At 40.9% G+C, this 288,358-nt stretch overlaps 8 protein-coding genes across 9 annotated transcripts in view; 2 read left to right on the top strand and 6 right to left on the bottom strand.

The window, feature by feature from the left end:
- Nucleotides 1-154,158: 154,158 nt before the first annotated feature.
- irf2b (interferon regulatory factor 2b) lies at nucleotides 154,159-166,393 on the bottom strand. Its single transcript, XM_083915018.1, has 9 exons — nucleotides 166,256-166,393; nucleotides 163,991-164,083; nucleotides 163,802-163,901; nucleotides 162,863-163,039; nucleotides 162,660-162,706; nucleotides 160,512-160,647; nucleotides 159,147-159,299; nucleotides 158,204-158,241; nucleotides 154,159-157,563 (listed from the first exon to the last, which is right to left on the bottom strand). The coding sequence occupies exons 2-9, from the start codon at nucleotides 164,075-164,077 to the stop codon at nucleotides 157,300-157,302; spliced, it is 1,002 nt and encodes a 333-aa protein (XP_083771144.1). The 5' UTR covers nucleotides 164,078-164,083; nucleotides 166,256-166,393; the 3' UTR covers nucleotides 154,159-157,299.
- Nucleotides 166,394-171,160: 4,767 nt separating this feature from the next.
- On the bottom strand, nucleotides 171,161-182,805 carry LOC310948048 (caspase-3-like). Its single transcript, XM_083915052.1, has 7 exons — nucleotides 182,772-182,805; nucleotides 180,618-180,698; nucleotides 178,997-179,148; nucleotides 176,433-176,561; nucleotides 175,763-175,938; nucleotides 174,582-174,717; nucleotides 171,161-172,122 (listed from the first exon to the last, which is right to left on the bottom strand). Exons 2-7 carry the CDS (start codon nucleotides 180,692-180,694, stop codon nucleotides 171,893-171,895), a joined length of 900 nt encoding a protein of 299 aa, XP_083771178.1. The 5' UTR covers nucleotides 180,695-180,698; nucleotides 182,772-182,805; the 3' UTR covers nucleotides 171,161-171,892.
- Nucleotides 182,806-183,384: 579 nt separating this feature from the next.
- On the bottom strand, nucleotides 183,385-192,509 carry cenpu (centromere protein U; the record flags this gene model as incomplete). The annotated part of the gene is made up of 10 exons (XM_083915455.1): nucleotides 183,385-183,523; nucleotides 183,735-183,891; nucleotides 184,385-184,446; nucleotides 185,783-185,830; nucleotides 186,249-186,327; nucleotides 186,481-186,607; nucleotides 188,725-188,815; nucleotides 188,929-189,015; nucleotides 189,125-189,209; nucleotides 192,283-192,509. 10 exons carry the CDS (start codon nucleotides 192,507-192,509, stop codon nucleotides 183,398-183,400), a joined length of 1,089 nt encoding a protein of 362 aa, XP_083771581.1. The 3' UTR covers nucleotides 183,385-183,397.
- Nucleotides 192,510-197,899: 5,390 nt separating this feature from the next.
- LOC310948440 (long-chain-fatty-acid--CoA ligase 1-like) lies at nucleotides 197,900-208,689 on the bottom strand (the record flags this gene model as incomplete). The annotated part of the gene is made up of 20 exons (XM_083915576.1): nucleotides 197,900-198,040; nucleotides 198,215-198,286; nucleotides 199,692-199,796; nucleotides 200,050-200,193; nucleotides 200,312-200,428; nucleotides 200,530-200,618; nucleotides 200,733-200,805; nucleotides 201,022-201,117; nucleotides 202,104-202,238; nucleotides 202,418-202,552; nucleotides 202,918-202,995; nucleotides 203,546-203,619; nucleotides 203,706-203,757; nucleotides 205,261-205,293; nucleotides 205,713-205,888; nucleotides 205,983-206,082; nucleotides 206,611-206,712; nucleotides 207,511-207,575; nucleotides 207,783-207,897; nucleotides 208,495-208,689. 20 exons carry the CDS (start codon nucleotides 208,687-208,689, stop codon nucleotides 197,900-197,902), a joined length of 2,097 nt encoding a protein of 698 aa, XP_083771702.1.
- Nucleotides 208,690-215,402: 6,713 nt separating this feature from the next.
- st3gal5 (ST3 beta-galactoside alpha-2,3-sialyltransferase 5) lies at nucleotides 215,403-230,114 on the bottom strand. Its single transcript, XM_083915655.1, has 8 exons — nucleotides 230,052-230,114; nucleotides 228,586-228,702; nucleotides 224,974-225,094; nucleotides 223,335-223,544; nucleotides 221,280-221,416; nucleotides 220,112-220,298; nucleotides 218,099-218,257; nucleotides 215,403-217,378 (listed from the first exon to the last, which is right to left on the bottom strand). Exons 2-8 carry the CDS (start codon nucleotides 228,615-228,617, stop codon nucleotides 217,121-217,123), a joined length of 1,104 nt encoding a protein of 367 aa, XP_083771781.1. The 5' UTR covers nucleotides 228,618-228,702; nucleotides 230,052-230,114; the 3' UTR covers nucleotides 215,403-217,120.
- A 383-nt stretch (nucleotides 230,115-230,497) lies between these two features.
- polr1a (RNA polymerase I subunit A) lies at nucleotides 230,498-262,253 on the bottom strand. 2 transcript variants are annotated; one of them, XM_083914689.1, is made up of 37 exons: nucleotides 262,101-262,253; nucleotides 261,268-261,376; nucleotides 261,003-261,098; nucleotides 260,723-260,872; nucleotides 260,150-260,260; nucleotides 259,947-260,032; nucleotides 258,034-258,119; nucleotides 257,756-257,836; nucleotides 257,215-257,332; nucleotides 256,846-256,984; nucleotides 256,114-256,275; nucleotides 255,770-255,892; nucleotides 255,414-255,641; nucleotides 253,602-253,709; nucleotides 253,370-253,516; nucleotides 252,137-252,328; nucleotides 251,872-252,021; nucleotides 251,441-251,624; nucleotides 250,693-250,775; nucleotides 249,710-249,868; nucleotides 247,441-247,539; nucleotides 247,202-247,354; nucleotides 246,928-247,010; nucleotides 245,449-245,614; nucleotides 243,222-243,345; nucleotides 241,722-241,822; nucleotides 241,402-241,601; nucleotides 239,010-239,177; nucleotides 238,592-238,727; nucleotides 237,760-237,914; nucleotides 237,534-237,663; nucleotides 237,314-237,421; nucleotides 235,149-235,412; nucleotides 232,729-232,929; nucleotides 231,833-231,950; nucleotides 231,549-231,713; nucleotides 230,498-230,900 (listed from the first exon to the last, which is right to left on the bottom strand). In XM_083914689.1, exons 1-37 carry the CDS (start codon nucleotides 262,175-262,177, stop codon nucleotides 230,800-230,802), a joined length of 5,061 nt encoding a protein of 1,686 aa, XP_083770815.1. In that variant the 5' UTR covers nucleotides 262,178-262,253; the 3' UTR covers nucleotides 230,498-230,799. The 2 variants fall into 2 exon arrangements, with proteins under 2 accessions (XP_083770815.1, XP_083770816.1); XM_083914690.1 differs by having other exon boundaries at nucleotides 237,760-237,905.
- Nucleotides 262,254-262,480: 227 nt separating this feature from the next.
- Nucleotides 262,481-279,956, top strand: ptcd3 (pentatricopeptide repeat domain 3; the record flags this gene model as incomplete). Its single annotated transcript, XM_083915661.1, has 23 exons — nucleotides 262,481-262,608; nucleotides 263,118-263,170; nucleotides 263,909-263,948; nucleotides 264,491-264,536; nucleotides 264,650-264,718; nucleotides 265,291-265,395; nucleotides 266,230-266,353; nucleotides 266,449-266,570; nucleotides 267,886-268,047; nucleotides 268,202-268,262; nucleotides 269,653-269,735; nucleotides 270,696-270,840; nucleotides 270,936-270,986; nucleotides 271,086-271,175; nucleotides 271,778-271,806; nucleotides 273,629-273,735; nucleotides 273,957-274,035; nucleotides 274,369-274,459; nucleotides 276,199-276,284; nucleotides 276,379-276,524; nucleotides 276,659-276,700; nucleotides 278,483-278,641; nucleotides 279,808-279,956. 23 exons carry the CDS (start codon nucleotides 262,481-262,483, stop codon nucleotides 279,872-279,874), a joined length of 2,085 nt encoding a protein of 694 aa, XP_083771787.1. The 3' UTR covers nucleotides 279,875-279,956.
- Nucleotides 279,957-287,839: 7,883 nt separating this feature from the next.
- LOC310948508 (plastin-3-like) overlaps nucleotides 287,840-288,358 on the top strand; it is a 14,957-nt gene continuing 14,438 nt past the window's right edge. The window contains exon 1 of the mRNA XM_083915662.1: nucleotides 287,840-287,930. The gene's annotated coding sequence lies outside the window, so the exon portion shown is untranslated. The remainder of the gene's footprint in view (nucleotides 287,931-288,358) is intronic.

Genomic DNA, 288,358 nt, shown 5'->3' with positions numbered 1-288,358 from the left:
GTCATGGTTTGGGGGCTGTTTTCTGCAGCAGGAGTTGGGTCTCTTGTACAGCTACATGGCAGGGTGAAAGCATAGGTTTACGTGAGCCTTTTTCGTCAACATTCAATAGCTCCACTGCAATTGTCTCTCAATCAGCCTGCAATTTTCATACAAGACAATGCCCCCTGTCACACTGCAAAACAGGTTACGCAGTTGCTTGAAGCTAAGAATATTGAAATAGCCCGAAGAAAACATTGTTTAAATCATCTCTTCTGACACAATGGTTACTGCTCTCTAATTTTGATCACTGTTTTTTTCCTTGGTGCCTTGGTTTTAAAAAAACCCAAAACATGCTAGGACAGCAGTGGTAGAGCCACAGTGGATATTCTACCAAATTCTTAACTTTGTTTTCTAATTTCGATTTCCAGTGTAAATACCTGGCAAAATACTCAAAACCGCCTCTGTGGTAGGTCCGGCTACATGATGTCTCCAGTAATATGATGCCATGATGACGCACGCACGCACACACACACACATACACACACATGCACACACACACGTACCAGCAGCGCTGTCACAGCTGCTAGGAAATGCACAGGTGTGTGTGGGCGTATTGGTCTAATTTTCTTGTCAGTTAAGTTTCCATATAATCATCTTGTGCAAACATTTAAAATTGTTCAATGAATAAATACTTGTAGAACACTTTTCTTCTGTGTTTTCATAAAGTCAATTGCTTTGTCATCATTATTATTAATATTTCACAGCACAAAACACAAGTTACCATTTCTGTGTATTTGCTTACATGTTGTCCAGGGCACATTTTGACCTAACCTAAAAAGAAGTATTGATGAATGCCACAAAAAGTTCAAATTTGTGCGCACCAGTGTTCCATTCATAAAGCCCGATGAGAACATCCAGTTTTAAAATGGTTCGAATTAAATTCATTTCACATTATATAGTACATCAACTGAATGTACACACTGCTTTGCCTCCCTGTGACTGTACAGAGCCAAATGCAATGTTTAGATAATGAGTTTCAGATCTCATCAGAAAATGTCTGAAGTGTACAGGCAGATAACAGTTGTTGTTTTTTCTTCAGAATGACTATACAAATCACATTCAGATCATATCATATCCCTAGATTACCTCATCTGTTAATCCTTCCCTTTCTACTTTTCTATCCTGCAATCAAGCTGTGGATTTTCACACAGCTCCCGACATCAGCCGATCTCAGAGATAATCATTCTATAAATATAATTCCAATAGTTTCTCAGCTGCTCTCTGTGTATATGTGTTTGTCTGTTGTTTTGTGTCTGGGTTAAAATTCCTCTCCTGTCCATCCCTCAGGCTAACAGCCTGCTCCTTGCTGCCCTTTGGGTTTTTTTTCATGTCTCATTTCCCACCTGCAGTGATCATTTTCACATCCATTCCAGCATGAATTTGGGTTAATTAAAAAAGGGATGCCAGATGGCGCAAGTGACAGAAATCCATTGTTTCTGGTGTTAACAGGTGTGTGTTAATGGTCCCCCGATGAAATCACCTGTTTTGCCATAAATACAAACACAACATTTGTGAGACAAGACAGTTTTAGAAACACTAGTATTAATTTGTTACGAGCTGTGACAGAGAACAAAGAGTGATTTTTCTCACTTTTAAGGAGAGTAATTATTAGTGGGGAGGGAGGGCTTTAAGATTAGGAGCGTTTAAGGACTGCACAAGAGCCTACACACTCTTAAGTATTGAATAAACACTGTGAAGAATTACATATGGATACATTACAAATTATCAAGACAATCAAAAGCTTAGTCAAAGAAAAAGAGCACAGTTCGTAGAATGTAAATAGATGCAATGAACAGACAGAATGATTTAATCAAGTTGAAAGCTCCTATTCATAATTCAACTCGATTCACAGCAGGGAGGTGACATAAAATAGTGGTTAAGAGAGATGTTAATATTCAATAATAGATGATAGGCCAGAAATATGCAAAACTGGGCTTGACATTATTTATTATATATTTGGATTGCAGTTTATTTGGTCCTCGTGTCAAATACTGACCTAAAGCGCCAGATGGTTTGTTACTCAGAACCATGTGAAAAGCTGTCGTTGGAAAGTGTTTGGAAGAGGGCAGAAATTTTAAAATAGCGTTGGCAGGTGATGGATGAACCATCTGAGTATCAAACTTTTGCTGAAGTTAGTTGGGAGAAGAAAGAAAACATCTTATCCATCAAGAAAAGCCTTCAGGGCCGTTCTTTGCTCTTCTGTCGATGAAGAAATACTCTCCAGATCTGCATCTATACTAACCTCTAGCACTCACCTCAGGAACCATCATCATTGTTTTCCAGATATACTGTAAATCCTCTCATCTCACGGTCAGAAAGAAAAAGTGTTATTCCCAAAATGCTCAACCATTCCTTCTTCTCTTCTCTAGTCTTTTGCTTTCCCTTGTATCCTCTCTTCACTATATACTCTGCTCTTATCTATCTTATCTCTCTTATGTCTTCTTTTCTCTTTGCCTGTCTTCTTACAGAGCATCCTGTCCTCCTCATTCCCTCTGATTAGTTCTCTCATGCCTTCTCCCCTCTACTTCTCCTCTTCTCTTGTCTACCCTCTTTACACGTAAGTCTTCTCTTCACCTCTTGTTCGTTACTTTCCTCTCTAGCGTTTCCCACTGTTCAATGGAGCTGTGAATGTTCTATAAAGTCACTGGGTCTTTTGTTACACTCCTCCTAAACCCTGGGAACAGGAGATAAGGAGTTGGAGGAGGTAGAGCCCTCCTCAGGGTCTTTCCTCTCATACTCGTTCAATCTTAAACCCTATGATCTCCCTCTTTACCCAGGTGCTGAGTCTCCTTTTCTACTGATCTCTTCTCTCTTCACCTCATTTTCTCACTCATTTTCCTGCAGTATACAGAATTTCTCTTGCATGTTTTCTACAATTTTTACTTCCTGTCTCTCATATTTGTTTGTAAGCAATGCCCCCCCCCCCCCCCGTCAAACTCTCTCCCTCCCCCTGTCTTGTTCACTTTCTCTTCAACCATCCCCCCCACCCCCAGTGTCTTTCCTCTGATCATTTCTGTGCCCTTGTGCTGTAAGCTGCGTGATGCTTCACAAGAGCAACAGTACTACTTTCCTCCCGATGGCGACATCTTTCTTGCTGGACGCCAAGGTTGTTGCAGTAAAGACTTGGCTAGGGAAGGAAATGAGAGAGAAGAGCAAAGGAGGAAAAATAGATGAAATGACACAGGGACAGATTAAAAAGAAAAGTCTGAGAGACAGAAAGGAGAGAGAAAAGTCAGAATTAGAGCAAAAAGAATCTGAAATTCTCTGTTGTCATGATATGTTTGAGGATCACAGGATATGTGGTGCTCAGCTGTCAGAGAGGTGATTGGACAGAGTGCCTTTGTTGCAGAATTCAACTGAGTTTTAATGGAGTTCAACCTGCAATCACACAACATATTATTTCAGTATTTCAGATCTAACTATTATTGATGGAAAGATCAGAGAATAAACACGGCCACAAAGAACTATCAGTTACCAATACAACACAACATTGACATGTAGAATATGTTTACATGTAACCATCGAAAACATCTGAAAAACAGGACATCAGTACAGGGTGGAACAACATTATGTCACACAGACGTTTCAAGTTCAGACAATGACAATGTAATGTTGACAAAGTCCTGGTACATACACCAAGCATACAGTACTGGTAACACTTGTCAACATATCCAACACATTCTCATATCTAAACGACATAATTGGTCACTTGCCAATAGCTGTTTTTCCATTTAACTGTCAATCGAATTTTAAGCAAACTTTTGAAATGTTGCAAAAGAAGAAATTAGGTGTTTCCATCAACTGGTTGAGAGTAAATAAGGCTACATAGCTATGTCAGAAGTTGGTGCTATAGGCTTCGCATTGATTTGATCCGCCAGAAAACAGAGCAGAAGTAGCAGAGGAAGTCTAGGTTTCTAACCTCAAACAAAAAGAGAGGTCAGAGAGGTCTCCAGATATTTGTTTCAGTTGAGCAAGTTTTAGTTGTTCTTTCATGACAGCTAGTATTGTCCATATTTCATGCTGTTCAGAGACAAAGTCACGGTATGGGAATATCTGAGAAGACGCCAAGAGCGGAGACAGCTGGTTAGACATGTGAGTTAAATGTTTACTTTGAACACGTTTTCATTCAACATTTCAAATGCAAATCCTCAAAATCCGCATTCAAACATGTTTATGGAAACACAGCTAATGACTCTAACAACTTAACTGATCTATTTAAAAATATGAAACTGTCACAGTTTTAAACATATCCTTAACATTTTGAAACAGAACTTCTTGGTTAGGTTAAGGGAAAAATAGTAAGGCAATAGTTTCCACTGTCATAGAACTCACATTTCACTTCAAAAACAATGATGGAAAAACGATAACACCAAACTTGTGGGGTAAGATAGAAGTAGAGAAAATCCATTAAACTTGTAATTGCACTTACGTAACCTCACATGCTCACCTCCTCTGTCCACAAACCCAGGAGTTTAAATTAAGCACAGGAAATTCAAATTAAGTCCACATAATCTCTTGGAGGTTCTATATCTGTACCTGTGCATTTAGAATCGAATATGTCCCCTGCCTCTCTTGGCTTTAAGCAGTTCTCCAAAGTTTGACTTTGGGAGGTTTGCACTTGGCAGAGCCACAATGTTCTTTATTCTTTCCCATAGCTTGTGAGGGGGGTGTCAAAGACAGAATTGTTCATTAGTAAGAGAGTCAGTGGCTACACACGACAAGCTGGATTATGGTGAGAGACTGAAATGGAGACAGGGAGGAGGTATAACCTGGCAGAGGGAGGACAGAGTGAAAGCTAGATGAAACAACTCCACTCCATCACAATGTAAGTGTACAAAAAAGCACTGCATATTTGCTTTGTTCAACAAGAGTATAGAATTTGCTCCCTCTGTAACTGCTGTGTTTAACTCACTTGACAAACATTAAATCCCTTTTTTTCAAAATTCTAAACATGAAGTTACATTTCTCTTGTCTTATTTCAGCAATAAAACAATATTAGCTATTAGCCCACATTTACGAGACACTGAACCAGCCGGAACATGAGTCTGAACATGAGTCGGAACACGGGTCTGAACACCGGTCTGAACGCAGGTCAGAACGCCGGTCCGAACACCGGTCCGAACGCCAGTCCGAACACGAGTGTGAACACGAGTCTGAACCAGAGTCTGGAGCAGCGGACTCTTGTTCATGCAATAGGGGGAACTTAACACAAAGCGTTACCAGGTTATAGTTTCACTTTATTCAGACACTGAAATATTTAATTGTAGGTGTTAATGAAGCATGCCAAAGCACCATTAACTGGCTATAACACTCATACATCATAATCCCTTTATGCATATGGACTGATGCGATACTATTAATTCTTTAAAATAATCTGTTAAACTATAAACTATGGTTAATGTAGTCACACACTTCCGCCATTTGCTGCGACATACAGAAACTCAACTGTTTTTGTGCAGTGATGTGGACATTCTTTTTTTGTTGTTGTTATAGTTTATTATGTTTGAGTGTGCGATTGTTTTTTATTTACTGGCACATTCTCAGCTTAACAGCATCAAATCTTTCCTGTCAACTACAAGGACAAATGCAATGTTTGGACACCAGCTTTGGTCCTGAGAGCATCCAAAATAAAGCTAAAAATGTGTTGACTGAGTGCTGTCCAAACATAAGTACAACTTCGGAAACCCTGATTCTTTCTTTTTACATTATTCTACTGGTGTCTATCTAATTAGATGTTTAGAGGAGGGTTGCAGATCATCATGAAGAATTTTAGTGGGTTTTGATATATTTTTTTAGGCTTTGTATTCCTTTTTCTGAGGATTGTGGTGAAAGTGAACAAAGCATTGAGGCAGAAGCAAAAGTAAAGTCCTTATGAAGAATTATTTCATTTCACTGAGGGTAAATGTATGAGAGTGCATGCTGCTACGTATGTTTGTGCAGTGATACAAATCTTTAAATATCTGATTGAAGGATGCTCCTCTTCATTATTTACTGTCCCACTCACTCTTGCAATCCACGTTTTCGTTCCTCAGCTTTCAGACATACCTTTTTGTGTCTCCAGCCAAACCATACAAAAAGCTGCACATTTGCACCAAGGTTATCACATGAATGAGCTTACAAATGAATGGGAGGTTGGAAGAGAGAAGCGAGAACAGCCACGTACAGTATGATTTTTCTCTGTTGTTTGTTTTGATGATGCATTAGGACAAAATAAAGTGATGGTGTGTAGCCTTGTGTGTAGTGATTATAGCTTGTTCTGCTTAGCCAAGAAGGAAATTGGCAAGAGTGGTCCTTTCTTTTTTCTCCCGAGAATAGGAAACACACCGACAAGAAGACAGTGATTAAAGTCCAGGGAAGGCTGGAGGCATAGTGGTTAGAGCAGTCGTCCAATGTAAAGAGGCTTAAGCTCCTTGAGGCAGCCGCGGCCCTTTGCTGCATGTCTCCCCCTCTGTCACTCACCCCATTTCTTGTCTGGCCTATCTAATAAAAAGCTTGAAAACTGCCAAAAAAAGATTGTCCGAACTTTTCAATAGGAAGCATAACAACATAACTGTTTTGGGGCAGGGCAGATAGGAAAAGGAAGGAAGGAAGGAAGGAAGGATGGAAGGAAGGAAGGAATAAGAAGAAGAGAAGACCTCATGTATCAGGTTTTTCGTCAATGGCATAAAATGACCGAAGGCCCAAATGATAAATATAAGCAAACATTTTGTGCTTTACAGTCTGTGCAACAACTGCTAGCCAAGGGCGACAAAGCATAAGCTAAAAAATACACAAATGGGACACCACATGTCAGAGCTCTGTGAAGCCAGGCCAGAGAGCAAGGCAGATGGACAGCGACAGAGACAGAATGCCAAAAGAATAAGGGAAACCCACAGAGGAAAGAGAAATAGATGAACAGGGAAGTAATAGTAAAAGAGATCAATGCTTTATCAGTGTTCCCAGACTCTAAAATCCTTTTTGGCTCAACATCAAGATAATTGCAGTCCCTGCTGGTTTTTTTTTACCCGAGCACTGTAACAATTGATTTTACAGTTCAATTAATTCATATATTTCCTTGTTGTAATTGCAGACTCATTCCCACACACGCTCTATGGATATCTTCACACAAAGAGCTTTTGCCTTTTTTTTTGTGCAGAGAATATATGGAGAGGAGGGGGAAGATCAAGAGAGAAACTAAGGAGAAGTGTTACTTCACAGAATTGGCTGTGATTAATTCATTATTAATGGCTGCATACCATTTGCGTGTAGCAGTTCCGGGCGGGTATAGTGCACACTGGCTCACTTTAAAAGCTTACTATCACACCGAAATACAACAGACCTTAATGTCATTAGTTACATGTGTTAGAAACTAGTTTGGTCTTGGTTTAAAGCTATGGCTCTGATCACTAGTCCCAACCTGGAGTGAGCTGAAGAGATTGAAATCATGGAAAACACACATTGGAAACCATTCAGAAACCAGAGAGAAGGCTGAGGTAGGTTAGCTACTCGGGCATCCTTTGGTAGTTTAGCCAGTGGCGAGTTCCATCTTGTGCATTTTGAAAATTTGCATAAGAAAAGCTGAATAGAGACAGTAAAATGCAATATCACTTTCTCAAATGCGCATAAAAGTAAAAGGACAGCATGAAACACGGCCAACACTAGCTGATATAAAAGAACTATTACTTGCCCAATTGAAACATGATGACAGAGGCGACTTGTTTGATTTCTGATTAGCAACCTAGACTCCTTCTACCATGTTTACTGGTAGATTACAACCATGCGTAGCCTATAACACCAACTTCTGACCCTACGCTGAAACCTGGGTCTATTCGCTCCAAACCAGTTGATGCAAACACGCCTAATTAAAAATTATCTAAAAATCTATCTAAAAATTTAGATGGATTTTTAGATAAATTATCTAAAAATGTATCTCAAATATTTGCTTAACAGTTGAATGGAACACAACTACTGTTACACATTCCTCCTATATACAGTAGGCCTACCTGATGCACTGGTCTGTGATTTTCCTCTGAGGTTTGCTCTGACCTGGAGTGAAGAAATACCACCACAAAAACCACAAGTCTGTTGTATTTGTTCAGCTGTTCTCTGTCTTTTTAAAAGAGAATCATCTAAAGGGCCCAGTTTAACTATATGGAGATAGAAGTTCTTTAACGTAGCTTGGGGCGACACCATGCAGGGCTTTAAACGTAATCAAAAGAATATTGGAAGGAATATTGGATGGCGCACCAGTGCAAATATGCTCATACAGGTGTAACATTTTTTTTAACATTATGTCTGACCGCATCATTAAGTTATAAGCAGTGTAAAGAGGCCTAGTTGATACCAAAATCCTATGCCTTTGCTGATTTAGGGTTAGGGTTACGGTTAGGGTAAGGGCGCAGGGTTAGGGTCTACAAAGACCTATATGCCATGGAATTCGGCACTGATTATAGAAAAAATAACAGACCAGGGAACAAAGGGCCCTTTTTGGGAAAAGCAGGTTTGACTGTTTCCCTGTCACATACAAAGCGGGGAACATAGGACCTGGGCAACATACAGTAGGTACGCTCCCAGTTTCTCACACTGCTCTGGTTTGATCTTGGTCCATTCTTCTTGCAGTCTCTTCCACAGTTCAGTAACTGTAGTGGGTTTCTTAGACATTACTTTGTTGCCAAGGATTTTCCAGAGAGTCTCTATGGGGTTTAGATCTGGACTCTGGGCTGGCCATTTCATTGTTTCAATATTCTTAGCTTCAATGAACTGCTGAACCTGGGAGACAATTGCAGTGAAGGTATTGCATGTTGCCGAAAGAGGTTCACGTAAACATCAGTCCTGATCTTGGATTTAATGTTAAAATGTTAACCACTGTTAACCTGTCTAACAAATTTCAGAGTACTGTCTAACATTATTCCAAGTTTGCACCATAGGTCTGGTGTAATTGAATAACATTGTGATTTGTAACCTTGAACTAGGCATTTCTTATAGAAAAAGGAAGTATGAAAAATGACATATACATTATGGTGATATAGCAATTCAATTCAATTCAATTCAATTTAACTCAATTCAATTCAATTTTATTTATAGTGCCAAATAATAACAAAAGTTATCGCAGGACACTTTACAGAGTAAAGGGGCGCTGGTCACTGTCAGCGCTGGTCACTGGCATCCCCCTCGATCTAACATCTCTCCATTAATTGCATGTATATGAACCTGTCTGTGCATGTGTGTGTATTTTGTGCCTGTGTGTGTGACATGAATAATAATAATAGAGTGAAAAAATCGAATTTCCCCGTTGCGGGACTAATTAAGGAATTCTTCTTCTTCTTCTTCTATCTATAGTAATGTGAATATGACTCATATGTTATGGCAGTTAATACAGCAGAATAGTAGGAACAAGCACATCTAAGGTGATAGGATATGAAAATGATAATAATTATGGCAAACATGATCAATGATGAGTAGTGGCAATAGCAACTACGATACAGCAAGAAATACCACTGATGGTGTTTTTATGGCTACAAATTTTATAGTTTATTAGACTAGTGATAGTATATATGACTAATAGTTATAGTAGTAGCAGGAAGCGTCATGCAGGACCACGGCAGCACGCACCACCACGATAAGCAGAGACCTGCGAGACAACAAATCACAGACAACTCCGGGGAAGAAGTTGAATTAGTAACATGCATTGATGAGACATGAATGATACAAACAGAGAGGAGAGAAGCTCAGAGTATCTGGAAAAGTATTATCCCCCGGCAGACTAGGCCTATAGCTGCATAATTAAGCAGAACAAAATCAGCTTAAAAATAACAACATTGCTAAGGGCTCGTAAGCCCTAGCTGTAAGATTTATCAAAAAGGAAAGTTTTAAGTTTACTCTTAAATAAGGGGACAGTGTCTGTATTCCGAATAACACTTGGGATTTTGTTCCACAGGAGAGGAGCTTGGTAGCTGAAGGCTCTGCCTCCCATTCTACTTTGAGACTCTAGGAACGACAAGTCGCCCTGCATTCTCAGAGCGCAGCGATCTAGTCGGGTAATACGGTACTATGAGCTCTTTAAGATACGACAGAGCCTGACCAATAAGAGCTTTGTAGGTAAGGAGAAGGATTTTAAATTCTATTCCACATTTTACAGGTAGCCAGTGCAAAGAAGCTAATACAGAAGAAATATGTTCTCTTCAGTTTGTTTTAGTTAGTACACGAGCTGCAGCATTTTGGACCAGCTGGAGACTTTTAACAGACTAATTGGAGCAGCCTGATAATAAGGAGATGCAGTTGTCCAGCCTGGAAGTAACAAATGTAGGGACTAGTTTTACTGCATCTTTCTGAGACACAATGTTCCTTATTTTTGCAATATTACGCAGGTGAAAATATGCATTCCTTGTCGTTAATTTTATGCGAGAATCAAAGGTCATATCCTGATCAAAAATAACACCCAGATTTGTGGTGCTGGAGAAAAATATCACATCCTCCAGAGTTTAATATCAGAAAATTGCAGGTCATCCAGCTTTTTATTTCCTTAATGCATATTTTAAGTTTAGCTAACTGATCGGTTTCTTCTGGTTTGATCGACAAATACAGTTGTGTATCATGAGCATAACAATGGAAATTTATGGAATGCTTCCTTATAATATTTCCTAAGTGAAGCATATATAAGGAGAATAGAATCGGTCCAAGGACAGAACCCTGAGGGACTGACTTTAGTGTGCAAGAAGGATTTGTTGTTAACATGTACAAACTGAGATCTATCTCATAAATATGACTTAAACCAGCTTAATGTGGTTCCTTTAATGCCAATTAGATGCTCCAGTCTCTGTAGCAGGATGCAATGGTGTCGAAGGCTGCACTAAGATCCAGAAAAACAAGTACAGAGACAAGTCCTTTGTCTGAAGCTATTAGAAGGTCGTTAGTAATTTTTACCAGTGCTGTCTCAGTGCTATGATTCGCTCTAAATCCTGACTGGAAGTCCTCAAATAACTCATTATTATGTAAGAAGTCACACAGCTGATTGGCGACTAATTTCTCGAGGATTTTAGAGAGAAAAGGAAAGTAAGATATAGGTCTATAGTTGGCTAGTACCTCAGGATCAAGACTGGGCTTTTTAAGAAGAGGTTTAATTACAGCTATTTTAAAAGACTGTGGTACATAACCTGCTGATAAAGACATATATGTAATCATATCTAATACAGGAGTGCTAATTAAAGGTAACACTTCTTTAAGTAACCTAGTTGGAATAGAGTCTTGGAAACAAGTAGAGGGCTTTGATGCTGAAATAGTAGAGGTTAATTTGTTAAGATCAACTGTAGAAAAGCGGTCCAAGAATATATCAGGTCGTACAGTTGTTTCTAAGGTTCCTGGGTTTGAAGAAAAATTGGTGCCAAGCGAGTTGATTTTGTCTCTAATAGTTATAATTTTGTCATCAAAGAAGGTCATGAAGTTGTTACTACTGAGGGTTATAGGAATACATGGCTCAATAGAGCTGTGGCTCTCAGCCTGGCTACAGTGCTGAAATGAAATCTAGGATTGTTCTTATTCTCCTCTTTTAAAGATGAGTAATATGGTGCTCTGGCATTACGGAGGGCCTTCCTATATATTTTTAGACTTTCATGCCAAACTAAGCGAGATTCCTCCAATTTGGTGGAGCGGCATTTACTTACCAATTTTTGCGATACTTTTTTTAATTCACGGGTTTGTGAGTTATACATGCTTCATTATTTTCTTTTTTAAAGGAGCAACAGAGTCGAGTATTGTTTGTACTGAGCCTGCAACACTGTTAACAAGGTGATCAATTTCAGAGAAACTAACGTTAGTGCAGGAATCTGGAATATTAGGATTAAAGGCATTAAATTAAATGCAGATGGAATCGCTTCCTTAAATTTAATTACAGCACTATCAGAGAAACATCCAGTGTAGAAACTTTTGCCCAGAGGTGAGTAGTCCTCAAAGTTATTAAATAATGGTCTGAATAAATAGGATTCTGTGGAAAGACTATTAAGTAATTGATTTCGACACCATAAGCCAAAACAAGGTCGAGGGTGTGATTAAAACAGTGAGTAGGTTTATGTACACTCTGACTAAAACCAATCTAATCTAATAGAGAGATAAATGCAATACTAAGGCTATTATTATCAATGTCCACATGAATATTAAAATCTCCTAAAATGATTACTTTATCAGATTTAAGGACAAAATTTTACAGAAACTCTGAGAATTCAGACTGAAATTCAGAGTACGGACCAGGAGCACGGTACACTATAACAAGTATAATTGGCTGCACAGTTTTCCAGGTTAAATGTGAAAGACAAAGAACAAGACTTTCAAATTAATTAGAATTTAGTTTAGCTTTAGGGTTTATTAATAGGCCTGGGTCATAAATAGCTGCAACGCCTCCTCCTTGGCCATTGCCTCGAGGAATATGAGTATCAATATGACTGGGAGGAGTGGATTCATTTAGGCTGACATATTCTTCATGACACAGCCAGGTTTCAGTCAGACAGAGTATAGTAATATGGTTATCTGATATCAGATCATTTAATAATACAGCTTTAGATGACAGAGATCTGATGTTTAAAAGTCCACATTTTATTTTATGATTTTGTTGCATTATCGCAGATTTGGTGTTGAATTGTATCAAGTTTTTCTGTGTAGCTCCTCTTCTGTTCATTTTTGATCTGGTTAATTTAAATGATCGTGGGGCACATAGCTAACCATATGCTCTAGTCCACTTTACTCCTTCAGTGACTCGATGTCAGCATCCATACCCTTCTCAAATGAGCTTAAACTCATAATAATATACAATAAAATCTAGCTTTTTCACATAAAACATCTTTAATGTGACCATCCATCATTAGGGGTCTCCGGGATCCACTGAACAACTAGGCATAACTCACAGGAACAACATAATTATAATTTTTTTTTTTTTTTTACAGTGCATTCGAGAGCTTTCATTGCAGCCACAGACCTGTGATGTCTCATGGGGGATGTTACCACCCAGATCTTTGTAATATCTAGTGACCAGGGATGTGTGTTTCTTTATAGACAATAAGCAGAGGGACTCCCATAGCCTTCTTGTGAACCGAGTGCACCCCCACTCTCTTTTCCTCCACGTCTCCCTTGAGTTTATTGCTTCCCCCGCACTCATCTTCCAATCCCTCTGAAGGTCTTTTCCACCCACCCACTCCTCTCTACACACCTCCGCTCTTTCTTTCTTTGTAGCTGCTCATTGGACATTGAAGTAAGATCCTCAGTTAGCGACAGCCCACCTCTTTTACCTCGCACACACAGTCACAGAGCACAACTTCCTTTCAAGTCTTCTTTTATGTCACCAGGGTGCAATCACATTAATACGTATCTCATTATTTAACATTCAAAGTCATCACCCTGCCACTCAAATAGGTACGTGATAAAGTCCTGCTTTACATAAAACAGAAAACTGTAGTATGTAGGCATGACTTGTGGAGCAAAGAAAAAGATGAACAAACCAAATTATGAGCGGAGGAAGGAAGGCAGGAGTCTTTTTTTATTACCCTAAACAAGTGAAATCTGCATTTCACTTTTTCCAGTACTGAATAAGAGATTCAATAGTTTACTAAGGTGGACATTTTTCTTTTGCAGAGTAGGCTACCATTCGCTACCAATGTCAGTCTCACTCTCTTTGGATCTTACTCATCCCTTTCAGCATGTTCACTGTGTACAGCCATTAGGAATTATGGACAGGGGGACATTTTCAAAATTGTGCCACCCACCCTTAGCTCTAGTACCAACATAGGCAATTTCAAAAAAGCTCCATTGGATGACAAGTTGAAATTTGTTTTAATGAAAATAAATATATTTACTATCATTTGAATAGGGTAATCCAGGCTGGGGCTTTTCTGTGTGGAGTTTGCATGTTCTCCTGACTGCCTGGGTTTTCTCCAGGTTCTCCGGCTTTCTCCCAAAGTCCTAAGACATGCAGGTCCAGGTTTATTGATGACTCTAAATTGCCCATAGGTGTGAATGTGAATGGTTGTCTGTCTCTGTCTGTCTCTATGTGCCTTGCAATGGTGGATGGATGGACTTGATCCCATTTAAGGGTTAATCATAGATCTTTGCATAGACCCCACATGGGTCTTGGGCCTGGGTCATCTGTACCCTTTGAATACCCCCCATTGACTAAAGTGACTTGTATCTGAGCAAGCTTTGTCACTAGAGAGGTGTTTTCACAATCCTCCTCCTGAAGGAGGAGATGTCTTTGCACTTCTCTGAAATCTGAGATTGAAAGGTATTCCAGGCATCTTTAGCATCTTTAGTTGGTACGTCACTAATACATAAAGCAATCAATGTCTAATGTGAAACACTTAAAAAGGGGAACATCTACGACACAACACCGACAAAGAAACCTGAAACCTCCAGCTCAGAGCGGACTGTCAGTACAGAGAGAAAACACACTGCCATCATAGATGTCAGCCACTGACAGCTACAAGCTAACAAGCTAACAAGCAACAGAAACTGATGCTAAAAAGATGCTAACTACACTTAGCATTCTGGTCAGTGTCCTGAGATACATTTTGTTATGAATTGGCACTATAAATAAAATTTAATTGAAACTGAATTGGATTGATACGTACGATTTGTCCCCAAACCCCCATTCAGGGTTGGATGGCAGAAGGCATACATTGGAAATGGAAAACTTATTCTGACACAGATCCATTAATAAAGTTTTTCAAGGGATGTGCGTAGCAGGGCAACAGCACAGTGGTTTTGAGAGTGTATAGTCTTTTAACATCCACGCTCGCACACACACACACACACACACACACACACACACACACACACACACACACACAGCCTAAAGAATAAACAGGAGTGAGTTCTATTACTCACAGCTCTTGAGATAATAGCAGTTAGTCCTTCACAACCTCCTTGACTTACTGCTCATTTATCAAAACTCTCCACATTCAAAGGGAATCCCCCAGTTATGACAGTGGATATACTGGATTTGAATATGCTTGCTGTTATCCCAATGTTTTTTACTTCACTACAGAAGAGATTTTATTCAAAACCAGCATTTTACTAAGGCTATTCCTTACATCTATGTAAGAAATAGCCTTACTAAAATCCTATTTGATAACTTATGTGTGGGCGTGGGTACAGCTGTTTTGGGACACTGGGGACCCATCATGAAAGTAGCAGAGAAAGCAAAGTACTACAAGTAAAGAGAAGATAAGTGTGGGGCAGTAGGCAACCTAAAGCGAAAACCTCACTATTAACAACACTTTAGCTCACTTCACTTCCAGATATGTAGTGCGTCGGCACAAGCAGGAGACTGGCTTTGCAGTACTGTTGTAGATACTAAGATAAGATTCTCAAGGTTTTTCCTAAGGTTTCTTCTCATCAAGTTCCCTGGATCACTTATGTTTGCTTATACTTTTACTTAATCAGTTGAACATCGCCACAAAATAACAAGCAGGGCTCTTGCAATGGTTTCCGGTGAGGAACTAGCTAAAATATCATAGGTTACTTCAACATCAAAAACTTGTTGGGTCGTTTAGAATAAGCTTCTATGTTAATATTTTTTCAATTTCCCAAGGATTATTCATACATCATATTTGACACAAGTTTGATAAAAACTGCCAAAGCTGTCCTTGAAATGAAAAACGTTTATAAAAAATCAAGTACGGTAGTCAACATTTCCTATGAATGTGTTTCAGACTTTTTTTTATTTATTTTTTTACATATTATTAAGTGGTGTAAGTTAAGCTGAGCTCCCTGCTGTGCTTCAGTCATGGCCCCCACAATATTCACTCTAATTCAAATTACACCTGGCAGCTGCTCAATACCACCACATTCTGCCACACGCTGTCTTTTGCTCATTTCTCCGCCCGGCCCATATTTTCTCCAGCTGTTGCAAAGATTTCAAAACTGGCAACTTTACGCTCATGTGATCTCATTTCTAACCTTAAGACCACCTGTACAATATGCTTCCTGTTAAATTGTGTGGTAAAGGTGGAACTGTAATGAAAAAGTGCAGGGATAAGCGCCTCGCTTGGAAGCATTCTGCATCATTAATTATAAGTGGAGGAATAATCAGGCCATTGGTTCCAATTTGTCTTCCTGGCTTTGAGATAATGAGCCTCTTTCTTTATGTTGCTCAATTCACTGGACAACACACACATACGCTTAGTCACACACATCCAAACTAGTCATACACACTATAGTATACATGCACACATACTGTGCACATGCTCACCCAAGGCATATATTCACACAAGACATTAACTTAATTAACTAATATATCTTTTCAAAGTCTGGCCATATCTATCACAGTGGATATAAAGTTACCCACAGGAGACATCAGACAAGGGCCTGCAACAACAAAGAGTTTTCAACAAATGCATCTTGTTTCTAAGAGAGAGAGAGAAAATGAGAGAGATAGATTCAGAAGGGACAGAATCCGACACACACACTTACTGCCATATGTCTCTACTGACAGTTGCACAGTGTAGTCCTGTGCTTACATCACCAAGGTTTTATAGTAGTACACGGAGATAGCTCAACACAATGCAGTGGTACAGATGGTACATGTGTGTGTGAATGAGATAAAGAGAAAGAGGCAGTTTGTGTGTGGAGAAGGAAGGTATCCTGGAGGTGTTTTGGATCAATATATGAAGGGAAAGTGAAGAGGACCCAGCAAAAGAAAGAAGGGAGGAAGGGAAAAAAGAGAAGAAAAGGTGTAAAAAACATTCTAGTCTGTATGTTTAGGTCATATCTCCATGACAACACTAAGGAGGTGAGTTTTTTTGTACCAGGCTAGTTTTTATGTTATTGGAGGTTAAAGTTTATGAATAATTAGGGGTGTGGCCTCTTGAGTGACAGTTAGCCACTGGCCCTCACTTCTCCTCCGAGGCTAGTTGTGAGGATTAGCATGCTAACCCTGTCATCTCTACCTGGACTGCGGTCATGCATGTGGTGGTGTTACCATAAGTGAGAGATGGTTAGCTCTTTGATCGATTGTACAAACAGATGGTTTAGGAACACACCGTGTTAGCTCTGTTATGCTAATTAAATAGCTGTAATTGCACAGTGATTTGCAATATAGCCTATTATCTATGGCACATATACTAGATGCTAATCTGGAGCACCGGGATGATTCGGGCCGTCAGGGTTGGTGTTTTACAGTCTATGGGCATGGTACTGTGTTGAATATCAGTTTAAATCATAGATCATAAATGCTGGCTGCCTGCACTTGACTCCTGGAGCTGGTGTGTTTTCCACTAGACTGACACGGGAGAGCCTGTACTTGACTCGCGGAGCCGGTGTAATCTCCGCCAGAGACACGGGATGTTAAAAAAATGACTACCGTTCCCTCCTGGTCCAAGAAAAAAATCTCAACATTGACTCCCGCTCCCGTTAATCTAGTAACATATTCTGTTAGCCTAGCTCCCGGGTGGTGGTGCTAATGTGGCTAATTCAGTATACGTCAGCTAGATGGACGTATCTCCCTCCCCTCAAGCCTCATCAATGCCCTTTTTTTGGTAAGAGGAAATGAGGCGGAGTCAAAGTCTGACAAGATGGCGGCTCCCAGAGGCAAGGACAACTGGATCAAGTTGAGAGAACGGACCTCGACGTAGAGGCTACGTCCATTTATTATACAGTTTATGGGTAGGAGTTGATTAGCCTGGCAGCACAGGACTAATCGCAAATGTGTTTTACTGTGCATTCACACCAAAAGCGATAGAGGCGATTAAATCACCCGAAACACGTGTATCGTGTCACTTGCTCACATTTGTCACATTTTTGATCATCGCTTCCTCGCTTTGAAAGCAGGTAGCAGCCGAGGCGATTAGCTAACTGAAGCCAACCCCCTGGCTCAGCCTACACTGCTGTTGTGCTAAATGGGAAGTTATGCTAGTGCTAACCAGGGATCTGTATGCTTCTAAAAGAATATAAATGAACTCTCAGATGAAGTTTGTAGCTCTTAAAAGAACCGTTGTTGTTGTGTTGTAGTGAGAACAAGCCATGCACTGGGTGCCGCCCAGTCTATGGTAGATCAGACCAGGATATGCTTCATTCTTCACTGACAGCTTTCTTCTTCCTCTTTCGATTTCTGGCAGACTAGATGCCCGAAGGCACGTTGCTGCCATCAACATCAACAGTTCAAAGTTATATCCATTATATTATATCCATAGGAACAGTCTGGTTTCCCCCAAGGACTGCAACAATAGCGGCTTTGGTGAGCCCGGTGAGCCTCTGGATGTTTCATGGAGAACTTCGATGATGCTTACCGCAATCTCAACGCTGATTGGCTGTCGCAGCACAACTTCACGCGATGGTGCTTATCAAGTTAAAAGTGTTCAGCTTCAAGCGACATACACAATAAGGCGATGGATGCTTTATCGCATCGCTCTTATCATTCGGAACGCGCTGCCTGAAGCGACATTGCGTGTCATCGTGTCATTTACATGTTGTTAACGGTGCAGAACAAAAAAGAAAAAAAGTAACTGACAACTAATCAAAGCAATGGAATGGCGTGCTTGCTGAGCAGGAAGCTATGGCGGCCAGTTCACAAAGTTTCTCAAGTTACAGCTAAATCGTACAGAATATTGCACGTGCATTGGTCTCTAGATGATAATTGCTATTCTTTTTAATGGTTTACACTTTTTTTTTCATAGCCTGTTTCGTCAGTCATTTGTGAAGCACTTTGAGCTGCACTATCCTGATTGAAAATGCTTCATAAATAAAGATTGATTGATATTGATACCTCATCTGCACTTGAAAGGTCAAGTCTTGCTGATTCCAGGAGTATGTGTGTTTTGATCAGCTTTGAAGAGAAGGTGTACAGTGTAACAGCCTAATCCGCTAACTTGTTCCCACGCTCTTTTATTGGCAACATGTTCAAGGTTTCAAGACTTCACTGGATGAAGTAAAAGTAAAGTAGCTATTTTGTACAGTGCTTAGCACTGGGAACACACCGTAATGCTTCTGTTGTGACTCATCAATCTAAAATTGACTCCTAATCACCAAGCACACAGGCAGCTCTCTGGCTTTGTGGACCATCCTCGATTTGATCATATTTGAGATAAAGTTTTCATAGAACTTAGAGATGCCTGGTTATACATATTCCTATTTACATGCGAAAGTGTTGGTCTCTTCGACTCCAGCAACTTACTGTTATTTCTAAACCAAATTATTTTGCTCACTGGTTAAAATAAACTCTCCGGCTCCCTGGATCCTACTACATATTCCATTCTGCTGGGTTTGGTTTCTCTATTTACCACCAGGAATGTATAGACTGAAATGACCATTTTATTACTCTTTATTACTTGCACTAACATGTTATCATATTTTTATTGTATTCTTTATCATCATATTTTGTGTTTTACTGTTAGAAACAGTTTAAAATCTTTGGGTAGATGAGAAGATTGATACCACTTTAAATCTGTATTAAAAAAATGTAAAATGACAACTTGTGGTTTTATAGACGGATTATGTGCTGGCCAGTGACCAGGCCTGTTAATTTCCCACAGTCTTGCTGTTGCTGTGAGATTTCCATGCAACCACCGCAGAAGAGTTTACATCTTCTCAAATAACATTTGACAAAAAAAATGAATAAGCATATTTAGAAAACTCTCAACCCATTTCTTTTATATGAAAACGGTGACTCATACAGGTGTGCATATACGCTTTTTCAAAATTGTTGGCAAGGACTCGCATAGAGAGGCGACTGAGGTTAGCATAGGTGCTACAACAGCATCAGTTATATCAGAACTAAATGTAAAGAGGAGCAAAGATGGCACGTTTTCTTACAAATTATTTGGTTTATCTAATCACCTGCCAGATATTTCCTGAAGGGGCCTGCTCTTTTTAAAATCGTTTCCAATGAACCATTCAACTATCAGATAAGCAAGGGTCCAACTCTTTAAGCCTGTGCATTCTATTATAAATGTGCAGAGTCAAAATTATGCAAAAAACAAACAAAATTGCAGCAAAGGCCTGATGACCCCGCCTCTATTTCATACTGCTACTTGGGCTCAGGATTTAAAAGCTGATTTCATGGGGGGAAAGACATTTCACACACACACACACACACACACACACACACACACACACACACACACACACACACACACACACACACACACACACACACACACACACACACACACAAACAAATAATAGTCTTGTAAGGACCTGCGATCCACGATGATACCCATTCAATGCAGGTCAGCATACAGTAGAAATGATGGGATTAGATTCAGTAGCTTATCATGAAAATGTACTTCTTAAGTAAACTCTTAGACATGACACAAGAGCCTTCCATTTATTCCTTGCACACAGAGATACAAAGCAGGGGTGTGCTTTACCGTAGAGAGCGGCAGACGATATCCTTGAAATACAAATTCTATCCCAGAACCCTTCACACAAGCAGGCATTCAATCCAGAGAACTCTAGGATATGGAATTAGGATGTAATATGATTAGGGAAGGATGTAATACAATGTGATTTGATTTGATGGAGTGAGCTCAAGCCAGAGAGAGAAAGAGAGAGAGAGAGGAGGAATAGGAAAGGTCTCTATTCTTTTTGGTGGCATGATGGGATCAGGTTTTTCCATTAACGCTATAGTGATGACAGCTTTACAATGCCATCTGTTGGCGTTCAAACTCAACTGGAGGCAGGAGATAAGAGCTTCAGCCCTACCTCCGTCCGTGCCTGGATCTCTCTCACGCTCTCCCTTTCTATTTGATATGAAAGTGGATTTGTAAGAAAGAGATAAGAAGACAAGCAAGCGCACCCTCTTTTATTTCCTCTCCCTCTCATTCCTGGTGTCTCTCTCAGTGCTTGTCTCCTTTTCCTCATTCTAAGGTTCTTATATTCTTCAATCTTTAACTTTTGCATTCAGTCAGCAACCTGCTGCTCTAAGTCCTTAACTTTGACATTCACTCATCCTGGTTTCTGATCCTTAACTTGACTGGAAGACAGAAGATAAGAGGTCCGGCTTGTTTCCTGCTGCTAGACCTCAGATCATTCTCTTCACTGGATTTGCCTCCCACTTGCTCTCTTATGCTTTTCTATACGAAATTGGCTTAGAAACTAAGGATAAGAATGACAAGGTACCTCTTTAGCCTTGGGATCCCCAGCAAAAACACAGAAAAGCACTTTTAAGAAAAGTTGACAGGTTGGAATGGCTATTTCCTACAAAATATAAATGTGGTATTTTGAAGGACACTTGCAAGCAAATTTGTACATCTGTACTGTGCACATTACTGTACACTTTAGCGATGGCAATTTTGGACTGTCGTCTAGTCTACCACTTTGGGGGTGAATCTACTACAGTATGGGTTTCTATAAAGCTTGGTATGGATATTAATGTTCCACATAAAATAAAGTTACCGATCATCTGACTTTTCATTTAAAGCCATCATCAGGTCAAAATTTCAATCCATCCAACATTTAAGACAAAAACCTGTAAAACTATTGACATTTTAGTAAGACTCAGCTGTATTTTGTGCTTAGCAAGCTAAACTAATATGATGGTGAACTTGTTACACAAACATACAATTTACTGTGACAATGGCAGAGAATGAGGACCTGTTGTGGGAATTTTGGATATTTGTAATTCATAATCATAGTTTTGTCAGGTCAGACGCAGTTCAGTGTCTCCTCTGTCTCACATTCTTAATGGATAATGCAAATAACTAACTCATGATGATATATTGGCACATTTGTGCATCTGTACCCTGTGTTAGAGACCTTGTGATGAGAGAGGTTCAGAATGTTCAGAATTGTAATGTCTAAGGCATGTTTTTGTTTGGTCTAAAGACGTCACCCAACCAAGGCTATTCGCGTCCTGTCCCTCTAACTAAAAGACTGTGCGAGATTTGGCAAATCGTCATTCCCTGCTAGACTCTAACTTGTGAGGATGTGGGGATGAACGTATTTTTGTCTGCAGAAGAAAATGCTTTGGCAAAATAAACCACGGAGAAAAAGCTGATCCTGTTTGTTGATCTTTATTGAAGAATCCATTTCCACAACAATTTGGCGTCCCTGGGTGGGCACCCGGAGTGAGAGGCACAGGCTGGACAGGACTGACGGTGAAACCTGTGCACAGTGGAGTGAAGCTCCTTCCTCAACCTCGCCACAAATTCAGCTGAGAAGTGAGGGCCTAACGTCCAACAGCAGGAGTGTCCTGTCACTGCTGGTGCCTACTGAACTCGGTGGAGGATCTCTTCAATAATCTCCGGTGAGTTTATTTTTGTTGGTGACGTCTAGGACAGGGTAAGAGTCCCTGAGCCGCAAATGGTTCGAGTCCATTTGTTTTTTTTGTTGACGTCTAGAGGACGAGGGTGCCACTCCCTCTTTGCAAATGGTTCGAGTTCATTTGTTTGTTTGTTGACGTCTAGAGGACGTCTGGAGGATGAGTGTGCCGTCCCTCTTCCGCAAATGGTTCGAGTCCATTTGTTTGGTGGTTGACGTCTAGAGGACGTCCGGAGGACGAGGGTGAGAGTCCCTCTTCCGCAAATGGTTCGAGTCCATTTGTTTGTTTGTTGACGTCCAGAGGACGAGGGTTACCAGCCCCTCTTCCGCAAATGGTTCGAGTCCATTTGTTTGTGTGTTGACGTCCACTAGGGCCCTTTCTGTTTTTTGACGTACAGTGTCTGTGCGAGGGCCGGCCAGCAGTCTGATCAGCTGCTCTCTTTTCAGTTTGAGTCTGATTAGTAGTACTGGTTTGTGAAAACGTTGTCTCACAGTTCGAGTCTGTTTGAGGTGAATTACAGCAACGTTTCCGGTTAGCTCATGAGCAAAGTAAGAGGTGATTCCGGACAGTATGGTAGATAGTTTGTTGTAAGTCTATATGTGCGTTGTTCCCATGTGCGTCCCTTTTTTCTCTTTCCCTCTCTACCCCATCTTTGTGTGTGTGCGTTCATGTTCGACAGCTGTGGAAAGAGGAGAGTGTGTAAAGGCTTTGTTTTAGCTCAAGGTCACATCAACAGTACTATCCTCCCTTTCCTTCGCGCTGAGGAAAGAGGGAGCATAAGATAATATAGGGAGCGATTGTTTTTAACAGAAATAAATAACTAGAAACAAAATACAGTAATTCAGTCGGTAGGGTGAAAACTCCGCTTGTGAAAACTCCTACAGGAATATATATATATGTATACTCATATAACCACTGCATGTACGATATGTAAAGCAACAATTAATAAGGTAACGTTACTGTCGAAAATAAATAAATATATAGATCTGTAAAAAAAAATCTGTAACCCATAGATATATATGTAGATCCATAAACTGGATTCTAGAAAATCTTTGAACGGGTTAAAACGGGTAAATCACTGACTGACCCTCTTTTATCAAGGATGTTTGCATTGGAATGAATGTTGCAGGCCTGTGTGTGTGTGTGTGTGTTTGTGTGCGTATGTGTGTGCGTTCGTTTAAGACATGTTTTGACTGACCAGATGATCAATTGAGATAATGTATGTGCCTTGGCAAACTGCTATCAGCATGTTGAGCAGCTGGCTTTCATGGTTCTGAGTAAAAAAAAGGTTAATATGACTCAGCTGTGATCCAAAAGAGAGAATTAGATGAAGAAGAAAGGATACAAAGGCAGGAAGAGGAAAGGATTAGAAAAGAGGAGGATGAGAAGACTCGGATGGAAAAGGAAAAGTGTGAGAGATTGGTGGAGGAAGAAAGGAAAAGGATTGTGGCAGAAGAGAAAATTAGATGAGAGGAAGAGGAAAGGATACGAAGAGGGCTAGAAAGGAAAAGGAAGTGGAAAGGATAAGAAGGGAGGAAGAAGAGAGCTGAGGAAGAGAGAAGAAGACGAGAGGAAGGGGAAATGGTGAGAAGACAAGAAGAGGAGCGTGAGGAAAAGAGCAAGTTTGAGGAGCAAGAAAGGAGGCAAAGGGAGGAAGGTGAAAGGATTAGAATGGAGGAGGAAAGGGCTCAGGAAGAGAGGAGGAGACGGGAAGAAGAGGAGAGAGCAAGGAGACAAGAAGAGGAGCACAAATTAGCATAACTAACATAGCTAATGCTAAGCTAATTAGCGTTGAGCAAAAAACCTAGCATATCCATTTAGACTGTGGGTTTTACCATAGACTAGCTTAGCATAACTAGCATAGCTAATGCTAGGCTAATTAGCATTGAGAAAAATAGCATATCAAAATTAGACTGTGGGTATTGCCAAATTAAGTTAGCATTACCAATATAGCTAAAGCTAAACTGGCTAGCATTAAAGCTAAAGAGATGATGGTTCAATTGATTTCAATATCACTAAAGACGAGCTTAGCATAACCAAGGTAAGCTAGGCCCAAACTAACTACCAGTGAAACATAGAAATAGCATCCTCAGAGAAACAATGAAGCACATAATTGACACGCCAGTGCGACTCTAGACAGACCTAAACTAAGCGAGATGGGGCCAACTCAAAGCAAACGCAACGAAGGCGTAGCCCTAAGCCCAAATCTCCAGTACATGAACAAAACTACGGTGAATCTTCCCCAATACAGGCAGTTTTAGTCTCAGACAATTGGATTCTGAAAAGTAACCTCAGACAGAAGGCAGCAGACAGGCAGGGAAAGGGTAACCTCTCCTCCCCCTCCTTCTTCTCTGTGTCTTAAACTAGATGCGACCCTCGACCTCGACTCGGCTCCTCCGACCAGGCTGGCTCCCCAACCAGCCAACCAGCAGCAGGCTCAGCAGGCTCAGCAGGCTCAGCCCCAGATCCGAGAGGCTGCCCAGCCTGCACCATAACCGCACCAACCACTCTACCCCCTCGACGACCTGGCTGCACTGGGGAGGGGGATAGGTGGCCAGCCGGCCACCACGACAGGCAGATCCAGGGGAAGAGGCAGAGGACTCGGCCCCCGGCGATCGCGATCATCTAGACAACTCCCCCACCTACGTGCACGAGCTGGCTCCCACTACACCAGGAGCAAAAACCTGAACGGCGTGACGAACATGAAAGAGGTTGCCGCCCTGTTCCCCAAGGTCAAGGATGGAGGACAGAAACATGCAGCGGAGCTCCTGACTTTTTGTCAGCATTTCCGACCTACCACGAAGAGACAATCACCACAGAGGTCGTGAAAAAGGCAGAGAGCGTGGCCGAGGGCCAAGGGGGCGAGAAGCTATTTCATCTGCGGAAAGCATGGACACTGGCGAAACCACTGCCCAGAGCATGAACAATGGTAGACCAACCGCCAGGGATTCCGACGGAGGGGCAATTTGACTGGCCGGAGGGCTGGGGAGAGTGAGGGGCGCATCTGGACCGGACACAGGCCATCCGAACGGAACACGTAAATACACCAACACATCCACATTCTCTCCACGACACAGTTAAATTTCCATACTTCAGGCTATTGAATGCTTAGAAAACAAACACACATCACAAAAGTTGCAGGAAATGTATGCTTCACTAAACTTTGCTGCCTATAAGAATCCACCCACAATAACACTCACTGTTGCAGACGTACCCCTCACATCCCTAGTAGATCCTGGAGCGACAGGATCTGTAATACGACACACCGATTTCAAAACAACACCCAAAATGAGCAGGAGTTGTGTTAGAGATCTTATGTGTGTGTTAGGCATAAACATTAAGTCAGGCTCAATGGCCTAACCATAATTAAAAATGATCTATACACTAAAACCTTTCTGACTTCTCCTGATAATGCGGCTACTTACCACTAACTATGGCTCCTCCCCCACTCGAGCCTCACTGCAGCACATTGTGCTGCACACATCTGCTTAAGGAAAGATATTCTATTTGAACAAACATGGTTTAAACAAAGTACTCTGTGGGACACTTTAGAACTGCAATGCCTGTATTGGGATAACACACGCTGTGCAATTTCTGTGTGCCTGCCTAACGTTTCCTTCCAAGTGCCGCAGTTCCCGTATGTTTCCCGGTTCAAAACACAGGAGCCGCAAAATCTGGAACCTTGGTTGACAAAATGCACCAAGTCGACCGGATGGAATCAAACGGCCGACCCCGCAACTGAGCATCATCAGGTTTAAAGGTGCATCGAGTAACAATTCAAAAGGCAGTTGCTGCTCTCGAGAACGGTCGAGATTTAAACTTCAAAACCCAGAGGTATACTCTACATCACACTTCACTGCACCACACGGAAAGATACTGATTAATAATGTCACTGACGTACCAGAACTGAAACGAGTGCCACCGCAAGTGTGGGCACAACACCGGCACAATGTAGGTTTGCTTAAAAAAAAAAAATAATAAAACCTGTTGTAATCTCCCAAAAATCCTTACAGGCCCTGCCAGTGACACTATCCATTACGAAAAGAGGCCGTGGAGGGCATCAAATCGGTGTTTGAGGCCCTTCCCAGGGCAGGCATCATTGTCCCCTGTGAGAACTCACCAGTCCGCACGCCAATATGTCCGGTGAAAAAAAAATAAAAAAAATAAAAAATAAATAAAGAGAGAGATTAGAAAAACGGCCTCCACATACGCCAGACGAGTGAAGGGTTTGTCCAGGACTTGCGCACGGTAAATGCAACAATCCATGCACGTGCCCCTACAGTACCAAATCCTCATACAACTCTTTCACAAGTTCCACCTGAAAGTAAGTGGCTTTCTGTTATAGTTTTGGCTAACGCTTTCGACAGCCAATATTGGTTTGCATTCACATTTTAAGGTAAAGCATCAAGTTTACCCGACTGTGTCAGGGGCTGTCGGAGTCTCCAACCATCCTCAACGCTACTCAGCGTAGGAATTTATAGTCCTTAAGTCTGCCACAAAACAGCACCTTTCTGGCACATGTGGATGATTTAATGATTTGCTCTCCTACACAGGAGGCTTGCGTCGTGGACACGCTAGCCTTGCTTACACACATTATATCGCAAGAGGGGAAAATACTTTCCCAAAAGTGCATCTCTGCCATCCAAGAAATCCCAAAACCAATCACAAAGAAACAGGTTATGAGTTTTCTTGGCGTGACATCATACTGTAGACAGTGGATCCCTGACTATGCAAGCATCAAGGCACCTTTGGCGGCCATTGCTCATGGTCAGGGTCTAGTAGCACGGGACAAAGTCGCTTGGATGCCCGATGCAGAAAAAACATTCCACGATCAAAAGCTAGCTCTACAGACACCACCCACTCTGGGCCTCCCAGATTGCAATCGGCCATTTACACAAACCGTTGATAAAAAGGGACACTACATGACCTCCGTCTTAATGCAGGATTAGGGGGGGCAAAAAAAAAAAACTAACAAAAAAAACGGTTGCATACTCATCCAAACTAGACCCTATGGCAGCCGGTCTCCCAGCCTGCCCTAGAGCTGTGGCAGCTGCGGAGAAGGCAATCATAGCTTCTCGCGACATTGTCGGTTACTCTCCACTAACGTTGTTAGTCCCACATGCAGTCTTAATGATTTTCGTAGAGGAAAAAACCTCAAAAAATATGTCCTCCGCAAGATGGTTAAAATACAACACCATTCTGCTCAAACTGCACAATATCACTGTACCGAGCTGCACTGTACTCAATACTGCCACGTTGCTCCCTACTTCTGAGAAACAGGAGCCCCATGACTGTGTGGCTATTATTAATGAAATCTGTTCCCCCAGACCTGATCTTCGCGAAAAACCACTCACCAACCGCGACATGGAGCTTTTTGTGGGCTGCTCAGCATCAAGGGACCCGGGAAAAGGCCTTAACCAATCAGGTTTTGCAGTCACCACATTACACAAAACACTTTTGGCAGAACTTCTCCCGTCTAAATATTCAGCACAAGCTGCTGAGCTTGTGGCTATGACTGAAGCATGCAAATTGACTAGAGGTAAGACTGTCACTATTTTCACAGATAGCAGATATGCACGGGGGGTTTGCCACTCGTTTGGACAAATTTGGGCAAATCGAGATTTTCTCACTGCATCTGGCAAACCCATCACCCATCACAACTTGGTCGCTTCCCTCCTTGATGCTTTGCTGTTGCCACATCACATCCCCATATGTAATAGAAGAAAATACACATAAAACAGACTATGTCTCACTAGGAAATGCCCGTGCTGATGCTGCAACCAAGGTCGCAGCTAAACAACCGCTGATAACACAACTTGCTATCACTTCCAGCCCGCTGTAACACCATACGCGAACTTACAAGAGCTGCAGAACAGACCCACACCAAAAGAGAAATGGGCGTGGAAGCAAGCTGGCAGTGTGATGACACAAAACGTTTGGTATGGGCCTAATGACAAGCCCTGTTTGCCGGATTTTTTGTTTCACCATTACGCTAAATTGACGCATGGTCGAGACCACGCGTCAAAAGGGGGGATGACATGTGATATCCAAAGACATTGGATGACACGTGATATTTAAAGAAATTGATTCACAAAAGGGTTTCTCACTATACAAAATTATTTGTGATCTCTGCAACAAACAATGCAGGCAGAGGCATTAGGTTCAAACAGAGCGTCCATCCCCCAGCAGCGAGACCTTTTGATCACTTACAAATGGACTTCATAGAACTAACACCAAGTGAAAGAAAGGAATTTTTCTTCGTCATGGTCGACAGGTTCTCAAAGTATGTAGAGGCTTTTCCCACTTCAAAGCAAGATGCGTCAACAGTGGCAAAAGCCTAACTAGCACAGATACTTCCCAGATGGGGAGTCCCCTTACAAATATCAAGCGACAATGGGCCCCCTTTGTAAACGCTGCACTTAAAAACTTCAGTCAGTACCTCGGTTTTGACCTGAGGCGACATTGCAGCTAGAAAATGGGACCCTAAAGAACCAACTAGCTAAAAGCTGTAAGGAAACAAAACTGCCCTGGACAAAGGCCCTCCCCATTGTGTTGATGTACATGAGGGGGAGAATCAGGTCCAGAAATAATCTCAGCCCGTTTGAAATCCTGTTCGGTCGGCCTTTGCGAACTGGGATTGGGTCTGAGCGAAGGCAATTCCCTGAGACAGGGTGTTGTGAAGATGAGATACTGCGATAGTGTATACATCTAACCTCTGTTCTCTCTGATATTCACAAGCATGTGAATAGCTGGATCCAGGTGAATGGGTAGCGGTCCAAGATCTGAGAAGGAAATCTTGGCGATCAAGAAGGTGGAACGGGCCCTTCCAGGTGCTGCGCGTCACAGAAACAGCAGTAAGGGTCACAGAGAGCGCCACCTGGATCCACACCTGCCACTGCAAAAGAGTCACAGAGCCATCAGACGACGCCCTTGTACAGTCAGATCCGAGGGAACCAGATGGCATCGATCTTCCAAGGCCAGCCACTCCAGGGGGGTTGAGACGCCACCTGGACCTGTTGCCGGCTCAACACCTACTACTCCTGCCGCTGAACGAGTCCTACTCCAGCCTCGCAGATCGAAACGAACAGGAACTACACATCGTGTACATCGCGCCCTGGTTGGGGGTTCTGAACATCAGTGCGGTCAACTACGAGGGATCGACAGTCAGATTCAGAAACATCTACAACTACACTGAGTCAGGTGCATCATTCAGTGATGACGACAAACCACACACGGTTTGTGCCGTCACATCACTTGACCAAAATCTAGGCACGTCCTTTTGCAACTAGACAGTGAGCGCATTGAACGCTGCCTACACCAACCCTGAGTGCAAGAACGTGGGCCCTTACCTGGACAGACTGAACCTCACACACACCCACAGCCTTGCCTCTCAAGGGGGTGTGTGCCACATTATTGGGACAAAATGCTGCACCCATGTGCTTGCATTAGGTGACAACTTGACTCATGTTGTCGCCCACTTGAATAAACTGTTGAGAGAAAAGCAAAACTCAGAAGCCCATGACGGCTGGGACCTTGGTCCTGGCTCACGATGGGGGGATGGAAAATCCACCGCTGTCGACTATTACTCCCTGTGTTGATTGTGGTTATTTGTTGCGTGCTGCCTTGCTGCAGAGCTCTCGTGTTTTCTTTAGTGATCTCCGCCACGTGGTAGTACCCATGAATCACCATGACCCCAGATGAAGATCTATGGGTACCATCGTTTTTGGATTCAGATATTGAGTCGAACTGATTTAAACACAGAATGTGATTGTTAGAGTGTGATTACACTATAACCACATTCATGATGACAACAATAAAATTCTCACCCTTTTGTGCAAACATGACATGTAATTGTGTGCAAACTGTCTCACTCAGGTCTGCCTGCTTGCCTGTCCGACCTTAGCTCCTTTACTCTCTACAGCTTGACCAGACCGCTACAAAGGGGGGGGGGGGGATTGTTTAGATATCCCTCGTCTCAACCCGGTGAAGAGTGACAACAGACTTTGTCAAGGGGGCTGTAGAAATTAGAAAGTTGCTGAGCGGTGACGTTGAGTGGGGGCCCTGTGGTTAGAAGTTTGGCCAAATACATGTATGCTGTATCCGCACCTTCTTTTTAATCATATTTTATAATTTTTCCCCTTCAGGGTGAATGTTTCAAACCATCAGGTCAATTTCTGTCCTGTGGTAGTGAAAGAAAGAAAGGGGTTTATCTGTATTATGCTATTCATCGTTTGTTCCTTTTCCCCTCACTCATTTATTACATGATAATTACCTTTGTGACTATTCCAATCACTGTTTTTAACCAAATTACCCTTTTCATCTATAAAATAAAAAGCTTTTTCTCCAGTTTTGATGCATGCTATTTAAAAATTGCTAAAAATTTAAATATAGATAAATTACAAATTTCCTTTTGTAGTGAACATAAAATGTTCAAAGGGGGGACTGAATTTGGGATATTTGTAATTCATAATCATAGTTTTGTCAGGTCAGACGCAGTTCAGTGTCTCCTCTGTCTCACATTCTTAATGGATAATGCAAATAACTAACTCATGATGATATATTGGCACATTTGTGCATCTGTACCCTGTGTTAGAGACCTTGTGATGAGAGAGGTTCAGAATGTTCAGAATTGTAATGTCTAAGGCATGTTTTTGTTTGGTCTAAAGACGTCACCCAACCAAGGCTATTCGCGTCCTGTCCCTCTAACTAAAAGACTGTGCGAGATTTGGCAAATCGTCATTCCCTGCTAGACTCTAACTTGTGAGGATGTGGGGATGATCGTATTTTTGTCTGCAGAAGAAAATGCTTTGGCAAAATAAACCACGGAGAAAAAGCTGATCCTGTTTGTTGATCTTTATTGAAGAATCCATTTCCACAACAGACCAAAGCGCAGTGAGCAGACAGGAGACTGAGGCAGTTTCCTCTCTTCAGGATTATACTGAAGGTTAGGGGCAGGCAGGGGTCAAACTCAAAAACTCTCAACAGGAGGTCTGATGTTGGAAGTCAGTCAAATTTTGGGGTACGGGGGCGGCCGGTCAAACTGATCAACTGCCAAAAAAATAATCTTTAAAAAACAAAATGGGTTTGCTGAGAGAAAGCTATATTAAATGCTGTCCCACCGTTATGGTGTTTGCATTAATTTGAATGACTAATTACCTTTAATAGTTAACAATGTAAGCCTTATTTTATAACATTTCAGATGGCAAACTTGAAAGTCTTAGACTCAAGAACAACTCACTGTCTTACTTACAACAACAACACGCAACTAATGCAAGAGGAGGAGGGAGTGAGACAGTGTTTGGGAGTGGCCAAGAGATGTGACCCTTTAATAGGCATCATTTAATAGCTTATCTGCTATAGCAAAGCAATATGTGAAGCTTTAGCCATCTCTTTCACATAATGAAGCCATTTCCACCTTTGAAACCAACCTGAGTTAAATAATCTTGAAAAGCCTTCAATCTCAAATGCCTGGATGTAAAGTTAAAATCCATTGACTCAAAAGGCTCCATAAGGCTGCATTCACCTGGCCTCCGGCAGCTCCTGCAAATAGCTGCAGGGTTTTCTGGCAGTGGAAGTGTCACTTAAGGCCCCTACACATGATCAGCAGTCAGATTTGCCTCTCTGGTGCTGCGCTCATAGTTGTCACTGTCATAGTTGCCGCTGACCTTTCAAAAGCGCAACCAATGAGAAAGAAGCTTTGAGTGTGACGTTTATGTTTCCTAGGCAACCAGAGAGTGACATCAAGCCGGCTGGAGAGATGAAGGAATAACTTATTGTGTGTCAGAGTTTCCCAAACTATTTAACGTTACATTAAAATTCTACCACAATCTCGGAAGAAAACATAATGCTTGAGGTTTATAATCAGTCACACAAGGTTTGTGAATAGGCAGTTTATGAGCTAACGGTTGGTATAATACTAACGTAGAATTAGCCGTTTACTGGGTGTCTGCGCTTAACCTCGCAGTGAGCCCAGCGCAAAATGCTTATCATGTGAAGGCCCCTTTATGGTGTGTTCGTGTGGCGTCCTGTTGAGTTCTTCAACCCCCTAATGTAGCACAAGGACACTTTCTATTTCACTTGGGCTCCTGATTTCAATCAGGTCGTTGTTATTATCTCGACATTTCAGACCGCACTGGAAGGCAGCTTCATTTCACTGAGAAAGAGAGAAATAAAGAGGTAAACTGCAGGAAACAATCAAGCTCTAAACAGTTTGTCCGTTCGGTCGGTTGGTTTTGCTTCGACTGGGTCGCAAGCTCTCTCATTTTGCAGCTAAACAGTACACGAAAATGTGTTCATGAAAATACTAAGAAGTAAGAAATATGCAATACAACTAGGAGAGAGACTCGATTCATATTTGAAGTTATTAGCTTCACAGTCTGATCAGAGATCATGACCATGAATTTAAAAAATCATAATCACTATTACTAAATCTGTTCGACCATAATTGTATTTTCTATATAGCACGAGATCACAACAGAAGTAATTTAAGGATACCTTGTCCTTTTATTAAACAAACTAAATAGTCTTATGTTATTTATCTTATTTACACGATGGCATGTCCTTTCTGTCTCGTTTATAATTCTCCTTTTGCTCTCTGTAGAACGGCGTTCGGATAACTTACAGCGTTGGGGAATCACTTGTTCAAAGATCATTTGTTAAATTGTTTGGAAACTTATCAGAGATCCTTTATTATTTTGTCTGAGAAGATGATTCTCTCCAACAACAAAAAAACAACTAAAATGATTGGCCGAACAGATTTCCCAGCAGGCCATGCTCTTTTGTAAATGTTGAGAATAAAACAAAATAAATGAAGTAATTTATTACAGCAATTTTGGGGATTTGCCAACTTCTATCGTAAATTTATCTGGAACTACAGCCAGGTGGTGTCCCCGAGGACCAGATTAAAGTCTCCAAATACTGTCTTTGTGTGGTCACCTGCTGCGGAGGAAGCTTTTCAAACTCTTAAGAAGCGCTTCTCTTCTGCCCCTGTGTTGGTCCAGCCCAATCCTTCGTGCCAGTTTATCGTGGAGGTGGACGCTTCGGACCTATAAGTGGGTGCGGTATCGGTCACAGCGAGCTGTGAAAGATAACAAGGTTCACCCCTGTGCTTTCTTCTCCAGGAAGCAGTCCCCGACAGAGAGAAACTAGGACGTTGGGAGCCGCGAGTTACTGGCCGTCAAGTTAGCCTTAGAGGAGTGGAGGCACTGGTTGGAGGGAGCAGAGACTCCGTTTATGGTCTGGACTGACCACAAGATTCTTTCGTATATTCAGACGGCAAAAAGACTGAATTCTCGTCAGGCCCGGTGGGCTTTGTTCTTCGGGCATTTCAACTTCCCCTGACGTATATTCCAGGAAGCAAAAACGTCAAACCAGATGCTCTGTTGCGACAGTTTGGACCAGCCGAAGAGGAGGAGGAGACTGGTTCGGATCACATCTTACCCTCTTCCTGCGTTGTGGCGGCCCTCACTTGGGAGATAGAAACGACGGTGAGAAAAACACAACACTCTGATCCTGACCCCGGTGGTCCACCGGGGCGTCTGTTTGTTCCCGCCAGTGTTCGCTCCCAGGTCCAGTGGGGACATTCCTCTCGTCTTGCCTGTCATCCCGGAGTCACCAGGACCCTCTCTTTCCTTCACCGTCACTTCTGGTGGAAGACCATGACTAAAGATACCCGGGAGTTTGTCCAGGCCTGCACCTTCTGTGCTAGAGGCAAGGCCTCTCATTGTCCTCCGGCAGGCCATCTCCGTCCTTTTCCCGTGCCCGGTCATCCTTGGTCGCATATCGAGTTGGACTTTGTTACCGGTCTGCCAGCCTCCCAGGGTAAAGACACTATTATGACTATCGTTGACTGTTTTTCTAAAATGGTTAATTTTTTTCCCAGGTCTGGAAAGCCTTCTGCCAGGCTTTGGGAGCCAGTGTCAGCTTGTCCTCAGGTCCCTCAGTCAAACAGACAGACAGAGAGGGCCAATCAAGATCGGGAGACTGCTCTTTGTTGTGTCTGTGCCCGCAATCCCTCATCATGGTCGTCTCAACTGTTCTGGGTGGAATACTCCCATAATTCTCTCACCTGCTCCACCACAGGTATGTCACCCTTTGAGGCCTCATTAGGGTACTTACCTCCTCTCTTTCCTGCCCAGGAGGAAAGAGATCGCTGCCCCCTCTGTTCAGATCCGTTGGATCTGGAGAGAGGTCAGAGGGGCACTACTCCGCACAGCAGAGCAGAATCACAGGATGGCAGATTGCTGTTGCATCCCTGCTCCTAAATACTATCAGGATTCCGGTCCTGTCGGTCTCCTCCCTCTTCCTTTTGTGTGAGTTTGTCTCCCTCTGTCTGTTTCTCCCTGCTTGTGTCTTTCCCTTTGTGTTTGTCTGTTGTTGCTGGTATGCGTGGTCCCGCCCAGCTGTGGCTCATCAACTCGTCAGCACTGGAGGCGCCAGACCGTTTTCGCATTTAGGTGGTATTGTGTCTCTCTTGGTTTGCTCCCAATTACCCATGCTCGTTTGCTATGTCCGTGTTGCTCAGTTTTCCATTAACTGTTTCTTTGTTTCTTTCTTTTTTTCTTTTCAGTTTCCCGAGTTCTTGTTTTTCCTCCACCCGTTCATGTTTGTCTCCTGATCTCCACGTTTGTTCTATGTCATCTACACCCGCAAACCGTTCCTTTTTTCCCTGTTCCCTGACCACTGTTTTATTTGTTTTTCTATTAAACGTTCGTTTATTTCATACTCAGTGTCCGTATCTGCATTTGGGTCCCGTTATTCCCCGCACCGTTCATGACATAATTGTGATTATGACTTTTTTTTATTCACGGCCAAAGTATCATTACTGAAACCAAATAAACATACATTAAGTAAAAGGGGGAAAAAATATATGAGTTGGGTGGGATTATATAAAACCATGACTGTGATGTATAAGAAAGTGGATAAATACCAGTAAGCTCCACATTGTTTCTCGACAAATTGTTCTCTGGCTAAGTTTTGAATGTTCTCTTTTTTCCAAGTTATTGTTTCCGTCATTAGAGTGACAGTCGTTGGTGGGAAGTTGCTTTTGACTTTGTTAGTGCTCTACTGGGTCATAACGACAGTCGTTGGAGTCACAGGAGCCCATTTGTGAACAGTTGTTCTTTGACGTTAGATTGCTGAATATCCTGGGAAGGGATGAAAGGGCAGCATTGTAAATTGGAGATAAGTGGTGTCTCAGACCTCCTCCTCAGTTTAGCGATGGTTTCTCTACTTTTGCATAGATGGCTTCTTTTACTCTTCTTTCAAACCATCTGTCCTCTCTGTCCAGGATGTGGACATTGTTGTCATCAAAGGAGTGGGCTTTCTCCTTGAGATGTAAGTGGACAGCAGAGTCCAGGCCTGAGGGGTAAGCTATGTGTAGAGATCTTTGCATTCCTCATTGCATTGGACAGCATTAACCAGATTGCTTTTGTGGGTGTGTGGGGTTCTGTCCTTGGGATGTACTAGTCTCTGTCTGAGTGTGTTACTGGGTTTGAAATACACAGGGATGCAGTGTTTGTTGAAGATCCTCCTGAGTTTCCCAGCCACGTATGGGATGAGAGGTGAAATGTCTTCCAAGACAAACAACCAAGTCCAGTAGCTTTTGATTTAAGTCTCTTTGGGGTTCCCGGGCTATCAAATGAAGGTGAACGCGAGCGGGGCACCGTTAAAGGCCCCTGGGGATGTCAAGGGCCCGGTACGATGGCTGTACCGTCCTACTCTTCGCCCCTGACCAGCACCAACCTGGCTGCCGTTAATGCTGTTGTTTTTTATCAAACTGTTCATAGTCTGGTGACGGTGAATGGGGGTGGAACTGAATTAACTTATGCTGTATGTCCGTGTGAGCCCAGTACAAGTCTTGCCCCGGAGCCTAGCACAGCTAAGCTATGCCACTGGTGCTGGTCTCCCCCCTCTCCCCTGCTGTTCTCTCGTAGCAGGGTTTCCCCAACTTCCCCTATTGCATGACTTGAAGAGAAGTTGTCCTGCAGACCCGATTCATCCCAGTTCCAGAGGTTAGAGGGAAGATGTTTCATGCCCAAATCCTCAAACAGTGCCTCGTAGTCTCTGAACTACTTTCTGACATCTTTGAGTTTATCCCAGCAGACATTGCAGTGAAGAGGGTCTCAGGCTTCCTTATACTGAGCTTTTTGTTTGTTTTCATGAAGCCCTGAAACCAACACAGAAATCCCTTGATGTTCTGGCCATTCCAAAGTCGAGGCTTAAATCCAGAGGTGACCGTGCTTTTGCTATCAGGGTCCTCGAGCTTTGGAACGAGCTGCCTGAGGAGATAAAGCTTGCAGGATCAGTGACGTTGTTTAAACCACTTCTTAAACCCCAATTTTATAGCTTATGTTCTTTTATTTGTATGTATTTCTAATTAAATTTGTCTGTTTTGTTTGTTTGTTTGCTTTCTACATTTATATTGCCTTCTGCTTTTGCATTGGTTGTCAAAACATTGTGTTAACTTTTTAAACATAAATATAGCTATTCAAACAAGGTTACTATTATTATTATTATTATTATTATTATTATTGATGAACAGAGCATAGATGTTTCTTTATGTAAGCTATGTATTTGTTGGTGTGTATTAGCATTGGTATGTTGTCCCAAGGCTGGGACACTTGCACAATGTCTTCTCTGTAGCTATATGAGTCACTGGCCACTTGTTTAACAGATGGATGTTTCTAACAAGGTCATGGTGTACCCACACAGTATTCCAATTTTCCATCTTGACACAGTTTATGTAACATGCTGAATTCATTCTCTTCTCTATCAAACAATCACTTCTAATGACCAACATGATTGGTAGCGGCTGAATGGTAGAGAGAGAGAGAGAGAGAGAGAGAGAGAGAGAGAGAGAGAGAGAGAGAGAGAGAGAGAGAGAGAGAGAGAGAAAGAGAGAGAGAAAGAAAGAGAGAGAGAGAGAGAAAGAGAGAGAGGGTGTTCTTCCTCTGGCAACCTTGTGAATAATAACCTGTTTAAAGCCAGCTGTGTTGTTTTTCCTTAGTGCTGAACATGCTTCCAATGGCATCTGTTCAGAGGAGAGTGAGCTGTTTCTGTGAAATTGTTTCCTCTACGACAAGGATTTAATACAACATTTAAAGGATAATTGCTGTTAGTCAGACTTATTTGAAAGGGAAAACAAAGGAAAACAGTAAAAATATTGTCAAACTATGTGATTTAAACATCAAACACAGATTGCAGACCAACTTCCAGATTACTAACACTAATTACACTAATGTTAGTCAGGCAGACAGCTATATAACGTTGCTGGGAAAAGGCCGTTATATGTAAAATATCAAAGAGTTAGGGAATTTTGTCCATACAGTTTACCAGAGGAGAAGGGGGTTAAGGAGCCCACTCAGTGACCAGAGGTGACATACCTACACATTTATGTTCCTAACTCATTGAATTACCAGGTAATGCAGGCCTATGACAAGGATCCTGTAGTTTTAGTAGGCTCTGTGAAACAAAACAGTCAAAGCTTTGTCCACTTATTGTCTTTCTCTGTCTGACTCACACACTCACTGCCATCTTTCTGCCATCCTTCTATCAATAAATATGGAAATATTACTTGTATTTCCTCAAATATAATGAAATCTATTTTTCATGAACTCTTTCCTTTCACATGCATTAGCGCCTATAGAACACTGAGGTCTTCTCCTTTGTTTTCACTGGCCAGGGGGTGCAGCTTTTTATGCAATGTAGGGCTGCAATCTTCTATACCAACATTTTGGCTGAACATGTTTTTGGTTTTAACGAGTAAAGTGGTTTAAAAACACAGCCTGTCATTTATCTGACAGTTTTGTTTCTTGTCCCACACAACTATAATGAAGCAATTTCAATGTGTTTCTGGATCGCTGCAATTACTTTAAGTGACTGTCTTATTAAAAGACCCAAGTTGTGATACATTCTAATTTTCCTTTACCCTTGCATTAACTAATTTTGATAGACTGTTTCTTTTACTAACCACTGAGGGAAGTATCTGGCTCTTTTACCAAAATGCTTCACTATGTTCACAAGCAGGTGTGTCCAGGTGCTAAGGCAAAAATGAAGCAAACACACATCGAAGCAAGAAACATGATCAGAGGGCATGAATTGATAATGGTACACTAAACAATTCCTCATAGATTCTTTTTGAAAATGTAATTTATGTATGTAGGTATATGTCCATGAAAAATAATAATGCAATCTTGTCCCAAAGGTGACTACATTATATTTTAAAGCATCGTCTGTTCATCTGATTCAGTTCTGAACCAGTGCCCATATTTATCCTGATTAACAGTCAAACAAATGGAGTACCTTAAGTGACAGGGGGCTGGGTGGAGAGAGGGCTTTCTGCCAAGGAGGAACACACAGTGACCAGTTGTAGGCTGGTGGGCGGTCTTTGGGCAAGGTAACAAACAGCCACACTCCACTGCTGCAGCGCTGCCAGCAATCACTAATCAGCTTCTGCCCGCATGAACACTGGCTCTCTAGACCAGAGAAGACCACGTCCCCCCGTGGTGTTCTGAATTGCTGCGGTGCTGAAAGCGGCCCAGAGCGCTGTCACTTCAGCTTTGGCCTTTACTGTGAAAATTTGGTTTTGTGTAAGTGGACAAGCCCAGAGGAGTGACCGATGAGTGTGAGCAGGATAAGAGATGGGGGTGAACAGACTCCACTGCCTTACCTGAACTTTGTCAGGCTGCCTTTGTGTTTCTGTTTCTACATCTGCGAGAATCCGTAAAAGTTAATCCCCTTTCAAACATGCAGTCTTTTCCTGAAATGAGCAGGGATATTTCCCGCATTAGGTCACGTGTGAATGAGAGCAGGGATCGATATTCAGGGGAAGCTGCACCAACAATTTCCCACCTCAAGACCTGGTAACCGCCCAGGGAAAATGCTGTTTATGGATGTGTTGTGAATGCAAGCAGGAACATTGCATGGACAAACTCAGTTGGACAGTTCCTTCCTCCATATGTCCTGACACTGCCATGACAAGCACGAAAAGGCGCAAGGCAGACATGTTCCTCAATGAAGCTGCTTGTGAGAATATGGAAAATAATCATTAGCGGTGCCTTAAAAGTTATCCTAGTAATTTTTTTTTAAATTTGGGAAATGTGTGAAAGAGGCTTTACAAATCTCCCATCTGTTGATTAAATGCACATTTGTTTTGGTCCAGCTAGGAGCTGGTCTTAATATATGACTATGTAACTTCTGAACAAAACACTCCTTTTACAAAATAAATTTATAAGCACTCATTTCAGTACGCTTGAACTTTTTTGCCTGAATGCACCACGGAGCTAAATGAGGATCCACCTCGAATGCTGCGTCCAGTTCTCTTTTTAAACCAATGGATGCAACAAGTTTACCTTGCATGGTAGTTGAATTCTTGCAATAATGCAGATTTGCGATCACATGAAACACAAAAATCCATCTTACCAGGCTCAAAATAATGTGTTTGTATTCTAAACAAAACTGAGCCGGCCAATCTATGTCCTGTGAGGAGCTACTTGAGGGAGGGTGGAGCAGGGGGGGTGACGGCGACACAGAGAGACAACAATGGCAGTTCCTCAGAGGGTAACTTAGATGCTATAGTAGTCAGATTTATCAAAACTGAAGGGTTTTTCTTAAAAACCATTCATCTCAAATGGTTCTGTTGTTAGCACCAAGTATCTCTGGAATAAGTGTATTAAATCCAGGTGCTGATAGGCCGTCAGGAAGGTTACAGTTTTCCCAACATAACACAGCTTACAGAATATGTAGATATTTAATAGGTAATTTTAGCTGCAGCAAAATCGCTGGTGCAAGCCGTAATAGCAGGTTGACTTTAACCATTTGAGGTCGGAGGTCAATAACCTCAACCAAATGGACGTCTACACAGGGCGGGTCTTGGCGAGAAAGCAATTTCATAATAATGCAGCAGTACTTGATACCAAAACATGTCAGGGATCAAAAGAGAAAAGCTTCAGTTGGTGGTGAAGAGAAGCTGTGTCAAAAAAAGGAAAGGGCTCTGCTGGTTGATATCAACAGCAAAAATAACAGACTGAAGCAGCAGCCTGTAGCAGTTGATGAGGAGGTCAGTGGCGAAGAAGAGAAACATCAAGGAGTGAGCAGGGAGCAGGTGCGCTGTCATGCTTAGCCCACATGCTCTGTGCTGTGAACTAGCTGAATGAAACGAAAGAACAAAAATCTTTTTGTAAAAACTTGGGGGTTGTAATGCTGGAGTCCCACTAATCAACGTTAATCAACAGTGTGTATTTGAGATCAGTCACCATGAGTGACACTATACTGCCTGTGCATTGTCTGATTTATTTGCATATTTGAATCAACATTAGCTTTTCAGATTCAGCAGAAACGCTCCCTCACTTGGGGGAGAGAGGCAGAGTTGAGACAGGAGAGTGGAGTAATGCACCGCAACTTCTATGAAAAAATACATAAAGGCTGCTTTGCCTGGCCATAGGCACACTGCATATTAATTTAGAAGTGCTAATCTCGGAAAGTTTGGCAATTTTTAAGGTGGGGTAGTACTCATCCATAGTCAGTGTAGTGTTGCACGGTAAACTGATACTAGAAAGGTACCATGGTACCCTTCTGTAACAATACTATTCCACGTTTTATTAGTATCAATACTTTCGGTTCTCTCTGCTTCATCAATGCCTGCAGCCAGAGTGGGCGTGATTTCATAGTGACAGACAGTCACAGAGAGCATGAGTGCTCCTGCTGACCGTCCTGGACTTCTTTATAAGGAGATGCATAGCGAAAACGTAGTTGACAGTGTCAAGCCCACGGACAACACAAATCCCGTCTGTAAACTATGCTTTAAATCGATACAGACCATGGGAGCCAACACGACCAACTTGGTGACATATTGAGCTGACATACATGCAGACTTGTTCAAAGAGTTCAGAGAGCTGCAGGTTAGACGATAACATAAATACCCCCCAGATGTATCGTTAAGTCAAGGGAGTGTTTATTTTGAGACAAGCAAAAATGTTTCACCATCAGTGTTGCACGAGGCAGTTAGAGGTAAAGCGAACTGTTTAAATGTCTGATGTGGTTCACAATAGGGATGTCCAAATGAAGCTTCATGAACCATTTTCATATATTTGTCCACTAGATGGAGCTCTCTGTTCAACAAAAGGTTGAAAACACACTGAATCACCATTCATTGAGCCCTTTTCTTTAAACCAAGAGCTCCATCTAGTGGGCTCAACAAATACAACTAATGCTTCGCGAGGCTTCATTTGGACATCACTAGTTCACACATCTCTGTATGCCAACAGTTTACACTGGAGACATTAACTTTACCATAACATTTAAGTCGGTACTGGTAATATAATCATAGCATATACATTTTTGTCAATGATTTATCATTTATAGTAGCACAGACCAGACTGTACACTTGCAGGATTTGAACTTTACAAACATTAAATGTAAATTGGATTATCTTATTTAAGGAACTGAACATGTTAAGTAGCTATAAAAGCTCAGCAACTTTGACCAAAAAAATGTTTTATTTTGACTTTTTAAATTTAAGTGTTTTAATTAATATAAAGATATAAATCATTTAAAAAGTTCCACGTTCTGTCATCTAATATTTTATTCCATTACTTTGATGATGTTTTATTTTTCTGCCGTGGTATCGTTTCAGTGTCGGTATTGTACAGTGGTCCTGAGGGGCAAATCACTACAGCAAATAGAAAAACACAACGACAAATGCAAAACCACAACGACAAATCCCAAACCACAACAACAAATCCCAAACCACAACAACAAATCCCAAACCACAATGACAAATCCCAAACCACAATGACAAATCCAAAACCACAACGACAAATCCTAAACCACAACGACAAATCCCAAACCACAACGACAAATCCCAAACCACAACGACAAATCCTAAACCACAGCGACAAATCCCAAACCACTACGACAAATCCCAAAACACAACGACAAATCCTAAACCACAACGACAAATCCCAAACCACGACGACAAATCCCAAACCACAACGACAAATCGGAAAACACAACAACATTAACTTCTACCGGAAAGGGTAGGTCTCTCTGATCAGAGGATGGACCCTCCTGACTGGACAGACGGACTGTCTGAAAACCCGGAAAAGAGCCTATTTTCAAAGCATGAGTATTTCCGAAGATACTTTCGCTATTATTAAGGATTATTTTTGATGCAGGGCATCCGTACGGCGTGACAGATGATATGTTGTCAACCAACCTAAACATCAGGATGAGTATATCGGACTATGTGGGAAGTACTTCAGCAAAAACACTAGCTGCGTGTTTAACGCAACCTTTGCGAACAGCAGATAGCCGAGTAGCTGCCCTGGTCCACGCAGCTCCGTGAGAACGGCCCGTCTCACCTCATCTGGATGTGAACAGTTTTCTTCTGTACAACCCTGCTTCTCTCAGACGTGACTTTCATTATGTATCGCTACACTACGTGTATGGGGCTGTAACGAACAGCAGGAGAGCGAGGACAGGGAGAGAACTCATTTATTATTTTTACTTTATCACATTTTCTAGACCAAGTGAATCTAACAAACACTGATGCTGAGTGTCCAGCAGCTTTTAAACCGAGGTTTTGTAACAAACCTCATGTTTTATATGAAATGTTGACTTATCTCTGAACTTGCAAATACAACTAAATAGATGAATAGTAACATTAAAAAAGGGTATCCTATAAATAAAACAGTAAATTTAAGACCATTTCAAAACTGAATCTGGGTTATTGTCTGTATATTTTTTTAAGTATGAGATCATCATTACCTATATCCACCTTTGAAATGTTTCTCTCATTAACTGTAGATATTGTGTCCATATAACCAGGCAGTATTATAACACAGCCAAGATGCAGGTCGTCTGCTCGGCCTGTGGCCGGCACAGAAAGCTCTTACCTTCACTAGGTCCATCATCAGGAGACAGTTTCCAGAAGGAGAAGGGCTTTAGATTAGGAAATGTCCCTTTAAGGTGACAGTCTACAAAAATACTCACATACTGTATAAAAACATTTTATGCAGTCAAGATCAGTTACTGCATTAATGTTAGGTCTGCATACAGAAGTGAAACTATTAACCAACATCCCAAAATATACAAACTATTAATGTATTTTGTATTCAGGAACTACAGTTAAAACAAAAACAAACATTCTGCAATACAAATGTAAAATAAGTATAACTGCACCAGCAAAACTTAAAACACAAGACTGGATCTTTTTGAAATATGAATGTGGATGTGCCAAATGGTCAAAAGTAAAAAAAAAAAAAGGTGTATCCATTTAAAACTAGAAAGCACTCATTAGATTTGTACGATCCTAAATTAACTATTTTATTATTAGAAAAATGTTTTAATTGATCAAAATACATAGACAATCATGAGATGTATGGAACATTTTTTTCTCAACATAGTAAAATATGCAAACATGAATAGTGACAAAGGTAAAAACAAACATCTTGCAATGTTTAGAAAACATTTTTATTATTCATATGAATTTTAGACTTTGGTCTGACTTTTTCTTGACGAATAATAATCTTAAGCTTAAAACGTTCACACTGATGTCCTGTGTTAAACTGCAAATGTTGTGTGAGAGACAGGCTGTCCCCGGTGACGTTTTGGCAGGATGTGGAAAGGGCAGGCAGCACGGCTCACTGGTACAGCGGTCTTCGATGAGGGGATGATGTGATGTAGACCTCTCTGTGACTCTGTTAGGCCGACGTGAAGGCTGAGGAAGCAAACACATGCTTTTAGATCACATTCAGTGATTCAGCATCTCCTTGATAGGGCGATCAGACGTGACCATCACTGGTCCATCAACCTCTCAGCTGCCATCATGGTTTAAAAGCAGAACTGCCAAGAGAAGCCTGGAGAAAAAGCACATAATGCAGTTCACAATGTGATCATTTGTGAAGAAACACAGAAGTAAAGAAAATCTAGTATGTAGAACAAAACACATTTTTTTAAGGTCACTTCTGTTTTTGCACTATTTGGTCATATTTACTCATATTTGTTTATTCAATACTATATTATTACAAAACAAACAAAACAAGAACAACTGCACTATATCATGTGAATATGTATATTTGTCTATTTCTTCCCTTTTTAAATTTAACTGTATTGCTTATTTTTGCTGTTTTTTATCTTTTATCTTATTTTGTATTATGTTTCTGCTTGTAGTATTCTGTTGCTGCTGTGACAAACGAATTTCCCCGTCTGCGGGACATTAAAGGTTTTCTGATTCTGATTAGGGGATCACTACCACTCAGATAAAACTGTTGTAATAAACACTGACAATAAATAAATAATGAAGTCAAACACAAGGGCCCTGCAATGAATTCAATATGCATGACATTTATAATGTGTTTGTTCATACTGTTATAGAGATGATTTAACTTTATTGTTTTTTATGAGTCTGCAGCTGAATCGTATTTGAGGTGTTTATAAGTCCAGCTTTACTGAGATGAGTTCATCACATTATGTCATTAAGATTATCATACAATATTATCATTGAGGTCAGAGGGACTAGTTAGAGTTGTGTCTGACTGCATTATACTCAGTTGTGTTATTTTACACAGCATCATGTCAGTGGAGTGGATCTGTTTAATATAGAACATGTACAGTCAACAGTTCATGCTAGATAGAGTAAATGCACATGTTTTGTTCTGACTCTACAACACTAACATCTGTCCCTACATTAACGTTGCCAACAGTCTCTCCATTAAACTTAGAAACTGACGCTAACACACCAACATCGCTGTTAACGTTACGTGCCTGATAGCACTGTTTAACTGTCTGTGGGCTGTCTGGGCCCAGGCAATAACAGTCCTTACAACCGTAAATTATAAATACATTAGCTGTGCAAACATAATCTCAAACTAACGCTCTGTAACTACACTTCAGGGTTTTAACATTAGCGAACTGATGTTACAGATTTCGCCGGGTTAACCTGTAACGTTAGGTTTAATAAAATCCGATGCAAACCGCTAATGCGGGCTAACAATAGCGTTAGCTTGTTAGCTGGTGTGTTTTGGCTGCTTTACAGCAAGAGTACTAACCACACTTCGGTTCTTATGACTGAAACATTTATGCTGGTTTATGTGGACGCTGACAAACATAAAGAAATTAAGCTTACGATGCACAGTTCATGTTTTCGTCCAGCAGAATCTTCACGGCCATTGCCATCCCTCCCACCGAGGCGTCGAAAGCATCGGAGGCTGACGAAGCTGCTGCACTGAAGGAGGTGCAGCATGTGTGTCGGTGTCGGCTTCAATATCTCACTCTGAAACCCATCATATCACCGGGAAAATCAGAGCGCCCTAACGTTACACGGCCATGTAGAGCTGCAGTGGGTTCCCATCGCTCCTTCCTGTTAAAAGACAGACAGTCCGTCTGTCCAATCAGGAGGGTCCATCCTCTGATCAGAGAGACCTACCCTTTCCGGTAGAAGTTAATGTTGTTATGTTTTCCGATTTGTCGTTGTGGTTTGGGATTTGTCGTTGTGGTTTTGGGATTTGTCGTTGTGGTTTGGGATTTGTCGTTGTGGTTTGGGATTTGTCGTTGTGGTTTGGGATTTGTCGTTGTGGTTCTGGGATTTGTCGTTGTGGTTTGGGATTTGTCGTTGTGGTTTGGGATTTGTCATTGTGGTTTGGGATTTGTCGTTTTGGTTTGGGATTTGTCGTTGTGGTTTCAGATTTGTCGTTGTGGTTTTGGATTTGTCGTTGTGGTTTGGGATTTGTTGTTGTGGTTTCAGATTTGTCGTTGTGGTTTGGGATTTGTCGTTGTGGTTTGGGATTTGGCGTTGTGTTTTCTATTTGCTGTAGTGATTTGCCCCTCAGGGCCACTGTAGTATTGAGATGTTTTAGACAGGTATCGTACCTAAGTCATAATTTTGGTATTGTGACAACACTAAGTCAGTGTATTACCAACAGTAGGTGAATAAATGAACTGTATTGCCATTTTCACTGTACAAGGTAGTACAGATAATTTGGAGTTACAGTGATGATGCAGCCAGTTTGGAGAAGCAGACAACTCTATCCTCAGTAATGTGTAGATTGTAAGCAAAGATCTGAAGATGACATTGTACTTTTATTTATTCATTTTAATTTAGAAATATTCAATAACTTTGCCAGAGATGGCTTTGTTTACTTAACAATAGGTAGCTCACATGGAATCCTCATGAGTGCAGATAGAGAGAGATAGAAGAAACAGCAGCAGCAGCATATTCCTGGAAGAATGAATAACTTTCAGAGCATGAAAAATTGGCAATATAACATCTTACGTCAATGTAGGTGAGCACCCATCAATTTTGTTACTCAAAGAAAACACAATGCATGGTGGACATATAGACAGGTATCCAAGGAGACAGTAAATAAATATCCTATGTGCGTCAGAAGAGCGTGGTGTGTGTTAAGTACACCGACCTGGTCCTCCTCCTGCGTGTGTTTCCACAAACAAGGAGCTAGAGAAGTAAAAGGAGAGAGGATGTCTTATCAAACACACAAAGCTCTTGCAGGATAGGTGTTTTGTTAAACTGGCCAATTAAGCGCTGACACTGTGCATGTACTGTGAAGTAACTATGGCTACACCCTAACACTTAACAGCACACAGCAAGGTTCAGTTATGTGGTGTTTAAATCACAGAAAAATGTTCCCTCCAGGGTACAGATGATACAAGACACGGACAACAATGATTTGCACCAGTTCTTGTCAATTTGTTTTGTAGATGAAAACAAATTATGTGAAAATAAAATTAATACATCAACTGGGTAATTTTCATAGTGATATCTATAAGCTAAACATCTTACTCTGTGGTGGTATACTTTACGGGCGTGTCTTTATCCATGATGTTCAAATACCGTTGCTTGCCACTACGATTCATTTTCTCCCTTCTGACTCTCATCCCTTCTCCGTCAGATGTGACCAATTTATTCAACTTTATAGTCAAACAAAACAAAAGGTACCAACTGAAGCAGGCACAGTGCATTCCTCACAAGATGGTGCCCCAGTCCCAACATGCAACACAGCGTGGAACTCCTTCGCATTCCCTATTAGCGTTGGCACTCAGCGAGGAGAAAGGTGGAGACAGTGCTGCGAGCCAGAGAGAGCATAACAAAGACAGAACAAAAGAAAGAGCAGAGACACAAAATGGCAATGAGGCAAAGAAAATCCTTGCAGGAAGCTGCTCCTCAACCCAGGCTTCTCCTGTATGAGTCAGGCTGCGTCTGCCCACCGCAGATGGAAAATCCTGTTTGATGAAGCGCCAACGCCTCACTAATCCAAGCCCTTTGGCACCGGAGGTCAGCGGAATCACACTGATATGAAAAGAGAAACAAAGGCAGCTTTTCTTCGGCTCAGGTCAACCCCATTTGACCCCCTAGTTAGCCGATATCCTGGAAAGAAAGCCATTCATTATTTTTTAGAATATTACTCATTTAAAGCTGAGTATAAACTTTTGTTCTGGCGGTTTTAACAGTGAAAGGAGCGCGGCCGCAGATACAGTCTAACAGCAGACTAAAAAAAAAAGGAAAGTTTTTGTTTTTGACACAAGGTGGTTACTTACCAGCAGTATTTATTTAGTCAAGCATTGGAGCAGTGGTACCTTTCTATTGCTTTGGCCATGTAGTTTAGAACATTAGGTTGGGAATGTGAGGTCAATGAGCTGACTCTTAGCTTTAAAGGGGTCTGAGGGTTTTACAGGGATAACGGCCCTTTTTTTATAGGAGCATATATGTTGCCAGGGGCCTATGTTCCCCGCTTTGTCTGTGACCGGGAAAAGATGTTCCCCACTTGTCACAAAAAGGGTCCTATGTTCCCCAGTCTGTTATTTTTTCAGCAATCAGTGCCTATGTAGACCCAAACACTATCTCCTAACCCTGACCCTCAACCTAACTGTAACCTCTAACCGTAACAAAATGCTGAATCAGCGAAGGCAGAGGCTTATGCGACCATTGGAACATGGGACCCTTTTTCCCCAAAAAGGTTCCGATGTTCCCGAGCGGGGAAATAGGACCCAGGGAACATAGGGGCGAAGTATAATTTGTAAATGTACTGTTCTTTATTACTAATTATATTGTTTTACTTCAGCCCTCTCACCATAGTTCATCATCATATTCTGACTTATTGTTTGTAGAGAATTTTCTCAACCCAATCAAATGATGTTTTAAAGAAAAGCTTCATCATTCAGACGCATTCCTGGAGATGAAGTGACGTTGGTTTGCATTTTGAGAGAGTGAAATGATCTCACCGGGAGACCGACCACACAGAATGGGAATAATTTTCATCAACTGGACACGCGAGGATGAATCACAGCAGAGAGCACAGCTGTATGAAAAATACAATGCACTGTAATTACTTAAATTACTCTAAATAAATCAGCAGATGCTTGTTTATTCCGTTTTAAAAGGGGAATGTGGCAATACATTATTGTTTTGCCTAATAATTATAACAAGTTAGTTTGGAATTTGTGGAGCTCATGTTTCATCTGCTTGGCACCCCTCACATTCAGATTAAGATCTGACGGGCCAATTACAAATGTTTATCTCATGTTGGGTGAGTTTAAGCCAATGACTTAATGAGGAGTGTCATACAGTGCGTTTACATGCAGTTTAAAAAACAGATTATATTTGGGTTAAGGGCATACTCCGGTTTCTTAAACACCATGTAAAATCTGAGTTTTCATACCCCAGTCACCTAGATAACTCCTCCAAATTGCATTCTCAACTACGCTTCGAGGGAAACATTTCTTTCACTTGGAAAAACACACTAGTTTTTTCAACCAGGAGACATATGGTAACGTTAGCTAGCTTGTTGTGCTAACCTCAGCACATGTTGCTTAGGGCTAGAAGTGGAGAGAGTCATTACTAAAATTTAGCTTAAAATAAAACAATAAATTGAGTTACCCAGCTGTACAAGAACACTGCTGTTCCTGTTCTTGCGGTACCTGATGCTTGCACTTAGCAAAGGGTCAATTTCATCGACACCATTTGGAAATGAAGAATTAACTAAGAGGCTACCGATTTATTTGCTGCGATGCCAGGCTTATAACAAATATTATTAATTGATATTTTTGAGAGAAGAGCTTTAACTCTTGCTGTGCAAGGATCTCTTCAAGGGAAGTGTCTCATCCTTCAGATCAATAGTAATTTGTCTGAGCTGATGTCCCCACAGATAAGTCAACATAATGTCCTGTTTGCTCCATGAAACACCCACCACACGTGCGTGCGTGCGTGCGTGCATGCATGCGTGCATCCGTGTGTGTGTGTGTGTGTAAGACAGAGAATGAGTGAGTGATAAAATTGGTGTGTTTGTCCTCTGTGGGGTCATGAAGTTAACAGCCATAACCAACATCATAAAGACTGATCACAAGAAGTCTGACTTCCCTGAGGCGCACACGCCCTCACACACACACACACACACACACACAGACACGCTAACATAAAAACACACATATCTGTCTCACACACTGCAGATCAATCCATCACAGTAGTGTCACATAGTACTGCATTGACTGCATGCTGCAGGTAACAACTGCCAGTAATATTCTGTTCCTCTGGAAGAAGAAGAGAACTGTGCAGTATATTGGAGGAGCCTGTTTAAAATAGGTAGATGGCTTAATTAACTTCCCTCTGTGAGTAAAACAATCCCCCCTGTAAAAATCTGCATCAACAATACAGAAGCATTTATGATTGCCACTAAACAAACAGTTGCATAATTTAGTCTTTTTCAGCTCTCATGGCATGAAGGGCTGATCTGGTATGATGTTCAATTACAGAAGTGACTTTGGAGTCATTACTGTAGGTACTGAAGGTTGCATTTCATACTTGAAAATGTGGAATCTGATCCAAGTGGTGGATGAGACCATTCATTCCATTCTCTATTTTCAAAAATACTGTAAATGTTTCGTTCTCTGAGTCACAGACAGTCTCGTTTTCCCAATCCTCCCTCACTTTTCAGTTTTCAGAAAACTTTCTGACATTAAATAAACAATGGTCCACCTGTCTGCATTCCTGTTCAAAATATTCAAAACAGTGCTGCAAAATATGGACACCATGCAGGCACCAAACTGAAAAATAACACTTCAAGACAGTTTTACTTACATCATGTTTACACAAACAAACAAACAAACAAAACCTAATAATCCTTCTGTTCAGTTAAAGGTGCTTTTGAACGATCAGAGTCTGGGCCAGAATTGTCTGGGTGGAACGTCTGGCTCCTCTCCCATTCAGACAGATTTTTTTTTATGTGGGGTGGGTTCAAGACAATGACTGACAGAAGGAGCATCGTTCTTGAAAGCTGTTACAGAACGTAATTGGTGCTCTTTGTCCAGCGGAAACAGGCTCATGGAACTCAGATTAAAATGTCAAACTATAGGCTGAAAACCAGACAAATCTGCAAAACTCATATTTCATTTGTTCTTGCAGATAGGTCTGGCCCCTCTCCAGTACGGAGAAATCTCTAACCAACCTGGCCCTGTGCAGACCATCACAACCAGTTATCTCATGTGGGATGCTGATTAAATATGACTTAACATTCTGTTACTGGATTTCCTATCTCGCATTTTAGTGTACTGTTTAGTTTTAATTTTAGAAAGTTTGTTCTTTGCTGTGACTTTAGGTCATGTTTCATGGCTTCATTGGTTGTAGGTCTATCCAATTTTGTGAAGCAAGAAGCATTTTCTTGTACACTGTTGAGAATAACCATTTGAAATCGAAAATTAACTGTGAGGGTCCAGACTAATATCCATTTGCACTTAGTCTGGTGACGCCAGTCTAGTCAAACTAGGCATCGCTGATCAAATATGAATTAAGATTCTGTTACTGTATTGCCAAAAATGTTTTCAGGAACACATTTTAGTGTACTTTTTAGCTGTAATTTGAGAACATTTGACCAGGCCGACATTTTTTTCCTGCTTCAAAATGGATCTAGCTCAGCAATATATCCATGATAAGCGAGCTAGTGGGACATGAACACAAAGGGGGTTTGGGGCAACAGTTTCAAAGGTATGCACTAACTAGCAGAGAAGCTCAGATTACAACACACACAGGGAGAGTGACTTCATTCTCTGCTCAGGACGCCATTACTCCACCAACTTTACATAGCAATATTTGTTTGCTGCTATATTTATGTTCTGGATGATGTATATAGCACCTTTAAATATGCGTATGATTAAGTCTGAAATTTTATCTAGCTATAAAATCATGAAAATGTGCTCACTTTGGTTGCACATCACTATTATATGTATACATTTTTTAGAAATCTATAATGGTGGTGGGAATCTCGACTGGCTGTAGTACTTTTGATAGGATCACAGGAGGAAGTCAGGTGGTGTAGTATACAGAGAGAGGCAGTCGATGTAAGGTAGATGGATGGGAACAGGGCTTTCACCTAGGAGACCCTTGTTCTTGTCTTGTGGAAAAGCAAAGGTTAATGTTGACTTAATTAAAGTTAGTTATATAAGTAAAGTTCAAAGTTATGTTACAAACTTAATACTTATTTTTACCCATGATTTTTTTCCTAAACCTAACCAAGTAATAAAGTAGGTTATTTGAAAGACATGGGTATTACCAAGCAGGCAAAATTGCATCATGGGAAATGCAGGATCCAGTATCTTTTGAGCTTGTCCCATACTAGGGACTAAAGGTTAGGATAACTTAATTATACCTATAATAGTTCATCTCTGAATTTAAACTACATGTTAAAAACACAATTAGAAGAACCATCCATCCATCAATTTCAACCGCTTGTCCCTAACAGAGTTGCAGCTGACATTGGGCGTGAGGCAGGGTACACCCTGGACAGAAGGCTGTGTAAGGTGCTCTGGATAGAGTGGCCACAAAATGGCAAATGTGTAGGTGGTGACCTGTCTCGTCTCTGTCTTGCAGAAACAATTTTGTCCGAGCCAGAGACTGTGGTAGGGAAGTGTGTTTTTGTTTGTTTTTGGCCACCTTCACCTGAGAGTTTAACTTTGGAGTTTGCTCAGCAAGCTCAAGAGCAAATCAGCGATGCTCATGTAAAGAAAAAGTTATTCTCCATGACTCTGCAGATCTGTGTTTTCCGGGGGCTGAAGAGAATGGCGGGGAGAGATTGACACAGAAGCTCAGACAGAGAGGGAGTGATTGGCATGAAAGCCTCTTAAAGGATTCTGAAAGAATGAGATGCACACGACAGAGAGATGGGAACTTTGCAGGATGACAACAATACACAAATACACACACATAAATCTCATCCCTCTCACCTTCACGCTAACTTAAACTTCAGCTGCTAATGAAGATGGAAGCTGCTTCTTCAGCTTTACTGATCAATATGAAGACAGTGTGTGTGTATAACTGTGTTCATCTGTGTGTGCATGAGTGTGTGTTCTTAAGCTGAATAGATCTATGAGAAAATGTGTTTTCCACCTTGCAGCTTCTCTGCTATGGTAGGTGCAGCAGCAAGTCATTCTCCACACAGAGAAGACAGATTTGCAGTATGACAGACACACACTTAGGTTATTTGTGTGTGAAGAATCTTTTTTTTCCTGAACCCAATCTCTTATGTTTATTTCCTCTTCCTCTCCCTGAGAATGGGATAAACCGTATATCCGTCCTTATAGTTCCCCAAAGCCTCCTTCACTTTCGGCCTGACTGTTCCGTATTTGCTTGTTGAGTTCATCTCACATGGAGTCTGCCTCCTGTGTCTGTGTTTCTTCACTCTCACTCAGACATCCAGTAGATCATGACAGTGGTATTATTGCTTTTGTCTCCTGTGCAGACAGCTCTCACTGTAACTGTTCTGGGAGGCCTTCAGCCCGTGGTGCAGCTCTGCTCTCATAAGGATGATTCTAATCATCCCCTTATTCTCACACTTAACATGATCTTTTCTCATGTGAGTTGGTGCTGTAGATCATTATTTTATTATTAATAAAGTATCTACTGTCTACATTTGACTAACTTACTTACTAGCTTATTGATGCACTTTTTTATCTGCAACTAAACTCCATTTCTGTGTGTTATTGCTTATAATTGCACCTTTTGAGCTACAGCCCCTTGTTTGTAACTGGACTGACAGATACTGTACTTGACCCTCTTGCAGGGGACAGGGGATGATTAGGTGGGTCAAAGTATATGTCACATAGAAGTGGTATACATCTGGGTTGGAAACCTGAAGATATTTGAGATGCAGCTCTGTATCTGTTATCTGAAATGAACAGTCCTGTTAGTGGTAAGAACCAACACACTGTCGCTATCGTTTGATCCATACTCACCTTGTTTTTTCCCCAGATGACTATGCATCAATTGCTACAATGTGAAACGTATTCTGTCTTCCTTTTCAAAGTGAAAATTATGTATTCAACCCCAGAAGTTGATGCCACAATGTCACCTCATTTGTGACACGGTACACACCAAACGTTAAAAGCCCAAAACGTTGTAAACAAAGTTGTAATATGTTGCAATATGGATTTTGAAATGCCTCTCAAAACAAATATTTATATATGCAATTACATACATGAATAAATCATAAAGCATGAAATTATTTAGATAATTGTTTTTTTAAATCATTTGACAGCACTTGTTACAATAAATGCGGGTCGCCATTGCACAGTACGGTTTCTCTATTTGCATTATGCAAAACTGAATCATTTCCACAGTGAACATGCTCAATTAAACTGATAGGTCTAATTTAAATTGCTGACTGTCCACATTGTCATTAACCTAGAGGAGCCCCATTTCCTTATCAGGACACATACCACAGATGTGACACCCCTCTCTTTCTCAGAAGACTCTCAGTTCTACCATCACTTCCTATCTCCCCCTATCTACATATCCATCCACTCATAAACCTTACGAGAGCCTTACCTCTGTCCCCTTTCGACCTGGTTCCACTCATCCCTGGGGTTTTGAAAAGTCTTCTGAAGCATACTGTGAAGGTGTGAAACTTAAAACAAGGGTTTAAATTTCTAGGTGCCTTTTCAATTTCACAAGTTTTCTGCTGTCCCAGAGGAGCACATCGCCTCACGCAAGGGGTCATTTTAGTGTTGGAATAGAGATACTTAGCCATTTAAAAGTGAGGAAATAAGTAAAGTATGACCAATGGACCATTCATCATACTGAGGTGCTATGTTGTATTGACTGAAAAGTCAATAAGGAACTCACAAAGATTGATAAAGCACAGAGTAAATGTGATAAAACACTTGTTCCTCTTGACATTTTTACTACCAAAGCAGTTTTTGCTGCTGGATGCTGTACAATAGTGATTTGGCTGTTCCCTAAATGTACAAAATACACTGATGCTGACACTAAGTGGTTGTTCTTCATCTACATCATACATTTAACAAGAGCAATCATAATTAAATTCTGCCTTTTACCTTGATCAATCATCAGTATGTCATGAAAAGAGGAAGAGAATAGCGGTGTTAACAAAAACCTACCATCTGTATCTGTTTTGGAATTTAAACTGAAAGTCGGTATAAGCATAAGCTCATTAGCATTCGCATTAGAGTCCGTCCCTTATTTCAGCTCCTTTCCTGTCTTCTTTCAAGTCACACCAATCGCCATATCAGGTACTTAGGTAAAAATAACACATGTGGAACATCAGTCAGTCAAGCTTTATCCTGCACTGCCCAACAACTGATGAAAAAAGTTAGAGATATTCAAAACTGCTGAACCATTTCCAGTAAATGAGAATACGCCTTAGTTGCGTTCTGATTCTCTAGACATTGTCCCAGATCCATATGTAAAAACAGCTATATACTGCAATACAGTACATACCTAATTTCCTTCTTTGCTCAACATGTAATTACTACAGTAATAAATATGTGGATTACATACGAATTACAGTAAGTGTCTACGTACCAAATGTTGTTCTTTGTGCATCACCACTTAAAGTGATATTCTGGTGTAGGCAAATTCGGTCATCAAATAAGCCATGGAGACCATTTTTTGAGTGTATGAACTATTAACGTTGATTTTCCGGAAAGTCGCTAACAGCCTGCCTCGGCTAACATGGATAAGCACGGGGCGGCGAGTTGGACGCATTAAAACGCCTTTTTTAGCCACAATCACAATAATACCAAACCTCTGCAGTAGCATGATAAGAGTCTCTACACACAAAATGAGGCCCCAACAACGTACCCGGAGTTTATTAAAAGAGTTTTTTGAAAGACTTACCAACTGGCCCTGGTACCAGCTCCTCTCGTAGTCGATTCATTCAAGTCGATTACCAAATGCAATCCATTAGGAAGGAGCCCATTGGTGCTTTGGTTTATGTGTAGGGAAACTTATCATGTTACTGCAGAGGTTTGGTGTTATCTGCTATCTGTAAATTCCCTTGAATATGAAGATGTCTCTGGCCCCTGCCTGCTAAGGTGGTGTGGTTGAGTGGTGCTGGATTTATGCTCCAGTCTCAGTAGAGTTGTGGGTTCAAATCCTACCATCCTTTGTTGTCTTGCCTTCAAGATTATTGAAATATACAGTAGGCATACATTTCATAGTTATATTTAGGAACAGTGAATGAGGACAGGCTGATAAATTACATACTTCATTAATTCATGCATTAAACCATGAGTCATGTGTTACTTATCTATTACTTGATGATATGATTTTCGACTTTATTGTAAAGTGTTAACCATATTTGTATATACTTTTTTTTATATTCTTAGTGTATGTACGCTGAAGTTTCGGTTCAGTTTCAACAAGGGTGATTGTAGCAGAGTGTGTATTATGTCTGTGTTCCGATTTCCCTGAGTTATAACTCTGAGAAGATGTGGTGGGACATGGGTCTGGTAATATCCAAATTTCATATATTTTTTCATTGACGTCTTTTGAAGAGTCTTCAATATTTCAGTGTATTTACAGCAGAGGCTCATGGGAGTGAAACGAATAGCTTGACACCTGTTTAAACCATCTTGGTGTATGCATTTCATTTGCAGCTGTAGCTATATAATAAGATTATGATGCCGAATTGGACTGATTCAGTGGATTATATGACTGATTCCAATAACAGTAATAAAACAAGCTGGACCTACATTTTTGCAATAATGAAAGCTTAGAAAGAAATGAGTGCCAGATGCAGGGGGGATAAAAGTGAGGGGAGTAGGGGCCAGATTTTTGCTATCAGCCTACAGCTAAAAAGTATTATCCGTCTCTCTTAATGAGGGCTATTTTTTCCTTGCCCCTTAATCCCTCGCTCTTTGATGATGGGGATTTTTTTCCCCGTTTCTTTTTTATTTAGAGGTGACAGACGAAGGAAGACCACTTGTTAGGAAAGTCCAACCTCATTACCACAGAACTTAGTCATATGCAGAGACACACATGGAATCCCCCAAGTGCATATGCACAAACACAAAGAAACAGCATTAATGCAAATGCATACTCTTATGTTGTCAGTCAATTTTGGGTCCAAGCGTGTGAACACACGCATATCATTGTATTAATGCGCGGATATGTGTCCCTGTATTAGTATCGTGATTTTCGATTTATGCATGCACGTGTACTTTTATGTGTGTGTGTGTGTGTGTGTGTGTGTGTGTGTGTGTGTGCGTTTGTGTGTGTGTGTGTGTGTGTGTGTGTGTGTGTGTGTGTGTGTCTTGAATGACTTTGATCATTCCAAGCATAGTTAACACTAAGGTTGCTCCTGTCTGTCACAGAGGCTAATCATGTGCTTAATAGAGCAAGTGTGGATATGTTTTACTTTATATATAGAAACACACACACACACACACACACACACACACACACACACACACACACACACACACACACACACACACACACACACACACACACACATTTGCACACATCTACACACAACCCCACACAGCCACATATTACATTATGGATTACAAGTTCTCTTGCTTTAGATAGAGTGTGGCCCAGGGCACATAATAGGCTCACTTCTTTAATCTGTATAGTGCATATCAGTAATCTGTAGTCTCCTGGGTGCTTAGAGATGTAATTGGCCAGCAATGACAGCAGAGAGATTACTGCTTTACTTTATGTGAAATGTAGAAAACTTGCAGAATATACATTTGCAGAGCTTGATGTCGTAGGCTTAGTCAAAGGGTTAAAAACTGAATGTGGGAAAGGCAGCAGCAGAGTAGGAGTGCAATCTAACGAACTTAGAGAACTAAAAGCAATAACATAAAAGGATTTCTGCATGCTTAGATCTATGCCAGCTACACTTTGATTAGAGTCAACTGAGTTGAGCAGATGAAACTCTGTTGGAGCTCTGCATGCAGAGCTCCCTGCCTGTTATTTGAACTAGCCTACTGTTAGTCAATGTGCCTGCTGGAATTTTTCCATTGTACTCCTTAAAAGACTTGCGAGGCCAATGAAAATATTAATCAAGAGCTCAAATTTTCCACTTTTCCAACACTTACGATCCTCATAGGATACTCCAGAAAGGGTTTATTTGAACCCAAACCGCTATCTTTTTAAAACAAATGTATAAATTAGATTTCAATGGTCAACTAAAAGCTTTTTTTTTTTTTTGCCCCTAACATTCTCAGATTCTTATCATAAGTTTCTGACTACATTATAGAAAGATGGAGAAGTTGTCGTTATTCTGCAATGCTTTTCTGTGTAGCTACTGATCCAGGTCAAAATAGAATTAGCCTCTTGCCGCTCTAAATATCCCGTCTGACGCTCTCCACTCTAGAAAAGCATTTTTCAATGGTCTGCAAGGAGCAGTGTATCAGTAAAGTAAGGGTCCATTTGTAGCACAAATAGCCACGACTTCAGCCTGTGCGTATCCAAAGGTATCTGTGCCCTCTTTACAGTTTGCAGCTGCCAGGCTGCAGCACTTTTGCTGAATAGCCTACTGGACACATTTCAAAAAAGTTTTTCTCAGTCACTAAGCCACAAATACATGGGAAAATAGTTTGAAAAGGTTGAAAAATACTGAAATTCCCCTTCAACTAAACTGATTTATTATTGTGTTCAACCAGTGATTGGCAGCACTTGCCATGCATTTACATGAACAATTCACAGATTATCACTTCAATATTAGCTTATTTCCTATCTTTATGCAAAGCAAATGAACGTGAAATTTAGACATGCAGTGAAGGAGGCAGCGACGGAGATAAAAAGACATCTGGTAAATGAATGTGTGCAGGACCGAGACATTATATGGGAGACATACTGAGAGTAAGATAAAAACAAAAGACATCAGAACAGAGGAAAGGGAGAAGTAGTGCGGATGATTTTCAGGCTCATAATAAAATGTGTGGGTTGAGGATTAGAGAGTAATTTTAGGGACACAGTGTCCTCGGAATTGTCAGCTACCTTGGCCTTTTCTGTGTGTGTGGGTGGTGGGGTTCATTAGAATTCAAATGGAAAACAAAATAACTATCTCCCTCTTAATATTTTATGCTGCCTGTGTCTTTTTTCCCTACATTGCTCTCTTTCTATACTTTACTTATAATGTAAAACCTTTTTCCAAAACTCAGAGCAACTATGATGCTCATTTAACTCCAAAAAGTGCAACTCACTGTCACAAAATGACCAGATCACTGATCAAGTTCAGTTGCCTTAAATTAACAGAAGTCAACTGTTTTATATGTTTCAAAGCAGAGAGATAACTGAATTGCTATATTTTTCTCTGTGATGTTCAGCTGTAAGGAACTGACAAATAGTGTCACACCGGAGAGATGCGTGAGCAGCCACACTCCACCAATGACATGAAGCACATCACCTGCTGCTGCTGACCTGGGCGAAGTTAGTTCTAAATAGCATAGTAAACGGACCCACCCAATCCCAGCCTATCCGAATATCCAACTTAAAACTAACTTCACCCTGGTCTGCTGCTGCAGTTTGCTGCAGTCATATTGATTGGCTTTAATAACTTCACTCAAAGACGAAACAAATAATCGCTAAATGAAACGTCTGTGTTAAGCTCAGCTGCATAAACTCAACGTAAGCTGGCAAGGTTAACTTTTAGATTGGTATTCGTTGAATGACATATTTTTTAAAATTGTTTTCTTGCTGGTGCTGCCACCATCTGCCTGCTAACGTCGTTAAACCAGGAGAAATATACATTCATTATTAATGTCTGCTAAAGGCAAGTTTACGTTACAGGTTTATTGTTGACCACGTAACATTAATGGTAATGTTACAGCGGTATTAGCTTACTATTACACTGCATTTGAGAGGCTATAGAGGGAAGAGCTCGTTGACATTAGTGTCCTGAGACAGACAGCAGCACAACTAACAACGTTTCTGACAAACAAAATGAGCAGCCAATACAAAATACATGATTTTAATACAAAAATATATATCAAATAACAAGTGAAAACAGCAAATATATATCAAAATCCACCATAATCATGAATATGTCGTGCAGAATATCTACAACCGGATGTGTCTGCTTCCAAGTTATTTAAAACTTCTTTAAAGGCATCAAATGAGAGCAGGACCTGAAGTTTCATGTGTGTCTATAATTAGTTCCAGATAAATGAAGCAGCAAACTTTGTTTATCGGCAGTAGATTATAAGCTGCCATTAGTTGGGACCTTATGTAATTATACAATACAGTTGCAATCTAACTCTATATAATTATTTGTTAAAACCATAAGAGACTTGATTAGGACTTGCTGATGTCCCTCAAAGACTTGAGATTTGACTTGGTCTTGCAAAAAGTGACCTATGACCACCTCTGCAGTGCGCTAAAGTTGAGACAATATGGCAGTATATCCATTACATTTGGGTTTAATTAAGGATGTTGACTGTTTCATTTTCAGTCATAATTCAGAATCTAATTACATTAACTGTGAAATAACATAAACACAGCATTAGAAGTAATATTTCAACATGCTGATACGCTTTCTTGCTGGGAGTTAAATGAGATAAATATTTAAGTTTGTAATGTAAATGTAAAGCTACAACCAGCAGCTGGTGAGATTAGCTTAGCATAAAGACTGGAAACAAGGGGAAAAGTTACCCTGTCCATGTGCAAAACTAAACCTGTTATATTTCATTTTATTAAACTCTGAACCTAGCCCTTTTCATATAACTTTATCTCATAAATTGTCTCAAACAGCCAGTGTCCAATCCTACTTTAGCCACCATAACTTGGCACTGGAGGCCTGAGAAGCTTTCAGAGCGAGGGAACAGTGTGCATATGGAACCTGCAAGTCCAACAGCATGTTAAAGGCTACCTGAAAGCAACAGGGATAAGGGGTTAGGCTCTGTGTTTCCATTGTCCCTGTGATAAAGCCAATGAAAACAATGACCTCACTTATAGATCATTATCAGTTCCTCTGGGGAAAGTGGTTAAATAATAATGTCTCTTCCACATCATTAAATCTGTCACATTCCCATACAAACATACAGTACATTTCCAGTTTAAAATATTGTCTCTAGAAAATTGCAAGCGAGTCTTCCAGCTCCACCATTTAATTTGCATTCGCCAAAGTGTGACTGACTTACATACTAGGTCGCTAGCTTGTTTTGCTTATCTCAGCATGTGTTGCAAATGGCATACATCTAGAAGTTTCTGATGGAGCCATAACTAAAAGTTAGCTTAAAAGAAAACAATGTATTGACTTCTACAATAACATTGTTTTTCCGGTGCTTCACGTAAATTGTGCCTGCCCCGATGTGGGGTGACTGACACTTGACTGGGATTATAATGTCCTTTTTACTTACAGAAAGGCACTCTATGCATGCACCACTTTCAACATAGAAAATGGTAATAGACAGGTATAAGAGAGTGTGATCAAATTTAGTGGCAAACAGAAGATTACCATCAAAGAGGGAATTTGAAACTCAATACTTCAGTACATCATGACTATTAGGTATCAACCAGTGAAGAGTATTGGGTAATGTAACGCATTAGTTTTGCAATTCAAATAATCAGTTATTTAGTTACATTTTTAAATAATGAAGGAGTAGGCACATCCTCTGGACAACATAACCAACAGGTGCGTGCTTTCAAAAAGGGGGTTTCATTTTTGGTAATGCAAAAGTACTCTAATGAGTTACTTTTCACACCAGGTTCTGCTGTAACATAACAAGCTACTTTTTAATGTCAGTCATCTTATAATGTAAATCTATATGTTTCATATGGTAAAATACATAGGTTTGTTAATAACATCCTTTTTTCCAAAAGCATTATTTACATTCTTCATGATCACATTTTTATATTATACTGTTAAATAAATTCCGCCTGTACATTTGTTGGTTGAATTGAAATGAAGGAGAAAAACATGTTTTTTTGTGTGATAATTTGAGGTGTTTTCACCCAGACCAGTTTAAAACTGTGGCCATTATGCCTGTGTACACATCATGCTTGTGTACACAACATACACAACAACAAGTGAGGTGTGGAGTCGCCTGTGTTCACAGAGTTTTATAGAGCTAATGAAAAGATCTAATCCTTCCATGTCTTTTAGTCTGTAATCCACCCAGAGTTTTATACACCTGGCTCCAGGCCCTTAAGTATAGAATTGAGGGATATGAGGAAAGTTGGCAGGCCACTCAGCTGTAGTATTTTTTATTTATTCAGACAAGGAGGATGAGAGACAGAACAACAGATGTAAGAAAGTCTGCTGGGAGTTGATCCTTGGCCACCAGGGGTACAAGAGGCTCAGAAGGAGGGAATTTACACACACTTTTGACGATATTCACTGTAGCTCAGACTATCCCAATTTAGAATTTTTTCCAGCCACAGTCTGTGACTCAATACAGATCTGAACCAGACCAAAATGATTGGGGGTCCTGTCATACTTAAGCTCTACATCTATTTTACAGGAACAACGTGGATTAAATAAATTAGGCAGCTGATGGAGAAGTCATTACTGTAAGTGTTTGTTTGAAAACCACTGCAGTACCATGAACGGTGTCATGCTCTGCCACAACACGGAATTTGCAATACCATCATTACTTGTATTTATGTAGCGCCTTTCTAGTCTTTTGACTACTCAAAGTAATTTCCACTTTGCCACTTTAACCCACTCACACAGAGGCTGCCATGTAAGGTGCCACCTGCTAATCAGGAGCAAACCATTCTGATGCACATTCACACAATGAATGGACCAAGGACACTCCTGAGCCACAGCTGCCTCAGTGTACAGTGTGCAGTGGTGGAAAAGATGGGTCTGTTGTCTGTTTGTGAGAGAGAAGCTGAGAGCGGAGCAAAGAGGGCGTAAATGTGCCGTGTGCAGCTGAACAGGTACAGGAGGGGCAAGGGGAGATTATCCACTAGTTAATCAATCAGGGATGGCTAAGTTCTCTCAGATAAAAACATGAAAACATACCTGATCAGCCCACCAAAGTAAAGCCTTTTTTTCAACATAATGTTTAATGTTTTGAGTGTAATATCCCTTTAAATTGTAATACTGTGATATAATACCCAACATTAATCAATGTTCGGTGTGATAGAAGTGAGACACTGAAAACTAGTGGTGGTGACTTACAGTACATGAGGATCCTGCCAACAGAAGATAATGAGGATGGAAGCATTTCCCCTCAAACATGACTGCTTTTCTGGAGAGGCAATTTGGGATCTAAGAGCTTTGGCCCTATTTACAATTCATTTCAAGTGTCTTCTATATTTATCTATCCTATATATGGATCAAATCGAGATGCAAATGCATACAAACAAATCAGGGTTGGGCCACCTCCAGCTGGTAACTGACTAAATGCCAGAAGAAGAATTTTTGCACTTTAATTTCCTCTATTTAATTTAAACAAGAAAAAATGGCTTTAAAGTTTGTCCCAACAAATTAATAACTGGCACATGAAAGATTATGGTTTACTGGTTTGCCATGGTATGGTTTTCATCCAAATGAATCCCAACTTCCATATTCACAGCCCCAAAACTGTGCAGAACTCATGCTCATTGCTTTTGTAGTTACTGCACTTTAGCTTTGTAGGGCAGTATTGTGTCTTGCATTGCTAGACCTATCTCCATAGCAGATTTTCCAATAAGCTAAAAAAAAAAAAATCAAAGAATCATCATCATCGATGATATCATCAAGTCCCCACCACAGCGACTTCTTGGTTGATCCAATTAGGAAGGGCCAAAAACTGCAGTTCTCAGAGTAGCCAGTAGGAGCAGTTTGCACAATAGAGCAGCTTCTCATTGACCCCCATGTTAAACAGGCCGTTTTCACAGCATATTATAATTCAACCTAGTTTAGGCCTGTTCTAGTAAAAAAAATTCTAGTCTGTATGTTTAGGTCATATCTCCATGACAACACTTAGGAGTGTGATTTTTTTTGTAACAGGCTACTTTTTATTTTATTGGAGGTGAAAGTTTATGAATAATTAGGGGTGCGGCCTCTTGAGTGACAGCTAGCCTCTGGCCGTCACTTTCCCCCGGAAGCTATTTGTCATCCGTCATCTCGACCTCGACTGCGGTCATTCCTGTGGTGGTGTTACCATAAGTGACAAGATGGTTTGATCTTCGATCAACTTTACAAACGGATGATTTAGGAACACACCGTGTTATCGTTAGCTCTGTTATGCTAATTAAATAGCAGCACTTGCACCATGACTTGCAATACAGCCTGCTATCGATGGCACATACACTAGGGTTGGTGCTGTGTTGAATATCAGTTAAAAATCATAGATCATAAATGCTGGCTGCCTGCACTCACCCCAACAAGCCGATGCTTTTTTTTTTTTTTCAAAACTTTATTTCATATCATAGCCCACTCCCGTTTATCCAGTAACATGTTCTGTTAGCTTAGCTCCCGAGCTAATGTGGCTAATTTTGTAAATGTCACCCAGACGGACATGTCTCTCTCCCCCCAATGTCACATCTATGGCCTTTTTTAGTAAGAGGAAATGAGGAGGAGTCAAAGTCCAACAAGATGGCAGCTCCCAGATGCGAGCATGATTGGATCAAGTTGAGATAACTGGCCCAGGCGGAGAGGCTACGTCCATTTTTTGTACAAGCTATGGTATATGCATGGACAGTCATTATGTCTGTATTCGTTTCACACACAGCAGTGTGCTGGAAAAATTTAGTCACAGCTCAATCACAACTAAAAATCAGAAGAAAGGCGTTATTATAATGCGTATTGAAACAGACTGATGTCTGAAACCACATTTATATGCACCATCTAACCATTGTAAATCAGAGGACAGAAAGAAGACAGAGGAGCATCCCACTAATTGAGGTGTCATGGATTTTCCCTGCTTGTCTTATTAAATTCCAGTGTCAGTCACTAGTGATAACACAGCACAGAAGGCAGAAGGTGATCAATCAAAACACGAGAGTAAAAAAGTGTTAACGAGTTCTCCATCCACAAAGGGGGGAGTGTAGATTTTGAGTAGTAGTCGTCTGAGTACACAAGTCACATTAATGAAGCTTTGGAAAATGATCTTTTGTTGCTACTTTGAGTAACCACCAATCAAGGTGTGCACGTGTGATTAGTGTTTGGTTAAATCCCACTGCAGTGACCATTCTCTCCAGAGGCCAATTATGCATGATTATTGCACAATTAGCTTGTTCCAAAATTGACTGGAGCTTGACAAGAGAGAACAAGATTATCAACTGTTCTTCCTTCTGAAATCTATTGGGGATCAATGTTCTAAAGTGGCTTATTATTTCCCTGGCAGCTTACTTTGCTAAAAGGCTTGAACAGCCTTAGTTAAGAGAACATGTAAACGGTGGCATTATAAAAGAACATGCTATGGCTCTTCATAGTCCTGCAAGTTTCAACAGTGAAGGTCAGGAAGATGTACTGTAGATACCAATCACAATTTCAGAATAAGCTGTTGCTATGAGTCACTTACACAGAAATACATGGAGATAAAGCATACCGGGTGAAAAATACTTGAATTCCCCTTTAGCTGAAAGAGTTTTGTTGAAGGAAAGTCGAAGGTTACTACAACACAATGAATGCAGATCACACGCTAAGATCTAGTCCACACATGCCAAATGAAATTATAATCAATATTTCAGAATAATGCAAACTCAGATATCCCACTGATAGAATACACATTGGTATATACAATAACCCTAATAAGCACAGGACACGGATAATCCGGGCCTAGTGTGAGTGCGCCCTAAGATTAAATTATTCTGATCCTGATCTTACCCTATCATTCCTATCAGTGATTATTTCCCAGATAAAATTAGTAGAGGTTGGATTCTTAATAATAAATAAAAATGAGCCAGTTTTGAACGGCTCTTTAAAAAGAACGGATTCACAAGATCTGGTTCCGTTCAGAGCCATAAATCCCATCTCTGTTGATTGCAACAGTCGTATATGCAAGGGAAAACACACAGAGCAACCAGATCCTTAACAGCCATTGTCCATAATGGTATCAAAAAGGAACAGGGCTACCATCCAGTAATATGGAGCATGAATCAACACTAGCAACAGTTTCAGAATTGTCTCTGTCTTGGAGAGAGCTCTCTCTAGGTAAAATGTAAAAAGAAACATTTACCATTGGCCACCACTGATATCCACTTTATGATCAACAAAACATGTTAATGTTTTCCATTTCCGTTTAAAAATGAAAGCCAAAAAACAGCACCTAATTCAACTAAAAGCACCAGGAAACAGTGCAATGAGCTTTGCATTTTGCCCTTGTCATGGTATGGCAACGTTTCATGAACAATTCAATTTAATTCAGAATCATGGGGAAAGCTCTGATAGGTAGGGGTGGGACTTTGACCCTCACCTCCTGAGAGACTGGAGCCCTAATCCAGCCCCCTAGACCACTAAGCCTCATTACCAGAAAGAGGTCAGCCTTTAACTGCTGGGGTCACAGTGCTTTCAACCAGCCATAATGAAGACAGACTCTAAAGAGTAGAGTGCATGTAAGGAAGGGGAATAGTGTAGTCAAAGGCTGCTTGATACATTACTACAGCAGCAACACGAGAAGACATCTTCGTTAAGACACTCGTGGCAGTGGGTGCCTAATTGTGTTAGACGTTGGCAATGTGAATTTGGATGGATAAGATGCTGGTTAACAACATGTTCCATTAGCAGAGGATGTTTCCATCCATCAACCTCTGGGTTATGGGCCCAGCATGCTCCTGCTGCATCATCTACTCTCAGTTTCCACTAGCGTGTGGATCTGCCGTGATGATTTCACACTGATTTCTTATCTGTCAGTGCTTGGGGAGCATACCCTTTAATAATACCCTGAAAGCTTACCTTGTGTGCTTTCATTATGAAACTGATGGAAAAGCACAGTGGAAGTCAGAAACGCTTTACCTTTAGATTCAGCCAGCCCATGAGACATTTTCTTGAATGAACTTTGTTAGGATAAGTTTTCATAGTTTTCTAGATTTGCCTTTTCCATAGAGACTGGAGCCTAAATCCTGTGCCACACAGCCACACTACTTCAGCTGGCAAGTCATTTGCTTGGATCAGAATGATCATATTCTAAACAGTTAGTGTTCTATTAGCAGTCTATTATCAGAGGATGGTTTTGATCCATGGACCCAGCACACTTCTGCTAAACCACTCTACACTACAAGCCCCACTACCTAAAGCCATGATGTGCCTCATATAGTGCCTGACTAAGTTTACAGGGAACTGGTGTTTTACAAGTGAGGACCAGCACGTAAATGGTGTTGCATTTCAATTAAATCTGACATAAGACTGTCTGTTTGACTGTCTCTATCTTTAAACTGATTTCTTTACAGTGTTGACCATGATGCATAACCTGAATAGAGCTGCCATCCTGTGAAATGGTATATTGGCCAGCAGGTTCAATAAATGCTCTTGTTATTTTGTTGATTCTTGTATTCAACTAAAACACAGAGAGGTCCAGTCCAAAATGTATTCAAGTAAAGGTCCGAAACATCATGTCCAATTTACATTAGTGTGTTATATGTTGAAGAAGTCGTATCAGCGTCTGCTTGTAAATAAATAAACAAATTATAAAACATTAACATTTTGACAATATTTGTCACTTAGTATTGAAGTGCACAGATACACAATCCCTCTCAAGAAGTGCTGCATTTTTTTAAAAAGAGAAAATAAATACAATAGCTCTGGAAAAATTTAGCATCTTCAAACAAAATTCTTAACTTGAGAGAAATCTAATTTTTCTTTAACTGTCTCACATTTTGACTGAACAATCTTAAACACTTTTACAATAACAATCTTTACAAATCCTAACAATTGAACACTTTCCCCATATATTATTATATTCCACTTCACTTCTTTCTGTTGCTCAGTGAGAGAATTGAGCTGTAGCTTTTCCTGCAAGGGTTTTAATTCTGGGCCTAAATGGTGTCAGGGCCATTCTCATGCACATGTGGAGGTGCTCATTGGTAAGCCTAGACCGATATTTTGTCTTAATTATGTTCATTGTGGAAAAAGCTGCTTCGCAACTGTACGTGGAGCCAAACATGGTCATGATGTACAGGGCTACTTTCCTCAGACCTGAAAAAGCTGACTCAGAAACCATTTGGAACCAGAAAGTGGCAGGGTCAACTCCTCTGAACTGCTCTTTCAGGGCAACATCTGCCTGGAGATCAACCAGTTCCATTTGAACAGGTGCAGCATTTGCCCACTTGAATAGCTGTGTGACTTCCTTTGAGAACCCCCTGACATCTGTGATGAGAAATGGGTTCTGAATGAAGATGTTGAGCTGCTGTCCAAAGCAGAAGCTGTCAAAATGTTTGCTAAAGTTAACAATCAGCTTATTAACAAAGTCAACAAAGGCAGACACATCTCTCTTTCCCTGAACCTGGTCCTGCATGTCTTCGCTGAACAGCTCTAGTTTCCTCTGAAAGAAGCGCACAGCTGTTATCAGTTCACAAACAGAATTGTTCTTGCCCTGTAGCTTCATATTCAGTGTATTCAGATGTGAAGTGATATCCACCAAAAATGCCACATTATTCATTTTTTTCTCATCTTTTAAAAAGAGAGAAAACTGTGTTGCCCTCTGACTCTTCAGCGCTACAAAGAAATCTGCTACCTCCCTTCTGATGGACCAAAAGCGCTCCAGAACTCTGCCTTTGCTGAGCCATCTCACATTGTTGTCCAGCAAAAGATCATCAGCGTTTGCTTCAACATCTCTGAGGAATTCTCTGAGCATACGATGCTGATAGGAGGAGGATGCCCTGAGAAAATTGACCATTTTCATTATTGTGTTCATCACCTCAGCATGCTCATCTGACAGGGTGGAACAGAGGACAGACAGGTGGATTATGCAGTGGTATGCAATGAGCTCAGGATTGTCTTCTCTCAGTCTTGCTACAGCTCCTCTCTCTCTCCCTGCCATGGCAGGGGCTCCATCTGTGGTTATGGAAACCACTTGTTTTGGCTCTATTCCTCGCTCTCTTAACATCTCCTTAATGGCCTGGTAGATGTCCTCTCCTCGTGTACTGGTCTGAAGGGAAGTAACACCTAACAGGTCCTCACAGAATGTTTTCTGGTCTTTGTTGAAGAACCTGACATGAACTAACAACTGAGCATTGTCAGAGACATCAGTGGACTCATCTACAGCCAAGCCTACACATGGTGCCTCATGGATGGCTTCATTCAGCTGGGCTAGTACATCCTGTGTTAAAACCTCACTTTTCTTTGTGGCTGATGATGCTGACATAGGTATTTGCGTTATTTTGTTATACAACTATTCTTTTTGTTTTCCTTCATATAAGGTTTCAGCTACTGCACTCATGCACTCCTTGATAACCCCCCCATCAGTAAATGGTTTTTAGTGTTGACCTAAAATCCAAGCAACTCTGAGGGAACATTCATGTGCATGTTGTTGGGCAGTGAATGAGTGGGTCAAGATCCTGGTGGACTGGTCATAATGTGCTCTGAGACTGCTTATTTTCTGCGACCTCGGCTCAGACTTAAGCGGGTATGCTCGGTCGAAATCGTTGTGCTTTGTGTCATAGTGGCGCTTCACATTGCCACTTTTAATGAGAGCTACAGTCTTGGAGCATATCAGACACAGTGGTTTTGTACTGCCTGAGGGAAGAATGAACAGAAATGAGTCTGTCCATTCTGGATTGAAAGCTCTATTTTCGCTATCAACTTTTCTTTTCTTAGATAGTGCCATCTGTTTCTCTCTGCTCCAGACTCACTTCCTGACCGTCTGTTTCTCTCTGCTCCCGACTCACTTTCTGTTCTCTCTGATACCGACTCACTTCCTGACCGTCTGTTTCTCTCTGATCCAGACTCACTTTCTGTTTCTCTCTGCTCCCGACTCACTTCCTGACCGTCTGTTTCTCTCTGCTCTCGACTCATTTTCTGTTCCCTCTGATACCGACTCACTTCCTGACCGTCTGTTTCTCTCTGATCCAGACTCACTTTCTGACCGTCTGTTTCTCTCTGCTCCCGACTCACTTTCTGTTCTCTCTGATCCAGACTCACTTCCTGACCGTCTGTTTCTCTCTGATCCCGACTCACTTCCTGACCGTCTGTTTCTCTCTGATCCCGACTCACTTTCTGACCGTCTGTTTCTCTCTGATCCCGCCTCACTTTCTGTTCTCTCTGATACCGACTCACTTTCTGACTGTCTGTTTCTCTCTGATCCAGACTCACTTTCGGACTGTCTGTTTTTCTCTGATCCAGACTCACTTTCTGACCGTCTGTTTCTCTCTGATCCAGACTCACTTTCTGTTCTCTCTGATACCGACTCACTTCCTGACCGTCTGTTTCTCTCTGATACCGACTCACTTCCTGACCGTCTGTTTCTCTCTGATCCCGACTCACTTCCTGACCGTCTGTTTCTCTCGGATCCCGACTCACTTTGTGACCGTCAGTTTCTCTCTGATCCAGATTCACTTCCTGACCGTCTGTTTCTCTCTGATCCAGACTCACTTCCTGACCGTCTGTTTCTCTCTGATCCAGACTCACTTGCTGTTCTCTCTGATCCCGACTCACTTCCTGACCGTCTGTTTCTCTCTGATCCCGACTCACTTTGTGACCGTTTGTTTCTCTGTGATCCCGACTCACTTTCTGTTCTCTCTGATCCAGACTCACTTCCTGACCGTCTGTTTCTCTCTGATCCAGACTCACTTCCTGACCGTTTGTTTCTCTCTGATCCCGACTCATTTCCTGACCGTCTGTTTCTCTCTGATCCAGACTCACTTCCTGACCGTCTGTTTCTCTCTGATCCAGACTCACTTTCTGTTCTCTCTGATCCCGACTCACTTCCTGACTGTCTGTTTCTCTCTGATCCCGACTCACTTTGTGACCGTCAGTTTCTCTCTGATCCCGACTCAATTCCTGACCGTCTGTTTCTCTCTGCTCCAGACTCACTTTCTGTTTCTCTCTGCTCCCGACTCACTTCCTGACCGTCTGTTTCTCTCTGCTCTCGACTCACTTTCTGTTCTCTCTGATACCGACTCACTTCCTGACCGTTTGTTTCTCTCTGATCCAGACTCACTTCCTGACCGTTTGTTTCTCTCTGATCCCGACTCACTTCCTGACCGTCTGTTTCTCTCTGATCCCGACTCACTTCCTGACCGTCTGTTTCTCTCTGATCCCGACTCACTTTCGGACTGTCTGTTTCTCTCTGATCCAGACTCACTTTCTGTTCTCTCTGATCCAGACTCACTTCCTGACCGTCTGTTTCTCTCTGATCCAGACTCACTTCCTGACCGTCTGTTTCTCTCTGATACAGACTCACTTCCTGACCGTCTGTTTCTCTCTGATCCAGACTCACTTCCTGACCGTCTGTTTCTCTCTGATCCAGACTCACTTTCGGACTGTCTGTTTCTCTCTGATCCAGACTCACTGTCTGTTCTCTCTGATACCGACTCACTTCCTGACCGTCTGTTTCTCTCTGATCCAGATTCACTTTCTGACCGTCTGTTTCTCTCCCTACTCCCGCCTCACTCTTCCGATCGTGTGTTGATGTCTTTGTCTTTGATTCTCTCCCTGTCTTCAAATCACTGCTCTGATCGTCTCCTCTCTCTGTACTGCTTTCTTTAATTTTCTTTATCGTCCTTTCTGTCTCTCTGTTGTCCTGTCATCCGTCATTCGCCTCTTAATTTTTTGACTGTGCCGCTGTTTGCTGCCTGGAATGCAGAAACTTGATTGGCTGAGTAGCATCACGTGGGATGACTTAGCTCGTACATGCCGTAAACACTAGAAAAGCTGCGCCGAAAAGTGTCCGGACTCGGAACGCGGTTCGCCAGTTAGTGAACTATGTTGTAAAGCAACAGCAAAGTCAGAGTGCTCAACCACAACTGCATTGATGTTAGTCATGTGATGTTATGTACAGTGCTGGGATAAAGCCTGACATCCGGCAAGTTGCTAACATGCTAGGCATCAGGCTCCTTCCGCTATCTTCATAATCTATTTAACAAGTGCATGGTTGCTGCAACCTTATTCACCCAAGCAGATTGTGATTGGTATAAAGACCAAGCAAGACAAGCAAGTCGGAGTATTTTTCTTTTCTATCTCAGAATTTTTAACTCTGAACTGCAGCTAGACCATACTCCAACGCTGACACAGCATTGTGGAAATAGATCTGGCAATACAAGCATAGATTGATGCCAATTTTTGGTTAATTCCAGGATTTTCCAGATATCCAATGTCTCTAGTAGAAATAAAAATGTAATCAGAATTCCCCTGCTGGCCAATGATAATTTACACCCTCTCTTTATCATCTAATGAAATGGGATGACCTGCAAATATTCTCACAACAATATTATTCAGTATCCCAAAATTGCCAGTCTCAGTGTTTGAATTTGCCATCAGGGTCTGAAGTACGCAATCTTAGAAACACACTTTGAAGTCTATAAAATGTGAGTAACAAAATTCCTCTTTCATAAGTCAGGACATGTTTTGCTGTCACATCTAGAGAGGATGAGTTTACAGTAGGCCCTATGTATGAATTTTGGCTGAATTAGGGCTCCTGCAGGACATTCACCAGTAAAATTCTCCTAAATCTATCCTCCCTGGTTGAAACAGTTACCTTTTTTGAGGATTTCCCAGGGTATATTCCTGTGAGATGGTACATCCTTTTTTGAATATGTACCATCTCACAGGAATATACACTGGAGATGAGAATTAGAGAACAAAGTATTAATACTTTCATGACCAAAAGAACGAGGTTGTGAGTACAAGGAGGAATCCATGAGTAGAGCTGCTGCTCCTTTGCATTGAAAGGAGCCAGTTGAGGTGGTTCGGGCATCTAGTAAGGATGCTCTGTGGGCGCATCCCTAGGGAGGAGTTCCAGGCACCAGCTGGGAGGAGGCCTCGGGGAAGACCAACGACTAGGTGGAGAGTATTAATACTTGATTTATTCTGAAATATTATTTTTTATTGATCAGAATTTGAAAAAAATATCCACTGTGGCCATACCACTGCTGTGCTAGCATGGTTTTTTTTAAAATAACCAAGGCACTTCAACAAAAACCTTTATATTGTGGAAAAAAACAGTGAGCAAAATTAGAGTACAGTAAGCACTGTGTCAGAAGAGAAGATTTAAATAATGTTTTCTTAGGGCTATAGGATTCAAAATGAATAGGAAGTGTAGAGGCCACAGCTTTGAATGACTTCAGCACATCTGCGCCCACAGGACATCACTAGTTTCTCACACTGCTCTGGTTTGATCTTGGTCCATTCTTCTTACAGTCTCTTCCACAGTTCACTAACTGTAGTGGGTTTCTAAGACATTACTTTGTTACCAAGGATTTTCCAGAGATTCTCTATGGGATTTATATCTGGGCTCTATTCTGGCCATTTCATTGTTTCAAAATTCTTAGCTTCAAGGAACTGGTTAACCTGTTTTGCAGTGTGACAGGGGGCATTGTCTTGGTTGAAAATTGCAGCTGATTGGGAGACTATTGCAGTGAAGGTACGACATGTTACGGAAAAAGGTTCACATAAACATTTGCATTCACCCTGCCATGTAGCTGTACAAGACAGCCACCATGACACTTCCTCATCCAAGTTTAACTGACTTCTTTACACACTTTGGATTCATTCTTTCCCCAGTTCTACGCCAAATATAATGTTTCCCATCAGAACCAAATAAATTGAGCATACTCTCCTCACTGAAGTGCACTGGCGACCAGTTCTCCTCCGTCCACACAACATGCTCCTCAGCAGGAATGTGATCCAAAATTGGGGAGAAATTATGTAACATCTGCAACCAAGATTACAGCTTCTCCTGACGTTAGCATGTAGCAGTGTACGTAATGTAAACACTGCAGTAGTGTGCCTGGAGTAGAGATGATCATATAAAGAAATCTGGCACAGGTTCATGTCACTTGAGTGAGCCCAGAGTAGAAAAAAATGTTGGATAAGGACAAGTATAACAAGTGCCATCCAAACAAACACAACATGCAAAGAGTTCTATCTAAACCTATCTAAATACAAAATTTCCTTTAATTCCTTTGTGTGTCTAAATAAAATAAATGAACAACCTGCAATCCAAGGACAGATTTTTCTGCTTGCTCGACTCTCATTCAGTTTGTGTAAACTTGTTTCTTTGATCAATTGCACAACTATATGTGCCCTTGAGTATGAAATGCTCCAAAAACAAGTTGAAAAGGATGGTACGATAAACAAAAACAAAAAAAGGTCATTATTCTTTCTGACTGACTCTGGTTCTAACTCAGCCCATGTCTGATGTACAAATACAAAGAAGAGTTAAAGAAGATGCAAAGAATAAAAGATTAATGTCAACACAGGGACACTTTTCTTACACTTGTATGAGCATGGTGACCAACATAAGACATGTCTGGGAAAAAAAGGGGGACGGGAGGACATTCTCTCTCTTTCTTTGTGCTCATTCCTTTACTCTTTCTGTCAGTCCCTAAGTACATAAGCAATTAATTCTCCCTCTGCCTCCCTCTGTTCATTCCCTGATTAAACACATTATTAATTAGACAGAGCCCCAGGTAGTGACGGAGGAGACAGTGCAGGGCCCCAGCATGCAGCTCGCTCCCTATGCTCGCTCCTCACTGCGCGGCTCACTTCGGGGACCACCGCAAAGACCCGGGGCATATGAAATCTCTTCAGATTCTTTTATTGTACTTGTTCTTAATTGAATTGAACTACATGTCTTGGAGCCCCAGTATGTCTGTGCAGCGGGGATGGGTGACTGGGTGGGTGTTTGCAATGAGGATTTTTAAAGACAGACGGAGAGGATTGAACCAGAATGAAACCTTTTCTGCATCAAATCACTTTCTGTTTGATTTTGATAGAAACTTTCTTGTGTCTTTGAGTGAAGTTGGAGAAATGAGATTTAAGCACATACTGTGCCATCTAACAGTATCATCTACTCACTGAGTCTGGGGCTTCTTAAACATTTCACCACCTACATCTCAGGTGGGGATGGAAAATAAGCTTTTCCATTGCTAAAGCCCATCACGACTCAAAATACAGACACACTGTTTGCCCAGATTACAGAAGTAAACAAGCCTTCCACACCCTCAAAACACATGTAACATTTATATTAAAGTGTCACTGTCAGTCCCTGTATTAAAAACTGTGTGGGTGAGTTTTCAGGCAGAGCAAAGTCTCATCTGCTCTCACCAAAGAATCTGGAGATTTAAAAACCAAGGACGCACGCGCGCACACACACACACACACACACACACACACACACACACACACACACACACACACACACACACACACACACACACACACACACACACACACACACACACACACACACACACACACACACCTGTCAAAACCCTCTGTGCCTCATCAATATCTCTTTAGTTGGTTGAAAGATTTTGAGAGAAACTGTAACACTGATTGAAGACACACGCATGTTAAAACACACGGCCAAGACTTCCTTTTCTGAGCAACGGTCATTGTTTACAGTGATTAGTAACTTAAAACTTGAGAATGGAGTTGGAGTTAAGAGACAACATCTCTATAAATTCATAAAATGAAAAACTAAATCGTCATCAATCAATAGCCCATAGGTTCAGTGATTACATTACAGTTGATACGTTCCTCCTCTTTGGCTCTCCACATGGATGCAAACAAAAGTATTCTCAAATGTGATGGTCAATACTACAGTAACTACGGATGGTAGGCAGACCAATTCTGCTACCCAAATCTTGATCTGTTGCTTTAGATTATACATTCCTATGCTGATCTGTTTATAGAGATTAGCTGGGGGCAACCTAACATGACTAACAAGTAAGTGATGTTAGCTAGCTAGAGTTAGAAACTGTGTTATTCACTAAATAACAATAACTTTAGCTAAGGACCAACCTGGAGTTTTGTGAACTGTCACTGAATCAGACGCATTGACCCAAAAATAAATTTTGAGCATAGTTAAGCTGCAAACAGGAGCTAGCTGAGAGACCATGAGTGTGATTACTGACAGTGGCTGTGTGCGTTACCCGTAGCGCAGCTTCCGAATTGACAGCAAGCTGAGGGAGGTTTCTTGTCTCTCACATAAAAGAGTAACACTCGGTTTGGCAGCTACATGGTGTGTGCTCACCTGTCACAGGCTGCCATCAAGTGAGCTGTATGCAAAAACCTGTTCAAGCCAGCCTCCCCTTGGATTTGGATGTGTGTCTATTTAGGGATGCTCGATATTGGCTTTTCTGCCGATATCCGATATCCGATATTGTCAAACCCTTAATATCACCCGATACCGATATCACCCGATACCGATATCACCTGATACCGATATATGCAGCCTTTTTACACCAAAATTCATCACATATCACCTATTATGGAATTAACACATTATGCCTAATTTTATTGTGATGCCCCACTGGATGCATACATAAATGCAACACGGCTTTTCAAATGTAAACACAGTCTGTACAAAATAAGTTATTGAAAAAAGTGCCATTCATTTAATTGTTTGTGTTTTTAGAGAGAATATTTTGCCTCAAACAACACTACAGACAACATCACAACAAGGAAGATGCATATCTTCAGTCCAGAGTAGTAAACAAACATAGTCCTCTTTTTCCAGTAAGTAACCGGCCGTAACTTGACAAATAATACAATCAATAAATCAGCAGTCAAGCTCAACATGCTAACCTGTATTGGATCTAATGGATACAGCACCAGAAATTAGCTTCTCGACGTGACGGTAAACAACGCTGTACAGTTCGGGTAAGCACTGGTCTGAGAAATACTTGCGACTGGGCGTTAAACAGACATAACGGGGCTCGAGGAACTCCACACGTTTGGTGAATCCGGCATCCTGAACGATAGAAAAAGTCTGTTTCTCGGTGTCGGCTGTTGCTTCTTTTCATCACTTTGCTGCACAGATGTAGCGTTTAACTCTGCATGAATCTTCTTGAGGTGGGTGATCAAATTTGATGTATTAAAGGAAGACGCCTTGTTTCCTCCTCTCATAACCAAAACGCCTTGCAGTCATTGCAAAGCGCACATTTACTGTTAGTAGGTGACACTTGGAAATACTTCCAAACCACGGACATCTCATGCACCGGGAGAGCTGAAGCTTGTTAGCCACGGTTAGCAACCTACGAGTGAAGCGTGTTGTTGTTATACGTCATCAAGCACGCGCCTGTAAACGGCCCGTGTTGCATTCAGGTACACTCGGAAATGCTGAAGCCTACGGCCCGTGTTGCATTCAGGTACACTCGGAAATGCTGAAGCCTACAGAACTAACATCGGTTGTAAAAACCCGATACCGATAATTCCCGATATTACATTTTTAACTCAATATCGGCCGATAATATCGGTGGGCCGATATTATCGGACATCCCTATGTCTATTCATTGTGCTACGGTACAGGTGCTTTTACCGGCCAGAAAAGGGCAAAGAAAGAACCAAATTTCCGCATTAATTTTCCATATTTGAAGGATTTGTTGAAGTTATTCTACTGTGGTGTTTAAAAGGGAGCGCCAAAGTTAGGTTAGCTCAGTTTGTTTTTTGTTTGTTTTTAACAGTCAGGTCAAAGGACATGACATATTTCAACTGTTATTGTGTTTTGTGGCAGTAAATGAAATTGTTATTTAAGGTTTTAAGTACTCTACTACTACTAGGTAGAATTGAGATTAAGATTAGTGTAGCAAACCAATTTTCTTTTCTTTTGTACGTGCTGTTTCTTGTTTTTTACACCACACGGCAGCTTGCATTGTCCATCCATCCAATCATCGATCCATCCATCCGTCTTCAACCGCTTGTCCCTATTGTCGGGGGGGGGGGGGGGGGGGGGGGCTGGAGCCGATCCCTGATGACATCGGGCGTTAGGCGGGGTACACCCTGGACAGGACGCCAGTCTATCTCAGGGCACATAGAGACAGACAGAGACAGACAACCATTCACACCCACACCTACAGACTATTTAGAGTAATTGATGAACCCCTGCATGTCTTTGGACTGTGGGAGGACGCCGGAAAACCCGGAGAAAACCCACATGCAAACTTTATACAGGGCTCCACCCGGGATTCGAACCAGGAAGCACAAGGTTTGTGTGTGTTTTATTTGTAGCGATTGTTTGATTATTTGATGATGATTTGTGTCGGTAAAATATGTTAACTCTTTTTCCCGTGCTGGGGGAATCAGCAGTTTATTGCTTAGTATAATACTGAGGTGTCTGAATAAATACTATGATCATTAATCATCTATTATAGATAGAAGTGGGAACAGATATGCGATTGTTTTGTTTTCTTTGTTTTTTGTCAGTTCTCACGTTGGTTTATATCGAGCTGGAAAAGCAATAAATGTTAAAACCATCAGTCGAGTCTCAGCATCTTTCGTAGGGTATGCTACAATTAGGTTTAAGTTGATACTGAAGGATAACTACTGTAATGTTTACTTATTTCTGCCCACTCATAGCCTGGCTATTGCAAGAGCAAGTTCAATCTACGATTGCACGTTGGTCTGAGAAGGCTGCTGTCAATTTCTTCTGTGGTACTTCAAATGGCTGCACGCAATTTAACAGTCTTTCAACCAACCAGACCAACGATCTGGATGATGTACTCCCTTTGTTTGTTGTTTGTTTGAATTGCTCCAGGGAAAGTTTCTGCTCAGTTTTCAAAGAAAACCTGCAATTGAAATCATTTAAAACTGCAGCAACAGCTGCATCACCAGGTAGTGGTTGCTGCGCTTCGGTGGCCGCCATGTTGAATGTAAATTGTAAAGACAAAAATGCTTGCAACGCTTCTCTATCATCATCGGGTTTAACCAGCCAATAGTGCGGCAGGTGGAAAAAGCCAGTTTGGTGATTGGTTTCAGAAAAAAGGGATAGTAATCAGGAGGAAAAGACCTGCTCTTTTCCAGGCCCCTTTGTAGAGCAAATTCAAATCGCCGGAAGAAGGGGGTGGAGATACCCAGTCTAGCCTACTCATTCCCATGATCCCATAAATTAACAGGCATTTTCCACCAAGCTTCAATCTGTTTTTCATCTACAGATGTGATTTGTCGTCTGCTGGAAGCCTTGGTCTTTCATGGTTCTCAAAACCAATTAAAAAGCAGCACGCAGAGACTCTGCTGCCTTGACCGATATAATCCATCATAGTGTAGAGCACCTGTATTTTATTTTCTACTAACTTCACTTTATAATACCTCAATGAAACCAAAATGGTTCCACTATACAGGAGTTGGAAACAGATCACTGTGTCCAGCAGACATAACCCCCCACTCTGAGTTTACCTTCTCTGCCTCCACTAACAGTCTGCATCATGGGAAATGTGACAAATAATGTACGTAATTAGCTGCGATAGGACTGTTTGATGATGTTTCGATAATGAAAATGATGGATTATAGTCATTAGTGCAGCAGTTTATCACTATAAGAAGGTTTTAATGGATTTTTAAAAACAATGGGAGCCAGTTACTTCAAACCTGCAGTAGAACACGTACGGTTATGAAGTTGTTGTTGATTTTTTTTGTTGTTGTTAAAAGATTAGTATTATGATTCTTACTAAAATGGGTAAAATGGGTTAAAGTTGCTACATTGTTACATTGTTATTGTGAAAATATTGATCATAGCCTTTAAAAAACTTTAAAATTTTCATGAAACTCATCATTTTGATAAAAAATGTTTGCAATGTGTTTGCATTTAGTAATGTATACACTCTATATATCTCTATATATTAGTATTATATTGGTAGTGACGTAGTCTGCCATCCCAGGGCTCAATTTGAATTGGCTACAGAAAATGATGCATGCGTGTAATCCAGCTAAATTTTATTTAATTGATAACAGCATCACTGTTTACTGTTCACCATCTTTATAGCAGGATGGCTTTTTTGTGAAGAACCCTCAGGAAAAGCAATGTCTTCGTTGCCACGGTAACACGTCATCAAAAATGCATCTTCAAAACAAGACAATAATCATTTGCCATCAGCGGACCAGTTTTAATTTTTGAAATGGAGTAATAAATAGCCAGGAGCAGCCACTATGAGCTGTTAGATAAAGAGCTGCAGGTGACGGAATGCACACTTTCAACAAGTTAATCTTCTTTACTGTATCCTGCACTGTGTGCAACAATTATTTTCAACTCTTTTATTAAATGTGTCTTTGCCTGCACTGTGAGCAGAAAGAGCAGCTGCTCTTCTGTTATATTTCAGACAAAGTAGCTTCTCAACCAGAGGGAAAGTGAAAATCATCAAATAATCCAGAACTTAAATCTTCAAGATTACAACTTTAAGTGTGCAGACATATTGTACAGTATCCCATACTATGCACCTTAGTTGTGTCTCCTAATTGTCACTGCTGAGTCACATTAGCATTCATGGAGAAATTACACTACCTTACTAAGCAAGTGGCAGTGTCTGGTGTGTGTGTGTGTGTGTGTGTGTGTGTGTGTGTGTGTGTGTGTGTGTGTGTGTGTGTGTGTGTGTGTGTGTGTGTGTGTGTGTGTGTGTGTGTGTGTGTGTGTGTGTGTGTGTGTGTGTGCGTGCGCGTGTGTACGTGTGTGTGTGCATGTGCGTGTGCGTGTGCTTGTGCGTGTGTGTGTGTGTGTGTGGTGGGACTCACAGTTACCACATGGAGGAATGGTTCAGTTTGCCACCTGACTCTTTTGAGGCATGCCATCTGGTACCATAGTACAGAAATGTGTGTGTTTCACAAAGACATGAGAATGAATGTGCTGTTTACCCCCATACGCATACTAGATAGAAGCAGAGTGATGTGAGATATCCACTGACCTTGTAGAGTGGCACCAGGAGGCGAAGCAACATTGGTATTTAGGCACTCAACAGTGCCACAGGGACAGTCATTTATTGTGTATGTGTATGTGTCTGTGTGTCTGTTCACCCATCTGTTGTGTCCACCCCAGGGAAAACAGCAGCTGATTCTGACAAACACAAACATGCACAAACAAACACACACACATGGAGATGGAGAAGGTGAGATGATACTGTAGGTACGTGGAAATAAATTCACAAATTGTGGTGATAATTAAACATCCTTGAAGGAACTCCAGTGTGAGAGCAGTAAGTAAAAAATGCAGCAGCCCTGGAGCTAGTACAGAGTGTTTTGCTCCAGAACATTTCTGCAGGGCAGGTATAATAATGTTTCATCTTAACTATATCAGTTTATTCATTAGATCAATTAACGCAACACTGTCTAAGCAGACGGGCTGTGCATTGTATTTTACATTGTCTGCCATCTTTTGCGCCAGATTTTAAGGAACAAGAACAGATAGCTTCACAACACGACAAGCACATTATTTGTGATAAGCTGCAAAGGGCTCAGTGGGGACCAGGTCAGGCAGGGAGCCTGCAGGGGAAGATCTGTGTCAGCTGGACGGCAGACATCTCCGTTTCAGTCGTTCCACTACAGAATAATATCTGCAGGCAGCATGTTACATTTCTCCATACACAAACATATGGGCCCTATACAGTGCCAACCAGCATGCTCATTTTGCATGATATCATTAGGATGAGAAGGAGGTTTTATTGGGCGCCACAGGGGAAAAGTTCAGACTTTAAGAGAAACCCACAGAGACCAACAGAGAGTAGAAATCCTCAAACACAGACAGAGTTTTCAGTCCAGGCTGTGTGTATTACTACAAAACTACTCAAAAGGACTACAAAGCTGAACTGAAGTGTGGCCTGTTGGGAGATGAGGAGGATGAGGAATGCCTGCTGCCCTCAGACGTCCGCCATCTTGGCTCTTTATAAACCAGGTAGTTTTCAGCATGCAGCCAATCAGGAGCCAGGGCCTGGAACCACTCCACCATTCATGGCACGGCTATGGCACACACCTATTTGCATAAATGATTGGAAGCAGAAAAAAAACACAGGGCACACACACAGCATATTGGCTAAAAAATGACTGCAGTCATAACACCATAATAAAAGATCTAGACTCAGTGCTGGTCAACACTCTCCCCTCTGCTTCGTCTACAACATTTCTTATTAATGTTTCTACTTATTATCGCCTTTCCCATGTTCTCTCCTCATATCATGTTTTTATTTCATTCTGATTAGCACATGATGTGTTCATGAGTCTATTTATGCATCAATTGTGAGTTATGCATTGTCTAATCATTTAATTTCTTTGATGTGACAGCATTTTTTTGATTTGTTAAAAAGATAAAATTCTAGTAAAATTTTATCCCATCAGCTCCTTTATTTTGATGCATGATGCATCATGAAGCAGAATGTTGTCGCCAGATAAGCACAAAGGTTGAATGGCACCGTCGGACACTCCGGGATCCAGCCAACTCTCTGCGAAAGGACGACATCGCGCTTGAAAGCGACGCTGGCATGGAGGCCGTCCAGCATGGATGCTGGCAGATAAGATCCATGGATCACAGCCGGTATTAAATTCCTCCACTCTTGCCTCGGTGCCCCCTCTGATTTAGAGATTTAGATGGATGCAGAGATGGTCTTGCTTGTTCATATAGTCAGGATCATACCGGCTATGATCCCAACTATATGGACCAGCAAGACCATCTCTCAGCTCATCTTCTCCACCTTTTCCTAGGAATTTATGCTCTGTTTGGATAAGATGGTGGATGGTGAAAAGATGGCAGCTGACCCTTTACTGTAAGTTTCTAACTTGAAAGAAGATACGATGTACTCAAAGCCCCAAAACTCGTACAGTGTCTGGTGTCAGCAGCCTTTAATACACTAAACTAACTTTAAAAGCTGAGGGAACTCATACGTCAACTGTGATAAAGACTTAAAATACTGCAGGTGAAGCACTATGAATTCATAAGAAACACACACATGCACACAGGAATAAACAAGGCAACGCATGTTTAATTCATAGCTTAAACTGAGTGGGACTTGTCTGTCTTTGTGGGGGTGGTGAAGATAAAACACACACACACACACATAAAACAGCCATACACAGACAAAAAGCACAAAGAGATGCTCAAATGATAAGTTAACACATATGCACACACACACACACACACACACACACACACACACACACACAAACACAAAGAAATCTGAGTGCCAAACAGAACAGAGACGAGGTCTTTCCATCCTCAGAGAGCAGGGATAAGACAGCTTAGAGACAAAGGGAAATGTAAGATAATGATTTAACTGGCTTTCCTGGAGGGGGAAAAGATTTGATTCACACTATCAAAATGCCACGTTTCCAATATGACATAGATAAAGATATGAGCCGCCATCCGGCTTGCTCTATTTTTGGCCATCAGGGACGTACTCACATAGCGGCCAAAGTGGCTGCCCAGTAACCCTCTTTGGACAAAACTGATATTTATACATCAATATTAATTATTTGGATCATAACAGCATTATTATTGTTGTTGTTGCCACTGATGCTACTGTTTTCAGTGACTGAGCCTTTTCCCCCTCTATGATTTAATTTCTGTCATTGGGTGAAATAATAAAATGTAGCCGTTTTAGCATAATGTGGGACATTTACTCACCAATAACAGCTGCTTTGTTTTCAAACTAAGACTTTATGACTGTGTTGTTCTTAATTAGTTCATTAGCACAGAGTGCACAACACTTTGTTTTGTTGTCAGTGTGTTGGGCCCGTTAGCTTGAACTCTTTTAATGTGTAGAACGATTTGGAAGCATTTGCAGTGCTTGTATCTTTTCTTTTTTTTTTTACAAAGTATTGTTGGACATACTATGGAAAGTGTTTGTTATTGATTGCATCAAATTGCATTAGAGATCTAGGACTGAATTCAAAACTGTCTACTGTACCAGAAGTACTGATTTGGCCAAAATGTATTGTGAAGTATATGCAAACTAAAACATTGACATTTTCTCCACCCAATGTTACATGTCTTTGGATTTCGGGTACAATTTCTGAACCTAAAAATTAGGTTATTGTCTACCAACACCACTGATTATAGCACATGGATTATTGATTATAGGACACCCTAATTAACCCAAGTTAGAAATACTTGCCTATACTGGAGCTTAATTTTTATAGCAAATCAAACTGAGCTGAGAAAACTCAAATCTGCTAATGAGGACTGTGGTATCTGGTCAAGATCTCCACAACAGGCAAGTACAGTAAGTGGACATTGAGTTAACTACAGTAGCCTACTTGTGGTCTATACATATTGTACAGTAGAGAAGTGCAGTATTTACTTCTCATAGGTATATCGTGCAAGATTTTTGCTAATATTAATTTGCTTCTTAATTTTTGTATTCAAGCTCTGCACAAAGGAATTTTTTTAAATGCTCAGAGGTGAAAAATATAAGAGTAAGGCAAACAGCATTAAAAGGAGGTCAAAAACAGTAAGAGATCTTTGCCTGAGAACAAGGCTATATACATGAGTTCTTTAATTACTATTTCGGGGCATTGTCCTTGTTCGTTATTTACACAGTGAAGAGATCCCAACTGGGGCCCTCCAACATGAGTTTTAAGAAAAGGACATCTCATGCTGAGAGGTCCAGTCTACCTAGCTAGAAGGTATGCATGTGAGTAGAAAGAATGCCATGGCATTAAAACCACATGCATTTTACCCATTAATACCCTGTTTTTTTCAGTTAAAATGTCATTTGCTGATTGAATGGGTGTTATCAGTTGTTATTAACTACCATAGATATGAGGTGTTATAGCCCTACTCTATCTCCTAGTTGGCTCAGTAGGCCGTTATCATGTATTTACACATACATTCACGTCACTCTCAACTGCTCGACCCTGGCAATGATAGGGAGTAGTATGAAAAGACCGATACCTCTATCTGAGGAGGAAGGTTTAGGTGTTGAATGGGTCAAACAAACACAGGACTTTCACCGAGGAGAGCAGATTGCACATCCCATGTGAACCTGAGAGTCAACAGTGATTTTTTTTTAAAAATGACATAGGCTACATAAGTCTTTATTACGGAACACTCCTATTACACCCATTCAATGGAGTGATAACATTCAAAACAGGTGCCTAGTTTCAGGGTTGTGTGCTAGTGGCAGAGAGTTTTTATTTTCTCCCTTTCCTTAACTAAATAATGGCCATAGTGTCTTTGAGCAGGTCACTCCTCCTACTCTTTCTTAAGAGTGTGGATAGGAAGATCAGCTAAATGCCAAACTACCTGAGAAAAGACCAAATGCATTTGGTACACAAAAAAGCCCCGCTTTCCAAAATATCCCACCAAATAACCTCATCAGTCATCTGAAAAATTTCCTTCAGCTCCTTAAAGAAAATCATTGGCTTAGTGGGCAAAAGTCCTAGCTAATTTCACAATCCCCATGCTAGGGAGGTGACCATTATTGGAATTATTCCCAGTGGAGTTGCTCATGAATCCCTGCTTTCCAACAAGTGGCCTTACAGAAAAGCTGCGTGATTTGGGGAGGCAAGCTTTCACTGGTAAAAAAACTGCAGTCTGTGAATGCGTCTGACTGTCTGAACACTTTATTTGTTGACTGTATATTAATACACAGTTGAGTGTGTGTGTGTGTATGTGTGTGTGTGTGTGTGTGTGTGTGTGTGTGTGTGTGTGTGTGTGTGTGTGTGTGTGTGTGTGTGTGTGTGTGTGTGTGTGTGTGTGTGTTTGTGTGTGAGAGAGAGTGTGTGTGTGTGTTTGTGTGTGTGTGTGTGTGTGTGTGTGTGTGTGTGTGTGTGTGTGTGTGTGTGTGTGTGTGTGTGTGTGTGTGTGTGTGTGTGTGTGTGTGTGTGTGTGCGTGTGTGTATGCGTGTGTGTGTGTGACAGTATTCCTTCACCTTCATCACCTCAAACAGCAGTGGAAATGGAACCTGCCTGCCTGGGTTTCCTCATTGATTTACAATTTGGACCCAGTGCCAAAGATAGAGACTGTAGGGCAGACAGGAAAAAATACACCCATCAGCAATTTCACTGCCAGGAGATATAAATGAGAAATAAGCCATTGCCCTGCGTTGGCACTGTTAGAGTGCAAAAACACTTAAAACAATGCAGAATCATTGAGGTTAATTAGAATATAATAGATACAGAATATGCAAGAAAACAGCAGATTTAATGTCTAATTAAACTGTCCACTTGAAGAAATTTGCTTCCTTCACTTAATCAATGCTACATATTCATTTCTTTTTGCACAAGAATAGGCCCACTAACACAAGTTTGAATATTGAATATGAATTTCTGAAATTTATTTTGAAGACACACTGAGCACCAACTGGAATTCTAACGTGGATTTCTTATTGAAAACCGGGTGATATCTGGTCTGAACATAAAAGACCTCTTATCCCTCACTTTTCAACTGGTTAAAATACATCATGTCACAAAACAGGATTTTTTAAACCATTTTGCTAATTTGTTCATCTGTAGGTTGGGATAGAGATGAATCGTTATTACCTGAAGGTTTTTCTCCAGTCATATTGCATTGGTAGGTGTAATGTGGTTTACATGAAGGCATAATTACAACGCATTTACTTTAGTTTCATATAAAATGTCATAAATATGGAACTAACAGACGTGTGCTGTCAACAAGAAGCTCCCAGTAAATCATAATGGAAGCAGTCGAGAGAGGTGAACGAGCTGACCAAATAAATGTGAAGCTTAACACTAATGACATACTTGTAAGTATTTGTATTACTATATAACAATAAGGCAAGCCCAAAATTAGCAACATTAGCTTTGTTTTATGCTGCTCACAATGCGCACTAGCTGGTATGCCAACTTGTAGCATCAGCTTGCTAGCTAGTGGCCTGCTGCAGTGAGAAGCAGTAAATGCCGAACATGTTGCCAAACTATTTTCACCCACAGGTTGTATAGTTTTCATTTCACAAGTGATCAAACCCAGCACTTCTGGAACATCTGTGATGGTAGCGCAGGTTGCCAGATACAGCCAGTGAGTAGACTTTAGTAGATGTCTCTGTACAAGCAAAATAGCACCAAACCTGGATATGAATTTGTTAAAAAGATAAAATTCTAGTAAAATGTAATCCCATCAGCTCCTTTATCTTGATGCATGATGCTTCATGAAGCAGAATGTTGCCGCCAGATAAGCACAAAGAAAAAAAATCATTTGGTTGAATGGCACCGTCGGACACTCCGGGATCCAGCCAACTCTCTGCGAAAAGACGACATCGCGCTTGAAAGCGCAAAGGAATTGTTTTCTCAAATGCAAATTTACATTTTCTGTTTGTGTTATTGGTGAGCTTTAGCTTTTTTAACCAGGCTAGTTGTTCCTCCCTAATAGCCATTGTATGGAAGCTACAGTAATTTTGTTATAATGACTATCATACAGTTTGTCAAGTAGTAATAGTGTTTCTACATCTTGACACGTCATAGAAGAAAGAGCACAATTTTAATCAGAGCTGCATTACACTCAGGTATAGCTGCAGGGTCCTTATATCACTCATGCTGGCTCACAAGTTGACAGAGTGTTTTACACATTTTTCTCACTTGCTTTGTTATGATGCAGGGGTTTAATTATACAATGATTGCATTTGCATTGTTTGCACATATCAGCTGCAGAAATAGTTTGTCCTGGGTAATATACAATACACCTATCATCAACATACAGGGTAAAATATTAAACTCAGTATGAGTTCCATTTACATTCACAGCCGGACCAGTGTGTACTGTGTTTTGCTTGAGGGCACCCAGGCAGTAGTTGAAGGATCAGGGTGCATGTGCTGACTTTCCTGTCTGGCATTTGAGTCTAATTACTTTTCAAAAAACTAATTAGTAGCCATCCGCTGAATGAGTGTACATGCTCTATATTTAGATTTGCTTTGTCTCTCATTTACTCTTTTTTAACTTGCAGTGACTTAAGCACACTGCAGGCTCTCTGCTCATGGACTTGACACTATTGCACTCCTGTGGTGGCTGTGTGTAACTGCGGCCGGTGAAGCGACAGGTATTGGCATGCCTGTGAGCTTGTATACAATTGCACAGAACAAAGCCTATGGATCATCCCCATTTCAGTGGGCTCAGCAACTCGGCGATGCAGCCAATCGCACACTGCTTTCTTTGTTAATTCAAATGGAAGATTTGACACTTTTCCCCTCAATTTGGTTCAATGTCTACTCTATCTTTTTGCAATTCTGTCATCCGACCTCACTCACACAGTCTTCCCCTGTTTTTTTCCTTCACTTTTAGAATGTCTGGCTGCACACAGGCCACAGGAATCCCTGCGGATGCCAATACTGCTCATCACACACACATACACACAGTTGGCTCAGGACAGCATTTTATTGGGTTCGACGGGTATTGTATGATCAAAGCCTCCGAAGGGGGGTAAGGGGTGGAGGGCAAACGTAGGAAATCATTGTGACATTGTGGGGGGCCTATAGATTGGAAATCCAGACACACCGCCAGCAAATTTCAAGTTGTTCTGCAGCTACCTCACCATTTAAGCCTATTAACTATGTCAGAAAGTCCCAACTCCCCAATCAAATCATACTCTGTTATGGGCCAGGGTACCCGATGACGACAGTGATGCAGCGTCGAAGTGGGCTAGATACGTCATCTTGTTCATTGCTCTGATTGGTTGTAGTCGGTTGTAGTGCTATCCAATTGCGTGAAGTGGTATTTTGAAATGCCAGCGTTAGTGCCGCCCCTTGAGTTGGGAAGGTCTATTGCTCATTGACAGACCCTATGTCTGGATAGATGTGGGTCTGGATTTCCTATAGGGTATAGTGTATTGGAAAATCATTATTTAAATCACTTTGATTAAGCCAAACAAGTGTATGATTGTATGAAAGAATCCTTGACGCAAAGAAACATAAAATGTTCAATTCAGATAGAGATGAAACAGAGATAAAACCTGTAGAGTTTTGATTTTAACCTTTGTTCAGTTTTTTACTAAATATTGATCTATGTAAGGTCGCCTGCACTTGTTATCACAGAATAGATTTACACTTTAAATTTATGTTGAGTGCCCTTTACATGAACTTCTAAAGTTCTTTCCTCTCTATTTTCCAGAATATACTCTGTGAAAAGCCCAAAGCGTCATCTATACTGCTCTTCACCTTAAATATAAAATGTTCTTCCACCTTCACCAAAATCACTTTTTGATTGCCATCTCTCTTCTCCAGCCTTTTCTTATTGCCAAGTAACAGTGCACAAAGTAGGCAATCCTGTCAAAGATACTGTAGTGTCTTTCTCAGGTGTTGCTCTCAATTTTTTCCTGCAAGTTATTTGTTAAATTGGGACGACTAGATGGAAACAAACCGCAAAACGTTTTCCTCACATATAAATGAAAAGCAATGCACTGTAATGTGTGTCTATATATTTCTTTCGTATTATTCCACATATTGAAAGCAGGAGACTTAGTATAAGACAACAAATCTCGGCTAAAGGAGGTAGGTTGGGGTGGACTCTGATGCACAAATCGCTATGCAGTTAGTGTCCACAACGAGCAGCAGGCGCTGTTGTGAGCCCCTTCCCCGTCCCAAAGCACTCACAGACGGGCACTGTCTCTCTACTTTTTGTGACCTTTTTGGCAACTTTATCTATAAAATGCTATTAGCGACCAATTTAGCGACTTATTCAGACCATCAAGGAAAAGGGAAAAATATATGGTCGGCCTAATTCATTCACATGCAGCCTCTCAGAGTCCAGTTCAGTAAACAGTCTACAGTCTATGGGTCCGTGTCTCTCTCCAAGCAGCAGCACTGTTGTTGTTATGTGACGCCAAGGGGGTTAGAGGTCAGAGGTTGTTTTTTTTTTCATTAACCTTTATTTATACAGGTAAAATCTCATTTGCAAGAGAGACCTGTTCAGGTAGGCAGCAGCAAAACACAAAGTTACAGACTAACTGAACATACAGGAGACACAACACAGAACACAAACAGTAAAACAGTAAAATAATACAGTACAAATTGCAAAGGGCAAAGAACAAGTTAAGTACAAGTCAAGTTATGTACAAGTGCAGACCCCCACAGACTGTCTCAACAGCCTTCCTACAAGCAGTTTGAAGTCCCCTAAAGAAATAAAGCTAGACAGCTTCAGCCTCTGCTGTAGCTTGTTCCAGGTTGCAGGCGCAGCGTAGGAAAATGCCTTCTTGCCAATTTCAGTACGGATTGACGGGATGGTAAACGAGATGGAGTCCAGGGACCGGAGGCTGCGATTGGATTCCGTACCAGATACTTTGACAAATAAGAGGGGAGCAGTCAGATAATGGATTTATAGATAAATAAATACCAGTGAGTGGTTATGCGAATGGAAAGTGAAGACCAGTTTGTGAGAGAGTACAATGTACAGTGATGTGTGAGGGGTTTACTGCAAGTTACTGCAATGATTATTTGTAAGTGGCCACAGACTCAATGGGGATACCCTGAGCAGACATAATACTGGGTAGAACAGCAGGTACCTTCCTTTTATTAGAAAAGAACATAATCTTGGTTTTACCTGCATTTAGAACTAGCCTTAGTTGGAATAATTGCGCCTGAATGATGTCAAAAGCAGACTGCAAGTCAGTGAACACCTCGTCAACAGAAGATGCACAACAATAGACAACGGTGTTGTCAGCATAAAGATGTACGGATGCATTAATATTTTGGCCCACCTCATTTATATAGATGGTAAAGAGAGTTGGTCCTAAGACAGAACCTTGCGGCACACCGTTTACAGTGTTTAGGAACTCGGAGAAAAGGCCATCGGACTGCACACACTGTTTACGGTTGGAAAGGTAGTTAGAAAACCAGCCAACTGCATGGTCTGACAATCCAATGGTGGTCAGTCGCTGACTCAAAATCCTGTGATTGACTGTATCAAATGCCTTTGAAAGATCGATAAACAGAGCCGCACAATATTTCCTGGCATCCATGGCTACCAACATATCATTTATCACCTTAATGGCAGCATTTGCAGTACTATGCTGTTTCCTAAAGCCGGATTGAAAAGGTGATAAAGGTGAATATTGTTCAGGCTCAGGTAATCCTTGACCTGGTCATTCACCAGCCTTTCAAGCACTTTTGCTAAGGTAGAGAGCTTAGAGATGGGTCTGTAACTATCCAATAAAGTGTGATCTCCCCCTTTCAGGAGAGGGAGCACATAGGAGGTTTTCCACACTTCAGGAATAATGTTACTCTGGATAGAAAGATTAAAAATGTGAGATACCGGTTGAGCTATAATGTGCGCAGACAAACGTAAGAAGTAAGGGGGGAGGTTATCTGGACCTGCTGATTTTTGAGGGTCTAGGTCTTTTAAGGCCATAAGAACCTCTTTAACAGAAAAGGGGGAGAAAGAGAAATCCTGGCTACCTGTGGCAGGGCTGACGAGGGACTGAGTAGGTGGGTTAACATCACAAGAGGAATCAAACAAGGAGCTGGAGGCTATGAAATGTTTGTTAAAACAGTTTAGCATCTCAGATTTGTCAGATATAGGGATGGATTCAATAACAATAGTGGGAGGCAGCTCTGAAGAGCAGGTATTGGCTGAAAGAGATTTTATGGTATGCCAAAATTTCCTGGCGTTGTTTAAGTTGTCTGTGGTCTGTGATAAATAGTACTCTCATTTAGCTACCCTAATAGCGCTGGTGCAGCTGTTACGTGCTTGCCGAGAAAGTAGGCAGTCCGCCTCAAGCCCCGACTTCCTTGCATTGGCCCAAAGCTGATTTCTCTTGTATAACAGACCCGTAAGGTCAGCAGTGAACCAGGGGCTCTCTCGTCCCTTCACCCTGAACCGACGAAGAGAAGCATGTTAGTCTATAACTAAAACTGCCATAAAAATATTCCCAAGCAAGATTTAAATCATCAATTAGTAAAATACGATCCCAGTTAAAATGATAAAGATCATGAAGAAAAGCTTGTTCAACAAAGTTCTTCAGACTTCTTTTAAGAACAATACGAGGCTTAGTGCGAGGGATTTTAATGTCCCTAAGTCGGCGGTGGCGGTGGCGGTGGCGGTGGCGGTGGCGGTGGCGGTGGCGGTGGCGGCGGTGGCGGCGGCAACGGTGGCACCAGCTCCCAGCGTTCGGGAGTCGGCGGGAGTGGCTCACAGCGTTCGGCCCCTCAGGTCCCAGTGTCAGCTCACGGCGTTCGGGTCTTCGGGGCTCAGTGTCAGCGGCGGCGGCTCACTTACTGCCAAGCTAACTGTCAGGCTGAATGACTGAATGAATTAACAAAGTATGCGGTTTCGCCGTCCAGACGACAACACCGCAGGGGGCGTTCTCAAATATTCCCACTTTGGTAGCTGGTTACAAAAAATACAGTTTTCAGGCTCCTATAACGCCGGCTGCATGTGGATGGTCAGCCAAAACGATACTAAAGTTGCACGGTTACAGGAAAATGTGTCTTTGTGTGGACGGGCCCTCAGACTTCCTCCTCTGTTTGGCGATGATTTCTCTACTTTTGCATACATGGCTTCCTTTACTTCTCTTTCAAACCATCAAACCACCCTGTCCAGGATTTGGACATTGTTGTCATCAAAGGAGTGGGCTTTCTCCTTGAAATGTAAGTGGACAGCGGAGTCCAGGCCTGAGGAGTTAGCTCTCCTGTGTTGGGCCATGCGTTTATGCAGTGGTTGTTTTGTTTCTCCAATGTAGAGGTCTTTGCATTCCTCGTTGCATTGGGCAGCATAAATCAGATTGCTTTTGTGGGTGTGTGGTGTTCTGTCCTTGGGATGTACTGGTCTCTGTCTGAGTGTGTTACTGGGTTTGAAATACACAGGGATGCAGTGTTTGTTGAAAATCCTCCTGAGTTTTTTTGATACCCCAGCCACATATGGAATGACTATATTGTTTCTCTTGTTTTGTTTTTCTTTCTCAACCACTTCGGTTTTCTTTCTGGAAGCAGCTGCCATTTTCACAAAGGTCCAGCAGGAGTAGCCACAAGTTGTGAGGGTGCCTCTCAGGTGCTTGCGTTCTTCCCCTTGGGCCTGTGAGCTGGTGGGTACATTATCAGCTCTGTGCTGCAGTGTTCTGATAACTCCAAGATTGTGTTCCAGGGGGTGGTAAGAGGCAAACAGTAGATATTGGTCTTTGTTAGTGGGTTTTCTGTATAGCCCAATGTGGAGGCTCCTGTCAATCTCCATATGGACGTCACAGTCTGACTTCTTCTCTGGTGAACTTGATGTTTCTGTCCACAGAATTTATATGTATACGTATGAACCCATGGCACAACCGACATGCTGCGAGTCTCCTAAAGAGACAGGGCCTTGGAGAAAGACATGTCACAGAGACAGGAAATTATTATGAGTTTTACCGCCTTGCTTCTAAAACGCCTGTGGTCCTAAAAAGACACAAAGGCAATGATGGAAAAGACGTATAGTGCATGTTACCTTGGTTTGAGAAATATCTTTTTGTCTCATAGTATGGATTGCAAAATCATTTTACAATCACAGGGTGAACACCTCTGTACTGTTGGGTAATATGATGAGATGAGAAACACCAGCCTTTAATTCAGAAAAAAATGTGTTTTCTGTCTTCCCCCATCTGTGCTCCGGCTCACAGAAATTCCCCAGATTCACAATGACATTTTAAAAAACTTTTTTCTTTCTGTCTCCACTTCACGCCCATCTTGCGATGACCATTGCAAGCACACACACACAACTCTAAACCACCGTAGTTCTTAACAGTGGGGGAGATCTGACTCAGACAGAGAGGCTCCTTGTATTTATCCGTATAATTACCACTGTCTCTTCCTGCCTGTCACCCTCTGTGTCTCATTTGTTTCATCACTGTCTATCCTGCAACATCTTCCCTTTCTTAAGGAAATCTACAGTAACCTTAAAATTCCCCACCATATGAATACTGCCCTGATCACATTGATCCCTAAAAATAAATAAAGACCCTACACACTGCTCCAAACACCGACCGATATCATTAATAAACACAGACGTCAAAATATTTAGCAAAGCTCTGGCATCAGATTGGAATCTGTAATCGCATCACTTGTACACCCGGATCATACTGTCTTCATCAAAGGGAGACAATCCTCTGAAAACATGCAAAGATTATTTAACATAATTTATCTATACAAAGCCTTGGATACAGAAACAAAATACCACCCAGCCATAATTGCAACTCTAAATGCAGATGAGGGGTTTGACAGGGCGGGGGTGGTCCTTTCTCTTCACATCCTTAAACCACTTTGGTTTACTACTTTACAAACTGGATTAAGACACTATATAACACACCATCAGCATCAGTAATCATCAACAGAATAATATCCCAATCATTCCACTTAAACAGAGGCGCTAGGCAAGGATGCCCATTATCACCATTACTCTTTGCACTTTTCATTGAACCACTCGCTACAGCCATAAGACAGAATGACAGGATTAAAAAAAAACAATTCACACCAACACAAAATTAGTCTTTACGCCGATGACACCTTACTCTATCTAACCAATCCATCAACATCCCGTCCGTCAGTCCACAATCTGATCAACAGCTACAGCAAGGTTTCTGGCTACTCCATCAATTGGTCTAAGTCCGAGACTCTGCCTCCTAACCACTTTGACTGGGATGCTGAAATTTGGGTCCTACCCTTCAACCTACAACTCCAACCATTAAATACCTTGGAATCCATATTTCAACTAATCAAATTGATATATTACTAATGCTACTACAAAGCATTAAAGAAGACTTGAACAGATGGATAAACTCCCACTGTCCTTAATCGGCTGCATTTCTACTGTCAAAATGAAAATTCTTCCAAAAATCAACTACCTATTTGCCATGACCCCTGTTAACTCGTCCCTTGGCTGGTTTTCCTCTCTGAATGCAATTGTCAATACATTTTATTGGAAAGAAAAGAAACCAAGATTTGAATTAACCACTCTTTAAAAATCCAAACAGTATGGCGGACTGGATGCACCAAATATGGACTTTGAACATCTTGTCACTATGAACGTGACAAGATGGAGGGCTCTGAAAGAACAGGCTCATCTGCAGTTACATTGAGCATTGAGTTATGAAGGATGTTTCTAAGAATTATGGAAACTTGTTCAACCGGGGCAATACAAATACATGACACAGTCAAAAATACCTGATTATATTAAGTGTTTGCAGCCTGCACATTATCATGAATAGAAATGTACAGACACATGCAGTACATACAACAGATAAATAGTTTCCACTGGGCAGTGAACCATTACAGCTTTATGATCACTTCAGTTTTCTGTACAAATTCCACTGAAATGTTGTTGTTTTGAAAACACAACTGGTGCCATGGGTAATGGTTATGTCAAAGGTCATGAGCCATTCCCAGTACAAGAAATGCCATGTACAAACAGTACAGTGGCTGCAGTTATTAGATTATGATTTCCACTTAAGTAGCCATCAGTTACATGTGCATTCAGAGCGCATCAATATTTGACACTGAATGCTCCTAACTCTATATGTTGAATATATTACATCCTTCAGCACCAGCAGATATATTTTGACAGGATTACCTTACATGCAAAAGCTTTGTACACTGACCCATAATGCACTTTCAGACAAGAAAAAGGGAGGATTTACTAAGAAGCCCTCAGCAGTGGATGAACATCTTTGTTGCCTCTGTCGAGTCTACTCTCTATGTATGCGCTAAGCTGGAGGAATTTTCCAGCTGATATGAACTCTGCCAGAGTGCTTTGCATCCATCATGTTTATAAACTTGTGAAAGAGAAAACTCTGAAATTGGCTCATCTTCGCCTGTGGGAAATACAGAGTTTGCCAGATAGCTGGTTATCAGCTACTTAGCATATTAGCTGGCTGGCTGTGTTCAACCCTGATCAGGGTGTGAGAAGTCTGTTCAGTGCTGATTAAGAATAATTGTGTTAATCTTTCATTGCTGCACAGCTAATAGTTTGCCCCCAATATGACAGGTCGGAAAGAGAAGAACGCTGAATCTCACCTGCTTTGTCACAGAGTGAAAACCCTTCAAAAATGACTCCACATCTTCGAACATGCTCTGTTCTGTCTCAATGTCCGAAAGATGTGAGGCCTAATGATATAACAGCGCAAATACGGCCATAGATTTTTGCAGCTGAGTGTTTCTTCTCTGTGCCAAAAACACAGTAGACACAGAGATAAAAAGAAAAATGACGTTTTCAGACAAGGAGCTATTGTTGCCTCCAACGAGATGCATAGGCTTCCCTCAAAACGTAAAGAAATTTAAACGTGACAGAGAGAAACCATAATTGTGATTTTTATATCCAATTCTTTAAGAGCTGTTAGTGTGCTTCAGTTACCACCAACTCTCAGGAGACACTAATAATTTAACTGAAACTGCATGGGGTAATTAGTGATGATCTTTGTGAATTGGTCTGTTTTTGCAATGATGATCATCTACATAGACAAATTTATACATACTACCAAATTTAAATGTATAAACAATAGCACAGGAGCACCAAAACACTGTTTACTTGGCCTGCTTTGAGTGGTTTCTTTTTGTCTTGTTTGTGCAGGATTACAAACCGTGGAAGCCAAGCAATCCTTTTGTCAATTTGCCTGTGAATGTGTGAGGTACTAAATGACTTGTACGATGTAAGATGATCAGATTAGATTACACTGATGTAGCAGCAGTAAATAAACAACAAGGCAAATGGGAAATTTCAAATTTAATACACATGACAAACAAAACCAGAGACCATCTTGTGATGGTATCACATCAGCCTGTGGGTTTAACAATGGCTCCGACCTTCATTTTGATCTCAACTACACACCTGTAATGTTTCGTGACTACATCTTGCACGATTGTGACCCGATCGCAGTGGCAAAAATAAGAAAGACATGTACAGTATACACACACACACACACACTCAGAGTCAAATCAATCTACACATGATGATGAGGATGATGATGATGATGATGATGATGATGATGATGATGATGACGCTGACGATGATGATGATGACGGTGATGATGATGATGATGGCGCTGACGGTGGTGATGATGATGATGATGACACTGGCGATGATGATGATGATGATGGTGACACTGATGATGATGATGATAACACTGACAATAATGATGATGATGATGACACTGGCGATGATGATGATGATGATGATGATGATAACACGGATGATGATGATGATGATGATGATGATGACACTGACGGTGATGATGACACTGGCGATGATGATGATGATGATGATGATGATGATGATGATGATGAGGATAATGATGATGATGATGATAACACTGGCGGTGATGACGATGATGATGATGATGATGATGATGATGATGATGATGATGATGATGATGATCATAACACTGGCGGTGATGATGATGATGATGATGATGATGATGATGATGATGATGATGATGATGATGATGATGAAGGTGTGCTGGTGAATCAAGGTCCCAGCACTTACCTGATGCTCCTGAGCAAACACAGCTTGTGTAAGGGTCTGCCGGGCAGGAGTGAAGTTCTGAAATATTTGAGCTTCAGCGGTTCGATATCTCTGCTGGTGAAACATAATCAAAGATCATGAATATTTAGTGAAAGTATGCTTTGACTGACAAGTAATCCCAGGGAAGTGCGGTGCAGAAACACAGCAGTAAGGCCTGCTTTGCACTGACGATGGAAACAAATGAGAAGGTCTTTAGATTTACAACCACCTATAAAGGGTTATTCCGGCGTATTTGCATTCCATGGTCTCTCTCGGCATGAATATACATCCTCATATAAATCGATAAACATATGCACTGGAGTTCACTTCAAGGAGGAAAGTATTGAGCTGAACTTCAGTGCATTCGGTAAGTGACTTGTATGGACTGCCTCTCAATATGGCTGCCAAGGCTTGTAGCATTGTAAAACAGTTGTTTTTAATAAACTCTGAGTTCTCTAACTACGTTGTTGGTGCTTCATTTTATGTGTAGCGGCTCTTCTCATGCTACTGCAGAGGTTTGGTGTTACTTTGAGCAGTATTAGTGGTTAAAAAAACATTTTTGAGAGTTCAGCGCTCCGCCCCAAGCTACTCAGTGTTAGCCATGTCTAGCTGTTAGTGACTGTCTGGGATTTCTCCGTAAAGAGGTGATCAATGAAAAAAACTGTCTCGATGGCTTAATTTATGTATATTCATGCCGAAAAAGACCAGAATGCAAATACGCCGGAATTACACTTTAAATGAGGAGATTCCTCTCATATCAGGCCATTATCTTCTGGTGTTTAGTTGATTTATTTTGTACTAACACCTCACAAAGGCAGGTTGAAATGTAATTTACTAGGCATCAACTAATTAATCTTATAAAATGATAATGTGTTTATTGTATTTTTGTTTCACATGCAATTTTCCCCAGACCTAAAACAAAATATAAGAAAACATGTAGCAATACATACAGTACATGTTTCTTTTTAGAAAATTGTCACTAGCTAAAGAAAGTCTTATACAGAAGTGCTTAACAAACACTGCTTACCACCGAGGGAATGATAGTTTGCAGTTTCTGGTTTCTAGTAGGTGCGGTATAAATGCATAGGTGCTATAATAGTGTCTGCGGGTGTCAGCACCAATAACTCCATGACTACTCCTACTACACAACTAACAACAACAACAACAACAGAGGCCATTACTTAATAATATCATCGCCATAATCTCGAATGTCCAAATCCTCAAATTTTATACTGTAAAAAAAAAAAGCAGGCCCCATCCCTAGTGTCAGACCTCCAGAATATCAGAAAGCAGAACATGTGTAGGCAGGGGATTTCTGCTGACGGATTCTGCCAGTAACCTCTCTTCCTTTCTTCCATTTTTTTCACCTCCGTGTTTCCCTTCCTCGGTTCTCCGTGGTCAAACCACATGGGACAAGCTAAGGTTTGAGGAAATTCTGGTTGAGGATTTCTGCTGGCAGTGTTTCCCATCCCTCTCTCCCTCTCTTCAGAAGTCCTGTAGAGGAAGGAGTCAGCTCTGACTAATTGGATTTTGGGAGAAAGCAAAGATAGGCACAGAAAGGGGTGAAGGAGAGGCAGATAGACAGAGAGAGAAGGAAACAAAGTTTATGTAGAGGAGGGATGAAAGAGATGGTGGGGGTAGCATGAATGAATGGATGGAAGGATGACTCATGGGTCCCTGCTTTTCCTTTCTCAGGCGGAATAAGAAGAGAGAAAAAGAAGAGAGGGTACAGAGAAGTTACCTCAGGAGCAAAATCTCCTCTTTCTTTCTTCATCTCTCACCACATTGTCAGTCAACATTTAGGGAATTTTACTCTCATATCACTATAAATCCTCATCAGCAAGTATAGTGAAATGTTTCCCAGAATGCCTGTTGACTGCCAAGTGAAAAGCCTTTCAGCTAGAGAGACTTTCGATTGACCGCTATGACCTGCAAGGCCTGCAAGTGCAAAGACAGTCAGTAGGCTAGTTTTGAGTAGCTGCTTGAATTCTTGAACACAGCAATGGAAAAAGATATATTATTTTTTATTATTATTTATGTATTCTGTTACCTGTTTGGGCGCTTGTGTTATTATCTGTTGTTAACATTATGTAACTTTTCCTTAACCTTTTTTTGTTACAGGGACAATGGTTCCCTCTGTCATTCCCATTCTGTGCCCCTAATCTCTATAAATCTGTTGGCACTAGGCCAAGATTTGGATAACAGGAGCGGTCTGGTTTCCATTCCATACTGGTTTTGAGTGGTATTTACCAATTACAGTCAATGTGGAGAACAAAAGAAGCCGAACGCATCAGCTATCATGCAATCAAGAGACAATTGGCTATTGTGTGACAACTATTACGTTTGCATTACCTTTTTGTTATTATCTATCTGTATTCATATGCAGATATGTGTTTATTGAGACGTTGTCTCTAAACTCCAACTCCATTCCTGCGTCTCAAGTTACTAATCAAACTCTAAACCTTAATCTCAGAAGAGGAGCATCGACCCTGCGGCATCACCCCGATGTCGCTGCTTCCTGCCAGCAGTGTCATGCCAGAACCGGAGACGGTCCAGCAGGCAAAGGAACTGGGTTCAGCAGCCTATACGGTCATCATGGCAGAGGTGAAGAGGCTGAAGAGAACGTTTCCAGAGGAAGCTGTGAAGAGAAAGAGACAGAGTGACGTAGCAAGACCGCTGGACTTGCGTTGAGGCATAGACTTACCTACTTCTGCTGCTTTACAGCGGCATGGTTTTCTGACAGTGGAACCGTTTTAATATTTGCAAGGGAGTAAAGGAACAGTCAGGAGCAGCCACTGTGAGCTGTTAGATAAATAGCTTCAGGCGCACCTCCAACTCCTCAGCAAGGTAATCAACTTTACCGTGTCCTGCTGTTTTGTGGGAAACTGCTCGCACCTTGTGCAGCATGAAATCAGATTGTGATTGCTGCTGTTTTTGACTGACTTCTTTATTAACACAACACAACTTGTCATGGTAGCATTGCAAAGAAATATACAAATGAATTATATGTTGTTTTTCTCATAGTCTGGTTCAGCGGATATACAGTGCCAGGACAAAGCCTGACATCACTCCTTTAGCTCCCCTTCTGCTATCTGTGTATTACCAGTCTCAAAACCCCTTCACTACGGGAAACAACAACAGCAACAACCTCCGAGCTATCAACCTACATTTAGCCAGACTCACGGGACCCTCACATCCGATGCTGATGTGTTTACTGACACACGATCAGTTTATTAAATTTCTGCAATAGAGACATCAAATAGCAAATCATTGGTGGTTTTACCGAGTCCGGTAAGCTCCTCCAGAGCTGAAGTATAGGCAGGCTCCATCACAACTGATCACATTATATTCGTCTTTTTAAGTAAGCCTCTCCACACAGTCAACATATGATTTTTTTAATATTTTTTTGGCATTTTGTAGGGCATAAGCCATTTTTATGCCAGAGCTCGCCTATATGCAAATGTTCCACCGAAACAAGTACCCTCTGGAGACTGTTTTGTAGAGGCATCGTCGCTGCACCCGGAGCTTAACGCCACCAAGACGATTGTCATTGGTTAAAAGAAACACCAACGTTCGTTTTTCCAGTATCCCAGAATGTATGTATGGGGTAGAAGTGAGACATATAGATATTTCTGACATACCAAACTCGATGTTACCACGGTAACCATGTGTTGCCAAATCAACCACTACTTGAATCTTCAGGAATACAACTTCCAGCATTTGAACAAACAAATACTGGTTTGCATCATTTGCCATAGTTACACAAAGTCACAAAAAGTGCACTGCCATTCCCTCTGTGAATTGTTGTGTTCTTTTCTCAGGGAAAACCAGACTACTTCTTAAGGTTTAAAAAGTTTGTTATAGAAACAGCAAAGAATATTCCTCTTGGGCCAAGGGATCTCTCTGGGATCAGAAATCGCAGCCATCCTGGCTTTGAGCCAAGCTGTTGGTGCAACCAATGAGCCAGAAAGAGAGCAAAGCCCCTCCCTTCAGAATGAATTTATAGAGCAATAAAGTTCATTGGGTTGTGGGTTGCCAGACAAGCTCTCATTCATTCATGAGTTGAATCCTCTACCCCCTGGTCACACGGTTCCGCCACTGAACCGCCAGCTCCCGTAGAAAAAACACTCCCTACTCTGTAACTTCACTTCCACTTGCACCTAGTTTTAACCTGGAGCTTATCTGCAAAATCCTTTAATTAGGCCATCTGTGTTAAGCTGATAATGATATGAAATTATGCTAAAAAAAAATGTTTTAACTTCTATACTTACACAGTAAGTGATAACTAAACTTCAGTTATATTATGACAAAAATAAACCCATCATTTTTTTAAATTCCCACAGAATGTTGCACTTGACTGCGATTTGTGTCCTACACCTTGGCTCATAAAATCAGTGCCCTCTGTTCCGAGAAAGTGCAGGTGCTGCAGACGATAAAAAGTAGCAGGAGTGATAAGTCAGATAACTGGGGCATTAGCGAGTTATCGAGTGGACACAATTGATTTCAGCGCATTGTGTGTCCTCCATTAAAGGTCTTTTAAATCGTCACAGCGATGTATTTAGAGACTGATTTGGCCGAGGAAAATGAATGGGACGTGCCAAGACCACATTAAGAATTTCCTCCATAGCTGCCATCTCTCAGTAACTTTAATTAGAGCTGCAACTAATGTGCATTCTGTTGTATAAGTGTGTGTATGTGCATGTGTCTGTGTGTGTCTGCAGTGATTATTATAATTGGACATTAGGTAAAAAATATAAATAAAAGAGCGCAGCAACGCAGATGTTTTTCACAGTGTAATGACCCCCCTGCTACCCATTTACAACAATCACAGGAGGATTCATGCACACACACAACCAAACACTCAGTCACATAATTTTGTAAATTAAATGTCCCCATTATCTGTCTCCTTGTGTTAAATTCTGCCTGATTGCAGCATGTCAAATGAGCAAACACACACATATAGTAACACATCCGTATGCCAACAAAAACGGATGCTCAGACACTCACATGTTCGCTCACAAGTCTGCGTACTTGCTTGCGAGTTCACAACAATGTTTGCTTGAGTGCTTGGTGTAATGAACTCATTGCATTAAGTGTGTGATGATGTAATGGAAATCAGCTGAGACTGTCCCTGTTGTGCAACAGAGAAATGACACCTTATATGATTGGTCACACGCAGCTGTTCTCATATGCATCTGTTATTTTTGTTTGTCCTCTAAAACTTTGAATACATACAGTTTTAAGACAGATGAAGCACTTTTTCAAACTTATGTGAGTCGAGACAATGTTGTAGTTGCATTTAATTTATGGTTTGGTTAAGTGTCAAAGGGTCAAACAGCGCAGTGAGCAGCTGATTCTAATTATTTCTGTGTGTTGCTATCCCGACAAAAGGACAAGCTGTGTGTTTTAACTTCCATAGTTCTGTCTCTTCAGCTGTTAACGCTGCTGTCTGGCAGACACAAATTAGGAAGCCTTAAGTAAAAATAAACAGAAAGACAAAGCTGATGCCAGAGCTTATTCAAGAAGTATAATGAGTATGTTTGTTTGTTTGTTTGATTGTTTGTCTTTCTTTTTGCACTTTGCAGCAGGAAAAATAAAACAATGAGACAATATCATGCTGGTAATTTAACAGGGGAGCTCAGAAATCAGCTGTTCATCAGCATTTGGAAACAACATTTTCACGTTGCAAGGTTTTAACATCCTTACTGTGCTCAGAACAGTTAAGAATACCCCAGATCTGCATACCAGTCCTTTACACAGTTGCACTTTAGAGAAATCCGTAAATCATTTCAGCATTACTCGGCTTAGCGATTACATGTAACTTGTGGATAGGTGAGGAAATGTTTTTCTTATGAATGCCATTTGTGCCCGCATACATTCAACTTGTAGAAATGGGGTTCTGCTCGGGCTGTTTTGCCAAGTGCTCATCTCTCCTGAGTGAAAATAATATTCATGCAGAATCTTAAGATAGGATAGATTTGTTTTTTTGTCAGTGCGGAGCTGTGTAAAGACAGCTCTGGTCACAGGAGATGAAAGGACTTGCTGGTTGTGTTGCTCGCAGTTTGAACAGTGTTACTGGGCTTTTTAGGAAGATTGTTTTGCTGTAGTTATTCAAGCAAAAATTCAATGATCACTGGATATAATCTGAGAATTACACCAGGTATGTCTCTAGACATAGTCAAGTACAGGCTAATGTCTATAAACAGATATCTGCATATGAAGAGGTCTGATTTTTGTCTATCCTTTGATGACAATTTAGCTTTTTACCATTTATTTATATGCTTTCATATGCAAATGTATGTTTAGGGAGATTAGTCGAAATATCGTCTGGACATAAATCACCTACTGTACAGAAGGTACCATTGTAAATGTTTGACTCGTATAATAAAAGACAAATTGTTTTAGAAAGTCGGTTTACGTGACTTGCTTTTTTAAAGGCATGTAAACAAAAAAGCTGTTGTAGTCGTCTCTCAACTCCAAATTCCTTCTCACATCTCGCGACTGGTGCATGGAAGAGGAATTCATGGATATCCATTATCCAGATAGCTGCTGGCAACACCGAATCCCCCAAAATATTTTTCATTGCTCTTAGGGTCAAAGTCATCGACAGACCGATAGGTTCCAAATTTAGTACATGCATAACTCTTAAGTCTGTAGGATTCATCCTCTGGAGACCATCTGGGAATGTCTGTGCAAAAATTCATGAAGATCAGTGATTCCCTTTTGAATAATCCTCACTCTTACATACAAAACCATCATTTTCATGAACCAACTAAGCATTTTTCTCCTACAGCAGAAACCTCCGCAATAACCTTGCTCTCATCCACTTGGCACAAGTGGGGACTGAATGGTTTAATAAGCATGAAAACAACGAGGAATCATGACCATCTCTTAGTCACCCATTTGTGAAGTCGGGCAATTCGAAGAAGTGTTTTCCACCATTATCATCAAAACAAATGGTGACATTCCCGAGCTTTAAATAAATTTAAAAATTGATGTCAAAGTGTATTAAAAGCTGTTTTTGTTGGTTTTGGGTATTTTTTCAAATACATCATTATAAAGCTAGTATATCCTGTTTCCTTTCATTTGGATCTATTATGCCACACGCACACAAACACACACACACACACTGTCCTTTTAGCCTTACTCCACTCATTCCCTGGTTTGTTCCTGTCGCTCTCTCCACTCCACTGTAGATTTTTTCTGCTGTAACCTTTGCCAATTCTTTATAATGAGGATAGTTTCCATGGCAACCAGTGGCCCCAGGTATGATTGATCATCAAGGGTCTGCAGACATCAGCTCCACTGTTTATTTGCACAGCCGTCTCTCAAGTCAAGACAAGTGTATTCATAGAGTACCTTTAACAAAAAGGTGTGCAGCAATCTGCTCACCTGACAGAAAAAGACACACAGCAAATCAAAGGAAGGCTAATTCTAGAAGATATCAAACAAATACAAGGGAGCTGGGTCCAGTGCACTTTCTCCCTGCTGACATGCCCTTGAGCCAAACGCTGAATCCATGAAAACAAGCACACAGTTCTGTAGCTGAACTCTGACCAACATCTGAAGAGAGATCAGTGGAGAATTGTATCTCTATCATCTGGTGAGCAAAGAGGAGAGGCATGTGGGAAGAAAGAAAGTCAGTGATGTACCAAAACACAAAGTTGCTCTTTATAGTTCATGTGTTTATATGGAGCTCATGACAGGAGAATAGGGCGATGCTTTGCCTCAGTGATGGAAATAACAAAGAGGCAAAGAAGAGAGGATGCTCATTAGAACAGAGCCATTGAAGGGTCAGTGGGATTTTTTTTACTTCCCCCGCAATAACTTTTGCTTTCTCCCTGATCCCTAGGAGCAGTGAGTGTCTTGGCCAGTCCAGCTATGATCGGGCCAAAAATCAGTCCCAACTCAACATGAATCCAAATGGCTGAGTTTGCAGTTCTTTCAGCAAGAGCCCGACTAAAAACCTGAATTTTCACTGCTTTTTTACCCATGTGTGTAAGTTGAATAGATGTCCTGGGAATTTGCACAAACCTGACTCGATTCAAGCCCCAAGATTTTTGAGAAATTACAGCCTGACCAGTACCCAGCTTGTCAGGCCAAATCAGGTTTCGGGGAGAGAATCAAAGCAATAGTTGTAATACACAAACAGTTTTAAAAAAGCTCTGCAGATTCTTTAGAAAGTAGAGATAATGTGACATTTAACATTATGTATTTATTTCTCATGACACCTTTCAGAAGGCCGAGCTCCAACAGTATACAGCCACGCGCTGGTTGACCCATACTGGGAACTAAAAGTTGAGATATTCATACGGACTATAATATCTCAACAACTTTTAGAAAGCTTGCCATAAAATTACAGACAGCCTTGATTTATCCTGTGAAAAATCTCCTCTACTGTAGTGACACATTTTGTTCAGACATTCATGGTTTTGAGATGATGTATCCCAATGACGTTTCCTTTCCTTTGAATAGTGCCACCAGCCGGTTGATATTTATGATGATGTGTCTCGACAACAGTTGGATGGATTACCATGTAATGTGTGTTCCCCACAGGCTGACTTTGGTTATCCCATGACTTTTCCTCAGGTCATATCTTAAAAATAATACATTACCATCAGCCTCAGTTTTACTCTGTATTGAGTGTTTATTAGGAAATGTTAGCATGCTTATTCTGCTGAACGTCCACGTGTTGTCATTGCGAGCATATTAGCATGCTGACATTAGCATTTAGCTCAAAGCACCGCTGTGCGTAAGAACAGTCTCACAGAGCCGCTATTCAAAACCACCTACTCCATACTACTGACGGACCAAGTAGGATACTGTTACATTTATTTATTTTGCAGTATGCAAGGCCAGGCTTAGCTGGTTTTCCGTTTTGGAAAGTGGAAGTGACCGTTGTTGTGACTGTTCCAATCGCTTTGTATTATAGGACACAGTAGGTGTGGTAGACAGGTCCAATGCATATTTATTCCAAATCAGTACAACATTCAGGTTTGGCATACTTAAGATTATGCTTTTTTTTTCATACTGCATACTACATGATTTCAATCAAATCAGCCTTATTGTTTGTTTTATTTGAAGGATGAGAACTGACGGGACCTTTGGCCAATGTCTAAATTAAAGTCATTGATTTTTTTTTTCAACTTTCTTTGATGAGGGCTGTAAGGCTGCTGCTGGGAAATACTTAAAACACGTGTGATGAAATCTTCTCCCAGATATTGAAAGATCTGTCATTAGACCTCTGCTCAAGTTGGTTGAGTGGATCTAAGAAGGGTATTATGAGATATCACCAAACATGTTAGGTTGTTTTGTCCTAACAGGTGCAACAGAACTAACAGTAGAGTCGGGAGTTTGTACATGCTTACACACGCTCACACAGTCCTAAGAAGAGATCTAGGGAACAAAAGAAAAAAGAAAACACAGTGTCTATGTACGCTGGGTGTAAAGGGGCCTTAAGTGAGTATTTTTGCAGATTTAATTTATAGCTTTGCCCTGAATACATGAGTTATTTGTGGATTATTTTACTTTCCTCACAAAGGAGTCTCTTGCTTTAACCAGGGAATGCCTGCCTCTATATTATCTTTATGTATGCTGTAGGTATGCCAGCAGCTGCTATAGGTCTGGATGTTTTTCTACTTCAACAGTTTCACCTCATCCATTGTGACAGATACAAGCCCACAGAAGAAGACATGCTATCACTTGACCAGAACAGAAGCAAGGTACAGTAGCTGGGATGTGCCGATGCAGGGAACTCTGGGAAAAAAACGCTGCTTTCCTGGAGTGTTGACCGCCATCAAAGCTGAAAAATAGGACAACTGCGCCTCTTCGCCATTATGTGGGTTTACATTGAAAATAATAGAGGAGGCTGTTTTGACATGCATCAAATAACAAATACAGAACCACACAAAACTAAGATTCAAGAATGTGATTTGTTGAGCTTGAAGCTTAGTTTTGTTCGCTGGAAACAAGTTATAAGATTTCCTTGCCAGTTGCCAGTTTGTTTCTCGGTGAAGAAAGCTGTCCTCCCTGGCTGGTTGATGGACTCGTAGCTCTGTTCCACACCATCTGTGCACCAATTATCAAATAGCTTGCTTAAGCATCCATGTGGAGTCTTGACACCCCTGAGCCAAGGTTTTTTTTTTTTGCCTTTTGCTTTGCTAATTGATATGTCACTTGGTTTGGCTCCATCTCTGAGGTGGTCATGGATTTTTCCTAATTCCACACTTTATGAAAGGAACAATTATTTGTTTTAGGAACAGTAGAATTGAAAAGAGTGATGGTAAAAGTAATATTACTGTGGTGTTTTTGGATAACTGATGAGGGATTAGGAATGGATTCCATGGCTCTAAACTGAATCGATGATAATGAACATATCATTTTATTGTAATGTTTGGGGTGGCAGTAGCTCATTCCAGGTTTGGCAATGCCCGTTTATTTCCTGGGAACTGCTGAGGTGCCCATGAGCAAGGCACTAAACACCTAACTGCTTAGGGAGTGCATGACCAACTTTCTCCAATGGCTCCTGTGTGTGTGTGTGTGTGTGTGTGTGTGTGTGTGTGTGTGTGTGTGTGTGTGTGTGTGTGTGTGTGTGTGTGTGTGTGTGTGTGTGTGTGTGTGTGTGTGAAATAAAAAAAAATGTAATTTCCCCGTGGTGATTATTAAAGTTCTCCCTCTTCTTTAAACAGCTTGACAATTGTCTCAATATCTCTCTAATACTTTCTCTAAACATCTGTTTCATAATTTATTTCCCCTCCTTGCCCTCATCCTGCTCTCTGTCATCTTTCTTCTTGCTCTTTCTGTATCCCTTTTGTTCTTACTCGCTGAGCTTGAAAGTGTTTGTTTTTTTGTCTTTGCAGTGAGGAGAAAAAAAGCCAGTATGAGTGGTGTTTTCCGTCTGGGGGCATCTTACTGGAAATTACAGTTATTATTAGGATGCAGATGATGGCTTCAAATGCTTTGTATGAGAATCCCATAAAAAAAAGTAAAAAAAGTATAACTATAGCATGTCTGCATAGAATAAGTTATAATTACTGACAAATACTGTGCATTTATTACTTATATTTGCTCCAAAATGAATTATAGAGTTATAAATCATTTATTTAATATTTCTATAGTGCTTATAAATGCTTAATTGGCTGTAACTTAAACTAAAGTGTTAACCATTGTCAATGTGGTGTTTTTTTGCACAGTGATTACTGTATATATTTCCCATATAGAGCTCTTAGACGGTGCATCTGCTGTCCTTCATATTTTCAGGCAAAGTAAATATTAAGATGTCTTATGTAACTCTTGGCTGAGTTTTTCATGTATTTGTATCGTCCATAACTGAGGCTACATCCACACTACAACCACGCGTCCAAGCCCATAACACAGAGGCGCTGTTGTGCCTGTTTTAGTCTGGAAACACCAGACAAAAGTTTGGAAACACCCACTTCAGTCAGTCATATAAGTTATGGAGTCTGATGTAACTTTTGCGATTTCATCCTTTCTGTGTCGGTACTCCTTCCCATTTGTCATGACTTCCTCCAACGATGGATGATGCTCCCGGTACTGTCACGTCTCCCCAGCTAAGGGCCCGTCCTCACCAATACGCGTTTTCCTGTAACTGCACTACTTTAATATCGTTTTGGCCAAACATCAGCACGAAGCCGGCGTTATCGGAGCCTGAAAACGGTCTTTTCTGTAACCAGGTCCCAGAGTGGGAAGATTTGAGAACGCCCCCCATGGCGTTGTCGTCTGGATGGCGAAACTGAATACTTTGTTAACAATGCAGTCATCGCCCCACCTCTGACCTCTAACCCTGCGGTGTCACATAACAACAACAACAGTGCTGCTGTGTGGAGGAAGACACAGACCCACAGACTGTTTACTGAACTGGACTCTGAGCCACATGCATGGGAATGAATTAGGCCAACCATATGTTTCTCCCTTTTCCCTGATGGTCTGAATAAGTCGCTAAATTGGTAGCTAGTAGCTTTATAAATAAAGTTGCCAAGAAGGTCGCAAAAGTAGTGAGACAGTGCCCGCCTGTGAGTGCTTTGGGACGGGGAAGGGGCTCCCAGCAGTACCCTCTGCTCGTTGAGATCAGTTACTGCAGAATGATTTGTGCATTAGAGTCCAAAACAGCACAAAAGTCTCAATAACACCAGAAACAGTCGATAGATTTCTCTCTAGGATGGAGGAGGATTTGGCAAGTCTTCAGATTTGACAAGAAAGTCTCCGGTGTGTGTATTATGATTCTACACAGCAGCATCTCTCCCCTTCTTCTTCTTCTTTGTTGTTGATGTTTTTCTGTGGCAGTTACAGCACCACATCCAGGCCTGGCATGTGTATTACAGCGTTTTTGGCCGGTTTCCCTGGTTTCGCTTGGACGCAGATGTTTCTTGAGCCGAGTCCATGTAGACGGAAAACTTTTAAAGAACGACGAGAAAAAAAAAGGTCGTTTTCGATCTTGTGGATGTACCCTAAGTATTACCCTCTTATTTTGTCAGTTTCTGTCCTGTGCTCTTTTTGTATTTTATTTTCTTAATCACCTTGTTGTCACTGTTCTAGGTCCGTCACCTCCTCTTCCTGTGTCCTTCCCTCCTTTGTGATTACCTGCCAGGTCCTGATAGTAGTCTGTTTGTCTAGCATTCCAAGTATGGCTTTAATATGTCACTGTGTTTATTTTGCAACAACTCCCAATCTGTGTTTTCCCCCTCCATTACCGCCTTATACTCGTGTGTTCGTTCGTAGCTGTCCAGGTCTAGAAAAATGTATTGTAGAAAAAGGTCAGCACACGTAGGAACAAGTTGCCATTTCATAAAAAGTGTTTCAAAAGGGTTTGTAGCGGTGTAACTGTGTAAAATTGCTCATTTGAGGCTTTTTCTTTAGTGCCTGCTACAGATGAAACACATTTTCCATGTAATGTGAAGGTAAGAGCAATTTGCTCTTAACATTTTGATCCACCCACTTGTGAAACCTTTTCTGCGGAGAATGAATCGACCAGATATGTATCTGTATCCCCTCTGTGAGAATTGCCTTTGGTTCTCCAAAGATCCGTAGAGAGTCTATTAAACAGATTTGTCTTCAATTGCTGCTTCTGGCGATGACGTCAGAGTTCGAGGGAGCTGTGCGCCCATCCACTCCAGCTGGTTGTGGTAAAAATGGGATTTGGGCGCCACTACACTAAGACAATCCAATCATTTACTCCTGTGAACAACAATGCTTCTTTTAGGTCCAGGATGATTCAGCTGGATGCATCCAAAGACTCCGGGCAGTGAGGAGACATTGCATGGTCAGTGCCCGTTGTGTGTGTGTGTTGGCATGCTCTACTGAGCAAACAGCATACACAGCAGTTTGTTTGTGTGCCATGGGGTGAAACCAAATCAAAAACAGAGGCTCAGTCCCTGTTTAGTAATGGTATTTCACAAGTGTATATGTCAGGCAGAGACACCTCCACTGGCCACACAGGCTTACTCTAATGTATGTTGAGGGTATTAGCATCAGCATCCTCGATCAGTTGTATGAGAAATGAAAGAAATTAGTGCAACAGTGCAATGTCATGCCCAGTCATCATTTTATCATATTACCGTGTCCTGGTTTGTGCTTCCTGCTGGGACACACAAGCGTCTTACTTTGCTGTGACACTAGTGAGACCAATCATGGGTTAGTCGTGCTTGGAGCTCCCCTCTGATGTTGTGTTAGAGCCTCTCTACACTGTTCAGCCCATACCGTTATGCTTGTGTCAGCCCGGTGTCCCTACAGTAGCAATTGCTTTTATATTGGATGACTCTTCACTGCATGATTAATGCCCAAGTGCCAGTGCAGAAAGCATTCGCATTACAGTAGTGTAGTGAGGCAGAAAGTAAGGGTGTGGAAATCAAGATGGTGAATGGTAACCCATCTAACTTTAATAATATTCTACGTGTATACAAATGTGATGAGCTCATCAATTATTATTATTTTCTCTGAATATAGTGGGTAGTAGACATAAAAGTGTTTTCAAAGGTTGGAAAGCATTTTTCATCCTGAGTAAAAGTGTACTTAAGAGTGCCTGTTTAAAAAAGCTGGAATTGAATGGAACAGAAAGGTCCACCACCAATGTTCTCACTGGCGATAGGCTTGAATATTGTTGTCAGGCCTGTGTGGCATGTGACATCGCAGCATGCAGAGGATACCTTAAAACACAAGGTCAAGACCAGGGCCCTATTTCAGAAGGCAGCATAAGTGAAAACTTGCTTGCAAACTTGAGTATGTTCCCAGTTATCGTAGTAACAGTTACTGTGGTAACTGAACTAGAGTCTGTGAACCTAACCGGCTTGCTGGCAGGTTTTCTTCAACAAAACTCTGAGTGTCACTGAGTCTCGTCCCTCTGACAGAGACAGACACGGAGTTTCATTTTCTCATTCATTCAGTCCGGATCACAGCTAAGAACTTAAATAGTGGAGATTAGCCTACTATATCAATTTATTACTCAGGCCTATCTAAAGTCATTGTTTTTATGCACTGTCAGTCATTTCTTTGAACAGCGTTCTTTGCCCTCATATTCAAATATACAATACAGCTCTGAATAAAACACTGTGACTCTGTGCAGGCGTCCGTCAGTTTGTTCAAGCACTTCCACTTAAATGTTTATGGCACATGTGTATGTGTAATAATCTCAGTTTAAATAGTAAAAATCAGTACAATTATGGAACTGAATAATTGTCCGTATCACTCGTGATGTGGTCGGTTGCAACGATGAAACTAAATTCCTATAATATAAGAGAGCAGGCTACATGTTAATATTTGTGAGTGAGAAAAATCATGGTGCAGCTGCAGAATGTAGTTTGAAAGAGAGTTTTTTAACAGCATTTCAATGACTGTAAAGTTGCTACAATTGTTGTAATAAATTAATAACTAGTTGGAATTTAACGGAACAGAAAGGTCCACTACCGATGTCCTCGCTGGCTGGAACATTGTTGTCAGGTCTTGTGTGGCACCATGCCTTATGCGCCACTGAGCAGCTTTCACAGGAATGAAGGGGGCTCCGCCTCGAAAGCTGTAGACAGTTCTCTTAATACATTCATTATCAAGACCCGTGTGAAACAGAGCAACGGAAGAATTAACTACACATCTGACCTTCAAACATGTTTTTTTCCATCTTAGTGTCAATGCCTGTTAAGGCGTAAATCCGGTGTAAAATCATCCCAGAGTCTTTTTCGGCCAATTTGGTCATCAAATAATGCCATCGAGACAATTTTTTTCATGTATAAACGATTAACAGAGAAATCCCGGAGAGGCGCGACAACACTGGCAGTGGTCTGCTGTTAGCTAACACTAACTAGCTCGGGGCAGCACGGTGAAGGTATTAAAACGGCTTTTTTAACCACTGATATTGCTCTAAATATAACACCAAACCTCTGCAGTAGCATGAGAAGAGTCCGTACTCGTTAACCGAAGCACCAACAAGTGTGAGTGAGAGTGTTTAAAGACTTAGATGCTGGCCCCGGTACTAGCTCATCTTGTAGCTGAGTCCATTCAAGTCAATTACCAAATGCAATCAAAAAGGAAGGAAAAAGGAAAAATTGTCTTGTTGGCTTATTTGATGACCGAATTTGGCAAAAAAAACCCTGGGATGATTTTACGCCGTAATTACGCCCTCAAGGGGCTGCTGTGGCTCAGGAGGGAGAGCAATTCATTGCAGTCCACATGTTGAAGGGTTCTTGGGCAAGATACTGAACCCTAAATTGCTCCCTTATGGTTAGACGATCTCTTGAATAGCAGGATGGCAGCATCTGCCATCATTGTATGAATGTGTGTGTGAATGGATCAACTACATGGTATGTAGTGTAAAGCACTTTGAGCGGTCAGAAGACTAGAAAGATGATGAATGAAAGTCAATTTAATATTTACCATTTAGAAAATATAGCTCTCTGCTCTGAATTTTATGGGGGCAAAATAGTCCCGTGCTACTCCACTAACTGCTGAGAGGCAAACTTTGTTACACCACATTACATTATTAAGAAAGAGGTTATTAGACTCATAGGATTTAACATTTACCTTAATGGGAAATGCGTTATGCTAACAGGATTATTACACTTAGCTGAGTTTTGTTATACGAGAAGCTGTAACACAAACTCTCTCCACTTCCCTCCTGCTAAAGCAGCAAAAAATTAATTTACAGAAGAGTGTGCACACAAACAGTCCTCCACACACAAACACATGTAGGATATGCTCAATAATGAATGGGGTTTGATATTGTCGCAGAGGTACAAAGGACATTTCCTCTGACCTGAGTCTCTGCTGTATCAGCACAGTGTGTGTATGCATGCACGGTAACTGACTTTAAAATAAGGTCTTAGTAGAGAGGTATTCCACAACATATGGAACTCAGTAGTGAGGTTCTCGATAATCAGCATTGTGTGAACTCGTTTGGCAAGTGCTTGAATGTAACAGATGTTCATTTATAAGTAAAAGTTCCATACTCTAGCTTTAAGTTCAATTGAAATTAAATGACTTTTGAATGTTTGTCTGCTACAGCATAAATTTCTGCTCTGTACATCACCTACCCTGTGTTCTCATTTGTGGAAAATGTCTGAAAACTAAAGGGAGAAATTTGTGTTTTATATTTTTTTGTTTCATTATGGTGGTTTCATTATGGTGCCCCATGTATTTGCTAAATTTAATCGGACTACTGTTAGTTTTCCGTCTACATAGAGTCTTTGCACAAAGCACAAGAGCCACAGACTCAACAACCTACATTTGCTTTACTGCTAAAGTCTCCACCTTATTTAGTCTTGCATCGCCAGACCATACTCTAGTGCTGAAGTATGCAAGTTCATTTCTGGTATAAGGTCAGGTGTTATACCCACTCAGCGCATCCTGTAAAAAGATTTGTCTTATCTAACTCACAATGAACACACATCTTCTTCTGCACCTTAGCTTTTTTGAACAAGCCACCAAACAAACATTCACCAGGGTAAAGCGCACCGCTTACATCAGTTTGCAAGTGAGCTAGTTGTTCATCTGCAACAATAAACAGCATTTAAATGTTTGGAGCTGGTGTGGTTCTTCTTACTCCTCAATACCTCATCTCCCATCTAAGTGTATTTCCAAAAATGTTCAACTATTTGTGTTTGCTTTACAAAAATATGAATTATTACAGGAATAAAGCATTAGATTGCACAAGTGGTATCGTAGTTAACAGTTTACTTAGTGTCAAAGTTCCAAGTTCAATTCAATTAAATTTTATTTACAGTGCCAAATCATATCTGAGATCATCGTTATCTCAGGACACTTTACAGAGGAGGTAAAGACCACACTCTATGACTTATTTAGGATTTACATAGACCCAACAATTCCCCCGTAGAGTGCGGTGGCAAAGAAAACCTTCCCTATAACAGACAGGAAAGCCGGACAGACCCAGCTCTATGGAGGACGGACATCTGTCTTGATCGGTTGGGGAGGAAGAAAAGGAGAGAGAAAGAGAGAAAAGACGGACGGATGGACAGAGAGAGACAAAGATAGACAGACAGACACAAAGATAGACAGACGGACACACTTCCAGAGATGGAGACAACCACAAAAGTAATAGTAACTATAATAATAGTTAAAGTAATGTAAATATGACTTACATGTTATGGCAGTTAATACAGCAGAACAGCAAGAAACAGGCACAGCCAGGGCGACAGAATATGACAATGACAATAACAATTATGGTGGAAATATGAAGTTGAATTAGTAACATGAATTGATGAGACATGAATGATACAGACAGGATAAAAAGAGTATCAGGAACAGTATTATCCCCCGGCAGACTAGGCCTATAGCAGCATCATTAGGCATAACAAAATTGTTGTGTTGTAAAAAAAAATTACCAAAAATTTGAAGGAAGCTTTTCCAAGGCCTTCGGTGGACAGCAGGGCAGTAAGTGGGCTATGGTCTGGAAACTTGAAAGTTTTGGCCTATCTTCACAGCGCAGTGTAAGCTGCTAAGCCCCAAATGGTGCCCTTGCAAAATATAGAGCAGAACTGGTCTTGTGTTTAAAAATTATGTAACACATTATGATTGGCGGCATATCAGAAATACATCAGTTTAGGTGGTTAGTTATTAGTTTAGTTAGCCAGCTAGCTAGGCCGCAAACAGCTAAACAAGTAAAATTTAAGTTAAGGGATATTTTGTTGATTTTAAACCAGCTCTGTGGCATGGCAGTGTGTGCCAAGGAATGGTGTGCACTGTGTCTGTTGCCGCAGGAGGGAATGTGGGAATGTGGGAATGGGAAAATGGGAACCTCCTGTGCTCTGTGGATCTCTGTGAACTCTGTGAAGATCTATGTGCCGTGAGGCCAAGGAGGGAAGCCACACACCATTTATAGGCACACATTGCCATGCCACAGAGTTGGATTTAAATCAGCAAAATATCTGTTTAATTGCTCATACACACACAGCATTGTCACAGCATAGAAAAGCACAGGTAAGCTCAGGAGTCGGACCCCGAGCCAATCTGACAGGCCGAGCACATCTGATGCCTACACCAGTAAGTCAGACGGCACATCTAACCAGAAGGATGAGCCTGCTGTCCCACCCTGATAAATAATCCCTAGACAGCACTGCTTGGGAGATGGTATAGTTGGATTTATTTGTCCATAGACTTTGAGAGGAATGTGTTTACAGAAGTACAGAAAGAAAAAACAAAGATTTGAAAATTGCCCTGGCTCGATAATCCATCACAGAGATGGATTTTGCATGCATTTTGTTTTATCAGCATTTCTGTGTTGTCATTATCTGACTCTGTGAGAGTTGTTTTCATATCATTGCTGCATCACATTTGAGTCTGCTGTCAATCACCTGACACCCACAGGATTAAATATGCTATTTCTTCGTGTGTGTGATTATCCTGCAGCATTCATCAGATCAACACTTTAATTGTTTAAAGCAATGAAAAAATAGTGGATGACATTCTCTTTTCTTTTTTTATAACATTTTACCATGCCTGTAGTAACTTGGACTTTCTTTCTGCAGTACTCAGTACTGTGAGAATGGTATTTGGTGCTAGTTATTGACAAACTGCACCAATTTATTGCGCTTAAAACGGAGGGAAGGGTTGAGAGGAATAGAAAATGTCAAGATTGGTGCAAGGGGCAACAGATGAAAAGACGATGCTTTTAAAGTGAGAAGAGAAGTCGAAGGGACAGATTAAAAAGAATGAGAGGGAAGCTCACACGTTTCCTGCTGAGAGCTTAGAGGGAGAAAAGAATAATGTAGTCACTTGGACATTTCACAGAAGTGAAAAGAGGATTCTCATTTTCTGAGAGCGAAATAGAGGAAGGTCAGGAGCAAGTGCTTACTCGCAGCTTTGTCTGAGCTGAATTTGTGTTGGATTTTCTGTCTTAGTTTTGGAGAGTCAGAAGGATCCAACATGTACAGGCTGCTTTTAAAATCGTAATTTCTCACTGAATTTCCAACGGATTTTCACACTGGTTTGGTTTGTTACAAATGCCAGACCATAAACTTATAAAAGATGGACGGCACTACGCTGATGTCCTCCTGTCTGGCTTGCTGGGTGTCGTCATCTTGAAGTTTTGCAACCAGGGAAAGGAAAGGGAGGAGCTTGAGGGGAACGGGCAGCTCTGAGGAGGACCCCACGAGGGGTCTATAGGGCTGGAAAATCCGGCCCTTGTATTATGGCTTCCAGTAGACCCAGTGGGATTATTTTCTGGTCCCAGTCATTATCTGTCCTTGTTTACACATATGATGTTTGCGGAATTAAATGATCATTTTTCATGTTAAAATTGACAGTTTAATGTAAAATTGTTAGGTGAAAGCTCTGGAAAACTGAGAATGACTACATTTCATGTCCCCAATGTGACATCACGTCATCACGCTTTCCCTCAACTTCTCAACTCTGAGTGCTGTGGAACATTCCTAGTCTTACAGTCAGACAGGGATCAAAAAATTGAACACCGTATGTGTAATCCAAGACAGATAATAAATGGGACCAGAAAACAATTGTTCCATTTCAATAGACATTAATGTAAATTTCGGGAGCTGAGGTACCGTTGGGTCTACTGGAAGCCGTATTAGAGGGGCCTTACCAGCCATATGTGCACGCCGACTTCTACTGGCAACATGACTGCATGTGGTACGCTGCCAAAGTCTCTACTGCTAACAAAGATAGCTTGGATAATTTGAGGTAAGCTGAACAGCTAACTCAAGCTAAGTGTTACATCACTGTGCTAGTACTACGTTTGGTTAACATGAAGAATTACCATTAACTTTGTATTGTTATTGTAGCTGAATATATACTGTGTAAGCTGTCACTGTCGTAACTTGAGTGTAGATCAGTGGTTCCAAACCTTTTTCTTAAGGGACCCATATTTTTACCATTGTAAACTTTGGTGACACCCCCCCCCCCTCCCCCATGAAAATCAAAATAAAATAAGGAACATCATAACTTCTTTTACATGAAATACTTTATATTTCAGTTATTTAATAACAGCATGGGACAATGAGGAGAACCTGTGTATGATTACAACATATTTCTTCAGAACGTTTTCTTTAACATATTTCAGTATGTTACCTGCTGAAATGAATTTAAAAAAACAGCTTTTTTTTCAATTTCATTTAAGCAGGTAACATATTGAAATATAATAAAGTAAATTAATTATTATAAAATTAAAAATATACATTCTGCTCTAATTTTATCCATTGCTTCTATGAAGCCAAACTCAATATAACTTTCTTGGTAGCCCCTCGTTTTCTTTTTGACATTTTCCGCAGTCTCCTCTACCTGACGCTTCGCCATTTCTCCCTTAGCTCCGCCTAGCAACGACTGCTGCACGTGAGGCGTTCAAGTCACACACGCTCTGTTCCTCGTGATATAGGCCTATAACTTGTTAATTTATCTAAAATTTGAAATATCCAAATAAAGGTTTAATGTGGCCCTTGGATTTAGTTGATTTTGTTACATATATGAATTAAATGCTTAGCCTACTCATTTATTAACATTTTAATTACATTAAAATTATTAAACCCCTTAAAATCAAGAGGGCTTCGCGACCCCCCCTGGATCTTTGACGACCCCCTTGGGGGGTCGGGACCCCCAGGTTGGGAACCACAGGTGTAGATAACGTGAATAATGGAACGATAAAGGCATTATATTATATTATTATACTATTACCTACGGTTTGATAATGACGTGCTGTTTGTTCATGGAAATTAGCTAATTTAACTAGTTAACACCACAGAATACTGATGAATGACTGAATTGACTGAATTACAGTTTAGCGTTATGCCAGTGTGTTAAGAATTAACGTTCTTTGGTTTGTAGACAGTTTTACAACTGTATTGTTAATAACAGACATCAACAGCAGACTCCTTGGAGTGTCTTTTACCATGAGAAAATTATGCCTGGCCTAGCGTAGTTATGCTACGGACAATATTTGGGAGAGAGTCGATTCAGAAACAGTTGAAACAATCTGCTGTCTGAAACTTTCGAAAATTATTTGAAAAAACATTTGAAAGATGTTGCATAATGTCTGAAGGAAAAATGCCATGTATCAATCATGGTTTAGACCAGATAAGCCTGTAAGACAAGACTCAGAATAGTATGATTACATAATCTAGGGGCTATTAGAATATCATATTGTTTTAGTGCTTATCTTGATTTTGATGGTCATACCAGAAGGAAAAACAGTGAATAACGAATGAAAGCATAGAGCTGGATGCTGCAAATCTGAGTGATAAATTGGGTGCTGCAGTGCTCCAGGTTTTGGTTTGTCTCCTACATATTGTTCAGTGGTTTTCTTGTGCCTGTATTGTAGTAGTGAGCCACAGAGGAAATGAGACTCTGATTGTTCTGTGGTTTTAATCCCCCAAAGTTATGTAGCCTACCACAGTTCTGCGCTGTGCTTCAGTGCTTTCCTACACATGAATAAACCGCTGATTGTACTTTAACTTTCAGATGGATTAAACCTAATCTCAGCACAGATGCGATGAAGGGGAAATAGCAAAAGGGAAAGTTTTTTACATCGATCAGGAAAGATGAGATTCTACCGATAACTTGTTTGTTCCTCACAGAAACGCTGCTGCTTGCTAAATATTCTGCTTTACTATTACAGCTGGTACTGTGGGTGCCGAACATGATGTGTGGTCTAATTAGCTTCTACTGTGAGACAACACTTACTGCTATGAACTACTTTGCACCTTGTAAAGCAGGGAGTATCACATTTTCTCCCATGTTGTAGAATAACTTAATACTGTGTATCAAAATATCATTAGGCAGCCCAGTATGCCTGTGAATTATGGCTGACTCCAGCTGCCGACCACCACAAAGAAACAGGATACACATTTTTCTGAACCGTCATTCAAAGCAACAGGGGGATTCAATACTTAACGTTTGTGTGCTGTTTTCATAATGAAGCCAGTGCCTGTGACAGGTGAATACTTTGGCTTACAACGCCTCTAACCACAAATCTCAAGAGCAAAGCTTTAGCTCTGCCCTATCAACGCTAAGTGCCATATCACACACCAGTAGGCCCTCCCTCAGCCAGCTTCCTCTTCTTATTGCTCAACACTGAACTCAACCTTGGCTAGTTAGTAGACTACTGGAGTTTTCCCCAGACAGCCTTATTCTCACAGTGAGCCCCCTACACACACACACACACACACACACACACACACACACACACACACACAAACACACAGTCAACATTGGAGAACCTGTTTCTAATGAAGTGTGTTTCCTGTGGTGAGAGCAGAGGGAGACAGTAATTACCTGGAGCTCTTCAAACATTGCTGTTTGGAACACAAAAGACACACACACTCATGCACATGTACACAATGAGATACACAAACAGGAAAGCAGAAACTTTACTCGTCGGCTGGGTGCTTCATCTAGTGGAAGACTGCTGGGAAGTTCATCGAGCTGATTTAGCCTAGCTAGTATCTAGTAGCTACTGATTGGGTCGGGAATCATCATGCCTGCTACTCATCAAACCTGAACAGAATAGTTCTTTTGGAGAAGTCTACTTGAATACACGTTCATACATCGAATATACGTAGTCATTAATGAAACATTAATTTTCCGGGTTCTCAGGCTTCCTCCCGCAGTCCAAAGACAGGTTTATAGATGACTCTGAATTGCCCGTAGATGTGAGTGTGAATGGTTGTCTGTCTCTGTTTGTCTCTTTGTGCCCTGTGTACCCCACCTCAAGCCCGAGGCTTGGATCGGCTCCAGCACCCACCCCCAACCCCACCCACCACGCGATGGATGGATGGATGGGAAAAGATCTGTCGTCACTCCCATAGACTGTATAGAAAAATGGACGAAGTACCTCCACTTCCACCAACTGTAAAGTATAGCCAAAAGCATCAGATAATTAAACGTGCAGTCGGCAACATTTGTTTGATCATATTCACTGAGGCCAACACTATGCTGCGATAGAAAAACATAAATCATCCCCTCATAGGAAAAAAAAAACGCACCTAGAGCCTGTTGTTTGTTTTGCAAAAAGTCACAGTTCGTGCACACGCCATAGATCCCCCCTCTCCGCTCGCGCATGTTACAATATCACAGGCACAAGCCTTTAGAAATGTTTAATTCCAACTCATACTGTACAAGTAAATTGTCTGTGATGTAATGCCAAAGCTCACAGTTCATGTGCTTGAACACTGTGCGTTTAAAATAGAAAATAAAACTGTAATATTATACCAGTGATTTGCAGTAATCATCACCCATGACACCATGTAACATGATACATCACTATACTGTGAAGATCTAACAGACAGTGAGCATCTGTGTCGGCTTTTAGCAACTTTAGGTCCTGTCCCTCTGTATGCTGTATGTGACCATGCCACTGACCATGTGGGGAATTGATTTGTAGCTCTGCTAACTGTGCAAGAGCCTGATGACAGCCGACCCACATTTCTGCCAGAAATTCATCCGAACGTCGGACAGCTGGACGGGAGCAGTTGGTCAGGCCATGATGTTTGCACGGCAAACAATGCCTGGCAAAGCTAAAATTCGGTCTGACTCCAAAATGAGTCGTGTGGCTAACCTTTTTTCAACCTGACCTTTCCCTAAGAACCAACAAAGTACGTATCTTGAAACCATTCCTGGGCTCCATTGTCACCAGTTAGATTTCTTCTAAGCACTATACGCAGCGCAGTACTAAAAGAGGTCTATGACAATGGATTTACCCAGATGTTCCCAGTATCAAAACAGCAGAACCATTGGATATGAATAAAGTGTGTGTGTGTGTGTGTGTGTGTGTGTGTGTGTGTGTGTGTGTGTGTGTGTGTGTGTGTGTGTGTGTGTGTGTGTGTGTGTGTGTGTGTGTGTGTGTGTGTGTGTGTGTGTTATTGAGTGCTGTACCTGTGTGAGTAGCTTTTTCCTTCTAAATCTACATCCCCTAGATGAAATTATAATTAGAATCAATTATTCTAGTCGAAAGTCTTCAATGACTCTACTGGGACAGGTGCTTTGGCCAATTTTCATTCTCCTCTCTCCACACACACACACACACAAACACACACACACACACACACACACACACACACATACACACAGCAACTGTGGCTTTGGGACAGAAGACTCAGGATTCATGACGCTCCACTCAGTTGATTTGCAATAGCAATAGGAGCCGAGTGTCCCACTGCCAATAAATCAGTCCTTTAAATCTAATAGAGATATTATTGCCTCCAGCACAAACTGTATTTTCAATTTCACCTTGTTTTGCACTGAGAAAAACAGGCCTTTAGTTTGGTTTATGTTGGTGTTATATGGGTATCATTAATTTCCCTGTAGTGGAGTGTCTTGTGGGACTTCATTCTGCTTAAAATACTATGTTGCCTTAGAATGTAAATGTTTCCCATTCTGAGGCATAGAGACAATATCTTACAGTACTGCCACTGAATAAATCCACTAATATACCATTAGACTTAAGTGATGAACACTTTAAGGGGTGGGGTGGTGGTGGTGGTGGGGGGGCAGTAAAAACTGGTGCAGTCATTTGGTCTCTATCAGCCCATTTGTCCTTAGTTGAGCTCCTGTGTGTAGGATTAAAGGCCTTTACACACCGGTGACGTGACAAACAAAAAACACGAAACTGCAAAATGCTCGCCAGCAAGGTTCACACCGGTGATGTGCTCAGCCTGCCTGATCAGCTCAGAAGTGACGCAGTCTAGGGCTTTTATTGTGACAGGTGCAAATGGAGTGGATCTGGTATGTGCTGTCTTCGTCAAGTTCAAAGGAGAAAAGTTTGCCATCTAGAGACCACGGAGCTTCCGTGTTGTTTTAATCCTCATGCCTGTATTTTGTGGCACTCAGAAAATCCACCTAATTTCGACAAAGAAAAAGTTACTTTATCGCTGTAAAATATAGGCATTCTGTGTGAAAGTACTCATGACAAAAACAACAGTTAGGAAAAATATATTGACGTATTGCATTGTTGCGTTTCTGGAATGTGTCACCTGCCAACATCCAACATTCAATGTCATAAGATAAGTCGCAAATATGCTATTATAGCTTGTATGTGCTTACATGCAGGCCACAGACTCTAAGGCGTAGGCTACTGTTCATGCAGGGGATGCCTGTGGAAAATATTATTTGTCAAAAAGGAGAAAAGTGGACACAGAGTGTCATGTTTTCCAAGAATAAGAGACCAGTTCCTTTTTCCTCACATATGTGGTGTTGGTGTTAGTGTGAGCTCTAGGTCCTGCAGCCACAGATTGACCAAGCTACCCCTAGACTGGTGTATCGAAGTGTGTTCCCCCATCTAATAGTGTTTCCCTTTTGAAATGATAGGTAATCTCCTCTGTGGTTAAGGTAAGGGAGGGCATAATATTTGGTCCAGGTTAAGGAAGGGGGAACACATCTCGACAGTCTTCGACACAACACTACTCCTGACCGGAGTAGTGAAATGCTGCTGTTGGGTGCAGAGCTCTCCTGCTGGAGTTCCGACTGCAGTTCACAGTAGGCAATATGTTTTTTCCTACGCTGTGGCAGCAGTTGAAGCTCCTTCGAGATATGTTCTGCACCTGACAGTGGCAGCTGGCTCAACTTCTCTTGTACAAAACTGCTAAACAACTCTGAAAGGGTCAACTGCGTCATTCCAATTACTAACCATCAGCAGTAGAGCTGCTGCAAGCTGTTTCACTTGTGAGCTTATTTATTATTCTGTATACTTGAGTTTCTTTAAAGAGACATATCTCCAATCAGAAGAACAAAAGGGAAAGAGTTTCCGACACAGACAAATGCACAGATGGCCTTCCTCTGTAATCCTGTGCCTTGTGTCCGATGAATAATTCTCTCCTTCTCTGCTTTCACTGTCTTTGTTGTTATTTGACACGCTTCAAATCTCTGTTTGGTGATTCAACAAAAGACATTATTCTGTGAACAATGAGAAAAGAATGAGATGGTTTAGAAATGTAGAGCCAGAATGTTTTTTGGAGCAGCAGTGACTTGTATCACTGAGTGAGCAGCAGGTGGCACAGGAATGTGCCAAGTGGACTTTAAAATGTCATAGTCAGGGATGTAAAAGTAGGCAAAGTAGCGACAAGATGTTGACAAAAAAGATTTGTGCAAATATATAATTTCCATTTCCACTTAATTTTTGGACTTGTATATGATTAAGATTTGCCTCTCATTCACCCATTCATATCAATGGCTCCCTTGGCCATGCCACTGGGCACCTGGCACTGGACACACCTGCAACGAATCAGTTGATGAGGGGAAGAAATCTAAGCCCTGGGCTCACACTCCCTTTCTCTTTTGAGCAGGAGGAACCTCAGGCAACGAAGGTCATGTGACAGCACAGAGCCAGTGACTTGGACTGGACGAGGAGCCCTGGGATGACGTGGCATGTTCTGATTCAAGCCTCATCTCTCTCTCTCACTCACTCACTCACTCACTCTCTCTCTCGAATGGGTGTAACGTTTGTTGAGTGCGTGTGCGGACATTTGTCCGGCTGAGGGTTACTTTTCTCTTTCTTTTTACTTTATAATTTATGTTTAGTTAGATAAGTGTTGTCTTTAAAGTTTTTAGTCCGCAACCAGCGATTTGATCGCTGGTTAGCATGGCAAACATGGAGAGAATGGCGTTTGATAAATTGAGTCGGCGTCATGGCATTAAAATCCCCGTAAATTCAGTTATTTCTGTTGAGGAATGTGGTCTAGCTGTTGGCTCTATTGTGGGACATGATAGCATTGTTTCAGCTTCTAGAATGAATGGCTCTGTGGTTATTTTTCTTGATAAGTTTACTAAAGTCATTGAAATTATCAGCACAGGTATAAATATAGATGGAAATCTGGTCAATGTTCTACCACTCGTTGCTCCTTCTAGACGTGTAATTTTGTCCAATGTACCGCCGTTCATTAGCGATGAGATGATTTGCCGTGAATTGGCAAGATATGGGCAAATAGTATCTTCAGTAAAAGTGCAATTCCCCATTATTGAAACATGTTGTGTCTTTCAGGAGACACGTGTATATGAACCTTAAAGATTATACAAGTGATCTCAATGTCGCTTTTGAATTTAAAATTGAGCAGTTTGATTATACCATCTGGGAATCTGCTAAAAGAGCCTGCTGAGCTTCGGAGATGTGCAGTCAGCTTTTACGCTGACTTGTTTTTCTCTGAATATAGTGAGCAGCCAGAGATTGAAAAAGTATTCTTTGATGGGCTACCTAAAATTTCCGAAAAAAGTGCAAAAGAATTAGAGCGACCACTGTCTTTGGAGGAGCTTAGTGCTTCTCTAAAGACCATGGCGAGTGGTAGATCACCTGGCTTCCAATATATTTTTTTAAGACTTTCTGGGCAGTGATTGGAGTTGATCTGCTGGATGTCTTGAATGGTGTTACAGAGAAGTTTTATGCTCTGTTAGGAGTGATTAACTGGTTTATGGAGATCATGTGGCTTAATTAAGTCCTTATTTATTCAGATTATTTATTTTTTGTTTATTTTTGTATGTTTTCATTTATTTGTTGTTGTCTTTCATGAATTCATAAAGAGACTAATGGTCTCTCTCTCTCTCTCTCTCTCTCTCTCTCTCTCTCTCTCTCTCTCTCTCTCTCTCTCTCTCTCTCTCTCTCTCTCTCTCTCTCTCTCTCTCTCTCTCTCTCTCTCTCTCTCTCTCTCTCTCTCTCTCTCTCTCTCTCTCTCTCTCTCTCTAAGACCCAGGACTGAGACCTGGTGCCACCTGCCCCACCCAGAAAAAAACTTTAGTTACCCTTCTACCCATTGACCTTTTCCCTCCCCTGCTTCTTTGCGCATTAAATACTCTTTGAATTGTCTGGTAGCCTTTTTTATGGAAATCTAGTTGCTCTCCCTCCCCTGGGTTGCCACAGCATACATTTTAATAATGGTCAGATCTTGAAGTGCTCATAAAACTGTCTAAATGTCAACTAGATTATCAAGATTGCAACTATTCTGTATTTCTCACTTGAAGAAAGAAGCGCCAGAGCGCTGTTCTGGTGTATCAACGATTAAGCGGCGGAGTCTGGTATATCCCTCTGCTGTATTTTTTTGTAATAGAGACACGCCGAGTGAGAGGACATTTGAGAGGGCATGCCCTGAAACTTTCTCAGCGGCCACATTTTACCTAAATAGAAACAGTCCCGGCAGGTTTCTTTTTTTATTCATTCAGCGGCATGCCTCTGTATCAGGACGGGGTCAGACCTTCATTCATATTTCCATAAAAATCTTCAGCTGTTTGATGTTCTGTTAACCCAAGCTGTTTGAGCCTCCCTCTTTGGCTCTTTATTGTAATGACTCGCAGCAGTGAAGGAGCAGAAAGGAGGCAGTGAACACAGCCTTTCCTTTATTTAGACCAGGTGCAGGATAATAGAAGGAATAGTGACACTATCCTTTGTTGCAGCCCCATTTCATGAATGACATTAGAGTAAGATAAAAAATTATTGAAGGAATTCTATCACTTTTAAATTTGCAAGCAGCATAAGGTGACGCTGCAGAATCCTGAATGAGATCGAAGAAGTAGATGGATTTTCTCCTTGCTGTGATTTTCACCTGAATGAGTTCTGTGAAGCAAATCTGCCAAGTATCTTGGCTAAGTAGCTCAAATAATGTGTTATCCATATACGTGATAAGAGATTAGTGTGAGGGCACACAGGGCAAAGCATGCTGAGGAGACGGTGTGTTTCTGAAGGCCTGTGTATCGTGTGTTGTGGAGCGCTCATGTTGCCAGGGTGATAACGTCAGCGATCACTTCCATTACTCACAGATTTGGGTAGGAACACACATGACTCAATGAGCTGTTCACCCACCAATCCGACTTGACAGAGGACGCCTAATCAGTATCTGCTGGGAAGTGGACTTTTGGGGACTTCCTGTCTGAATCTCTTCCTGAAACAGTGTCAAGAGAATAAACTCAGCAGGATCATTAATAAGTGAGTGAGTCAACGACTCTCCTGTGAGATGCTATGACTCACATCTCCGTGGGCTTCCAAACCTGGTAATAAGATTTCAGTTTCTTTTCTATTTCCCACAACAGCTGAGGCCTGTCTTACAAAACACAAACAATTGTGATGGCTAATGAATCATAATGAATAAACATGAGCGATAGAGGAACATTAGGGCGGTGAAAACAAAAACTGTTGCTGCTCTGAAAGTGGGAGAGGAGTGCTGGAGGTAAAAAGCAGATAGTGTGAATGGTTATGCAAATTATGTTATGACTGGCTTGATGCTACGGCACATTCAACGCACTTTTCATTCACACTGATAACAGTAGTCGGCTAATGGAATCAACCTGCTTATTTGTTGTGATGGCTTTTAACAGTATAAAGAGACATTAAAAACATGGAAAACAGCTGCTAGTCAAATTATTTTTTATTTTAGAATATATATCAGGTAGAGAAAAAGATTCTTCCTTTATGTGTGAATGATAATGCCAATCTGGTGTTTCCCTTTCACACCTGCAGCACACAGCTGGAGACTGCCAGGACATTGATTACACCATGGTACACTCTGAGACCAGTATTCCATCTCTTTTAGCCCAGTTTTTGGTCTCAACCAAGTAGGCCGTAAGGTGAACAACAAAAAGTCTTTTAGAAAGGGATTTCTGCTCCGCAGTCTAGCATCTACATAATATTTAGTTCATAAAAAGAGTCACGCTTAACTACCAAAAAACAGTTTGTCGCTAAAATTCCAGTCCATTATCTATGCGTATGTATATGTTTTATTCAGCACTAGTTTTTCTCAGAGCGTAATGAGATTTTGGTCGTGGGTGGTGGCACGGTTCAATATGTGATTGCGCTACACCAATAAGGTAGCTGCTTTTTGTCAACAGAATGGAAAGATGAAGGCCCCTGTGACTTCATCGAGCAGTACCCATGCACCTGGAGCATTGAGAAGAAGTAATGTAAAAATGACAGAGGGAACGGACATTACAGCTTTATATCCGTCAAAAAAATGTCTGACATCAGCAGTGTGGGAGAATATTGGATAAATAAAAAAAGGATCAGGGACCAGGGATCTTCGTAGAAGATCAACGTATTCTCATGAACTGGTTTGCACAATAATTTGTACGATATTTAATGCTGAACGTAAGTCAACCGAGAGACTGTAACGGGTTTGGTTGGGACCCAATAGCAGCACAAATACAGGCAGGTATTGTTGGTAACAAACTTTATTGGTTTGATGCAGGGAATAATCAGTCACACCGCTGCAGGTAGCCACAGAGGAGACTTGAGTTACACTCACTCTGAAGAGCTGAACCAGGTAACCGCCAGTTAGCCACAGGAGCCGACAGGCAGACTCCAGAAGGGGACAGGCGAGGATCGTGGTCAGGGACCGAAGGCTGAGGTGGTTTCCAGATCGGTCAGGCAGGATAGTCAGAGGCAGGCTGGGTCGAAACCGGGAGATCAGGCAGAGTAACGCTGGAGAGTCTGGTGCAAGCATTGAGAACAATCTGGCAATGAGTGAGTGTGGAGTTGGGGCTTAAATGCAGCCAGAGCAGAGAGCACAGGTGAGTGGAGTTTGCTTGATGAGGGGGGTGTGTCTGATTGACAGATTGAAGCAGGTGCAGAGTGTGAGGCAGAGATGAGCTGTGACAGAGACGTGATGGACCAGAAGTGGACTGCAACAGGTATTTCTATAGATAGTATTATAGTTACTGGAAGTGTGTCTGTCTTTGTCTCTCTCTGTCCATCTGTCTGTCTTTTCTCTCTTTCTCTCTTTCTCTCTCCTTTTCTTCCTCCCCAACCGGTGCAGACAGACAGACCCAGCTCTACGGAGGACAGCCGTCTGACGTTCCTGCCTGTTATAGGAAAGGTTTTCGTTGATGCTTAAGTCAAGGTAAGAAATATAACTTGCTAATGTAACGTTTCTAAACTGGAACAAAACATTTTCACTTTACAACATGTTACTCTTATAAGGTATGTAGTAGTTACCTGGATGTAACACCAGTTCTATGAGTATGTGCCGAACCCGCTGTCTTCAATGTAAGGTAGGCTGACAGGTTTTATTTGCTGAACAGGACCAAAAAAAACTTGTTTTCTGTTTCCTTTCATAGTGACAAATAATAAATTACCTAAACATCGTGACAACTGTGATATTACCTCTACCCATTACCTATATCCCTACTCCTGAGGGAAATATCTGCCTCTTTAGCTGCTAAATGCTCCACTATGATCACCAGCTTGTCTCTAATTGTGTCTGTCTGCTGCTTAGTAGCAGGTTATATAAATTATGTTTTATAGCAGTTTTGCTGAAAACAATGCTACCACAGTAAATATAGTAGAGGAAATAGGGAGCAATTTTAGACACAGCCGAGGTTATTCATCTTGGTCCACCCGCTGGTGTTTTCACTGGTTTTGCCTTGTTAGACACCCTGTGTGTGTCTAAACTGAGTCTTATTGACTTATCTATCGCTATCCTCCCATTTTAACGATATTAAACCTTTATGAGCTTGATTACGTTGCTTGAGAGGTGTATTATGTCAGAAAATTGTTTTGGAAATTGGTTATTTGTAGCATTTCAAATGACTTTCAATGATGTGGTAACAGAAAGTGTCCCCTGCAGAGGTCCATCAGCCATATTTGTGAAAAGGTGTATGAATAAGTATGTACTATTTATAACAAAAAAAAGTGGTTCTCCAGTTCTACATATCTAAGTTTTTCACTGAAAAAAATGACTAACAGATCCAGGATTCCACCATTGTAAGTATTTAGTGGAGCTGAATGGAGACCAGTGTCGTGGACGCGTGAAAATACCCTTCTGGTGTTATGAAGCTGGTTTATGTTGCAGGACAGGGCAATGAAATAAAATTCATTTGAGTGTAAAAGTCATAACAAACATTTTATGACCCAACAAAAGCAGTCATATGTATTCACAGCCACACACACCTGAGTCATTACCTCCTGTGCCAATAAGACAGTATGTGAGTTAATGAGGCAACTAGGTTTACTGCCTTAGCATACATCTGAACACAAACACACACACGCACACGCACACGCACACACACACACAGCTGACACACAGCTGGGTGTGTAATGTACCAGATGCCATTGGCTGAACACACAGTGGACTGAATAGGAATGGTACCAACTTTAGCTCAGTGGCATTAGTGTAATTGATGAAACCCTCCCTGTCCAAAACTATTTTTGAACGCAGGTTTTTCTGATGGCCCAGCAGGCCTGGGTACACTGCAGTCTCTGAAAATTCACTCTGCACAAATCAATACTAAAGAGTGAACTCACCGAGAGATTGAATGATGAAGGGCCTGTGTGCCTTTTATTGAACGGATTCTACTGGATACGTGGATATGGAAGTCAATCTGAAACACTCATCACATCTGAGTTAAAGTGAAAGAAATGGGATCTACAGTGTTAAACTTGATTAGCTGAACATAAAAAATGAAAACAGCCTAGTTTCAGACCTCTAATTCGTTTCCCAGTAGAGGTGGTCACTACAAACAAATCTTCAAACTCAACTGAGGGGTCATCCATACGAACGCAGATATTTTTGAAACCGTGTGTTTCTCTGCACGGTTCGGCCTTTCATCCACACTTAACCGCAGTTGTGGGCTTCTGAAACCAGAGTTTTTTGTAACCAGAGTCCAGGGTGAACCTTTTCGAAATGTCAGGTTTCAGCAGTCATGTGTGGACAGGAAAACCGAGGAAAACCGCAATTACTTGTCGACATTGTTTGACGTCACACTGTGGGACCGTAAACAGTAAGTTGTATCCATGGAGACTTGTGGAGCACTCTAGACGTGACCAGCTCAGCCCAGCAGCGGATTTTGCTGTTTCATGTTGACGGATATATTTTTTATCACACAGGGGGTATGGATGGTAATTTTTGGTTTCAAAAATACTTGTGTACTTGTGGACAAAGCCTGAATCACACTTGTCACTGACCTAATCAGTTGATTTGAACAGTGGAGCTTCCCTCACTGATGACTGACAGCGCCATAGAGTGCTGCAGGGATGACGTATTTTAGTAGGCTGAGCTGGAAGTGAGCAACGCCCTGGTTCCCTCGACAAAAAAACAGTGGGATTTTTTCCAATGGATAATTGCAGAAAATATGTTTATACTTGTGTTTTGTTCAGCAAGGTAAATCTTAACAAATGAACACCACTTTCATGATTTTTGAAGCGTAAATGAACCAAAGGTAGAAAGCTAACGTTAGGCTATTAACAAACTACACCACAGCGGCAGAACAGCTGAATTTGCAAATTTGGAATGATGCCGTTTCGTGTCCTAGATGTCCTAACCTCTGTAGTTGAAAAGATCCATACAAGCTTCAACATTCAACATAAGTGCGGTACTTACTGACGTATTTTATGTTGTGTAACAAAGCGTGATACTCTCTTAACACTGTGTTATCCACAGACTTTATTATCATCTGACCAAAAATAAATTATTTTGATTGAAATGAAATGCTAACCCATTTCTGGGTTTTAGGATTCATTCCTGCAGCGCTCTGTTGTCAGACGTGATAAACAGTTTTTTATCGCTTGGTTTAAAACTTGCCGAAACTGTCACAGCTACAGAACCAGTCAATTTAAATCAGCTAAACGATTTGTAATTTTCAGTGATTCGAATGGGTCCGGTCTTGCGTTACTTCAAGAAAAAACATCCAAGCCAATCAGTTTCATCAGCTGGATTAACAATGGGGACAAAGTCTTCCTGTGCCAGAGGCAGAAAATTGGCAATTTACAGGTAATTTCCTGTTGTTATGGTTTATTAATCTGAAATGCATCTCTAAAATCAGTTGATTAAAAAAGGGAGCTTTGCTTTTCTGTTTTCTCCAACAGTTTTGATTGATTTTACATTAAGCCCTACATACGTATGTGCAGCAGCATATATTTGAAATTAGAGTGTGTACAATCATAGGACAGCTGCATTTTTCAAGTGATAACGTTTATGAAAAGTACTCAACCAACCAATCCCTCCCACCCGAACCCTTCATACGTGATTACAGACAGAGTAAATGCTATATGGCACAATGTACAAGGATAAATCCAGTATTATCAGTACAAAAAAAGACTAATGAATAAAATAATAACAGTAACAATAAAAGAGGATAAATAAAAGGAGGTATCCTTTGCTTCACTCTGGCACTATTATCTTATTCATCTGTATTTAATGTTTTTTGCAAAGAAGAGGGGTTCCTGAAGTTTCACAAAGACGCTTTCAGAGAATGTTTGATTTTGCAAGGTAGGAGGAGAGTGTTCTTTCCAGGAGAGAAGAATGAGACGTCTGGCAATCAAGGGGGTAACTGCTATGACTGCGTGAGCTTCAGGGGTAAATCTAAATAGGGCATACAGTATATGGGAGTGATGTGGGGTTCTTTTAACATAAAAAAGGCTCTACTTCCTCCCACAGTAGTGAGCAGAGTCACGTCATCCAAGTGACGTCCGTACACCAATAATAATTCATTAAAACCAAACTCCTCTGAAAAATGAACACTTGAACAAACATCAGAAAGATAAAAACTGCCTACTTCAACAGAAATAATCTTTGGGAAAATAAATATTTGAGCTGTACTTTAAATTTTTAGTTTGGTCCATGTCCCCCTTGCTAACATGGAGGAGAAGGTCTTATTCTTATCACTAGTTAGACTAAACATTTTGTTTAATGGTGGCATCAGGAAATTCCTTGGAACACTGGTCTTGTCAGACATCTCAGATGCAGGCGAGGCTACATTTCATCAGTCTTCTGCTGGCCACACACTTCACAAGAAGCAAGCGGATTGTTGGCCTAATTCCCCCCTCCAGACACTCGTCAGCAAAGCCCCAATTTTGTAATTGTTTTAAAGATTGTCTTGCCAGATTTTCCTGAGGTTTGCAAGTGTTTTTTACATCCCTCTATTTGGAGGTCCATCCTGGCTGCAATGATTTAAAATCGCAGATATAAACATGTTCAATATTTATCATCTTATATCCTGTTGTGAGTGGTGAACGCCAAGAATTTTGTCATTTTTCTATCAAAGTTTCTCTACAAATAGTGCAAAAACTTTGCCTGATATTAGACAGAACTTGTAAATAGTTTCACTCCCTTAACATCTTCAAGTCAACTCTTTGGAGAGGGTGAAAGAGAGAGAGTTGAAAATCTTTAGCATGGGTCAGGCATTAGTTATACTTTGTCAGTTTCATGTGTATAAGCTCAGCTGTACTTAAAGAATAGCATGTCTGCTAATGATCAGCATCGAGCATTTAAATGGTTGCATGGTAGAGTTGTACAGTACAGGGATATTGAGGTTTTTCCAGGTATTTTATCATAAACTGAAGTGGCGGATAATGGAAATGAGGAGCTATTGCTGCACCAGATCAAAAGTCATCACGCCACATCATCTGGGGCTCTTATGTTTACCAAATTTCACAGCAACCCATGCGTATTTGTCAAGACGTTTCAGTTTGATAGTTAGTAATTATTGAGCGTACCTAACTGGGCCCTTAATATGAGATTAGTCAGATGATTTAATGAGCCATAAACTTTAATTAAAAGTCTATATTATGATTATTAGCTTCCAAAAAAAGGCACACACTTTGAAACCAAAAGTGATTCAAATATCAGGGTCCTTGGTTTGATGTGAATGGAAGTCTGGGAAGGTAGTTCTTACATTTTCACCCTTACTCTGATTACTGTTAAACTCATGTTAATAAGGCGATTAAACCTAATTGGATGTTTTAGGTTTAATAGTGTTTTAACATGCAAGATAAAAAGCAACAGCATTTGAAATGTCAGTGTAAAGTGGAGGCGCACAAAGATGGGATCAAAATGGAGGAGAAAAGAAAGCTGGAGACTTTAAGACAAGGCAGCAGAGGGCGCAAGGAAATAAAAGTGGGAATTTGACAATGACGAGCAGGAAGAGTTTGAGTGATTTTGACGGAGAAGAGGAAAATGTGGAGTGATGAAATCAGGAGGGGGATGGAGTGGGAAGAGGGGAGAAAGGAAGGAATAGAAAAGGAAAAAGGAGAGAGGAGGAGGAAGGGAGCGGACTGAAATATCATATTAGAAAAATAGAAACGGGTGAATAGAACTGATGTATAAAGGGGAAAAGATAGTTATTAGGTAGATAGATGTATTTGTAATATCAGTGGTATTATGATTTGGAAAAAACGGAAGCGTTGGATACATGTGATTTGATTTCTTCTACTTGTTCTTCTGTGATACAAATGTACTGCACTGTAACAGAGGGAAAATAAAAATGTAGTTATTTTCAATCCATGTAAAAATGTTGACTTGAATTGAAAATATGAAAACGCCAAGACGAGAGGAGCAACGAAAGCTTGAGATGCCTTTGAAGTGCACCTGATTAAATAATCCTGTCATTATTGTCAGTGTGCAGCGGGGACGAACATTAGCGGAGGAAACACATGACAACATCAAGAGAGCAAACACCGAGGTGTTGACAAGTTCCTGTGTTCCTGTGTTATACACAAATACTGCCACTCACACGGCTTTAGAGACTTTTTAATCTTGAATTCTATGCGTATACATTGACTTTTATGTTTCTGGTTTCTTTGAAATAAAGGTAAAAAAGGTGGTTGGTACCATCATGGTTGAACAGAAGAAGATAGTGTTCACACTGAGCTCAGTGTTTCCAGATCATTTCTAAATGTTCTCAGTCTACGCTGAAACTCCAAAAAGGGCTGTACCAGAGAGGGTCACAAGTCACTTTTTGCAAGTCTAATGTCTCTGAGGGAAGCAGCAAGTCCTAATCAAGTCTCTTATGGTTTTAATAAATACTAATATAGAGTTAAAGTGCAACCGTATTGTATAATTACACAAGGTCCCAACTAATGACAGTTTATAATCTAGTGTAAATAAAGAAAGTTTAACTAATTACGGACACAACTGAAACTCCAGGTCCTGCTCTCATTGGAGGACTTTAAGACTTTTGATAATAACTTGGAGGAAGACGCATCTGGCTTTCACTTGTTATTGGATATAATTGTATAATTATTATATGATTTTTTTTTTGTATTATAGTCATGTATTTTGTATTGGCTGCTCATTATGTTTGTCAGAAACGCTGTCTGTCTCAGGACACTCTGAAAAAAAAGATGTCGAATGTCAGTGAGCTCTTCCTGTTAAATAATTAGAAAATGCTCCAGCCTCTCAAACGCAGTAACATTACGTGGTCAAAAATGAATCTGTTACATAAACTTGACTTTAGCTGACATTAATAATTAACGTGTTTTTCTCCCGGTTTAACAGCGTTAGCAGGGAGATGGTGGCAGCACCAGCAAGAAAACACAAAATATGTAATTTAATGAGCGCCAATCTAAAAATTAACCTCTCACAAAGCAACATTAGTAGCAAACTAATAGTTGATAGTGTTGATATGCAGCTGAGGTTAACACAGACGTTGCATTCGGTGATTATTTTGTTTAAACATTAAATGTGCAGTAGGCTACAAATATCAATTAAAAAATGTTTTCATTAGGAATAGAAACACAAAATACAGAAGTATAAAATTACATGTTTTTCCATGTTTCTTATGAAATGAATATCTTAAGGGACCCCACCTTGTGTATATATGTAAATGCAATGGGACTAGTAATTGTACTTCATATGATATTTAAAAATATATAGAAAGAAAAAGTTACAGAAGTTGGTATTAGTCAGGTGGCAAAGTTTGTAAAAAGTTAATCTAACAAAATATAGCAGCGCTGCCTTTCTATCTTAAGAGGAGACATAACATCTCTGAGCCACAGGGTAATAGATGGAGCTTTAGGGGATTTACATAGAAAATAAGATTCAATTTATTGATCCCACAACAGGCAAGTTCACATGTTAAGTCAGCTCAAGTTTAGAGAAAGCAAAGAGGGAAAAAAAGTGTTGAAAAGTAAGCAAGATAAAAAGACAAATAAGATGAATTAAAGTGAAAAGAAAACAGACTAAAATGATATACATTAAAATAGGATAAAGCCATATACTTCTACACTTTCACCTATATGGACATGCCTTATGAATTACACATGAAAAGAAAATGATTGTTGTACCTCAAAAGAGAGGTAAAGGCTAATATGTCTGACTGTGAAGAGTTCAATAGGAAAGAATCCACACAGACTCGCATATTGAATAAAGGGGCAAATCTTAATTAATATCATAAAGTAATCACTCCAGAATTTCAAAAAGAAAAGATATGGCTGAGGTTACAAGTGTAAGCTTGACATCTGTCCCATTAGTCTATAACACTTGGACAGATTTCAAATAGTTGAGATTTTGTAAAATTAACCCTGTACCACCTTGAATTGTGTACGTTTCGTCGACACAATGTGCTTCATCATATTCTCTACACAGCTTTATCCCATCACTGATCAAATCTAACCCCAGTTCCTGCTCACAAGCAATTCTATTTTGTTAATAGAATGACGTCAAAGGCCGTGTGTGTGTGTGTGTGTGTGTGTGTGTGTGTGTGTGTGTGTGTGTGTGTGTGTGTGTGTGTGTGTGTGTGTGTGTGTGTGTGTGTGTGTGTGTGTGTGTGTGTGTGTGTGTGTGTGTGTGTGTGTGTGTGTGTGTGTGTGTGTGTGTGTGTGTGTGTGTGTGTGTGTGTGTGTGTGTGTGTGTGTGTGTGTGTGTGTGATCATAGCAACATGGCTAGGAATGAATTCCTGCGCTGATACGGATCATGTCTTCAGCAGTGGAGACACGGTGGTGTCTGCGGGTGGTGTTCTTGATACGATTCTGTGCCGACGATCCCCTCTCACACTGAGCCGAGGAGATCGGCAGAACAAGCAGTATGTCAGCCAAGAGGGTGCAGGAAGCTCTGGAGAAATTATATCTGCCAGTAGAACTAAATTTATTCAATCAGGAGAGTACACGCAACTTTGTAGATTCTGAGGAAAGTTACATTTTGTAGCTCAAAGTCTGAGCAATGTAGATCCTTGGTGACTAGGTGGTCCTGATGAGGGTCTTCAGCTGCTGCCATTCCTGAAGGAGCTGGTCAGACTGGCATCTTGGGGAAGCAAATCCTGGTTTCACAATGATAAGAATTATAGAAGGTACAATATCTATGGTGTCCTGATTCCTGCAGTAATGTCACATGTGTTTTTTTGTGTGTGAGAGTCATGCCCCTCGTTTGAAGAGCTGTAAAATTGTCAGAGGAAACTGATATATCAGCCTTATATCTACCGAAATAAAAATAAAACTGCATCATGGGAGCATTTGGGATATCTACAAATGACCAGGGAGGTGTTGTAGAAGATTGATGTCAAATTTACGAAGGGTGCCGTCTAAAAGTGATTGCAAAGAGTCCAGTTTTATGTGTTCTAACATCTTCAAGATAATCATCCACCCCTTACTGGTTACTTTGGGCATCTTTCAGGGATATTTAGTAGTGACCTGGGTGTAACTCCAGTTCTATGAATACATGATGAACCCTCTATTTTCAATATAAACGACTCTCATATGTTCTATGTGCAGGATCAAAAGATTGCTTGTGTGTCTTTTTCCTCCCATAGAGTCAAAATATAAATACTCTGATTAATAATAGTGAAAACAATGAGACATTGATATTTACTCTGACAATAATCATAACATCCCTAATAACATCTAATCTTACACTTAAATCCATAAGACATATTCCAAGCACCGACTTTACGGATCTAAAATGAGAATTTTAAATACTGCAGTTTGTCTGCTGACTTTGAGAGAGGGCCACTCAAATGTTGGAGAAGAGACTGAACCTCTGCCCTGCCAGAGTCCGGCAGTACCCCCTGACTGTCTGGGCCTGTCTGGTAGAATATAATGAAGCAGTCGACTGCACTACAATTAGAAATCTTAGAAAATATAAGGATATATACAGTATGTTATATGTGATATGGGCTTCCCTTGACTGATTGAGCAAACAGCTGTGTGATCTCATCTCGTCTTCTGTCAACAGCTGCTGCCACATGCACATGATGGAAAACAGCATCAGTCAGGGCAACTCTCAGCTCCATGCCCTGAAAAGCTAGCTTTGTGACACCGTCCTGTTCTCGCCAGATCCATTGTATTTTACTCGGAGATCAGTCTGGTAACGTGCGGCAGAGAAACTTTTGCCAAGCGGCCGACCAAATCCGCGTTGGTTTCGAGGCGGGTTTAAGTGTGGCGAAACGAGAAGCGACTGTTCAGTGTAAACAACATGGCGGCTTCCATGGATGAGATGAGAGCATCTATGGAGCAAGATGCTCGCTAATGGCTTTTCTCTTGGATCCTTCTGTTGGATAACGGCAAACATCCTTTACCGACAAACTTTCTGAGCTTTGCCTCAACGCTCTTGGCACGTCATAGACAGATGGCTTATCCAATCAGCAGCCAGTATTTTTGCCCCCTTCCTAAAGATTTCCAAATGAGCGTTCCCAGGTGGATATGCTGAGCAATGAGAATCATGCCAATCAGTCCATCTGGTAGAGACAGGTTACTGAAAAGAATCTGAAATACCAATAACTGAAAACAATGTACATATATTCACCTTTTTTTGCTATTGTTTCACACCTGAAATGTAACACTATCTCTCTTCTTGCTCAGAAACACCTCTAACATCCCTCCTAGTTTAGGCCTCAGCGTCCTCCCTTCCAGTTCAGACACTGTTCTCTGCAGCTCAGCAGAAGCCTTGGGTATTCATTTTCCTGCAGGATCGAACTAGGGCTTCCTAATTCTGTAAAAAAAAGAAACGTTTCTTAAAACAGTGTGGTGTAGAAACATCAACAAACCTTTTGTCAGGATTCCTGTCCTGTCTGGTGTTGGTCTGTCTCCCTCTGTCTGTTTTTAGGTGTGGTTCCGCCCAGCTGTGGCTCATTCCCTCATCAACGCCAGACCGTTTTTTGCATTTACGTGGTACCGTGTCTTACTTGGTTGGCTCCCATTTAACTTATGCTAGTTTCCTCAATCCGTGTTTATTTGTTCATTGTTAATTGTTTCTTTGTTCCTTTTGTTTTAGTTTCCCGAGATCCTGCTTCCCAGTCTGAACCCTCGCCTGCTTGTCTACCACCCGTTTGTGTTGTTCCCCTGATCACCTCGTGGTTATTTCTTCACCTGCACCTGGACCTCATTCCTTTTTTCCCTGCTCCCTGGACACTGTTTGTTTATTGTCTTTCGATTAAACACTTGTTTACATCTCACTCTGTGTCCGTGTCTCCATTTGGGTCCCGTTCCTGAGTTATTCCCTGTTACGTTCATGACACCTTTCTTTTGAAATGTACTTTCTTAACCTTTCCTGAATGCAGACAGGTGGCTCATGTGCTGCTGTCCTGTCCATCCTGTCCAGCTGCTCAACATGAGAAATCCAGCGTGTGCCTTAAACACTGGACGAGTTACTGATCTCACTGCAGCTCCCTCTGAGATCCTGGGCTACAGTGATGTTTTTCCACAGCAGGTAGGTGTGATTTAAGGACCTCTGCATTCTTCATTTGCCAATCTAACAATGTAGTTCATGTTTTTCTCATAATAACAATCTCATAATCATTCTGCAGCTCATGGTCTTCACTTGAATATTTCCTGTTTCTGAAAGATATGAAGTAGTGATTTGATTGCGTCTCAAAATCTGTAGCAAAGGCAAACAGTATTCAATACATGGATTGAATGCATTTATATTACATGTTTAGCCAAAGTGCTGTGTAATTTGCCTGTCATACACCCACACACACTCACAAACTGATGGCTTTAAGCTACCGTGCAAGGCACTCGCCTAACCATCGGGAGCAACAGGGCTCAGTGTCTGGGTTTGAAACTGCTGCCTGGAGAGCAATAGACAAACTGCTCCACCTGCTGAACCGCAGCCGCCCCACCGCTGCTGCTGCTGCTGCTGCACACACACACACATCGATCAAGTCCATATTTTATCATCACAAAGCATTTACTTCACCGCTACACAGCACCATCCAAGTTTGAGCGGGCATACAGGCCGCTTTGTTTCCATGACCTTTCTTTTTTTTTTAACTCTTTTGGTTGTGAAAAGATCCTGCAGACATAATGTTTGATTGAGAGGCGATTTCAGGGAAGCAAAAAAAAACAACAAATACAGCAACCAGCGCTAAGCACCTAATATGAAGAAAAGCTCTACCGCTGTTGCACTGATCTGTTCATTGCCTTTCCTGAAGTGACCAAACTCACACACACACACACACACACACACACACACACACACACACACACACACACACACACCTGATGGGTCATGCTGCAGCAGAGAGACGGTCTATTCATCTTTATTCTGACGGTGTCAATTACGTGTGTTTTCCTCTGTCTGTCGTTTCTTCTCCACCTCTCCCTCTCGGTCTCTCTTTTCACTCAGCCTTGGTTTTCTTTGTGTCTTATTTCACAGGCTGCAGTTGCCAAGGTAACTGACATGAATTCACACGGACATTAATTCAGTGCTCGACTTATTACAGTACTATTTACCTCTGAAAATGCGTGTGTGGCTTAATATTTATATCTGGGGGTGGGATTTTCCATGTAGTTCTTCTACAGCCTTTCCAAGCCACAGTAGATATTTAAACGGTTCATTGGCTGTAGGGATGTTGTTTGGTCTTGCACTTGTCTTATCAGGATCTCACCTAAATACTCTGCATTGATTAGTCCGATGTTAGAGGATAGATCAGTCTTGTTTATAGACCCATCCTAACTCCTTAATGACAATAACAGCATTGAAAAGACACTATTGCTTATTATGGGACTCCATTTGCTCTGGCCTTGACTTGAACTCCATTCAGTTGGTATTGACCAGAGGCGACCACAGCAGCAGATAAAGGACTTATCTGTATTGGTTTATGTGTTTTCCGATATGAAAATCTTTTTTACAGAACATATAATGCAGAAAACAATACTTTTGATGATTTTAAAATGGTTTCATATAGTTATTTATTATGTTTTATTAATTTAAATGATAAGCAATAGACTGATATTATTCATTCATTTACTTTATTTTTGTTCATTTCTAGAGTTGGTTGACAATGTAATACATTGTTTGTGCAATATATAATACTGTAAAATGATGTCACATCAGTGCACAATCCACATAGAAAAAATCGTCCGCCGCATCGCTAATCTATGAATTTTTTAACTCTACATTCGCTATCAGCCTAAAAAAAAAATCATGTTTCAGTTAGGCTATAGTCACAAACACACATACACACAAACAAAAACACACTATACACTTAGAGACACACCACTGCCATAGACTGTAGGACCACTGCACATGTAGAGTGATATGATGCAGCACACACACATAGATGTAGAGTGAAGTCTCCTCCTCTGCTCTAACTCCTCTCTGCCACACACACACACACACACACACACACACACACACACACACACACACACATACAAACACACACACACACACACACACACCTGACTTCATTATCTGTGCTCTGCGATCGGGATGTCAGCAGCAGCAACCATGGTAACAAGTAGAAAGAGGGAGAGTGTTGAGATTCACAGCCACTTCACACCAATGCATCATTAATGTCATTTAACTCGCCCCTCTGTGACACTTTCTTTCTCTCCGTCTGTTTTCTCCTTTCGCTCCCGGTCTCCCCTGTTTTCTTCTCACCCCTCCTCCCGCTCTTTCTTACCCTCCTCCTCCTCTGGTGCTGGGCTTTTCTCTCAACCTTCTCTCTCTCTCTCTCTCCCTCTCTCTTTCTCTCTCAGTCAGGTTTTTATCGCAGCTTTGCTGATGACTCACAATACCTGGTTACTTCCCAAGTTGTGTGTGTGTGTGTGTGTGTGTGTGTGTGTGTGTGTGTGTGTGTGTGTGTGTGTGTGTGTGTGTGTGTGTGTGTGTGTGTGTGTGTGTGTGTGTGTGTGTGTGTGTGTGTGTGTGTGTGTGTGTGTGTGTGTGTGTGTGTGTGTGTGTGTGTGTGTGTGTGCATGCCAAGCCATATCTTGCTGCCCCATTGCAGGTGCAGTGGAGTCACTGCGAGGGCTAATCACTGACATCTATACATTTATTTCACATGGTGCATGAATAACCCAGTGCAACACCTTCACTGTAGCCAACCGGGCAGCTACCTGCTGGAAATATGCAGGAGAGGGTCCGCTCATTAGACATGAATGAGCCTCCATTCAGCACAGTGCGTGGAATCCCTGATTCACATATGTTATGCACTCGGCTGCATTCCTGCTTGGATTTTTTTTTTTTACTTCTTCAGACATTGTTTTATATTTCATTAATGGGCGAGGGAAGGCCAGAAAAGCACTGTAAAGTAAAGTTTGAAAGTCTAATTAATATTTTGTATTATCAATGATGACCCTTGCAGTAATTCCTTAATGAATCATTAATAAAATTGGCTGAAATCATGGTAAAAAAAAAAAAACAGCAGCTATGTGATGATTATATCTGTTGTTTCATATCAAAACATCCATTTTTAAACTAGCAGACGCTTGAGAGTTACTGTATTCAATTTAAGTCTTCGTAAACTGCATCAGTTTGAGCTTCTGCCAGGACCATAAATCCAGTAGAGGCATATTTCTATAGAATGCTACGAGAAGAGGAGGAGAGAGGAGCCGAGGGACGGGGTCATAAATGGTGTTGCAGTGTCATCTGCTGGTCACAGTCAGTATGGTAGGTGGCACTTTCTGTAGGAGTGGTTCAGTTTCATGGATAATATCACTAATGTCATTTGTGCAAACTATTTGAAGAGAGGTGGGCAGTGAAGCAAGTAGGTTTCATACATGAGAAAGGAATTTCATGCTGTACAACTTTGTATACACCAGCCTAAATACCAGAAATGGATTTGAACGAGCCAACATATCATACTAAAACACTCCCAGGCCCTTTAACCACGGTGGCAAAGATGATGATATTGTCACATACTGTAGTGTGCCTCTATACCTGCCTGTTCCTGTCTTTGTTTCATCTATTCATTTCATTTACTTCATAAAGTGTAACTTTGTCTCCTACTTTATGTTGCTTCCCTTTAAGCTGTGGCTGTTATACGTATACTGCCATTTTATCTTATCATCTTTGATTCACTTCCTTGCATTGGTTTGACTCTTTGTTTTTAAATCCTCTACCATCCTTCTCTGTCATTCCTGTTGAGTCTCACAGGAACTTAACTCATTTGATAAGTAAAATACAAATGGATCCCGGTTGGTTTCTCGTAAAGGCTCTCTTTAATAAGTGTCTGGCTTTTAAATAAGCTTCTCTTAGCAAGAAAATACATTATTTCAATGGATTATGCCCAGACGTCCTGCTGTTACCACTGGCAAGAAGAAATCTTTCAAGTTTTGCTGATGGAGTGTCTTGAAGGGGAATGAAAGGGTTTTTGGATCAGCTGTGGACACCTTTTCCAAACTACCTCCAAAATTGCACAGCAGACCTACACAGGGGGTCGCTGCACTGTGGCCTGGCATCCTTCACAGACAGAACTACGTCAGATGTCGATGTTGAATTTTGGAGCACAGGTCTCCCGGGTGAAAGTCCAAAGGTGTGTTTGTTTCACCTTTTCCTCCATAAGATAAAACCAAGAAGTCCTCCTATCTTCATCAGCACTCAGATACTTTTGAACAGTACTATGCCTGTTGCTATGCGCCTGGAAAGGAAGCACACAGTACGTGGCGCTTAGGTCGAAATGTTTTCAACTTTCAGCAGTCAGCGCACGTAATGCCCCAAAGAGGTACGCACGACAGTCTAAAGCCAACAAGATCCATGTTGGACCTAATTCTGAAAGGTTTTGCACCACTTACTTATAAAATCTCAACAAAACCATTTTTTTCTGCTAGAATTCCAAACTGAGAGAGGTTTTCTCCATTAAACAGCCTCATAGAGCGGCACTGAACACACTGCACCTGTAATTCCGAGAGGAACATGTCGTTACTTGTTACCTGCTGGGGAGTCATGCAGCCTTTTAAGGCCCTTATGAAACACAATTAAAGGCATTACTGGACTCTCAAAAGCATAACACAGCTCCCTCTGGCTTACCTTTATATTTACCACATCTAGAACAAAAAAGGAAATCCCACTGTTCTCCTGGAAATGCTTTGATAAAATGCATGGTGAAATATGTAACTGAAGCATATATTTCAGATATAGTGCTGCGCCCCCATCTGCGGCCGAGCCATAACACATCTCAGAGTTTGTAGTAGGCTGAAGAAATGATTACACTTCTGCTCTCAACTTTAATCATCTGGGCTATCACCCCCCCTCGACCTCAAGTCATTTCTAATACTGTATCCCCTCCTCAACTCTTTTCCCTCCTTCCCCTCTTTCCTCACCTCCTCTGCTGCTCGCTCAGAAGTCAGAAGAGTTAGAGGACGGGGAGGACACTGACACTTTGAAACACACACACATTTAGCCAAGCATCAAAGTACAATCGGACAGGAAGTCCAAAAGCAAAGTGAAAACATGACGTATGTACGTTGGACATACGCAGGCAAAGTAACGCGCAGTCATTCATGCATTTTCCACATATTTATTTTGTGTGTATTCCATGTATTAAGAGCAGGAGACGTAGAATAAGACAGTGAATCGTGGTTGATGGGTCCCAAAACACAGGACTTGTTTCTCGTTGCCAATCATGTGACGTAGGTATTAGACCAAAGCATCATCTTTTTTTCTAATCCTAACCAAGTGGTTGTCACGCCCAACCCTAACCGTAACCTTTTGTAGGCTAAAACCGGTCACATAACAGTAGTTTTGGTAACTTGTTATGATTAACAAACTAAACAATGGTGGATTCAATGTTTTAGATTTTCATACTCTTCATTCAACTTTTAGAGTGGTTAAAAAGATATTTAACTAATCTATCCTCATTATGGCATTTTATTTCATTGTTTTTATTAAGATGTAATAATAAGATAGAAAAGCTTCCCATAAAAGTTTCTGATTCCCATAAAGTTATTTTTAAGATGGTCCCTGGTGTATAAACATAATTTTTCCCCTCACAAATGTTACATTTGGAATAACCAATATATATGTTTTAAATGCAAGTCAAGAATTGGGTTGATAATGGAATAATTCTTGTCCGTCACTTGTTTAACAAGGAGGGTCATTTGTTTACATATAATGAATTTTTATCAGAAATTAACATTCCTGTACTTCCTTCCTTGTCTTTGGTGCAGTTCCTTCAGGTATTAAAACTAAGTAGTATAAAACTAGAGTATAAGTATAAAACTAAAACGTAGATGTATAAGGCAATTAATACAAAGATGCTCAATTAGTAAACACGCTTCTTTATTTTTTTTGAGTAATTGGTATTTTGATATAGAATGGGAAAAAAAACCTGGTTATTACCCAGGAAGTTTTTTCTCAAATATGGTGTGAGAGGTGTCTCTGAAATGATTGCACAGATGTTGTCCTGTTAATTCTGTTATTGTAAGATGTAAATGTTGATCCTCTCTGCTCCTTTTGTCACATCACAGATGAAACACAACATCTTTTTTGTGAATGCTCTTTTAGTCAAACACTGTTTCTTATTTTTTTTGGTGTTTTTGAAAATATATTTCCCATTAAAAGTTTTTAATATTTTCTTATTATTGGCTTAATTCTATATACACAACACCAAATTTGCAAACCAGAAACCAAATTTTATTGTTTTCAGTTCTTACTTTAACTCCTACCTGGACTCACTAAGTATTGCACCAACAGCAGAGCTATGAAAATTAAAGCCATTTGTAATTAATTTGATCTGAAATGATTTATCTACTTAAATGTTTTCTTTTATTTATGATATATGCACAACCTCGAGCGATATTGTTATTGTTATACTGTTATACTGTTTGAAGATTGAACATCAATCACTGTTGTAAGTCTAATTGTGTGAATAAAGTTACGAAACGTAACAAAAAAAAGTATCACGTGAATAAAACTATTTAATTGATTGGTGCGTTAAATCTTACCCAGATACAATAGTTCTATTTTCTGATTGGCCATTGTGTAGCCTCTGTCTTTTTTTTAATATGCTGGTAAGTGGCTGGTAAGTGGCAGTGAAGTAGCCGATTCTATAGTGAGCTGCAGCTTATTATAAAATGTTTTTCTGCGTGAGAAATACAATGTGTGGCGGGAGTGCGTGAGAAAAGACCCAAATGCGTGACTGTCAAGCTCAATGTGTGACACAAAGCCCTGCATTTCATTACATTCAATACATTCTGACAATACAGTGTGTGAGAATGAGTTTTTCAAATCAAATAGCACAAATTACAAACATGGAGTAAGTTCTATTAATTATTTATTGAATATGGAGTTGGTATTGGTAGGTAGGCCTATTTCCTTGAAGCTGTTATAAACCATATTTTAAAATCAATACTACTGGTTTAAAATGGGTAAAGTCAGGTATCCCTTCAACTTACTGCAGGTTGTGTTACAACCTTCCCCAGTAGTCGGGCAGGTTGTAACAAATGTTAATCATATTTGAAATCAGTTCATGAATTTGTAAACGTTGGTATTTGTTATAGACAAATAAGGGTACTACGTTTCAAAAGCTTGTTACGTTGTAGGTGCCGGAACCAAACCAAACCACCATGTGCGTCTGAAGGCACCATCCATGAATGATTACGCATTCATCAATCGCAAAAACTACCACTCGATAAATGTACAGGTGATTTGTGATGCCAAGCTATGGCCTTTAAACGTGGCGGCCAGGGGGGGGGGGGGGGGGGGCACACGATTCTTTTATATTTCGAAACAGCTCGGCTCCAGCCCCCCGCGACCCCGACAGGGACAAGCGGTTAAAGATCAATGAATTAATGTGTTGGCGCGCGGCTGCAGCAAGGCGCACTGCAGAGCCAAAGTCATCTCCTCGGTAAGTGGCTACCCTCGATAAATTGCATTAAATCAAACAAGGTATCAGATGGTGACAAAGGTTATCCTCTAACGGAATACCTCATAACCCCGCTGGCAAACCCCGCTACAGAGCAGGAGCGCAGGTTCAACAGTGGCAAACACGCACTCGGGTCACAGTGGAGCGCTGCATTGGGTGCCTCCGTTATTCTTTTCCATACAGCGTTTTTATGGGCCCCTTTTATTCCACTCTTAAGACTGACAAAAATCACGTCTTTATTTTGCTCCATCTCGGATGTCAGGATGCCGATCTGTGTGTCGGAAAAGTTTCTTTTCTTACCAGTGTTTCGTCTTTCGGTGTTTGACCTCAGTGGGCGAGGCCTCCGAACCAGGAATATTCAAGAGCGTGACATGTTAATGATCAGGGATGAGATTGATCAGATACGAATGTTTCATAAATCACACGTGTCCTGTCGTACGACCAATTCTGCGCTCAGATCTGCGCCCGTTTTCACGCAATATTGATAAATGAGGGCCAATGTGTCCAAATGTCTTTTTTCCTTTCTTTTTTTTTACTCATGATGATATTCTGGAGTATTTTAATGTGGAGGCAGGAAACTGAAATGCATGAATGTCACATTCAGAATAGGAAAACATTTAGTTTTCCAGTATTAACTGATTTACTAGTAACAGGATAACTTTTCATACATTAACTACCCATCTAATCAAGCTAACACGATGCTAGCTTACTATTTTCTGGGTTGTGAAACAACAGTACAGTTTATATAAACTGTTGTACACATTAAACATCAAATGGAGATGTTTTCCAAAATACCGTATGTAATATATAGACAGAAAATGATTTTCAATGTGAAACAGCTTCGAGTGTGTATGCTACATGTAGCTACTTAGCTAACTGTACATGTAGCTACATTCCAACCCCATTGTAAAGAGAATTGAACCACTTTGTGATGTCGTAGTTCTGTTTAGAACCCAGCAGGCATTCAGTTAGTACTTCACCCACTGTGAATCAGATTGTATCACATCTATGGTATGAGACGTGCTCTTTCTACAAACTGCATAGCTATTATTATCAGTTAGTAGTCAGTGACCGAATGAAAGGATGGTAAGAGCTTCACACCTACAACATTTCTGCCTTTTAGATTTATAAATCCAGAATTTACGCTTAAATGTCATATCTAGGACGGCAGGAAATGTCATTATCATATATGCACTCAGTTTTGTGATTAATTTAGCCTGGCTTTGCACAACACAGAATATAATGAAATATGTACGGAATCAATCATCTTGACTTATGTGTACCGTCTTCATGTTCACAGGATGTTAAAAAACAGAAAAAACAGAGGAAAAAAGCTGACAAGGTAAGAACTACGGAAGTCTTAAAGGGTCATACATAGGCTACATACATTTTATTACTTCCATTTTCCCAAAACAACACGATAATTTTGCTCCGTTTTCTGGTGAGAATGAGAAAATTAATTTGAGATCTTGAGAAAACTAAACGACAGTGTAGACTATAAAATCATTGCAGGAAACATCATTCAGTGGAGCAATGTCAGGAGAATAGGAGCAGGAGAATATGGATCACCTTCACTTATCTCTTCATTTAAGGCCGGACACAGGCTGAAATCTCTTTATGCCTTTTTATTACAGATAATGTTCACATTAGTGTGCGTCATCTAAGAAAGTTAGCAGGTTAGCAAGGGTTCAGCTTTATCGGAGGCTCAATCCAAGTCAGCCTGATGCCCTCATTAACTACATAGTTTGGGGTTTGTTTTTTGTTTCTTTAACAAACCTTATTAAATACCAGTACAGGGAGGAGTATTACAATTTGCACAGAAATATACAGATTACAGTTTAATTTCATAACAGTAAATTACCAACCGAAATCATCTGTCGCTGTTCATAGTTTTTTTCAAGATATGAGAAGTGTTTTCGAGGCATGACATGTCAGTTGCGATGGAAATCTCAGGCCCATCACATTTTAGGAAAATTTTCTTGTAATCATGAAAATATGGAGGAAAACTATCTTGTTATCACGGGAAAACAGAGGAAATAAAATGTATGTATGTATGACCCTTTAGGGTTTCCGTATATAACTGATACCAAGGTTACCACAAAACCACGGTAGCCGAAAGCAACAGAAGTCCAACATTGTGTTGTTGTTATCTAACAGGTGGAACCCTTGGACAAGCCCGCACCAGTTGAAGCCATCCAAAAAAAGAGGGATTGTGTGTACTTTCCCATTGATGAGGAGGTGGGTTATATATATATATATATATATATATATATATATATATAAAAATACACGATACACTTCCTTCCTCACAAGAAAAAACACTTTATACTTTAAACACATTTGAAAGCCATATGTTTTAGGGATTTGTCGCCTTTATTTTCACAGGACAACGTGGAAAAGAAATGTTACCTGAAGAAAAAGTCAAAAAACAATTTTGACAAGGTAAGAGCCTATATTTTACTATCTTTTTATGACTTCATCATCCAGCATTGAAAACAAAGCATCTAAAGATCACACCCTGACGTGCTTTGAGCCACCTCTCTATGAGCCTCTCCTCAATCTGCAGGATCCCTGCTACACATATACCCCAGAGCTATTCAGGTGAAGCAAAAAAGTGGTGCATCATACAACTAGACAAATTGTGTTGCAGTCAAAAATATTACAGTAGCATTTTAGTAGCATTCACTATCAAAACAGGTATTTTTCAAACCAAATCAAATTGCATCGGGGCAACAAGCAATCAGCTGCATGTAGCAGCCATTCACTTTCATTGCCAAAGACTCTGGGCATGTGCGTATTGTTTTCCCACACTCGGGGCACTTGTCATTGGGAGCGAGGATATATCCCAACATAGCAGCTTCTCAATCCAAGCACAATTAAAATATAATTTTAAAACTATGACATCCCCTGACCTAAAATGATACAACAATGGTAAATAACGTAAACAGTATTTCCTGCTGCTGGCTGTTTCATCATTGCATTGCACTGATTCATGATATTGTGTCGAGCTTCCAAACTTTATTGTGGTGGTTTCATATTTGCCTGACTTGTCTTCTCTTTGCAACAGGAGTGTGTGAAAAATGCTCCCATCCCCGTTTCTGCGAGTCATGTCCTCAATGAAGACACAGGTCGACCGTCAGATGTAGTGATGAACCTTTACTCCTCCCTTTCCCTCGAAAATGCAGACACACTCTGCGAAAATATCGACGAGGGGTCCATTGGAGGCTTTTCATATGACGACTATGAAAACCCAGAGGATTATAATTCTCTGTGCTCCAACGCCTCCGATATGATGGTGGGAGATGTGGAACAAGACGTGTGTCAGTCCAACTTTTTCGAGATGATTGATTATCAAGAAATGGCTGATCTGAAAAAGAAACTGAAGAAGATGGAAGAAGAGTATGATGCCCTGGAGGCAATGTTGGTGAAAGAAACGGATGGTAAGACTCTTCTCCAGGATGCATTAGAGAAGGAGAAGTCTTTCAAAACCAAACTGAAAATGGCCTTGAAAAGCGAAAAACTGGCCAAGCAGGCTGTTGAGGAAGACTTTTATCGTGAGAAATTATTAACTGCTGCTCTTGAAAAAGCTCTGGATCAGGAAAAATCAGCTAATGCGTCTCTTGAAAAAGCTCTGTCTGAGGAAAAATCTGCAAATGCTTCTCTTGAAAAAGCTCTGTCTGAGGAAAAATCAGCAACTGCTACTCACGAAAAAGCTCTGTCTGAGGAAAAATCAGCAACTGCTGCTCTTGAGAAAACCTTGCATAAGAAAAGAACGGACAACGCATCTCTCCAGAAGTCACTACAAAAGAGGAAGGTGGCCATTTCTGATCTTCAGGCCACCTTTGCTCGAGAGCAGTCCAACTCTGCACAGGTTCAACTGCAGGTAGAGAAGATGGCATCTGCGCTCAAAAGCTGTGAGAAAGTTAAGAGGCAGCTCAGGAAGGATTTAGAACACTCTGAACACAAGCTGGGAGAACAAGTAGAAGCAAATGATGAGCTGGCTCAGGAAAAAAATAAGGAAATCCAGAAGCTTCAGAACCACATCATCGAGCTTCAAAACAGACACTTAAGCAGAAATGCTTCCCAGAACCAGGTGCAGAAACTTCAACAGGAGGTCCGAGCTAAAGACCACAAAGTGCTGGCGCTGATGAAGAAGGCAGAGCAGATGTCTGCGAACCTCATGGAAGAAAAAAACAAACGCTTATACCTGGAGATTGATGTTGCAGCAGCTCAGTCTCAACAAAAGAAAGCTGAAGAGGGAAGGATTCTTCTAACTTATGAAGGCAAAGAAAACAAAGCCTCGTTGGCGGCACAAAAAGCCATCGTGGCCCAGCTGCAACAGAGACTCGACAATGACACTAAGCATTCGTCTGCTTTGATGACACAGGTGTGGACGCTGGGAGAGGCCATTAGAGCTAAAGACGAGCTTCTGGCTTTGAAAGACCAAAGAATCAATCAACTGAGGTCGGAGCTCTTTACAGGAGAGAGCCACATCTATTAAGCCCCGAAATCAGAGACCATCAGCTGTGACGGCAGATTGGGTGTCCTTCCACGATTGGTCACGCCCCTATCACGTGACCATTTTCTGAAAAACAAAACAAAACAGATAGGGAAACACAGATAAGAAATTACAGTTATAACGCTACGACTGCCTAAAAGCACCGCAGGCAATTTATTTTATTGAATATTCCTACTTTGTAGACACCGACATGCCCAGTGTACATAAACGTCATGTGATATGCGTTTCCAGGCGTGTTGGTATGTGCTAACAGAGACCTGGGTGACTGGGTGGTCCAAGTGGGGCCCTGACTTATGGTGTCAGGGCCTCATCTAGTCTAGTCATCTGGCATCTAGTATGTGAGTGTGCACATACACGTCAGAATAACATTACCCTCTTTACGTTCCGCGGCACATCCCATCATCCGGTCGAGGCAGATGGCCGCCCATCCAGAGCCAGGTTCTGTCCGAGGTTTCTGCATGTTAGAAGGCAGTTTTTCCTCGCCGCCGTCGCACTGATGTGCTTGCTCATGGGGGGATGTGTCGGGATCCCTGGGGTCTAAATTGTGATAAATTAACATTTCAGCCAATTCTCCTCACAACACCCACCCCCAGTGTCTAGACTCACCAAAGTAATAAAAGTAATTGTTCACATGAAATGAATCTCCTGATTGAAATGCTGATCAGATCATGTCAAATAAAAGTTTATAGTTACTTAGTCTTGTCAAAATGTAGTTTTAATTGTGCACTTTTACGTTGCTTCATATTTAACACAACAATATGCAGGTTGTATCTTCTTATCTCCTCACAAGAGAGCAAATACGTACACGTTTCCCATAAAACGTTGAACTATACCTTTAACCCTCCTGTTATCCTTGGGGTGTTTAACATCTCTAAATCTAAAAACATGTTTGACATTTGTTTTTGCTTCATATTTAAGGACTTTTCCTAATTTTTTTTAGGACAACTGTGAAAAACCTAAAATTCTAATATTGATTATATTTTTTCATTGTCCTGTACACATACAGGATCATCAGTGATCTTTTGGGTCAGTGTGATCATTTGGAGGATTTAACCATTATTATTTATTTATTTTACAATTCAAATATTTAGAAATGTTTGAAAGTGTCTGATTTTCCTGTCATAGGCATGCTATTGTCATGAAGGCTGGAAAATGGTTTCATTATTTTTCAAATATTATTAATAACACACAATAGTACTTATAAATAATATACTTACTTTACATACAACATACAAACAAATATCCCTCGATCCAATTTTAGATAAATCTGTAAGATTTTTAAACAAAAATAAATACACATAGAGTACCTGACCTAAAAACTTGGGTAACAACTTTGATTATGATCATTTTCTGGATATTTAAATTGCTAGGGTCAAATTGAGGTTAGTAAAATTTGGGGGTAACAGGAGGGTTAAGCCATTCATTATTTCAGTTGTGTGCTTGTATGTTGCGTATTTACACGTTCAGATTTATTTTGCATGGTGTGGAGTACAAACTAAAGAACAATACCAACAGAACAGAACAGAACAACGGCACGCGGCAGCAATTAAGCACAAGATAAATGACTTCAACAGAGGTAGAACGTTCTTCAAGAAGGCCCCTAATTTACAAAAAGGGCAACTTTTGGGCCATGTCACTGTAAAAAAAACGGAATTCATTTAAACGTGGATGGGCGTTTAAAACACTTTGGAGAGTATTTCCCCTATGACTAACTAATTAACTTATGCTGTTGTTAAAACATGATACTTGTCTTCCAGACGGTTTTCATTACAGAGGCTGCAAATCCTCTCATTCCTGATTTACTTTAATTCAATTTGAAGATCACATGCTGACATGCTTTTAAACGCTTCTCAGGTAGCATTTAAAGGGATTGAAAGAAAAGAAAGAAGAGACAAAGACAACAGAAGGAACAATTACAACTGTAGAGTGAACGAGCCAACCTGCAGGACCCATGGTGCCACATGGTACATGCTACACGGGTTAGGAAATAGTTGTGCATTATGTGACGGAGATCTGGCTTTTGAAGACCAAAGAATCGATCTGCTGAGCTCTTTTGAAGGGAAGAACCACATCTATTAAGCTCCAAGACACACCAGAGATAATGTTGGGACACATGTATCTATTTACTTTGTCAGACTTGACTATGGCAGCAAGGAGAGGGACCGTACTGGAACTACCCCTGCACAAATGTAGCCTTTGTAATTCAGGGCCGTAAGTAAATCCATGCCGTATTGCTGTAATGCCGTTCAAAAGGACTGTTTTGTTTGTGAACGTCACATCACTGTAGTGGAAAACAGGCTGACCAAGCACAGAGCCTGAACATGTAGCATCTTAAGCAGAAGTGGAAGAATTGAAATGCCTTAAACTTCCCTTCAGCCAGCTGATCTTGGATGAGTGTTGGAACATCTCATTGTCATTTTGTATACTTATTGTGCGTTATTTATATTTAAAAGGCGCTGTTCCTCTTCTGGAGTTACTATCATATTATAGGAAGCACTTTCAATGTAATGATTATGTATAACATTAATGTTAAAGGTGCTTTGGGATTGGGATTGCCTCCACTACACACACAGAGGGGGATTGACTTCTTTCTCTGCTCAGGACGCCATTACTCCACTATATCTTACATAGAGAACAGTTGTCGGCCGCTATATAAATGCTCTGAATATTGAGTACAGTGACATTAAGTGTAGCTTTTCTGTCCCATGTTTGTCAGAGAAATAAAGATGCAGTTTTCCTTTGGAACTCTAGATGGCAGGAGTGTGCCATCACTACAGAACTGACTGCTCTGTTTGCAAATTTACCTTCTTTTCTTTGGCTCAGTATAAACCTTCACATCTAATATGAAAGTTTGCTTTTTTTCAAAAATAAGTCACGCTTTAAACTATGATTATGACTTAATTATATCAATGGCTAAGTTTGCCCTGTAATTGTTTTGGTGAATATGGTTTAGTTGTGTTATATTCCTGAAATGACAGCCGAGGACCATCGAGATAAATGAATCCAGAGAGGATTCACTTCAACAATAAAAAATATCTGAGGATGTTTTTAAAGTAGTTCTTTTGTTTCCTCCAACATTTGAAGAACTCGTGTTGGAGGGAATAGAAAGTAGAGAAAGTACTTTTTGAGATGACTAAGATTAAAGAAAAGGGGATACACGTGGATAGAAAAGGAGCCTGTAAAGAGCAAACTATAGTGGATTTAGACAGACTGTTTACTATGACTAATGGAATGAGGTTAGCAGTTGTCAAGACAACTGGCTGGCCATCCACGAGGCCTCAGAGACAAACAGGAAGTGGAGAACTGAGAACAGCAACTGAAACTGAAACAGCAGTTGGCGCTCTGGTTAAAGCGAGTATAAACATGTGAAACAAGGAGACATCTGCTCTGACACAAAGCTGAACCACTCACACCAGAAAAGTATTTTCCACTCAGCAAACAAACACCCTTAATATTCCAGTGCACTCATTACATGTGCCAGCTTGTATAGCTCAGCAGCAAGCCTGTATTCCTTATCTCAAACCCCACTTTTTTTATCCCAGCAAGAAAGGAGAGGCACCATTTTTACTGGACATTAACAGAAACAGATAAAAGAGCTCTCAGAGTATCTCAGGAGCCATAAAACTGGACTCAGATCTTTACAGGTGCCCAAGATAAAGTGTCAGCAATCCTTCAAAAGCACGCTAATGAACACGTCAGAATAAATACAAAAACAGTCTTTATTCAGATTTACATTTTGATTCACATGTAGTTCATAATGTAAGGGGATAAACAGTGGAGACGTATTGCGCTGCGTTACAAGTAGCTGAGCAATTACCTTTATTTCTTCTTTACACTCAATTGTAATTGTCTTAATGGTTTGTGCTGAGCTGAGACACACCTCGCTTTTAACTGAACAGTTATTCAGTGGCACTGAAACTACATGAAAGATCACTTTGACAACATTATTATATCTCATCAACATCCACTTTCACTGCGGCTTGTAGCTGCAATGACATCCCTTTTACACACAGAGCAGAAGTGGTCTCTCTTATAAGTGCACTTGAGTTATTCCTTTGCAGACCTCTTTCTATTAACACGCTCAGGAGGCGTCTGACTATCTGATTGTTCAAGTAGAAGTCTTGATCATTAAGAGCTTGCTGATTTTAGGTCAACAATTATATTTCATTAAATACATTTGCTCTGGTGAAGGCCTAATCTAAAGGGATCATGCTGTTTATATGCCAAGCAACACTTGCTGTAAAGTCATTAGGCACATTTAAGTCTCACAAACCATTAACAGCATCTGATTTGGTCATTAAAAATACAGGGTTGTGCAAATCCCAGCTGTTATTTTTTTCAATATCGCGTTCAGAGGGGATGTGGCCACTTTGAAAACATTGCTGGAGATAAAAAGGTTCACAGAGACAAATGCGTGGTTAAAAAAAGGCGGGAGTTTCTAAAGGCTGTTTACACAGTGATTTCATGGTTTCTATGTTGCAGCCTTACCATGGAAAACTGTTGGGAAGTGGAGCCACACAGAAACGGCAGCAACCTTTCACTACAAGAGGCGAGTTTCTAACAAAAAAAAGGCACATGGGACAAACATTTGGTAAAGCAATGCCTGTTTACATACCTGCTACCGAGTAAAGACCAAACCCCTTTGATTCAATGAGATTCTTAAATTCATTCACCATGATAGTAATGTGCATCCAGTGTAAGTCTCTCTAGTGGTCCTTTTCCAAATCCTGGCAGATTCTTATTTGTCCTATTGTTTTTTTCGAGCGGTTCCCACTGGAGCCCTGCTTCACGCAGGCCGAGACTGAGACCTGTGCTTTAGCCTGCTAGCTGTTAACACCGGGAGCTTTCTGATCCACTCATCAGAATTCATAACGGAGGACTCCTAACAACGGAGGGGACCTAACGTGAACATTTCATAATTCATCATTTTAAGGTAAATATATTTTTTCTAAATATATTAATTATTTACAATGATGCCTTGAGGAACAGACAACAGTCTTCCACTCGCAACCATAGTCCATCATTCTGTGGGTACATTTGCATTTAAGGTGTCAAAAGACTAATTTGATCAGGGTGAAGGCAAGTGGCTGAGGCATCTGTGCACTAAAAGTAAACTGGGAAAGCCTTTGAGCTAGACTGTAAAAACAACAGGGCTCTGCTGATGACTGTCCTCTGGGATGTATCTCAAGCCCAGGCTCCCATATTCCTTGTTATCGTAGCAATGCATTCGCTGTTAACCGTACAGAAATAATTGAACTCACTCTGCTTACGCTCATAGAATGGACCTCTGAAACCCTGAGATTCACACCCTCCGTCTCTGTCCTCTAACACGATGAGCTCAAATAGAAAAAGTTCAACGTAAGAGGACGTTTGTTACATTGTTACTCAATTAACTGGGTCAAGACTCAAGTGTACACAAAGATAGTGTGTCAACCACTTCTTCATTCCTCTGTGCTTCACGCTGCCTGCCGCCTCAATCAACACTGGCCTGAATACAATTCCTGAACATTACCTGCATGTGCCACTAGCAGACTAAAGCACAGATAATTTGAATCCAGCCACTCTATCAAAGGCACATCTTCAATAAGGCTTTCTCTCAAACACATATATAGTATACACACACACTCACACACACACACACCCACACACTAGTGCTATCCATAAGGTGCTGAAGCTGCTTGCAGGCAGGCATACATACATACATATGAGCTATGTACATTATTAACACCAGTAGGCAGAAGAGAGGAGAAGACATGAATACATTGTTCACAGTCAGTGAGTCTGTCTGTCAGTGAGTCTGTCATTCTTTCTGTCTGCTCATCTGTCTGTGTGTTGGCGGGGTACATTGTCCTGAGGTCTCCAGACAGACAGACAGAGGCAGATAATTGTGCGCCTGCTTTCCTCTGCAGGGTCAATTAGGGCTTCATAATGATCTTAATCTAGAAAACAACATGCCTTTGATTCTTTTTGCAACTTCCTGCTGGTAAAACTGGTTTGCCAACAGAGGCGTAATTTCCCGTTAAGTGTTCACTGCTTTGTTACGAACACAACCGCGTTCCATCCATGTGTGCCACTAAAGCATTTAGTGCGACGTTTCATGCTTACACTTGAGCTTACGCTAGTTAAAGTGAGCAGCTATCAGATCTATAACTTAATGGTGAGTAATATTTTAAAATGTGAGGCTGAATCTGGCAGTTGAGATGTAAATTAGAAACAAGAGCAACTGCATGTGATCAACTAAAAGTTTGATTGGAGAATGTATACGGCTAAAAAACACAACAAAGTGGATGAATATGAGGATGTAGTTTCAAACCTACAGTAAGGCAATACAGATAATTCAATAAAAAGTGTATTCATCTACATGTTATACAATAAAAACCTTAGGAATTGTTGACAAAAGTGGTGAATTTCTACCATAACGTATGCTAAAGTGTTAGCACAAAGCAGCAGAGATCACAATAATCCAGTGGCGTGTGGATGATTATGGTGTCTAAAAGGCCAGACATGGTCCCAAACGGACGTGAAGATGGACACAGTTCTATTTAGCCTGCATACATGGTCCACATGGCCATAAATTCTAAGCTGCACACGGTTGGTCCGAGAACCTTCACAGACACGGGAAGATGATGACATTGACGTCACGCAGACTCTTGCATCCATGCATGATAAATTCTGCGTATATGCCCACCAATAAGTGTGCACATCAAGCCGCGATGAATTAAGTTTATTCAGCGCTTTCTCCAATTAAGAGGAAAGCTGAGAATTTATCGGCCAGACAGAAGCTACAAAAAAAAATTAAAATCAAAGGTTTTGAAGCTCAGTGTAGCCCTGATGAAGAAAACAAACCGCCTCTGTAATTCCTATGCCTTGGTAGCAGTGATGATTGACTCCCTCATCTGGGGGTCAGAGGTCAGGAGGTAGTCACATCGGAGGTTTTCATAATGACACTTGCGCGCATCTCGTGGCTGGTTGGTGCAGACACAAGAGAGTTCTGGCTGTAGACTGGCGTCCAGCCGTCGGTGTGGTAGCTGATGAGGGGGACTGGGTCTCGCGTGCTCGTGACTCTGAAGTTGGGCTTGTTCTGTGTGACGAAGGTGGCCATTCCCGGAAGAGAACATGTCGGAATCCTGAGAACTGATGTGTTGTAGTTCCGCCTCCAGACTGCACCAACACCCTGTGCGTTAAAACAATTAAAAAGGAGAAGCATGAGCAAAAACACAGTCAGAGCCACAAAGGATGTGGTTCATTTCTGACAATTGTTATGGTGAAACAACAAAAACACCACCGCAAAAATAATTGTAGCGCTGAAGCAACACCTCTGTGATCCAGTCAAAATATTTGTCTGTTGCTTTGAAATGCATTACATGTAAAAAGCGTCAATGTTACTGGATCCAAATGCCAAGAACTGCATTTCTAATTGACTATTGTTAAATAAACCAGGATTTGAAAGGAAAGTTTCTACCCTACGACATAGTTAAGAACACTGTACTCTTATCACAGATAAGAGGTAGAGTGAGTGAGTGTGTGTGTGAGCGTGTGTGTGTGTGTGTGTGTGTGTGTGTGTGTGTGTGTGTGCGTGCACAAGCGTGTGTTCACTGTGGGTACAATGTACCACAAAGCAACCTCAGATCAAAAACTGTTAATGTTTGACAGCCACAGTTCCTGACAAGGCCCGCCCTTTTCTCAGTCTCTTGCAACACTGCGCGCGCACGTATGGTTGAAACAGGTAAAAACCTGTTTATCTGAAGATCAGAGCAGTTAATAATTCATTCATCGCTCTCCTCTGTGTATAAGAGTTTATAATTGAGAATCACCTCTTTGGTGTCTTCTGTGTCACTGTCTGTGTCGCTGCCTGTAGAATTAAAGAAAAGGCACAGTTAACAATTAAGAAATTAGTATTCACTTCAATTTTGCAAGAAGTCATCCTTTGATCACATACATCAGAGAAAAAGAAAAACAGAGAAGGACATGGAGAAAACATTGACTCACATCCAACATTTCCTACTATTGAAACAGTTTAAAACACCTTCAAACCTGCGCAACAACAACGCAATTCAATGCACACAAATGTTAAAAGTAAGCTCAGTAATACATGAAAAGTAAGAAAGAAAAGATATAGGAACTATTTTAATTTGAACCCTTACTCTTCGAGTCATGGTAGCATTTAAAGGTATGGAAAGAAAAGAAAGAAGAGACAAAGACAATAGATTACAACTGAAATGTGAAAGAGCCAACTCTGCCTGAATGACTGGTTAGGGCATCCAAAACATGGATACACACACAAAGATGGGAGGTAAACAGATCTCAGGGCGGAAATGAAACAAAGGTTCCAGTACTGATTATGTAATGACCGCTGAGCATCACTAAGTATGGAAATCATTTCATATTATACAAGACTTGCTGAAATTGAATTTGAACAAAATGTATGTGATCAATTACATTCATGATCATCTTTTCTGTTTCACACATATCGCTGGTTATTTCAGCATCTGACTGTAGTTTGGGCATCATGCTTTTTTTTGCTGGCTATTAAAACTGAGCACCAAGTCAAAAACAAAAACAAGAAGGGATTTGGTTTTGACAGCCAGAGGAAGCCGTGTGTACCATTTTAACCATAGCCTAGAAAGCTAATCCTTTGTATGTTTTCTAACCACTGTGGTCAGAAAACATACAAAGGAAAAGCCGCTGCTCCTACAAACTGGGTCCCAAATAACTAACATGTGGTAAAGCGTGATGTGTGATCGCGTGTGCCCTCACCGCAGCACGAGGACACGGGAGAGATTTGGAGTGGGTACGAGTGGGAGGAGCTGACGGTCTGCTCTTCGTTCTCAGTGGTCACTTCGATGGTCTGACAGACGAATGGCAGCTGCTCGCTGGTGATCACGTGGTCATCTGCTGAGCTGTGAATGGCTGTGAATGGACACGCCAAATATGTTAGGACTATACATGATGAATACATTAATTCACTCTAGCGCTGTATATAAATGATTGATTAAAATATCTTATGTGTGTGGAAAGATCTCGTTAAACATCTACGCACTGATGAGAGATAAAGAGTCCATCAGCAATCTGTACCTCAAAAATCCTCAAAGTGTAGTTTCAAGATTCAATATTCAGAAAGTCAAAAGACGGCTTTGACTGTGACATTAGAGGACAACTTGAAAATGCATGTGTGTATATATAGAAACATGTCTGCGCTTTAATTTAACTCTTTCACAATGACAACACCTCCAAGTGGAAATATTTTCTCAACTCATGTTAAGACCAACATTTCGAGTTATTCTGATGCCAGTATTGGAAATTCCTCTAGTACTGCCTAAAATACTGGTATCAGTGAGTATTCAAGTATATGCACTGATACCACTTCATTTAGCGCCCCGCAAAAAATCTATTTTAAAATAGTTCATGATTTTTTTCCGTTACGACAAGTTCATGTATCGGAATAGGTAAGGAAAAAAATGGTAATGGAACATCTCTACTCAAAATACTCACAAATATCAGTGTTTCCCCTAGATTTACAGCGCTTGGGGGGTGGGCAATAATCAGAGCCACAATGCAAACTCAAATCAAATCAGTATATTGCACAATGAGCTACACTCGGCATCAGAAAATGGCATTTAAATAATTGTCCAAAAGGTCCAAATAATGTCCTCCGACAGGAACAGTCCAAAGTTAAATCACAAATCTTTTCGATTTAAAGTTCAACAAAATAAAAAAAGAATTTCAGTTCTTTTTAATACGTTTTAGTTGGTTTTTTTTTGTAGGAGTGAAACATCTTCTCAAACAAAATAATAAAGGATCTCTGTTAAGTTTCAGTTTTCATTTTTCCTGTTAGGAGTGGAGCCTCTTCCCAAACAATTAAACAAACAATCTTTAAACAAGTGAATCTCCAGCTGTCAGAGTTTTCTGAGAATTGTAAACATGTAGAGACAGAATTTACATGCCGTCATGCAAATAAGACATACAGGCTGTTTTAGTTTGATTACTAAAAGGACATGGTATAGAGCTTTTCATATCATCATAAAATGACTCCTGTTGTGATCTGATGCTATTCAGAAAATACAATTCAATAAAATTAACTGGACTTTCAAGGGGGGAATAAAGAAGACAGTGGTGTGGTACCTGAGGCACTGTCCGTCACTGTAAAATCCACTGCTTCCTCCTTGATCCCTTGCAATTTGATCGTTTCCTGTTTGGTATAGTCGACAGGTCCAATGTGAGCATCGAGAAGATTCCTGTCTGGAGACTGAGCAGCTACCTGATGGTGAGGAGGAAGAGGGCAGGGAGCAAAACGACAGACAGCAAACGATCAATCTAAAAACAAATCTCTTTATATGAATTGAGAATCTGTGGCATCGGGACAAGATTTGAGTAGCGGGAGACGTCCGGTTAGTCTGAGTAGTATTGAACAATCATGTTTGAGCATGCTTTGGTTGCACGCAGGAAAACAGTCTGTGTTTTTTTATCTGCAGTCGGAATATACAGATGTCTTTTTACAGAGTTGTCGTCTCTCATCTCTGACTCGAGACCTACAGAGGCTAAATGGCTGTCTGTCCGATAGCCAGTCGGTTCTGCGATTAGAAAAAGATTGATAATTATGGAAGATCAATTTTCAAAATATTCTCAAAGGACAATAACTTGAATTCTATATGAGGAGATGTTGACCCGTTTTGAATCGCACTGTGACAAACGCCTGGTTCAGCAGTACAAAACACTTCACTCAACCTTCAGAAACACATTGGCTATCAAAATGCACTTGTAAGTGAGATTACTAAACAGCTAAGACCATAACATGTTGAAACCTGATATCTAGAGCGTTTCAGGCCTGTAAAACATAAATTACAATAACCAAAATGTGCTAAACTAACCAGAACAATATTATTTAGGTAAAATGTGGCCGCTGGGGAAAGTTTCAGGTCACGCCCTCTCAAATGTCCTCTCACGCGGCGTGTCTCCATTACAAAAAATACTTCAGAGGCGACTTATCACTCTGAATGGGTTTCAGTTGTCGTGTAAACAGTACGGACTGGAAAGCAGTCTGGCACTTCTTTCTCCAAGTGAGAAAAACAGAATAGTTGCAGTTTGAATAATCTAGTTGACATTCAGACAGTTTTAATGAGCACTTCAAGATCTGAGCATTATTTAAATGTATGTTGTTCAAGAAAGATGCTAAAAACAAAGAGTTTGTTGTCATTTTGACATTTAAGGGGGCTCATTTGATTCACAACGTCAACTCATGTACAAGTAACATGAAAGAAAACACTCCACCTTAAAATTTCTGGTAGTTGTCCACGTGTGTGCTAGTGACAGACTGGCACCGATGCAGAGGACGTAATATAGCGTATCTCCATTCAGGAATAGCTCAGTAAGAGGTGTGTGCATGTGCGTGCGTGAAAATGGTAGAGAGAGAAAGAGGGGGAGGCGATATGCAGCAAAGGGCGGCAGGTCGGAATCCAACCCGGCCCGCTGCGGCACTCATTTTAAAAAGCCTGTGCATGGATGTGCGTGCAGATCATTTTCTGGGCTCCACTACACCAGTGGATCAAAGTATCTACTCTCTACGTACATGTGTTGTTGTGGCGTTGAGAACTACCTACGTTACATCCCTCTTAGAGTTAAAGCCAATCAGAAACCAGGCTTTTTTCAGGTGAGAAAAAAAAGGTCCTGAACACAAAAGGGCCAACAAAAGCCCAGTCAAACAGCCTTTAGGGGTGGCTCACATTCCAATTAGGGACATTTCAGTGAGGGAGACCCGCCTTATCCTGGGTATTCCACTGTAATGGAAATGCCGCTAAGCACTCCTGTGCACTTCTAAAAACATTAAGAAAACATATTGGATAGAGTGTAGTTATTTAAGTACACTTTAGATTATATTTACAATCAGACCGTTCTTAAGAGTAATTTTTACTGTTATCATTTTATTTACAACTAGAGGTGGCAGCTACTGGTCTGACTTGTGCAAAGCTTGGATATACAGAGCCACGTGGGGGAGGAAAAGAATGTCAACGTCAGAAAGAAAGCGACATTTCTTGGTAAAGTAAAACACTTCCTTCTGTGACCAAATTCTCCAGAAGGACTATTTGTTCCGATTTCCGATTTGTGATGTTATTATTTCCATTGTGCTGCTGTTCTTCAGCAGTGCTGTGACGGTGATCAGAAATAAAGTGACCTCCACAAGAAATTTTGGAGTTATGTGCCCACAAAAAATCCAATCTATCCTGCACATGTTGTGGGATTTGTGTGTAAAAGGATTCGGACATGTTTATCTACCTGTTTATTTCCCCTGGGCCTCCCCTCCTTGTCGGTCTTCTTCTTTCCTAAATGGATAGACAGAAAAACCTTTTGAAAATGGATTTTAAAGCCACAATTTATTTTGCCATGTGTCCTGATACGGTAAATGAGGAATGGTAATGAAGTCCTTTTTAGAGGAAAGGGATAGCACTGTTAACCACAGCATCAGCCGCATGACTCACCTTTCTTCATGTTTCTCTCTGTAGAGGACAGCATCTTATAGACTCTGAAGGCATTAGTTCCCTTTTTGTTGCTTTTATCCTTCACCTCCTCGATGTCTGGCAGGCTGTTCATGGCACAGCGGAAATTAGCCTTCCACGTCTTTGGATCTGGACGGTCTATGCCGTGCTGGTATTTACCTACACATACACACAAACAGACCGAGTGATTATTTATTAGGCAATGGCTGTTACACCCAGGTACAAATATCAATGTACGCTATTTGTACCTGTGTGTCAGTAGCAAAGAATGCTATTTTCACAACAAAGAAAAAAATTCCTAACCCTAACCAAGTTGTTTTGTTGCCTAAACCTAGTTTGGATGTCTAAACCTAATCAAACTGATAAAATAACGAGTCATAATTTAATTTTGAATTATGTCCTAGGCTGGATTCAAACCCCGAGCTCCTGGGTGAAAGTCTGATGTTTAACGCTACTTACAGCCCCCCCCCTTAATACTGCATTGTCAGCTAAAAAGTTGCTGAAAAACTAGGTTGATTTTAGCTGCTTTCCCTAAAGTAGAGCTCAAAGTAAATATATATTTCCCACTGACGGTTTCTGCATTTCTGACCATTTCACTTTTGGACTCTTTTCCTGGACCTAGGGATGTCCTCCTGGCAAGAATCTAGCTGATATTTAATACGTTTTCATCTAAACTGATGCAGCAAGAAGTTGTGGGACTTTCTCCTCTTGCAGAACCACTGCATGCTTCCTTACAAATGGGACCTTTAGAGAAACTTTGGAGCCTGACTGAATGGGACACAACTCTTCCTAAAAAAACATATTACACAAACTGAAAGTTTCTCTGGTTTTACACAGAACTGGTGTGGTGGCTGGTCAGCATGAAAATGAAAAGCAACTGAAAGGAGAAGCACTGAGTGTACAATTAGATGTGTGTATTACCGGTGTGTATGGCCCATCTCATGAAGAGCGGAGCATCTTTCTCCAGGTCCCAGCCGTGACGCGCAGCATGCATCCACGGGATCTGGAAGATTCTCTTTTCCTGGAGACATGTACATGTTGTCAGCTCTTGAGCTGTAGCATCAGTGTGTGTGTGTGTGTGTGTCTGTTTGTTCATCCGTGCAAACTTACTTCGTTAACCCACTTGAGTCCTGGGATCTGACAGGAGTTGATCTGCTCCTCCAGCCACGGCCGCATTCTCATTCTCTCTACTGGCATTGTGTCCTGTGAGCACGCACAGATTCAGACACTAACACGTGAGCAGTTTTTATTTGAAATCAAATTATTTTCAGTCTTATGACAATTTCATTTGCAAAGAGAGAAAAAAGGTTTAAATTAATACGACAAAATAAACTTATCAAAACAGAATGGCGGTGTGGCAGTGTGCCAACCAATGGGAGAGGAATTGTGTGTGGCTGGAAAGATAAAACTCCTGCCAAGTTCATGACTGTGCACTATCATGACTAACTTCAGCCGTGTAGTCCACAACCTCATACTCATCTTTGTCTTCTTAAACTAAGTTTTGCATAAAATATTGTAGAACACAACTGATATAACTAAAATACCCCCAAAATGCAGACGTTACAGATGTCTGTACGCCAGCAAATCCAGACACAAAAACAGCGTCTTTCCCACTGCTATCACTCTACTGAAGTTTGCGGATCTCCTGCATATATCATGTTCATATTGTACATTTGTTTTGTATACTGTATGTAAGACCCTACTGCATATTACATACTTATTTTGCATATATGACCATAACTGCCTGTCTATTTTTGCCGCCTGGATTGTTAATTGTATATTTGTCCGAATTTATTTATGATACGCAGCCTTATGTCTGTGTATTTATCTACTATACTGTATATGTCTACCTGTCAGAGAGTGAACACCTACCTAAGTCAAATTCCATGTATGTGTCATACTTGGCCATTAGAGCTTATTCTGCTGTTTATCTAAAAAGAGTGAGAGCAGACTTCACCCTACCCCAGCGCATTTAATGTCAGAGCAGGGTTATGATCCCTGCAGTGTGATGTGATCAAAGTCCGGCGGGCCTGATCAGCCAGTGACACTCCCGGAGAATGGTACAGTGAGCCAACAGGTCAAACAGGGTGACACGGCACGCCATCAAATACTAAATATTATCCTGAAACTTCCAGCTGCAGCCAGCTTACAGTACATACAGGTTGACTGCGGTTCAAGTGCTATTATGGTTTGAAAAGCTGGTCATATGAACAGTGTACGGTATAGTAGCTTTACGCTGAATCTGACGTTTGGACAGCTATATAAGGGAAAACATTAACGATGAATTTTACAGTTGAAATACAAAAAAGTTAAAAACATGCTATGTTATTTACTCTTCTAAAATAGTGTCAGATCAACTCTACGGAATGTGGTAGATTTTTTTTCCTCTGCTCGCACAATGAGTCACATTTACTTGCTCTGTTTTGTTTTGTTTCAACAAGAGAAAAAACAGCTATGTGAGATATGTAGCCCTGGCTGTGTGAAAAAGATCTACAATGTCTGCATCACTGGCTGACCCTACAATAACAAAGCCTAAAAGGTACATTTGTTTGTAACAAATTATATTATATATTGCATATTTAATATATATTCATATATTTATTTATTTATGTATTCTCACATTTCTTTAACGTCTACAAGACATACGCCTCAGTTGCAGGACGGTATGCGTTACCTGTAGTGCGGCTCAAATAACAAATCTTACAGTACTCTGATTTACCAACACATGCACGAACACCTGAATACAACACGAGTATTCTTGACACAAGCCAGTCCGTTTTTACTCACGTAACAAAATGCAGAAAAGTTTAATTGATTTGCCTGCTTCAAACGTATGCCTTGATTTTAGCCTGCCCATTTGACACCTGAAAACTAGCCTCCTGGCAAATATTGGTATAATTACAGTAATACGTATTAATGCGCACGACCCTTTGTAAATAAACTGAAACCTGAAGCAACATGAATATTGTCCACAAGTCTGTTCCTCCCAAAACACAATAAATTTAAATGTAGTGTTTTTAAAATGTCAAAGTACCAAAAACATTCCCTCTGACACTGCAGGCTACCAACAGAGAGCAAGCTCGAGCCGCGTAAGTTTAGTTTACGGGTTTGTTTGGGGTTAGTTTGATTTAGCAACGGGGGTCAAGTGAAGAGTTAACCGCGTCTGCGTGTCTACAGTCTGGCCCCAAAACAACCGAACCCAAAAGTGAAAATAAATACCGTAGCTAGTCAACAAACGCAGAGAACAACCTCGGTCCTACTTTCACTTACACAGCAGGCTGGTGACCGTCATGTCGCCCTGTGGGACGTGTGTGTGTATGTGTGTGTGTGTGTGCTGCAAGTCAACAGCGTTAATATGCGGAAATCAAACGTTACCTGCTCGTGCGGACGGCCTGCAGCCTCACAGTCCCGCTGTCAGAAGAGCACGCGAGGCTCGAATTGGTCAACTTCACTTATTTCAGTTCAAGTAGAAAAGGGAAAGAGTGGCGGACGTTTATTTCTGTTTCAGTGTCCAGACCGAAAGCAAAACAACGGCTGCTCTTCGGGAAGTGGGGGCTCGAGCTGGAAATCCCCCTACTGCTCTCGCGCTTTGAGTAGTAGCGACTCGCGAGCGGCGTCGCGGAAGTCTCTTGGCAAGCGTGCGCGCTCCCCGGGAAAACCCCAACGAAGAGGGCTCACTCTGTTCCTTTTTCTCGATACCACGAAAGTCGACACGAGTGTATTTTCTAGGTTTTTGCCCATTATTTTGATGTGGTTCTGATATATTTTGAATGTAAACGGCTACTTACCGTAAAATATCCTTGAAATACCCTTCACGTGAACAGATAAATATGTGAGCACTTGAATGGTCAGTTCTCACATTTGATACACTTGATTGTTGAGTGTTGTACAACTAAACGCACAGGTGTCAAACTGATCCAACTGCAGCAGGTCCTCTTCACCATGTCTACATGTCTAAATGCATGGAGTTGCTGCCATGTGATTGGTTAGAAATGTGCGTTAACGAGCAGTTGGACAGGTGCACCTAATAAAGTGGCCGGTGGGCCGGAGGGTATTGCATCAAATCTCACTTGTAAAATCTTCAATCTTATCAGATCTCAAAGCTTCAGTGCAGGTTTTCATTCTAACCAAGCAAGAACACACCTGACTGGGCTTACTCAGTCACCTGAACTGCCTTCACACAGTTGATTTGTTGGATCAGGTGTGTTTTTGCTTGGTTGACTGAAAACCTACTGGATAAGTTTGACACCCCTGATGTAAAGCTAAAAACCGAAGCTTTGAGATCTGATAAGATTGCAGATTTACATATGAGGTTTGGTGCAATAAACTGATTTTTGACATTTAAATCTTGAATGATGCATCTGAGAATAGAATATGACTTATATGAGGTTTTTGAGAAGACGGAGAAAATCCCAGGACCAGGACGAGATTGCGGTCGTGACAGATGGTGGGCCAACAACTTTGAGGAAGAATCACCATAAAGGAGACACACACGTACACGCTCGCAAACACACATTAACATTACACTCCATGGAGCTTTAAAATCAGGTGCACCTGCAACAAATCTCATTTCATAAGGGCCCCAACGGACACTTTTGTTTTATTGAAATGTGCACACTATTCTGTTATTTTTTTTTTTTTTTCAAATTGAACATTTCTTTCCCCACAGTCACTCCAGTGCCTGCCTCATTGTTGCTGCTCAACACTTACGAATTTGTCGTCTTCTGAGTCTGGCCAGGGTCTAGTTATTAGTCCAATATGAATGCACCAGTAGCAAGAAGGCTGGCTTTCATCAGTAGGCCATGGAAAGATACAGTTTTACCCCCAAAAGTAGATAAAATGACTATAGATTTAATATTAAATTAGGCTACCCCATGGACCTGTGTTTGTTTTGTGTTATGTCATTTCTTATATGTCTCATTGAGTGTCCTAAATGTGACGTGGCTGTTGCAAAAACACAATTTAAAGGTTGAAAATGGAGAATGAGCAGAACAAAAAATAACTCCAGCACTCAGGTTGCCATGTTGGTCAGACCGGGCCCAGTAGCCTACAGGAGACCAGAGTCAGTTAGAGTCTGTTTGAACCCACCCCCTCCAGCAAATCACACCATAAAAACAAGAATTAGAGGATTTTGACTGACAGTTAGCGTTAGCTGTTACCGTTGAAAGGGATGTTAGCGATCAAGGAGAAACATAACCATTTGGGCTTGTGTTTTAATGCTTTTTAATACTAATGTTTTGAACTGACGAATAAGCAGCTGCAGGATTGGCAAACTCCATTTCACCCGGTGCCAGCCTACAGTAGCTGCACCCAACAACAGACAACCCTGGCAACCAGCAACGCCCAACACTATTGGCTGCTACAATGGAAACAGAACGGGACAGAAAGTCATTGTCAAACCTCTCAAAATGTTTTAAAATATTAATTCAGACTAAATATATATTTTAGGGAAAAGCAATACTTTATTTGGACACCCCTTTAAACTATATTGCTGTGTTATTTTTTGAATAAAATCCATAGATTTTGACTGATGCTTTGGGGATAACGGTGACCCGGACAAATGAGAACATTCACAGGCTTCACCTTTAATAAAGATTCTACAGATTCAACCTTTACTGCATTTTCACTTTTATTATTCTTCCCCATGCACCTTGAAGCTTGTCTACGCCACCGGTAATGCAAACATAATTGATATTATATTTGGTCAAATATAATAAAGGCCTTCCATTCAAAATATGTAGTCAAAGTTGAACTGCAGGGAAGCACATGGGGAAAACTACCGCCCACTGTTGAATCGTGTTGTTCGCAGACATAGACGATCTTTGAGCTGGATTTCATTTTCACTTCCTCTATCTCCTCTAACCATACCCCCCCTTCCTGCACGGCTGATGGTGGAAACGAAACAAGAAACTTTAAGCAAGTGTGTGTGTGTGTGTGTGTATGTGTGTGTGTGTGTGTGTGTGTGTGTGTGTGTGTGTGTGTGTGTGTGTGTGCAGCTGCAGTTATTTGGAAAGTGCAGATTATATTTGCCTGCGCTGAACTCATGTCCAAAAGGCTTCATTCAAAATGTGTGTTCAGAAAAAGGTCCAACGTGCATTTTACATGAAATGCAACATTTTTTCTTTCTTTTCTTTTTTATAAAGTTTCAGTTTCTGATGAAAATGTTTGCATAAAAGATCTATTGTATCTTTAGATATTGATATTGGCAATATAATACAATGGAATGAATGTATTCATTTAAAGTATTCTCCTTAAAAATAAAGTATCATTATATTGATTTATTTCAGCTTTTGAATTTATATCCTGACTAATATTATGAAGGGCTTTATTTGTTTTACTGTGTGCACTTTACTATAAACACACATAATGTATGAATAGCTATTCAAACATGCAGGCGTACATTTTCAGATGAAGTTATGACCATGGAATTTTTTTCCGTACACGGCACTTTCTGTTTACACCAAAGAGAAGCTGTTTTTTTTTAAAATACAGAAACAGAAAATATGATGTTTGAAAAGCACGATTATGTATATATCTATATATAACATAGGTCAGGAGGAGGCAGTTAGAACAGCCATACTGTCAGGTCACAGTCCCCTGGAGGGTTATAATCTCTCTCTCACACACACACACACACACACACACACACACACACACACACACACACACACACACACACACACACACACACACACACACACACACACACACACACACACACACACACACACACACACACACACACACACACACACACTTTCAGTTCCTGGAATAGGGTGCCAAAGGACTGCTGATTCATTAAAGGCCCTCAGAACTACATTAACTGTTTGTCGAGCTTCCTCTAGTGGTTGCATGTTTCACTAACTTCTAAAATAATCCTCACAAGCCATGGATCATTCATATAAACTGTTGTTTTTTTTAACAATATCCCAAAACAAAGCACACAGCAGGCTCGATAACAGTCATGCTGCCTTTATCCATTTCGATTGAGACAGGAAACTCTAGTGTGTTGATATTTAAGAACATGGTACACAAAAATGATGAGAAAATACAAGAGGCTGTGTCGAACTGTTGTATTTTTCACGTGCAGTGTCTTTGAATAGTAACCCACTAGATATGCTCATTTGTCAATAGAGTAAATACTTGGCAAGGAAAGTAGCCATGCAAGATAGTGTTAATTCCTTCCCTTAATGCCACTTTGAATATGCTGCCATCTTCTGGTACAAATCACTACAAATAAGCTTCAGATGGGTCAAATTAAGCTCATGACGGTTGTATCTGAACTCTCTCTGTACACATTTACAGGTTTAGATGTTAAACTTTTAGATTCAGGAGTTCCACGGACAAAAAGACACTTTTTCTCACTGCTTCCAGGATGTGAAGCTACAGCAGACCGACAGGGGTTTTAACGCATTTGGTAAAGAACCGGTTGTCAAGTAGTAAATTATAAGTTTAGTTTGTTTGTTGTGAATGTTTTTTTTTTTTTTAATACTAGCTCGTATGGAGTTATATGTGTGTCAAAAGTCCAGAGTTTGCAATAGGACATTCCAGATGCGGAAAAATACTTTTTGCAAACTTAAAAAAATGTTTTGTTATGCAAATAATTCTCTCGTTTGATTAAACCGTATTTGCTCTTATCCACATACTGTATGTGCACAATAATAACCTCCATAAAACCTTGATCCAGCAGCTACTTTTCCCCCAGTGCTTCCCGATTTCCCTAGTGACTCATAATCCTATAGAGCGATGGGATTGGAGCCAAAAGAGCCTATCAGAGAGTGAATCAGAGCAAACTAACACTGACAGGTTGAGTGAGGTGTGCAGGCAAACAGGCAAGGTATGAAGTTACATTCATTTATACATTAAGTGATAATGATTCCCCTACAAAATATCATTTAAGTGCCTGCAAAACATGTTTTCTGCTCTGAAAATGTCCCATTGCATACTCAGCATTTAGTCCTGAAGATTCGATATCTTACCATTGTAACGAAGACCACAATGGAAATAAACTTTTAGTTTTGTGTTTGAACAATGTAACAGCATGTCACTACTGGGTGACTACAGTATTGTATTTGCCTTTATATATATAAAAATACGTACATATATATTATCACTCCCAGTTAAAGGTATAAAAACATCCCCAGATGTAATGTAGTTACACAAAAACACCTGCAGTAAATCCACGAGCAGCAGAAAAATGAAAGAATCATTCTAGATATTCTACAGTATGCCCATTTAGAGTATTTATTATTCACATTATTATTGTGTTTAGGTGGATTAACAAACATCACAGCTACATCTACATTAAAGGTTGAATATGGAGAGTGAGGAGAACACCGCCATCTAGTGTCTGAAGATCATAGTTGCAACAACAAAGCGTAATTCCAGCAGCTGGGTTGCCAGGTTGGTCAGATCTGGCCCAGTAGCCTTACCATTACAGCGTTACAGCTAAGTAAAGATGAAAGTGATCTTACCGATCAAGGAGAACCGTAGCCATTTGGGCTTGCGTTTTAATTTTATGGTTTGTGCTTGTGAATTTATTGCATTCAAAAACTGATAAAAGCAGACACACTGTAAGTGGTAAACTCCTTGTTTATCCTTTAAACATACAGTATTATGTTTATGTAGTCATAAACATAATCATAAGTCCACATTCCCACACTTCTGCTAATGTTTGTGTCTTTTTGAAAATGGTCCCAACACCTTTTATTATATTCTCTGCAACACATGATGATCATGCAACATGCAATTAAAACTGCTTTATGTAAAAGACCAAACAATAAAAACACATCATAAAATATAGTTCAGGCTCAACATAAGCCTCACTGATGGTGACAAATGGTGCACTAAAACTGATATTAACTGGCTTTACACGAACTACACAATGCACTGCAAGAAATCACATTTGAAGGTAAAAATAGATTTAGGGAATACCAGCAGAGTCCCCCTTTGACTCCATTTCCCACAGGTAAGTGGCGTTTATAGGTTTAAAAAAAAAGAGTGAATCTTAATCTAATGAGGAAAGAAGCAGTCTTTGGTCAGCATTGAGACGATGCAGGGGATCTGCTTCTTGCGACTAAATCCAGGTAGATTGGAGGCAGACTCAAAGTGCAGCGCCACCTTACGGTTGACTCGAGTCATGATCTGCATCAGCTCAAGCTCTCCACCGAAACGCTTCAGCATCTCACACAACGCCTGCATGAACCAGGAACCGTTGGCTGTGTTTCTCCACGAGTAGTAGCCTACGGGACAATTTATAACAAAGTGCACACAGTGTGTTACCATTTTATGGAAGCCCATTTCCACCAGTAATAGAAAAAAGATAGTAGGTCATTATAATGGGAAAGTTTCTCTAAATAATGACATATTATAAAAAATAAGTTGCTATTTCGAGAAAGTTTCTCATCATCGTGATAGTCATCATTTTTTTTGAAATTCAGATTTCAGACATTTGTCCATGTGTCATTTAAATGCATGGTTCGGCTCATTTAAACTCTGCTTCTGCCGGTTTAGAGAAGCAGACGAGAGGAGAGACGCACAATATAAGCAATGTACTGCTGTGGACGGGGGAAGCCTCCCTCCGCCAAAGTTCTTCTTCTGTATCAGGCTCATAAAGGGATCCTACTGTCCCCACAGTGAAGAGCATTTTGTCGAGGCTGTTATATTAAGTCATTTTTATTTTCTTGCATTTGTTTATGCATAAACCGCAGTAATTCTGACTAATACAGCTGGTCTGTGACCGAGTACAGTGCATGGCACAGTTGTGTAGGGATACGCTGAGAAAATGTAGTGCCAAAGGAAAGGTGTAAGGTGGCTAAAGTATGTTTTGCTGCTGCCCCTGTTCACAGCTAGCCTGGCTAAAGTGACCAACTCTCAAGAAGATTTGGTCCGGGAACCACCCATTTATTTTCCTGTATTTGAGGTGTGGTTAACGAATACCCAGAGCCGCTAGGAATGGCTATCAAATGTGTCTGTACGTAGCTTATAGCCAGTCGTATCAATTATACCAGATGACGTATGTTGAGCAGCAGGTTACAATACAAGCTTCGGTGTGTCGCATAGACGTCGTCTTTGCCTTGCCGTCCCTCCCCGTTCTGTGATTGGTTCCCTCGCTGAGGCAAAAATCAGATCCATGGACTCCAGGCTGCCGAGCAGGGCGAAATGACATCGCGCACAAGGCAGCATGAGTATACCCAGGCTAGTTCACAGCAGCTCCTGTGTCAGTACTCCTGTCTGCTTCTCCAAACTGGCGGCGTGCTAACCGTCATCTACTGAAGGTACACACACTAGCTGTGGATACGAAACTCCTACAAAATATTCGAACTATACCTTTGATGAATACAACACCTTTTTTTGAAAGGGCAGAGACATTGGCCCTCATTTATCAAACGAACGTACGGCAGAAAAACGTGTGTACGACCATTTCCTGGCAAACGTCGGCATTTATCAATTTGGATGTGAGCGGGAGCTACGATCAAACACACATGATTCTTTTAAATATCAAAACAGCTCGGCTCCAGCCCCCCGCAACCTCGACATTGAATGAATGAATGGATGTGTTGGTGCGCGGCTGCAGCAAGATGCACTGCAGAGCCAAAGTCATCTCCTCGGTTCGTGGCTACCCTCGATAAATTGCATTAAATCAAACAAGGTATCAGATGATTAACATCTTGGTATGGTTCTTCTAGGTGACAAAGGTATCCTCTAACAGAATACCTAATAACCCCGCTGGCAAACCGCGCTACAGAGCAAGAGTGCCGGTGTTGTGCCGTATTCAGCACCCCTGCCGTGAAATGCACCCCCTCCCATTATAGTCGATATTCTGGATCAGAAGGCTGTTGTTTGACCTGTAGGAGTAGTTTATATACAGCTAACCCACAACGGTCAGAGCATCGGTTCCTTAAAGTCTTTAAACTATTTTAAAGACGTTAAAAACACAAACTTGGATAATTGCGAACACAACACTTTTTGTATGTTCTGTGGAAATATACTGCAGCTATAATTATAAAATGAATGAAATGGATCTTTTGAGCAAGTTGAATGTATTTGATTTAGCGTTTCCTAAATATAATCCCAGCTTTTCTTGCAATTCATAGGTTCAAAAGTGTGTGCTTTTAATGTGGTTAATGTGTATATAAACTACTCCTATAGGTGGAAACAACAGCCTTCTGATCCAGAAGATCACCTATAATGCGAGGGGGTGCATTTCACGGCAGGGGTGCTGAATATGGCACAACACCTGTCCAACAGTGCGCACAGGCGCACTCGGGTCTCAGTGGAGCGCTGCTTCGGGTTGACTGCCTCCGTTATTCTTTTCCATACAGCGTTTTTATGGGTCCCTTTTATTCCACTCTTAAGACTGCCAAATAGCACATCTTTATTTTGCTCCATGTCGGATGTCAGGATGCCGATCTCTGTGTCGGAAAAGTTTCTTTTTTTAACAGTGTTTCTCCTCTCCATGTTTGACCTCAGTGGGCGAGGCCTCCGAACCAGGAATATTTAAGGGCGTAACATGTTAATGACGATCAAACTCAGCCGCCGCATTTATCAAGGCCCGCTCATTCATACGCTGAGATTGGTCAGATACGAATGTTTCATAAATCACACGTGGGTCCTTTCCTACGACCAATTCTGCGCTCAGATCTGCGCCCGTTTTTTAAATGAGGCCCATTAAGAGGACAAAAAGTCTTCAAGAAGTTACCTGGAGCAGTGGAATAAGCATACAGGAAATCTGCCTCCACAGGAATCCTCTCTGACGTTTGTGCGTCGACACTGTCCGTCTCCACACTGTCGGCCTCCACATCGGTTCCATCATCCAGGTCTGACCCACGGCACGCCTACAAACAGAAAAAAGTATGGTGTATGTGTCTTTTCTTCACATTTACTTTACTGAAAATTGTAAATAATTCATGATTTACTTTTCTTAGCATCACTATTACTATCTCTCTTATTTTATTTCTATTTATGTAAATGTATGTCTATTTTTCATCTCTTCTTTTTCTTTGATGAAATTTATTATTATTGTTGTTATTATTCAAAGCTCACCAGCAGATATTATTGTTGAGAGTTCTTTTGCAAACTTAGGGCGCACTCACACTTACCATTCGTACCGTGCCCAAGCACAAATCATGGCTAAAGTCTAGTTTGTGTAACTAGACTTGAAAAGTGTGAGCACAAGTGTGCCGTGCCTAGGCCTACGCCGTGGCCCGGTTGAGAGAGGTGGGCTTTAGTAAAGCACGATTTCACATTTCCGAGCATGAGCATGCACATTGACAGTGGTCCTGAGACTGTTCCCTGTGACGGACATGATGTGGAGGTGGAGTGTTTACTGCACCTTTGGTCAGATGAAAATATTCGAGAACGGTTGGACAACAAAAGGGCGGGCTCACACTTGGCTCAGATGACCCCCCCCTCCCTCTTACCTCGCGGCCCAGGCCCTCACATTAAATGATCCGGGCCGCAGCTTGCTTTTTGCTTATACTTCATCGCCCCTAAAGAGTTTTTTTGTTGTCAAAATGTAGTACGATACGATTTAAATAGAACAGTCGTATATAAATAGTTTCAGGACTGCCATCAATGCTCGTGCTCGTACATGTGCAAATGTGCTTTACTGAAGTCCACCTCTCTCAACCGGGCCTCGGCCTCGGTCTAGGCACGGCACACTTGTACTCACACTGGTCAAACATACTAGACTTTAGCCGTGATTTGTGCTCAGGCACGGTGTGAATGGCAAGTGTGAGTAGGCCCTGATGAGTGCACCCTTAGACAAAGTGTTCCCAACTGTACCCAACTAAACAACACAACGAGCATCAGTGTCCTCGATGGGAGCTAACTGTGGCCCTGTACAGTATGTGTGTTGCAACGTGGGTATATTTAACTGACCTGTATGAAGAAGAGCTTGGGTTTCCCCACCAGACTCCTACAGCGATTGCCTTTAAAGTATTTCGTCAGTTCTTCTAACCTTTCATGGCCATCAGTGCCATATATTATCCCCTCGTCTCCATGACTCAGCAGCACACATGCAAATGATGCACGATCACTGTGGTCCTCCTGGGATGCTACACACACACACACACACACACACACACACACACACACACACACACACACACACACACACACACACACACACACACACACACACACACACACACACACACACACACACACACACACACACACACACACACACACACACACACACACACACACACACACACACACACACACACACACGACAAGTTTTGCATTATCACTCCAGATATACCGTTGTTTTATCAGCCTGCAAGAACATGTGACCAATTAACAGTTCCCATAATCATTTGTAAAGTTAATGAGTGTGTTTGGGAAAGAGTGGCCACACTGAGACGCTGCCATCTAGTGGCTGCTGTATGCTCCGTCACCTGATAACTGAGCACCAACAATGGTCCATTGAATCAACGTCACAGTTGACAAACGGATTCTACGTGACAGGACAGTGTGAGAGGATGGGAAGCATTTCTGCAACAACTTTTGTAACTTTGAATGAACGAATAACTGTAGGTTTTATTACCATTAAACAACAGTTCTTTCATCTGTTCCACGGACCGATCATTGGCCACACGGACCTTGTAACCCAGCTCAGAGAAGGCCTTCATGGCAGCGGCAGCATCTGCATCCGTCCCGTTACGAGAACTCATCCCTGGAGAGACACACAAAAACACAAGAAGAAATGCAGCAGCTACAACGTAAACCAGTGAGTTTTCGCCTGGTTTCAAGATTCTGTCCTGAGGGATCAGATCACAAATGCACAGCTCTCAGCTCCATCTGTTCACACCTGCAGCAGAATGTGTCTCCAATATGTGTCTTCAATGACCACTTGTGATGTCATTTCACTTCCCTGCTCTGTATGTACAATAAATAAGCACGTACATAATTGCCATTTATATATACTGTAGATAGCCTGCATATTTGAATAAACACCTGTGTCTTGTTGCTGTTACACTCACATTATTACAGAAACCTGTCATGATGCTGCCTACAGTTTGTGTACAGATGGTCGTACCTTTTCTCTCTCAAACAGCGGTTTGTATGTAAAACGTTTGGACTTTCAGGTGCATTATATGAACATATTAATAAAGATGTCTAGACTGTGCAGAAGAGCAGAGAGAAATACGTTCTTTCATCTTTATAGGAATCACTTAAGTTTCTGCTGATAAAAAACAAACATTTCCTGATTTCTCTCTTACATAAGAAAAGCTTTTAAATAAGCTAATAACAGAGTGAAGAATTGATTGGAAATTAAATGTGTTTATCTGTTTACAGCCGCTCTAGCTTGTCAATAGCAACGGCAGATGTTACAGAGAAAGAACAGGAATATCTGTAAATTCTACATATTCAAGAATTTGTCATTCATTTTACTAACCTTAACAAATAAGATTACCATCCACCAGTTGTCACTGGAGCTGCCTTTTTGAATGAATGAATTGTCTTTATTGTCATTGTACCAGTACAAGGAAATTTACAGTACAATGCCTTAAAGTGAAGAAATAATTTAACAATAAAAGCATCAAAAAGAATAGGCTGGACATTTAAAAGACACATTTAAAACACACACACACAGACACACACAGACACACACAGACACACACACACACACACACACACACACACACACACACACACACACACACACACACACACACACACACACACAAGCAGCTTAAGGGGACAAAAACAAAAAACAGTAGATTGCAGAGACCCTGAGCATCATGTACCATCATAGGTAAAGGTATTTGCGGTGTTAAGCATTGTTACAACTTTTGGATAAAAACTGTTCTTAAGTCTGTTAGTCCGAGCATTCAGAGACCTGAAAAGCTTGAAAAGCTCCAGAGAGCTGGAGATGTGCAGGGGAACAAGCACAGACACATCGCAGACAGTCTGATAATAACATCCACAACACACGATTCGCTCTCAAATATACAAAATACATAGAGCTGCCTGGGACTCAGATGTGGACAAAGCCGGTGAACGAGAACGTATTTCCTCTCACAGCTGATTTGGCGGCCCTTCAATGTGGCCTGGAGACAAATTGCTTTCACACTGCCAAATGAATGTGCTCAGATTCGTCCCGGACCACCTCTGAATGCTGTCCACGTATGATCTGATCACTCAGGACGGATTTGAGAAACCAGTCTGAACAGCGCCTGGGATTAATACAGCGTAACCTGTTTCTGAAACTTTGGACAGCTAATCTTGTTGTTTTATTCTGTAGACCCAAGAGAACAGAGAGTTTAGAAGCCGGCCTGACTTTTCCGGTACCTCTCTCTCGTCCAATTGTGTGTTTTTATGAAATGGCAAAAGAGCTTCTGGTAAACTTAGTGAAGGAAGGACAGAGGAGGCAGATCTGGCATGACTATGTTAAGTACTGGAACATTTTCTCGTTTGTTACTGTATTATTTTACAGTAACGATGGCTCTGTCATATTAAAGTGTACCACTGAGTCATGACAGTGTGATAGCATGTGCATTAGTGGACCCTAACGCTGAAGCAGCTAAATGAAACTCGGCCATCAACCATTTTATTGATTACACCTTTGCTTTTCCTATTGTGACATACCTAAATGTCTTCTGTGGATAAGCAACTACTTTATCTGACTGTGAACACATCACACTTCCTCCGTGAGTTGTCTGTGTTATTACCTTTACTGAACATTTGTGCAACTAACAATTGTTTCCATTGGCGATTCTTTTTTTTAAAATTATTTTCTTGATTCATCCATTAGTTGTTTGGTCTATAAAACCTCAGAAAATGTGGATCAGTGCTTCACAACGTTCAAGATGAGTTCCTACACTGTCTTGTTTTGTCCACAACTCAAAGATTTTCAGTTTACTGTCATAGAGGAGAAAAGAAACCTGGAAATACTCACATTTAAGATTTTTTAATTTAAGACTTTAAGAAGCTAAAACAAGAGAATTTGTTCTTTTTTTTTTCCTTTAAAAATGACTCAGCTTAATCGACTATCAAAATACTTGTTGATTAATTTAATAGTTGACAACTAATCAATTAATCGTGACTGTGAAATTAAGTGTGTGTGTATCTGTGTGTGTGTGTGTGAGACTTGTTTAGTGCAGTTACCTGTCCTGGGGTGGAAGTTCTTATTGTTGATAATCAGACAGGTCCCGAGGCTGGGATAGTCCATGTTGTAACGGTAAGGGTCAGAGGCTGCTGTTTTCCTGCTACGGCTGCTGGGGACAGAGTGAATGTCCCCCGCGGGCTGTGCATCCTGCCTACACGCACGCACGCACGCACGCACGCACGCACGCACACACGCACACACACACACGCACACACGCACACACACACACACACACACACACACACACACACACACACACACATTGGAGTGATTTGAAACCTGAGGAACTTGTTTATCAACATCACACATGAACACTTTTTCACACGTTCTAACAACAGCTAAACTGCAATCTGTTCTGCCCGACTGCACACCAAATACAGAAAAGTCCAGACTATTTCTGGAATAACTCATTATACAAGGTGATGTATCAAAGCAGTTGTATTTTATAAGTATGTATAAAATACTGTATCAGTGTGGCATATTCTTTTTCTCCATTACACCATTTCACATCTATCACAACTGAGATTCTTCCGTTTTTTCTTAACAAAGGGGTACAAAAAGAACTTTTGCGCCAACTTTATCAGATGTGTTCAAGTAGAAAAAGGTTCTCGTGTTTGGAATGCAGAGTTAGCGGGACGAAGGAAAGTAGGAATTCAGCTCTTTGCCCCCAACACTGGCATTGTTTTCACCTTGTGAGTTTGTTTGTGCGTGTGTGTGTCTCATCATGGCAAAAAGTGAGACACCTACTTGCTGCAATAGCATTATACGTGTGCATAATACAGTCATGAAATTTTACGGCTGTGTAGTGGAGATCAAAACGAAGGTTGAGGTTGAAGATGGGTGTGGTCTGAGCAAGGGTGCTGCAAGAGTTGGGGGGTTGAAAGTAGGGAGGGGGCCTGCCCCACACTCGCCCCACTTTACATCCCTGGCCCGATCTGATGTTGCAGCTGGTGTGATCCCATCCCAAGATGGCCTCTAGTTTCAAAATGAGCTTCTACTTTACTGAAATAATGTATACTGATGGTTTAAAGCCTACACTGTGACAAACTGAATAATAGACAAAAAATAATAATAACAAAAAGAAAAAAAGGCTTAAACTTCTATTTAGGAGTTTATATACAAAAGGTGACTTTAACTACCTTGAGATATTACATAAAAATGCTACACATTTTTTTTGCCACTTTAAAAGACCCATCACACCGTATAGACCGATACACCCACAATCGTTTGTGCTTTGTTGTCTCTTTGTGCTTTGTCGCCTCTCAGGTCTCTGCTGATCGTGGTGGTGCCTGCTGCCGTAGTCCTGCATGACGCTTCCTGCTGCTATTATGGTCTGTCACCTTAGCTGTGCTTGTTTCTACTATTCTGCTGTATTATGTATTATTATGTGTGCAGCCTGTGTACGACTGACATCCTCCTCGCTCTTCCGTTAGCTCTGTAGCACCTGCAAGGGTGGGGACACGGAGTCCTGCGACCTTACGTGATGCCCACCTCCGACCTGAGCAGAGGTCTAATCAGCCAGAGAAGTGAGAGGACCTGTATGAGCGTGCGGGGCTGCAAGAGAGTAATGATCTTGTTTTAACAGACAGAGCCTGCAGGGCATCGGCGTGCAATAATTACCTCTTCACAAACCAACCCAAGGCGTCCATAGTGTCTCCAGCAGTCTGCGCGTCACCGTCGTCCTGGACATCAGCCATGTTCCTTCAGGCATGAATGCTGACTTGTTAAATCAGTTTGGTTTTTACACAATATTCACTTGTATTGTCATGATGCTGAAGGCTGGAATGAGCTGGAATCACAGAATTTGGGCTTCTTTTCTTCAAAAATGACTCAAACCATTCATCTATTATTAAAATAGTTGGCAATTAATTAACAGAGGACAACTCGATTTTATCTTTGCAGCTCTAAATTGTAACTCTTTGTATCTTTCAAACAGGGACTGACCGATATGTGGTTTTAAGACCGATTGTGTGGGAAAACATTTAGAGGTTACCAATATGGCGGCGGATATGGTACAATCTCTGAGCTGGAGTGGAAAATAGAGGTTTTCTATTTGGATTTTGCACTGATATGATTCTGCAAAGGTATTCAGAATGCTGCTTTCCTAAATAAACATCTTTTATTAATAATTATTATACCTCATATATACACTGGAGATCAAAATTAGAGAAACAAGTTATTGTTGATTTATTCTGAAATGTTATTCTTTATTGTTTAGAATTCAACAAAAACCTTGATTTTGTGAAAAAAAAAAGAAAAAAAAAGCAGTGAGCAAAATCGGGAACACTTTCAGATCCCTCCCAGTTATTGATGTTAATCTGCACCTGGTGACTATTTACTTAATTGTTGAACACACCCTATTTATCTGCAGCTCTCCTGGTTACTTTGCAAGATGGCAAACTGTTCTAAGGAGACTGAAACCCTGAGACAGCAGGTTGTCCAGATAAAGGCTAAAGGGATGACCCTCTCAGCCATCAGAGAGAGGTTGGGTGTTCACACTCTTTGATTTCAACAATATTAAAACTTTACCAGGACACAGATTAATTTAAGTCCCTCAAATGAAAAAAAGTGCAAAAGAGGACAGGATTATGAGAAGACTCTCGCTGAACAGGACATAGTGTAATAATTTGTTCTCTGATTTTGATCTCCAGTGTACATTGTCAGCCAAATCTAGAAATGGACACTACGTAAATAAAGAGTAAATCCATATAAAACAGCTTAATAAATATGTTCAGTATAGGCTAATTGCTGACTATCTAGATAATTCAATAAATGAAATAGCTAAATATTACAGTATGTTCAGCATCAGTCATTTCTGACCATTTAAATAAATAAAAATAAAAAGCTACATGACAGCATTTATAAATTGCCCCAAGCATCATTTTCTGCATTATATCTTGTGTACAAAAGGTTTTCATATCAAACAACATACCAATACCAACAGTTATACAGTATATGATGGGCCAATGACTGCTGATAATGGCGGCTGACCCATGTATCACACACACACACACACACACACACGCGGCCCTACTTCCTACAAATGACAACTATAGCTGAATTTTAGAAGATGATAGATTAAAAAATATGTAATTACATAAGTACTGTCTTCATATATAAACCCATCACACTCATAGCATTAAATATGAAATGGCAATCTCGTATCACGTTTAGAGGGTTTTTGTCATCATTTCTGGTTCAGGTATTTTAACACTGTATTAAGATACAACCACTTTTAAAACCAGTAACAGCGAGAGTTGGTTCAGACTGACCCCAGAGCCGCTCTTCCTGGAAGTTGTTCACATTATGGTTAGTCTTTTTTATTGGGTTGTTCGCATCACCGACTCAGTACACATGAAGTCAACGGCACATTCAGTGTGATGCAGCATTTCACGTGTAACGTTCACGCACAAGAGGATTGACGGTTTAGTTTCATGTAACGTTACTACTTTACACAAGGACCTGTCGAAAAAATGACCAACGAATAAGTAAACACCCACGGAACTTTTAGTATGTCATAAAATAGTCTATATTATTGTAAGTTTTAACACCTACGTATACAAAAAGTTTTGAACAATGAATTAATTCACAACCGCCTCCAACTAAAGACTTATCCAACGCTAACAGTACACCTGAAGGCTCATTTGTCTCAGTTTACCTGAAGTTACCAGTAAACTCTTAACGGTTACCGCAGACATGACAGTCGAGCTCCGTCAAACTCATGCGTGAATGATATTTCAATATATATTTATACATTTTATAAAGCGAACGTACCTTTTTTTGTGAGACGGCAATAGAAACTCGTCTGAACAGGTCTTACTTTTACCTCAAGGAAATGTCAAATAGTTGAAAGTTCAACCCTGAGGCTCTTAGCCAATCATCAACGCCGAACCCTGTGTGGGCGGGAGAAGACACAAAACGCCCAGCGCACCTTGACCAAAGGGAGCAATTGATTGGCTTAGAAAACGGTCCAGAAGGGTCACGACCACCCATTGGTGAATCAGTACATGCACAGTACAAAACAACTTAGAAACTGAAAATAGACCTTTTATTTACTTTTTAATATACTAAATATGTATACCACGTAGTGCTTCAGTCAGACAAAATCTTTTTACAGAATACTAGTTTGTCCACAAACACTCAACATTACCCAGAAAGACAACTTCTTTTGCAAAGAAAAACACAGCAATAAAATGCTTATCATTTTTGCATTTATGATACAGTATTTATTTTATTTATTTGATCTAGCAATGACCCAGGATGGGCAGGATTTGGACACACAATGGATTCAAAACCACAACCTATTATCCAAAATGTAAATCTGCTTTCTGTATTAAGACCATAAAAAAAAAACTTTCAGCGGCCTTCGTTGATCTCAAATGTAATCTTTGAGTGCTGTGTTATTTCAGAGTCTCATTCTTCTTCTGTAGTTTATGGGAGATGTTATTGATTCCTCTCAGCTGAGGCTCTGCTGCCTGAATAGCCCTGGTCTTCAACAGCAGAGCGGGCAAACTGGACGCCCCATACTGGATGGAAGGAGACAAGGAAAGAAGAGAGTGTCACTATGAAGGCTTTATTAAAACCCTTGAAGAGCATCACATAGAGATAAAATCAGTTCGCTTAACTTGTACCTATGGCCAAGACAACAAATAATCAGACATCATTCCTGTAAGTTTCTATTATTTCTAAGGACAATATCCCCATTATCTGTGAGTGAGAGTGAAAGTGTGTGTGTACCGTCTCTTTTTCATTGGGGTGTTTGTGTCGGTAGTCCAGGTATTGTCTGCTGAGTTCTCTGATGTCATGCAGGAGTGCTTGGCCCTGTCTCAGATCATCTAACCGGAGGGTAAGTTCAGCCTCCTCCTTTTGCAGCAACCACAGCTGCCTCTCTGCCCTGACCACACACACACACACACACACACACACACACACACACACACACACACACACACACACACACACACACACACACACACACACACACACACACACACACACACACACACACACACACACACACACACACACACACACACACACACACACACACACACACACACACACACACACACACACACACACACACACACACACACACACACACACACACACACACACACACACACACACACACACACACACACACACACACACACACAGCGTTAAGGTCAAGGTGAGTTCTCTACAGGACGTTTGACTTTTTATGGCAGGTAGGGGAGTAATGATAAAAACATGTGTTGATTAGGCATCTAACTGGCAACTTTGTGGATGTTTCAACGACTGGTTATTAAAAAAGGGGGTTTCTTTTGTGTTCATAGACTGTAAAATGTCACAGAAATCTGAGTGTGTAGAAATGAAAATTAGTGTGCATCTGAACGGCCTCTCACCCCATCAGCTCTTGCTTGGCATTCAACAGTCTCTGTCTCTTAGTACGGATCAAAGACCCCACCTGTCACACAGAGACACAAACAGTTTAGTGTACATATATATATTTATATACCTATACAGTATGTCCTATTTCTTCTGATCATCCTTGACATGGTTCTACACCTTTACTGGAGTTCAGCTGTGTTTAATTAAATTGATTGGACCTGATTAGGAAAGGCACATACCTGTCTATATAAGACCTTACAGCTCACAGTGCATGTCAGAGAAAATGCGATTCATGAGGTTGAAGGAACCGCCCAAAGAGCTCAGAAACAGAAGTGTGGCAAGACACAGACCAGGCCGAGGTTACAAAATCATTTCTGCTGCACTTCAGGTTCCTAAGAGCACAGTGGCCTCCATAATCCTTACATGGAAGAAGTTTGGGACGACCAGAACTCTTCCTATAGCTGGCCATCCGGCCAAACTGAGCAATTGTGGAGAAGAGCTTTGGTGAGAGAGGTAAAGAAGAACCCAAAGGGCACTATGGATGAACTCCAGAAACTGAGGGAGATGGGAGAAAGTCCTAGAAAGTCAACCATCACTTCAGCCCTCCACCAATCGGGGCTTTATGACAGTGACCCGACGGAAGCCTCTCCTCAGTGCACGGCACATGAAAGCCCAGAGTTTACAAAACACACATGAAGGACTCCCGGACTATGAAAAATAGGATTCTCTGGTCTGATGAGACCAAGATTGTTTTTTTGGCCTTAATTCAAAGGGGTATGTGTGGAGAAAACTAGGCACCCCTCATCCCCTGCCCAATCCAATCCCAACAGTGAAGCACGGTAAAGGCAGCATCGTGCTGTGGGCTGTTTTTTCAACTGAAGGGACAGGACCACTGGTTGCAACAGAAGGTAAGATGAATGCAGCCAAGTGGAAAATGTCTGTCCATCAATGTTCACCATCCAACCTGACAGACTGGAGAGGATGTGAAGGAGGAATGGCAGAAGATCCCCAAATCCAGGTGTGAAAAACTTGTTACATCATGACAAGAAGACTCATGGCTGTATGAGCTCAAAAGGTGCTTCTACTCAATACTGAGCAAAGGCTCTGAATACTTATGGCTATGTCATATTTCAGTTTTTGGTTTTTAATGCAAACATTTCTACAATTCTCTGTTTTTCTGTCAAAATGGGCTGCTGTGTGTACATTAATGAGGAAAAAAAATTTAGCAAATGGCTGGAAAAATTTGCAAAGTCATCTTTCTGTTTTCTGCTTCGTGATTAGCAGGTACAATAGTTTTCTAGTTGCCTTTAATGTGCATGCACGCAGAACAGATGTGCTCACACTGACCGACCGACATGTCCATCCTCAGAGCCACAAGGCTAGAATGTCTAAAAGATAGTTGCCATAGTTACCTTGGCATTTTGTCTTTTTAAAACCTTGAGTTCCTTGGCAGAAGAGATCTGTAAGAGAAGAAACACCAGAGAATAGAGATGTGTTTGATTTAAATTCAGATACTAATCAGTCCCATTCACCTCTGTTACAGTATCATCACATTTATCGTTGACTTGATCGATAACGGGCTGGTGTTTTATGGGTTTATTTTTAACATGTCTTTTTAATATTTTTGGTATGAAAAGGTGGTTAGAAATGGTCCGTTTGGTTGTAAATCTGCAGTTTAAAAATCCAGTATGTCAAATCCTAAATGGCACTATAGATCAAAAACACAGTGTTCAAAAGGTGTACGGAGATTTGTCTTCTTTTCTGGTGACCAAAAGTAAGTTTAAACCTCAAGAAACATCTGGAAAACAACAAAGTCCATCTGCTCTTTTGCTTCAGCTCCTCAGTAGCACAAATCAAAGTGAATTTGGAAAGTCTGACCTTTTCCAAGAGTTGCTCTTCCACATTGGACGAGAAACAATCAATGGACCGTTTGACTGCTTTAGACTCCCCCGAGTCCCTGAAAAACACACGCACACGCACACAATGATGTAACCATCTCCAACTGCAACATTTGAAAAAATATATATAACAAAATTGTGAATAGATGCAGTTACTATGTGGCGCCGTAGTATGAAGGGTCAGATTACAGGATGCTTGTTTGAGTGTTTACCTGCTCTGGCCACAGAACTCCAGGAAGGCCTCCAGCACCACCTCCGACTCTGTTCCTCCATCACCCCTCGGTGTCTTCCTGCTCCGTTTATCACTACTGGACTTTTCTGCTTCTGCAGATGCTCTACCTTCACAGGGAAGGTTTTGTGGTTGAAGATTCATGAAGAGCAGTTAAAAATTATATTTTTAGACCATGTGAGCATAAGCTCTCAAAAAAACAAAAACAAAAATAAAAACAGACAGATTCATCACCCAGTTGGTACTTATAATTACAGCTGCAATAGTTAGTTTACAAATCAATGAATCAATCGACCGATTAATTGTTAAAGTAAAGGCTGTTTTCAGATTTTCAAATACGCACATTTCCTGCGTGTCTCTTGTTTATCATATTAAACTGAATATATTTGGATTTTAGACAAAACGAGACATTTAAAGACCTCAACTAGGACTGTGAAAAACTGGGACGGACATTTTCAATATTCTGCATTTGGAAGATCAAATGATGAATGGAGAAAATTATCTGCAGAGTAGCTGATAATGACAATCACTAGTTGCAGCCCTACTTACAATAATTAATATAATAATATGAGGCTTTATCCCATGTACAGCATGTTAACATAAGTTATGAAAACACCCACATACAACCAAGGAGTCCGGAGTTACAAACCCTTCAAGGGTGAAGCATGCGACAGAGATGGGGGGTTGGGGGACATATGCTCAACCTAAAATCCCTGCCGTGATTAGAGATCACTGCACTGCATTTTCCTGCACTTGGATGGCAAGCTGTTCAGGAACCCTCTTATTGCGAATATCAGTTGGAGAGCCGTCCAGCCTCTGAATGCCCCAGGTCTCTAGTTAGTAAAGTTTCATTAGGCTGTGATTATCCTAGAGGTCACGACAGCTCATTTTATACAGTTAGATCAAGTTTAACTACAACGAAATGGTTACTATGGGGACGAACATCATCACACATGAAGACAACTGGGCTCATTGAATCCGCAAGAGTCTCATCTTTCCAGTCGGACCGAAACAACTTCCTCTAACTCAATTGTGACAGACATGATACTCATTGGACCCAAATCCCTCGCCAAAAACATTCACAACTTCACTCTCTCTGTCGACGACTCCACTCTGTCCCCATCCCTACACCTGCGCAACCTTGGAGTCATTTTACGACAGCAACCTCACCTTCCAACACCGTGTAAACCACACCACCAGGCCTGCCCTTTTCCCACCTCAAGATCATTGCCCGTCTCCGGCCATCACTCACTTTCTCTGCTGCCGAAACTCGGATTCACGCATTCCTCACATCCAGAATAGACGACTGCAGTAGCATCCTCTTGGGTTAATCTGCCAAAATTCTAAACAAACTTCAACACATCCAAAACTCTGCTGCCCGCCTCCTCACCCACACATCGCCCCTGTTCTACAAAATCTCCACTGGCTCCCTGTTCCCCAACACATCCATTTTAAAGCCCTCCACAACCAGGCCCCTTCCACCCCCCACCCCAGCTATCAGGACCAAGCACCATACCTGGGGCGACAGACCTTTTTCCATTGCTGCCCTGTTCATCTGGAACTCACTACCCACACACACCCGGGACTGCACCGACCAGCACACCTTCAAATCACTCGTCAAAAGCCATCTCTTCAGAATTGCCCTTAACCCCCAATAATCCCACTATTTCATTTCATTCCTATTGTGTCACTTGTTTTTAAATGTGCCTGCTTTTTAGCCGTTTTATCATTCTGCATCCTTTTACTTTAATTTAGTTCTTAAATATACGTAGCCTGCTTGTTTTGACTGCACTCACTTGTAGCCTGCTTGTTGTTATTTGCACTTGTTTTTAATGTATTTATTGTTTTGCTTTAAGTAAAGTGTCTTTGAGTACCTTTGAAAAGTGCTGTACAAATAAAATGTATTATTAAATAATGCTATTAAACACTGTTTGGAGAGCCCAGCATGCAGAAATGTTATCTAAGGAGAGACCATGTTCATTCACATATCTTAAGGTCAGAGGTCAGGTGACCCAGAAAATGGCCATGTCGGTTTCTCCCTCGCCAAAAAGGAACCATCTCCTGCCTCCAGCTTCATATTGAAATATATTGACTGTAAAGACATGAGACTCTCAGCAAGAAAGCCTAATTTCCCAAAATTAACTAACAAGCAAAATCAACAAACAAACGGTTTCTTTAAACAGGGCTGAAACATAACATCTTAGCCTCTTGTGCTATTCTCCCTCACCTGATGAAGCCTTCCTAGAGTCAGACTGCTTAGACGAAGACTTTCTGGTTCTGCTCCCCTGATACACTTGGGCCTTCTTTGGACTTGGGCACTGAGTCAATGACATGAAGAAGAAGATCAATACAAACAAAGCCACAATGTAGAGCAACATTCCTGTGGGTGTTAGGCTCCTGGCTACAACAATCTGAGGAAATGAGTCCATACCCAACTCGTGTCCTCCTCGTCTCCCTCCTCCTCAGACGACAGGACTTTGCGACGTCTCTGCTGGGTGGGGTCAGTGTCCGATTTCTCCTGGAAGAAAAAAACAAACATTGTCTCAGCATATGTACAGTCTCCACTTAACTAATCATACCAGAAGTTGCTTTCCTAATAAAGTTTTGCCTTTTTTTCTAATGCTTACCTGTGTCTCAGGCTCACTGGACACCGCACTTCCTGACTCCCCAATTCTCTTCCTGTCTTTCTCCACCTGCTGACTCTTTACTTGCCTTGTTGGGAAACAGACACATAACTCCTTTGATCGGAATACAGGATAATTCAAATACAACAGAAAAAATGCACAGACACGTCAGCCAAACACTGGACTTGTTTTGGCTCGGTGTCCGTTCATCAGCAGGATTTTCCTGAAACCTGGTGGAAGGATGCAGCGTGGGCCGAGGAAGAACCGCTTTAACTTTGGAGCGGATCCAAATCACAGCGCGGACACACAATGTTTTTTTCACTTTGGTCAACAATGAGAGGCATTTTGTGCTATATTCATGTTTATGTTGTGTCGGAAACATAAACTGTATAAAAAATCGGAACAATCTGTAAAATGTGCTCCCAACTAGGAAGGTTTACACTTAATTAACATTAAGTGACTTTTATCAAATATGTTTTGTGATTTTTTATAAAGATGTTTTGTGATTTTTTATCAAATATGTTTTGTGATTTTTTATAAAGATGTTTTGTGATTTTTATCAAAGATGTTTTGTGGTTGTTATCCACGATGTTTTTTGTTTTTTATCAAAGATGTTTTGTGGTTTTTATCCATGATGTTTTTTGTTTTTTATCAAAGATGTTTTGTGATTTTTATCAAAGATGTTTTGTGGTTTTTATCCACGATGTTTTGTGTTTTTTATCAAAGATGTTTTGTGATTTTTATCAAAGATGTTTTGTGATTTTATCAAAGATGTTTTGTGATTTTATCAAAGATGTTTTGTGTTTTTATCAAAGATGTTTTGTGATTTTATCAAAGATGTTTTGTGATTTTTATCCATGATGTTTTGTGATTTTTATCCATGATGTTTTGTGTTTTTTATCAAAGATGTTTTGTGATTTTAATCAAAGATGTTTTGTAATTTTTATCAAAGATGTTTTGTGATTTTTATCAAAGATGTTTTGTGATTTTTATCCACGATGTTTTGTGTTTTTTATCAAAGATGTTTTGTGATTTTTATCAAAGATGTTTTGTGTTTTTTATCAAAGATGTTTTGTGTTTTTTATCAAAGATGGTTTGTGATTTTTATCAAAGATGTTTTGTGATTTTTATCCATGATGTTTTGTGACTTTTATCCACGATGTTTTGTGTTTTTTTCATCAAAGATGTTTTGTGATTTTTATCCATGATGTTTTGTGATTTTAATCAAAGATGTTTTGTGATTTTTATCAAAGATGTTTTGTAATTTTTAATCAAAGATGTTTTGTGATTTTTATCAAAGATGTTTTGTGATTTTAATCAAAGATGTTTTGTGTTTTTTTTAAAGATGTTTTGTGTTTTTTATCCACGATTTTTTGTGATTTTTATCCACGATGTTTTTTGTTTTTTATCAAAGATGTGTTGTGGTTTTTATCCATGATGTTTTGTGTTTTTTATCAAAGATGTTTTGTGTTTTTTATCAAAGATGTTTTGTGTTTTTTATCAAAGATGTTTTGTGATTTTTATCCATGATGTTTTGTGATTTTAATCAAAGATGTTTTGTGATTTTTATCAAAGATGTTTTGTAATTTTTAATCAAAGATGTTTTGTGATTTTTATCAAAGATGTTTTGTGATTTTAATCAAAGATGTTTTGTGTTTTTTTTAAAGATGTTTTGTGTTTTTTATCCACGATTTTTTGTGATTTTTATCCACGATGTTTTTTGTTTTTTATCAAAGATGTGTTGTGGTTTTTATCCATGATGTTTTGTGTTTTTTATCAAAGATGTTTTGTGTTTTTTATCAAAGATGTTTTGTGTTTTTTATCAAAGATGTTTTGTGATTTTTATCAAAGATGTTTTGTGTTTTTTATCAAAGATGTTTTGTGATTTTAATCAAAGATGTTTTGTGATTTTTATCCATGATGTTTTGTGATTTTTATCCATGATGTTTTGTGTTTTTTTCATCAAAGATGTTTTGTGATTTTTATCAAAGATGTTTTGTGATTTTAATCAAAGATGTTTTGTGATTTTTATCAAAGATGTTTTGTGTTTTTTATCAACGATTTTTTGTGATTTTTATCCACGATGTTTTTTGTTTTTTATCAAAGATGTTTTGTGGTTTTTATCCATGATGTTTTGTGTTTTTTATCAAAGATGTTTTGTGATTTTTATTAAAGATGTTTTGTGTTTTTTATCAAAGATGTTTTGTGTTTTTTATCAAAGATGTTTTGTGATTTTTATCAAAGATGTTTTGTGATTTTTATCCATGATGTTTTGTGACTTTTATCCATGATGTTTTGTGATTTTTATCCATGATGTTTTGTGTTTTTTTCATCAAAGATGTTTTGTGATTTTTATCCATGATGTTTTGTGATTTTAATCAAAGATGTTTTGTGATTTTTATCAAAGATGTTTTGTAATTTTTAATCAAAGATGTTTTGTGATTTTTATCAAAGATGTTTTGTGTTTTTTATCAACGATTTTTTGTGATTTTTATCCACGATGTTTTTTGTTTTTTATCAAAGATTTTTTGTGATTTTTATCCACGATGTTTTTTGTTTTTTATCAAAGATGTTTTGTGGTTTTTATCCATGATGTTTTGTGTTTTTTATCAAAGATGTTTTGTGATTTTTATCAAAGATGTTTTGTGTTTTTTATCAAAGACATTTTGTGTTTTTTATCAAAGATGTTTTGTGTTTTTTATCAAAGACATTTTGTGTTTTTTATCAAAGATGTTTTGTGTTTTTTATCGATGTTGTTTTGTGTTTTTTATCCATGATGTTCTATGTTTTTTATCAAATATGTTTTGGGATTTTTATCAAAGATGTTTTGTCATTTTCCTGAATCTTCTCCAACAAAACACTCATGCATGTAACAACTATGTTTGTCCATCACTTGCATTAGGGGCATTGGTATACATCTATATTCCACAGTTGAAAGAATATGTACTTCTTTTTCAAGTATAAGTATTGACTTATACCGTTGTCTCTAGTCAGGTGTAATTTTCTTCTTTAACCTGTTTTTTCCAAAGAAAAGAGCCATTTACAGAAGCAAAATGTCAAACAATGTGTGAGACGATGTTGACCAAATGGCTTTCGCTTTCAGGTCTTTAAAGACCAAAATCCCTTTAGACTAAGAGAAAGTAAGCTCTCTGTGACCTCACCTCGCTGCAGACGTCCCTCCAGTACTTCTCCTACTCTTCTTCTTCTTCTTCTGTTCTTCCTCCTCATTCTCTCCATCCCTGTCCGTCTCCCTCCTCTTCTTTGCAGCTCCACGCTGTGCGGCAGTCGTCTTCAACGTCTTTGGAATTTCCTTTTTCCCGGCCTTTCCTCTGTTCACCTGTCCCTCCTCTGAAACGTTTAAATCTTCACCCACGGCGGTGCTGTGCATACGGTTACCTAGGCAACACAGGTTCTGGGTCAGAACAAGATTGGTGGTTTGACATTATGCTAGGCTCAGTAAAATGATACTTTGTCAAAACTGTAACACAAGATTAGGAGTAGAAAAACAAATACACAATATATTGATTCAATGAAATATGAGCAATAGCTTTGTGTGGCTTCAACTGGTGAGTTCAAAAATCCATTTCATTATTTTAATTGAATAAGTCACCCTCAAAATGACCAGTTACTCTGAGTGTTGCCTTGAATTCTTAAAGGAAACTGCATGCCTCCACGGTGAAAAGAGGATCAAAAAACAGAGACATGTCACACAACTCAAGCAGTATAACCCAGTAATTATCCAGTCGTATGCTCGGTATTTCCCAAACACACACAACACATTTTCGTTGAAACATTACCGTTTACAACACTTCTGCACAGGCGCACTCCTCAGCCGTGTGAGCCCGAACAAGTAATGTACCTGCCTGTTGAAGTGGAAGTGTTGTAAATGGTAAGGTTTTAGAGCGTGATCACACTATCCTTTTGGCCGCGGCCAAAACCGGTTTTTCAGCTAAAGCCTAGTACCTTTAAGTAGTGTGAGCGCACCCGCTCCGCGCTCAACTGGGGCCAGCTGGGCCGCCACGGCCCGCTTGAAAGAGGTGGGCTTTAGCGGAGCCGTTTGCACATGTACGAGCACGAGCGTGCGCACGTGCACGCAAACGCGCACGAGCCCTACGGCAGTAGCGTTGTGTCCGCCTGTTCGGACATGTAAATAGAAGGACGGACCATGCGCGGACATTTAACAACAACAACAATGGTGGTGAAAGGTTCACGTTGGTGTGGTGCGGAGGTGGAGTGTTTACTGCAGATTTGGTCGGATGAAAATATTCAAAAACAGTCGACAAGACGCACAAAAACTCCGAGGTCTGTGGAAAGATTTGTAAACAAAGCCACACACGCGATCAATGCGTGTGACGTGTTACGGCGTGATGTCGTATGGACAGCAAGAAGTATTGGCCGAGGCCCTGGTAGTGTGAGTACAAACGGGGCTGGGGCGCGGGGGGGAGAGGGAGGGGGGACAAGTACCCTAAAGTCCGGGTCTCGGTCCGGGAGGATAGTGTGAGCGCGCCCTTAGTGACAACACTTGTGTTTGGGAAGCACTGAGCATACAACTGGATAAACACTAAGGGCGCGCTCACACTATCCTCCCGGACCGAGACCCGGACTTTAGGGTACTTGTCCCCCCTCCCTCTCCCCCCCGCGCCCCAGCCCCGTTTGTACTCACACTACCAGGGCCTCGGCCAATACTTCTTGCTGTCCATAGGCCATCACGCCGTAACACGTCACACGCATTGATCGCGTGTGTGGCTTTGTTTACAAATCTTTCCATAGACCTCGGAGTTTTTGTGCGTCTTGTCGACTGTTTTTGAATATTTTCATCCGACCAAATCTGCAGTAAACACTCCACCTCCGCACCACACCAACGTGAACCTTTCACCACCATTGTTGTTGTTGTTAAATGTCCGCGCATGGTCCTTCCTTCTATTTACATGTCCGAACAGGCGGACATAACGCTACTGCCGTAGGGCTCGTGCTCGTGCGCGTACACGTGCGCACGCTCGTGCTCGTACATGTGCAAACGGCTCCGCTAAAGCCCACCTATTTCAAAAGGCCAAAAGCACAGTGTGAGCACGCTGTAAGAGCGTGATCACACTATCCTTTTGGCCGCGGCCAAAACCGGTTTTTCAGCTAAAGTCTAGTACCTTTAAGTAATGTGAGCGCACCCGCTCCGCGCTCAACTGGGGCCAGCTGGGCCGCCACGGCCCGCTTGAAATAGGTGGGCTTTAGCGGAGCCGTTTGCACATGTAGAGCACGAGCGTGCGCACGTGTACGAGCACGAGCACGAGCCCTACGGCAGTAGCGTTATGTCCGCCTGTTCGGACATGTAAATAGAAGGACGGACCATGCGCGGACATTTAACAACAACAATAATGGCGGTGAAAGGTTAACGTTGGTGTGATGCGGAGGTGGAGTGTTTACTGCAGATTTGGTCGGATGAAAATATTTAAAAACAGTCGACAAGACGCACAAAAACTCCGAGGTCTATGGAAAGATTTGTAAACAAAGCCACACACACGCGATCAATGCGTGTGACGTGTTACGGCTTGAAGGCGTATGGACAGCAAGAAGTATTGGCCGAGGCCCAGGTAGTGTGAGTACAAACGGGGCTGGGGCGCGGGGGGGAGAGGGAGGGGGGACAAGTACCCTAAAGTCCGGGTCTCGGTCCGGGAGGATAGTGTGAGCGCGCCCTAAGTGAGTGGTGAATATACAAATGGTCATGTTGAGGGGGGAGTATTCCTCTCAGGTGTTAAAATGGTTTACTCATGGAGACTTACCATAATTGTGCTGCAGTCCCTCCATAAAGCTACCTCTCTCTATAGCAGACAGGTCGAGAGAATCCATCTGATCATTAGAAGAGCCTTTCTGGATTGGAAGAGAACAGAGATCCTCCTCTATAATTTAAAGACAATCAAGCTAGCTTTACAGCAAGGTTTAATGACACAACAGAAGTCATCGTCAATATTCCCTCCTTTTTTTTAATGAGAGAAGAAAAATACAGCTGAGAAGTGAATGACCCATTTCCACCCCTTTCATATATATGGTGTTAATAGAAATATTCATCAAATGGGTGCTTCAATTTTAATCAAATCAGTTGTACAAATGTCACAGTAGCCACATTCAAACTCACTTGACTCTCATGTTGTGGCACTGGGAGCATTTTGGCCCCTCTGCCCTTTTTGGAACTGTTGAGACAAAGAAGAGAGGGACACATCATCATCCTCATTATTCTCAATACGTGTGCCCAACCAAATGACTTAGGTTCAGGACTTTAAGCATCCTTCCTGCTGCAGGGACAGCCCTATCGACAGGCCGGTGTTTGATGCTGTTTCACTGGGTTATATGGATGATATCCTAACAGCAGGCCCATTCAGCGCACCATCAGGTCAACTGAGAAAATCATTGGTCTTCCCCCGCCCTCCCTCCAGGACTTGTATCTTGCAAGAACCAAAAAGCGGGCTGTGAAAATGACTGAAGACCCCATTCACCCTGGTCACAACCTCCCTGAACCCCCCCTTTGGCAGACGTTACAGATCTCTGTACACCAGCAAAACCAGACACAAAAACAGCTCATTTCCCTCTGCTATCACTACTGAACAACTGAGCTGTTGTACCGCCTCTTAATCTACCTCCTGCATTTAGTATATTCATTCTGTACGTTTGTTTTCTATATGTATAATTGTATTTAAGACCCTACTTCATAACACACTTCATTATTTATTTTGGTTTTTACTTGTGTGTACTTCGTGTCTATATTGTATATGTCTACCTGTCTGAGAGAGTGAACACGTACCGAAGTCAAATTCCATGTATGTGTGGATACATGGCAATTGAAGGTGATTCTGATTCATGTATTAGCTGCAAGGATAACTGCAGTACAAATATGACCGAGTGCTTTTTAAACGTTACTCTTATTAACTTATGGTTTATCACCATACAACAACAGTTGGAAAGCCCTTATTTTAATGCTGGTGTGGCCTAATTTCTTACAAACATCTTCAAAGTCACACTAACACACACATAACTGATAATGTAGCGTTAACTTCGCTATCTTAAAGTTACAAAGCACAAGACGTGACCGGTCTGCGTAAGATTTCTATTCATTTGTAATGGTTAACATTCGTCTTTGGATGTTGGCTAGATTATAACTCATAATTGATAATACTCACCTCATTTGAAACAACTGTGAGTTTGTTGAGCAACAAGTTTGTTTTTGTGGGTCGCCTCTTCCCGCAAAAGCTTCAAATCCAGACGGTACCATTCCAGATACACAGGGGTGGAAGATGATACCATTTATTACGACGAAATAGTTGTCTCAAAATGAGAATTTATGTGGATGACATTGACAACGTTTACAGCTTTATTGCACCGCGATACAGAACGGATACAGTTGAATTACAATACATTATTGCACTGAAAATATGTAAAAAGTATACACCCCTGGTAGTTTCGTTGAAATTGTGGTTCTACGGCGAGCGAAGTGGTTCAATATGCGCTTAGCTCAATCTTTTATTTCAAGGGAATAAAGTAGCAACAACCGAGTAAGTCATTAAAGAGCAGTGAAATTATACGTTTAAAAAACAAATACCATGAACAATTCTAGTATCTGCACCTAAGGAAACTGTTTTTAATTTTGCATCTAAATAATAAAATCCTTACTAAATAAAAAACATATCAGGATAAAAAATAGCCTCGCAAGTCAATTTAATACGATTCAATAAAACCGTTTTTTTCCTCCTTTACACACAGCACGGATGAAGGACATGAGACCACACAGCTCTTTTGATGATTTTAATTAAAATCTTTACAAAACAAATCTGAGATGACAGTAAAAACCATTATATCAAGACCATAGTCAAAAACATTTCCATAAAATGTAAACTATAAACATTCAAAAGGTTTTTATTCAGGTTGTAAACAATGTGATTTTGAATTGTATAGTTCACCCTATTCTATAATAATTTAAGAAAACTGATTCCTTCGCCAAGTCTCTTCCCTTCATGTTATCATCATAAATAAATTAAGACACTCTATGTCCTGACTGTTCTTTAGTACCTGAATTCCCCTTTTCCAGCTAGCTTTAGATCATCTTTAATATGGCTCACTCTGCTGCTTCTCAGGGTCCTAACTGGACCCACGTTTATTCATGAAAATATTTGAGGACCCAACTGACACAATCTTATTATCCATTGTGGATTTTAACGTTCTATCAAACAAACTCAAGACACGGTAAAATAAAATCAAAGACATCTGACAACTGAAAAATCTCATCGAAGACCTGAAATGCTGAAGTTGTGGTGTTTTGAGCTTTTTAACCCTGAGTGAACCCGTTTCTGAGTCTTCCTCTGTCCTTGAAGTGAAGAGGCGTGTGCGTTTGTGTAGAGGGTACTGCGTGTGACGTGAGTTGTCTGATGCTACAGAGATGCACTTTGATATTTCCCTTTAAAAAAAACCTACATTGGAGATATAATCACAAAAGAACTGATTAGAATCAACACATTATCACAGAAATTGTACTGTACATAGCATAGGCAAAACTATTTCATCAATCGACCATTTTTTTTGGAAAGCATAAAATCTACTCTGGCCCTTCTTCCGTGCCATAGGTCCTATAGGTCATTGGTTTTGTTGTAAATGCTCTGAATCCAGAATTAAAGCTACTAAACATGTTGAGGGTCTTTTGGTCTGAGAGGATGCTTCCCCATGTGTGCTTTACATTTTTCCTTCATCTAAAAACACCTTTGGTAGCTTGTGTGTGTCTTCTTCCATTTTGCCCTCCTTCTACATTTTGATCCTAGCGTACAGCTCGTCTAGCTGCAGTCTGAAGTACTGTCGCATTTCGTTCCTCTTGGCCTTCAGTGTTGGAGTGAGCAGGCCGTTCTCAATGGAGAACAGCTCTGTGTGGATGCAGATGGACCGCACCTAAAGGACACACACGCACACACACACGCACACACACACGTATGTAGTTAGTATTAAACAGAATAATAATGTTACACTTGGATTACGCAGAAGTTTGTCCACAGAGCTACCTGGTGGTAGACAGGAAAATATATTTCAAATCTTCAAAAAGACACTTAAAAGCAAGTGTTTTACCTGCTCAAAGGACTTGAGGCCTCCTTCCTTGCCCAGTCGCACCATGTCCTCCAAGATGGCTGCCTTGACTTCCTGAACAGACAGAAAAAAAGAGAGGTACCTCAGAATAATGACATCACAAGCTCTTTCAATTAAAACTGCGGTCGGTTTGCTCCGGCCAGGGGGGCGGTGCTTGGTTTATTTTCATCATGGCGGCATTTTTCAGCTGACTAAAATATGTTCTGAAAACATCTGAGGAGAGAAACAGGTAATATAGGAACAGGATCTTGATGAATATTGGATCAGAGCTGCCTAGTCACACAGTTTAGTTCATAAGCAGTCAATGACACTGCGTCAGTGACTCCTCGGCTCTGATTAGTTGTTTTACTTCGGGCCCAGTGGGAATGCCATTAGGAGCACTGGGAGTAGGCCAAAGGACTTGATTTTTTCATTTTAATGTGTGTTTTTTTTTTTAAAGCAAATCTGACAAAAAGACGTATTCATATTGGTAACAATTGGTAACAATGGTATCAACTGAAGCTTTAACATTGGGCTACACTGAGCTAATGTTTGAGTCAATGTTAAATGCGTTCAACTAACAATCATTCAGTCAAGCTGTCAGTTTCTCATTCAAGGCGACTTTTGCAGTCATGTTCTTTTAGTAATAAAAAACTAAAACAAAAGCAATAAAAACAGATGATCTGTGATGTTTTAATATTTACTTTTTGTTCTGTAGATGTTTTAATGTTGGAAAGCCCTTTGCGCTTAAGCTTGAAAGGTGCTATATAAATATTATTATTATGATTATAAAAAACAGGAATACCCAATAGAGTCCAATCCAATACAACACAACCAAGTACCACCTAAAAATGTCCGTAAAGTTGAACTGGTCGTCAGAACCATCTCTGTTTGGATTTGTGTTGTATCATGATGTAATTCACTTGTTTGTTTGTTTGGCAGTCACCCACAATGGGACTGTATTTATACTGTCAGGCTAATGTGGCCAGCTGCGTTGCATGAAAACAGTTTTTTGAGTGTGATCATATGGTCACAGCTGTCAACTGAGTTTGCATGCATTGCAGCACCTATAGTGACCTTTTCATAATTTTTAATTGATAGTTTTAATTTAAAACTTTCAAAGTAGTATTTGTTCCATTTCTGACTCCTCTTCTTGTTTACTAGTCTTTCCACACACTCTCAGTTGCAACAGTTGGTGTTCAGGTATTACAACTGTTTGGTGGAAGGCTAGACTACTGGTGCTTGTAGCTTATTACTTATGTTGACAATAAATATATTAATATCAGCTTCACTTTATAGACCTCTTTGTTTATTTATTTTCCTCTGTTAAACAAACGTGTATTGCCTGTATCCCAGGTTGTGAATCACTGCTTTATATGAAGAGACTGATTGGTTAACTTTATTATCCCAAAGGGAAATGGGAAATGGTGTGTGCTTGTCTGAATCCACTGTACACAGTAATCAAACTGTCAAATATTACCGCTCTGCTGCATAGTTCCTTGTAGCTGCCCCCCAGTCCCACAGTCCTCTTAGTCCAGCTACACAGGAATTCAGGGTCAGGAACCACCACAGCTACCAGACAGGCCTGGAGATGAACACAAGTTTAATACAGCAGGGACTTAGAATGACTGTAGAGTGACCTTAGACTTTTTTTCATTATACACTAATCCCACCGAGACACTGAAGTGTTTTGATGCATTTTGTGTTCAGTTCAATGTTCAGTTTGCCTAATAAAATAATGTTAGATATACTTTATTTGCATTTTATTTAATTCAACACTTTGTTGTACACGTACACGTACACGTACACACACACACACACAGAATGTTCTCACTCACCTGCAGACTGTCTCCATAGACAAAGACCTGTGCCACTGCGTCGCTCCTTATGTACACATTCTCTATCTTCTCAGGAGCAATGTACTCCCCCTGTGCCAGCTTAAAGATGTGTTTCTTCCTGTCCACGATCTTCAGCGTGCCATTCTGTTATAACACACACACACACACACACACACACAATTTACATTCGATGAAATGTCTACGTGCTATCAACTTTGGTAAGAAATCAATATGTTTGAAGTTGAGATGAACTCAAACATACAGGAAGCCATTTCCCAATGTCTCCAGTGTGAAGCCATCCATCTGCATCGATGGCCTCCGCAGTCTTCTCTGGGTCGTTTAGATAGCCCTGGAACACGTTAGGACCCTTCACACACACCTAGGAACACAAACACACACGCACACACTTATATATGACGTACATTATCATGAGATACATAAAAGACAGAGCGATGATGTCTCTTTGTCGTAGTGTTTCACCTCTCCCTCTCCGTTTACAGCAAGGTAGTTCATCTCAGCCACATCCACCAGTTTAAGTGAGTTACAGGGCAGAGGAGCTCCAACGTGACCTGCAGACAGGTCACATGAGGCCAAGTTAACTTCTTGTAAAGCTGATCAATCAGTCACCTTAAGGTCACCCTTGCAAATGATTAATTAGGTAGTACAAGCAGCTTTATTATTACCTGCATTCCATTCCCCGGGCATGGTCATGGTACATCCAGCGGTGCACTCTGTTTGTCCGTACCCTTCATAGAACTGAGACAGAGAAATAACATATCATTATTATTAATATTACTGCTATTACACACACATGGATATGCAATGAAGAACTTTGGACCAGAGAAGGAGCATGGAAGAGGAAAAACCATGATTATTTCTACATATTATATTCTGTAGTGCATTGCCGTTTTCCAGGCCGGGTGAAAGAAAGAGAAAGGATCACACGTGAAAAAAGGGCCCAATGTGTGTTACCTGACAGCCCACTGCAGCTCTGAGGAAGGTGAGGACAGCAGGAGAGATGGGAGCAGCTCCTGTCAGCATGAGACGCACGCGGCCTCCGAGGCTCGCCTGTAGGTGGCAGCACACCACATTCATGGGAAAATCACAAGTTACTTTAATCCTCAAACACCACAGAATGTCTTTAATCTTACTGCTTCGACCTTTCAAATAACTTGTTTGCTGTTTGAGGATGATACCAATGTTCCATACACGTACATATTTTTCCCTTGGGCTCTTAATGCATGCCTTAAAGCGACCCTTACATATGATATGAGCCTGTGTCTGGAAACCTTACATAACGTTACAGTGTTTTGAACCCTACATGTGCCTTCAACCACCAATTAAACCAAGTATCCAAACTTTAGAGTAAAAATTAGTTTTATTAAAGTCACGTTGATTTTTGTTTAAGCATATATATAAGTGGAAATAAGCTTTTGGACTTTCTAGTGTTTTATTCTTTTGAAAAAATTTACAAAGATATAAAACCTCCTGGTGAGGTGGTGCACATATTATTTTAATGTATAAATCATTTTATGTCAAATCTAAAAATGTCTGATGAGAAATCAGAATAGCATGTTGGCTTTAGTATACGGGGGAAGAGTGAAATTTGTCGTGACACCAAAGAGTGGTCAGCGGTAGGTGTGACACGCCCTAGCTAGCTAGTACTCAGAGAACTGAGGTAACTACTACGTATCCCTGCACGGTTCAGAAAGTAAACAGCAGCAGGTTGTGAAATTCTGCGGGCCAGTTTAAACTGTTATGGTCCAGTTTGGTAACATTACATTCGCTTGTTCAGTTTTTATCCTGACTTAAGCATAAAGAGGATGGATGATTATCTCGAAAGGGTTGGAACATAGTCAACTGGGTATCCATCTTTTACAACAACTCAATTGTCATTTTGTAGATATCCAAAGCTATAGAGTTACAGTTATGAAACCACAGTTATGGCAAAACCAGTCCCTATTACCAACCAACCTGAGAGAAAACATTCCTGGATGTAGCACTCAACTATACAGTGACATACTAGCAGTTTTAACTGTGCTGGCTCTCTGTACCTGAACCTTCCGGAAGATGAGTCGGTCCCAGATACTGTCTCTCCTCACGATGCCTTTCCTCATCTCTGCCTCCTTCCTCCTGTAGGCAAATCCCAGCAGCCAGCGCTTCAGCGAGGTGTTGGCTTGCCCAATGATCTACACACACACACACACACACACACACACACAAAGGCTCACCGTCATTATTAGGAACATACTCATCCATCATCATCTTTAATGTCTATGACACAGACATCATGAACATTCACCAGCTCTAAAGTGTGCACTGCCTTGACCCTCCTGTTTATAAGGCTATCACCATCGTGCACACCTACCTTATCATACATTCTGTTTAGGAGTCGGGGTACCACAGGAAACACAGTAGGTTTCAGCGTGTTCAGATCATCTGACAGCAGACGAATATCTCCCTGGAAATAGCCGATCCTGGCTCCCTCGACTATCATCGACGCCTGTCAACAATGTCCAAAAGATCCAGAAGGTAGACGTTAAGAGGCCACCATGTAATAAGAGAGAGGGCTCACGCACAGGGTTTGTAGGAATATTCATCTGTCCTTAACAAAGGGTCACTATGGGAACTAAGGGAACATACAATACCTGTACTACTCTCTCAAACATATGAGCCAAGGGCAGGAAGGAAATATGGACATCACTGGGAGACATTGGACAGGAAACCTAAAACCCCCCCAAACACAAACACAAACACACACACACACACACACACATACCAATCGACATGACCCAGACAAACAGACAGGGAAACGCACAAACACACACACAGACAGGAAGGGGAAGAAGTCAGTGTTAATGTTTGTACCTCCACCACCCTCTCAAACATGTGGGCCAGAGGCAGAAAAGACATCATGACATCATCTGAGGTGGTCTGAGCGTAAGACTGGAGAGAAGAGGAGATAGTTTATCAAAGTCCCTCGCTTTTCAAACTAATACTGACAACGTGTTTATTATTAGTCCTTCCTCTAACAGTACGGTGGCACTGGGTCCTGAATCAGCGGAGAGTTTAAAGTGTCAATAAAATGGGCTGGACACAAGACACTAGACTAATGATAAGACCTCACATGTTATTCCTGTCATTCTCTCTGGTCTATTACACACTACTCTAATTTTTTTCTTTTTAAACCTTCTAATAAATCCTTCTTTTTCTTATTTTCGTCTGCATCCTGTGCTTTCACTGCATCTCACCGTTCCCAGTGGCCACTTGGTCAGAAACTGACCATAATCTCAAATGGTCCTTTTTTCAATTCACATTTTAATTTCTGGTTTCTCCTTTGCTTTAATGCTAAGCAAATCTGCTGTAGTACAGCAGTAAAACAGTCTTGTCAGTTAGCAGGGTCCATATATGTGTATGTATATATCTGTCTGTAACAGGGAGCTAAAGATGTTCCAGCTGTAACGTTAACAGCTCAATTATTACATCAGCACCTCACCTCTGTGATTTTGATGAAGGCTGAGCAGTTGGACACAATATTCCTATGTGTCAACATAGCTCCCTTTGGGTTTCCTGAAAGCACACACACACACACATATTTCAGATACTTATGGAAATTATATTGGGAGCAGTTCACTGTGACTGTGTGTGTGTGTCACCTGTTGTTCCACTGGTGAAGCAGATGAGAGCCATGTCCTCAGGTTGCGGAGGCTGCAGATAGTGGAGTTAACGGTCAAACAGTGCCAACACATAAAAAAAACAGCATAAGTACTGAATGGTGATAGAAGATCTACAACACCAGGTTTTGATAAACAAATATGTTTTATTGCATTTTGATTCTTTTAATCACTATAGGTGCTTTTACACTGGACAGCAAGCCGGCAATCTGCCTATTGCCGGCCTGGTCTACATATTCAGACAGAACGCGCAAATTGCCGGCCCGTTTCAGCCCCTCAATGGAAATAGAGTTTTGCGGCTTGCCGACATTTGGTAGAGGTGTAGATGACGTGAACTGTTGTGCGACCCACAGCTGGGAGTTTTAAAAGCAGGAAACAGCTGATCACAGGAACGAGAGACTGCAAGGCATAACCTGGTCATCACTTCAACCGAATGTCGACCGCAGAGATGAGTGATTGGAAAGCCTGTGTAATCTGTGAGCTGCTGACCATCACAGCAGAGTAAGTCGCACATTTTCAGATCATGGTGACGGTGAAAGATGGGATTCTTTAAGAAAAGACGGCCGAGGAACTTTGCCGACGTGGTTTTGGGAGAAGAAACAAGTGATCAGCAAATTAAAGAGAAGAACTTGAGATTAAATTTAAACGAGGTCAGTTACCTCAATAACAGGAGCGCAACTTTGTGTTTCAGGTCACATGTTTAGGCTGCACCCATCCCAGAAATTTGGCTTTTGGGAAAAGAGTAATATCACAGCTCGGTTTCACATAGACGGGATTTCAAATTGCAACCTTTGCCTGGTCGCCAATGTTACGGCTTTTCTGTATAAAAACACCTACTGGCAGGCAAGATGGGCAGCAGAATGAGCTGGCACTTAAGAGTACAAAAGCATTAGCATCAAAATATATTCTAAGTACCAAAGTATTTGTACTCATTATGCAGAATGGTCCATTTCAGAATGATATATATTATATTAATGTGCTGTGAACGGCCCTTTACTGGCTCAGTCTGTTGTCATGGACAGAAATTATGGGGGCAACATGCAAAACTGCCCCAAGAAACCTCAGAGTGCCCCCAAGATTTTGGAAAAAAAGTTAAACATGTATATGTTAATCCATAGCCATCTTTTTATTTTCATTCAATTAATTTACTTTCCATTCCCCTCTCTAACACACTCTCACACATAATGATAGTATATATGTGATAGTTAATAGTTAGATAGCAGTAGTATGCTTATTTACTCATGTTGGCACATTGTGTGTATCTGGGCTCATATTATATTAAAAACACTTTATGCACTAATTCATAGGAACAATATACTTTTACGCCGATGTTCGCAACGACAATAAAAGCTAGACACATTCACTGTCTTCATGCAGACGTCAAGAAGAGAGTTCCAATTAGCCAACAGAAATGCAATACTACGCGATTGATTGGAGAATCCAACACGATTCACATTATTTTATAGATATTATTATAGATATGTTTTTGCAGTTTGCAGGTATATAATAGGTCGTTTAAAAGCCAGTGTTTACTCACCACTGGTCGGTGATGGTTGGCCTTACCGATAGCCTGCGCAACAAAAGCACATTCATGAAGCCATTATGGATGGAATAAAGTCACAAGGAAAATAAAAAGAATGCAAAAAGAAAATTTTGGAAACTGGAAACTGGAACTGGCACAAAACAAGGTAGGAAAAGAGGAAAGCAAAAAAAGACTAAACAAAAGCAAAATAAAAACAATATAAACATAAAAACAACAATATAGGACAGAAAAGGATCAAGCTAAGCAGAAACAAACAAGCAAACATTTACATAAAAAAAATGGCGGGTAGAGCAAAACAACCAAAGATGGAGGAAGACATCTATAGTTGCTAACAATAAATATTTCCAGATTAATGAATGATTGATTGATGAAAACAAAAGATAACAGAACATACAAAAAAGGCTGAGGAAATAGGTTATAAAAGAAAGACAGAGGGGCCTGCTGACCTCCATCTCCTGCAGGCTGAGGATGTGGACCCCAGCCTGTTGCCCCCTGTCCACCAGGTCGGCACTGGGGGTCTCCATTAGAACGATGGTTTTCACAGAGTGTTCCCTTTCCTTAACACAGTCCAGGACCAGGTTGACCTTATCGACCACGTCACACACTATCGTCGAGATGGAAGCTGCAGAATCGACATGCACACACAAGCGGACAGATCCGGTCACATGCGGTTCTTCGGGCTGATGAAGTGTAATTCCGCTGCTGCTGCGCTTTACCTCTGTCTATGATGTAGCCGATGGCTTCTGTTCCTAGTGTGTCGTACAGAGGCACTGACACCAGAGAATAGGTGTAACACGCCAGCTCACTGATGGTCCACTACACACGCACACACACATGCACGCACGCACACGCACCGCACACACACACACACACACACACACACACACACACACACACACACACACACACACACACACACAGTATAGGGTAATCCATTTACTCAGAAACAATGAGTTTAATATTATATTTTATATTATACTATTATTATGTATACTTTATTACACTTCAGTCAATCTAGCCAAAACCAATGATTTTGCCATTTTAGTCAAACTTATCTGACATAGGATGGTATCTTATCAATATCTGATTAAATACCAAGTAATCAGCCACCAACTTTATGAATTATAGTAACACAATTGTCAGGACTGAGACAGACTGAGCGCTGTGTCGGTGTGTGTGTGTGTGTGTGTGTGTGTTTGAGAGAGACAGAGAAGGGAAGAGAAGGTGGAAAAGCAGGAGTTGGCGAACATATTTCGTCATAGTTTTTCGCTACAATTGTGTTAAGATTTGATCAAGTAATGAGTCAGAGTGTGATTTTGACGTGGAGAGAGTAGGTGTCTGTACCTCAGGTCTGTTCTGAGAGAAGATGCCAATGTGAGGGTCTGCGGTTTTGGAGTGTCCTTTGTGAAGAAATGCTGAACCCAGATTCTCTGTTCGCTCCAATACCTAAAATACACACACACACACACACACACACACACATCTGTTAATGCTGCACCAAAAAACCATAGTGAGGCGAGACGTCAGTGCTTTTACCCCTGCTTATGGCTTAAAATTGCTGGCAGCTTGATTAGAGTTGCGTTAGTAAACTTGTTTTGATTTGGACATATCATTCATTCATTCATTCATCTTCAACCGCTTATCCCGGGGTCGGGGTCGCGGGGGGTGCTGGAGCCGATATTTTATTTAAGAAAGTGAGAAAATATTCTGGAAACAACAATTTGCTGTACTCTTTTTCTTTTTTCCCAGCTTATCCAGACCTGGAAATTACCCAAATGAAATGCCATACTTTTCCATACTCGTAGGAACCCTGTCAGCCGTTCTTTCTCTCTCTCCATGGCTCACCCTGTTTGGTTTGGTTATATTTAGTTAACTATTACACTTATTTCCTAACCTGGCATCAGCACAATAATATTCATTTGCAAATTAGTTTCTCATTAACTCTGAGTTCATTTTCCATCATCAACGGTGCAGACTAAAATGCCTCTGGGCGCAATAAAATAGAACTACAACGAATGACAGCAACAACACAACGTAGTCCTGAGCCATACATGCAAGTTGGGGCAGTGCGTGATCTTGGTGCCCGGGCACAAACTTTCTGATTCTAAACATAAAGCCATCATATTTGCCCAACCTTGCCGCTGGCTTTATCAATACCTGCACTGTGTGTCAACAACTGCTGGTGTTGACTGCAACCTTTAGCTCTCCTGCTGAGGCTATAATGTTTTTCATGGTGACTCTAACCTCTCTGTAGGACATCCATTCATACGGCTGTTTTGGTTTCCTGGCGCCCAGGCAGGGACCATTATCTTGAGGACGAAAGGAGAGCGACAGAGGGGTGAGAGGGGAAGAAAAAGGAGAAATTTAAAAACAAAGCTGTTCTGTATATGAATTCCCCCCTCTTATGACACACACTAACTGTACCTTCCTACCCTGTGTTTTCTGCTGCTGACATAATATAAGACATACAGTATATACATATAGTCAAAATCATATAATATGAATGTGTAACTTACTGGAGACTCGGACCCCTCTGAGGAAGAACTCGTACATTGTTCTGGCATCATCGTAGAAATGTGTAATGTGAGCATCTCCGTTCAGCAGAACTGATCGGCGTGCAAACTCTCCGCCCTGATAAAGGAAACAAATGTGGGTTATGAAACCTACGATGGATCCTGCAGGAAATCAGTTGCAGTTTCTTCTTGCTTGGACATATAATTCTAAGTCTCGTACACTCTCTGTTTTGTTAACTGTGACAGTCTCCGTCACATATCAAGTTAATTTGCCCTACTTGTGAGTAAAATATTGGTTATAATACTTTATATCTTTTGTGATCAGCCAACTGAGCACGTGCTGTGACAAAAATGGAGCATTGTCCTGCTTTTGCACTTGAATTAGGCTTAATAGCTGCCAGTTAAAGTCAAGAGTGGGGTTTACAGTGCAACAAGCTGCCCCACTAAAGGCAGGGACACACCAAGCCGACTTCAAAGAACTAGTGGAGACGTGAGGCAACTGTTCTGTGAATCACCCAAAAAGGGGCACTTGAACATAACGCAAAGACTACAGCTGACAGTTAACTAGCATGTAGTTTTTGCGCTACAAAAGCACAGTTACAGTATCTATAATGAATCATGCCTTGTAGATCTGCACAGTACCTTATAAGTTACTTTGTGTTTGAACCTGCAACCCTTTAGATGCTTGACACTGACACGCAGACCTTAAACTCACCGGAACCTCGACTGACTGCATCTGCAGGTCACAGATTGCTGGGAGGGCCTTGGGTCGTGTTGCCAGGTAGTAGGTTGTTGCGGCAGCCACTGCCCCCATGCTGACCAACATGGGGGTGGAGACACTCCTGATGTACTGGTTGACATCATCCAGATCTGGCAACTTCATCTTCTGCAAGAACTCCCGGCTCAGCATGATGATGATGAGGTAAAAGAGTGTGTGTTTGTGGAAAGTGTACTTGTTTGCGTGTGTGGGTAGAGTGGAGATGTGTATGTGTGTGTGTGTGTGTGTGTGTGTTTGATTTATAACGGGCAGAATGTGTGTTAGAACACTGAGGCGTTTCTGCTGGCCCTGAGGTGAGGTTAAGAGTGTTTTATAGGGAGGAGTGTGTGTGTGTGTGTGTGTGGAGGGCAGCTGGCCAGGATGGGACCTAAGGGGGGAAGAGAAGTAATTCAATCAGCTGTTTACATTGAAAAAGTTATCAAGTTTTTTTTGATCTGTGGTTTTGGAGGTTTGTTATTTTTAACCTACCAGGTAATCACATCCCTCATGTTGTTTGTTTGTACTCTGCTAAATTCAACCTTAACAGAATTCTGATCTCTAAAATAAAGCACAAGTGCAGTTCTTCAGTATTTAGGAATGAGCACGGATGAGTACAGTAACATTTTAAGTTCCTAGTATTTCCAAATGAAAATTTGAAGCAATTAATATTCACCAGATTATGGAAGTTTAGCTTATTGTTAGCTGCATGCTATACTTTGTTAATTAGCAACAAAGAGTACAGCTTATGCTGAAGGGAATGCCATTAGTTTTGCAGGCATTTGGTCATAAACCAAAGAGCTGACATCGGAGGGTGGTGCTAGATGACAAGTCTGATCACCAGTCATAACAATTATCTTTGGAAAATGAATATTTTTAACAAATCTCACAGAAACCATCCAATAGTTATCAAGCTATTCAACTCTGTTTGAACCACACATGTCTGAGAGAACCAGTTTCAAATTATTTTTTTTACAGTCTGTTCATTGAATTTGAATGATTAGAAAAACAATAGTGTTCTAATTACAGATCTAAATTCAGCATACCCCAGAACGGATACCAACCCCGACACCCAGCCCCAGAAGATGGACGTGTATAGTTAAAAGTAAATTAAAGACAAACCAAAAAAAAAAAGAAATGATGATAGAGGAAGAGAAAAATTAAATAAATAAACAGTTTGGAATGCTGGATCATTTAGAATCGTATGCCTCAGGGCTTATCATTTCTTTTCATCGAAGGCTGCACTGCTTTCCAACCGGGCGGCACACCTGTTAAACATAAATAAAAAGCCTATTTCATAATAACATTAGCACCACACAGGATGCACAGATTACTTTTGTCTCATGAAACCTAAAAAAAAAAATACAATGCTGTTCAAATATTGTCTCATTTAATCTTCACTGAGCTCAGACTCAGATGATAAAACAGTTGTGATGATGCTGGAAACATCAAAAAGCTTTTTTGCACGCAGAAAATGAATCAGGAATCGATTAAGACCCGGACCGATGAGCAGAAGCGGTAAAAACTTATCAATTCCCACCCGTAGGCAGGGTGACACAATATATGAGTTTATGTTTTGTTAATAGGATTTTAGTTCACTTGTCAAAACACGGTGCAGCAGAACTCTTCGTATACCAATAACTCACTCACTGTCAACCACCTGCAATAATGTGTTTCTACAGTCTACTCTCAAATACAGACTTCAGGCACCTTGTTCTGCTGCTCCTGCTGTAGAATAATAACAGGGGCTCATATTGCGGTATAATTAGATCATATATCACATATTTAACAGTTTCTCTGAGGACAAGTTTAACAGGTGTCCTTTCCTTGCGGTCGGGCTGGGGAATAAGGCTTTCATTGTTGGGACAAACACACAAACACAGATGAGGTGACAGACCGGAGGAGCTGTTTAAGGATAAACAGATTAGAAACAGAGTCTGAGGTCTTTAGGCAGAACAGGCCCACCCCCACGTGAACCTTGAGGATGAAGGTGACGAGCTTAAGCCCAGATTCCAAGGTAACAATACAAGGAGAGGGACAGTGCTGATCACATCAAGACCACAGCCTTGATTTGACACCAAAGTTTAGAAAAGCAAAGCACTCAGTCATCCATTATCAAACAGATCCTGTCACTGTCTTTCTCTTTATCTCAGTATATCACCTGCTGACGTATGTGAAATCAGGGGTTATGTAATCCAGTTCATGTTAATCACATTGAACTGTGTGTTGAACCAAAACTGCAACTTTCAAAGGCTTTCAATTTACTTTCTAAATGGTTACAAGTAGAAAAACAACAACCATGACATGGAACAATACAACTAACGCAGGCGCTGTGTTTCGCAGCAAAGGGTGTATGTCATTTTTGCGTATCTACTTTTCCACGGTCACTGAGGCTCCTCGAGGGATAACTACGAGTTTACAAAAATATGCTTCAAAGGTTACTGACAAGTAACTGTAACGACCTCTAAAGTGGGAAACCCTGAACAAGACTAGGCCTTGAATCTATAGGTTTCAATAACTGCACAGACAGATGACTAGACAACCTCTGTGTTTCCATCTCCTTTAGCCACAACACAGAGATATTTCTATCTATCCAGATTTCTATAAGCCAGACGGAGTGAGTTTCTTCCACACTCACCTGTAACAGAAATCAGCTGCGTGAGACAGCAGCTTTCCTTTGTCCTTTGTGCTGTTGTTACTGCTGCTACAGCAACAGGCGGGCTTTGCTCCCACGAGGAGGATGCGTAGATATACGACTGGCACACAACACACGCGCAGATTCTGTTACAAGGTGATGTGTAACCTCGGCTAATCTGCCAATCAAAGGTCAGACTGGCTCCAGGTAGGGCTCTGATTGGCTGTTTGTGGTAAGACGGTGGGTCTGATTGACTCAAGGACTTGATGTAAACAATCAATGAACTAAACCCTTGACAACATCAATGAGACAAATGTTGGGGGACTAAATCATTGTTCATTTTGGCTTCTTCTAATTGCAGTTACGAATACAACAAAAATATACGCCATGTTTAATTCCACAGTAGTGTATTATGCACCATCACTCCCTGTTTATCTTACTCGTGTGTATCATCGGTCTTAATGTAGATTCTATTAGACATGAAGAGAAATGAAACGTCCCTAACTAAGAGCCTTGCAAAAGCCAACAGCTTCAAGCATATGCTCGATCTCCTCACCTTTCCCCCAGTGAACTCTGACCCTGGTGTGGGCAGCAGAGATAAATGCTGAGCAAAGGAAAAAAGTACCAGAAAAAAAGAGGAAGTTATCTTGCCAACACATTGAGTTGTGGCATATACTGTTGTTTTTTCCATGTTGGGTCTGTGTCCATTAATTAATGGTTTGATTCATAAAATGTCCCGGAATACTGAAAAATACATATTACAATGTCATAAACATATTCAAATGGATTGTTTAGTCTGACCAACAGTCCAAAACCTAAAGATATTCAGTTAATTGTCAAATAATTAAAAAAAAGAAAAAAGAAAAGGCAAATCCTCACAATTGAGGCGCTGGAACTGTGTGATGTTTAGTATTTTTTGCTGGATAAATTACTTCAACGATAAATCAATTATCGATTAAGATAAATTGGCTGTTAAACTGATGAATCTCTTATTGCACTAATTGTTTTAGCTCTGAATGTGAATATGCTAATTGAGCAGATTTAACCAACCTATTTCCAGCCCTTTTTTCATTGCAAAAATTTATTTTATAAACTATTTGTTCCCTTTAAACCCCAGCCCACATTGTAAGCTAAAATTTTCAAAGGAGCCAACCTTTCCTCATTAATTAACTAACTCACCCCATGGCACAATTATCACTGTGCGTATTTGACAAATGATTGGATTACGTCTGTTTTTGATATGGTAAAAGGTTAGTTTCTATTGCCTATGACACAGTAAACATAACCAGAGCAGATAACCCCCATATTTCCATTTTATGCAAGGCTGTCTTATCAACCAGGCAAAAGGGGAAACTACCCAGAGGCCCCCACACACTCAGGAACACCAAAGTCCCCTGGGGATGACTGTGTCTAAAAGCACAATGCTGCGGGGCTGTGTGTTTAAATCTAGGTTGTATTACTACCAATACCTTTGACGTTTCAGTTGATAGTATGTTATCACAGTAAATATTCTCAAAGAAATGTGTATCATAACTGAATTGAGAAAGGTAGGGGAGTATTCCAGCGTAGGAATATCACTATTTACTGGTTGGTTTCTTGGACTCTGGAGTGTGTGTTATCTTACATCAATCACTTTACCTTTTCCCCCCTATCTTGATTGTTGAGTAATTATATATTTGTATGTATAATTTAAAAAATGTTCTGAATAAACTTTAAGCTTATGTCAACATATATTCGGTGCTGTGGCATTACTTTATCTCAGTATGGAAATGCACACAAAGCGCTGTGAATAACTTTTTTTCAGTCCAACATTTACTCAAGTACCATAATACTTGTGTACCATTTTGAGATACTTATACTTGAGTGTTTCCATTGGATGCTACTTTACACTTCTACTACATTCTTGTTTTTATTTAAAGATAACTTTACACATGTCAACACTTGTGTGGACTCAGCAACTCCACACACACATCCATGTACATTGTACACTACGGTGTGAAGTGGCAGATGCATGATTTTCTGCATGTAAAGCACTTGATCCGCTTTATTCTATTGGCTAGTCCACCTTCGCTTATCCAGCCGTAACGCACCGGCGTGCAGAACAAGAACAAGCGCCACCACATAAACAGCCAGGCAGAGTTACTACTGAGGAGGGGGTCGGGGAGGGGGGGGGGTGCATACTAAGGAACCAATGAAAGTAGGGTGGGTTCATGGATGTCAGCCAATCAGAGACCAGTCACCTTTCACCTCAAAACCTGCAGTGTACCACCAGGTCCCTGTCTTTCACAGTCCACCTGCATAATGTTGGCTATGCATGATACTGTTCCAACAGAATATATATATATATATATACAGTATGTGTGTATGTATTTATGTATATATTTAACTGCATTGTTGCATACTACCGCATACACACGAACACACACAAGTCAGCCACCACAATGCAAGTCAACGCAAAGCCGGTCCTTCGTCTACAGTATGTCCCCGCCGCTGGACTTTCAACTTTCATTTCACTTGAGTGGACATTGAACACTCTTGTAAGCAGACTAGTGAAGCTCTTGGAACAAAAAAAACGGCCACTACTTATTCTCCCGCTCTGCCAACATTTGACAGCAGTGACCCGACGGTTCACCGGGGAACCGTTACAATGACAAACTCCACTCAAGTTTGTGAGAAGGGCAGACTCCTACAAGAAAATCATTTCCCAGTTTATCCGAAGCCATTTTGGCGTGCAGTTACTTATCCCGAAAAACATTTCAGAAAAAGTGTGTTTATGTTTCCTTCATTAACACGATACCGTTAAACTGACAGAACTATGAATGGACTTCGAGCGTTTCAAAACCACTGTATGAATATATTTTTGTTACGCATGTGTTATAACAACTACTAAACAAAATATTATATGGTTCAATATTAATAAACACTATGTAGTTTCTCCGATGGACTCCCCACCTGTTTGCAGCAGATCTCCCCGGCTTCTTGTCCTCCGGACCACGCGCACGCTTGTAGAGTGTTAAAAAAGACAACTTCCGGACACACCTTTCAGAATAAAATCCGTTCTCTTTACACAACTTTCTTATGAGTAAACTATGAAAGAGCTAAATGAGCAAAGACTGTAAGTGCAAGAATATCATTGAGCATACTTTGAAGTATACCGAAATGTAGTCTTCCCAGGTTGTATTTTCATGCTGTAACGATTTTAACACATAATTCTGAAGGCCAAAGTGTCTGATTTCCGGTCATAATAAATCCAGTCCAGCGTAGGGCACAATAGGCGATAGCCCGATAGAGTGGCCTCCCGGGATGTTTCTCTCAAATAATAACAAATAAATCTATAAATAAAATAATATAAATAGGAGATTCTACACCGTGGTGAAAGGTGTAGATCCATCTTCATCCGGTCGAACACTGAAAGACAAAATTATTAGCATCAAAATAAACTTAAGGTAGCAAAAGTCCTCTTTATGCAGCATAGCCCATTTCAGAACAATATAGGCTACAATTACATAATTGGATTATAATGACTGACGCAATAATGTATTCATCACATCTCACAGCTGGTAAATTTGGTAAAATGTATTTGTATATACTATTTTGTATATACACCTTTACACACTGCTGGGTATCTTGTGAACCTCCCCTTGATGACCAAAAGGCTTTATTTTTTATAAATATTATAATTTAGAGAAAGTTCAATCACTCAACCTTGTAGTAAGGGCTACCAGTAGATTAAATAGTAAATTAAAGCGGTCACATACATGTAGTGGCATAAAAAGCACAATATTTCCCTCTGAGAAGTATTGAGGTGGAAGTATCAAGTAGCAGAAAATAGAAATAGTCAAGCACAAGTTCCTCAAATTTGAACTTTAATATAGGACTTGAGTAAATCTACTTATTTTCCACCACTGAAAGTAGTGATATCTATCTAGGAGGGTCCGTGGCCATGTGCACTCTTCTAAAGTGCCTGGATCCCTGGTAGCACATTTCACTTCTGCATGTAATAAAGTAATAATTAGCTTTTTCTAAACTTGTTAAATGTACACTGTGCTTATTCAGTGTAAAGGTTTAGAGCTACATCTGCTGGATGAAAAGTGTCCACATTTGATGTGTCCACATTGGTGGACACATGGGAAGATTTCAATCTTTAGATCTTAATTGTTGACAGTAGAAAAAAAAATGATGTCATAAGAAACACAATGCTGAAGTAGTCAATGAATAATCATTCACATAGAAAAACTGTGTAATAATGTAATCATTTACACCATATGTGCATTTTAATAATAACAAGGTCCAACAACAGTGCAATAAATGAGGACATAAAAACTGAATCCCACTGCAGGTAGGTGCATTCATGTCATGTTGGTCAAATGGTTGTTTTAAAACAAGATTACATGTTTATAAAGTAATCTGTGAAAATCTCATTCAACGTTTGAATAAAAACACAAGCATGAGATATCTCCCTCTACATGAGGTTCACAGGAAAACAATACACTGTAGCAGCCAACAACTTTAGCTCAAAAAATGAGGCAAAAATACATGAAGAACAACAAGTGTGTGTGCAGTGGAAATATCAACGACATGAAGATGATGAATTAAAAATAAGTATAATTATAATAGTAGTAATAATTAATAATAAAAACAAGCACATGATTCATAAATAACACATTTCATTTGACTGCAGAATAAACAAATTTCAGTTGTAAAAGATAAAAATCAGAGCTCTTAACGGAGTAAGTAATGCTACCATAGACACCACAGAGAGAACTGACAAAGTCATTTTAAAGTTATCCAACTTTAAAGCAAGGAATCGGTGTGTATCTGTGCGTTTGATCGGATGAATGGTTCTCAAGAACACTGCATACTGCACTCCCTTGGGTCATACAATCGGTCTACTCATCTGAACAGGCACGTCCCGGGTAAGTGCTCCAGGTGGGCAGCTAATTTACAGATGTATACTCTGATAAATATTATAGCATGTCAGAATATTCTGTAGGTAATAGAACTTCCATCTTTCTTGCTTTTTGTTTTAACACAGTTAAAACATAAAAATGAAACTGAAGAAATACATTTTCATGTGCTTCTGTTAACGCCCTTGAAAACATCTTAGACTGATGCAGATCAATCCACTTTTTAGGCACATTCCTCTGTAACCTGACATACAGATATTGGTTCCGCTGTTCAACATAAATAAAATCATATATTTTACTTGCAAACTTTACAAAATGCATTGTGTCGTTCGGTTTAAAGGTGGACAACATGTCTTTATAACCAGTGGAAGAAGAGGTTTGGTTCAGTTTAGTCTCGTCAGATTACTAACTAAGGATCTTTTGATAGAACCATTTTCATTCAAGCACTCGGAGAACATTACGGAGAACCTTTAGGAAAATATTGTATAAATATCGCTGAAATCGAAGCAGTCCTCATTTCTAAATTGATAATACAATCAACGCAAGCTTCTGTTTGGGGCCAATACTTGTTGGTGTAATACAAGTGTAATACATTGAATGTCCGGAGAAATATATGTCAGAAATGCGGATCATCAAATATTCTAATTCAGTAAAATCGTGCATATTTTCATATTTGTGTGAGTGTATCGGCACATAAGCTGTTCATTGATTAGTTTAAAAGTCAATGGGTTAGGTGAATGAATGGCCATGTCTTCGAACAGAATAACTTATTTACAGTTTATACTTAAAGATGTGTAAAGCCCAGTAGGCACTGATAGTTGTCCCTTGTTCTTCAAGAAGCACTTTGTGACGAGTATAACATGTATTAGACTACATTTATTCTTGTCTTTGTGTTTTCCTCTCACTTGTTTTTTTTCCTTTTTTTCCTCGCTTCCCACACGCGTGTCCTTTGATCTTGACATTGCCTTTCTGTGTTTATGTCCAGAATGTATCGTGCCCTTCACAACAAAAAAGGGGGAAATACTTATAGCGAAAAGTCTGGAGGTCAGCTGGGGCAGAAGGAGCAGTGGATCCCCCCCGTCAGATCAGTGATGGCTCCCTCTTTGACGAGGCTTCTTAGGAGTTCAGTCTCTCTGTCCACATTGTGAGAAGGCTGCTTCAGCATGGCGGTCATGCTCAGGTTGTCATAGTAGTGCAGCGGTGCCCCCTGCTGGGAGAGGTTGTAGCCAAAGCCTGCCAGGCTGACCTCGTCACACAGCAGACTGGCTAAATTCAGTGCAGAGACCCCTATGGTGGGCACATTCTGCAGGAAAAAAAAAGCAAAGACCCCAAACTGTTATTAAGGTGAAAAACATTGTTGTCATCATTTTTTTTCTCACCTTTGCCGACATAAAGCATTTAATATGAATATGGATCCTGTGAAGCAGGGAAGATGCTGTTCCTGATTGGAGATTAAATTACAAACGGGTACGCTGGTTGGACTGCTGACTCATTATTGTAGCATCCAAAACCAACAAACACAGACAGCTGTGGGAACAGCTACATACTGTATGATGGCAAGCTCCTGTTTACCACAGTGGAAGGTAGAGAAGGGTATATGTCTGCTGAGACCATAGACTGTGGCTGAGACACATGAACAAACACAACATCAACTTTCATATGTTTCTATAATAGAAACCTGATACACTGTTAAATGATGATGAGAAGTAAGACTTGATGTCTTTGGTTAATGCAATCTAATATAAATTATTTAAAAATTGAAATAAAAACAATAATAACATATACTAAAGGCAGTCGAAAAGTTTAAACGCATACTTAATAATAAGTAGGTGAGCAACATGAGCAGCAACAGCAGGAGGACAATGGTAATGTAGGACATGACATTTTATTGGTGCCAAATAAGTTTCCTGCATTTAAACAGATGTAAGTGTGAACTATCTACCAGGGCCGCTGTAAAAGTTTAAGCTGGCTATTACAACAGACAGACACAGATATAATCCAGAGTATGGGAAAAGTCTAATACCTGGTCGCTTCCCCACAGGCGTAGTCTGGGTGGAGGGTATTTCAGTAAGTCCATTGCAGTCTCTCTGATGATGTGTGGGTTCAGAAGCCTGAACCTGTGGGGCTTGAGAGGGATTTGATCTGGAACCTTCTGCCAGAAGAAGAACCAGTCCCACAGAGGCTGCAACACAAAGCACAGATGATTCATTGTGTCTCAAGACACATCATCAAGATAAAATACAGTTCCTGTAGCTACTCAGCACGGCGAGCCATTCAGAGAAGAGTAATGTCACCGCTTTTACATATGACGAGTAATCTACATCTACGGCATCTATGACATCTACGATCAGTTTACTTTGCAAAGTTATTGTTTGAGGGGCAGCCAGTGGTACAGTGGTTAGAGCCGTCGCCCCATGTAAAGAGGCTGAAGGTCCTCGCGGCAGCGGCCCCCGGGTTCACCTCTGACCTGTAGCCCTTTGCATGCATCTTTAAAAAAAAGTTATTGTTTGAGCTTTGAGGTTTATGCAGTGGCCAGGAGTATGCCCATATTTTGGCAGTTGTTTGTTTAATATATTACTCTTCGAAACGGTTTATATTTTGAGCTACATGCATATATGTGATTTAACCCTTTAAAACCAAGCACAAGTGGTGGTTGTTTACATGATCCTGTTTAAAATGATCGAAAATAAAAACCATAATATCTCGAGCATTTATTCTTTTTGCAGCAGAAAGCTAAGGTTTCAGCCTTTCGGGTCATCTTGTCGTACGCTTTTGTGTGAGAAGAACGTATGCTCAGACGTAAGGAGTCTTCGTATGCCAGACGAGAAGGTGAACCATCTTCTCCAACAGGGTGTGCTCAGGGTTGTTTTATTGTTCTGGCGCCATGACTGATAACAGGACACTGGTCGTTGAAATGGTTGCTGTATATTATATTAGGTGATGTGTGAGTCTACACTTTAAGCTTGCTGGCGTCTGCGATCATGTACTGACGTGCCGAAGCTTCTCTGATCAGATCTGTTGTTATTAAACTATATATTCAAGTAAGTATTTCTTTATTCATCATCTGGAAGGATCATTGATAGTGCAAGTTTTCTTCATCAAAACACCTTTACACTCTGCTCATAAAAACGATCATATCTTAAAAACTAATAAATGTTTATAGTTCAAATAACTTATGGAGTATTAAGAAGTATTTTCTTTATCTTCGCATTTAAATATCTTTTGGAGCTTTATTTTTGTGTTTATTCAGTCCACTTTGATAAACATGTCACACTTTTGTATTTTCTTTTCATTTCTGGCACAATTTAAATACTTATTAACTACTTATTACTTATTATGGTTGAATTACTTAATTTACCTTTCAGTTTAGGTTGTACAGATTTTAGGGATATGAAGTATTTGAAGATACTTGAAGAAATTACATCACAATATGCAAAAGCAGCAATGTAGGCACTGGTGGACCATTTCTATTGCAGAGTTCAAAGGGTTAATGGTCTTTGTTTTCCACTATGTGCTGAATTTATAGATCTTTCCATGTTTGCTCTTTCCAGTTAATCTTTACATGAATTCAGTAGCTCCTTTAAATTCCATGTATGTGTTATAGGTTTACAAAAACACAGCGATTCTTCAGCAAAGTTTCAGGTGATTATACAATACTAAAAAACATCATTTTGATCCCAAAAATCCTCCACACTGGTGCTTTAGGTTGTAATGTAATCCAATTTACACGTGCTACCGTGTGACGTGAGTTTTGTGGTGTGTTCACAGCGTTTCCACAACATAACAGAGAGCAGCCTGTTCAAAATACTCTACTCTACAAAACCACCATGTGAACTTTAATATGATCCTGAACAATTTAGCCCTTTCAGATGATCATGTTATTCATTTTAGGGAGCTCTGAGCTCTCTCTCATTTGACTTTTGTTTTTTACTTTTTTCCCCATGAGTTGAAAATCGATCAACTTTTTTCCAGGACAAGTGGGAACCCTGAAAGTTTTATTAAATCAGTACAACACACAGACACACACCCAACTCACCACAGAGAGCTTGTTGATCATAGCAGAGATCCAGCTGACGTCTACACCTTTATACACCACAGCTACAAACAGAGTGTGAGGGTCCGTGTCCATCCAGTGGAGTGGCGTGCCCTCTGGGTAACTCATCCTGATGCTGGTTCGATTTCCCACGTCAACACTGAACTCTCCCAGAGGACCGCTGTTTAACCTAAAGGCAGGAGACACACACAGCATTTTTTTATTTTTAATTTGGATGAATTTTAGCTCACTGGCGAATGATCCAAGGGTCCACATTAAAAACATGAGCATACACAAATACATAAACAAATCAACACATAATCAGTGACACACACATACATACAATCTACATACATTGGCACATGTATTACACATATACACACATATTCATCTACATGTGCTCACGGCACCAATATTACCCAACTTACTGACAATGCAATACAATAATGTTAAGATCTAAACTCTTACAATCAACAATCCAACTGCAGTGGTTATTCTTGGTTGAGTTATTGCATTAAATTCCATAATTTAACAGTTCGGAAAATGAAAGTCTTCCCATTTCAGTTTTTATTTTTGGTCGCACATAATGATTTTGTATCTCTTATACTTATGTTAACCTGATGTTTATCTTGTACCAATAACTGCTTGTCTCCTAGGTTTTCTCTCACGCTCTGCTACCGTAGACCAACCCATGACCGTATGCAGTTCACTCACAACTGTAATGAGTCATCTTTGTATTTTAACTCCCAATTATATGACTTCTGTAACCTCTTTAATGAGATCATGCCCCATGTTAAGTCCTATGGCTCCTCTCTCTTGCAGCACATATGATCATATTTGTTATTTCCATTTAATACCAATTTATTGTTTCAAATTCCCATTTGAAATAATTTGATAAATATCCATGTAGCTGTGTTTGTGAATCTGCTACTGCAGTGATGCTTGTTTCATCAGTAAATATATGTGCATATGAACACTAAGGGGAGATCATGTGTTTATATAATAAACAACACTGCTCTGGGGGAAACACAGAGTCCTTGTTTTGAATGTAAATCATGGAGGCTTCTGGCTTTATGAGTGGGAGGCTTCTGTGATGATAATATTTTCCATGTGGCACAAGTCAGACTCAAACTTGGATTAATATAGTCATATCATCTGTTGTGTTTCCAACCTGATGATGGTGTCAAAGCGGTCGATCAGGGGGCCCAGCTCCAGGCCTCTGAGAATGCCTCCATTTCCCATGACCACACAGCGCTGACATTTATCTGATGTGCTTTCAGGCTGAAGCGCAGAGTCAGAGTCAGGCAGCTTTAGAGGAAAATTCACAGATAGAATCATTAGGTTAAACGTCCTGTACTTACAGGTGCATAAAGATATACTATATACACTACAGTATATACTATTGTTTTGTTTTAATTCTCAAAGTAGAAATGAGTTGTGGATTTTATTATTATTTATTAAGTTGTAATCCGAAAGAATTGAGATGTAATTGTTTCTAGCTGATTTGGCGTTAAGATGGAACTGCAGGTGAGCTCATGTCCCAGACACATAAGAGGGGAGTCAGAATTCAGACTTGAGCATTCCCTTTCATTGCACTTTTACTTGTAAGAAGTTGGAAATTCACGATTTCCGAGTACAAGTGAATGCAGCCTTAACCAAAAGTGACAAGCTCCATTTGGGCAGACCGACGGCTGCTTGATGCAGTGCATTTGCATTGAGCAAGGACACATTGCCACAGTCATAAAACATTTTATCACTGACATGGAAAAGCTGTTGTACTGATAAAAACAAAATGTGACAAAGCGCGAGGGAAACAGCAAATAAATAATGATGTGTATCAGAGATGCACAAATTATCAACTTAACAGGGGTATCGACGGACATTCGCCCTGTTGACAACCACCAGCCTATCAGCAAACACAATAACTTTCAGTGATGGCTGTGGCCTACGTTTATCTGCTGTGTTGCATCAGTTATTTGCTGACTAAATAATGAAGGGTGGAAAAAGCTTTTAAAGCAGTTTTTTTTTTTTAATAATCCTTTTCATGTGAAAGAAGGCTGTATTAAGAGGTTGTTGCAGCGTGACAAATCATCTTAATGAAAGACATAACTGAATTCCTAGTTTGAACACTTTGTCTTGGATAACTAATGGCTTTAAATGGATGATTTAATTCCTGATCAATGTCAACCTGTGTTAGTGTGAGTAAGTGAGGCTACCTTGGTTGTTATGTCGGCTTCCTGCTGCAATTTCCCCTTATTGCAGGGGCCAGAAATTCACTTATCAATCTATCAATAGATTTTGTTAACTGAACCCCAAAAGCTGCCACTGGGTCAAAAAGGGTGTTAGAGTGTGCGCCCCATATACTTAGGTTCGGTCCGGCATGGGTTCAAATCCGACCTTTGCTGTGTGTCATCCCCTTTCTCACTACTTGTCTATAGCCCTATTCAGATTAGTTTTACGTGGGGTAAGGCCATTTTTACTAGGGGTTAGAGTCCGGTATGAATGCGGCATGTCAGTCATTATTCCGCAGAATGTCAGTAAAAATGACTGCATTTTTTTCCTTTTCTTAAACAGTCCGGAAAAAAAACCTCAGATAAAACTAATCCTGTCCAAATACTACCCTCTGTAAAACACATGTAGATATTCCGTCATATGTAGTTTACACATTTTTTTGAGCATGATGGCGCTTGAAGAAGCATTCTTATCACCTTTTTAGATAATTGATTCAGTACTTAAGTTTCATGTTTAGTTGGTTTTGTGATATCAGGGGCTACAAAGGGCGCACATGGCGACAGGGAGGTGACGTAGTTTGTGAATCGAGTAACGATCTTTCCCTACTCAGTCAAAGTATTATTAGTTGAGTTTTCACTATAAACAACACCTTCCCTTATTGTTTTTATATATAGTATATTGTGTGGCAAGCCATCAAGGACAGGTGAAGTTACCTGAGTCAGACTCAAAAAAGCTTGATGCTGATATACATACAGTATATCTGATATAACAGTGGAGATCAAAATCAAAGTATAATTTCTTGATTTACTCTGAAATACTGTTTTTTTTTGTTCAGAATTTGATCGAATATCCGCTTTGGCTATTCCCTCTGCTGTACTAGCATGTTTGATTAAATAACGAAGGCACTTCAACAAAAAAAACTTTATAACTGATCAAATGCAGACATGATTAAATAGAAATAATAGAAGGAAAGAGAGACGCAAGATGCATTCACCTGCTTCAGCAGGTCCTCTACTTTGCCCTGAAGACCCCTGAAGCCAAATGGTGGAGGATACAGGAAGAGGCCATCAGGGAACGGCATGTCCTTCCACAGAAACGGCTGGGTCATGTGACTGGAAGCAGGAAGTCGAGCTAACAAGCGAAGCCTGATGTTACCGGGACGACACTCACTCTCCAGAACTCTGTGCACATGCACATGCACCTGCTGCAGGTTAAAGAAATACACTGTTAGCCCCAGGGCAGTACTAACATCTAGACACATTCCTCTCTGCTGTTCTTCGTATCCAACTCTGTGACTGGATTCTAACCTGTACTAACACACTAACATCCTGACACTTATTCTAACCTGTACTAACACACTAACATCCTGACACTTATTCTAACCTGTACTAACACACTAACATCCTGACACTTATTCTAACCTGTACTAACACACTAACATCCTGACACTTATTCTAACCTGTACTAACACACTAACATCCTGACACTTATTCTAACCTGTACTAACACACTAACATCCTGACACTTATTCTAACCTGTACTAACACACTAACATCCTGACACTTATTCTAACCTGTACTAACACACTAACATCCTGACACTTATTCTAACCTGTACTAACACACTAACATCCTGACACTTATTCTTCTTTTACACTTTATTCTTACTGATAGGCTAAAATGTTTTTGAATAGTTGCACTGTCATTATTTGCCGCTCTGTGTGCCCTGAATTGACCACCGGGGACAAATAAAGTTTTTTGAATTGAATATACAACTGCAGTAGCTGTTTTACTGCAGAACTTGTTTCACATGTTTTGGAATGAGTTCTGCCTGTTTGGTGTTTCACCCTTGCTGTAATTGCTTTTTTTCAGTGCTGTGGCCACTATTTCAATAGCCTACTCTGGGACTTGTAATTGGGACTTGGTATGGCACCTGGTTGCTAAATTTTATAGAGGTTGATGCCGAGAACAGAGCAAAAATAAGAACATACGGAGGGCAGAATAATGTTGCAAGAATAATGCTTACAGGCTCACCATCTTTGTTCTGTTAGTATGCTAAAAGTTGCTAATTAGCACAAAACAAATCATACAGCTGAGGGTGGAGGCAATGTCAGAAACAATGACCCCCGTCAGTCCAAAACCTTTTTATTAATTCATGCTAAAACAACGCAGAATATCCAGTCCAGTGTTTTCCCTATAGTCCTCCTGCAGAAGCACACTGCAGCGAGTCCATGAACAAGCCAACTTTCTGTGGTTAGTTCCCTTCTGTAATAGCAGGACAGTGGGCTGTGTCTTTTATCTGAACTGCTAAAACAGGTGAAGTGAAGATAATGTTGTGGGCAGCCTATTGAATACAAAGTGACTCGGTAGTGAACGAAACACTAACATGCTGATGGATTCTGTATTTTTAGCAGAGTTAGACTGGAGAATATTTGTTCAAACAGATCTGCGATTATGCCACCATATGTGGAGTGAGGACTGTCCTAGATTACATTAAAAAATACCCTGATAAGGTTAACACACCAGTCATAAATTAGTCAACACAGCCACAGTCAACTTGACGTTCACTTCTGAATGCTAATAACTTTCAGTAAATGTGGTTACACACTCTGCTCTACCTTGAATTACTCTCACCTTTTTATGTGCATGGTTGACGTGCCAGTCTAGAGGTTTGCTTGTCTCTTTCTCAATCAGTGGTAGAGAGATCATCCCCAAACACAGCAAACCTAAAAGCACCCCAATTACCAACACACGCCTGCACACACACACACACACACACACACACACACACGCACACGCACGCACACGCACGCATGCACACACACACACAGCAAGATGAGGGGAGGGAGGGACAAAGATTGAGAGAATGACTCTGACAAACTGAAGTAAATGATAACATCACCATCCACAGGGGTTCATTAAAGGTAAGGTAGATAGAGCAGACATTGCAACAATGACAAGAGAAAAGAATAACTGAGAATAGAAAGATAAATAAGTGAACATAACAGAATAAAAAACAAAAAAACAAATATGTACATGTTAAGCAAGGTGCAAATGGGCAATTACGTAGAATGATACCAAGTGCAAATGTGGCAAAGTTCACAGCAGAGTCCACGTTATATCTATATGCAAATGTGTGTGTGTGTGTTTGTGTGTGTGTGTGGGGGGGGGGCCTCACTGTGTCGACCAGTCTAACTACATGCCTGGGAGTGGAGAGCATTCTCAGAGCTTAATTCTCAACAGTCGCTGATTGCATTCTGTAGAGACGATGGGCCGAGTGATATCAGTAACTGTTCAAGTCTTGTTCACTGGTTGAACTTTGTATTTGTGACTTCAGCCATTACAGAGGAGCATAAAGTAACATAATCTACACACAAAGTAGTGGAAACTGGGATATTTCACAAATGCAGGAGATGGTAACTTAGCTACATTTTGACCACAATTACGTACCACTGAATGCTGCAAAATAATGTCATTCTTTTTGATTTACAGCAGGTCAGTGACCCTAAATATGCATCAGAACATCTGGAATCAATGCGTGAGACACAGTTTTAACTTGGCAATCTGGGTTGTTGTGGAGGTCCCACAGTAAAAAAAAACAAAAAAAACAAAACAACTACATTTTATAGGGTTCTTCCAGTACTAGTATCAGCGAGGCCTTTGGACCGATCCAATAACAGCGCAATTAAGCCCCCCCAAAAAAAGACTAATTGTTTATGTTCTTCTGTTATGACTGACTGTCAAACTACGTAATGAAAGAAAGTTAAATGACTGTGTGGTTAGGAAGAGACACAAAGACAAGTGCACATGAATAAATAATGTGTATGTGAATAGCGATGGAGACCTAAAGACCAGAAAAAGCAAGTGTGCATTCCACTAAAACAGGGGAGGGTAAAAAAAAAGGAAAAAAAAGTACCCTACGGGAATAAAGGCTTCAGGTTTACTAATGGAGGCAGGACATGGACTTCTTCCTTTGCTTTACAATCAGCTTATTGTACCACACACCAGTCACAATCCTTTCTCATTTCAAAAAGATCCTTCAGCTATTTTGACGTAGGGTTGTATGAGGTACTTATCCACAGTGTATTACCTACAGTCCATCGAGTGTACTCTTTCTTAAAAAGATTTTTACTTTTTACTTTACCTCCCTGTCAGACAGCCCTTTCTGACAGGGAGGTATTTCATGTAACATTTTTATCATAAAGTTGATCTACAGTATAGCTGCCTCGTTACCAACCTGACTACTACTACTTTTAAAATATAGTATTGGTTCAAATATAACATTCTCATGGTCTCTGAGACTGACGTAACAAGGATGTGGAGGACATTCAGTGCACCAGCGTGTGTATTGTTGGCATTATTCTGTCTGAACGTAACTCACTGACGCAGGCATTTCTCCTTTCACATCTTGTTTCACAAAGCTTGTTGCTACACATTTTCATTACTGATCACATGTTTTCATGCAGAGAATAGTTTGCAACAATAATGTTAGTGATATAGGTCTGTGGTTTGTAAGATGCACCTGCTAATGCCGTCAGCATGTTTCCTGGGTAAGCCCGGAGCAGCATAGTGCAGCACAGCCCCACTGTATAAATTATTTAAGGCTGTAGAGTGTTTTGAGGCGAGAGGGTTTTTGACTGAAATGGGCCATCGCATTATTTCCAGCTGTGGCTTGTGCTGGAACTCTACCTATCACCTTGTACACTAATCACAGTCCAATGATACATACAGTGCATCCGGAAAGTATTCAGAGTGCTTCACTTTTTCCACATTTTGTTATGTTACAGCCTTTTTCCAAAATGGATATAATTGATTGTTTTCCTCAAAATTCTACAAACAATATCCCATTATGACAAAGTGAAATGGGTTTGGTTCAAATCTTGAATGCAGCAATGTACAGAGACATCCTTGGTGAATATCTACTCCAATGAGTAGTCCTCGTTTTTGGGTGTGTGCGCAGCATCTCTTGCTTCTGCGCTTGACCCGAGACAAAAACACCTTCGATTTTTGGAACCAGCTCTTCGCCTCACCATCCGAGAGAAGTTGTCTGACCTACATGACAGGGTTACTGTGCATGCCCCAGACGAAATGGAGGGGGAAAACAGTGATGCTCAGGGCCGCAATGTCGCAAGCACAGAGGCACTGGACACCCTCTTTAGGGAGGACTAGTTCAAAAATATGGATGTCAATAAGCTAGAGGCTTGTTGCAGTGAGCCATGCATTCGTCCTCAGAAAAACCCACTGGACTGGTGGAAGTCCAACAGGCACCAAAAAACTGAGCATTCTGGCAAAACAGAACCTCCTGATACCTGCCACCTCTGCGCCAGAGAAACACCTCTGCTCCACAGCAGTACTGATCATTAACAGAATGTGAACGTGAATTTAATGAGGTTTTTGTAAGGAAACAATGTTTTGAAGTTGTGGTTATGAAAAAATAAATCCTTGAAGGGTAACTGTGACTGTTTTAATTGAGAATAAGCATAAGGTGTTGGGTAGGCTGTATTGCAGTGCATTATTCCTGCAGTAAGATGCGTTGCGTTCTAAAAATAGATAAAGAAAAATGAATACTCGATTGGCTTTCTAGGAATTGCTGAGATCCCTCAATCTTGAAATTAACTACTCGTGCCCATCCCTAGCAATTTCATATTCTTTCACACTGCAACATGGCATAGAAAAGAGAAAACAAGTAGGTTATCATAAAAATAAATCAGCACAAAGGTTTAGACTGGAAAGAGACAAGCACTGTTTCACAACACTTCTTTGTACACTCCACCCTGATGAAGAAACGGGTTGCCGGGCGGCTTGTTGGAATAGTGGTTGGAGAAGCCCTCGAGGTCCTCGAGGCAGCCGCCACTAGTTTGAGTCCAACCTGCTGCCCATTGCTGCATGTCTCCCCCTCTCTCTCCCACCCCATTTCCTGTCTGTCCTATCTAATAAAAGCCAAAAAAATTGCCCTAAATAAATCATCTTAAAGAAAGGGGTTGCATTTTGAATACAGATTTTTAGTTTAGAGAAAAATGAAGAGCATTAAAAACGTCAATGCTTTTTAGTTTGTGCTAATGGCTCCTGCCCTCATTCTTCCTGCCTTTCTGTCGGCAGAGCCAGCACGTAAATGTGGAGAGCCACCTGCAGCGATCACAAAGTAAACCGGCTGTGAAGAACAGCGGAGAGTAAGTTGGCCGTATCTATGGAATCCCCACGGTTCACAGGCAACAGTAGGAGTCATTGTGCTGTGTTGAACATCACCTGTGTGCTGCCCAGCGTTTGAGAAGCCTCATGTTGTTCTCGTTCACTGTGGAATCTGGGAACTTCTCTGGTGTCTGCGATGAAGCCTGATGCCCCCGGGCTCTCAGGGATTTGGTCCTGGAAACAAAGGGATAGTCAGATAAAAATCAATTAGATACTTTAGTGAACAATGCATTATGGGATACCTACACCTCTATGAATAAGTTATATTGTTGATACTGTAAAGCTCAGTGATAGCATGCAACCGCTGTTTAAGGTCATATTGGCAGTTTTGAAACAACAGTGCAATTTCTGAAGGTGGACACAAAAACGGGAATTACTGTGGATTGTTCTGTGCTGTAAAATACTTTACTTTAATTGAATGCTGTTTTTTCCTAGCTAATGCCTGCACATCATCATGATGGACAACTGAGAAAAAAGATAATTGAATACATCACTTAAATTATTATTCAAAGACTCTGAGAAAGTTGAGGCTACACAATTAGATAGTTAAATATACTAAAGTATCAAAAGTAAGTACACATTGTGCAGAACGGTTAATTTTAGTGTTGCCTAACAATTTTTTACGTATTTATTTAAAATATTAGTTCCGTTTTTCAGGTGTAGAAGGGAAAAGCTCCTCTTTTTTTGAGGCTGCATGAGTATGGCTATAGAAATAGGCAGAATGAAAAATAAAAAATACCCAAGGACAGTAAAGGTACCTAAGTTAAACAAGGCCGTAAGGAACGTCACAGTAACATTACTTGAGTTAACGTAGGCTATATGTCCCTATTGTCTCATCTCATCTCATCTTCATCCGCTTATCCGGGGTCGGGTCGCTAACGTAACGTAATTAACGTAAATATATAGACAACCTCTCCATCTCTATACGTTCAAAAGTACTAAGCTTGTTACGTAATTATTAAAACATGTCGGCAAGTACGGAATGTGTTACCCGTTAAGCAGCTTGTGCATAAAGGTGGTCCACTGAACTAACTTAAGTTAGCTTAGCTTAAGTTAAAGTTTTATAGGTAAACTAATTAACGTTAAGTAACAAACGTTGACGCTACAGTCGAGCCTCGCGACATGTACACGCTCGCTACCGTCCCTCACAGCGTGGCGTCAACAGAGAATAAAATACCCGTTAACATTACTGCATATCTGCCATGTTTGTACTTTGATGAAGAGACATATTTTTTTAATAACACAGCCTTTGTGAATATGAAAGCACGTCACGCACCAGGGCTGGCTGCACCCAACAGCGTGTCCACGGTAACGTTCGAACAGCCAAAATGCAGCCCACGTCTCTATGGTTACTCGTTTTATTCCTTGGTTGGTCCGTTGCAGTGGCACTTCGAGTACGTTAACCGTTAGACGGTTTTATTGCTATGCGCACCAAACGGTATGCTACGGCAACCGCAACACGCCGCTTTGTAGTCAGTTATATCCTCTAAACTACATTTCTCTGTCTTGGTGTATTTACTCACCCTTGTAAAGACTCCAGTGCTTAGGCATGACGAACCTTTCTGACAGAATGATCAGCTATTTATATTTATCCCGTGGTTGTTCGTCCCAGCGTCAGTCTCCTTTCGGACGGCGAGCCAATCAGCTGCTCGACCACTTTTTGGCACGAGACCGGAACGCCCCCATCATCATTTCCGCTCTTCCGCAATAAAAGCCCCCCGCCATCAACCACCCGTACGTCACTATACCCTGATTATACCAGTGTCCACTGAAAGTCTACATTAAGGGACAATGAAACGCAAAGACGTATATCATTTTGAGAAGAAAACAAAAAAACAAGTCAAACAATGTCATACAAAAAAAGAGAACACATTTATACACATTTTAAAAATTGTATTATAAAATACGAGAGAAAATGGTTGCTTGTAGTATAGTGGCAAAGCAAGACCACTTACCAGATAATCATCCTTTTATAGTTTTATACAGTGACTGCTCAGTGATTTCATTTATTTTTATTTATTTTATATCTCTGAGAGAGAGAGAGAGAGCTTTAGCTGTTTCACAATTGATTGGTACATTAATTTTCAAATTAATTAATTCAGGAACAACTTTATTCAAAAGACAAATATATATATATATATATATATATATATAAAAAAAAACATGTGCAAGAAAATTCATCCACCAAACTGAGTAGGAACTGAGAAAGTGAAGTGAAAGTTAATCCACTCCAGCTCTGCGATCATATCAGTGGATGTGAAGTGTCCTCGGTTACTGCAGAGGTTGCTTGAGTTCAAACAGTCCAGTTCCACCTTTGACTACCTTCCCTACCACCAGACAGGCCGAGGGTGACACCAGCTGATCGCGTGAACCTGAAAAACCGGACAAACAGCCGTGAGCACAAACAAACAAAGATAAGTGAACTTCACTGAAGCACTGTCATCAACCCACTGAATAAATAATGGTTAACAGAAACTACAGCTACTATTGCCTTGAATTATATTTTAACTTGACTTTCCCCCACTGAATCTCAGAGAGTGGAGAGCTCAGTTTCCATTACGAACTCCGTCTCCACCGTAGGAAATTAACGTGTCTCTACATGCACATTACAATCACAATGAACACCTACGACATTCTCCAGAGAGTACGAAGCACACCTGTCATCTCCTGAGCTGTGCCACGTTTTAGCTGAATATAAGACAACGGCTCCCCTATCCAGTTACGAGCCGTTGACTTCCTGCAGGCTCAATTTTGTCCCTTTAAGCATCAAAGGTAAATCATATATTTAAAAAAAATCCTCTGATGCAATAACTGACTGTAGAACACATCTGCTTATACTCCCAAAGCCACTAGCCTTTAACAATAGCTACCTTCTCCAATATTTACACACAGCTGATTTCTTATCTGCTGAATATTATTAGGTCTCCTCAGTCAAGTCACAAAGGAAGAAAAAAAATCAATTTGTGCAGAAAGATTGTTTTTCCTTTGCATTATTATTATTATTATCATCCGATCCTCACCCAGCATGGTAGCCTGTTTGAGGAATTTGTAGCTGGTCTCGAAGGTCATCTGTTGCAGAGGGGAGGAGTTGGAGCGGATGGCGTGGCGGTTTAGTGGCTTATATACACCTTCGAAACACATGTAATCTGCTACCAGTGACAGATGTCTGGGGTCCACCTCGATACCTGCAGACGCACAGAGAAAAACAAACAAACACACACCAAACCTGAGTGACTGACAGCTGTGTGGTGGTTATCTAAGGTTTTCATTTTGTGTGTTTGTGTGACAGAGACTGTGTATGTACCATAGACAGCAAACACATCTTTGATCTCCTTCTCTATAACCTTTAGAGCCACTTCAATCCCATATGTCTTAGCCATGGCATGGACCTCATTGGAATACAGTCTCTTGATGTCCAAGATCTGGAGAAAAAAAATAAAGTGTCAATGTTGGGATCATCACCAAACAACGTGCAATCTCATGTAAGAGAATATTTCTTGATCAATTAAACCAAAGCAAGAGCTCTTTGATTAAACAGTGGTGTAATCCATGACCAACAGTCCCAAGACATTCGACGTTTCTTTCAAACAGTCAGAGCTGAATTGGATATGTCCAACTGCAAACAACAACCCACTTTTATCAAATCAGACTATGTTGATCAGGTTATGTGATGTGTTTCTGTGAAATGTCCTTTACAGGCTAGTTTTAAAGGACAGACATATAAAAGACAAAAAGGACAAAGTCAGGGCGGCTGGTGGCACAGTGGTTGGAGCAGTAGCCCCATGTAAAGAGGCCGAAGGTCCTTGAGGCAGCAGCTGCGGGTTCGACTCCGACCTGTGGCCCTTTGCTGCATGTCTCCCCCTCGCTCTCTCACCCCATTTCCTGTCTGTCCTAAACAATAAAGGCTTGAAAAAATGCCACTGGTCCACTGAAAATTAACCCCCACATCCCATCAATCCATCTGTTGTCCATTAAAGTGCTTCAGAGAAAATGGTGCCAAGTTAAATCAGATGCCAGTGCTGCACAGTGAGAGCCCAAAATGACACTATGACGAGCTTTGTCATGTGTGCGGATTTTGCTGTTGCACCATTTTTTAAATATACATGGTATACTTCTTCTTTATACTGCAGTGGGCCATCTGTCCTTGACCCTTCAGTGTAGTCTAATGTGTAAAGATTACAGTCCAAACTGCCTACGTACATCACTGTACTTGAACAACTCGTGCATGTTGATGCCTTCTGTGTTGAGAACCGTCTCTTTCTCTCCCGTCTTTGTTGTGGTTTCGCTCAGCAGGCAGCGTGTCAAGCCTTTGGTCTCCATGATGACGGCGTTCTGGGCCAGTATTGACAGGACTGAAGTCAGATCAAAGTGCACCTTGCTGACCGGTAGAACCAGGTCAACCTGTGAACAGGGGAAGACAACAAGGTGGATGAATAACAATAACCTCATGAGGAAGTTAGTCATCGCAAACATTTTTTTTTAAAGGACTCTATGTTGCCCCCCCCCCCCTCCCCCATCTCCTCCCATTATTATTATTATTATTATTATTATTATTGACTGTTGGCGTGCTGCCCATAAACTGTACAGTAAAGTGGAAAAAAATTTCCCCTCTGGGACAAAGTCTTAAGTGTAAATACTTTGAAAACACCTGAACCCTTCATAATATCATAAAACAAGTCAAAGGGCAGATGAGTCCTCAGAGTGTATACATTGCAGATAGTTATTTACAAAGGTCACAAGGGCCGTGGGACAAAGCCTTGAGACGTTGATATCTGCCAATGAAAGCATATAAATAATAACACAAAGCTAATGGAAAGCTAAATTGTTGTCAAGACGACAGCTGATGGGTTCCGAGATAGCATTTTGGCCAATGTATTTCAACGCTTTGCTTCCCACATGGACTCAAACGTGATTGGTCAATACTGACTGCTCCTGCTGTCCAAATCTTGTCCTGTCTCCTACAGAGCGTGCATTCATATGCACAATCTGTTTATGGAGACTTTAAAATGTGTCTTTGAAGGCTTGGGCAGCTATGAGCTAATGTGTATGTTTTGAAACCAGCACATTGGCATCTACTATCATAAAGGTGATCCACACTTCAAAGCCACGATTCCATTTGACTTTGATTAAATCCTTTTTTTCCAGTAGTTTGAACAGCCTGTCAGTCAATATACTTAAGTGCTCCTTGTCTTGCCAAAAAATTGTCTCTATGGTTTATTTGATGAGCGTATTTGCCGAAAAAAAGACCCTGGGATGATTTTACGCAGGAATTTCACTTTAAGTTCGATATCATCCTAAACAATAGGATTTCAGACTCAGGAAGTTTCTGTAATGACGGATCCTGGGCTCATATCATAGGAAAGATTATAGGATTGTAATAATGTAACAAGCCACGCTTACATTGGTTACATTACAGTTGTGTCTCGGGACTGTGGAGAGGACAGCCATAGGGGATGGTTATATTGTGCTAGAGCTCAGTGATGGGGCTAAATAAACATGTTTTTGAGCCTTGATGAAATGGCTTTAAAAAAAGCTCTTTTGTAATTAGAAGCACGTTTTTATGCGTTTACATAGTCTTTTAACGATAGGCTATATGAGGAACAGGCTATATAAGGAACAGACTATATGAGGAACAGGCTATATGAGGATTAGGGATGGGAACTGATAAGAAATGTCAAGTCTGCTAATCAATTCCAGATAAATGTGATACGTCCCTGGTGTGCAGGGGAGAGATGGGGGTTAGCTCATGTCTTAAAACATGGCCAAGTCCTGTCCTATCTGTATAGCAGTCTTTTATAAAGTACTTCAAAGCAATACTTGAACTGTACTTATTGTAAAAAGTTTAACTTTTATTTACTGTACTTAAGTAAAAGTAAAAGTACAAAAATCTTCATTGTTTATTGTGGCTTTAACAGGCTTATGATAACTAATGATAATGTGATGCCCAGCAATGTTTGGTAACACTATGTGATGTAATTTTGTGTATGTGGTCTAATTTGAATTTGAAGTATTTCCCTGTAACAATGTTTGGCATATTATCCCGATTTTCGCCACAAGGGGGGGGCTTTGCCTCCGAGTGAGACGGCACGGTGTGACTGCAGCCGGCTCTCGTTGTCTTTAGTGTGGACGAAGCGAGAGAAAGACGTGACGCATCTCATCATTTTTTTGTTTCCACAGAACATTTCTAATCTGGCTACAGGCCCCTGAAGATCAGGCCACTGACAGTATGGTCCACCGCCCTCCAACACTTCAGCCGTGTGCTTAAAATGTCTTCTCTTCGTGCAGCCATGTTCCGCCCCACTCTGCTTCTGATTGGCTAAACAGGTTTGTTAGGTTGAGAGCTAGGGCTGCCATTGGAGGGGTGTCTCTAACAATGAAAACCATAACCCTCACACTATGCAAGACGTGACGCGGGAACGCCGGGAATCCTTAGAGGAATTGGTAACATGTAGACGTGTACAGTTCCGATGGACCAGAACATTTGGAGCCGGTTCCAAATAGGAACAGGTTGTTGATTCCCGGCCCTTATGAGGATGTGGTTACACAAACAAATCTTGGAAGTCCAAGAGAAGTTCCTGAATGTTTTCTGAGTCTGCTTGTGCAACACGAAAGAACCTCACCTCACACCAGAGCTCATGCTGTTCATCGTAGCAGTATCTCTCTATGGCAGAGTTGGACTCCAGAACAGAGTTAACCCTCATCGCTACAGAGCTGTCTCCTGTGTCTCTATTTGGTCGTTTCTTCTTCCTCTCCACGGTCACTCCTGCAGGCTCTGGCTCGGGCTCCTCCAGCGTGTTCTCCTCTACTTCCCCCTCTTCCTCCCCCTGATATTCTTTGTCCTCGACGTCGTCACCTTTGTCCTCGTCCTCACTGTCATAATCCACCTGCAGGGGAAAACAGACGATTGGAACAGAAAATATAATAATATAATGACAGGAACTGCAATGGCACTGGACTGGTCATATAACTTGTTCAAAGCTGTTGAATTTATGAATTTATTATTTTATTGTATGTTATGTCAATTAAATCAACTGGCAATCGGTTATTAACCTTAGGGCGTGATCACACTGTCCTCCCGGACCACGACCCGGGCTTTAGGGTACTTGTCCCCCCTCCCTCTCCCCCGCGCCCCAGCCCCGTTTGTACTCACACTGCCAGGGCCTCGGCCAATGCTTCTTGCTGTCCATACGCCATCACGCCGTAACACGTCACACGCATTGATCGCGTGTGTGTGGCTTTGTTTACAAATCTTTCCACAGACCTCAGAGTTTTTGTGCGTCTTGTCGACTGTTTTTGAATATTTTCATCCGACCAAATCTGCAGTAAACACTCCACCTCCGCACCACACCAACGTGAATCTTTCACCACCATTGTTGTTGTTGTTAAATGTCCGCGCATGGTCCGTCCTTCTATTTACATGTCCGAACAGGCGGACATAACGCTACTGCCGTAGGGCTCGTGCTCGTGCTCGTGCTCGTGCTCGTACACGTGCGCACGCTCGTGCTCGTACATGTGCAAACGGCTCCGCTAAAGCCCACCTCTTTCAAGCGGGCCGTGGACGGTCCGCTGGCTGCAGTTGAGCGCGGAGCGGGTGCACTCACATGGCTTAAAGGTACTAGACTTTAGCTGAAAAACCGGTTTTGGCCGCGGCCAAAAGGACAGTGTGATCACGCCCTTAGTTTAAGGTTACTGGCCCCTCAAATTTTTTGTATGATAGTATGTGTATGATAATCAGTGTGCAATATTTGAAATTACATTTTGTAAAAGAATAAAAAAAGGCATTTGATAAAAGACTTCCTGGTTAGATACACCAGCGTTTCCTCGTTGAAAGAACCATTAATCTGCTAAACAGCAGCATGTTAGCATTTTCTATCTAAGCACGTTAGCACGCAGTTGGCTCAAAGCGCCACTGTGTCTAAAGGCCCCTACACATGATACACGGTAAAAACGTTTTGCGCCGGCCGTTCCATTAATTTCCTACGGAAGGGGCGGCAGCGCCATGGTAGCGGCATGCACCGCTCAGATTTGCCTCTATGTGCAAATCAGTTGAATGTTGACCTAGTGTCCGCTGACCTTTCGAACGCGCAACCAATGAGATAGAAGCTTCGAGTGTGACATTTACGTTTCCTAGGCAACCAGAGAGCAACATCAAGCCTGTAAGAAAGAGGGAGGAAAAACGTATTGTGTTTTCGAGTTTCCCAAACTCGTATCACGATGTTGGAAGAAAATGTAAAGAAGTCTCACCAGGTTTGTGAATAGGCAGATTATGAGCTAACGGTTGTTTTAATGCGAACATCGATTTAGCCGTTAACTGGGTCACTGCCCCCCAACCTCGCGCTGAGCCCAGTGCAGAACGCTTATCATGTGAAGGCCCCTTAAGTATAGCCTCACAGAGCCAGTAGCATGGGCTGTGGACTCTTAGTGTTGTTAAATGGGATACAATGATGGGATCTAAGAGTTATATCAGCAGCTAACTACACCAACATGACTATGACTTTAATCCGGGAGGTAAAAAAATATTTGTAGCTCTCATACTTGCTGCGTAGGTATTCCCCCCAGGATAGACTGCTGCTGTCTGAATTGTTGCTTAAGGAGCGTTTACCTGTTGTACCTGGTCTGTTCTAATGCTTTCACAACTTTCTTTAACGTGGATCAGACCAACGTGTCCAGAGAAGTCTAAAGACATGTTAACTAGCTGAAAGTACAGGAGAGACATTTTGGACTCCACACCACACACTGAAATGATATTAGTATTCAATATCAAGTATTTCATCCATCTTCATACCTCCTCTTCCTGTTTGTCTTTTCGCTTGGCGTCTGAAGCATCAGCGTCTCCTTCATTCCCCTGGTCATCAACAATCTCTCGCTCCTCTTCCCCTTCCACGTCATCTAACTGAAGAATGTCAACATGACAAAAGGCGCTTCCGTTTTATTTTGGCATTCAAGGAAGGGAAGTTGAGATGAACACTCATTTAAAAAAAAAAAAAGCACAATTTCAAACAGACCCCTGCTGTGTCAGCTGCCCCCTCGCCATTATTGTCTTTATCTCTGAGGGTTGCCTTCCTCGTTTCCACGGCAATGGAAGCCAGCTTGGCACTTCGTTTCTTGATGGCTTCGAGGAGGAGACGGAAAAACCTGGGAGGACAAACGAGGTGTAAAACAATAAAAGAGGATTAATATCAGGTAATTACTGACTGGAGAATCCAACAGCCCTCAGGCACACACGCACACCTGGTTTCCATGTAGTGGAGGATCTGTTGAGGTGACAGCAGCTTGTCGTCACAGTAACGGTCATGCGGCAGGAAGTTGAAAGTGACTTTGAATGTCCGCAGCTTTTGGTGATGTTCGGTCCGCAATGTCTCTACCACATCCACCTTCTGCAGCACCTGCGCGCGCACACGCACACACAGTTGTGGTAAGACTTTTGGATTCCACACACTTTCAGCAACAAAGGTAAGGACATCTCCAAACAAAACGGAACATAGCCACACAGATATGCAAACATGAAGCTGTCAAGGTGTTAAACCATGTTCGGGCATACACTTTTTTACACAGATGCCCACCACCCCAGCTGTTGTTTTGCTCCTTTTAATAGAAATAATAATTGTTTTCAATACTTGTCTCGTGATGAGAGTAAGGAGAGTTGAAGGCGGAGGATTTGCTGTCAAAGCAAAAAGTAAACTTGCATATTTGGTGATATTTGAGATTTAAATCCAATGGTAATAACCTTGCGGAGGTTAATGAGGCAATCTGTGAACTTTGACGGTGGCGGCATCTAGAGGTAACATCTGTCTCGCTCGACCAAAGAGGCCAGAGATCAAAGTAAGCGCTCTTTAAATACTGAGCATCATCAACAAACATCTTTTCTTGTAAAATGTCTGGTGTAACACCACCCAAGCTTATCACCCTTTTGGAAAATTTCCTCAGAGAAATTTAAAGAAAAGAAACAGGAAGAACAGTCATAATAAAACTAATCTACACTAAAAGAAAAGGGAAGTCAAGCGAAACAGATAAGAGAAGATGGAAAGTAAAAAGAGAAAAAACGAGAGAAGCCGGTCCTTACCTCAGACAGACAGACTCTGGTGAGTTTCTTACGGAGCATCTTGGCCTTCTTCAAGGCTTTCTTGGTGTTCAGCACTGGAACGCTCATCATGGGAGTTTTAATGTTGGAGCTGGCCACCATCAGGATCTCCCTCAGTCTGTTAGACAGGCGTGTGTGGACAGAGTGAGACAGAGAGGAAAAGTAAGGTGGAGAATTGCATGGGTGAAGTCAGGACAAGTAAGTGGACCAAGCTAAGAAGAAGAGTAGAAAAGACGCTCTTTTTTTCTATTCTCTGGAAGCAAAGACAGACGCAGCAGTCTACAGCTGTTCTGTGTGACTCTCGTGTTTCTGCCTGTTCAAAGAGCTTTGTATGTTCTGGGTAATGTGGCCATATGCACAGAAAAGGTGAAGAATGAGTTAGGCGTAGAGGCCATATTACCGAGGGATTCCCAAAGTGACGTTCATCTCTCCTCTGCCGGCAAAGTGGAAGGTGTTGAGGGTCATCTGGGTGGAGGGCTCGCCTATGGACTGAGCTGCCAGCAGACCCACGGCCTCGCCCGGATCACACAGTGAACGCTGCCACTTATAGTGCAACAGCTGCCGGAGGCTGAACACACACACACACACACACACACACACACACAAGCAGAGACATTGGGCCTCATTTATCAAACGAACGTACAGCAGAAAAACGTGCGCACGACCATTTCCTTGCAAACGTCGGCATTTATCAATTTGGACGTGAGCGGGAGCTACGATCAAATCTCACGTCTGGTCTGAGGTCTTGTACGCACATTTCAGCCTGTGTATTTGCGGTGCAGCACAGCAAAATCTGGCTGAAAATAATTAACAAACCTCAGCTGTCATTAAGCATAAGCAGTCACATATTAAGAACAGATCAAAACGGATTCTTAAAACGAATTGAAAAAATATAAAAATTGTGGTTGGAGCGATTTATTGTACTGATGTGCGTCTGAAGGCACCATCCATGAATGATTCCGCATTCATCAATCACCAAAACTCCCACTCGATAAATGTACAGGTGATGTGTGATGCCAAGCTGTCGCTTTTAAATGTGGTGGTCAGGTGGCCGGGGGGCGCACACAAGCAATTCTTTTAAATATCGAAACAGCTCGGCTCCAGCCCCCCACGACCCCGACATTGAATTAATGAATGAATATGTTGGCGCGCTGCTGCAGCAAGACGCACTGCAGCAAGAAGCACTGCAGAGCCAAAGTCATCTCCCCGGTTCGTGGCTACCCTCGATAAATTGCATTAAATCAAACAAGGTATCAGATGATTAACATCTTGGTATGGTTCTTCTATGACAAAGGTATCCTCTTACGGAATACCTAATGACCCACCGGTAGCGCCGGAGGTGTGCCGTATTCAGCACCCCTGCCGTGAAATGCACCTCTCGCATTATAGGTGATATTCTGGATCAGAAGGCTGTTGTTTCCACCTATAGGAGTAGTTTATATACAGGTATACATACATGGAGGTAACCCACAACGGTCAGAACACTGGTTACTTACAGTCTTTAAACTATTTAAAAGAGTTTAAAATCACAAACTTGGATAATAGCGAACACAAAACAACACCTTTTTGTATGTTCTGTGGAAATAAACAGCAGCCATAATTACAAAATGAATTAAATGGATCTTTTGAATATCACCTATAATGCGAGGGGGTGCATTTCACGGCAGGGTTGCTAAATAGGCACACATGTCCAACAGTGCGCACAGGCGCACTCGGGTCACAGTGGAGCGCTGCTTCAGTTTGACTCCCTCCGTTATTATTTTGCATACAGCGTTTTTATGGGCCCCTTTTATTCCACTCTTAAGACTGACAAAAAAGGACATCTTTATTTTGCTCCATCTCGGATGTCAGGATAACGATCTGTACGTAGGAAAAGTTTCTTTTCTAACCAGCGTCCTTCCTCTCCGTGTTTGACCTCAGTGGGCGAGGCCTCCGAACCAGAAATATTTAAGGGCGTAACATGTTAATGACGATCAAACTCAGCCGCCGCATTTATCAAGGCCCGCTTATTCGTACGCTGAGATTGGTCCGATACGAATGTTTCATAAATCACACGTGGGTCATTTCCTACAACCAATTATGCGCTCAGATCTACACCCGTTTCCACACAAGTTTAATAAATGAGGCCCACTGGGTTTATTATTATAATTGGGTTTATACTGACAAAAAGACAAAACAGGGAGAAGCGGTAAAAGTAATAATGTAGTTTTCGGTTCATTTCATAATCAATGTGTTCAATAATGTGCACCTGCATTGTCCTATATTATGTGTTTATGATGAGAAACCCTTCCTATAACTTAGGGCTGTGTAGTTTAGAGTAGTGTACTCTGCACAGTCAGTTGTTTAAATCACTCAAATATCCACCTTTAAATGTGTTTCAAACCTAATAACTGTAACTACATTGAATGATCAGCTGCCAGTCCGTCTGAGTGTGTGCCTGTGCCACTACGGGCAGGTTTGCCTCACTGACCATGTTATTGTGGTAATGTGATATTTGGCTTGTTAATTCTAGGTGTGCAACGGTACACAAAAATTCAGGTGATACTGTCGTAGATGAATTGTTTGGAAGTGTATCCAAAGATATACCCGACTTCAGTTGAACAATGTTGGCATACAGTTTGATACAAACCGTGGTCAACTGAGCTTGGGCTGTACAGATCGGTTCAGGGCAAATACACATACTGTAACACACTAGCAACAATGTCAGTACTTCAGATTTCTAGGCTTTTCTAAGCTGTATTACCTTTTAAAGCCTTTTTTTTAACTCATTTGAAAACTCTCAAACTCCATACCTGTGGGTGTCCGGGCTCTCTTGACTCCTCCTGCCTTCGTTTTGGAGGTATTTCTCTGTGATGCTGTGGAAGTTTTCAGATACTGATCCAAAGCAGACGTCGGGCCTTAACAAGCCCAGAGAAGGCTCAGGGCAGCGGGAGGACTTCCTGCTGTATTTTGATCTGCTGGATTCATCCAGAGTGACCCACTGCTGTGTGAGCTGTGGAAGGAGCAGAGTTCAAGTGACAGTTGGCTTTTGACGAGGAGCAGTCCACTTTATACTGGGTGTACACTAAAACATAGATCTTTAGTACATTTTCATTTTGTTGTGCATAAATACCTGCCCTACAGCAGCACTCCTGCTGTACAAAGATGCTTCTGTTCCTGCTAGAGTCTGTTTCAGTTTGGCCAACTTCTTTTGAGAAAACAGCAAGAACGCTCCTGATACAGATTAAAACATATATTCCATGACATATATTCACCTAAGCAACATGCAAATACAGCAAACAACAGTTCACTGCCCACTTCCTAGATTCTCCTGATCTAAAGTGGGATTTCAGAGCTATTTGAGTGAATTAGAGTCTTAGAAATTATTTTAAGTATTTAGAAATCCCGAAGAAGATTTTTCAATACCATCAAAAAGTAAAAATGCTCCTCTTATACTAAACTGATACGGCGATGCTGTATTGAGGTATTGTAGTGCAAAGCAGGCGCCACCAAAGGTTGATCACAAGATGGCCACTGCGAGTGCTGGGGATAACTTTACAGGACTAGTAAGACTAGTAAGACTGCTGCAGTTTGAGAGTATTTGGGGCTTTGTCACGATGATAAATGTGAGCGAGCAAACACGGACGAAGCTGTGCATGATTTTATTCACCACAGCTGGTCTGCCACCACCGTAACAAGTGTCACTGGGTCCTCCAGCCAGAATCAATGGAAGAAGGTACTTGTTTCCTATCTATTCACTGTTCTATGCGTCAGCCAGCGAGAATTGTGCAAGTAGATTAATTTTGTAACCCAAAGCAAAGCCACACATGACAGTTTAATTAGGCCTGTCACGACAACACATTTTGCTGGGCAGCTGTGACGTTGTTTTTATACCTCCAAATCTAACGTTTCCTCTAAATTGCTCCCCACAGGGATCTCCTGCTGCACTCTGGGTAATGCCAGGGGTCTGCCCCCACACAGAGTCCACGCGGCTGATAAGTGACTGACACGACATGTGACGAGGGTTAACTCCTCATTACGCTGAGGAAGCGAGAGGGCTCAGTGGGAACAGATGCACCAGGGTGAAAACTCTTGTCATCCAGTCTTTTTGATAAGGAGACACCAGGAAAACGGAAAAATGGAACTTATCGTGGCTGGCAAAGTTATTGAGCTCAATAAAAGTTATCATAAGATTTATTGATTTATTGCTTTTTGCAACAGGCCCAGCTACAATGACTTCTATTAGCAGCAGCTCAGCTCTTCCGGGTTTGTTTTTCAGAAATACCATCATATACCGTATAGCCCAGTGAAATGTCAGAAGGGTATTCATGTATGAAAAAGTCAAAACCACCCAAGCTTAAATTAAATACAGCATCAAACAGAGTAAAACGCACCAGTTGCTCTAACAAGATGATATTTAAGGAGTTATTTGACACTTTGCACTGAGCTGTTCAGAGTATTTACTTATTTTCAACAGCACTTAAAGCAGGAGTCTATAGATACTTTGCTTAAAGGCAAATAATGTGATTGAAAAAAGTCAAACTATTACATGTGGATCTAAGTCAATAAGTAAATATTTGATTACATACATACAAACCTTCCTTTTACTGCCAAACCAAACATTGTTATCTACCTTTCCGTGGGCATGCCGCCCCTCTCTTTGCTCTCCAGCGCTGGATGGATGCAAAGTGCTGACTGGCGGTCTTAGGGTCCAAACGTGCCAAAACCTCGTCCAGGCCCTGGGACCTCTTGATGACCTAAGAGCGATTGGGGACCACACGGCTGACTGTTTTTGACTCTTCGGGTTCATTTTCTACTAAATGTGTGATAATCTATAGTTTATTCAAACACTGCAGACACAAACGGTGTCTAATCTTTAATGAATAAATAGACTTGACTGTATGCCAAGGTGACACACATGCCAACATCAACATCAAAAACAAACGGTGTTGGTCAGGAAGGAAGTTTGCGCGTATAACCCCAGAGAGGTTTTTACAGTTACAAGGAAGACAGTTGGACGGGCTATGGCTAATAAACGGTAAGAACATCTGTTTATCAGTCACAGAAGCTGTGGAGTAATAGTGCTGTTCATTAGTTCAGCTCATGCCACCTTGTGTTTGTGTGTAGTACATATTTATCCCCAGTGGACATGTGTGAGCACCACGGGGCCCATGAACTACACTGTCACTGTGGCAGCCATTTTGGCCAGTGGCATCCACTGAGGAGGAAGCACTGAATTTGACGCGGCTGCTATTTTTCTCTATACTTGTATATTGCAGAAGGTGGACATGAGCTTAGTGTAAGGTTTAATTCAGGTTTAAACATCTGTTTTTGGAACAAAAATCATCTGTCTTACACCCAATTGCTAGATCGTCACAAGTTGTGGTTGAAACTGCGCTTGTGGTTTAGCGTACTGGTTACTAAGTGATCACTGTATCTTAGGTTTAATTTAACCCTGCTACACATCTGATTTAACAGATTAAAAAAAAAACTAATAATAAGCAATGTGTCATCATGTGTGTCAAACCAATGTAATTGTGTTATTATATCAGAGTGTCACATCTTCCCCAGTTACAGGATACACATTATGTGACAAAGGTCCTTGACGTTACTAAAAGGAACTGCTAATAGATAGTTCAGCAGTCTTTTAATTGTGCTAATTTGTCAAAATGTCAACAAATACAGGCAAAAAAGAGTATTCCAAAAGTAATAATGAAAAGCTTGGGTGCAGGTGTTTCAGTGTTGTCTGAGGGGAGCTCCGCAGTGTCAGAGTATGAAAAACCCCTGTTATAAATAATAAGCTATTTCTGAACTTCCTCAAAAGTTATTGATATGATCAGCTAAAGCGTGAAATAAGAAAAACAAATCTCACTACACAAATTTCGGAGCTGTTCGTCTGTTTGTGTCCTTACATATCTTGAATACTGTTCATTTCAACCACTTCACACTCTGTGGGTGTATTGCCGGGATGTGTTGCCGGAGACCCAAGGACATGTGCCGCGTTCAGGTAAAATGTGAGCAGATTTGGAAATGAATACCTCTGCTGTTTTGCTTTGCTTTTGCCACTTTATATGGAAAAGTAAAACTACTGTCATACTGTCGAAAATAATTCATTGACCAGGTTTCGCTTTTTTACTTTAAGTTTTTAAAAAAAACTACATATATATAACTGACAAATAATACATGCCCTTAACATATATACATACAAAATAACGCAATTAATGTTTAACTGTTTATTTTATGCCAAGGATATTATTCTAAATAGTTTTGCAATGTTAGGTTTCCACTTTTCTTGAATATACCGTATTAAGCACTGTTTTATTATTTATAACATATTAAGTCACATATCAAAATCCATTTAAATTGAAAAATGTTGCTACTTGTGTCAAATATTGATTTGCGATTAATTACAAAGCCTCGAATTAATTAGATACATTTTTTGAATCGTGTCCCACCACTCGTCATTTATCATTAATACTGTTTTTTTCTGCATGGCATGGCAGGTGTGTGTGCGTATGTGCGTATCTTATTATGCCATGCAAAGCTACTTTGGTTAATAAAAAATATTTTATTATTACTGCACTGACGCTCGTCTGAACGCGTAAAGTGAGAATGCAACGCCCCTTTTGAGTTTCCTTTCTGGATCATCTTGGTCTAAACAGGGCCTTAAACCTCTGCTCCAGTTCCAGTTTAGCTGAACCTTTTCTAAGCCACAGCTGAGCTATATGTGGTGCACTTATTAAGGTATTCTCAACAAAGCCAGAAAACAGATCCCACCATTAGACATTGAAAAAAAGAATTATTTCAATCATTTTCTTACTAGCCAAAATTTCATCAGCAATGTTTATAACGCGTTTTACCTCGTAGTTGTCCTCTATGAAGGGGAACTGTCTCGGCTGCAGGAACTGGGTCTTGGGGATGTCCAGTCCGTCTTCACCGTACAAGAACTGGACCACAGACCCATCGCTGTCCCTCACTGTCAGATCGTACTGCACTACCAAACCCTCCAGATGCTTTATGACACATCTGCAGAGGCGGGGGTGTGAGGGAGGATGCAAGAGAAGAGGGACAAGATGAGTAGGACAGTTTCTTCGTTCTGGGATGGCTTTGCTTTGGGTCATATAATGGACCTTTGCTCAACTGCTTTAGATAAATGTCACACTACACAGTTTGTTTGTGTGTAGTACATATTTATCCCCAGTGGACATGTGTGAGCACCACGGGGCCCATGAACTACACCGTCACTGTGGCAGCCATTTTGGCCAGTGGCATCCACTGAGGAGGAAGCACTGAATTTGACAAGGCTGCGATTTTTTCTCTATACTTATATATTGCACATTAGTTCTTATATTCAATTTTTCCACAAACATGGAATGTGTTCTGTTGCAGTCCGCACACCTAATTTTCTAACTGTTCAGAACATTTCGACGAAACATGAATGGTCTTGGAACACTAAATTTGGTTCCCAGCTGGATTTTAAAAAAGCTGCTATTCCTTGACCTGGAGTGTGAACTGTGGTTACATCACTGGGCATGCCGTACTGTATTCTACAGGGTGGACAGAGAGGATGGAGGAGGCAACATCGAAGTCAAATGAGAAACCACAGTGGAAAATGGTTGGTCCAAGCTTGTGTTTTTGCTAAAAAAAAAACACAAATATCTGTCTTCAGATAATCAATGCGACGCCATCTGTTGATGACACATACTTGATTATAATGGTCGTGCTCAAAACTGTAAGAAACTCGTGCAGGTTCGCTAGATAGAACCAAGGTTCACAGAATCCTGAACGGAACCGGTTCAAGGACCAGAGCTTATTTGGTGGAAAATATTTCACACTATCAAATTATAAATAAACTATTGTTCATTGGCAAAGCCGTGTGGGAGCAGCATTTCCCTTAGAAAAATGCTCGTAACAATACATCATGCTTAAAACCAGCTGCCTTTTCACAGCGCGTCAATTAAAACGCATGAGATTTGAATATTGTTGTTGTCGTGAGGAGGGAGCTGCTCATGTAACAATGTTTGCTTTATCTGTGACCAAGCTGTGCTGTGTTTTTGTTGCTGCCATCAGAAAAGTCACCAGCACAACATTTTAATTTTCCCTCTCAATTATGCATATACTTTGGGTAACAGACCTGATGGGATGAGATAAATTCAAAATGTTTCAGATGTAAATGACTGCTTTTCTGATTCCAAGATGTAGTTATGTTTCAAAGAGCTTCTGAAAGAGACTGCACAAGAAGAAGGAACAAGAAGAAATTATCTATTATCATCATGTGACCACACTTTGAGGATGACTGATGCCTTTTCTGAACTAATAAACAGTGACGTTTGCGTTACCTCTGCAGGTATCCTGATCTTGAGGTTTTCACAGCTGTGTCAACCAGCCCCTCTCGGCCAGCCATACAGTGGAAGAAAAACTCCTGAACACGAGAGCACACACACAAAAAAAAAAGCAATGTATCAGAAAGTAACAAGATGCATAATAAAAAGGACTTGTAAGAGTTAGAGACTTCTTTCATGTGTGTAATTTAACATCCCAGTCCTCAAAGGGAGCTACAGTATAAAAGCAACACACACACACACACACGCACGCACAGCTGTCCTTGTGTACCTGTGGTTTGATGCCTGTGAGGAACCTTCCTGACACGAAGCCCCCGGCCCCGGGTGCAGGATCATAGGGCTGGAAGCACGGCAATGATTTCCCAGAAGGCATCAGTGGAGGCCTACGGCCCTCCAGCTCGATCTGACCAAGTAGACACGAAATCTGAAACACACACACAAGTTAGGGTATTTGCAGGTAAACAGCAGTAAGGTTTAATTTGAGGTTTTACTGAAGTGTGTGTGGGGTACCTGCATGGTGTTAACAGTTGATCCCTTGGCTCCTGATTGGACCATCAGCTGGAGGTTGTTGTCTGGGAAAGAGGTGTGGAGTCCAACTGGCATGCACACCTGTAACACACAACATCATCATTATGATTATGAACTGAAGACTTGAAACATACACTCCTTTTTTAAGAATGTATATTTGTGGAGAATTAGGTTCATTTAGAGGATAAAGTACAGGAGAAATCTGTATCAGGAGAAAACACTGACATGAAAGAGTGAACGTTTGTATTAAAAAACACACAAAATATATATATAAAAAAAACAAAATGAAATGCCTGTGTTTTATTTTTCAGAGGAACTTTTTCAGTTTCCTTTTTAAATGCCAACATACAGTATATACATAGAAGAACAGCAACCACCCCTATGAAACCAAAGAACTGAAACACACTAAACTAGGAACTAGAAAGTCCCTTTCGCCCTGAACTAAAAAATAATTTTAAACTATTTTAGGAAAACAGGATATTGTTCTTTGGAATTGGGGCTGTTTCTCTTTCAGTGATGGTTCACTGTACTGAATGTCAGCAGCAGTGGTGACAAGTTACCTTACTTGTTTGTGTGTAGTACATATTTATCCCCAGTGAGCACACGGGGCCCATGAACTACACCGTCACTGTGGCAGCCATTTTGGCCAGTGGCATCCACTGAGGAGGAAGCACTGAATTTGACAAGGTTGCGTTTTAGCTAGCAAGAACACAGGTCTATCAAAACATTAGAGGAAAAAGAAGAAGTAGAAAAAGAAGAAGAATTACTTTATTTATCCCGCAACAGGGAAATTGAATTTTTTCACTCTTATTATTAATCATGTTACACACACAGGCCCGAATTACACACATGCACAAACAGGACCTATACATGCAATTAAGGAGAGATGTTAGAGCGAGGGGGCTGCCAGTGACCAGCGCCCCGAGCAGTTGGGGGTTCGTGCCTTGCTCAACAGCACCTCGGCAGTGCCCAGGAGATGAACTGGCACCTCTCCAGCCACCAGTCCACACTCCATACATGGTCCACACAGGGACTTGAACCAGCGACCTTACGGTTCCCAGCCAAGTCACCTATTGTCAGCTACTGCCGCCCATTAGTCTGATCGAATCAGTGATCGACAGTTGCTAGTTACTTGCTGTGCATTGACAGATAGACTGGTTAGCTAATCTAAAATCTAAAGTCTCACTAAGGAATACTATGAGTTTACAGGGAAACAGATAGAAACTGAGGAACTGTTGAGAAACACAATCAGGTGCTATTGTTCCCTATGAGATCAGGCCTGTGGAGAGCTGTGTTATACTCTCAAGACCCTTTCACACATGCAGTGTATCTTGGAAATGTTCATGAACATTTAGTAATAGTCACAGTAGTAAAGTAAATGCAAAGTTATCCCAGTAATTTATTGGGAAGTGAAAAGAGCTTATGAAACTCTTGTCTACAGTCAGTGCATATACTGTACATGCACCAGAGTAACCTGAAAATGGCCTTTCCACATTCAAGGGAATAATCAGATTATTGAAGTTCCCCACATATACATGAGAGGGTCGAATGGGAAAGGACGGGAGTAACCCGACCTCCGGTACAGTAGGTGGCGCTCCGTCGACATACAGCAGGTCGGAATATGGCTTTATTTTACGGTTCACCTTTGTCAAATTCACAAGCGGTCGACTTTTGATCAAAATTACAACAGAAACAGGTCTTTTTGGTAGTGGTGTAACTTGCCATGGTGAAGTCCTCCCTTGGTTTAAAGATAATGCTCTATTGTTGTTGTTTTTTTACGTTGTATTCCACCCCGCTCGTCCCTGGTTTATTCTATTTCAGGTTCAGAAACCGCTGCCGCGGAGTGGGGAGGGGGAATTAGAACACCCGGCGCACGCGTGGAAACCCGATATTACTCCAGGTGAGATGTTTACACGCATGAATTCCCCCGATTACTAAAGGAGTTCTCTAGGTCTGGTAACCGGGGTATGACAACTCTGATTTTCCCAGGGGTACTGTGTTTATATGGTGTTTGAGAAACCGGAGTTACCCTTAATCCAATTATAATCAGGTTTTTAAACTGCATGTAAACACACTGTGTGTATATACCTACCTCAGGGACGAGGTACTGCTGGTACTTTGAGGGAAGTGTGCGTTCATTTCGTCTCCATCAAAGTCAGCATTGAATGTGTCTCTTTCTTTCTCTTTTGCCCTATAGTGTATCAGTGATGGTTGACTGTACTGAATGTCAGCAGCAGTGGTGACGAGTTACCTTGTTAATATCATTGTTCACTTGGTTGGCCACTTCTTTGAACTTGTGGTCGGCTGTGCTGAAGTCTCTCTGGTCTGGGTTGAGGTGAGCGTCCTGCCAGCGGCTCTGGGCCTCAGCTTGATCCACATTTGAGGGCAGGTTGAAAGCAGCCTGGAGGGCCTTAAACACGGAGAGGAAAAAAATATTGTTTTTCTACCAGATAAAAACATGACAGAAACCCCACGGAGAAGCAACACTTTCACTCTCAGAGGATCATGTTTGGCTATTTTCATGTTTTCACTGTACACTACCTGCTCAGCCCTGTCAAGATAGACTGGCACAGTAGAACATTTATTGGGCTTACGATCACCAGATGGCCAGAAACATGACTCCAAATGTGCAATGTTGCTCTATAACTGCTGGATGTGTGAATAAGCAACTGCTTGTGATGATATGTCAATGCAGCGTTAACAGTTTGTTTCTGCTGTGGACAAGTGGACAACTAGATCAGTTATTGCACGTGAGGTAAGGTCACATTACAATATATAGAATTAGAATAAGACAGAATTATGTACACCCAAGAGCGGTACCCCACCCCCTTCTTACAAATCTGACCTGGGAACAGTGAGACCAAGAGCTAAAAGAAGAACTACAAAAGTTTAGACACTCAACATTATGTGTGACAGCAGCAGAGCAGTGGCCCTTTTCACTGCTTCAGTCCACTTCACTTCATGTTTGTGTGTAGTACATATTTATCCCCAGTGGACATGTGTGAGCACCACGGGGCCCATGAACTACACCGTCACTGTGGCAGCCATTTTGGCCAGTGGCATCCACTGAGGAGGAAGCACTGAATTTGACAAGGCTGCTATCCTTCTGAATATATGTTCACTGTGGATATGTTCTCTTTTGTTTACTGGTTGGAAGAACACAACATGTAGTCCATTAATGAAGGTGCTCTACACGTCGTGTGACATCAGAAGAGGCCGGCTGCTTTAACTCACTTTGGTGCCAATCTTCAGTGATTCTTGAATGATTTTTTTCCTGCGCATGTTGGCGCCCGGTTTCACCAGGATGTCTTCTACACCTAGTAACAAACACAAAAAAAGTTTTTTATCCCTTTACAAAAACGGACATCCTGCAGGCGGCCATCGTTTAAATGATTCTGTAAAAAAGGGGGCTATGATAAAAAGAATAGTAATTTAAGCATTCATTCTTTTTGCAGCAGAGAGCTAAGGCTTCTGTCTCTCCTGTCATCATGTTAAGGAATGTCCAGTGCAAAACCGCAGTTTTAATTACGGATTAAACTATCAATTTGCCTTTAAATTCAGAAAAATGAGCATATCAAAACATAAAAACAAAAAAAATATGGAGTGTTAAGAAACATTTTTTCAGGTCTATAATAATAAATATTTTAATCAATGTTTTCTGTGTTTATTTAGTAAAATGTGTTGATATACCATGTCAGATCTATGTATTTTTCTTTCATTTATGACGCAATATCAAAACTTTTTCTTAATTATTATGGTTTAATGACTTACAAAACATTCTAGCTTAGCTTGTTCAGATTGTAGGGATATGAAGCACCAATAAATTACATCACAATAAACAAAACTACCAATGTAGGCCCTGGCGGACTCCTCTTCTAACTGAAAGGCATTAACCAATGATGCTGTCTGTGATATGTCTTGTGTCAGGAGGACAACAAATAGCTTTGCCTGTGCGTTTCATTTACTGTGTCTGTGCTCTCACCCAGAGTAAAGCCCCTGTAGAGCTGAAGGTAGGCCGTGAAGAGTCGAGCCAGACAGCTGAGCAGTTTGCCGCTAGTCTGCCCTCCGTACAGCTCGTAGCAACAGTGGACCAGGCCGTACGCTGAGGAGCCGTAGTGAGCTTTGTCCAGAACCCCCACCAACAGCTCCCCCTGCCGAATTACCACCTGGGTAACAAAGGAAGAGGGGTAACTACATTTAAAAACATTTTATAAAGGTCAAATATTTACTCATTTTGGACTTTGTTCTTCATGTGCATTTGTAACATTGCACGATTAATTTTTAATTTCCTCGGGGGAAGTTCCATTATGCGGTACAAAGGCAAAATAATGAGTTTGTATCAAGCTGTCTCAGCCTTGGCGCTCGTTTATTTTCATTGGAAGAATGAAATCTTTCCACTTTGTGTGCGCGTACCTGTGAGTCACACATGCTTTCAGGTTTGTATCCTGGAGCGGCTCGCGGTGGCACTTGGATCCATGCTTTGGAGGGGATTTTTGATTTGCCAACCAGGTTGAGAGGCACTGCCTTCTGTGGGATCACGTTCAGCAGCAGTGTGGACACCACCTACAACAAACCCCAAATGGATGATAATGTTTGCAGATTAGAGCACGAGATAAAAGCTGAACACAGCAACACTTGGGCTAAACGGACTCATCATTGCTTTTGTTGTTTTAGTTACCTGCTTTCCTGTCCATAGTTGCTGTGGTTTGAGTATGGCCGGCGGCAGCAGAATCACTCTGCCTGGTTTGTCAGTCAGTCCTCTGTACACCAGCTCAGTGTACTGGACTCTGGTGAAGAAACAGCCTCGTATCGTCATCCTCGTACCCGACACCATGTGGTCCTGGATCAGGCCTGCTAAAGGTTTGCCATCCTAAGGAGAGAGAGAAAACTCTAAGGGCTGACCTGTGTGTGTTTATAAGGGTCTACACTTACCATTCGTACAATGCCCAAGCACAGTTCACGGCTAAAGTCTAGTCTAGTTTGTTTGACCAGTGTAAGTGCAAATGTTCCGCCATTAAGCATGACCCACTTCCCGGCAGCATCCCGGTTGAGAGATGTGGGCTTTAGTAAAGAACAATTGTACGAGTATGGGCAAGTGTACGCACAGACACACGAGCATGAGCATTGATGACGGTCCTGAGACTATTGTTATGCGACTGTTCCCCGTGACGGACATTTAAAAAGATGCCGCCCAAGGGTTTGCGGTGGTCTGATGCAGAGTTTGAGTGTTTACTGCAGATTTGGTCAGATGAAAATATTCAAAAGCAGTTGGACAAAACAAAAACTCAGAGGGGTGATGACGTACAAGCAAGAAGAAATCAAGCTGCGTTTTAACATTATTTGTGGAGAGAGAGTGGCCCTCTCACTGCTTCAGTCAATTTCACTTCATGTTTGTGTGTAGTACATATTTATCCCCAGTGGACATGTGTGAGCACCACGGGGCCCATGAACTACACCGTCACTGTGGCAGCCATTTTGGCCAGTGGCATCCACTGAGGAGGAAGCACTGAATTTGACAAGGCTGCGTTTTAGCTAGCACGAACACAGGTCTATTTAAACATTAGTCTAATTGAATCAGTGATCGACAGTTGCTAGTTACTTGCTGTGCATTGACAGATAGACTGGTTAGCTAATCTAAAGTCTAAAGTCTCACTAAGGAATAATGAAACTATGAGTTTACAGCGGAACAGATAGAAACTGAGGAACTGTTTAGAAATACAATCAAGAGTTTGCAGCTATTGTTCCCTATAAGATCAGGGCTGTGGAGAGCTGTGTTATACTCTTATAGCCCCTTTCACACATGCAGTGTATCTTGGAAATGTTCATGAACATTTAAGAAGTATCCCAGTAATTTATTCAGAAGTGAAAGGAGCTTATGAAACCCTTCAGTCTACAGTGTGTAAATACCCACCTTGGGGACGAGGTACTGCTGGTCAGTGCTGACTAACGTGTAGGCCTCTGCTCTGCCCAGCTCATTTTGAGGGAAGTGGGCGTTCATTTCGTCTCCATCAAAGTCAGCATTGTATGCCTTACAGTTGGCGTAGTGGAGCCTCAGTACCTGTAGCATCACATTAAGATCACAGTTTATCCAAAACACACAATAAATCAGAATAAAGAAGGAGCCTGGAGCCAACAGATCGTACCTTCTCTCCTGGTAAGATACGCGCACAGTGGGCTTGTATAGAGGGTCTGTGCAGAGTCGGCTGTCTGTTCAGTAACAAAACATCTCCGTTCTTTATGTGACGATTCACCTGGACAGACAAAAGGAGAAAAGTGAAGCTCTATGCCACTGATAACGACAATGCCATCTGTGTTCTTTTCCAGGGAATTTTCTGCCTTCAGGTCAAATTAATCAATAAGGTTATGAATAAAGTTAATGCTTACACAAGCTAAGGTAAGCAATACTGTGGATCTGTGAGGTAAAACGAGTCTGGTGGGTTTAAAGAGAGTGATATAACTGCAAAATAAAGCAGTGAAAATGTTCTAAATATGGCGTACATTCAAACTAGGGCTGTGACTTCGGCCCAAAAATCCTATTTGAAGTTTGTTTGTTTATTAATATTCAAATATTTACTAATAATATTTTTACCATTAAATATCTTCAGTAAGACCTACAGTATATCGGTATCAAAATCAATGTCAATAGGCGGGCAATGATGTTTTTTATACAGTCTATGAGAAAAACACAGACACAACTGTTATCAATTCAAAGTGCAGGCCTTATTGAGTGTGAGAGTCACTCTTTTTGGTCTTTGGTCACCCACTTCCGTACTCACGTGTTTCTCACGTGGAAAAACAATATATTATATGCTACAGCTCCCAAAAAGTCTCCGCCTCTCACTATGGAACCGGCAGGAATCAAGAGCTGCCACTTACCAGCGGCCAGCCAATCAAAAAAAAGAATGGGGTTACACAACAGCCAATCAAAAATAGCACTATTGTATCTGGGTACGATTTAACGCAACAGCCAATGAAAAAAAGCATAGTTAGTCTGGTTTTGTTCACGTGATCTTGGAGCTCTGAGCATCACTTTGAGCAGAGTAAGTCAACTCCTGTTTATTAATGTGACATAACAACAAATTGACAGCTTGACTGCTGTAAGAGAATGTTGCCCAGATAATTGGCATCAGTTTTTCATGCTGAGTGAAGGAGTGAAACAGCCCCATTCCTGACCGTTCCCGAATGACGCCAACATCACCTACGGGAGCCCAGATGGGCAATAATAGCCTTGATAATGGGCTTGTGATTCACAACTTCACCAGGCGTGAAAAAGCTTCAGAATTGGAATTAAAAATGTTTACAAACAAACACATTTACAGGTTAGAATATTAAGAGCTGCCTAATATTCGTTTTCGAATATCATTATTTTTTTAAAATATTTGAATTATATCCGAATATCGAAGTTCGGAGTCAAAGCCCTAATTCAAACCCATGTTGGTATTTTTTTTAGGTGATTAATACAGTCCACAGCAGTAAATATTGTTCCTTCAAAGCGACAAGATTCCTTTGACAAAAACTGTCATTTTACCTTGCTGGTCTAACTGAATTGGAATGTGTGGATTTGAACACATAAAGAATGCTACGGGAGTGCTACAAAATTATATAAAACTCTAAAATAATAATAAGATCGATAAGAATAATGGGCCTGCCCTTTAGGGAGCAACACTGCAGATGAATAAGGAAACATTCTTAACTAACAAATATCACCTTGAAACTTCCCCTGTTGATTACTACCATTAAGTAAATTATTTTTGTAAAAACAAATGAGGTATTATCTGATCTTATTTTGGTAAATTTAGGAGAAAACTACAGATGCAAAGACACAAAGTGCAGTCAAATAAACTCCTAAATGTGTATTTTGGTTGTTTTCTTTCCACTGGTCTAAAATACACATTATGGAAACAAAATAGCACAAAATCTCAAAATTGACACGTGATTGTGAGTATGTTACTTACTATCTTCATGGGCATCTTATGTGGACCAGAGCAGGGCGTTAGCAGTTGCTTGGCAACAGCCTCTCTCTGTTCAAGGCTGCTCGCTGATAGGATGGTTCTCCTGCCGTCCTCGTTTATCACCATGGAAGCCCCGGGGTGGACGTTGGGCCCGTTGAGAACGGCCTGACGAAGCTCCTTCACGTTCCAGGGGGTGACAGGCTGGGGGTAGGTCAGCTTGGTGGCAAACACCTGTGCAAGTGTGGAAGAGACAGGCAGGTTTGTTTCATTCGGGACCATACTTGGAGCTTGGGTGGATCGATATTGATATTATTTAGATTGGTACTCTCTAAAACCATCACAAACAAGGTTGCATGTACCATAGGTATCCCGATCTCATTGGTTTCTATGTACATGTCGGGACAGATGACCGATCGTGCAGCGTAGTCCACTCGTTTTCCCATCATATGTTTCCGGAACAATCCATCCTTCTTCTCCAAGATCTGGCAGGGGAGAGGAGACAATTAGGCAACTAGAATGTTTTTATCAGCAAACGCTAAATTCTGATCAGCGACTTTGTGCAGTGTAACATATTATTATACCATATTACAGTTTAATGATCACTGCAGTGATATGTTGATGCAACAGGTCAGAACCATAGTAATCTGACATTTACCTGTACAAAAAAGATCATGTTGCACTGCTGTATCTGTGCACATGTTACCTGTCTGATTCCAGGGTATTTCTCTGACATCATTTTGTCCATGTCACTGTCAAAGACGATGTTAATGTGGGTCTGCAGTCGGACCCAGGTGTTGTAGAGTTTATCATTCATTGTAATTCCGGGGATCCCCACCAGAAATGTCTGGTCTGTCTGCTCCTGAGCCTGAGAGGGAGGAGAGAGGACGGGCTGACGTGTTAAGTTCATAATCACCGTTTGGCTCACTGTGCCGAATGTACATGACCATGATTTGAACAAAGGGTTTGGAGGACAACACACACAGAGGGTTTGGAGGACAACACACAGAGAGGGTTTGGAGGACAACACACACAGAGGGTTTGGAGGACAACACACACAGAGGGTTTGGAGGACAACACACGCACGCACACACACACAGAGGGTTTGGAGGACAGCGCACGCACGCACACACACACAGAGGGTTTGGAGGACAACGCACGCACACACACACAGAGGGTTTGGAGGACAACGCACGCACACACACACAGAGGGTTTGGAGGACAACGCACGCACACGCACACGCACACACACACACACACACACACACACACACACACACACACACACACACACACACACACACACACACACACACACACACACACACACACACACACACACACACACACACACACACACACACACACACACACACACACACACACACACACACACACACGCACACACGCACACACGCACACTTTCTCTCTCCCTCACCTCCTCCTGAGCAGTTTTCTCCCCTGCCATGAGAGCCAGAAGTTTCCTAACAACTACACAGTCCTTCATGACAGCCTGCATGTTGACCGTCTGACCGTTGGTAAACATCTGGTCACCCAGTCGATTGATTGGACGATACCTGACAGGGGTGTGATCCATACATCAACACTTTTGATGTTCAGCTTTATTATCACACAAAAGTAAAAATATATTCAGGCTGAGATTGTTTTCTGATTGCTAATACACACTGTGATACCAAATAAGACCTAGTGTTGTAGCGATTGTTAAGGACGCCACTACTCATATTTGTACGATTTGAAACTAGCAGTGGTTGGATGTGCAGTATGAGAGTGTTTGTTCACACTTTACCTGCAAGGTGGGACCACCATCAGCTCCAGGAAGAAGAGGTCGGTATAGAGACCTTTCTCTCCCTCCTCTGACACCGCCCCCTCCTCCAGCCCAGAGAACAGACACTTCAAGAAGAAACCTGCAAGAAACAGAGGACATAAGGATTTGAAAAGGATTCCTTCTAAGAGACTGAAGTAAATGGGTTCCACATTTTTGCTTCTCTGCCTTTCTAAAAAAAACTTTTTTTCATTCCTACTTTCTAGACAAAGATGTGGTGATTAACATCATTTATATGGCACTTCTAATGTTTTAGAACACTTCAGTGGATCAATGAAAACAATGTGATAGTAGTTGCACATCACATATACACTGGTCATAAACCTGGAGAACACTGTGGGTTGCTCTACCTCTACTTTGAAGAACCAGTAAACAAAGCCAGTTTACACCAGGGAAAACTTCTAGTATTTCTTCCTTTTTAAACGTTTAAATATGATGTAATGAGGTCCTTACAGAGTCCGGTTTTGAGCACATATTGGTGGGATGTTGGTTTTTCTGGGCCTACCTTCTTTCTGCCACAGTCTGGCGATGTGTTCTCTAGCAGTACTGGCCGTCAGGTAGACTCTCTTACCAGCCGTCAGATCATCTGCAGGAAGACATCAAAAAAAGATCTATTTACTGTATCCATGTATGTATGCATGTATAGTATAGGTAGGGCCTACACTGGGTGCATGTTAGTGGTGCAGAGTTACAGGTTACACATCAATTCAACAAAAACGTAAATGGGCTCAGAAGTTTCTTTACTTGCATTTAATATTCAAATAACTTCAAAATATTACTCACCAGATGTATTGCCACTGGTCTCTACTCCTGATGGCATTGTGAGGATCAGCTTACTGTTATGTTCACGACGCATCACAAACCTGCCACTACCACACACACACACACACACACACACACACACACACACACACACACACACACACACACACACACACACACACACACACACACACACACACACACACACACACACACACACACACACACACACACACACACACACACACACACACACACACACACACACACACACACTATTAGTAATCAGACGATTATCAACATCTAAGCACAGAGGTACTACATCATTATGTGACCTACATTACTGTACTTTATTGTAACTAACTTACTTCAGTAAGAAATGCTGCTACACTTCACCGCACTTTACTGTAACTTAGTTCTGTCAGAAATGCTGCTACATTTTTAACACTGTTTCAATTATCGCTCCTTATCACTTATTCAGTTTTATACTTATTTTATTTTAATATGCTGCTAAATTGCACAGTGCGTATTGTTGTATATTGTATAAACCTACGCTTAACCACAATGTCTGTTGCACTATGTCACACTTAGTTATTGTTTGATTTTTTTTATGTTAGCTTATTTTTATTTGATTTATGTTAGCTTATTGTAACTCTGATCCTTTTCCATCTTTGTATTGAAACTGTTGCACAACAATTTCCCTCGGGATAAATAAAGCTTCTTGAATCTGAATCTTGAATCATTTATATTCTCTTGGTCGGATTTTCGAGCAATTCATTTTCATCATTAAGAGTCATTTCATCATATAATAATAACACAAATATAGTGCGGACATGTTCTGCTGTGTGCTTAATTGTAGACTGAATATAGAATAAAATAAATAGAATATAAAAATCTGAATAGTTCACTGTGGGCATACAGTATACACTGATATACAGTACTTATGGTGGCCAATAGGAGATCATTCCCTTGTTTGCAGTTTTACTGTACAACTCGTATTTTAACCAAAACCACAACAGCTGGTATACAACACAGTTCCTACCTCTGGAAGTATGGCCGGCTCCAAACGAATAATAATACGGTGGTAGATGGTTAAAGGGTTAGTTTGAAGTAGTTGTGAACTTCACTTTTGAAGTGTGGTTGTATGAGGTACTAATGAATAGTCAGTGTGTTAGCTACAGTAGATAGCGGTCAGCACGCCCCAGTTTGGAGAAGCAATGTACTGCTGTGGACTGGGGCAGCAACTAAACACAGCAGCCACTTAAAGCTTAAGTTTACGCACTATTTAGACTATTTTCACCGCCTTACCTTTTTGTCAGACAGCCATTTCCAACGGGGAACGGAAGCCGTTATTAACACTAACAAACTAACCCAATGAGGCAGCGGTAGACCAGCAACTCATTACCTTTCATTTAGTAAAATGACTTCCTGATGACAAAACTCCTTTATTTCTGTCAAAGGAGTATGGCTTTGAATAGAGCACAGATGGATATAACGGTTTCAGTTCCCCCCAGAAAATGTTGTAAATATGAAGTAAATGTGGCTGAAATTCAGTTGTTTATTGACCCATATTAACACAATGTACAACTAATGAAATTACGACATAACTATAACATTGGAACCATTAACCCTTTTTTTCTCCTTATTGATTTATAACTTGTTGTGAAGTTTGTTGTTGTTCACACTTTGCTCTGCCTGTTGTTGAAATAATGTAGTTTAAAATTATTTAATGAATACACTGCTTAGCTTCTGTGTCTGTACTCCTGTCTGCTGACATCGTCTACTGTAGGTAACACACCGGCTGTGGATGTGAACCTCCTACAACTCCACTTCAAGAAATATCTCAACTGTCCCTTTAAGTTGAGATACAGAAAGCATTGTCATCCAACATTAAATGAGAATTAAATTCATTGCATAGTAACTTATCTATTTACCTGCAGTGAGGGCACTTCCTAGATTTCATGTTGATCTTCCAGAAGTCATTTATCAAACTGCTCTTCTTTTCAACCAGGTGTTTAATCTGAAACACATAAAATAATGCATATCATAATATGGTTTCCATATTTTAAACAGTCCTCAAGTGATTTCAGGTGTGTAAAGATGTGTAATTGAGAGCCATGTGTGAGCGTGTACTCACCGGTTTGGTGTTCTCCGAACTTTCAGTGTTCTCTCCAACTATCGCAGCTGTGAACTGCTTTAGCACCTGCTCGATCTCATCTCCAGTAGCTTTGGGATTCTCCTCCAGGTGCTAACACGACACATACAGTTCGCACAAATGAATAAATAAAGTAGAAACTGAGATCTGTGACAACTACGATGATAACGAGACATGAAGGGGATGTTCGTGAGTAGAGCACTCTAGCATCAGAGGAAAAGACAATTACACATTCATAATTAATAAAAACTTATCCAACAATCACACAAAACCCTAATTAAGCAACATCACATGAGAGGGAGTGCTGTTGTACTGAATATCATCACGACTGTGATTTGATTGGATCACTTTGAAAGCGGAATGATACATTAAGTTAAAAGTCCCACTGATGTTAAATGCCTACCTGTCCAATCAAAGGACTTTATTTGGACTAACTGTTGTATAGATGATAACATCACACCGCTACATCAATGGATAAGCATGGCAGTTATTAAATAAGTGGTTACAATTCTACTATGTATATTTACAATCCTGCCATAATTACTTTAAACCCACCTGGCTGAGAACTTGTTCTATTTGGTAAACTTCCTGCACGGCTCCATAATCCACTAACTTCAGCTGGTTCAGCAGCAGGTGGATGGCAGCCCGGGGACACGTTAACATGTGACATGAGAAACAGGAACCTCGAATCAACAGGTAGAGTTTCTGAAGAGGTAGAGTAGTAGGAGGGGGTGAGAGGTAAGGATACAAAGTATAAGTCAAAATTCATAAAAGCAATTAGATTCGAGCCTTAGAAAGTGATTTAGTTAACACTGAGTTGTCACCATGTGCTTACATCAAAGAACAGTGGGTTGTATACAGGTAGAGGTAGCTCGACATGTCCCATGTGTCCTGGACAGTTGTTGAAGTCCTGACAGCAGGTTGAACACGCCTGGTAAAAAAATAATAATAATAAGATAATAGTATTAAAGAATAATAAACCACAGAGGTACAAATACAAGTCAGGAACAGACAGATTTATTCATTTTACAGATGTCTCGTTACTGTTTTGGGCAACACGCAGAATGTATGTAAGCAATATGATTTCAGTGGAGGTGCACCTCTTTGCTGTCTGCTGGTCCCAGGGCCAGATCGTACAGGCTGTTGGGGGCCACGTTCCCAACAGCATCCATGAACCTGAAGTTAGTGATTGTCTTTACACTCAACTTCCTGGACAGGAGACAAGAAGAATACATTATTATGTTAACTGCTTCCAACTCTGTGTTCATGCTATTCTTTGTTTTTCTTACTTGTATACATGATTTATTTTAGAGTCATATTGGGAGCTACATGAAAATACAATGCCATTGCATATAAGATAAATATATCTTGTTACAATTATGGTAATGATAATAATAATAATAATGATCCATATCTATAAAACACCATCAAAACAAAGAAAACCAGGATAAAAACCAGGTAATTTAAGTAGCATAAAATTGTACTTAAATAGGATCAGATACCCCTTTATAATATTCAGTCTTTGCCGCTTTACGAAGTAAATACAGATGAGTGTATAAGTAACAGTCATAAACAATAACAGCTATATTAGCTAAATCGGAATCAAAAAAAAAAATAATGAACTTTATTTATAAAAACGCCTTTTAAAAGCACAGTTACAGTTGCTTTTATTTCGTTTTTTATTATCAGGGAGGTCATTCAAAGTCCAGGAGTTGTTCATGCTGCTCTTGGCCAGGTATTTGATATCAATGGGACAACCCTGGTTAAATAAAGGCCAAATAAAACGCTGGGAATAACAGAAGGACAGGTTAGGAAAATGAAAATGGGTGTAATTAGTGAGAAGAGTACTGGGATCTAAGGTTACAGCATGCTAACATGGGCATGTTGTTTTGAACTCGTGTTTAGCAAGTCGAAGGCTAACCGTATCTCTCACCTTATCTCTTCGGCGGAGTACATGCCAAACGACATGCCCTCCAGTCGCCGCCATGGCACGTCTTTTCCAAACAACATTTTGGAGAGTGAAGCAAACTTTGAGGTGTTTATTGATATACATTCATGTCGTACAGTTAAAGCACATGCGCCACAAAGTTGCTCCTGGTTCACACGTGGGACCGTCCGACCAAACCTAAGGTTAGGGGGGGACCCAAATACACATATTAGGCTTTTCCACAAACTTGGTGGATATTATTAATTTAAAAAAACTCATTTAGCATTAAAAACGTAGTTTGCTCTGTGTGAAGTGTGGATACAGTGTAGGTTTTCTTAAAAATACAAAGTGTTATTATTATTGCCCCCCCCCCCTTGTGACCCCACATGGTTTCTCCCTCCCAGAAGCCCTCTGTTCATGACAACATGGCGGCGCCCGGTCGTCACGTAGGGCGTTATGTCCAAAGAAACAGCCGGTTTCTGTTGAATAACTTCGAGCAGTTATGGTGTCACAGGTAAGACAGGTGCATTTTGAAGAATATTTTTCAGTCCGTTATTCAGTCAGTTTATTCTCTTGTAATTGTGGCTGCGACATGAGTCCTCGAGCTGCAGGCAGCATCCTCTGACAGGAGGTCACGTCTTCATGAAGCGGACTTACATCACTGCTGCAAATGTTGGATAAATGGACGATGTTTAAGTCTATCGGAGCTAGTGTTCGGCATGTGAACAGTGTTTCACCTCGAATATTTCATACGCTTTATGTCAGCTGAAATGTTTTTTGCACAAGGACAAGTGCCGTCTGTCAGTCACCGTCACCGCACTCATCCTCTCCGGACACTGCTGATATTCAACTGATATTGACCGCTACTTAAACACTGACATTTGCAACTATAGTTTGTCATGCTGTTGTCTTGACTACGTCCTCCTTTAACAGGTTGAATCCACTTAGATAATAGACACCAAGGAGCTAGTCTTTGGCAAAGTGTGCCTTCTTTCAGTTTATCAGTTTTTGTTTTATTTCCAGGGGGTTTGGTTGGACTCCAGTTCTGCGGCAGCAAGCTGCAGAAGCTATTAAAGGTAATATGGAACATGGTTGTTGATCATGAGTACAGTACGAACTGATCAAAATATAAGCTGTGTGTATTCATCCTCAGGGTTAATGCAAGCAATTTTTGTTTATGTGGTAAACAAATCCAAGAATCCACCTGTTGGCTGTGTAATTGAATGGACAAAGGAGGATATAGATTATTTTTCGGTGCAGTTTTGTGCCACTCAGAGTTACATTTCCCCGCTGAGTTCAACATACAGTTGCCACTGTTGTTTATTTTGAGTTGATTCAACATACACCCTCCTACAGCCGTAAATCTGCTCACTATAGAGAAATGCGCATTAATCCACAGGTGAAGGTCAGTCTCCAACAAATGCAATATTTACTCCATGCCACTTCAAAATAGAGTGGCCCACTGTTTTAGGAAACGATTGGCCTTAAAAAAAAAGTGAAAGAAATAAACTATGTGTTCAAGATTTTCATCCTCAGCCGGAACCAAGAACCAAGAACTTGAGGATAAGCCACAGACAGTTGGGACGTTAGAAAGTATAGAGAGATGGACAAACACATTTTCTCATCGGATTTATTGACATTAAAAAAATAACAGACTGATGCTTCAAATCATTGGATTTAGAGGGAAATGTCTAGGAGAAATTCAGCTGCTCCTGTTCCCCCACTAATTACATCAGAAGCGAGGCGTTTTTTAATGATTGACTGTAATATGTCTGTGACAGTAAAATCACACCTTGTTCTCCCTGTGGTTGTAGAATCTACAGATACTATTGTCATCCCCAGGAAGAAAACCTGGTACGTGTCCACATCACTGTTACGTGACGCCTTGAAGTTTTATACATGCAACACTGTACCCGAGCGTAGTCTGAGCTAATTTAAAAAGCGCACATAAAGGGCTGGGTGATAATTGGGTACGATGCTTTATCATCTTTCAATGGAAATCACATATTGAGATATTGTGATACTCATGTTCGTCATCTAAATCGACAATACACAATGCACATATTAAATCAAATTTTCCCGAAAATCTGATTCTAAATATGTTGAGTTAATACTTTTTCACCGAAGTTCTAAAAATGAGGAAATACTCAGTATTCATCATTTGTTACATATTAAATTCACACAGGAGTACCAAAAACAGGCTTTACCATGTGGTTAATTAATAAAGACTATCTATTTAATTATTGAGTGACCAGAAAACAAAGATGAGATTTTGAGAAGTGATTTTGGCCATATCGTCCAGCCCTTTAAGTTTTAAATTAAGTCATTCAATTATTTAAGTTTGCATAAATGTCTTAAAACAAGACTGTGAAGTCATGTTCTTTGTTATTGAACAGGAGCAAGGAGGCAGTGCTGGAGGCTCTGGCTTCGACTGTCGGCAGGGTGAGAGCTCCTTTCGCATCTCTCTGATGATCTTTCAACGTGAATGTTTGCGTATGTTGATGTATGCATATCTGTCTGTTTATGCGTTATCCGTTTTTCTTCCCTCCTTCCAGGATCCTACAGCGTATCCCTACCAGTTCCAGGATGATCCTTACCTCTATCCCAAGACCGCTAAAGAATTTGTACGTAAAAAGCATGCTTAACTTTAAACTGACACAGCGTAACTCTGCTGGCATTATTTTATCGTCTGTGTCTATTTTTTGAAATCAGTTATCCGTCATTTATATTGACATATCTTGGGTTTGTTGTAGCTTAAATCATTATTACTTGTCTGTACAGATTTTGTCTCCTAAAAAGTTTATTTTACTTAAAATAACTTGGGAGTTGTAACCCTGTATACATTTGGTATAAATGATGAAAACTAAAATAAGTCCTTTTCCCGGTGTTTACTTATATTTAGTTTATTTACTTTGACAAGTAGCCCAGTTCATTCAATTTCCTTATATAACATCGTTTTAGCACCCTCTCTGTATTAATGATAATAACCAGAGTAAGATGTATTTAAAACCAACATTACTTACTACAACATGAAGCAGTATGGATACAGACATCACTTCAGATTAGTGTTGGATCCATAATCAAAGTAAAGAGTGCACTCTCAGGTGCAGTTGCTGTGATAAAGGGCTTCAACACTTTCACAGTGATATATTATTTAGTAACTGACTGTGTATCGTGTCCATGTCTCTCCCTGCAGAAGCTGTTCTCTCTCTCTCAGGAGTCCGGCAGATCCGCAGCCAAACACTTTGTCAACACCAATCCAAGCTTCTTCACCAAAGACTTTGCTGTGCCACATATACCAGTAAGAAACACACACACACATGTATATATATATAAATACTGAGGATTTATTGAAACTCCACAATATTCTAGAAGTACGTACAGATTCATAAAAATGCACCGGACCAGTCTACCTCCTCACCGACTGTGTCTCACAATACAAAACACTGGAAATGGTCACATCAATGGTCACTTGAGTCTGACCAGTCAGTTATTGAATTTTACATATTAGAAAAACAATAGTGTTCTAATTACAGATCTAAATTCAGCATACCCCAGAACGGACCCCCACCCCAATAACTCCGGCACCCAGCCCCAGCAGATGGACGTGTATAGTTAAAAGTAAATTAAAGACAAACAAAACAAAAAATTGATGATGGAGGAAGAGAAAAAGTAAATAAATAAACAAGTGGACAAATAAATGTATGAATAGATAAAAATGAATAATATTAATAATAACAGTTGTAATACTCAATAAAACAAATAGACTAATAAGATCAATAAAGAAGCAAACAATGGTCACTTCTGCTTATACAGAAAAACAGTGTAGCCTGGCCTAGCATACTGCAAAGTAAATCAATTTAAGTGTCTCATAGTACAAACTACACACGCACACACGCGCGCGCACACACACACACACACACACACACACACACACACACACACACACACACACACGTATGCATTCTATGTAGTAGGTGTTTTTCTAATACATCCAGGGGGCTGGAGGTGTGTAATGAGGGGGGTTGATACCAACTAGGTGACACAGCAGGCTCTCTTCACTTTAATGTTTAAAACACTGCTGATATAACCCGACAGAGTAAAATATGTTGTGTGTGTTTGTGTGTGTGTGTAGTGTCTGATGCCAGAGACTGTGTCACTGCTTCTTGAGGAGGTGAGTGAGGAGGCCCTGAAGGAACGAATCAACTTGAGGAAAGTTAAATCTGCTGTTGACATGTATGATCAACTACTGCAAGCAGGTGAGGACACACACACACGCACAAACACACACACAGATATATATTTTCTATTTTAGGGATGTTGCAACATAAATTCTTGAATTTACTTCTTCTAGGCACAGCAGTCTCTGTTGAAACAACCCATGGATTATTAGACCTGATCTGTCTGTACTGCGACAGAGACCCTGTCCAGGAGGGAGAACCACAGGTGGAGGGAGAACCACAGGCAGAGGACCTGGTGAGTCACCATGATGAGGGTGATAGTCAGACACAGGACAACAGTTACCACTATTTGGGCTGCAAGCTAACAATTATTTCCTTTATCGATTATCTGCCAATTATTTATCCAAATGGCGAAGAGAGTCCATCAGAGTTCACGATGATGTGTTCAAGTGTCGTGTTTCCAACCAACAGTCCAACAGACACCAGCAAATAATCACGCTGGAGGAGCTGGAACCAGAGAAGTTTGGTTTTCGGGTTTTCCGTCCGTCTGTCTCTCAGTCTGTCCCATTCTTGTGAACACGATCCACTTGGACTCAAGGATGACCTGATTAGATTTTGGCGGTCAAAGGTCACTGTCACTTCACGAAATGCATTTTTTAGCCATATTTCACAAAAATGTCCAACAGGATAAAATAATGAAGTGATGCCATTTTATATCCTAAAGGTTAAAGGTGAAACTTTACTGTGACATCATAATGTTTCATCACTCAGGAACAGAAGGGGAGACATCTGGTCGGATACTGAATTGATCAATCAATCAATCAATCAAATGTATATATATATATATATATATATTGCACATTTAAAAACAACCTTAGTTGCCCATAGTAGGGCAACAACATACATAGAGTCAAGTACTAGCAATATAGATAAAAACAGCATGATTAATCAACATTAACATTAACAATAAGATTGGGCAATAAGATAGAAATAAAAGCTACAATAAAAGATTAAAATAACAGGTCAGGATGTCAGGGTATAAGAACAATTACTAAAATAAGGTAAAACAAATAAAATCTACAATAAAAGATGAAAATACCAGGTCAGGGTGTTGGGGTGAGTTGAAGGCCAATGAGAAGAGGTGGGTCTTTAAAAGTGATTTAAAAGGCTCCAGAGTTTCAGCTGCTCTGATGTGGAGGGGTAAAGCATTCCATAAATTAGGAGCCACAACTGAAAATGCTCTGTCGCCCTTGCTCTTCAGTTTTGATCTGGGGCAAGCCAGATCTAATCTAATCTTAATCTAACACTAATCTTCAAACCGTACTGATTGTAAAGATATGAAGATGTGCGTGAAGCATCCATGTTTCGCCAAAACAAATACACTTACCGCCTTTTTTATTAAATTCCTTCAAAAGTCTTTACTCCATATATCATGTAAGTCTGGACAGTTCGGATGTGAACTGCACCGTGACTGGTTGGTGGAGGCAAACAACTGCAAGGTGAATCGATGAACTCAAAATTGGGTTTTAGCTGCAGCAAGTAAAACAATGCTAATGCAGAGACTTCAGAAATCATATTAAAGCTACAGTATATGTGTCATGTGTTTTCAGGAAGGGTCGGGAGAGGAGGCGAGGAGAAAGAAAGGGAGGTTCCGTTCGTCTTCAGTCCAGAAGCCCACCTGGAGAGAAAACAACAACGCAGAGAGAATCTTTAACCTGCTGCCAGAGAGAGACTCCCGGTGCTACTCTGCACTGATCAGAGGCATGGTGAAGGTGTGGACACACTCATTACTGACGTTTGTTCACGAGGTGCAGTAGAACCACCGGGTGGTTGTTGCATTGTGCAGGACTGTTGTGGAGGTGAACAGGTGATTTTGGTGCATCTTCTGTAAGTGCGTAATCCTAACGTCTGTCTGTCTGTCCTCAGCATGGAGCCAGTGCAGGGGCCTTCAGCAAGTACACAGACCTGCTTAACAACAGACTGAGCGGTGAGTTGCAAATGCATTTATTCATATGTACAGGGTTCTTACGGACGCTGGGCAATCCTTGAAATCACTTGACTTTAATGTGCTTGAAAAGTGCTTGGATTTTGAAAAAGGTAATGAAACTAAAATTTTGATCATATAGAATGTCAAGTCTGCTTAGAAAAACACACAAGACACACAAAACAATGAACATTGAAAAATAAAGAGTTAAATTCAGAGTCAAAACATTCAGATACATAATTTCACTGATAAACATTCAGTGCTAGAAAATTCAATGGCTTTTTAATTTCAAAATCCTATGACACAGATTTTCTTCGATAAAACACCTCTTTAAAGGAGATCTTTGGAGTAGAAGTTGTATGTGTGTTGATGAGTTAACTATAATCTTAGTGATTGTATGATTGCGTGTTGTAATCACGTTTCTTTGAAATTGTATGACAATAGTGATATTTTTGATATATTAATGTAGCGTGGTGTCACCAGTATTCTCATATCAAAATCCGAATCAGAAATACTTGTTCTGTTGTTTTCGTTTCAAACTCCAGCTGCACAAACAACATATTTAACAACAATATTATACAGATAACATATATTTAGAATATGATCTTCAGCCCACAGTTGGACATCACGTACCTTCGCTGTTAGGTTACTGCGTTCTTTTCATCTCGCACAACAAACTCCATTTGTTCAATTGAATAGTCAGTGTGTTGGTTTGATCTTGCGCGCCGGTCAGTTTAAGTTTTATTCTTTTTTTTCCCAAATTTTTTAATTGATTTTTGCAGACCTTAACAGAGAAGAGGGTAAAAACACATGTACAGTACATCTGCTTTGAGGTGAAAAGAAAAGAAAATCACAGACAAAAACAGAAAAACCCCAACATGAATCCCGCTATCCCTCCCAACAACCCACGTCAGAACCGGTCACAATAAAAAAAAAACAAGTAACCGAACATCCAGCATCATCAGGAGCAACAGTGATTCTATTGCTAATAAAAGCAGCAGTGGGTCCCAGGTTTGGTGGAATGCCTCCAAAGATCCCCTCTGTGAAAACCTCGACCCCTCCAACCGTAGACACTGTAAAACTTCACGGATCCAACTGTTATGAGTCGGTGGAGAAACATGTTTCAATTTAAGGAGAACGTTAGGTCTGGCAAGCAGGGTGGTAAAGGCCACGACACGTTGTGTAGTAATGGGCAGATTTTTAGACGGTGGAAGCCCAAAGGGGGGGGGCAGAAAATGTTAAGTGTTATTCTTGATCGTACCAACAGATGGTGCCAAAGAATGACATTTTCAAATCCCAGACACAATGGCTCCCCGAAGGCTGCAGATAATGAGTTGAAGTCCAGTTGTACAGGAAGCAGATGACCGATCATAATCCAATCTTCTGTTTCCAGCTGACGTCCACACCTTCAACGCTCTGATCTCAGCTGCTCCGGATGTCCGAGAGAAATACATGGAGAGATGGGACCTCATCACCGTAAGACCCTTTTCACTCTCTGTGCAGATGATTAGGACACGTCACCAGGTTTCCCTGTTAAAGGCCTCTTACTGCCTCTGTATCTGCTTTACACTATTTATTCCACATATCATATTGTTATAGAAGTTAGTTACAATGTTCTTGTTTTTGAGCACCAAACTGTTCAATACTGGATAAATAAAAAAACATGTGTAATAAATACTATATGACTAAATGTTTACATATATAATACAATATAAAATAGTTTTAAGTGGTAGTTTATATAAGAGAAGAGACAAGTTGTGGGATGAATAGGCTGAATGAATCTATATCTTGTTATAAAGTAAAGATAAGTGTTGATGAATATATAATAAATTATAACTATTATAAATATTATAAATTATTAAGTACAATAGAGGGATTAAGTTATACTACTTCCCACTCCTTTTCAGGTACGTAGTATATTGAATGAATCATGGTTTGTTTGAAATTATTTTTCTGAAATTAGTTTTGTATTAGTTTTTTTTGTCTGTCTGCAACGGTACGATAATTTTGCTTTGTTTTAATTTAAGAAAAAAACATTCCAATCATTCAACAATAAATAGGGTGGGATATATAAATAAACCTCATCAACCAACCTCATTATTTGAAAATTTAACATTCATATTTTATTTTCTATAAAATAAACAGAGACTTTTGAAATCAAACATAAACCAACTAACATAACCATGTCAAAATAACATTTCATAATGAAAGTTGTCATCGGGTATTGTACACAATGTATTCATGTGGCTATTTATTTGATCATTACTTTAATCTTGAACACCGGGGCTCCATATGTGTTGTAGAAAGAAATGGACAGACTGTCCTGTGAAATTTTAATTTGAAATTCTATTAGCCATATGTTGGCTTAAAGGTCACTAGGACAGCCTTTCCCTCGACAGTGAGATCAGGGTTGTGTTTGTCTCTGTGTGTGTGCAGGAGCTGTTGAAGCAGATGAGTGAACAGAAAGTTCAGCCCAACCTGCTCACCTTCAACAGTGTTCTCAAAGCGCTGAGGCGCTGCGGCTCTTTGGGCAGAACTCAGGCTCTCAACACTCTGAATGAGATGAAGGCTGTGGGAATAGGTGACTACAGACACACAAACACACACTAACACACCAGTGTAAAGCAGTACGATGGATGTTGAAAATCAACTGTGTGTGCGTGTGTGTGTGTTCAGAGCCCAGCCTGGCCTCCTTTGACCACATCCTGACAATCTTTTCAAAAACAGGTAAACGGAGCGCGATGTTACTTTACACTGGAACATTTCCGGGACAGTCTTTGGTGTCTTTGTGCTTAGGTGTATTAAGTGGTTTTGTTTCCTCTCAAGCTCCCCCGACCCATGGCAACACGGACATTTTACAGGAAATAATATCAGAGCTGGAGGGGACCAGCTTCACCTGCCAGGACCCCAGTGACGGTACGTTGCTCAGTGCGTCTTAGGAGTGGGAATCTCTACGCAGAGGGCTGCAGTGGGATTTATAAAACGATTATCCATGCATTGATGCACCAACATTATTTTAATTTACAAGGTTTCTTTTTCCCCACTGTGTGACTACTTAGCGTATTTGTAACAGGTATATTTACCTCCTTTATCTTTCATTTATATAGTTGTAACACTTGCCAATGTGTTCCCCAGCATCGCAAAGAAAAAAAAAGGGAACACTTCACCATCCAAGACGAAGTAGAATTGATTTAGAACTTAAATATGATGCTCATGTTTGAGTCCGTTACCTATCATTATCCAGTTGGATCTGCTGTGAGGAACCTAAGAAGCTGTTCAATGATAATTTAGATTTCACATTATTGACTTTTTTTGATACAGAGAGAATCTCAAGAGAGAATCTAAGAATCAATTTTTTTTCTACCAGCCCTAGTATGTGTATAATATTACTCTTATTAATAGCACGGATAATAATAATAATAATAATAATAATATAATCACCATGATAAAGCAGAGGGATTTTACCCATTAGCATGTGGCTTCTAATACTGATTTTATTTTCTCTCTTTTCTCTCCAGCTCTGTTCTTCTTGACAGCAATGAGAATAGTAAGTCTTTTTTTTATAACTTGCTTTGTTAAAATATTTATTAACAGATTTCGGTAAAGTGCAAGTCCCTTTTTTATTTTTATTTTTAGAACTTTGATAGAATCTAAGTTAAGTTTATTTTAGGCCGAGGGTTACTGTTACAATATGAATCACTCCTTCCACCCAACATCCAGTTCAATCAATCCTTCCTCCTTTTTAAAAAATGTTTTTACTGTAATTTTTTCTTTTTAATCAGATGTAGACTGGTTTTGAAAAAAGAGAAATCAGGGAGAGTCACTAACAGCCGAACGTGGCTAACACTGATTAGTTCGGGCAGTACGGTGAAGGCATTAAAACGTCTTTTTTAACCACTAATACTGCTCAAAATAACAGCAAACCTCTGCAGCAGCATGAGAAGAGTCCCTACACAGAAAATGAAGCACCCACAACGTAGTTGGTGAACCCGCAGTTTATTTAGGACGCACTCACACTGTCCATCCGTACCGTGCCCAAGTACGTTTCACGGGTAAAGTCTAGTTCCTACGCTTCCCGTCCACGGCCAGTAAAGCACGTTTGCACATGTACGTGCACAAGCGTGCGCACGTGTATGCGCATGAGGCCTACAGCGGTTCTGACGTCATTTTATGTGCACCTGTTGGGACATAGAAAAAAGATGGAGGGACCATGTGCGGACATTTAAAACAATGGCGGCGAAAGGTTCAGTTTGGTGTGATGCGGAGTTGGAGTGTTTACTGAAGATTTGGTCGATGAAAAGATTCAAAAACAGTCGACAAGACGCACAAAAACTCAGGTCTATGGAAAGATTTGTAAACAAAGTGACGCATCGCGATGACGTCATCAATGTGTGTGACGGGTTACGGCGTGATGATGTATAGGCAGCAGGAAGCATTCGCGCAAGGCCCAGGTAGTGTGAGTACAAACGGGCCTGGGCCACGGGGGGAGAGGGAGGAGGGGACAAGTACCCTAAAGCACGGGACACGGTAAGGATGGACAGTGTGAGTGCGCCCTAAAAGAGTGTTTAGAAAGACTTACCTACTGGCTCCTGTACCAGCTCCTGTCATAGTCCATTCAAGTCGATTAGCAAATGCAATCCAAAAGGAAGGAGCCCATTGGTGTTTCGTTTTGGTTAAAAAAGCTGTTTTAATGCCTTCACCGTACTGCCCCGAGCTAATCAGTGTGAATAGTTTATACACGAAAAAAATTGTCCCGATGGCTTATTTGCTGTATACAAGTGCCGAAAAAGACCATGGGATGATTTTGCGCCAGAATTACACTTTAACATGCTTTTTCTGTTTAAAACATAACTTGTTTCTGATTTAAAACAGACAATTCTGGATGTTTGCATTCGCTAAAATTCAATTTGAGGTACCAGTAGGCTATATCATTTTTTTTAACAAAATTTCGTTGTATATTGTAAAATGTAGGGCTGACAATTCTCTAAATTTTGTGTTACGTGTTTATAATAAATCACATTTCTCAATAGTTTAAGTTAAAAATAAACACTTTCATTTCCTCAAACAACTGAGCACTGTAGTTTTTAATCAACATGTGGTGCTCTAGTGTCAACGCACACACACACACACACACACACACACACACACACACACACACACACACACACACACGCCATAAGACATCCGTCACACATTTGACAGTGTGTGATTTTACGCCGGAATAATACTTTAAAGCCTTACATTTGCATTTAAAGCTTTAAATCGCAGAGATACCCATTCATTGTGAATCTGGAGGTTGGAGGTTAGCTCTGTAAATCTGTTTGTCCACCTCACCTGTTTTTCCTCTCTGCCTGTTTTTGTCCAAACAGTGTCAAGATAATAAAGACTTGGAGCTGGGTTATAAGGTCCAGAGTCTAGTAGAACAGGGGGAGAACTGGAGGCTTCTGGGAGAACCCTACCAACAGACTATTTACTAGTAAGTCAAAACCTACCACCAACCTATAACACATCCCCTGTAGTACCTTTTTATATATATGTGACCCTGAGGTGGCTGGAAACAACAGTGAGATTTTGGTCATGTAAGTTATAGAGCATGGATTCATGATACCTGAAATCTAGTGATTCGATACAGTTACGTAGCGTTAGATGAATTTCCACATTTTTTGTCCTGTGTAACCGGACCTCTCTCCACTGCAGTAGTCGCTTCTTCAACCTGCTGTGTATGATGGAGCACATTGACGTGGTGCTGCAGTGGTACAGACGGCTCATTCCCTCGGTCAGTACAGCTCTGCAACTCTCTCCCTGTTCAGCTGCACTACCCCAGACCATGTACTGTCTCATATTATGAAGAATCAATAACCTTTTAAGACATTAAAGGCTGCAGCTGGTACTGCTGGTCCCCAGCCCCTTATCATCGTAACAGGATAGTAGAGTGTTCTGTGTGCACCACTACACGTCGGCCGTAGTTAAACTTTTGGACTTGGCACAAAGATGATAAGTTTGATGGAACACTTTTCAATTTTCTTCTCAATAACCTCGTCAGGAGAAGGTAAGATGGATATTTAAACGTCCAGCTTAATATTACCCTTGCTTTCTGTTTTGTTTCCAGTTGTACTACCCAAACCCTTACAGCCTGAGGCACCTGCTGCAGGCTCTGGACACAGACAGTCGTCTGGACTTCCTTCCCACTATCTGGAAAGGTGAGTTTGAAGATAATGCTACGGTTACATGACATGTTTTTATTTCAGAAATAAGTCTTGCTTTTCTTTTGATGCAAAAGGGAGACTTGGTGACGATAGTGATGTTTTATATGTGCATGCGTCTTCTCAATGACTTCATTCCTCACTGTACACCATGGAGCACCCAGGATCATTACAAATCTCCTTTGCTGTCTGTATGCTAGGGTTGGTTGGCCCATATTGTCCATTGGTAGACTGAAAGGGACTGTACTCACCATTCAGAGCATTAATATAACAGCAAACAACTGTTTTCTATGTAAGATATAGTGGAGTACTTAGCAGAGAATGAAGTCACGCTCCCTCTGTCTGTCTGTCTGTCTGTCTGTCTGTCTGTCTGTCTGTGTGTGTGTGTGTGTGTGTGTGTGTGTGTGTGTGTGTGTGTGTGTGTGTGTGTGTGTGTGTGTGTGTGTGTGTGTGTGTGTGTGTGTGTGTGTGTGTGTGTGTGTGTGTGTGTGTGTGTGTGTGTGTGTGTGTGTGTGTGTGTGTGTGTGTGTGTGTGTGTGTGTGTGTGTGTGTGTGTGTGTGTGTGTGTGTGTGTGTGTGTGTGTGTGTGTGTGTGTGTGTGTGTGTGTGTGTGTGTGTGTGTGTTGTTTCTTTGTTTCTCTGCTGTTTGTTCAGTATTTCGAGTCAAGCCACTTTATCCATCTGAAAAATTCTGGAAGCTACCGTCTCCGCTCTGTGACATGATAGCAAGAGTTACTCTTGCTATCTGTCCCCTACTTCCATCTTGAAATGGGTAAAAGAGCTTTAAGGCATGCTGCTCCTGCGGCTTAGAATTTGCTGCAGACTGATTTGGTAGAACTGGACGATAAGGCCAAAATCTTCTAATCCCATAAGAGTCATTTCATCTCATATAAACATCTCATGTATATCATGATATTGAGGTTTTCTGGTAACTATATGAAATAATCCCATGGTAAAGCCTATTTGTGTATACTCCTGAAATAATTGAATACGTAACAAATGAAAAATAAAGAGTATTTTCTCTTTTTATGAAGAACTTTAGTTCAAAGTCAGATTCTCCAAAAAATAGAGTTAAAGTTATTGTCAATATAGATGACGTAATTGTGTAGCCCTGATATATGATTTCATCACAATACGATTCATGAATTATGTTGAAATATCACACTGCACGAGGAGCTGGTCTCTTCAAATGTTTTCAGATTACTATTACAATGATTTAAAGGAGCTGGAGGAAGCTGCATCAGGTTATAGTTGCTTTGACTAGGGATGGGACAATAATGGGGTTTATGGCGGGTCATGATAAACATAATAAGTTGATTATGGGGAATTTCCATTATCAGGATAATTCTGAGTGTAATGAATATCCTCACAAATGACTCGACGGATGAAGTGAATGCAGTTAGTCCTCTAACTGTAACATTAATTAGGCCACAGGCCTTAAGTACCAGTTAAAATCAGGTGAAACTTATCTTATTTGACAGAAAATCATCTTCTCATTTGCTGCAATCTATAATCTTCTAACTAACCTCTAGAAAGTGTTTGTTGCACGTACAAATAACACATCACATACATAAATCAACGACGACAATAACAAGTATAAGTTTAATCATTTAATCGGGTTTCCTAACCCTTTACATGCCGTTCCAAAGACAGTTTTAAGCAGAGACACTCATATAAACTGTATGAGCTCTAAAAAATACACAGTATCCAAGTGTGTTTCTCTGTGTGTTTGCCAGATATTCGGTCTCTGGGTCATGATACTGACCCTGGTCTAGTGGAGGAGCTGCTCACCCTGATGGCCAGAGACAGTCACAGTCCTGAGGTCAGTAAGACGTAGACCTGATGAGAGACTGAAGATAGTAAAACAACTGAAGGTAATTGTGTTTATGAATGAATATCTGCATGTGTGTCTGCAGGTCCAGGAGGCTTTTGCAGCGTGTGCTCTGGATGTAAAGAGTGTGTTTGATGGAGACAGAGGGAGGTCCAGTCTGGAGTGGAACACCTCCTGCCTCTCAAACATCACCCGCCTGCTGCTGCGAGCCAACAAGACCCAACAGGCCTGGTGAGAGAGACAGTTGTATATCCATCCGTCAATCGCTCCATTTACAGGAGAGCTTTTTACTGCAGTCTGACTCTGCTAATGTCCACTGTGACCCGAATGATGTGGAAGTTAAATGGATCTATTTTTGTCTGCAGGACGATGCTGCAGCTCTTCAAATCCACCAATCTGGTTCCTGAGTAAGTCTCTGCCCAAACTACAAGCTTCGTTTGACCACAGACCTCTAATTTATGAAATGATTTCACATGTAAACAGAATATATCGCTGGTATTTCACTTTGAAAAACGGCCATCATGAGAAATTTCATAAAGACGTCCTTTTAACTGGTAATTACACGCAGTAAAGTTGGAATTGGTCTGTTGGCTCCAACATCTCAAACTTGTCATGACGCTTCAACACAAACATGTCACAAGTACAAGGTCATAAAAATGTAACTGTATATTCACTTGTGTTATCTGTTGGAACAGTTGAATCCAGAGACACTCACATTAATGAATCCTGCGTTGGTTCAGTCTGGGATCAGACCCCCGGGGCTGGGGTTTGGGCCAGGATCAATATGAGTTGCTACAGCGGCTAATGTTAACTTAAGGTCATCGACCGATCTGCTCTCAAGGAGTACAACAAAACTCTTTCCCACTGGTGCTGAAACACTCCTAGAGGAGACACTGGTATTTGAAATATGTCATGATATTGTGTTTTTAACAGACTGGGGTTAGCTTGCTTGCTAATACAGATGAATTGCTAGCTCACTAATGTAGCAAAATTCTGTCTTCGATACTGCGGATAACGTCAGCTAATCCTTAAAGACACAAGCAAGCTAGCTTGACGTTTATAAATGACGTCATCGGCTAATGTTGCTGAACACCAAACGTCAGATCCATAGAAATAGTTAAAGGTTGAATATGTAGAATCTTCTTAAAAGCTATATTTAAAAGAAAAATTACACCCACGGGGAGTTTCGAGGGGTGCAGAATGAAAGTTTTTCTATTCCATAAAAAAATATATTTAGTCTGAATTAATATTTAAAAAAAAGATTTGACGGGTTTGACAATGACCTTCTGTCACGGTCTGTTTAGCAGACAATAGCGTTGGGCATTGCGGGTTGCCAGCATTGACTGTTGTTGGGTGCAGCTACTGCAGGCTGGCACTGGGTGAAATGGAGTTTGCTGATCCTGCAGCTGCTTATTGGTCCCAGCAGCTGAGTGAGCGGAGACGGGCAAAAACCAGAGTCAATATAGGCCAAACATTCACTCCATGGACTGAGATAAAAGAGTTCAATGGTATTAAAACACACGCCCAAATGGCTACATTTCTCTTTGATCGGTAACATCACTTTCATCTTTACTTAGCTGTAACGGCTTATGGTAATGGCTAACGGTAACTGTCAGTCAAACTCCTCTGCAACACTTGTTTTTATGGTGCGATTTGTTGGAGGGGATGGGTTCAAACGGACTCAAACAGACTCTGGTCTCCTGTAGGCTCTGACAAACCTGGCAGCCTGACTGCTGGAATTATTTTTTGTTGTTGCGACTATGATCTAGAGACACTAGATGCCGGTGTTATGCTCATTCTCCGTATTCAACAAAAAAATCCATCCATAATAATCTTTCATTGTATCGTAAGTTAAGTGATCTGAGAGACTTCTGCACCTCCTCTTGGCTCTGATTCCAGGCTTGAGAAAATCTAGATTTGACAGGAGACTTTGGCCTCAGATCAGTTTAGAGAGAGAAAGCGCTCCTATTGGTTCAGGACAGAGAGGGAGAGTTGCAAGAATAGGTCTCCCTCAAATTGAAATCCGGACTTCTTTTTGCTTTTTAATTCCTGCAGCTGCAAACATCACATGAATTAATGTAAGTGACTGGATGCAACTGTTCCAACATCCCAGTTTAACACTTCTTCTGACATGGCCCCCAATTTGGCGCTCATGTTCATCGTTGCATTCCCTGCTGTTTTCTCTCCAGCGAGAGGCTGTTGGAGGACTTCCTGTCGGTGTGTCACAGCAACGGCTCTCCCCAGAAAGCAGTAGAGCTGGTTCAGCTGTCCGCTACCTTCTGTCTGTCTGCAACACCGACACTGGCAAAACGAACATTGGCTGAGTTTGATCTGACCGAAAAACAAAGGTGAGGAGTTGAAATTTATAGTATGACAGCAGGAAACGTGTTTCCGTCTGGGACAATACATAACAAATACGTCATCTTGTATCAGGAATAACCAAAGACAAACTGTGAGTGAGCATGCTGGAACATTTGTTTTCATTATATCATTAACAGATGGCAGGAAACATAAAGGAAGATAGAGTTCATAAACCATTTTAGCAGTGTTTGGTCAATATCTGTCATTTTACAAACACTAAGAACCTGTTTCACAAAGAAAGATTTTGACAGTGGCTTGGATCTAACTATAAGTCAGACATCAGCGAGACATCTAAAGGTATCTGTTGCATACGGCTGTCTGGTCCTCCTGGTTCTTCTTTTAAGTATATGAGCTATGACTTTCAAACTAAAACTGACAGAGCAACATCACTCTGCTCCGGTCACTCAAGCAGAAAATAAACAATTACAAGGATATTTTGTTGTGAAAATTCATGGAAGACGTGACAATGTGAACAAAAAACGAAAAACTTCTTGTCGTGTGAGATCTCAACGTAGAGCCGAGGCTGTGGCTTCTTGATATGGCAGCACTTCTGATAACCTCAGATGATGACCTCACTGCTCACCCTCTAAGTGTAGCTGGACTGTCAGCTGATCGCCTTTGCAACGGCACATGAAATTGCAGTGAGATCATTTTCAACGCCACACTCATTGAATCCTTTCACCTGCCACGATGAAGAGAAAATATAAGATACGGGCGTCACCTTGTTATATTTTGCTGCACAGTAGAGATCGGGCGGTATCCAAGTCCGGTCCATACACCGACCTGACCAATCCCAAATGGATCACAGCTAACAATCATGATGTTTCCCTTGTTAATAACTGGTTAAGACCAAACTAAGTAGAAAAATAAACAGTTGACGTACGTCAGCATGATAAAAAAAAATATCTAAATCAACAGAAACCATCTTTTGGGAAACATTTTTTGAAGTTTACTTTGACTTTTTATTTTTGCTCATTCCCCATCCACTAACATGGAGTGGGCGAGGATTATGACCTATACTGCAGCCAGCCACCAGGGGGCGATCAACATCGTTGCATCTCCTTTGGGGATCTGTCAGGACTAATATGGTGTTTCATGTGTATTTACTTTTCTGAACGCCTTTTTTTGACTCTTGTTTTTCTGACCCATCCAGAGACGTGTTATCTGAACTGGACAGCACTCTGGCTGAAGGTCTGGCTGAAGGGGACAAGAGTGGGTGAACCACTAAGATGCCCATCCATTGATACAAAAATGGCAATTTTTCTAAAGTGAACTTTTCATTTCATTATCTGAGTAATAAACTAATGTATGTCACATAAATAAAATGTAAACGTGTTGTAATGGGGTTTTTTCTGCCTCAGCTAGAGGCTGCTATTTCTCCTTCAGGGAATTGTCAAGAAGTCACTTTCTCAGGTTCACACTTTCTGTGCAATAGATGATAGAGTCACTACCATGACCACAGATGAGGGATTCGTACTTACTGCACAATCCATGCCCATAAAATATGTGGCCTGGAGGGAAAGACACAGGGGCAAATTTCTCTTGGTGATAACTGACCAACTTCCTCAAATCACTGATAAGCCTCTTCCTCAAAATGCTGCATGTTTGTGTCACATTTAGTGGGTGTGGAATGCTGGTTTGGACATTTCACTGTCTATTTGTATCCATATAGAACTCCAGCAGGTTCATAAGAAATGTAGACGTGTGTGTGTGTGTGTGTGTGTGTGTGTGTGTGTGTGTGTGTGTGTGTGTGTGTGTGTGTGTGTGTGTGTGTGTGTGTGTGTGTGTGTGTGTGTGTGTGTGTGTGTGTGTGTGTGTGTGTGTGTGTGTGTGTGTGTGTGTGTGTGTGTGTGTGTGTGTGTGTGTGTGTGTGTGTGTGTGTGTGTGTGTGTGTGTGTGTGTGTGTGTGTGTGTGTGTGTGTGTGTGTGTGTGTGCGCAATTATTCACGGTGTGTGTTTTGAGACTTTTGGGGATTTTATGGACAGCGTGTCTAGACAAGACAGGTGCCAGAAGTGTAAGATTATGTGTGTGAAACAACTTATTCACCACATCACACCAGCCTTTTAAAGCTGAAGCACAAATAGGAAAAATGATAAATTAAGTACACAAAGAACCATAGTAATTGTGTTTTTTTTTGTGTTAATTTAACGGCATTATTAGCAGCAAACACAATCAGTGTCGTTGCATAAAGAGGAAACACTTGTATTACAGAGGCATGGGTGTGTGTGCAAGCCTGCACAGGTGAGTGCCTCACTCAAAAGTGTTTTTTTCTTTGACCAATCATCAGCCGAGTTGCTGGTATGACCATATAAGGACAAGTGACTGAAATGGCTTTGGGAATAAGAGCAAGTGGGCTTAAGTGAGTGAAGAGGAGGGACGCTTTATGATGGGTGTGGTCTGGGGAATTGTTCTCCAGAGGACCTGAATAAAGCCACACACACACTCTCACAAATACACTCCCTGATACACACTGAAACACACCAGTGTCACCTTTCATACTTAACACACAACCTCACAGTTTTTTCTTTTGACCTGAACTAGATCGTGGGAAAGCACACACACTCACACCTTACCTCGTTCATACATTTTGAGAATTGTAGTAAAGGTAGTTTTTACCTCTCTGTTTAAGAGGAAATATCCTAAAATTGGTTCCACTATTTGGTCCAGACTGGCATGTTTGTCATATACTGTGTGATTTGAGTTATGATAAACAGTTGTTCCTTCTCTGAGACATACTTGTAAATGCCCTGAATGGCCAGCCTGAATAAAGGGAGAAGTGTTAAGTTACCAACAACAATAGGGAGTTTGATCTGCCTGGATGAAAAGCAAACACATCACAAAATAGTTTGTATTCTGCAAGCTTGCAAAAAAAAGAAAACAACTCTGGAAGTGGCCGGTCACATGCATTCCTCTCTCCTACTCCTTTATGCAACATGAAAGTTGTGTGGTGGAGTGAAGGTCAGAAGTCAAACCTGTTCACAAACACAGGATGTGATGAAACATCCTCTTTTGCTTTTAATACCTCTCCCACGTGTTGCTTTGGAACATTTTTTACTTGATGTAAGGTTAAAATAAGCTCCTGGATTGTACAGTAAGAAAGTGGATGTTTTCTTCTCCTAAAAGTCACTTCCACAGTTAAGAGGATGAGAAGGAGGATGAGGGAAAGAAATAAACAAGTGGCAGTGGTGGGACGGAGGTGCAGAAAGAGATGCACATGGATCAAGAGGAAAGGAGCTTAAAAGGTCCCATGTTCTGCTCATTTTCAGACTCATACTTGTATTTTGGGTTTCTACTGGAACCCTTTAACATGCTTTAATGTTCAGAGACACATTCTTTTCTCATACTGCCTGTCTGAATATACCTGTATTCACCCTCTGTCTGAAACACTCCGTTTAAGCTCCTGTCTCTTTCAGAACCCCTCCTGCACCATCATTGTAGCCGAGGAGTGACTGTAACAGCACTGTAGCTGCACTTTCTACCTAGGTTCACTACAGTTGTATAGTTGTGACCTCACAATGTAAGAGTTGTGTGCTTTTCTCTATAGTAGCACAGTCTACCCACAACAAGATATATTGGTGACTGTCATCTATAACTGGGAGCCAACACTGACAGTCCCACAAACAGGAAGGAGCAAAAGATTAATATTTCACTAACCACCCAGCAAGCTTACTGTCCCTTCATAAATTTGGCTGTCAGCCCTGAAATATTCCAGAGAGAAGTGTTCTATTTTTCCAGAACTGAGATGGGTAAAGAAGCTAGAGTCACCACATCTGACAACAACGACACAACAAAGCAACCACACCGTCAAGTGTGTGACTTACCAAAGAGGATCACATGGATACCTTATGGTGTGTGTGTGTGTGTGTGTGTTTGTGTGTGTGTGTGTATGTGTGTGTGTGTCAGCGTGCATGCGTGCGTGCTGACACTAGAGCACCAAATGTCGATTAAAAACTACAGTGCTCAGTTGTTTGAGCAAGATGTGATTTATTATAAACACAACATACGCAAAATTTAGAAAATTGTAAGCCCTAAATTTTGTTACAATATAGAACCAAAATGTAATTATATAATAAAATAATTATATAGCCAAATTGAATTTTACCGTCTGAAGGATGGTCGACCAGTGAATTAAAATTGAATGCAAACATCCGGAAATGACAGAAACAATCAGAAACAAGTTATGTTTTAAACAAAAAAGCCTTTTAAAGTGTCATTCCGGCGCAAAATAATTCCATGGTCTTTTTCTGCACTTATATACAGCAAATAAGCCATGCAGACAGTTTTTTTTCGTGTATGAACTATTAACGAAGAAATCAGGGAGAGTCGCTAACAGCAGGATGTGGCTAACACGGATTAGCTCAGGGCAGTACGGTGAAGGCATTAAAACTTATTTTTTAACCCCTAATACTGCTCAAAATAACACCAAACATCTGCAGTAGCATGAGAAGAGTCCTTACACATAACGTGAAGCAGCAACAACATAGTTAGAGAACCCAGTCTTACCTACTGGCCCCTGTACCAGCTCCTCTCATAGTAAAGTCCATTGAAGTGGATTACCAAAGTCAATCTAAAAGGAAGGAGCCCATTGGTGCTTTGTTTTATGTGTAGGGACTCTTCTCATGCTACTGCAGAGGTTTGGTGTTATTTTGAGCAGTATTAGTGGTTAAAAAAGACGTTTGAATGCCTTCACCGTACTGCCCCGAGCTAATCAGTGTTGGCCACGTCTGGCTGTTAGCGACTCTACCAGATTTCTCCGTTAATAGTTAATACATAAAAAAACTGTCTCAATGGCTTATGTGATGTATGTAAGTGCCGAAAAAGACCAAGGGATGATTTTGAGCCAGAGTTAGACTTTAGGGTAAGTAAGTTGGTTTGTCAAGTTGTTACATATGGCAGACTCGAAGACAAGCAGCCCAAAATCACTTGAGCATTTCAGTATGTCTGAACCCAAATGCCTGGACTTCACCGCACTAGCAGACTCACAGACTTTGCAGGTGCGTTCACAGGGAGCGTGCGAGTGCCTAGGGCTGTCCAAATCCACAGTTCATCCAGTCCACAAGGGGCCTCGAGAGGACTTTCTGCAGCCTTTAATATAATACTGCAATACAGACGTAACGATTCAAAACACAAAATAATATTATAAATGTGGAAAACAATGACTGTGTTTAAATGTTACAGGCCAGAAATAAAATCCAACCCCATCATGGTACAGAAATATGTAGAAGAACATGTCTTTAGAGGGCATCATTATGCATTTTATTATTGCAGCATGTCCTACGGAGTGTGATAAGTAATTGTACAGGCAGAGTTACCGCAGTGATTCATGGCATTGTAATGTAGCTTAACAATTAACCAATGTTTACCTGTGTAAACACACACAACAAATAAACATGCGTAGTTGCATTCTGTCTCTGTTTCTGTGTTTGGCTTATGAGTCATGGAAGCATGTGTTTAAAGCATTCACCACATCCTGCCAAGACTACACAATGGCCAGTCTTTCAGTCAGTCTACCTCTCTACCCTGTCTGGGGCTCTTTCTCTATGTTTTCCTCCTCTCCATGTCTGTCTCTCACACGTTGCTGAGGGGCAGAGGGGAAGCCAACAACGGTGAATTGGCTGACAGTTTATTTGGCTTGTTGACATACTCTCAGTGTTATCACATGAGCCAGTTGTCAGCTTCCAGCCAGCAGAAAAAAACCCCAAGGTCCTTCTGTCGGCGTCTTCACATGGGAACACAAACTATCGTCTGTGGTCTCTTTTCCAATTTTACATTTTATTAGAGTCCATTAGTCATTTAATTTTATGTGAATTTTTAAATTTTACTTAAGGCAATGATAGTGAAACGGTCCATCGTCCACATTCTCTGATTTCCTCTGATTAACAGGGGCGTTTCTAGGGGGCGACCTGGAGCGGCCAGAGAGGCTCACGCGAGTAACAGTTGCATATAAATTGATGTCAGCCTTCTATGCTCATGCTCATACATTGTGCCATGTTGAAGCCCACCTCTCTCAACCGGGTCAGGGCCGGGAAGCGCGTCACACTGGTCATACGAACTAGACTTTAGCCGTGAATTGTGCTCGGGCACAGTACCAATGCGATGCCAAGTGCGAGTGCGCCCTCAGGTAATATAGAAACTAGAGAGGTAAAAAGTCGATTAATAGATAGAGAAAATGAATAACAACTTTGGTGATGGATTAAACATCCCGTTGCAAAGTGACAAATATTAACTGGGTGAGGAGTTTCTGCTTTTTCTCTTGAATATCTTTGTCAATTTTTCTCTATTTTATTTATTCATCTATCTTTTAGACATCTCAAAAATCCAGTGATTAATATATGCATTTAAAAACTGCAAATTATGCTTTTATATTCTAAGAGAGGCCTGTATTATTGAATGTGGCCTTGTGGTTTTTATTTTTACATTTTTTGTCTTTATTGGACAGTTGATAGTTTAGACAAAGACAGGAAAGAAGGGGGAGAGCTAAAGTGCTACATTTCAGTGTCAAGCTACATAAGACATATCGTCACCGACTGCTGCCTCACCCTTTATGGGCCCTCATGTCTTCATCCATTACAGTAAGTGGTATTGACTTTATCTAAATTATTAGGGCCTATAAGGGATGTAGGAGACTTCTTCCAACTGTAAATATTTATTTATCTATACCGAGGTCTGCACTGTTTGATGATAATACTGGACCCACCTTTTAATATACTGTTACACCTAAGATGAGATGACTAATGGTGCATTGTCAGTAATCAAGCAGCGAGACAAGTTCTGACAATAAGATGATAGTTTGAGCAAGTTGTTAAGGAGTCTCACTAAACAGCTCTGAATCCAAAACCACCACTGTGTGTTACCCAGAAAAAAGGACGGAAAACAGAAAAGTCAAGGCCTTCTGGAAATATCTTGCTGGGTTTCGGCCACAGCGGAGGAATTTACTCTGACAAGATTCGGCACATAGCTCCAGAGACTGTCAGATATGAGAGGAGAGGGAGGAGAGAAGGGGGAGGGATAGGGAGGAAAGGTATGAGGAGAAGAGGAGGAGGGAGAAAGGAGGAATTCCTGCGTGTAGAGACTGGTGGCAGCGGCAGCAGGGCCCTGACAAAGTTACACTCGCTGATAAACGCATGTTTGCAGAATGAATGATCAGTAATCTGCTGCAGAGCTACCTAACCTTCCCTGATGGTGATACCTTTTCTAATCTTAGGTTGACATGATGAGTTCAATTGCTTACTGTAAAGAAGAGCTTTTGTGTAAAATGTGCAGGTAATATACAGTATTCATAGTTTTGATCTAAACTGGTCATATAGAGAGATTAGTCACTACAGTGGCATGTATGACTACACACACTTGAACATCCTGTGAGTCAAAAAAGGATTTACCAGTTTTAGAGTTAATTTGTTGCAGATGGGTGAGGCTGGTTTGAGGGACCATGAAATTACCGAACTCAATGAAACTTACCCATCGACGCAGCATTGTAGTGCTACTAGTGCTGGGCGTGATGGGCCTACCGGATTAACCACTTTACCGGTTTGAATTAAACTGATATGAATTTTGCATATAGGCTACCGGCCTACCTGTATGTAGCTGAAATAATTGCAGTAACCCTTCAACAACTGATCTCTTTAACAGGGCAACACATAAACAATTTGCAACACTAATAATTGTACAAGTACACCACCTAACTACACGTTTTTAAATTCTACCCTGAGTAGAATAAGCCACTATAAAGCTATAAGGCCCATTCATGCAAATAAATAAATTAAGAAATACCATGACATAATGTGACACTTTCAGAACCTTCAAAAAACAATGTGATACATTTTTTTGGTCATACCACCCAGCACTCGATGCTACTGTGCTGAACGCGTTGCATATCATCCCTTTAGCTTGGTGTCATCTTGGCTATACTGAGTGGGGAGCATACGTTCCCCGGGTCCAATGTTTGTATATGACATCGGACCTGTAAAAAAGGTTCAGATGTTCCGTCCATCCATCTTCAACCTCTTGTCCCTATCGGGGTCGTGGGGGGGCTGGAGCCAATCCCAGCTGACATCGGGCGCGCGGCAGGGTACACCCTGGACAGGACGCCAGTCTATCGCAGAGCACATAGAGACAAACAGAGACAGACAACCATTCACACTCACATTCACACCTATGGGCAATTTAGAGTTAATTAACCTGCACATCTTTGGACTGAGGGAGGAAGCCGGGGAACTCGGAGAAAACCCACGCAGACACGGGGAGAACATGCAAACTCCACACAGAAGGGCCCCAGCCGGGATTCGAACCAGAAACCCTCTTGCTGTGAGGCGACAGTGCTAACCACCACATCAACTTGTCGCCTTCCGATGTTCCACAGTCTGTTATTTTTTCCACAATCAGTGCCGAATTCCACAGCAAATAGGCCTATGTAGACCCTAATACTACCCCCTAACCCTGACCCTTATCCTGACCCTAACCGTAACCCCGAACCCTAACAAAATGCTGAATTAAATCAGCGAAGGTAGAGGGACCAGGGAATCCGAGCTGGGAACATAGGACCCGGGGAATATGGGATTGACCCCCATTGAGTGCTATCTTAAGGCTCATTTATGTTTTTTCCAAAGAAATAATTTAAAAAATGTATTGGTGTAACTTGGTTTAAGTATTAGTATTCAACCTTTCCTCAACCACAGAATCAAAGTATTTTTTTCCCTACACACTTGACAAACAAAATTCATGCCTGCAAGTTTATATTTGAAACACATTCGTTGGGTAGAAATATCATGCACTTATTTGTAACTTTAAGGAACCATGTGTCTTCCTTCCAGAAGTGTTTTCTAACCAATAAAATATTTGCAACTTTACACCTGTTAGCAATTTGGCTAATTAAGACCCCCCTCATTGTTTAGCATTCATATTGGTTAGCATTAGCTTAACTGGCCATAAAGTAGGCTAAGCGATTTTGGAAAACTAACAACCTAATATTTATATATTTCCCTCATTTTATGACTGGGCTTATTGGTGTTTTTTGGAAATGTTCAGTTGACAGATAACTTCCCCGCACCGATACAATGTTATCTAATGTCAGTCTCACTGAAGCTGTTTGTGTTTCCTTGCTAAGTGGTCAGACATGACTGCTGCTAGCAGGAAGGAGGAGGAGGGGCGGAGGGGCGGAGCGGCTCGGCTCACCGGGCGGTGTCAGCTGAAGAAAAGGGGACAGAGGAGCGGCTAGAGGCCGACACAGGGATTTGTTTCCCCGGTTGGTAGTACTGAATTGCAGCAGCGGACTTCAGGTAAGAGCAAGGAGCTTATTAGGGCGTTTTCTCCTGACTCGGGAGGGGAAGTGTGTGACTGAGGAGCAGGACATAGATTTATAACTCACTGCGGCACAGCTGCTGCTCATCCATTCAATCAAACATTTCACTGCCTTACCTAAGGGTGTGTGGAGAGATGTCAATTAAAACAGCAGCTATACTGTCAATGCGCAGTGTTTGGGACTCCTATCGCTACTTTGGACACTTGAAATACAATTTTCTCCCCCGACTACATGGTTTTTAGTGTTACTAACATGTAAAAATGCATTTGTGCATATTAGATGTATTTTATATTACAATTTTACGAGTATAAAGGCTATATATAAACGATGGATACTGTTTGAGCAATGTAACATGTGCTATGTTGGCTGATTTACTATGGAGCTACTTCATGGAATCACTTTAAA

Source organism: Echiichthys vipera (genome assembly GCF_963691815.1).
Source record: "Echiichthys vipera genome assembly, chromosome: 6".
Classification (NCBI taxonomy): domain Eukaryota; kingdom Metazoa; phylum Chordata; class Actinopteri; order Perciformes; family Trachinidae; genus Echiichthys; species Echiichthys vipera.
This window is presented reverse-complemented; position numbering and strand designations above follow the sequence as displayed.

Excerpts from the sequence above, each read along its gene's own strand:
- irf2b (XM_083915018.1), bottom strand. The coding sequence starts at position 164,077 with ATGCCAGTAGAGAGAATGAGAATGCGGCCGTGGCTGGAGGAGCAGATC. Across the intron at positions 158,242-159,146 it reads TCCCGTGTCCTCGTGCTGCG|GCAGCGACACAGACAGTGAC; the intron begins GTGAGGGCACAC and ends TTAATTCTACAG. Across the intron at positions 157,564-158,203 it reads ACACAGAAGACACCAAAGAG|GGTGTTGGTGCAGTCTGGAG; the intron begins GTGATTCTCAAT and ends TTTAACGCACAG.
- LOC310948048 (XM_083915052.1), bottom strand. The coding sequence starts at position 180,694 with ATGGCTGATGTCCAGGACGACGGTGACGCGCAGACTGCTGGAGACACT. Across the intron at positions 179,149-180,617 it reads TTGGGTTGGTTTGTGAAGAG|GCAGGATGCACAGCCCGCGG; the intron begins GTAATTATTGCA and ends GCGTGCGTGTAG. Across the intron at positions 175,939-176,432 it reads GAAAGAACTGTTGTTTAATG|CATCCCAGGAGGACCACAGT; the intron begins GTAATAAAACCT and ends GTGTGTGTGTAG.
- st3gal5 (XM_083915655.1), bottom strand. The coding sequence starts at position 228,617 with ATGAGGCTTCTCAAACGCTGGGCAGCACACAG. Across the intron at positions 225,095-228,585 it reads AAACGCTGGGCAGCACACAG|GCGTGTGTTGGTAATTGGGG; the intron begins GTGATGTTCAAC and ends GTGTGTGTGCAG. Across the intron at positions 217,379-218,098 it reads GCCTGTGGGGAAGCGACCAG|AATGTGCCCACCATAGGGGT; the intron begins GTATTAGACTTT and ends TTTTTCCTGCAG.
- polr1a (XM_083914689.1), bottom strand. The coding sequence starts at position 262,177 with ATGTTGTTTGGAAAAGACGTGCCATGGCGGCGACTGGAGGGCATGTCG. Across the intron at positions 249,869-250,692 it reads CACTGAAGATTGGCACCAAA|GCCCTCCAGGCTGCTTTCAA; the intron begins GTGAGTTAAAGC and ends TCCGTGTTTAAG. Across the intron at positions 230,901-231,548 it reads CAAACAGGCTACCATGCTGG|GTTCACGCGATCAGCTGGTG; the intron begins GTGAGGATCGGA and ends CCGGTTTTTCAG.